Raw genomic sequence first — 243,148 nt, forward strand, 5'->3', positions numbered from 1 at the left:
GGGGGTCTTAGGGGAAAAAGACTGTGCGGGTGCGACTTGCAGGCTCAGTGGGGGTTTCGTGATGACTGGGTGCAGAGTTGGGAGGCTGCATCCCACCCTCCATACAAACACCCTCCCAGTCTCCAAGGGACAGAAGTGCAGCAAGAGGAGGTGCTTGGGGCTCCAGTTCCCCTCAGCAAATGTGTTCCCACTTCCCACACCCAAGGCTGTGGCTCCCCAGCAGTGCTGGTGATGCTGTGACCACAAAGCCCCCACACTCCCTCCCTGCCTGCTGACTCACGTCTTCCCTTCCCTGGAGCTCCAGCCAGAAACACTGCCCTGGTGGCCAGCCCCCACCCCCGCCACTGTCCCCTCTCGTGTACAGTTACCAGACACAGCTCAACCTGATGCATTGACTCCTCCCTCAGGCCCATCTAGAAATGGGCTCTGGGAGAGTGAGGTGGGGCTGGAGGAGGGAGGAGGGATGCAAAGGGGGACAGGTGAGGATGCAGGTGGGAGGGCGGAGCAGGATTGCAGGTTGATGGTGCTGGTGAAGCTACAGGGACAGATGCAGAAGGAGGGGCAGGTAACGAATTTTTGCTGAGGAAAATAATAACTGAAAAAATTATGACGGTGTAAGAAATCAGACCTAACTGACTCCATCTTGCTTCTAACCGTTTTTTTTTTTTTTTCCAAATTATTATTATTTTTTGAGACGAAGTCTTGCTCTGTCACCCAGGCTGGAGTGCAGTGGCTCGATCTTGGCACCCTCCAACATCCACCTCCTGAGTTAAAGCCATTCTCCTGCCTCAGCCTCCTGAGTAGCTGGGACTACAGGAGCCCACCAACATGCCCAGCTAATTTTTAAATTTTTTTAGTAGAGATGGGGCTTCACCATATTGGCCAAGCTGGTCTCAAACTCCTGACCTTGTGATCCTCCTGCCTCGGCCTCCCACAGTGCTGGGATTACAGGCGTGAGCCACTGCATCCGGCCCACCAAACTATCTTTAACAACTCTGATCCCCAAACGCTCGAGGAGACTGCTTTGAGTAATAATAAAACTCTGGCCTCCCGCACAGCTGGCTCTGCGTGAACTGCTCTTTCTCCACTGCAATCCCCGTTTGATAAATTGGCTCTGTCCAAGCAGTGGACAAAGCGAACCCATTGGGTGGTTACAGTAAGAAGACAGATAAATGTGCAGGTGAGAATGTAGGTGAGAACGCTGGCAAGAACACAAGAAAATATCTAGAAAAGCATGCAGGTAAAGATGCAGGTGAGGACCCAGATGAAGATGCAGAGAAAATACACTCACTGAAGAGGGTGCAGTTGCGAAAAAATAGGTGAGAATATAGGTAAGAATGTTGTTAAGGTAAAGATACAGGTAGGCTTACAGGTAGAGATGTAGGTGTAGGGCCCAGGTGAGGAGGCCAAAAACAGAAACAAAAACACCCTGGCCAGGCACGATGGCTCACGCCTGTAATCCTAGCAGTTTTGGAGGCCCAGATAGGAGGATCACCTGAGGTCAGGAGTTCAAGACCAGGCTGGTGGACATGGTGAAACACCGTCTCTAATAAAAATACAAAAATTAGCCAGCCACGGGAGGCTGGTACTCGGGAGGCTAAGGCAGGAAAATCACTTGAACCCAGGTGGCAGAGGTTGCAATGAGCCAAGATCGCGTCATTGCACTCCAGCCTGGGTGACAAGAACGAAACTTCATCTCAGAAAAACTTACAAAAACAAACCACCACCACCACCAACATAAATCAATATGTGGATAGAGCTGAGGATGCAGATGAGCGGGCTGGTAAAGATTCAGATGAAAATATCGATAAGATTGGGAGGGGGGAGAACATTAGGGAAAAAAAGAGTGAATGCATCCTGGGCTTATACCTAGGTGCTGGGGGGGCTGGGTGCGGTGGCTCACACCTGTAATCCAACCACTTTGGGAGGCCAAGGTGGGCAGATCACTTGAGGTCAGGAGTTCAAGACCAGCCTGGCCAACATGGTTAAATCCATTCTCTACTAAATATACAAAAATTAGCTGGGCAAGGTGGCAGGTACCTGTAATCCCAGTTACCTAGTAGGCTGAGGCAGGAGAATCACTTGAACCTGGGAGGCGGAGGTTGCAGTGAGCCAAGATCGTGCCACTGCACTCCAGCCTGGGTGACGGAGTGAGACTCCATTCCCACCCCACCAGAAAAAGAAGACAGTGTGGAATGGATTTTGCAAAAAAAAAAAAAAAAGAAACGAAACGAAAATTTTGGTAAAATTAACAGGTGAGGATACAGAGGAGCAAAGAGGTGAGAACTCAGGTGAAGCGGCTGTGAGCTGCCGGTGAGTGTACAGGTGAGTATGCAGGCGAAATGGAGGTGAGATGCAGGTTCACTCAGGCTACGTGCAGGAGAGGCAGGTCCATGCTTCTTGAATAAAGAAGTCAGCACACTCGCAGGTGAACGCCAGGAGAGAATGCAGTGGGAACAGGTGAGGTTTCAAGTAGGTTGGAGCTGAGCTGCAGGTGAGGCGGCTGGGGGATTGCAGCATCTTGCTCTCTGGCAAAAAACTCCAGACGTGTGAAATACAACAAGCTTTATTGGGAGTGGGGGAATGGGGGTGTGGTCAGTTGGGGCATCCATAGACAACCATGTTCTCCGTGAAGGTGCCCAGTTCCTGGCATTGTTTCTGGTTCTCTTCGTCTTGGCATTCATCTTCCTCCGGCCAGTGCTCCACCCAAGTGTCCTTCCCGATGATGTAGCTGATGCTGGAGGGGAGGAATAGCAGGTCAGGAAGGGGCGTGGTGTGGGCGGGGAAAGGGCGGGGAAAATTGTGTGGGCGTGGCATGGGCGTGGTGTTTGCTCCCGCGTGCGCAGGACAGCACTCACTTGGGTTTCTCTCCCCAGAAGTCGGAGGAGAGGCCCCACATGAGGTAGAGTTTCCCTTTCTCCAGCTTCAGGGCTTCTCTGCACTTGATGGGGCTGATGAATGTGCGCTGCTGCCCAACCTGCACCTCATCCGTGCCTGGAGTGGTGGGCAGAGGGAAGAAGCTGAGCCATGGGGAGGAAGTCAGGGAGCCCCCCACCCCCAGGCAGCGTGCTGAGGCTGACCTGACTTGATGATCTGCTCAATGGCCATGACGTACTCGTCAAAGTCATTGGACAGCTGGATCTTGACCAGTCGGGTCTTGTACACTGTGGGGGACAGGCGGACAGTGTGGGTCGTGGGCTAGGTTGACCATGAGGGGCACCCTGGTTTGCAAGTGCACCAGGGCATGTGGCTCTCTCCCCCAAGCAGAAAGTTGGAGAATCACAGCCAGTCACATTATGGCACACCCCTCATTACACACACAAGCATAGAGGGTCACATGCATGCACACAGGCCCAGCCACCTATAAAGTATAGTAATGTATGTATCCAAGGCAATGACAGCTACTCATATACACACAACACTACAGCCACATGGCCATGAGCATAACCAGCCACAATCACAGCACACAAAGCCATAATCACTGCAGTCATATATGTAACTTCAGGTGTCCACAACCACAGCCTCACATAACCATTGCCACACACAACTACAACCTCACAGCCACACTGCACACAACCACACTCACCTTTTCTCACGTACACATACCCAGGCCACTCCTAGTCACGGTTCCCCACACAGTCATGGCCCCTCACAACACGTGCACACACACACACCACAGTCACCCACAGCCACAGCCTGAAGTCACACCATGACAACCATACCTACCACCCACCATACAGGTGGACACACAGCCACACGAGTGACCCCCTCCACTCACCATAGTCCACTCCTGGCTCGCAGGCTTTGTCCAGCCGTTCCTCCTGGGTGATCTTGTCTCCTGACTTTTGCATGAAGCAATTCTCTGCAGGGTGGGGGTGGAGACAGGGTCTAAGTCCCACTCCTCATCTGGGCCTACTGCCCATGGGTGTGGCCAGCTCTGGGAGCCTACCCCTCTTGGTATGTCCCCTAGATATGGCCCCTGGGGGGGTCCCTGGCCATGAGATGGACGACCTGGGGAAGTGTGGCTTGCTCAGGCCCACCTGTTCCTGGCTTCAGGGAACTCACCCTCAGCACAGCGGCACAGTTCATCCCGGCAGAGCTTGTTCAGCTTTCCGTCCTCCTTTTCTGGGTGGTAGAACCGTGTACAGCTTTCCTCTGCAGGCGGACATGATGCGGAGGAGATCAGGGGATAAGGGCCTCCCTCCCAAGACCACGCCTGGGAGGTCCAGATCCCCAGTTCTCAGTCTACAGACCTGGAGATGCCAGGTCTTCAACCCCTCAGCTCCCTCAGACCCCCAGACCCCCTCTACTTTCTGATCTTTGGGATTCTCAGACCCAGCTCACAGATGCCTGGGACCCTCAGACCCCAAATTCATAGATTCCTGGGACACTCAGATCTCCAACCGTCATATCCCTGGAATCGTTAGACCCTTATTTTCAGACTGCCTCCCCCAACTCACATGTACCTAGGTCCCTGAGACTCCTGGATCCATCAGACCCCCAACTCTCAGATCCCTAGAACCAACTCATAGATCCTTGTGACCCTTAGACCTCTGGGACCTTCAGACAACTAATCCTGAAATCCCTGGACTCCTTAGAACTTCATTCTCAGATCCCCTCAGAACCTCAGAACCTCAAGTCATAGATGCTTGGGACCTTCAAACTCGTGGGACCTTCAGACTACTAATCCTCAAATTCCCGGACTCCTTAGAGCCTCATTCTCAGATCCTCACAACTCATATATACTTGGGACTCTCCAGCCCCTGGAACCATTAGACCCCAGGCCCTAGGTTGGCTGCTCACCCAGGTTGTAATAGGCGTAAACCTTGACTGCACCAGGCTGGATAAGCTCTATATTAAAGTACTGGTGAACTTTGAAAGACAGACAGTCTTCCTCGGAGTGTGAGACCTGAGGGGGAAGGAGGAGCTTGGTTAGGGAGGTGATGTGGGAAGGAGTCCAGCATTAGGTCCTGAGAGCTGGGGAAGTGATGGAGAAATTGAATGAGTCGAGGAGGAAGTGGCGAAGATAAATGAGCAACTCACCAAATCCATTTACTGTTCTTTCTAGGCTCACAGCTGGACTACATTTCTCAGCTCCTCTTCCAATTAGGTGTGGCCAGGTGGCTGAACTCTGGCCAATGGATTGCTATTTATGCCCATAAAAACAACCCATGCACAATCTTCTTTTCATCTATAATGAACGAATCCTACAGAGAACTACAAAAGATCCTAAGGATTTCAGAGCCCCAGGATGGAAGGTGCTTGGATCCCTGAGTGACTACATGGAACAGAGGGACCCTTCCTTTCCTCCCATGCCAACTGGACTTTACATGACTGAGAAATACAAGTCTGTTGTGTTAAGATCCCATATTCTTAGGGGTTTTGTTTTAGTAGCTAGTGTTACTTAAACTGACTAAAATGGGATTGAGGGGCCCTGTGGGTATCTGGTCAGGAGTTAGCAGGGAGGATATGGGGATAGGAGAATAGGAAGAAATAGAGAAGGGAGAGGAGAAAGCCCAAATCCTGGTAGAGACAAAAGAGTAAGAGAATACCAGATGGAGAGAAAATAACAGAAGATAGGGCATGTGTGGTGGCTCATGCCTGGAATCCCAGCCCCTTAGGAGGCTGAGGCAGGAAGATTGCTTAAGGCCAATAGTTTGAGACCAACTTGAGCAACATATCAAGATCCCCATCTCTACAAAAAATAAAGCAATTCTGGATACTTACACAGAACATTTATGAAGAAACGAGAACAAAAATTTAGCTGAGGCCAGGCACCAGGGGCTTATGCCTGTAATCCCAGTACTTCAGGAGGCTGAGGTGGGAGGATCACTTGAGCTTGGGAGTTTAAAACCAGCCTGGGCATTATAGTGGGTCCCCATATCTACAAACTTTTCTTTTTTTTAATTCGCTGGGCATGGTTGCATGCACCTGTAACTCCAGCTACTCAGGAGGCAGAGGTGAGAGGATTATGTAGCCTGGGAGGTCAAGGCTGTAGTGAAAAAAAAATAAAAAGGCTGGGTACGAAAGTATAATATTGATGGAAAAATAAACAACAAACAAAAAACTAGCTGGGTGCAGTGTTGCAGGCCTGTAGTCCCAGCTACTCAGGAGCTGAGGCAGGAGGATCCCTTGAGCCCAGAAATTTTGACTTTGCAGTGAGCTAGTATGAAGACACTGCTCTCCAGCCTGGGTGATACAGAGAGACCTTGTCTCTTGAAAGAAAGAAAACAACAGAAGAGAGAAATGGATGCAAAGAAAGAAACAAAGCTCAGGATTGGGCTAGGGAACAAGGCAAGAGCTTTCTCTCTACAAAGCACTTAAAAAAAAAAAAAAACAAACCTGCAGCAGAGTTTTAAAAATATAGCAAAAAAGGAAAAAAAAACCCAAAGGGGCTCTTTTTCAATGGTTTAAAACGCTGGTGAGAAGCTGGAGGAGCCAAGGGTCAGAAGATGAGATGCTTATAGCAGATACTGGGTTGACCCCCTTATTTTGCAAGCTCCTTCCTCTATCACCCAGCAGCACAGACCCTGTCTCCTCTAGCCTAGGGCTAGCCTGACCCAGAGACAAAAGCTGAAGAGAAAAGAAAAGACCAGCCAGACAGAGGTCAAGCTGCCCATGGAAGCCTCCCAGGGGAGGATGATGCAGCCTTACCTTTTCCAGGTAGATGATGAGGGTGTTCCTATCGGAGAAGGCTTTGTCCAGCTCAAACTTGGAGATGTATCTGTCAACGCCATTGCTCAGCTGGGGAAAGGTAAAGACTGTGAACAATCCTTCCTGGACCATTCTCTGCCTGCAGCCTCTCCCAGACCCCAGGCTCCTTTCCACTTATCCCAGCTTCTGAGCCCTTCATACCAACTTCAGGTCTTCTGTGTCTGGAGCGAAGCCAGTCATCATGGATATGTCCAGGATAGACATAGTGGCATCCTGGTCTCCCAGGTACCTGGATAGTACAGAAAGAAGGATATTGGGTCCTAAGGTGGGGTCAGCCCCAAGGGTCTGTTCCTGGGCAAGGAAGTCTGGTCAGGCACTGAGACTTCCAATTCCCACAGAGCAGCACGGAGGGGCGTTACATTTTTTAGGAAACATTTTTCCCAAAGGAAATAAAAGGCATGGTAGTGTAACGGTCAAGGTGATTGATTAAGAGCTCAGACTCTGGACCCAACTGCATGGATTCAAATTCCAGCTCTAAATAACATTGGTTGCATTATGTGACCCCCTCCATGCATCAGTTCTAGGAAACAAAGGCAAGAATACAGACAACCCTCACTCGGCATGAATCAGTTAAATAACACTAGTACCCCGTGACATGTTCACATTTCAGCACCTTGATCATGAGTAGCTGCACGAGGTATAGACTTTGTTGCTAACTCTTCAGTCTAGAAATCACTACATAAATAACAGAAGAGCATCATAATTGAGGGCCAATGACTGTCACTCCTTTCGAAGTCCATCAGTGATTGGTCACTGAGCTTCTGCTATTCAATTTATGCACAGACAGCAGAGTGTGTAGTTCCACTGCCTCCCTGTCTCCAGGCGGCAAACTCCCATTTGATTTTCCAACAATGTGTCACCAAAAGAGGGAACTGGTGACAAAGATAAAAATGCAGCAAAGAAATGAAAAGTGATAATGCCAGAAGTGAACTTCAAAGAGGGCATAAATGGAGCGACAGAAGACGAGCAGAGCCTGGGGTGCTGAGCAGTGGCTGGAGGTACTCAGTGAAGGCAAATGTATCAGCATAAATGAGGAAGGCACGGGGACGAAAAGGATGAAGATGTCCGAGAAGAAGGGACATTATAGAATAAAAAGTCACTTTAAAGGAACTCCTGGAGGAATTTCATGACACGGAAAGCTCAAAGGATAACATATTGGAAGCTGATCCGGACTTAGAAAGGAGCAAGACAACGTACCAAGGCATAGAAAAGGTATTCACTCCATGTTGTAAATTACACAAAGAGAAGAAGGCAAGCATTTGTTAATGTTTTTTTCCTGAGGAACTCTCCATAAGTGTCTTAAAAAGGAAAAAAACAAGAACAACACCTTGCATCTCAATGTTCTAGTGTTTTAAATTACAGTGTAGTCAAATAGTCATCTTACTATATCTTTCATTTCCCTACATCTTTGTAACTGGAAGTATGAGAATTTAAAATGTTGTAATAGAAACATTTAGGCTAGGCATGGTGGCTCATGCCTGTAATCCCAAAACTTTGTGAGGCCAAGGTAGAGGACTGCTCAAGGCCAGGAGTTCGAGACCAGCCTCGGCAACACAGTAGCCCCTACGTCTAGAAGGAATACAAAAACAAAAATTAGCCAGGTGTTATGGCACACTCCTGTAGTCCCAGCTACTTCAGTGGCTGAGGCAGGAGGATCGCTTGAGCCAGGGAGTTTGAGGTTACGGTGAGCTATGATTATGCCACTGCACTCCAGCCTGGCTAGCAGAGCAAGACCCTATCTCTCTTAAAAGAAAAAAAAAGAAACATTTAGAGGTCATGGAATGATTGTGTACTTTTCTCCATTGATTGCCAAGATCACTGGGACAGTCTCACCTTCCATGGTCATTGCCGTGGTCTCACACTGACATGCAAAGCAAGGACGGTCCTCATGTGTTCTCTACCTCATGGCAGATACTTAGAACAGTATCAGATACACAGTGTACTTGGAAAGTATTGAATATCATAGATATTCTTTGCAAGAAGTCTCGCTAGAGATAGAGGGATGGCCAAGATGAACCCCAGGCGTCTAGCTTCTTACCTGGTGCAGATCTCAAGGACCATAGTGTTCTTGGCATCCTGAGGCCTCTTTTCTAGAAACACAGAAAAGAGAAAGATGGGGGAGGGTATACCCATGTGTTGATTCAGGAGGGGTGAAGGCATTAGAAGAGGGGCAGGAGGAAGGTGGCAGATAAGGCCTCGATTCCTTTTACCTGTTTCCGGCGCTGGTGTTATGGTGACCCTGAGGTCGAATTTATTACAGGTGAGTTGACCTTTGGCCTTAGCATGGTACATTGTCACCACCTGGTAAGATGGGAGAGGAGACAGTGTCAGCCCACAGGACTAGGACTGTTGAAGACAGGAAGAGAGGGTCTCTCTGGGACAGAGGGGCATGAGCCAGGCCAGTGTGGGTTTCTGTTTTCCTGTTCCTTACCGACAAGGTGCCTTGGCCTTTTCCTTCAGCTGTGACAGTGAATCCCTCATTTTCCTTGGTCTGCAGAGTGAGGAGAGAGAAGACAGCATGTTGGGAATTAAGCCTTCTACTGCCTGTGATGGTCACCTGCCCTCCCTCTAGCTTCGCAGTAAACTCTGGCTGGTGGAGAGGGTGACAGCAAGAGTGAGGAGGGCTTGGCTGGGTGACTGTACCTCTTCTGATCGCAGGAGGCTGGCTGATTCCCAGTGGATACGGTGAACGATCTTGGAGCTGCGGCTTGGCAGTTGGAGGGACACATCCAGGTTCAGTTCCTTGTGGTCAGGGACGTCCTTTTGGTATTGGGCCAAGGCTTGGAACACCATGAAGGTGGCCTAGAACCCATGAGAGAGAAAGGTGGTGAGCTGGGAACCTTGGAAAGTGGGTAGAATTCAATGGGGGATAAAGAGGTTCACATCAGATCTGGGACATCAAATCATGGCCCAGAACACACTAGAGAGTTCAGGAGTAATACTGAAGGTCCTCAGACACTGAGAACATGTTCTAGAACTCTCCATGGGACAGAAATTTACATCAGGACTTGGAGATGCTGAGAACATGTCTAGAATCCACCAGAAAGTCTAGATGTAAGATTAAAGGTCTAGTGACCCTGAGGATGTGGTCTGGATCCATCCAGAGGACAGAGTCTTACACCAGGACTTGGAGACGCTGAGAATATGTCTAGAACCCACTCATGAAAAACAGAATAAAACTGTAGCCAGAGGACACTGAGCATATAATCTAGAACCCGAAAGTGATACTGTAACCCTGAGAACATAATTGACAGACCACTAGAAAGAAAGGTCAACTGGAGCCCAATGATGCTGAAGCCTCAAGTTTCTGAAACCATGGTCTAGAAGAGGGTTTGGATAACGCCCTAGGGTAACTGAGAACATAGTATGGAGCCCACCAGTGAGACAGTGTGACATTGGGAGTCTGGTAGAACTGGGAACCTGGTCTAGAACCCACCAGTGAGGCAGGGTAAGATTGTGACATAGGGGAACTGGGAACCTGGTCTAGAACCCACCAGCGAGGCAGGGTAAGATTGTGAGATAGGAGAACTGGGAACCTGGTCTAGAACCCACCAGCGAGGCAGGGTAAGATTGTGAGATAGGAGAACTGGGAACCTGGTCTAGAACCCACCAGCGAGGCAGGGTAAGATTGTGAGATAGGAGAACGGGGAACCTGGTCTAGAACCCACCAGCGAGGCAGGGTAAGATTGTGACATAGGGGAACTGGGAACCTGGTCTAGAACCCACCAGCGAGGCAGGGTAAGATTGTGAGATAGGAGAACTGGGAACCTGGTCTAGAACCCACCAGCGAGGCAGGGTAAGATTGTGACATAGGGGAACTGGGAACCTGGTCTAGAACCCACCAGCGAGGCAGGGTAAGATTATGAGGTAGGAGACCTGGGAACTTTGTCTAGAACCCACCAGCGAGGCAGGGTAAGATTGTGACACAGGAGAACTGGGACCCTGGTCTAGCGAGGCAGGGTAAGATTGTGACACAGGAGAACTGGGAACCTGGTCTAGAACCCACCCCTGAGGCAGGGTAAGATTGTGACACAGGAGAACTGGGACCCTGGTCTAGAACCCACCCCCGAGGCAGGGTAAGATTGTGACACAGGAGAACTGGGTACCTGGTCTAGAACCCACCCCCGAGGCAGGGTAAGATTGTGAGATAGGAGAACTGGGAACCTGGTCTAGAACCCACCAGGCAGGGTAAGATTGTGACACAGGAGAACTGGGAACCTGGTCTAGAACCCACCCCCGAGGCAGGGTAAGATTGTGAGATAGGAGAACTGGGAACCTGGTCTAGAACCCACCAGGCAGGGTAAGATTGTGACACAGGAGAACTGGGACCCTGGTCTAGAACCCACCCCCGAGGCAGGGTAAGATTGTGACACAGGAGAACTGGGACCCTGGTCTAGAACCCACCAGCGAGGCAGGGTAAGATTGTGACACAGGAGAACTGGGACCCTGGTCTAGAACCCACCCCCGAGGCAGGGTAAGATTGTGACACAGGAGAACTGGGACCCTGGTCTAGTGAGGCAGGGCAAGATTGTGACACAGGAGAACTGGGACCCTGGTCTAGAACCCACCCCCGAGGCAGGGTAAGATTGTGACACAGGAGAACTGGGACCCTGGTCTAGAACCCACCAGCGAGGCAGGGTAAGACTGCGACACAGGAGAACTGGGACCCTGGTCTAGAACCCACCCCTGAGGCAGGGTAAGATTGTGACACAGGAGAACTGGGAACCTGGTCTAGAACCCACCCCCGAGGCAGGGTAAGATTGTGACACAGGAGAACTGGGACCCTGGTCTAGTGAGGCAGGGTAAGATTGTGACACAGGAGAACTGGGACCCTGGTCTAGAACCCACCAGCGAGGCAGGGTAAGACTGCGACACAGGAGAACTGGGACCCTGGTCTAGAACCCACTAGCCAGGCAGGGTAAGATTGTGACAACAGGAGAACTGGGACCCTGGTCTAGTGAGGCAGGGTAAGATTGTGACACAGGAGAACTGGGACCCTGGTCTAGAACCCGCCAGCGAGGCAGGGTAAGACAGTGAGCCTATTGGAACTGGGAACATGGTCTAGAACCCACCAGGTGGAGAGAGGGGCTTACACCTGAACCTGGGCCCTAAGAACATGATCTAGACACCTGGGGCAAGAAGGCTCAACGCACAGCTTGGAGTATCCAGATTGTATTCTAGAACCTATAGATGGGTTTGCAACTAAGAAAAACCGATTCTCCACTCCACTCCCATCACACTGGCTGGTGGGAAAGAAGAACTGCCTCTGTGGGCCTCAGTGTCTTCTCTAGGAGGCCCGTGGAAGCCACAGGAGGCAGATACGCATGTTCCTGGGGCCGGGGGACCACTTGCCTGGGTAGAGCCATAGCCGCCACCGTAGTATCTCTGCTCATTGAGCCAACGCACAACGGGAGGCACAAAGTCAAAGTCTTTCATCTGCAGGAGGGCCAAGAGGGCATAGGATGTGGCCTCCACGTTGTAGAGCTGCTGACCAGGCTCCTCCCAGCGGTTCTTATCTGCAAAGAGGATACCCCAACCCCAATGCTTACTGCTCTGTCCAGCCTGGGGATGGCTCGGACAAAGCTCAGAAAAAGACGCATGCTACACATCTTGGTGTCCAGGTGTCCTGGCTGACATCTGAGGCTCTCAGTTCGTTGGCTCCTGCCTTGCCCTTGTTTCATCCACTCTCACTTCTCCCTTTGAAATGGATGCTTAACACGCATTTGTTGAATGAATCATGCGACAAACCTTGTATGGTTGACAGTGAGCACCTGGTAAACCGTACAGCCATGCATCTCAGCTCAGCTCAGGGTCATGTGTCTCAGCTTGATAGCCTAGGACTGTCCATCCATTGGCTTAGGGTCATCCATCCCAGCTCAGCTAAAAGCCGTGCATCCCAGCTCAGTATTTCCTGCCCTAAACTCCAGCCTTCGCTCCTCCAGGCCATCCCTCACCTTTGGCTGTGCTCAGAAATTTGTTGAGAAGAGGCCCGTTCAGTTTGTCCAGCTGGGCCAGGGCGTAGCCAGCGATGGCCACAGTGTAGGATCTCTGTAGGTTCATGTAGTTGGCTTCAAGGAAGTTTCCTGCATCAATGATGCTGCGTGGCAGGCTCTGTGGGAAAGAGGATCAGATTCTCTGGTCACGTGGGCACTGCTGTCTCATTAGTAAGGCTCATACAAAGAGCACTTCCTGAGCATCAGGGACTTCTGCCCTTGGGATATATCTGTCTTAGATTTGTCCATTTCTGAGGACTTCCCAGACGTTTTAGGCATGAGCTGCCTTGTCGCTGAATACCTATTATGTATCTGGAGAAGTCCATGTATCCCATGGTGTGCTGGTAAATGTTTAACAATCAGTCTCCAGTGGGAGGGTTGAGGGATCCTTGGTTTGTAACGATTGACAATTTCTGTGGTGTAAATGCTCCCACTGGAACCAATTTCATGCTGTTGATGTGAGTCGCTGAACAAGTGTGGGGAGAGATTCTCCAAACTGCTACTCATAAACTAGTATGGATCAGGTTCAGTGCGCCACTGCGGCTGTGCTCTGTGTCAGGTGACGTAGGGGAGGGTGGGAAGGTGGAGGGTACTTACGTTGACAAGCTCCTCGCAAATATCTTTAGCCTCCTGCAGCGAGATGAGAACAAAGGCCGTGAGGGCCATGTCTTTCTCCTGGGTGTTCCGGAAGCCACCCTGGAATGGGGAGCAGAAGAAAGCAAGGATGGGGTCACAGGTGTGTCCATACATACCAGTCATCCCCCCCTGCAGAATCAGGGGTACTGGGCAGGGCTGAGTCTCTTTTCGTGTCACCCTGCCCCAGGTAGGTCGAACTTCTTAGTATTAATTCATGCAATCATTTCTTCCTTCTGCAAATGTCAACGGAGGGCCTCTGTGCTGGCACCATGGGTACAATGGCTGACCTGTTGTAAAACCAGACATGGGTTCCAGCCCTCATGGAGCTTCTTGTCTAGTAGGGAAGATGGATATGGTCTACCCAGCTCCTCAAGAGATACATGTTTTTGTTTGTTTGTTCTTGAGACAGAGTTTCTCTCTTGTTGCCCAGGCTGGAGTGCAGTGGCACAATCTCGGCTCCCTGCAACCTCTGCCTCCTGGGTTCAAGCAATTCTCCTGCCTCAGCCTCCCGAGTAGCTGAGATTACGGGCATGTGCCACCATGCCTGGCTAACTTTTGTATTTAATAGAGATGGGGTTTCCCATGTTGGTTAGGCTGGTCTCGAACTCCTGACTTCAGGTGATCCACCCACCACGGCCTCTCACAGTGCTGGGATTAGAGACGTGAGCCACCACACCCAGCCAAGAGATATATACCTATAAGTGGACGAGTTCTGTGCAGGGGTAGAGTACACAGCAGTGACAATGAACTGTGGGAGTGTGACCCAGTTTGGGAGGTCAGGAAAAGTGTCCTTGAGGGAGTCAACTGTCACAGAGGGCAAGGATTAGCATACTAGGTGGGATAAAGAGCATGTGCAAAGGCCCTGTAGCACAATAGAGCAAGGCTCCTATCGATGGATGGAGCCTGGAAAGAGAAGAAAGGCTGGAAGTCTGGAAGCCTGAAAGTCAGACTGAAGCAGTGATTCTCCATCTCAAGCACACATTATCATCACCTAAGGGAATAGGGGTACTTTAAAACACTCAGATTCCTAGGCAGGGCGTGGTGGCTCACGCCTGTAATCCCAGCATTTTGGGAGGCTGAGACGGGCAGATCACCTGAGGTCAGAAGTTTGAGAGCAGCCTGGTCAACATGGTGAAACCCCGTCTCTACTAAAAATACAAAAATAGCTGGGTGTGGTGGTGGGCGCTTGTAATCCCAGCTACTTGGGAGGCTGAGGCAGGAGAATTGCTTGAACCCAGGAGGTGGAAGTTGCAGTGAGCTGAGATTGCACCATTGCACTCCAGCCTGGGTAACAAGCAAAACTCCATCTCAAAACACACACACACACACACACACACACACACACACCCCTCAGGCTGGGTGCAGTGGCTCACACCTGTAATCCCAGCACTTTCGAAGGCCCAGGTGGGTGGATCACCCGAGGTCAGGAGTTCGAGACCAGCCTGACCAACATGGAGAAACCCCATCTACAAAAACACAAAATTAGCCAGGAGTGGTGGTGCATGCCTGTAATCCCAGCTACCAGGGAGGCTGAGGCAGGAGAATCGCATGAACTGGGGAGGGGGAGGTTGCAGTGAGCTGAGATCATACCACTGCACTCCAGCCTGGGCCACAAGAGCAAAACTCCATCTCAAAAAAAAAACAAAAAACAAAAGCCCTGATTCCTGGGTCCTGCCCCCAAATTCAGTGAGTCTGGGGTCTGGTCTCAGTATATGTTTTATTTTTGAGATAGGGTCTTACTCTGTTGCCAGCCTGGAGTGCAGTGGCACGATTATGGCTCACTGCAGCCTTGACCTCCTGGGCTCAAACCATGCTCCTGCCTCGGCCTCCCAAAGCGCTGGAATGACAGGCATGGACCATGGAGCCTAGCCGCAGAATGTGCATTTCTAGTAAGTTCATGGGTGCCGCTGCTGCTTCTGCTGCTGGTCTGAGGGTCACACTTTGAGAACCACTGCTGGAAGGAATTTTGTGTTTAAGAGCCATGGGGGAGCCACGGGACTTTCTAAGGACTGATCCTTAGAAAGGATTGGATTTGAAAAAATCACCCCAGCTGCTATGTGGTGAGTGTCTGAGAACCAACAAGAGTGGGAGGCCACCAGGATGATGGCCAGGAGGTGGCTTCTACAGGGTCTCCTAATAAGGAGGGGAGGGGGAAGGATTGCTTGGACCAGGGGCTGGTCATGAGGAGGGAGAGAAGGGGATGATTCTTGCAACATCATGGGAGAATGTGGGTATTGATGGGTTGAATGTGAGAAGGGGATTCCCAGGCAGGACCCCTGCACTTGGTTTAGTGAAATTCACCCCCGTGTTTTTTTTGAGACAGAGTCTTGCTCTGTTGCCCAGGCTGGAGTGCAGTGGCATGATCTCGGCTCACTGCAACCTCTGCCTCCCAAGTTCAAGCGATTCTCCTGCCTCAGCCTCCCAAGCAGCTGGGACTACGGGTGTGTGCCACCATGCTCTGCTAATTTTGTACTTTTAGTAGAGACAGGGTTTCACCATGTTAGCCAGGCTGGTCTCAAATTCCCGACCTTGTGATCCGCTCACCTCAGCCTCCCAAAGTGCTGGGATTACAGGCCTCAGCCACCGCGCCCGACCATAATGAAATCCTTCATAATTTCTGAACAAGAGGCCGTGCATCTTCATTTTGCACTAGGCTCCACAGGTGTCTGGGTTTTGCAATGCTGGAGTGACACCTCTGGCTCATTTGTCTCTCTGCCCCCACCCCCACCCCAATCTCTGTAAAGGGAATTGGGTAGCGGGCACATGGAAGTGGGGGTCTCTCTCGTGTTCATCTTATGAGACTCATTTCCATTTTGCCCTAAATCCCAGTCTCTTACAATCATTTCTTGGTGTATCACGGGCCCATCCTCCTGGAAGACCCCATCAGGCTTCTGCTTCTCCAGGATCAGCCATTTAACAGCCCCACAGAGGACTTGGGAGTCAATGGCAATGAGGTTGACGGCCAGAGAGAAGACCTTGACCACGTAGGCGGTCAGCCTGGGGGTGGGCACAGAGCGTGAGCCAATCGGCTCTGAGATACAAAGACTGCCATGCCAACCAGCCAATGAGCAGGGGGGAGGGACCAGGGCCTGGCCCAGTTTGCCCGGTTTGCCTTCCCAGGCTCCAGGACGCAGCTGTTGCACGCGGTCCGTGCTTAAGGATATCTGCTTAATGATCACCGGCCACTCAGCCAGCGCATGCCTGGACTCTGCGGGCGGAAGCGTCTAGGGCTGTTTGGGCAAGGCTGGCCTAGGGGACTACCCATGGCCGGGGTCTGGGTCCTGCTGGGATGCGAGAGTAGCGGGTATGCATGGCCTAAGCTGGCTGAGCTGGCTGTTGGGACTCACCAGGTGCTGGGTGGCCGGTTCAGGAAGGCCGCATAGGCAGAGCTGGGTTGTTTGAAGGCCAGCTGCTGTGCGTACCCTGCATGGAAGAGAGAGTGACCCCTAAAATAGCGGGGCTGAGCAGAGGGGGCACACCAGGAAGGCAGGGGTGGGGTGCAGAGAGGAAACAGGGGCTCAGGGTCGGGGAGGGACTCTGGGAGGAGCGCAGCTTAAAGAGGGAAGGACTTGAAGAGGTTGGGGAATCAGGGCGAGGAGGGGGAGGACTTCTCAGAGGACTGGGATTCAGAGAAGGAGGGATCTTGAGGGTGGGGGGCTTTCAGGGAGGGAAGGGATCTCAGAGAGGGGGTTGAGTCTCAGAGAAGAGGCATGGCCTAGAGAGGAGGTGGGGCCTCAGATAAGAGTGGCTGGGAGAAGAGGTGGGGTCTCGCAGGAGGGGGTGGCCTTGAGAAGAGGAGGGGCCTCAGCAAATGGGCGTTGCCCTAAGAGGCGGGGTCTTATGAGTCTGGCCTGGGAGGAGGCAGGGATTTCAAGGGCGTGGCCCTGAGAAGAGGTGGGCCTCAGGGAATGGGCGTGGCCTTGAAAGAGGCGAGGTCTAAAGAAGCATAGCCTGGGAGGAGGCAGGGCCTCAGAGGGCGTGGCTTTGAAAAGAGGTGGGGCCTCAAATGGGGAATGGCTAGGAGGAGGCGGTGCCTCAGGGGAGGGCGTGGTCTTGAGACAAAGTGTGGCCTTAGGGGAGGGGGTGTTTGGAAAGGGGTCCCTGGGGTCTCCAAGAGGGTCAGGGCGCCCACCCTTCTTGATGAGCTCCACGGCTCCCTGCCGCTTCTCCAAGCCGAACTTCTCCCACTGCTCCGTTTGATCCAGGTAATGCACCGCGATGACCGTGGGTGTCATGCCAATCATGTTCTGTTCCCCACAGCCCGAGGGGGTCACGATGAGGTGCTTCAACCGGTCCGCGTCGATGGCATCCTCTGTCATCTGGGCCACCGGGGTCCCTGCAGCGGACGAGGAGGGGACGTCAAAGCCGGGTGACCCACCCTGGGGTGGGGTGAAAAGGGTTCCAGCCTCCTATCCAGCCAGGACCAAGGGGTCGGGGACAAGCGAGGGCTGGGAAAATGTGACAGCGGGGAGGGGAGGCTGCGCGGCTGAGTGGCTGTTGGGGGTCTGCACAATGTTACCTCCCAGACTGTTCTAAGAGAACACCATAGAGTATCTCATTTAATCATCACACCAGGCCAGGTGCGGTGGTTCACACCTGTAATCCCAGCACTTTCGGAGGCTGAGGTGGGTGGATCACCTGAGGTCAGGAGTTCAAGACCAGCCTGACCAACATGGTGGAACGCATCGCTACTAAAAATACAAAAGTTAGCCGGGCGTGGTGGCTGGTGCCTGTAGTCCCAGCTACTCAGGAGGCTGAGACATGAGAATCGCTTGAACCCGGGAGGCAGAAGTTGCAGTAAGCTGAGATCAAACCACTGTACTCTAGCCTGGGCAACAGAGCAAGACTCCGTCTCAAAAAAAAAAGTCACACCAACCCTTGGAGGTAGATACTATTATTCTTCCACTATCAAAGATGAAAAAAACAAGCCTTGTCCCAGAGCCTTATATCTTTCTCCAGTCTACCCTACTGGGGCAAGAAATGAGCTCCAGATTTTCTGGTCTTATACTGTACTGCTTTTTTTGAGAAGGAGCCTCGCTCTGTTGCCCAGGCTGGAGGCTGGAGTGCAGTTTCGTGATCTCAGCTCACTGTAACCTCCACCTCCCAGGTTCAAGTGATTCTCCTGCTTCAGCCTCCTGAGTAGCTGGGATTACAGGCATGTGCCATCATGCCCAGCTATTTTTTGTACTTTTAGTAGAGACAGGGTTTCACCGTGTTGGCCAGGCTGGCCTCAAACTCCTGACCTTAGGTGATCTGCCTTCCTTGGCCTCCCAAAGTGCTGGGATTACAGGCTGCTGCTTCTCATTTAAGCTTAATTCCCATCTAAGAAGCACAGAAGTTCTAGAAAAAATTAAATAAACTGATGTATCAGCAAAAGCTCTTTGCTGAATTAAATACTCTCTGGAGGCTTCTATAAAACCGATCATAGCAAAGAATGTATGGTTAAAAAAGATTTTAAAGCCAGGCATAGTGGCTCACACCTGTAATCCCAGCACTCTGGGAGGCCAAGGCAGGCAGATCACTTGAGGTCAGGAGTTAGAGACCAGCCTGGTCAACATGGTGAAACCCCATCTCTACTAAAAATACAAAAAATTAGCTGAGGGTGCTGGTGTGTGCCTGTAATCCCAGCTACTAGGGAGGCTGAGGCAGGGGACTCGCTCGAACCCAGGAGGCAGAGGTCACAGTGAGCCGAGATTGTGCCATTGCACTCCAGCTTGGGTGACAGGGCTCCGTATAAAATAATAAAAAAAAATTTAAAAGAGAGAAATCGGATCACAGAGGAGCTGTCCTAGTGAAGGGGAAGAGAAAGGTGCGGGTTAAGCACCTCCAGAATGAGACGGAATTCGGCTCCCTCCATGCCTTTCTGGACCCCATGGGGTTGGGACCAAGGGCATCTCACCTTGCAGGAGAATTCTGGTCTCAGACTCTGTGTCCGGGACTTGGTCACTGAGATCTGCGGGTGGGACGTCCTCTTTCTGTACGCCTTCTGCGGGGTGAGTGAGAGACACTGATGGCGCTGGCTCCCTCCCACCCTACCCTACCTCAACAAGCCCAGGTCGTTTCCCCGCCGCACCCGGCCAGCCCCGCAGCCCCTACCCCTGCAGCTGACTCACCATTGCCCAGGCGTTCTGGATCCAGCGTGCGAACAGCCACAGTTTTGTTCATCCTGATTCCTTCTGGCTACTCGGTGTTGGAGGTAGTGGGGAGTCGTTGGATGGATAAAAGGACAGACAGACACATAGATGGTCAGCAGGGCACTGTCCTTAGAATTACCCTAGCATAGGTGTCAAAGCTTCTGAACCCGGTCCCTCCCCCCAAGCTCTGTGATTAGGAGGCAGTTACTTAACCTCTCTGTGCCTCAGCTTCCCTCCTTATAAGAAGCTAATACAAACACCTGCCTGTTGTGTTGTGGTGGAATTTATCAGAAAACTATAAATTAATAATGAAATAATAGAACCTTTTGAATTCTTTGTATTTGAGACAGGGTCTCAATACAATAAAATACAAAAATTAGCTGGGCATGGTGGTGAATGTCAGTAATCCCAGCTACTCCGAAGGCCGAGGCATGAAAATCGATTGAACTCTGGAGGGAGAGGTTGCAGTGAGCTAAGATCATGCCACGGTACTCCAGCCTGGGTGACAGAGTGAGACTCTGTCTCAAAAATATAAATAACTAAAATAAAATTTTAAAATTGAGTATAAAAAATATTATTGGGGTCGGGCACAGTGGCTCATGCCTGTAACGCCAGCATTTTGGGAGGCTGAAGTGGATGGATCACCTGAGATCAGGAGTTCGAGACCAGCCTGACCACCATGGTGAAAGCCCATCTTTACTAAATACAAAAAAGTTTGGGCGTGGCGGTGGGCACCTACAATCCCAGCTACTCAGGAGGCTGAGGCAGGAGAATTGCTTGAATCCAGGAGGCAGAGGTTGCAGTGAGAGGACATCGTGCCATTGCACTCCAGCCTGGGAGACAGAGTGAGACTCCATCTCAAAAAAATAAAAAACATATTATTGATTGGTGATGGTTGATGAGCTTCTCGGCACCCCCTAAAATTCTGTGTCTGGGGTTATCTCACTCACTTTATCCCAATCCTGGCTCCGCTTCTGAAATTCTGGGACTTCCAAATTTCATAAGCCAGACACTATGATTCTCAGTGTCTCAGAGCCTGGATCTCCAACCTGAGTCCATAGTATGAAGACCAGGAGCCCTCTCTGAAGGACAAGGGTCTGTGGGTGCCCAGAGCACTCACCACGACCTTCAGGGACTTCTTGACACCGTCACTGATGAAAAAATGGTAGACAGCAGCCTTGACTTCCACTTCCTGCAGGCCAGTCTTTAGGGGCACGATGACATAAGGAATGGACAGCGAGGACTTGTGGGGGACGGTGACAGTCTGTTGGTGACGCCTCTTGGCAGTGGCCAGGCTGCAGAAGGCTGGGTTGTGGAGCAGCTCCACCCTTACCTGCCAGGGAGAGAAAGTATCAGGGCAAGTGTGTGTGCAACACGCTACCTACTGGCTTGCAGCCTCCATGAAGCGTCTGCCACCCTGGGACCCACCTTGAGATCTTCCTTCTCCCGGTAATTGTAGAGAACGGCTCGGATTTCCACCTGCTCGTTTCGAACGACAGAGTAGGGTAGCCTCAGGTCGATGAAGAAGTCCTGCATGACAGTCACCTCGAAGGGATCTGCCACACAGATCCCTGCCGGGCAGAGACAGAACATGGAGTGTTGGAAACAGATGGAAATAGAGGCTTGGTGCCACAAAGAAAAATCAGCTCTGAGACAAAGGATCTTTGAGCCACGCAATTTTTACTTCCTGGGCTGCAGGAAGGGTACTCTCTCTAGCCATTTTCCAATGAGAGTACAACAAATAAAGGAAAACACACAAATTTATCCCTTACGCATTTGGGGTCGTCCTTACTGCTGTGTCTGATCTCCATTGGCTGGAGCCAGACCTCACCATCTAAACTAAAGCCTGATTGGCTAACAACTTAAACCTCTTCTCAACAGGTAAAAGCAATGGAAAGTTAAAGTACAAGGACATAGAATGTACCACGTGCCTGTAAGCATGTCTCACAGCTGCATAGGATAGAACTTAACAAAGAGCTACTAGCACACTTATTTTTTAAGAAGAGAGGAAATTTTAAAAAGGGACTTTGCTCCTTCCCACACAGAGGGTCAAGGTCGGGGGGTAGACAGCGTGGACAAGCTCAGGCTCCTGAGTCTCAGCTCTTACTACTCACCGCGGGAGCTCTCCCTAACTCGGCCTATCATTGCGGAAGCCCATGAACTAAACGCCACTCAGATATCTTTGTGTAGGGAGAAAGGGACATCTCCAAAATATATCGGCATCTCTGAAATGGTAGCCCCAAGCTGTGAGTGAGTGCTGAGCACTCGCAATGGGGTTAACTCGAGTGAGAAGCTGGATCTGTATTTTTATTTGTTGTACTTGTATTTAAATGTATTTAATTTAATTCAGACTTAAACTTTTTTTTTTTTTGAGATGGAGTCTCACTCTGATGCCCAGGCTGGAGTGCAATGGCACAGTCTTGGCTCACTGCAACCTCTGCCTCCCGGGTTCAAGCGATTCTTCTGCCTTAGCCTCCTGAATAGCTGGGATTACAGGTGTCCACCACCACACCCGGCTAATTTTTGCATTTTTAGTAGAGATGGGGTTTCACCATGTTGGCCAGGCTGGTCTCAATCTCCTGACCTTGTGATCCTCCCGCCTCAGCCTCCCAAAGTGCTTTACAGGGATTACAGGTGTGAGCCACCTCGCCCGGCCATTCAGACTTAAACTTTAAACCTGATCGTCTAGCTAGGCCAAGTGGCTCACTCCGGTAATCACAGCACTTTGGGAAGCTGAGGCAGGAAGACTGCTTGAGCAATCGAGGCTGCAGCGAGCTATGACCGCACCACTGCACTCAGCCTGGGCAACCGAGTGAGATCCTGTCTCTAAAACCAAACCCAACAAAACAAAACAAACAACAGATGCTCATTGTAAATATATGAAACACCATTGAATTGTACGTTTTATTATTATTTCATTTATTTATTTTGGGATGGAGTCTTGCTCTGTCACTCAGGTTAGAGTGCAGTGGCATGATCTCAGCTCACTAGTAACCTCTGTATCCTGGGTTCAAGGCATTCTCCTGCCTCAGCCTCCTGAGTAGCTGGGATTACAGGCATGCACCACCATGCCCAGCTAATTTTTTGTATTTTTAGTAGACACGGGGTTTCACCATGTTGGCCAGGCTGGTCTCAAACTCCTGGCCTAAGGTGATCTGCCCACCTCTGCCTCCCAAAGTGCTGAGATTACAGGCATGAGCCACTGCACCCGGCCTGAACTATACATTTTAAAAGGGTGATATATGGTAAGTGAATTAAATCTTAGTTTTTTTAAAAATGATGCTTGATTGAGTGGAAAAGGTTTAAGTATGTTTGCAACAACTCAAGTATGAGATTCTACCCTTTTGTTCTTTCTCTTTCTTTTCTTCCTTCCTTCCTTCTTTTTTTTTTTTTTTTTTTTTTTTTTTTTTTTTTTTTGAGATAGGGCTTTGCCATTTTGCCTAGGCTGGTCTTGAACTCCTGACCTCAAATGATTTGCCCGCCTCAGCCTCTCAAAGTGCTGGGATTACAGGCATGAGCCACTGTACCCAGCCTGAGAATCTACCATTTCAGCTGTATATTTCATGAAATCTAAAATACAGATCAAACTATTTCCAGTGAAAACCTAGCATCCTGGGCTGGGCATGGTGGCTCACTCCTGTAATACCAGCACTTGGAGAGGCTGAGGAAGGCAGATCGCTTGAGGCCAGGAGTTTGAAACCAGCCTGGCCACCATGGCGAAACCCCATCTCTACTAAAAAAAGAAAACCTAGTATCCTGTTTATGCCACTGCACTCCAGCCTAGGTGACAGAGCGAGACCCTGTCTCAAGACAAAAAAGGAAAAAAATCTAGAATGAGATGTACTGACTTGTAAAATACAGAGATTTTGAAGACTTAGTGCAAATAAAATGTATCATCGTAATTTTGATGTACTCGTAGGTTATTGTCACATATGAAGAGTTTAGTCGCATTATTAAGGGGGTGACGTGGTTTTGCAATGTTTGACTAAATGTTGAAATAATACTATTTTGGGTACATTTGGATTAAATAGAATGCTTTGTAATAAGTTATAATGTGGTATAATTATAAATATGTAATCAATAATAAATGATGTCATTTATATTATATATCTAACAAAATACACATTATATATGTTAATAAAGGATAGTAGTAAAATATAATCATACATTATAACAAAATTACATTGTAATACATTATGATGTATTATAGTTTATTAAATTACATTGTAATCAAATTTATTATAATACATATTATGTTATATATAATATATATTATATATGTAATATATATTATATATAATATAATATATATTTATTATATATTATATATAATATACATTATATTTATTGTATATTATATATAATTATAATGTAGTAATTAACTATTATAAACATAATAAATATGTATAAATTATAATTAAATTTATTATAAATTATAATTTGGGCATAAATAGAATATTTACAGTTAATGTTGTGATTTTTTTTGGCAGAAAAGTGATTTATTTAGATAGGGAAAGAGAAAAAGGAGAAGAGAGAGAAAGCTTCCATGGAGTGTGGAAGGGGACCCGATAGGGGTCTGACCACCAATGTGTCAAACACGTGTTTCCTCCTCCTGCTTCCTCTTGTATCTTTTCTTTTTTTGTTGTTTCTGCTTGTTTCTTGAAACAGAGTCTTGCTCTGTCGCCCAGGCTGGACTGCAGTGGTGCAATCTCAGCTCAGTGCAACCTCCGCCTCCCAGGTTCAAGTGATCCTCCTCCCTCAGCCTGCCAAGCAGCTGGGATTACAGGCACCTGCCACCACGTCCAGCTAACTTTTGTATTTTTCCTAGAGATGGGGTTTCACCATGTTGGTCAGGCTGGTCTCAAAGTCCGACGTGGCAGGTGGATTCCTGTCCTTATCCATTGGTCCAAACCCACAGAATGTACAACACTCTCGTGTGAAACTTGGAACTTAGGGTGAAAGTGATGTGTCACTGGGGGTTTGCTGACTGCAACCACGGCACTGCTCAACAGGGGGTGCTGGCAGGGGGGGAGGCTGTCAATGTGTGGGGACTGAGGGTATGTGGGAACCCTCTGCACTCGCCCCTTAATTATTCTACGACCTGAAAAAACTCTAAAAAATAAAGCACATTTAAGGAAAAACACTGCTGTGGCTCACGCCTGTAATCCCAACATTTTAGGAGACCGAGGCAGGCAGATCACTTGAGGTCAGGAGTTCAAGAGCAGCCTGGCCAACATGGCGAAACCTCATCTCTACTAAAAATACAAAAATTAGCTGGGTGTGGTGGCGGGTGACTGTAATTCCAGCTACTGGGGAGGCTGAGGCAGGAGCATCACTTGAACCCAGGAGGCAGAGGTTGCAGTGAGCCGAGATTGTGCCACTGTACTCGAGCCTGGGTGACAGAACGAGACTGTCTTTAAAAAAAAAGGAAGGAAGAAAGAAAGAGAGAGAGAGAAAGGAAGGAAGCGAGGGAGGGAAAGAAAGAAAAGAAAGAAAGCAGGAAAGAAAGAAAAAGAAAAAAAGAAAGGAAGGGAAGGGAAAGAAAGAAAAAAGAAACAAGGAAAGAGAAAGAAAAGAAAGAAAGGGAGGGAGGGAAAGAGAAAAAGAAAAGAAAGAGAAAGTGAAAGAAAAAAAGAAGGAAAGAGAAAAGAAAGAAAGGGAAGGAGGGAAAGAGAAAAAGAAAAGAAAGAGAAAGTGAAAGAAAAAAGAAAGAAGGAAAGAAAGAGAGGGAGGGAAAGAAAGAGGAAGAAAAGCAAAAGAAAGAAGGAAAGAGAGAAAAAAGAAAAAAGAGAAGGAAAGAAAGAACGAAAGAAAGGAAGAAAAGCACAATTTTAGAGTGCTCCCCCACCCCAGGGGAGCTCCCTGGGAAAAGATGTCCCGGACATGCTGCCCACTGATAGCGCTGTCCACTGTCAGTCAGTGAAAAGGACGACAGCCACACTGGCTACACGTGGCCCTGTCGTTGGGGTCCTCCAGCCCTGAAGGGGACTCATCAGGCATTAAGCCAGGGATTTTAATCGATGACGAGCATGTGCACTGCTCCAAAAACTCACCCTAGAGTCGTCTTTTGCTTATTATAATAGTAAAACACACTCCTGGGTGGAGATTTTAGATGCTAACGAGACACGCCACGTGCATGCTAGCACGTACAGTCACAGAGCATGCGCGCCCAAAGAGGCCTCCCGAAACATGCTTGCAAGTGACACCCCCTTATGCCCCTTCATGAAAAATCACGTAAGAGTCTCATAAAAACAGTCCACCAGCAGTATCTGCTGCTGGCTCATTCTCTTGGGCAGCCAGGTCTATGTGTCATCTTTCAGAGCATACTTTTGCTATTTATTTATTTATTTAGAGACCAGGTTTCGCTCTTCTCGCCCAGGCTGGGGTGCAATGGCATGATCTCGGCTCACTGCAACCTCCACCTCCTGGATTCAAGCGATTCTCCTGCCTCAGCCTCCTGAATAGCTGGAATTACATGCACCTGCCACCACATCCAGCTAATTGTTTTGTATTTTTGGTAGAGATGGGGTTTCATCATGTTGGCCAGGCTGGTCTTGAACTCCTGAGCTGAAGTGATCCACCCTCCTTGGCCTCCCAAAGTGATAGGATTACAGGCATGAGCCACTGAACCCCGGCCCTGTCTCTTTAAATAAGCACTGCTACTACAGTTTTTCCAGGGGAACCAGCCGGAGCTGTTCCTTCCTTCCATCAACTCTGCTACTTAACCCTGCGCTGTGTCTGTTGGCTGAATTCTGTCTTCCAAGTTAGACAAGAGCTGAGGATTCCTGCAGTTCCTGGTAACAGCACGTCTGTGGGAACCAGGGCTGAGAACCAAGTGCCAAGAAACAGAGGGTTGGTTGAGTTTGAACAAAATGAGATGACACTCAGACACCGTGGGGTCCCTGCCTCCCTGGCAGTAGCCACCATCCTCTCACCTTTCTTGTCCGACAAGCTCACAGCCAGAATCTCCCAAGTGGTGATGGAGTCTTTCAAAAATATATTCATGAGCTTCGTTGAGATTCTGGATGGAGAAGAGGTTGGGGCATCAGGAGGTGACATCTAGCAGGGTGGTAGAGGGGGTGAGCTGGTGCAGAGGGACCCCGAGGGACAGGCTGGAAGGGTCTGGGGGTGCCTCCACGTGGGTCACCCAACTCCTGACTTTTCTAGTTTGGGCTGTGGGGTTGCACTGATTCCAGAGAAGACAAGAGATGGCAGGTGCATTCAAATTAAACGGGCTGGGCCTGGGGTGGGAGGTATCGTGGCTGCCCCGGCCTTACCCATTTTTTGGTGCCTCTTTCAAGTCTTCAATCTTCCACAGCCAGCTCTCTGGGAACTCGCTTCGGGAAACGATGTGCTCTTCCGGGATGATGTCCTCATCCAGGTCACCTGCAGGGGGTTTGGATCTGCATTTAGAATAGACCAGCCCAGCCAGACCGAGGCTCATGCCTGAAATCCCAGCACTTTGGGAGGCCAAGGCGGGCAGATCACCTGAGGCTGGGAGTTCGACGCCAGCCTGGCCAACACGGTGAAACCCCGTCTCTACTAAAAATACAAAAATTAGCCAGGTGTGGTGGCACATGCCTGTAATCCCAGCTACTCGGGAGGCTGAGGCAGGAGAATCGCTTGAACCTGGGAGGCTGAGGTTACAGTGAGCTGAGATTGTGCCACTGCACTCCAGCCTGGGTGACAGATCGACACTCCATCTCAAAAAAAAAAACAAAACAAAAATCCCAGCTACTCAGGAGGCTGAGGCAGAAGAATCACTTGAACTCCGGAGGCAGAGGTTGCAGCGAGCCGAGGTTGCACTCCAGCCTGGGTGACAGAGCAAGACACTGTCACCAAAAAAAAAAAAAGTTTTTTTGTCTCATTACGTTGCCCAGGTTGGTCTTGAATTCCCGATCTCAAGCAAACCTGCTGCCTCAGTCTCCCACAGTGCTGAGATCACAGGTGTGAGCCACTGTGCCCAGCCCAAAGTGGGTGGAATTCCTAAAGGGATACCTAAATATACTCATACTCTGAAATAATCAATCCAAGTGCCTTGGGATAGTAATATCTAGCCATTTTTTTTCTGATCCCCAATGCACTAAAGGAATTACCCAATGCTGGGGAAAAATAAAACTCACCCCATGTGGATGTAAATCATGTTTCAGTAGACCAGACTTTTGTCTAATTTTCCCAATGGCCTTCACACCTTTTCCTCTTTGTGAAGGAGATCATTCTGAATTTGCTTGAATTGTCTTTTCTTTTCTCTCTCTCTCTCTCTCTCTCTCTTTTTTTTGGCACATGTTCTTGCTCTGTCTCCCAGGCTGGAGTGCCGTGGTATCTTGGCTCACTGAAGCCTCCGTCTCCTGGTTCAAACGATCCTCCCACCTCAGCCTCCCAAGTAGCTGGGACTACAGGTGTGCACCACCACATCTGGATAATTATTTTATTTTTGTAGATATGGGGTTTTACCATGTTGCCCAGTCTGGTCTCGAACTCCTGGACTCAAGCAATCTGCCCTCCTCAGCCTCTCAAAGTGCAGGGATTAAGGGTATAAGCCACCTTGCCCATCCAGTTTTCTTTCTCTCTTCCGTTCTTTTCCTTCCTTCCTTCCTTCCTTCCTTCCTTCCTTCCTTCCTTCCTTCCTTCCTTCCCTCCCTCCTTCTTTTTTTGTTTTGTTTTTGAGACACAGTCTTGCTCTGTTGCCCAGGCTGGAGTGCAGTGGCACAATCTCAGCTCACTGCAACCTCCACCTACCGGGTTCGAGTGATTCTCCTACCTCAGCCTCCCAAGTAACTGGGATTACAGGCACCTGCCACCTCACCTGGCTAATTTTTGCATTTTTAGTAGAGATGGGGTTTCACCATGTTGGCCAGGCTGGTCTCAAACTCCTGACCTCAAGTGATCTGCCTGCCTTGGCCTTCCAAAGTGCTGGGATTACAAGTGTGAGCCACTATGCCCCGTCAATTTTCTCTTATTATAAGATAAATTTTTCTTTGCTTCACTTACGAAGTGAACACATGAGATCCTCCCTCAGACAGAGGTCTCCTCCCTCCTCAGACAGGGACCTCCTCCTCCCTCAGACAGAATCCTCCTCCCTCCTCAGACAGGGACCTCTTCCTCCCTCAGACAGAGGCCTCCTCCTCCCTGCTCAGACAGGGACCTACTCCTCCCACCTCCGACAGGGACTTCCTCCCCCATCAGACAGGGACCTTCTCCAGTCCCGCCCCCGCCCCCAGACAAGGCCTCCTCCCCCCTCAGGCCGCTCCCTCCCCTCGCCCTCCGCCCTTGGGACCTACTCCTGGCCAGGCCCAGGTGGCTGGCGCGCTGGTACTGCCGCCGCAGCTCCGCGATGTAGTTGCAACAGTCCAGGAAGGCCTTGACGCACGCCTCGCCCAGGGTGATGAAGCGGGTTCGGCGCTCGCACGAGAACTTCATGGGGTTCTCCCGCATGCCGTCCTCGCAGCACTTGCGCAGCTGATTGGAGTACTGGCCGGCTACGGGAGCACATCCCCCAGGCCAGACCCTCAGCGGGGCAGTGGGCAGGATGGACCCTCGCAGGATGGACCCCAGCGAGGACTTCCACTCCCCCCTCTCCCCATCCCCCACCCATGCCAGGCCCTCCCCTCCTCCCTCTCCGGCTTCTGCACGGCCAGGCTGGGGTCTCCTGGGGTGGGACTCAGGGGCAGGGTAGGGTGGGAAGGGCCCCCCACCTTTGTCCATCCTCTTCTCCATGAGCTGAACAGAACGGCGTCGGCGGGCGGCTGGCTGTGGGCACTGAAGTTCTGCGGGGCAAGTGGCCAAGAAGACAACGAATGAGGCACCTACTAAGGGTCCTCGCCCACCCCTCACCATCGTGTGAGGTGGGGGTGCTCCTGCTCCCATTTGATGGGTGAGCAAACTGAGGCTGAGAGAGAAGGGATTTGCTAGGTGGTAGCAGAGGTGGGGCTTGAACCCAGAACCCCGGATTCCAAAGCTCTGCTCCCAGCATCTGGGAGATGGAGGTGCTGGCTGTCCCTGCACTGGCTCGGGGGGCGTCCTCACCTGACCTCTGGGAGGTCTGCTGGCCACTGCTGCTCTTGAACGCCAGCCCTGCATCCAGGAAGACTCCGGCGTAGTCCTTCCCACTGCCCGGGGTGCAGCCGATGTCTGCCTTCTCCACCACATCCCAGATCTTCAGGAGGTGGGGGGCACAGGGGTGGGAGAACACAGGGTGGCCGGGCCAGCAGCTGGGATCACCCAAATGGGCCTGCGCATCCCTCCCGAATGGCCCCACCTCGTCTCACTCTCATCTCCCCCATTCCTGCCCCTGCACGACTTCTCTTTTTTTTGAGACGGAGTTTTGCTCTTGTTGTCCAGGCTGGAGTGCAATGGCACAACCTCAGCTCACTGTAACCTCCGCCTCCTAGGTTCAAGCAATTCTCCTGTCTCAGTTGCCCAAATAGCTGGGATTACAGGCACCCGCCACCACACCCCGCTAATTTTTGTGTTTTTAGCAGAGATGGGATTTCGCCACGTTGGCCAGGCTGGTCTCGAACTCCTGACCTCAAGTGATCCGCCGCCTTGGCCTCCCAAAGTGCTGGGATTACAGACGTGAGCCAGCATGCCTGGCCTTTTTCTTTTCTTTTCTTTTCTTTCTTTCTCTCTCTCTCTCTCTTTCTTTCTTTCTTTTCCTTCTTCCTCCCTCCTTCCCTCCTCCCTTCTTCCCTTCCTCCCTTCCTTCTTCTCTTCCTTCTCCCTCTCTCCCTCCCTCCTTTCCTCCCTGCCTTCCTTCCTCCCTCCTTTCCTTTTCTTTTTCTCTGTTTTATTTTTCTCTCTTTTTCTTTTTTTCCGACTTTCTTTCTGTTTTTTTTTTTTTTTTTTTTTTTTTTAAGATGGGATCTCCCACTGTCACTCAGGCTGCAGTGCAATCATAGCTCACCGCAACCTCAACCTCCTGGGCTCAAGCAATCCTCACACCTTAGCCTCCCGAATAGCTGGGACTACAGCCATGCACCATCATGCCCAGTTATTTTTAAATTTCTTCTGTAGAGATGGGGTCTTGTCATGTTGCCCAGGCTGGTCTGGAACTCCTGGCCTCAAGTGATCCTCCCACCTTGACCTCCCAAAGCGATGGGATTTCAGGCGTGAGCCACCACCCCCGCCTCCATTCCTAATCTTATCTCCATCCCCTTCTGATTGCCTCTGAATTCCCATCCTCACTCCGGATCCCAGGCCAACCCCATCCTCCTCCCACCCCCGAAACCGCCCCCACTGGATGACCCTCGGTGTGCTGCCCCCAGCCTCCAGAGCCGAAGTTGAAATTGTCCAATTCTCGACCAGGCGCAGTCACACACACCTGTAATCCCAGCACTTTGGGAGGCCGAGGCGGGCGGATTACGAGGTCAAGAGATCAAGACCATCGGGCTGAATGGTGAAACCCCGTCTCTACTAAACATACAAAAACAATTAGCTGGGCATGGTGGTGGGCACCTGTAGTCCCAGCTACTCGGGAGGCTGAGGCAGGGGAATCGCTTGAACCCAGGTGGTGGAGGTTGCAGTGAGTCAAGATCACGCCACTGCACTCCAGCCTAGGTGACAGAGGGAGACTCTGTCTCAAAATAAAATAAAATAAAATAAAATAAAAAATAAAGTGTCCAGTTCTCATGACCATCCGCAATTTGAACCCTTGTCCAACCTCATTCCCATCTTCAGCTTCAACTGTCCCTGTGTCTGGTCTGCTCTGGCCTCTGCTTTCAGCCCTTCCCCCACCCCCACTGCACTCCCCTCACCCCTGTGCCTCTGCCTCCTCTCAGCAGGCTTGGGACTCCGCTCCTTACCTTACTCTGCGTCAGCTTGTTCTTCTTATTCAGCACAAACACGCCCTTGTCCACGGCCACCAGTCCCACCCGGGCCCCGTGGTCACCCTCTATCTTCAGGGTCATCTGCTGCCCAGGTGAAAGCTGCCGGTCTTCAGACTCACCGCTTTTTACTACCAGCTGTGGGGAAGGTGGAGAGCGGGAAGAAATCAGCCCTGGGAGGGAGGAGTGCCAGGCATGGAGGGGGTGCTGGGCTGAGTGGAAAGAGAGAAAGGGTCGGGGGAGAGGTTGCAGGAGAGAAAGAGAGAGAGAGAAAGGGGGGAGGGGGAGAGAGAGGGAGAGTGAAGGGGAGAGAAAGGGAGAGAGAGAGGGAGAGAAAGAGAGAGGGGAGGGGGGAAGAGAGGGAGGAAAAGGGGAGAGAGAGAGGGAAAAAGAGAAGGGGAGAGAGAAAGAGAGAGAAAAAAGAGGAAGAGAAAAAGGGAAGGAGAGAGAGGGAGAGATGAGAGAGAGGGCAAGAGAAAGAGGAAAAAAGGAGGGAGAGAGGGAGTAAGAGAGAGGAAAAGAGAGGGGAAGAGATAAAAAGAGAGACAGATGAGAGACAGAGGGAGAAGAGAAAGGGAGAGGAAGATGAGAGAAAAGGAGAAAGGAGGAGAAAGAAAGTGAGAGAGAGAGAAAGAGGAGACAGGGAGAGAGAAAGGAGAAAGAGCGGGGAGAGGGAGGGAGCCAGCCCTGGGCGCTTACCGAGCCCACGCAGGAGTCCTTGATGTCTACCCACACAGAGTCAGCCACTACCTCCCTCTGGCCATTGGCGCCGATCAGCGTGTAGTAGGCCACCAGGCGGAAGGACGGGATGAAGTCGGTGGTGATGGAGAGCTGCAGCACCACCAGGTCCTGGCCGGGCTCTCTCGCCTGGCGCCCCATCTTCAACAGCTTGCCCTTGTTCATGATCTGGGGGGACAGGCTGGCCTCAGGCTCGGGAGGGCGTGCAGGGAGGGGTCTGGGATGGGGAAAGGGGTCCTGGGGCTTCGGAAGAAGTGAGGAGGAGGAGGAGGAGGAGGAGGAGGAGGAGGAGGAGAAGGAGGAGGAGGTCGAGGAGGTCATCGGGGGCAGAGGTTTCCAGGGGGCTTCGGAAGAAGTGAGGAGGAGGAGGAGGAGGAGGAGGAGGAGGAGGAGGTCGAGGAGGTCATCGGGGGCAGAGGTTTCCAGGTGGCCACGGACCAGGTAGGTGTAGTAGCGGATCTTGGCCTCCTGGGCACGGTCAATCCGCAGGAGGAAGTTGACGTTGAGCGTGTCCCCCGGCCTGAGCTCCGTGCGTGGCACTGACAGGTGCAGGTAGTTGTTGGAGTTGCCCATGGTGCTGTAGGGCTGAGCCTGCATGGTCCTGGTGGCCTGCTCTGCCTCCGAGAGCCCCTGCTTCTGGGTGCGCACCTGGGTGGGGAGACAGGGAGGCGTGCTGGTCCCTCCCAAGGGTGCCCACACCCGAATCCCCGAGACCTGGGAACTGGTGGCCTTTCTTGGTGAAAAGGACACTTTGCAGGTAAGAGGAAGTTAGGGACCTGGAGATGGAATCATTATGCTGGATCCTGTGGAGCTAATGTAATCATAAGGGTCTTTACTAAGCGGGGGACGGAGGAGAGAGGGAGGGAGAGAGAGACAAAGAGGGAGAGAGAGAAGAAGAGGAGGAGGGGATAGAGGAAGAGGAAGAAGAGGATGAGGAGGAGAAAGGAAGAAGAGGAGAGAAGAGAGAGGGAGAAAGGGAGAAAGAAGGAGACTGGGGAGAGAAAGGGAGAGGAAGGGGGAAAGAGAGAGAGAGAGAGACATTGGAAGACACTATGCTGACTTTAAAGATGGGAGAAGGGGCCATGAGCCAGGCCTCTAGGGTGGCCTCCAGACGCTGGAAAAAGCCAGGGAATGAGCTTCGTCCCAGAGCCAGGACTGCTGACCTCTGACTGTAGACCTATGAGTGTGTGTGGCTTTTTGATCACTAGGCTGTGGCCGTCCGTCATGGCAGCCACTGGAAATTCATATGCATGCAGAGCACAGCAAGGGGTAAGCGGGGTGCCCAGCCTGGGAGCTGCAGAGGGACACGGAGGCCATTGGTGACCTCTGCAGCTGCCCTGAGACTTGCCTCCCTCCCAGTGAGGGGCAACAGGGCCACGTCCACAGAAGCCAGGAGAAAGGAGACCACCTCACAACAAGGGGCCTGTCCCCAACACTGCACAGCCCTCCTGTGAGATTCAGGCTCCTTCCCCCGTGGGAGTGGAAAGACTGTGCATGGATGGGGCATCTCTCTGTGTCAGTGGAAGGCACAGGGTGTGTAAGTGGGAGAGCCGTTTCCTCCAACTCTGCGCCCCTCTATGCAGATGAGAATGTCTCTATGCAGATGAGAATGTCTCTATGCAAACGGCAGGACCCCAGTGTGCAAACGCCAGGACCCCCATGCTGTCTTCCCAGTGGTGGGGTTCTGAGGCTGAGCCCAAACGCACCGTGATGCTGAGGGGCTTCTGGCTGGGGTGTGTGTTGATGCTGAGTTTCGCCACACCATCTGCCTGGGTTAGAGACTGCACGTTGTCCTCTCCCTGGACTGTCACGGGGACTCGGTAGGCTGGAGAGCCATCGGGGTTTGTGACGAACACCTATGATGTGGGGTGCAGGTCGGGGAGGTTCAGGCAGTCTCAGGAGTGTGGTTGGTGTACCAGAAGGGAGGACTGGGACCCCTTCCTGCCCTGGGTCTCACCATGAGGTCAAAGGGCATTCCTGGTTTGAAGTACTTGGGTGTCTTGGTGAAGTGGATCTGGTAGGGGGAGGTCACGATGGGGATCCCACTTCGTTCTGCCTGCACCATGTCACTGCCTGAGAGGACCAGCTGTGAGTGTAGGCTCCTGGGCCACCCCTCAGAACTAGGCCTCCTCCCTCAGACTGGACCCCACCTTCAGACTAAGCCTCTTCCCTTAGAGTGGAGTCCACTTTCATACTGATCCTGTGCTCCCCATCAGACTGGACCCCACCTTTATGCTGGCCCTGTCTCCTCCATCAGACTGGACCCACCTTTATTCTGTTCCTGCCTTTCTCATCAGACTGGACACAGCCTTCATGCTTGGCCTCCCCTCTCAGACTGGGCTTACCCCATCAGACTGGACCCCACCTTCACTCTGAGCCTCCCTCCTTAAACTAGGCTTTCTCTTCTGACTGGGCCTCCCCTCTCAGACCAGTCCATTTGGTGGTCCTGAGTTTGGCCTTCAGACCAGGCCTCACCTGAGTGCAGGATGACAGTGACAGACACGTACAAAGACTTCCCCACCAGGTCCTCCGCTTGGGGGTTCTGCACCCCATCCAGCAGTACCTGCCGTTTCAGCACTGCGTCCCCTGAGCCGTCCTCAATCTGGGAGGGGACAGGAGGGTTTAGAGAGGGGAGGGGACTCAGAGGAGGCGGGGACTCAGGGAAGGGACCTAGCGGCCTCTGTAGATGGTACCGAAATGCGACTGAGGGAGTCAGGCAGGGAAATCCTCTGCTCGCCATCCTGGACCCCGAAGATGACAAAGGCAGTTCCCTCCACTTTCTTCCCATAGAGGAACCTACGGGGCAGACCGAATGGGCTTCAGCTCGGCCCCTCCTGGAGAAGGGATCTCCCCCAGCTTCTCCTGCCTGTGCTGAAGACTGGAGCCCTGGCCTACTGAGGGCCCCTCACCTGGCCCCACCCCCAGCACCCTACCTGGCCCTACCCCCATCCCCCCACCTGGTTCCAACCCCAGTCTCCCACCTGGCCCCACCCCAGCCCCTCACCTGGTTCCCCCCCTCAACCCCCCCATCCCACCCCCAGCCTCCCCCCTGGTCCCACCCCCAGCCTCCCACCTGGTCCCACCTCCAGCCCCCCACCTGGTTCCAACCCTAGTCTCCCACCTGGCCCCACCTCCAGCCCCTCACCTGGCCCCACCCCCAGCCCCCCACCTGGTTCCAACCCCAGTCTCCCACCTGGCCCTACCCCCAGCCCTCCACCTGGTCCCAATCTGAGCCCCTCACCTGGTTCCAAACACAGTCTCCCACCTGCCCCCCCCAGCCCCTCACCTGGCTCCACCCCCAGCCCCTCACCTGGCTCCAACCCCAGCCCCTCACCTGACCCCACCCTCAGCCCCCGACCTGTTACTTCCCACAGCCACCCACCTGGTACCTCCTCCAGCCCCCTACCTGGTACCTCCCCCAGACCCCCATCTGGTACCTCCCATAGCACCCACCTGGTACCTCCCCCAGACCCCCACCTGGTACCTACCCCAGACCCCCACCTGGTACCTCCCCCAGTCCCCCACTTGGTACCTCCCCCAGCCCCTCACCTGGGCCCATCCCCCAGCCCCCAACCTCATCTCACCCTCCAGACCCCAGCCCCCCCACCTGGTGTTTACCTGGTCCCTCACTTGGTTCTAACTTGGCCCCAACCCCTTACTTAGTCCCATACCCCAGACCCCCATCTGGGCTTCACCTGGTTCCTCATCTGGCCCTTACCTGGCGGCACCCCCAGCCCCTCACCTAGCGGTGATGGTGACCTCCAGGCCCTTCTCGTTATAGATGTAGTAGAATTTCTCTGCAGGCTCCACTATGACCTCGAAACTGGGCAGCACTGGGGGAGAGATGGCGGCGTTGGTGGGGTCGGCGCTAGGCCCGGTGTCCTGGGCGCTGCCACCCCCTGGCCCCTCCTCCTCTTACCGTACTCCTTCACCTCAAACTCAGCCGAGAAGACTTGCTGTGGTGAATTTTCATAGTAGGCTTTGATCTTCCACTGGCCCATGCTGTCAAGAGGGAGGATGAGCAGACTGCTCCAGCCTCGGAACCCCCCAGACCCACCCCAGCTCCCTCTCCTGAAATAGGGGAGCCCTGAGCTCCCTTCTCAAGAGCCCAACATACTTGACGAGTTCTGGAATGTCCCAAGACAAGGGCAAGATGCCAAACTGGTTTTGAGAAGACAGGGAGTCCTGCTTGACCGGGATGCCTTCCGGGTTCTGCAGGAGGCAGGAGGGAAGGATACGGGAGAAAGAGTCGTCAGAGGCCGGGCTTAGCCTCTCAGCTCTCCCTGACCTCTCTGCATCTAGACATTCTCTGTGCACAGTGTCTACTGTGGTTAAGAACAGGGACCTACACAGGCATGGTGGCTCACGCCTGTACCGCAGCACTTTGGGAAGGTGAGGGGGGTGGATCACCTGAGGTCAGGAGTTTGAGACCACCCTAGCCACCATGGTGAAACCCGGTCTCTACTAAAAATACAAAAAATTAGTTGGGCATGGTGGCAGGCACCTGTTAATCCCAGCTACTTGGGAGGCTGAGGCAAGAGAATCACTGGAACCTGGGAGGCGGAGATTGCAGTGAGCTGAGATTGTGCCACTGCATGCCAGCCTGGGCGACAGAGCGAGACTCTGTCAAAAATGTAAACAAACAAACAAATAAACAAACAAATAAATCGCCCTGTAGCCCAGGCTGGAGTGCAGTGGCAAAATCTTGGCTCACTACAACCTCCGTCTCTGTGGTTCAAGCGATTCTTCTGCCTCAGCCTTCCAACTAGCTAGGACTACAGGCACGCGCCACCGCGCCCGGCTAATTTTTATATTTTTAGTAGAGATGGGGTTTCACCATACTGACCATGCTGGTCTCGAACTCCTGACCTCCTGACCTGCCCACTTCAGCCTCCCAAAGTGCTGGGATTAGAGACGTGAGCCCAACTATATGCCAGCATTGGGCTGAGTTCAGGTGACAAAACCCTGAACAAACATAAAAATTCCTTCCCGGATGGAATTTAGTTTCAGTAGAGGGCAAGGTGAGGGGAAACACAATTATCATATGAATAAATCTCACTGGCAGGACACGGCAGGAAGGAGGAGTGAGTGAGTGAGTGAGTGTGTGTGTGTGTGTGTGTGTGAGATCAGGGTGGGTATTTGCAACCTTATAGGTTACTCAGAGAGACTTCATTGTAAAATGGAGACACTGATGGCATTTGAGCAAAGACTTAGAGGAGGAGAGAGGACGAGCTGTGTGGATATTTGGAAGAAGAGGGTTTTCTGAGAAGAGGGCACAGCCCATGCCAAGGCCCCAAAGCAGGACTGCATCTAGGGTGTTGGAGGAACATTGAGGAGGCCTGTGTGGCTGGAGCAGTGACTGAAGGGGAGAGAGGGAGGAAGGGACGGCAGGGAGGGGTTGGGGCAGTTCACACAGATCCTTGCGGACTACAGAGAGGACTTGGGTTTGACCCATAGGAAGGTGGATGCCATGGAGGGCTGTAGGCAGAGGAGGTGCTCACAGGCGTCGTCTGGCTGCGGGGTCAGTAGAATAGATGACATAGAATTATCTGTCCTGATCCCAATATTCAGATGAGGAATCTGAGGCTCAGGGAGGCAAAGTGACCAGGGGTTTATGTGAAAGCAGAATCCACGGACACCTGCACTGCTCCCTGGGGTCTCCCTGGATCTCCATCTTGTCTCCTGGCCTGTGTGTGTGTGTGTGTATGTGTCCTATAGTTTATTGTGTGATTGTGTGTTGTGCATGTTATGTGTTTGTGCATGTTATGTGATTGTGTGTGTTGTGTTGTGTGTGCCATGTGTGTTTTGTGTGTGTTGTGTGGTTATGTATATTGTATTGTGTGGTTATGTGTTGTGTATGTTGTGTGTATTGTGTGGTTGTGTATGTTATGTTTGTATGTTGTGTGTGTTCTGTTGTGTGTTTGTGTGTGTTGTATCCTGTGTGTTGTGTGTTTATGCACATTGCATTGTGTGTACTGTGTTGTGTGTGTATTGTGTGTTGTACTGTGTGTTATGTGTTGCATTGTGTGTGTTGTGTGCTGTGTGTGTTGTGTGTTGTGTGTCGGCATATCTTTGCCTCTGTGTCTGTGTGTTGTGTGCTGTGTGTGTGCATTGTGTGGGTGCACGTGTGTCTACATATGTTTGCCTCTGTGTGTGTTGTGCGTTGTGTGCTGTGTATGTATTGTGTGTGTCACACGTGTGTCTGCACATCTCTTTGCCTCTGTGTCTCTGCCACTGCACCTCTCTGGTGCGTCTTTCTCTGTCTCTCTCCATCTCTTTGCCTGTCCTGAGCCTATGCCCTTGCTACCCCTGGGGTCCCCTCCGGCTGGTACCTCAATGTTGACCACGACCGTCCGGCCCACGGGTAGCAGCTTGTGGTTGACAGTGTAGATCCGACAGAGAACTGGAAGGCAGTGGGACAGACAGGGAGGCCTGGTGAGACCCCAGCCCACCCCTGCCGGTGCCCTGCCGTCTCCCGCTGCCCCCGGCCTCACCTGTGGAGCCGGGGGTGTAGATGGTCTTGTCCGTCTGGATGAAGAGGTACCCACTCTGAAGGCTGACCAGCACCACATTCTCCACCACGTTGGCCCCAAAGGCCGCCTGGACGGTCACGAACTTGTTGTGCCCCTTGTCTGACTTGAGCTCCTTGTTGGCGGGAATCTAGGGGTGGGCAGGGCATCATCAGGGGTCTGTTCCAAGGCCCTGTGACCACGGTCCAGTTTCCGGATCTTGGACTGGGTCCCTCCTTGTCTGCCCCAGTTTTGTGGGGGGGGGGCATATGAAGGAGGTGCGAGGGGAGTGGGGGGAATCCGGGAGGGGACTCAGAAGGGAGGGCTCACAAGGAAGAGAGAGCTTATAGGAGGAGGGGTCAGAAGGGGCGGGGACTCAGAAAGGGGGAGGGGCTGAGGTGGAAAGGTCTCAGAAAGGGGGAAGGACTCGGTTGAGGGAACTTAGGGGTGGAGACTGAGAGGGGAGGGGTTCAGAGGAGGAGGAGACTTAGAGGGGGAAGAGCTTAGAAAAGGAAGAGATTCAGTGGGAGGGACTTAGAAGGGGAGGAGACTCCGAGGGGTGGGGTCTCAGAGAAGGGAGGGGCTTAGAAGGGGAGGAGACTCAGAAAGGGTGGTGTCTCAGAGAAGAGCAGGGCTTAGAAAGGAGTCTCATAAGGGGTGGAGACTGAGGGAAGGGCAGGGCTTAGAAGGGAAGAAGACAGAAGGGGAGGGGCTCAGAAGGAGGGAGAGTGGGCGTGGCTATGGGTGCCAGCTGGGTCTGCTCCAGTCTGCACCCACCCTGATGGTGACGCTGCCCATGTGGCTGGTGGCAGGGGTCAGCACGGTCTTCTCACTGGACAGCACTAGTTTTTTGCCTGGGAAGTCGTGGACAGTGACAGTGACCGGAACATCCCCGTTCACGTCGTGGGCCTCCAGCACCACGGTCTCCTCGCTCTCCAGCCGCAGAATGTTGGGGGTGATGATAGAGTACCTGTCAGAGTGGGGAATGGGAGTGGCGCTGTCATTCCAGGGAGACGCCAGTTCGAGTGGGGCACAGGAGTGGCGCTGTCATTCCGGGGAGACTCCAGTTCTCACCAGAGTCAGCGCCTGGCAAGCTGTGTGCCCCAGACCCTGGTCCTGAAGAGGATCCAGTGACTGCCGGCGCACTTGCCCATCCCAATATCCGGGTCCGAATTCTTCTCTGGGCACCACCACCGTCTCAACCACATGGGCAGGACAGCAACTACCGTGACTCCCGCTCTCAGCCAGCTGGGCCTGGCCTTTGAAAGCCTGGGCAATGAGATAGCATGCACCCCACCAACCCCTGAACCTCCAAGCCTCCAGACTTCCGGACCCACATTGCCTAAACCCACACAGGCCCCGAACCCTAAACCTCTACATCTCTAAACACTCCAAATATGTAAACACCCCCAGACACCCTAAACTCTACATGCCCAAACCCACATTCACCAGAACCTCTAAAGCTCAAATCCTAGAGCACCCCAAACCTAAGCCTAAACCTCCAGCACCCCAGTCCTATAAATACAACCAGTTCCAAACTCCCCAACCCTAGGGGAGCCCAGGGGAGCCAAGCTCTAACCCTAACCCAAGCTGCAGACTCCCAAACCTTATGAAGTCCAAGCCTCCGAGTCTCCAGACCACCCCAACCACACAACCACTGAACACCCATACACCCTAAACCAACACATGGCCTCAATTCTAGAAACATCTCAACCCCCAGTTCCACAAGACCTGGATTCCACAAACACCCAACCCATAAACACTTGAACTCACAGGCAGCCCAAATTTATATAAACCTGCTAACCCCTGAATCCACAAACACCCAAATGCACCCTGAATTCTGCAGGGACCTGGACCCCCCAGATGCCTGCTTCCACACTTGAAGCAATAACCACTCACATGGGACTCCCCAGAGCCAGGGGGAGGTGGGTTAGTAGCAGGAGCAGGAGGCTGGGACCTGAGACAGGTCCCATAGTGCTGGGACAGTGCAGGGACAGAGGGACAGAGGGACAGAGGGAGAGGAAGGGGAGGAGTGAGCAGCGCCTGCTGGAGCTGGCTCTTTATCCGGCCCCTGCCTTTCCCCCACTCAGCCCCTCCTTCTCCCTGTGGCCTCTCCCCTTTCTGGGGCTGCCCCAGATTTCTCAATACCATTTCCTAAGATTTTCAGTCCCTGGGGCCAACACGTCCGTGGGGTGAGGAACCTGAGGGCATGCTCCCCAGCAGCACGAACGTACTGACCCTGCCCTGGACTCTCCCAGGGTCAGGGCCAGCTGGTGAACACGCAGCTTTCTCTGTTGCACCCACTTTGTAGTGGAAGAACACTAAGGTCTGGAGACCCCCCACCGCAGATGTCCTGGGCCTCATCCCCAGTTCACTTTTGGCCATGCATTTATCAATCCAACCATTCCTAGGAATTTCTCTGTAGGCTGGGAGCCAGAGCGTTACTTCCAGAGGCTTCCATGCTGAGGGAGGGGAAGTAGGATGGGGAAAGACAGAGTACAGTGCAGAAGTTCCCAGTCCCATAAAATGTTTTCTAGCTCATGTGCAGTGCAGAAGAAAAAGAAAAAGAAAGAAAGAAAGAAAAAGAAAGAAAGAAAAAAAGAAAGAAAGAAAGAAAGAAAGAAAGAAAGAAAGAAAAAAATGTTTTCCGCAGTGAAATAGAATGCTGCTTCTTGAAGGGTCAGGGAAAACTTCCTGTAGGAGGGTCCCACTTCAGATGGGCTTTGAGGTCAATGTAGGAGTTCATTATCCAGGTGAGCTCATTTTCCAGGGAAGCTCCCCTCACTTACCTTTGTGGGATGCCTGATTGACTTTGGTGGTGAAAAAAGCCATCACTGAGAAACGTCCTCGTTTCTAGCTTTTGTACCTGTCGTATGTCAGCATCCTGTTAGGATACTATCAAATCGTATTGTGTGTGTCTGTGTGTGTGTATAATATATTCATAGGGATCAGCATCTACAACGTATAACTGTGTATAGAGGGAAAGACAGCTTTCCTCCCAGCCCTGCTGACGGCATATTCTTTTTGCTTTTTCCTTTTTAAAATCTTTTTCTCACCTGTCACTCAGGCTAAAGTGCTCACTGCAGCCTCAACCTCCTGGACTCAGGTGATCCTCCTGCCTCTACCTCCTGAGTAGCTGGGACTACAGGTGCCTGCCGCCACCATGCCCAGATAATTTTTTTATTTTTGTGGAGATGGAGTCGCACGATGTTGCCCAGTCCGGTCTTGAACTCCCAGGCTCGAGTGATCCTCCTGTAGCAGCCTCACAAAGTGCTGGTGAAACCACTGTGCTCTGAGGATGGCACATTCGACACACTATTCTTCCCGGTCTCTTCAGTTAAATCTTGTTTTTTTTTTTTGCTTTTTATTTTTTTTAATGAACAATATACTTCAGAGGTTGTTCCACCTCAGTGCACAAAGAACTTCCTCATTCTTACAGGTTACAGACCTCTTCTTATATATCGAGAAAGCAACCAGCCTCCTTTTTTTTTGAGCGCGGGGCGGTTACCTGGTTTCTTTTTTTCTTTTGACAGAGTCTTGCTCTGTCACCCAGGCTGGAGTCCAGCAGCACCATCTCAGCTCACTGCACTCTCCACCTGCTGGGTTCTAGCGATTCTCCTGCCTCAGCCTCTCAAAGAGCTGGGATCACAGGCGTGCACCACCACGCCCAGCTTTTTTTATTTTTTATTTTTATTTTTTGTATATTTAGTAGAGACAGGGTTTTGCCATGTTGGCCAGGCTGGTCTCAAACTCCTGACCTCAGGTGATCCACCCACCTCAGCCTCCCAGAGTGCTGGGATTATAGGTGGGAGCCACCGCACCCGACCACCCGGTGTCATTTTAACTGGCATCCTCTGATGGCCAGTAGCATTGCTGTCCGGGGAGAGGAGGTGGATGGTAAAGGGAGGAGAATGGAATGTGGGTGGGTCCCCTTATCATTGGAGAGGTGGCGTCTGAAACTCCATGGAAGGAGTTAATGGGGAGTTTTCTCTGATTTCCTGTAAACCACGTTCTTTTCTGTGCCGGGGGAGGGGGAGGAATGGAGTGTGAGAACAAACCTGGCGTCTGTCTGCACTGATTGCAACACACTCTTCGGAAGAGGAGGAGGGAGAATGCAAACACCTGCTTGCTCTCCAGAACTGGGGTTCGGCTTCTGAGACTGCCGCCCCCCAGGTGCAATCGCTCATGCTTGCAATCCCAGCACTTCGGGAGGCTGAGGCAGGCACGTCACCTGAGGTCAGGAGTTTAAGACCAGCCTGGCCAACATGGTGAAACCTCATATCTACTAAAAATACAAAAATTAACCAGGCGTGGTGGCGGGCACCTGTATTCCCAGCTACTCAGGAGGCTGAGGCAGGAGAATCGCTTGAACCTGGGAGGTAGAGGTTGCAGTGAGCCAAGATCGTGCCATTGCCCTCCAGCCTGGGTGACAAGAGTAAGACTCTGTCTCAAAAAATATTAGCTGGGCATGGTGGCATATGCCTGTAATCCCAGCTACTCGGGAGGCTGAGGCAGGAGAATTACTTGAACCTGGGAAGGGTCTGGCCCTACCGTGACCTCCAAGAAGTGACCAGAGGGGAGGGGCAAGATGAGATGTGAGAGGGTCAAAGGCTGGAGTGGATCATAGCCTGCTAGGAGGGAGGGAGGCGAGCCAGGGAATTCTTTAGAGCCTCGTGACTTTTTTCTGGGAGATGTGCATTTGTGTCCAGAGGTTTAGGAGGGGGAAGGTACACAAAGATGAGCCAGCAGGGGCGGGAGAGAAGGAGGTCTGGGTGTGTAGAGGGTACTTTCCATTTGCAGGTCCACCCAGTCCAGCATTCCAGAAAGCAAGGGAGGGAGAAAGGCAGAGCACGGCCACCTGGGCTGACCATTCATGGATTATCTGGGAGCTAGGTATACTGAAAAAATGTTTGTTATTTATCTGAAATTCAAATGTAACCGAGCGTCCTGAATTCTGTTTGGCAACCCTAGCTGGGGTGCAAGGGGAAAATGAGAAGAGGCCAGGGCACAGTGGCTCGTGCCTGAAATCCCAGCACTTCCAGGAGGCCAAGGCGAGAGTATCGTTTGAGCCCAGGAGTTCAAAACCAGCCTGAGAAATAAATAGCAACTTTGTCTCTACAATTAAAAAAAAATTAGCAAGGCCTGGTGGCAGGCCTGTAGTCTCAGTTTCTCAGGAGGCTGAGGCAGGAGGAGTTAGAGGCTGCAGTGAGCTCTAACCACACCATTGTCCCCAGCCTGGATGATGGAGCAAGACTCTCTCTTAAAAAAAAAAAAAAAGGGTGGGGGGCCGGGTGCGGTGGCTCACGCCTGTAATTCCAGCACTTTGGGAGGCCAAGGCGGGTGGATCACGAGGTCAAGAGATCGAGACCATCCTGGTCAACATGGTGAAACCCTGTCTCTACTAAGAAGACAAAAAATTAGCTGGGCATGGTGGCACGTGCCTGTAATCCCAGCTACTCAGGAGGCTGAGGCAGGAGAATTGCCTGAACCCAGGAGGCAGAGGTTGCGGTGAGCCGAGATGCCACCATTGCACTCCAGCCTGGGTAACAAGAGTGAAACTTGGTCTCAAAAAAAAAAAAAAAAAAAAAAAAAGGAAAGGGTGGGATGTAGTGGCTCACATCTCTAATCCCAGCACTTTGGGAGGCTGAGGCCAGTGGATCACGAGGTCAGGAGACCAAGACCATCCTGGCTAACATGGTGAAACCCCATCTCTACTAAAAATACAAAAAATTAGCCGGGCATGGTGGCACGAAACTGTAGTCACAGCTACTCGGGAGGCTGAAGCGGGAGAATGGCTTGAACCCAGGAGGCGTAGGTTGCAGTGAGCCGAGATCGCACCATTGCACTCCAGCCTGGGCGACAGAACGAGACTGTCTCTAAATAAATAAATAAGACAAAGAAAAAAGAAAGAAAATGAGAGGAAGGAGGCGGGAATGATTGCTGGGTGGGGGACCCAAGTGGCCCTGCTTCACACCTGCCTGGGTTTACTTACACCCCGCTACACCCCATCCCTACCCTTCCCTCCCTGACAGAGGGGCAGAGAGGCCTGCGAGCAGCTGGGAAGCCCCTTATCCCACAGTCTAATTTCAGGTTGAGGTGGCTGCTTTCCTAGAATGTTTCTCCAGGATCCAGAGCCAGGCCCTCTCTTCTCCCACCCCATTACTGATTAATTCAAGTTAACCTTGACCTGGCTGAATCAATCTATCTGCCTGGTGACAACCGCTCTTTCCCTCCTCTCCCTCTTGTACACTCTGCAGAAAGAAGCCGGGGCCCTGGGGACTCCCACCCTGGGAAAATGGAGAGCAGTGGGTTTTGATTCCAGTTCTTCGGGGCTCCTAGGCAGGTCCAACCCCTCCTCCTAGCCTCAGTTCCTAATATGTAAACTGGAGATCACAGCCTAGAGCCTCCTTTCTAGTCTTGGAGTGAAAGTCCTAAGTAACAACAAGGGGTGCTTAGCCTGGCGCCCTGCACATACTGAACGCTCCGTACACTTGAACAGTACTTTTTCTTTTTTGAGAAAGAGTCTCACTGTTGCTGCCCCTGGGCTGGAGTGCAATGGCGTGATCCCAGCTCACTGCGACCTCCGCCCCCGCCCCCCACCCCCCCGCTGGGTTCCAGCGATTCTCCTCCTTCAGCCTCCTGAGTAGCTGGGGTTACAGGCACCCACCACCACACCCGGCTAATTTTTGTATATTTAGTAGAGACGGGGTTTCACCATGTTGGCCAGGCTGGTCTCGAACTCCTGATGAACTGCATTTTTATTTTTGCTAACACCCGCGTCTTCTCTCCTAGGCTTGCTTGGGTGACGGCCCTACCAGGTCTCCAAGCTAGGCTCCTCCCTTCTTCTCATTCCCTGAATCACCTGCTGGCCAAGCACCTGCCCGGAATCTCCCAGCTCTTCCTCCCTCTCCACCGCTGTGATATCTGTCCTGACCTCTGCCCCAGCCTCCTCATCAGCCTGTTTACTCTGCAGCAGCTGGGGACTCTATTTTTACTTTATTCTTTTTTTTTTTGTATTTTTAGTAGAGACGGGGTTTCACCATGTTGACCAGGATGGTCTCCATCTCTCAACCTCGTGATCGACCCGCCTCGGCCTCCCAAAGTGCTGGGATTACAGGCTTGAGCCACCGCGCCCGGCCTACTTTATTCTTTTAAAAGCAGGGTCTGGCCCTGTCGCCCCGGCTGGAGTGCAGTGGCTGGAGTGCAGTGGTGCGATCACAGCCCACTGTGGCCTCAAACTCCTGTGCTCACGTGATCCTCCTGCCTCAGCCTCCCAAGTAGCTGGGATTACAGGTGCACATCACCATGCCTGGCTTGGGGGTTCCTTTTCTAAAACCCAACTTTGGGCTGGGTGCGGTGACTCATGGCTATAATCCTGGCACTTTGGGAGGCCGAGACAGGTGGCTCACTTGTGGCCAGGAGTTAGAGACTAGCCTGGCCAACATGGTGAAAGCCTGTCGCTACTAAAAATACAAAATTAGCCAGGCGTGGTGGTGGGCGCCTGTAACCCCAGCTACTCGGGAGGCTGAGGCAGGAGAATCACTTGAACCTGGGAGGTGGAGGTTGTAGTGAGTGAGCTGAGATCATGCTATTGCACTCCAGCCTGGGCGACAGAGCGAGACTGTCTAAACAACAACAAAAACCCTGCCTTTGTATTCCTTTGACAATCATGTATCACACAGGAATGTGCACTCATGTTCACAAACGCCTATGAGATGCCAGTGGTGGCATCTTATCTATTTCATGTACTTTAACTCTTGTTTACGCCACATGCCATAGGTAGTATCATTGCCCCATTTTACAGATGAAGAAACAGAGGCTTCGGCCGTTTGTCCAAGTTCCTGCAGCCGGTGAGGGCCGATGTCTGAACTCAGGCAGCTGGGCTCTACAGCGCGTGTGCTCTTAACCTGCGCATTTGGGCTAAAACAACATGTTCATTCTCTTACAGTTCTGGAGGTCAGAAGTGCAAAACCGAGGTGTCAGCAGGATGGCATTCCTTTCTGGAGGAAACAGGTGAACCCGTTTCCTTGCCTTGTTCATCGTCTAGGAGCCACCTGCATTCCATGGCTCGTGGCCCGTTCCTCGGAATCACTGCAGCCTCTGCCTTTGTCACTGCGCCTCCTTCTCTAACTCTGACCCTCCCACCTCCCTCTTATAAAAACCCCTGTGACAATATTGGGCATGCCCAGATAATTCAAGATGATCCCCCAATTTTAAGAATCTTAATCCCACTCACGAAGTCCCTTTTGCCACGTGACAGAATATATCCACAAGGCCTTGGGATTCGGATGTGCACATCTTTCTTTTTGTTTTTTGAGACAGGGTCTCGCTGTGTCACTCAGGTTGGAGTACAGTGGTGTGATCACAGTTTGCTATAACCTCCACCTCCCAGGTTCAAGCAATTCTCCTGCCTCAGCCTCCTGAATAGCTGGGATTACAGGTGCCCACCACCACGCCAAGCTAACTTTTGTATTTTTAGTAGAGATGGGGTTTCTCCATGTTGGCCAGGCTGGTCTCGAACTCCTGACAAGTGATCCACCTACCTCGGCTTCCCAAAGTGCTGGGATTACAGGCATGAGCCACAGCGCTTGGCTGGATGCGCACATCTTTCAGGGGACCATGACTCAGCTGACCGCAATGTGCATTTGGAATCAAACATCTCTCTCTGGCCATGCTCCTCCCCTGCTTTGCATTCCTCCATGGCTCCCGTGGACCCCTGCATGAAGCCCCATGTGCCTGCCTGTCTTTAGGACTCTGTCAGCTTCTCTCGTCTTCCTCCTGCCCCCCTCCAGCCTTGCAGGCCATCCCAGCCTTCCCCGCCTTGTTCATGTAACTTCCCCAGTCGGCAATGCCTCCCACTTCCTTCTTTGTCTGACCAGGCTATGTATGCATCTGGGACCCAGCTATATTTGTTTCTGCTTACAGGAAGACTTTGCCCCAGCCCCGTTGCTTGCTGCTGTACTGTGTTTGTGGCCTTCAGCAAGGAAGGCATGGCCGAGCTCCAAAAGGCATTGTGGGTGCTGGTTGAAGGGCGGGTGGGCAGGGGGTGGAGACCCACCTTGGGAACCTGCTCTTATGCATGTGCACAAGTCGATCTCGAATTCCGCAGTCGCCCCTCGAGACTCAGGGCTGGTCCCCTAGATGTCAGGCTGAGGCTGTAAAGCTGGGCACTGTGGCAAGCCACTGGCACCTGTTATTGTATGAGAGATACTCAACTAACTTAGGAGGCTCCATGTTACGTGCAAGGAAACAGTGGGTAAGCCAGTGATCAAGGGTCACACAGCAAATGCCAACCGGCTGAGAGGTTTGGTCCCAGACAGTCTAGCTACAGAGCAGCAAGAGCAGTCAGTGTCTGGCTTTGAGCCCTGAGTCTCCCACTCACTCATTAGCTGTGTGACCTCAAAAAGGTTTCTTGGGGCTGGGCATGGAGGCTCACGTCTGTAATCACAGCACTGTGGGAGGCCAAGGCAGGCGGACTGCCTGAGGTCGGGAGTTTGGAGAAACCCCGTCTCTACTAAAAATGCAAAATTAGCCAGGGTTGGTGACTTATGCCTGTAATTCCAGCTACATAGGAGGCTGAAGCAAGTGAATTGCTTGAACCCAGGAGGCAGAGGTTTCAGTGAGCAGAGATCGAACCATTGCACTCTAGCCTGGGCAACAGGAGTGAAACTCCAACTCAAAGAAAAAGAGAAAAAGAAAAAAAAAAGGGCTTTATACCCTGCTGCTCATAGGCTTTTTAACAAATTAAAATCCATGGAAGCCTTAATATACAGTGTGGCATAGCAATCACTCTGCATTATCTCATATTATTGTATTTTCTTTTCTTGAGATGGGGTCTCGCTATGTTGCCCAGGCTGGTCTTTAACGCCTGGGCTGGAGTGATACTCCTGCATCAGCCTCCCGAGTAGCTGCAGTTACTCCAGGCACTTGTCACCGTGCCCGATTAGCTTCTGTTATTACTGTGTTTGAGATGGAGTCTTGCTCTGTTGCACCAGGCGAGAGTGCAATGGTGCAATCTTTGCTCACTGCAACCTCTGCCTTTCTGGCTCAAGTGATTCTCCCATTTCAGCCTCGTGAGTAGCTGGGATTACAGTTGCCCGCCACCACACCAGAATAATTTTTTTTTTTTTGAGACAGAGTTTCGCTCTTGTTACCCAGGCTGGAGTACAATGGCGCGATCTTGGCTCACCGCAACCTCCACCTCCTGGGTTCAGGCAATTCTCCTGCCTCAGCTTCCTGAGTAACTGGGATTACAGGCACACGCCACCATGCCCAGCTAATTTTTTGTATTTTTAGTAGAGTTGGGGTTTCACCATGTTGGCCAGGCTGGTCTTGAACTCCCGACCTCAAGGGATCTGTCTGCCTCAGCCTCCCAAAGTGCCTGGATTACAGGCACCCACCACTGCACCCGGCCTATTCTTTCTTTTCCTCCATAGCCTGAGCCACCTGGGGGGTCTTCAGATCCCCATTCTCCCCTCGCCTGCCCCCAGCTTTCATGCACGAAGTTCCCTCATCTGGGCATCAACTCTTCCGCCATGTTTTTGCTGATTCTTCCTGACCCCCGAGGCTGGGTCAGGGCCCTGTGCTGACCCTGTCTGAGGGCCGATGGCTCAGTGATGGTACTGCCAGGTGACCTGTCCCTCTGCCTGACCCCCACCGTGGACACTGGGAGCCCCTCGAGGGCTGGAACCAGTGGGCTCGAGGTGGGTCTTGGTCACTGCTGTCCCCAGCGCCTGGCATTGGGCCCTGCCTGCATGCAGTGGTTGCTCAATGGATATTTACTGAATGTGCAAAGCCGTGAACCCTGTGCCCGCTCCCGCCCCACCACACACAGCAAAAACAGGTTCCTACATTTTACAATTTTCCATGATCTATGTGTAGACCTCAATCCCCAAAAAGGCAAGACACCGGCGTAGCAAAACAGATTGGTCATTATTGTATATACAGCTGGAAGGGAGGGTGGTCCCAGGGTGAGGACAGGGCTGCCCAATACTTGGGGGTAGGAAGGGGCTCTTCTTCCAACTGGGTTTGTTGGGGAACCGGAATCCCGGGGAGCTGGGCGCCTGGTCCACGTGGACCCCCTCCACCTCCCCACATACGCTGTGGAAGAGAGGCAGGAGTGAAAAGCGCTGGGGGAGGAGGGCCCTTTGGTCTGAGATGTGGAGGTGATCACAACAGTTCCCGCCCGCTGGCTGTTTTGTTGACTTTGGAGAGGCCTTCCCGGAACCCAGAGTCCGTCATTCTAGGGGCAGACAGCAAGGAGGCCGTCCAGCGCCAGCGCCAAAGAGCACCAGGCCCCACCCACTCTACCCGGAACCACTCAGGCCCCGCCCCCCAGCAGCTCTGGCCTCGCACACTCTACCCCAGACCCATTCCGCCCCCGCCCACCCTACTCCACAGCAGCCCAGGCCCCATTCATTCTACTCCAATTACCTAAGCCCCAGCCCCCATTCCCAGAGCAGCCCTGGCCCCACCCATTCCACACCAACCACTTAGGCCCCGCCCACCCCACCCCCAGGGCCAGCCTGGCAGTCTCCCTAGCGGCCCTAACCCCACCCCCAGCTTAGCCTGGCCTCAGGCACTCCACAGGGGTCCAGTCCCCACCCACAGAACTGCCCTGGCCGCCCTCATCTCCCCTCCAGTCCTCCTCAACACCAGCCTCTGCCCAAACACTGCCCCCAGGTCAGCTGCGGTCCCTGCCCCCTGCCCACCCTGCCCGTAGAGCTGCCCACCCCCCACTCCACCCCCAGAGCCGCCGCCCTGCCCACTGTGCCCGGGCTCACACTTGCTCCATCTGGACGTCCTCCTCATCTTCCTGGGGCAGCTGTAGGTACGGATTGTCTCCTGCGGGCTGGAACTTGTAGCCCGTGAGCACGAAGAAGGCCAGGGTGGAGCCCTCCACCAACAGCTGGGGACGGGGCAGGGCAGAGTGAGGGCATCAGGCGCACCCCACCTCCACTGTGGCTGCCCTCCTGTCCTACTTGGGCCTTGGGCTCACCTGGTACAGCCACTGCCACTGGAAGGGCACAGCCACCCGCAGCAGGATGGCAATGATACGCGTAAAGTAGACGTAGCAGATGACCTGCAGGGGCGACGCCAGCATGAGGCCAGGACTGCAGGACCGCAGGCTTGAGGATGGGGCTGGGGTGGGCGCAAAGCGGGCCGGTGGTCCCCCCATTCCCCTCCCCTCGCCACTGTGAGTGAGTCGGGCTCCTACCATGACATAGTAATGCCGGAACAGCTTCAGCTTGGCCAGGTTCACTGCCACTGAGGGTGGGCACAGAGATGGGGGTCAAGGGAGACTGAGGGTGGGAGAGAGGGGAGGGGCACTGGGGGAGGGGACAAACAGGACATCTGAGGGAGTGTCCAAGGAGCAGAATGTCTGGAGGGGACGTTAGACGTGCAAAAAGGCCAAAGGGGGAGATCACGGAGGAGGAAAGGGCCACCCAACGGGTCAGAGAAGTCAGATGGGGGCATTCAGGAGAAAGAGAATACAGACTGGGGTGTCCAGGGAGGCAGAGGCCTGGGGGCTGGGCAGAGAGTCCAGGAGGGGTGTCCAAGGGGCAGAATGAATGGCCCGGGCCAGGAAGGGGGCATGAACGGAGGGTCCGAAGGCTTGGGGCCTCACCCTTCCCGTCTGTGCCAGATGCGTCCTGGAGATGCCGGATGGACCTGGGACAGGTGGGGGACACAGGGTGCGGTCAGTGAGGACATCGCCCATGGGCATGGGGCAGGGCCTCAGTCTGGGGGCAGGGTCCTCACCAGACGACGGGGAACAGGATGGCGCCGCAGCAGATGAGGTCCACCAGGAACAGAATCTCCTTCCACAGCCCATAGTCACTGGTGCCCTCCTCTCGGGACTCGATGATGATATAGGCCACATTGGCCAGGACCTGCCCGAGGGGCGGGGTTGGGTGGGCACTGCCCGGCCTGCTTCCCTCCACGCCCACCGCCCCCTTCAGCCCTCCCCACTCCCTGCTCCAGCTGCACCTGCAGGGGGATCACGATCCCAAAGACCTTCTTCTCCTTATCCGACAGGACGTACTTAATGAAGGCCCAGCCTGAACCAATCAGGGCGATGGTGATGAAAAGGAGGGCGCCCTTCAGCCTGGGGGAGCAGGGGAGGGCGTGATGATGCGGCGGGGGCCCGCCCTTCCCTGACCGCCCCCCCAGCTACACGGAAGAGCGGGGCACTCACAGGTGCGTGATGTAGTGCATGATGGCGAGGCCCTCGATGGGGTGGCCCTGGCTGTTGATGAAGTAGTAGTTGATCTGGAGGTGGACGGACAGACGGACGGTGAGGCGGACAGAGGGGCGGGAGGATGGTGACGGTGTGGGGGATTAGGAACATGGACCATCACCATCAGATGGGTGGTCAGAAAGTTCAATACTGAGGATGGTGCATAGGACTCAAAAATGGTAATCAGGGCTGAAAAAATGGAGGGAATGGTCACAGTTGGAGGGGCGAATTGTTGGACAATCAATGAGGCAGGCAGTCACAGCTGAACCAAGGGACAGTAGTGGACAGAGCTGCCCAGAAGGACTGGCAGACAGAGAGAGGGGATGGGCAGCTGGCCACATTGGTAAGATGGGTGGGCACGTGGATAGCTGGCAGATGGCCCTCCCACAAGCCCAGGGTCTGCAGAGATGGGGGATGGCCCAGATGGTCTCTTCCAGCCCACCCCTGCCACTCCCTGGTCCAAGGCTCTCACGCTGTGGAAGAGCAGAGAGATACTCTTGGTGAAGGCCAAGGCTGCCATGAGCCAGTGGATCTTGAAGACGCTGTACCTGGTGGGAGGGTCAGGGAGAGATGGGAGGGGCCATTAGCCAGAGATAGGGATGGGGGTCTGGTGAAGGGAAATGGGGGACCCCCAGGGGCAGGGGCATTACGTGTTCCTGCAAAGGATGGACACCCAGAAGATGCCAGCAGCCAGAAAGCAGGCGGACATGACCATGTAGAGCTTGAAAAGTGGCATCTCCGCTGCTGACAGGAAGCCATTGGGGTTCTTCTCCCGGATCATCACCTGGGGAGGAGGCAGTGGTGGGTGGCGGTGGGGACACAGCCCTGCCCTGGCCTTGGAGAGCAGTGAGTGAGGGTTTCCAGCTCTCCCGCTTTTTTTTTTCAGATGGAGTCTCACTCTGTCGCCAGGCTGGAGTGCAATGGCACGATCTCGGCTCATTGTAACCTCTGCCACCCAGGTTCAAGTGATTCTCCTGTCCAGCCTCTGGAGTAGCTGGGATTACAGGCATGTGCCACCATGCCCAGCTAATTTTTGGATTTTTAGTAGATGGGGTTTCACCATGTTGACCAGGATGGTCTCGATTTCTTGACCTCGTGATCCGCCTGCGTTGGCCTCCCAAAGTGCTGGGATTACAGGTGTGAGCCACCGCGCCCAGCTAGCTCGCCCACTTTCTAATGGGCCTCAGTTGGCCCCATCTCCTGAATGAGTATAACAGCTCCCACTTCGCACCTGGGAGGGCTGCGAGAAGCTAAGCAGGGTGTGTCGCTCCTGGCCCACAGTGGGTGCTCCCTGGCACTGCTACCCTCCCCTCCGCTCACCGTGATGTCGAATGGACGCTCCTTTCCTGGCACCGAATTGTTGCAGTTGTGGAAGTTCAGGCTGTACTGGCCTTCCTCTGCCTGAGAGCCAATCACCACATGGAACTGGGAGGGGGGAGAGAAGAGGGCTCAGCTTGGGGATTGCATGCTCTGGGGTGATGGCAGGGCCGCCGGCGCCAAGGACACTCACACTGAAGTTGTAGGAGTTGTTGAGGTGGCTCAGGCCCAACACCAGCTCCTTGTCCTTCCCGCTAGGACTCTGAAGGGAGAAAGCCCCTCCATCAGCTGGCACTGGGTCACTGTGGTCCCTGGGGTGTGCCTTCTTCCCTCCTGCCCCGCCTCCCCCAAACCTGAGACACTGCGGGTGTTGACTTGGGCTTGCTGGCTGCAGAGGTCCCTGGAAGAGACCGGGTAGTGATTTTCAGAGACAGATGTATAGAGGGATGGAGGGAAAACAGAGTGGTGGGTGCAGAGGGCAGACCTGCCCATCCACCCCTGCCTGCATAGCCAGGCTGACTCACCACTATCCACCTTGTGGGGTACTGTGGGCTCTGGCTTCGGGAGCCCTGGTTCAGAGGGCACATCGGGAAGGAGCCCGGGAAAGATGAATAACTTCTTCTGCTCTCCATATTTCCGAACCTGGACCCTGGGGTGAGGGGTGGGGAGGGGAATGAGGCTGGGGGCTGAACCTGGGGTCAGCCATGCAAGCCGGGGCAAAGGACTGTGGCCTCTGGGACCCTCTGCGTGTCATCCCTGCAGGGCAGGGTCCAGCCGAGTCAGTTATGACTGCGTTTCAGCATTTGGTTCCCATCAGTCAAGGCGGCTGCTGCCTGCACCAGCAATGATTTGTCATGTCCCATGGCATAAATCTACTCTTTTACTCTTTTCTTTAGCGACAGGGTCTTGCCCTGTGGCCTAAGCTGGAGCACTGTGGTACAATCACAGCTCAGTGCAGCCTCAAATTCCTGGGATCAGGCAATTTCAACCTCTAGAGTAGATGGACCACAGGCACATGCCACCAGGCTTGGCTAATTTTTCATTTTTTGAGATGAAGTCTCACTCTGTTGACCAGTGGCATGATCTCAGCTCACTGCAACCTCCGCCTCCTGGGTTTAAGCAATTGTCCTTCTTCAGCCTCCTGAGTAGCTGGGACTACAGGTGCGTGCCACCGCGCCTGGCTAATTTTTTTGTATTTTTAGTAGAGACAGGGTTTCACCGTGCTAGCCAGGATGGTCTTGATCTCCTGGCCTTGTGATCTGCCCGTTTCAGCATCCAAAAGTGCGGGGATTATGGGTGTGAGCCACCGCACCTTACCTAATTTTTAACTTCTGTTTGGGGGGTTGGTCTCCCTATGTTGCCCAGGCTAGTGTCAAACTCTTGGCTTCAAGTGATCCTCCGGCTCAGCCAGCCTCCCAAAGCACTGGAATTAATGGCATGAGCTACTGTGGCCAGCCCTACTTTATTTTTATTACTATTATTATGTGAGACAGGCTCTCCAGGCTGGAGTGCTGCAGCGCAGTCTTGGCTCACTGCAACCTCCACCTCCACAGCTCAAGCAATCCTCCCACCGCAGCTTCCAGAGTAGCTGGGACTACAGGCATGTGCCACCAAGCCTGGTTAGTTTCTGTATTTTTTTTTTTTTTTTTGTGGAGACAAGGTAAAGTTGCACCAGGGTGGTCTACAATTGCTGGGCTCAAGGATCCATCTACCTCCGCCTCCCAAAGTGCTGGGATTAGAGGCATGAGCTACTGTGCCTGCCCTTTTATTCAAAAAGGAAACACTGTATCTACAGAGAGGCAACATGGTATCGGCAGACCCTGGTCCCAGGCTGCCTGGCTCCGCGTCCCAGTTCCTGGGACTCAGTTTTCTCCTCTGAAGAGTGGAGATGATCGCAGGGTAAGGAATGGATGAGTTAATGTGTTACAGCTCCAGGACACGGCCTGGCACACAGGAAGCACTCAATATGGACAAACAATCATTATTCATTCTCACAACAATGCTCTGTATCCGGGTCTTCTGCCCTGAGACACCAATACCCGCTGAGTCCCTCTCTCCTTCCTTCCAATAATCACAAGGCTTGAAGACAAAACTAAAAAGTAAGTGGCCTCCTCTCTCTTTGCCACTCACTCATCCCACTTGATCAGCCCAGGTGTCTGTGGGCATCACACTGGGGAAACGCAAGTGAAGAATCTGAGTGAGCCCCAGTCCCCAACTCACTGCAGATCCTTGGTGTTGATGAGGAACAGGACCAGGAAGCTGCTACTGTTTTTCTGGAGAGGGCAGTCCTGGAAATCCTGCGTCTGGCGGGTAGGCAGGAGGGAGTTTTGGTTACTCCTCCCCCGGCCCAGCTCCACCTTGTCTCCCTCCCTGTCCACCCAGGAGCTCTTTCTGCTCCTGCCTCTGAGAGAGAACAGGGGCCTTTGAGTTACAGGTACAGAAGATGGACACCAACCCCTCCCTCCAGCCCCTTCTCCCTCCTTCCCCATTCCCTCCACTCACTGAATACGAGTGCACTCTGCCAGATCGAACCCGGCTGAGACTGAACCCCACCTGGTGTGTGGAAAAAACAGGGGGAGAGTGTGAGGGGACAGTAGCGATCTCCCAGTTATCCCTCTCGATAGCAACAGAAACCTAACTTCACACTGACTGAACATCTACCGTGTGCTAGATTCCACACACTCTTGCTCTTTCTCAGAATCAGGATGGAAGGTGAACCTCATTCTGTTGCCCAAGCTGGAATACAGTGGCAGGATCACAGCTCACTGCAGCCTCAATCTCCCAGGCATCCTCTCACCTCAGCCTCCTGACTAGCTGGCCTACAGGCACACCTCACCAAGCCTGGCAGTTTTTTTTTCTTTTTTTTTTTGAGATGAAGTCTCGCTGTGGCCCAGGCTGGAGTGCAATGGCACAATCTTGGCTCACTGCAACCTCTGCCTCCTGGGTTCAAGTGATTCTCCTGCTTCAGCCTCCTGAGTAGCTGGAATTACAGGTGCTCACCACCATGCCCGGCTAATTTTTGTATTTTTAGTAGAGATGGGGTTTCACCATGCTGGCCAGGCTGGTCTCAGACTCCTGACCTGAAGCAATCCACCCGTCTCAGCCTCCCAAAGTGTTGGGATTACAGGCGTGAGCCACCATGCCCGGCTGCCTGGCTAACTTTTAAAACTTCTTGTAGAGACAGGGTCTAACTATGTTGCCCAGGTTTGTCTCGAACTCCTGGCCTCAAGCAATCCTCCCACCTTGGCCTCCAAAAGTGCTAGGACTACAAAGCATGAGCCACCGCGCCCCACCTGTCACCCAGCTGTTAAGAAAAGTGCCTAGCACATGCTATGTAAGACATTATTATTCCCAGTACAGATGAGGAAACTGAAGCTCTGAGACATCACGGGATTTGCACAGATCACATGGGTAGAAGCAGAGCTGGGAACCCAGAACTGGGGGTTGCACCCTGCTCTCCTCCAGCAAACTCCTCAAGGCCTCTCACCAGCAGGGACTTCTCTTCTGCCTCCCGGAGGCCCAGCCGCAGGAGGCTCAAGTCCACCTCCAGGGAGCCATTGGTGTAGAAACCAAAACTGTTCAGCTGGATGTTTGCTCGCTTCTCCCCCTGCCGGAGACCAAGGAGGCAGAGGCAGTTCAAACCTCTTCAGCCTGCCCAGCCCCAGGGACCTGGCACGAGCGCTCCCCCACCCCCCCGCCAAAGGACCTCCTGGTACCCCTCTATTTAGGACAGGCCCAGAGAATGACAAGAGAAAGTTGAGAAGGACTTCCTCCCTGCAGGGAAAGGGCGGTCTTGGAGTCTCCTTCTCCGACCGCTGTTCTGAGAGCCAGGAACAGAGATCCTGGGGCACCTGGAAGTCCCCCCACGGGGGTGAGCACCACACGCAGAGCAGCTGTTCACCTTGGTGAGCCTGGCCTTCACCTCCCCGAATTTCTAGCTTGCAGCTGAGCTTCCAGCAGCATTTCCACAGAATCCCCCAAATACCATTAAGTGGCCAGAGGACCCCACTCCATAGCCTCCCAGGACCCCGCTGTGCGGCCCCAGGTTCCCCAGCGCCCCAAAAGTGATTTCAAGAATGTAAAGGACTAAGACTCAGCGTGGGGGGGGGGGTGGCCCCCAGATATGGAGCCCCGCCCCCGAAGGGAGGGGCCCGACCCTAGCTAGGCGGCCTGGCAACTCCCTCCGGAGAACGGAAGGGGATCCCGGGACTAGACCACTCCGGGCCGGAAAACGGGGGCGCCGGACCACTCCATCCCGCGTCGGGTGCAGGGGAGGCCGGACGAGACCAATCCAAGCCAGGGGGCTTCTCCGAGACAAAGTTGCGCCCACCCCACCCCAGACCCCCGCGCGGCGGGCCTCACCGTCAGCGCCAGCCGGTGGATGCGCCCGGAGCAGCTGCCCAGCAGCAGCAGCAGCAACAGCAGAAGTAGCCGCTGCCCCCACTCCGCGAGGCTCCCGCGGCCGAGCCCCCTCCTCTCGCACACTGCCATCTCTGGAGCCACCGCCTCCCCGACTCCGCCTCTGGCTCCCAAGCCCGCCCACCGGCCAGCCAATCGCCGCACGGCGGGGCCGGGCGCTTCGGAGTTTCCAGCCAGCCAGCCAATCAGCAATTGTCTCTCCGCAAGCCCGCCTTCTTAAGACCATCCGATGGACAGCACCGGTTCCGAATGGGAGTGCCGATAGCGCTTAACCGCCTCCCCTCTCACCCTCACCAATCGCTATAAAGATTGGCCAGGATGTGATTTAATGAGCAGTTTATCTAACCAATTATGATGGATCTGATATCCGGCCTTGAGGCTGAATTTCTCCACCCACTCTTAACGGTCCAGGACTACACTACCCAGAATGCAGTGGAAGCAGACAAGCGCAACAAGGCATTAAATAAACTACATTTCCCACTACCTCAAAGACGGACTTCCTCTTCTTGCCCTAGGGAAGTGGCTCCCAGCCAGAGCTCAGGCTTTTGGTAAACACACACATCTGTTCAGGCCTGACCTGTTTTCCTAATCTTCCTGGACCACAGAGAGGCCTAAAGCTGGCCTCAGGTTAAAGTTTGACCCTAGGATGACCTGTGACCCCAGGCTGAGACCCCAGCCTTAGGCTAAGCCTCCTATTCCGGAGTGAGGCAATTGGAGCCCCACTGCCAGATTCCAGGCTAAACTGGACTTTGGGCTGAACCCAGGTGAACTCCCTCCCTGCAGTCGAGCCCCAGCTTCAGCCTGAAACTCTGACACCCATTCGCCCCCCGCCCCCCGCCACATACTGAAGTTTAATCTCTGGTTTAGGCGACCGATCTGGACTAGTCCTGACTCCAGATTGGACCTGAACCCTGGATTGCTAATCCGTCTGGTTAGGCCTCCGACCTCAGTTTGAGACCCAATTCCCACCGTGGTGCTGGCCTGGGCTGAACCCTAACTCCAGTGTGAGTCTCTGACCAGAGTTGAGCTCAGAACTTTGCTAGGCTGAGCCCCCATTTCAGACGAGCCACTGAACTCACTGCATTCAATTGCCCAACTGTGATCTGACGTTTTCTAGCTCAGAAGCCACCAGCAGGTGGGGCCAGGTCCCAGCAGAGCCATCAGTCCCAAAGCTCTCCTCCTGGGTTTCCCCGTTATCTCTCTGTCCTGGGATCTTGGGTGCTCTGTGTAAGGGGAACGTATCCTCAAGGGCCCCCCTGCAAGATCCCCCGCCTTCTCTGTAGCTACAGAGAAAGGGCCAAAGGCTGGAGAGAATGAGGGTGGGAATCCCCGGTGTCTCCTCTTCTCTTTCATCCCAGCGCCTCAAAGGGATTTATAAGGTGCGAACAGACTTCTACGGGAGAGGTGACAAACTTCCCATCCCCTGGGCCCCAGACGTCTGGGGGAGGGGCGGAGTCGGAATCCCAGGGGCAGTACTGAGAATTCAACCAGATTCAATCTCCATGGATGAGACTGGAAAATGGGCAGATGCAGGCGCGGACTGGACCGCAGCCGAGGAAGGGCCTGGGCCTCGCATCACAAGGACAGCCCGTCCTCAGTTTCCCAGCGCAGACTCTGGGGGAGGGAAGGCAGGATGCGGTGAGGGAACTAATGGACCCGGCCTTGGCGGAGGCGCGTCCCGGGCTGGATCGAAGTCCTCATCCGCCCTGTGGCCGGAGGGACCAGACCATTAGTGGGACGAACCTAGGCGCCTGGAGCCGGGCCGGCTCGCAAGAACGGGGTGACCTCAGGATCCCCCTGCAACGGGGTTGAGGAAGGACTTTTTGGGTTTGGAGTTTTAGTGTCTTGGCCCTTTAAGGAATAATTGCGGAGAAAGGGGAAAAGGAGTTGGGAAGACGAGAGGGGTCCCGGGGACTTGGAAAAATGGGTGGGGGGTTCTTTAAGGGGTCGGTCCAGCGGCGTCGAGCGGCACCTTTGCTTTAAAAGGGGGCGGGGGATTCCGTTGAGCCCCGCCTTCTCGGGGCCCCGCCCCTGAAGCGCAGGGCTTTGGCTCCGCGCGGGCGGGGGTGTGGCAGAGCGTGCAGGGGGGCGTGGAAGAGCCTGGGGTAGGCGGGGCCGGGCGGGGTGGGGCGGGGCCGGGCGGGGTGGGGCGGGGCCAGGCGCACCGACCTCGGCAGAGTCTCCCCGGGGAGGGCGGCGGGCGGCGGGCGGCGGGGACCGGGAGCGGTGGTGGCTGCGGCGGCAGCGGCGGCGGGAGCAGCATGGATTGGGGCACTGAGCTGTGGGTAAGTTCAATCGTCCCGCCTCTAAGTTCCCCCTTGCTGGGGTCCAGGCACCCCCGCTTTTGTCCCCAGCGTATCTTAGAGGGGGACTCCGCGCCTTTCCCTTCCACCGACCCTTGGGTCCCCGCCCTCCACCCTTCGCCCTCTCCCGGAGTTTATCTGGGAGTCTCAGCACGTTCAGGGGCGAAAGGCTACTTTCCCGGACCGGCGTGGGGAAACTGAGGCACAGGGTTGAGAGTGAGAAGGGCAGAAGGAATCCTGGGGCGAGGCCGGGGCGGCTGGGAGAGGTCACCTATTTTGGGCGCCCTGGCGAAGCAGGCGGCTTATCTTACGGCCCCTGGGTCCCTGCCCGTCGTCCTCCTGTCCGGCAGGGAGGGGGGAGGGGACCCTCTGGTCACCCTCATCCCCACCCACGTGGGACCTAGAAGTCCTCTCCGCCCTTTTCCTCGCCTTTAATTAACACCTAGGGGCTGGGGACGCTCCTGGAGGGGAAGGGTGATGTTAAGCTCGACTTGACCCCCCTCTCTGGCTTCCCCCTGCTCGCCCAGGCCCAGGGCAGGACTGCCCACTGGTCGCCTCTATCCTCAGCCCTGGAAGCCCCAGAAATTTCCCCCTATCCTAGCCGGACCTCTGACCCCTCCCATTCCTGGGGGCGGTGGAATCCCTGAGTTCTTAGTGCCGCGGGGGTAACCAGACCTCCATCCCCTCCTCCAACTCTGCGATTTCTTTTGGAGGTGTAGTGGGGTCTCTGGGGGAAATTGAGTCACCTACTGGGGGATCCCGGGAGGCAGGGAGATTCAGAGAACCTGGTGCTTGCCCCCTGGCCACTCAGGGGCCCTCAGTTTGCGAGGAACCCTTCCCCTCTGGCCTAGACTCTAGCTGGGCCGGCCGGATTTTCCGGAATCCGGGGGGATTAGGGAAGCCTGAGCTGGGGGAGTGGCCCTGCCCCCTTCCACGCCCCTCTTGGTGGTCTTAAGTCGGAGACCCCCATCTCCCGGCCGGGGTGGCTGGGGCCTGGGCGCTGTTCTCCGGCCCTTCCCGGGAAGGCGAGGGGGTTCCCGCCAGTTTCCTGCCTCCCCACCGCGCCACGCCTGGGCGGCGCCGGGAAGCCACTCCTCCTAGGAGCGCAGAGCCTTGGGGTTCCCTGCGAGTCTACGGTCGGCGGGCTGTGGGGTCCCAAGATCTTGACCCGGGCCCCTCCCCCCTCCTCCCCCACCATGCCTCCTGCCAGGATCAATTCGAGGTGCTCGAGCGCCACACGCAGTGGGGTCTGGACCTGTTGGAGAGATACGTAAAGTTCGTGAAAGAACGCACCGAGGTGGAACAAGCTTACGCCAAGCAACTGCGGTGAGACCCTGGAGTGGACGCTACGGTGGGCGTGCCTGGGGCGAGGGATAGGGTGGGAGGCTGTGGGCTCAGCCCTCCTCCCTCTGTCTCCCCTTAGGAACCTGGTGAAAAAATATCTGCCCAAGAGACCTGCCAAGGATGATCCTGAGTCCAGGTAAGGGTGGAGAGGGGCTGCAGGGCCAGATTTGGTGGGGGAGGACGGAGCGTGGGTCTCCCTTCCCCTCCCGCGGCTGGGACACCCCACCGCTCATCTCACTTCCTCTCTAGAGGTGAGAGCTTGGATGTAAGATACGGGATTATCTGTGTTGGAAGCCTGAGTCCGCTACTATGTAGATGAATTGCCTTGGGTTCTCTGCCTCTATTTTCCTTAACTATTAAATACTGAGGCCCCAGCAGTTACCAAACCATTCACTTGAGGCAGATGACGTTTTTGTTTTGTGCCTCTGTTTTCCTCATCTGTGAAATGGGATGATGATGATTGTTCCAGCTTTGTAGGGCTTGCATGAACATGAGCTGAGTGAATGTGTTAAAACAGTGTGCAGTCCATATTAAAATAAATGTTGTAAGGAGCATTTGACTTTGCTTTGAGTCCCCAGTTCCAAAATCCAAAAAGCCCTGGAAATCAAGTCGTGTTGGTTACTTATTTGGCGGCCATCTCTGACTTGGACTAATTTTTTTTGGAGGCGGGGGACGGAGTCTTGCTCTGTTGCCAGGCTGGAGTACAGTGGTGCCATCTCAGCTCCCTGCAACCTCCGCCTCCCCGGGTTCAAGCAATTTCCCTGCCTTAGCCTCTCTTGTAGCTGGGACTACAGGCGTGCACCACCATGCCGGGCTTTTTTCTTTTCTTTCTTTTTTGTATTTTGGTAGAGACGGAGTTTCACCATGTTGGCCAGGATGGTCTCCATCTCCTGACCTTGTGATCCACCTGCCTCGGCTTCCCAAGGTGCTGGGATTACAGGTGTCAGCCACTGCACCTGGCCGATTTTTTTTTTTTAAAGACAGAGTCTCACTCTGTTGCCCAGGCTAGAGTGCAGTGGTGCCATCTCAGCTCACGGCAACCTCTGCCTCCCAGGTTCAAGTGACTCTCCTACCTCAGCCTCCGTAGTAGCGGGGATTACAGGCACCTGCCACCATGCCCAGTTAATTTTTGTATTTTTAGTAGAGATGGGGTTTCACCATGTCAGCCAGGCTATTATTATAGTTTTGATTTTTATCCCACTTAATGTGAATGTTAATCCCTCTCGTTTTAAAAAAGAAAAACAGATAGGGTGTTTGATTACAAAAAGCTATCCCCAACCTCATGGAGATGATGCATAAAAGATGCTATAAACCTTGTACACCATCTTTAAAAACTGGAAAATTCTAAGTGCCAAAATCCATACAAGGTCCAGTGCAGTGGCTCACATCTGTAATCCCAGCACTCTGGGAGGCTGAGGCAGGAAGTGGTGGGAGTTCAGGGGTGACTGGAGTTTGAGACCAGCTCGGGCAATGTAATGAGACCTCATCTCAAAAAAAAAAAAATTAGCCAGGTGTGGTGGCTTGTGCCTGTGGTCCCAGCTGTTTGAGAGGCTGAGGCAGGTGGATCACGAGGTCAGGTGTTCAAGACCAGCCTGACCAACATGGTGAAACTCTGCCTCTACTAAAAATACAAAAATTATCTGAGTGTGGTGGTGCCCACCTGTAATCTCAGCTACTCAGAAGGCTGAGGCAGGAGAATAGCTTGAACCCACGAGGCAGAGGTTGCACTGAGCCAAGGCCACTGCACTCCAGCTAGGGCGACAGAGCAAGAAATTCTTGGGGCTTAACCCTTTTCCACCTGGAGGTGTGTCCTGGGGCATCAGCCTACGGGTGCAGGAAGGCCCTCACTCCCTGTTCCGTGATTCTCATCCTACCCCAGATTCAGCCAGCAGCAGTCCTTCGTACAGATTCTCCAGGAGGTGAATGACTTTGCCGGCCAGCGGGAGCTGGTGGCCGAGAACCTGAGTGTCCGTGTGTGTCTAGAGCTGACCAAGTACTCGCAAGAGATGAAACAGGAGAGGAAGATGGTGAGGAACCCCCTCTCCAGGTCTTGCAAAGGGCTCCTGCTGGAACCCTGTTGAGCCTTATCGCTCTTCTTTCTGTAGCACTTCCAAGAAGGACGCAGGGCCCAGCAGCAGCTGGAAAACGGCTTCAAACAGCTGGAGAATGTGAGTGTGCAGAGGCAGCAGCGACTGGCCTGGAGTGGGTGGGGGGGGCCTTGTGGATCGTGGAGTCAGGCAGCTGCCCTCTTTATCGGACCTAGCCCTTCCCTCCCCCATAGGCTTCCAGTATGCCCTTGTCCCCTACTTACAGGTGACATCCCAACAACCTGAAAGCTGGCTTTTCACCCCGCTGTCTTTGGGATGGTGGCTCCTTCACTCTGGTTCTGTCCCTTACACAGAGTAAGCGTAAATTTGAGCGGGACTGCCGGGAGGCAGAGAAGGCAGCCCAGACTGCTGAGCGGCTAGACCAGGATATCAACGCCACCAAGGCTGATGTGGAGAAGGTGTGTGTGTTGGGGGGAGGCAGGGTCTGGGACAGACTTGGGGGAATCTGAGTGGGATGTGACCAGAACCTGGCAGTCTCCTCCACCGCTGCATTCCCCAGGCCAAGCAGCAAGCCCACCTCCGGAGTCACATGGCAGAAGAAAGCAAAAACGAATACGCGGCTCAACTACAACGCTTCAACCGAGACCAAGCCCACTTCTACTTTTCACAGATGCCCCAGATATTCGATGTGAGTGCTCCCAGTTCTCAGACCTACCTTCCGGAAAGCCCTCAATGTTAACCAACTCTTACACATTCGTCAAAACCCCAGCTGCAATGTTCCAGTCCCTAGATTGAAAGTGAATCAGAAACCTATAATAATAGTCAGATGCTGTTCTTTTAGTCCAGCTGTTCTTCTTGCTGGGCATGCCTTTTACTTATTTGTTTGTTTATTTACTTCTATAGAGAGATGGGGCCCAGCTCTGTCACCCAGGCAGTGGCAAGATCACAGCTTACTGCAGCCTGGAACCCCTTGGCTCAAGCGACCTTTCTTTCTTTTTGAAATTCCTACTTATTCTTCTAAGCTCCACCTCTAACAACTCTTCTGAAAGGTCTCAAATTTTTCTTCTTCTTTTTTTTTTTATTTTTTGAGATGGAGTCTTGCTCTGTCACCCAGGCTGGAGTGCAATGGCGCGATCTCAGCTCACTGCAACCTCCGCCTCCTGGGTTCAAGCGATTCTTCTGTGCCAGCCTCCCGAGTAGCTGGGACTGTAGGCGCACAGCACCACACCTGGCTAAATTTTGTATTTTTAGTAGAGATGGGATTTCACCATATTGGCCAGCCTGGTCTCAAACTCCTGACCTCGTGATCCGCTCTCCTTGGCCTCCCAAAGTGCTGGGATTACAGGTGTGAGCCACCGTGCCCGGCCAAAGTTACCCTCTTGGTTTTAATCTAGTGCTCCACTCTCTGTCCGGTCCCTGGCCCTGGGAATATCAGGGCTGGTTCTGCTTTTTCTTTAAATCCCTGCCCTCTTGTCTCCTTGGAGAAGCCTTTGCCGACCTAGGCAGGCATACCCCTCTGCCATCCCCCTGGCACTGTGTCTCTTCAGCCACACTGGGCTGGAGTCTCTCTTCCCGATTCTGTCTTCCCCTCCAGACTGGCTTGGGGTTGAGGCCAGCGTGGAGCGCGATCATAGTTGCAGAGTGACTCACTGTGCTTCTAGAACCTCTGTTAGCACCCCTGAGCCCCGCTTGCCCCATCCCTACAGAAGCTCCAGGACATGGACGAACGCAGGGCTATCCGCCTGGGTGCTGGGTATGGGCTCCTCTCGGAGGCCGAGCTGGAGGTGGTGCCCATCATCGCCAAGTGTTTGGAGGGCATGAAGGTGGCGGCACATGCTGTGGATCCCAAGAACGTAGGTGCCTGTTCTGGGAACAGTGGGCCGGGGGGTGGGCAGAGGGAGGTCCCCATAAGCAAGGCGCTTGACTGCACATCCCCTGTGCCCCTCTCCCAGGACTCCCAAGTCCTTATAGAGCTGCACAAGTCAGGTTTTGCCCGCCCGGGCGACGTGGAATTCGAGGACTTCAGCCAGCCCATGAACCGGGCACCCTCGGACAGCAGCCTGGGCACCCCCTCGGAAGGACGGCCTGAGCTCCGGGGCCCGGGCCGCAGCCGTGCCAAGCGCTGGCCTTTTGGGAAGAAAAACAAGGTGGGGGCCGGGACCCTTGGGATGCTGGGGGAGAAGGACAGTGAGGTGGGGACAGTGGGGCCCCTACTGAGTCAGCCCCAGCCGCCTGAACGCTGAGTCCCGGGCAGGAATTTTCCTCTTGGCTGCCGGCCCGGGCTGGAGGGAAGGAAGGCGGGCGGGCCGATTGGCCTGGGAGTCCCCCGAGGCGAAGGGGGGGGTGGGGAGGGGAGGTCTGTGGCGTCTGTCTGTTTGCTGCTTCTCGGGATGCTGGGAGAAGACCTGCTGGTGGAATTGAGGGCTGGCCTGAGGGCTGGTGACATCATCCCTGGGGACTCCCCGAGTTCCTCTCTCCATCCTGCTGGTGGGACTCTGGGAACCACCCTGCACGTCCTCTTGTCTTGGCTGTTTGGATTTTCAGACCTTGGCACCCTTGGTTTATACTTTGATTTACACTTCGGGGCCCCCTGACTCAAACTTTCATACCTCTCCTCGACTTACACCTGTGATCTCCGGACTCAGCCCTCTGATGCCCCAACCCCACTCATCTTCCTGCTTCCCACTCCCCTCTCGGCTTGTGGCCTCTGTGGCCCCATATGTGTCTGAGACCGTGATTCCTGCATGCGTCTTCTAGACTGTCAGCCCCGAAAGCTAAGTGGACAGAGAGACATGTGTGCCCCTGCCTCCTGACCCATGCTTGCCCCCGGACATCACCTTCCAGAGACCTAGGAGATACCTGGGGGCCTGAGAGTTCTGGCTTTCGGGCTTACAGTTCGACCTCCTTCCCGCCACCTTCCAGATTTTTTATGTCGCTCTTGCATGCATTTTTCTCTGTGTGGTTGCACATCCTGAGTTGTGGTTTTCTTACCATTTTTTTTCTTTCTCCGTTTTGTTTTTCCTTTTTTTTCTTTGTTGCGTCCATCCGTCCATCCATGCGTCCATTCCTCCGTCCATTCGTCCGCATTCTCTGCATCTTCCTACCCCCACCCACTCCTTCAACCTATCCCTCTCCCCGCCCCCTGCCGGTAGCCTCGCCCCCCACCCCTCTCCCCCCTGGGGGGCCCCATACCCTTGGCATTGCCTAATGGACCCCCGTCCCCCCGCTCCGGCCGTGACCCCTTGACCATACTGAGCGAGATCAGTAAGTCGGTCAAACCGAGGCTAGCATCCTTCCGCAGCCTTCGAGGCAGCCGTGGGGTAAGTGAGGCCTCGGGGCAGGAGGAGGTGGTGGCCCTAGCCTGCCCAGCGGCGGGTGGCGGGACCCTGGGCTCGCTTCCTGCCGCTGGCTGGGCCCCTCTTCCCTGGTTGCCCAACCCAGACCCGCTTTGCTCTGTGCATGGCCTCGCTGCCAAGAATCGTGGCTGGGGAAGGAAGTGAAATAGCTCAGACGTGTGCAGAGTCTGGCAGCCTAGACTCCTTGATCCCCAGTTCAACCCCATACCCACCTTGCAGACAGTGGTGACCGAGGATTTTAGCCACTTGCCCCCAGAGCAGCAGCGAAAACGGCTTCAACAGCAGTTGGAAGAACGCAATCGTGAACTTCAGAAGGAGGTTGACCAGAGGTACGGTGGTGGGGTAGGGAGGGCAGGCAAGGAGCATGATAAAATAGTAAATGAATTCCATTTATTTATCACTTTATTTATTTCATTTTTATTATATTTTATTATTTTTTGAGATGGAGTCTTGCTCTGTTGCCCAGGCCAGAGTGTAGTGGCACGATCTCAGCTCACTGCGACCTCCACCTCCCAGGTTCAAGCAGTTGTCCTGCCTCAGCCTCCTGAGTAGCTGGGATCACAGTTGCATGCCACCATGTCTGGCTAAGTATTTGTATTTTTAGTAGAGACGGAGTTTCGTCATGTTGGCCAGGCTGGACTCAAAACTCCTGACCTCGTGATCCGCTCGCCTCAGCGTCTCCCATCCAAGTACTAACCAGGCCCGACCCTGCTTAGCTTCCGAGATCAGACGAGATCGGGCGCGTTCAGGGTGGTATGGCCGTAGACCGCCTCAGCCTCTCAGTGAGACCCCGTTTTGGCCATTTTTATTTTATTTTAAGACAGGGTCTTGCTCTGTCACCCAGGCTGGAGTGCAGTGGCGCAATCTTGGCTCACTGCAGCCTCATTAAAAGTTGGACTAAAAGTTCAACATCCCAGGTTCAAGCGATTCTGTGCCTCAGCCTCCCAAGTACGTAGGACCACAGGCGTGCACTACCACACCCAGCTACTTTTTATATTTTGGTAGAGGTGGGGTTTTCCCATGTTGTCCAGCCTGGTCTTGAACTCCTGACCTAAGGTGATCTGCCTGCCTTGGCCTTCCATAATGCTGGAATTATAGGCATGAGCCACTGCCCTGGTCTGTAAATGAATGACATCTAAATAGTATTCAGAGATCTCTCCAACAATCTGAAGACCCTGATGATGATCTCCCCAACAATCCCAAGGGACAGTTACTTCTTGACCAGGTGCAGTGGCTCATGCCTGCAATCCTGGTATTTTGGGAGGTCAGGGCAGGAGGATCACCTGAGCCTAGGAGTTTGAGTCCTGCCTGGGCAACAGAGTGAGACTCCATTTCTACAAAAAAAAAAAAAAAAAAAAAAAATAGCTGGGTGTGGTGTTTTGTGCCTGTCTCAGCTACTTGGGAGGCTGAGGTGGGAGGATGGCTTGTGCCTGGGAAGCTGAGACTGCAGATAGCTGTGATTGCACCATATGCACTTTAGCCTGGCTGCCAGAGTGAGACCCTGTCTCAAAAAGAACAAAAGAAACAGTTACTTCTTGTCTTACACAAGTCCTTCCAGCAAACAGAAAAAGAGTGAAACCTGTCAGCCTCTTTAGGCTGAAGAATCCTGATTCCCAAATCAGTGGCCAAGAATTCAAGAAGAGAAAATTGAGGGCTCATTTTACTTTATTTATGATCATAGATCCTAGCCAAGCAAATCCTTCACAAAAGCCTAGCCAAGCAGATCCAGTGTTTAAAAAATAATACATCACTTTGGGAGGCTGAGGCAGGCGGATCACCTGAGGTCAGGTGTTTGAGACAAGTCTGACCAACATAGTAAAACCCTGTCTCTGCTGAAAATACAAAAATTAGCAGGGCATTGTGGCATGCAGCCATAATCCCTACTTGGGAGGCTGAGGTGAACTGCTTGAACCCAGGAGGCAGTAGTTGCGGTGAGCCAAGGTCGAGCCATTGCATTCCAGCCCGGGCAACAAGAGTGAAACTCTGTCTCAAAAAAAAAGAAACAACAAATTTTTTAAAAACTAAAAAAAAAAAAAAAAAAAAAAATTCATCATCACTTGGGCATTATCCCAATAATGCAAAGATGGTTCAATACCAAAAAATCCATCCATCTAGATCACCACATCAATTGGCTGAAAGAAAGAAAAAGCAGCATATGGTTGTCTAACAGTTCAAACACACAAAATATTAACAACAAAAAAATCTGCCAGATTAAAAAAAAATCTTTACTCTTTCCAAGCAACAAAATCTTCTTCCCAGTCCTGTTACATAATAGGAATGACATTTGCCACTTGCTAACAGGCAGCCAAATGGTATTTTGCCATTTGCATGTAACCTCTTGGACAGAATAGCTTTTATTGGTGTAAAGTTCCATTCAGAACTCTCTAGTTCCTGGGTGTCTATGGTGGAGGGGTTAAGGGTGCATGTTCTAGAGTCAAAACAAACTGGACTTGATTTCCAGCTTCATCTCCGAGATCTTGGGCAGCTTGTTTCACCTTCTAATTCCTGTTTCTTCATCTGTAAAGTGGGTCAGGTGTTAGAACTGGAATGAAATTGGCCGGGCGCAGCGGCTTATGCCCGTAATGCAAGCACTCTGGGAGGCCGAGGCAGGTGGATGGCTTGAGGCCAGGAGTTCGAGACCAGCCTGGGCAACATACGGAAATCCTGACTCTATTAAAAATACAAAAATTAGCCAGGCGTGGTGACGTGCACCTGTAATCCCAGCTACTCGGGCAGCTGAGGCACAAGAATCGCTGGAACCCAGGAGGCGGAGGTTGCAGTGAGCTGAGACTGCGCCACTGCACTCCAGCCTGGGCCACAGAGTGAGACTGTGTCTCAAGAAAAAATAAATAAATAACTGAAAGTAAGTCGAGCTTAGGTCTGGTCTTTTCCAAAGATCTGTTATAGTCGTGACTACCTGTATATGTAGACACAGAGGAGACGGAGATGATAGACTAATGATAACGAAAACAGTATTTATTAATCACTTACTGTACTAAACAGTGTACATGGATTTATTTGAATTCTCAAGTTTTCCTTAGAGATTGTATGCAGAGTTAAGATCCTGACTGTCTTGTTTAGTGTTATATTTATCTTTCTGTTTTCTTTTCTTTTTGAGACAGAGTCTCACTCTGTGGGCCAGGCTGGAACGCAGTGGCACGATCTTGGCTCACTGCAATTTCTGCCTCCCGGGTTTAAGCAATTTTCCTGCTTCAGCCTCCCAAGTAGCTAGGACTATAGGCACATGCCACCATGCCCAGATAATTTTTATATACAGTAGAGATGGGGTTTCACCATATTGGCCAGGCTGGTTTCGAACTCCTAACCTCATGATCCACCCACCTTGGCCTCCCAAAGTGCTGGGATTACAGACGTGAGCTACCTCACCCGGCCATATTTATCTTTCTTTCTTTCTTTCTTTTTTCCCCATCCCCTCCTCCCCCTATTTTTAAAAAATTGTTAAAAAAAAATTTTTTTTTTTGAGAAGGAATTTCACTTTTGTAACCCAGGCTGGAGTGCAATGGTGTGATCTCAGCTCACTGCAACCTCCACCTCCTGGGTTCAAGCAGTTCTCCTGCCTCAGCCTCCTGAGTAGCTGGGACTACAGGCACATGCCACCATGCCTAGCTAATTTTTCCATTTTTAGCAGAGACAGGGTTTCCCCCCAAGATGGTCTCAATCTCTTGACCTTGTGATCCACCTGCCTCGGCCTCCCAAAGTGCTGGGATTATAGGCGTGAGCCACCGTGCCTGGCCTTGTTTTAATTTTTTACTAGAGACAAGGTTTCACTCTGTTGTCCAGGCTGGTCCTGAACTCCTGGCCTCAAGTGATCTTTCTGCCTCAGCCTACAAAATAATTCTGGGATTATAGACGTGAGCCACCATGGCCAGCCCAGTGTTTTATTTCTAATGCTAGGAATGGTACTGGTATGCAGTAGGTACTCAGTATGTATATGAGTAATAGTGAGGGTTTACCAAGCATCAGGCATCGTATTAATCCTCACAATGACCACATGAGATATTTGGATCATCATCTCCATTTCCAAGATAAGCAAACAGCAGCAGGTGTTTAGTTGATTTAAGCCAAGCTCACAGAACTAGGAAATACACTAAGATTCGAACCCAGGCAGTCGAGCACTAGCCTTAATCACTGTCCTGCCTTGCTATTTGCTCCTTGATGCAAAACCCCTGTTTTTTCGCTTGTTAAATCACATAGAGCCCCTCTCCTGGCTCATGCCTCTAATCCCAGCAGTTTGGGAGGCTGAGGCAGGAGGATCACTTGAGCTCAGAAGTTTGAGACCAGCCTGGGCAACATAGCCAGACCCCATCTCTATCAAACATTTTTGAAAAATCAGGCGAATTGGCCGGGCACAGTGGCTAACGCCTGTAATCCCAGCACTTTGGGAGGCCAAGGTGGGCGGATCACGAGATCAGGAGTTCGAAACCAGCCTGGCCAACACGGTGAAACCCCATCTCTACTAAAAATACAAAAATTAGCTGGGCCTGGTGGTGTGCGCCTGTAGTCCCAGCTACTGGGGAGGTTGAGGCAGGAGGATCTCTTGAATCCAGGAGGCGGAGGTTGCAGTGAGCCAAGATTATGCCACTGCACTCCAGCCTGGGTGACAGAGTGAGACCCCGTCTCAAAAAAAAAAGAGAAAAATCAGGCGAGTGTGATGATGTGGGCCTGTAGTCCCAGCTACTCAGGAGGCTGAGGCAGGAGGATCACTTGAGCCTGGGAGGTCAAGGTTGCAGTGAGCTATGGTTGCACCACTGCACACCAGCCTGGGGAAAGAGAGTGAGAACCTGACTTAAAACAACAGCAACAACAAAAAAGCTCACAGGGAATTGCGTTTTCCTGTCTGCCTGTCTCCATTGTTGTAGGGAAGCCCTGAAGAAAATGAAGGATGTCTATGAGAAGACACCCCAGATGGGGGACCCTGCCAGCCTGGAGCCCCAGATCACCGAAACCCTGGGCAACATTGAACGGCTGAAATTGGAAGTGCAGAAGTATGAGGTCAGAAAAGACCCTGGGGAGGGGTGGGGGCCGGCGGGCCTGGCTGAGTCACTGCAGGGTGGGGTGGGGGTTGGGGACAGGGGAGGTGCTTGGAGCGGGGAAGGGGGTTCTCCAGCTGTTTTCCATCACAGCCTTGGCGGTGCCTGAGTGATCTCAGGGATCCTCCGGGGCCAGAGTGGGCTGACCTGGGAGCTCTGTCCTGGAAACGATCTTGGCGGTCCTCTCCTCCCAGGCGTGGCTGGCAGAAGCTGAAAGTCGAGTCCTTAGCAACCGTGGAGACAGCCTGAGCCGGCATGCCCGGCCTCCTGACCCCCCCACTAGCGCCCCACCAGACAACAGCAGCAACAGTGGATCACAGGACACCAAGGAGAGGTGAGGGGTGACGCCAGAGTGGGTGTGTTCCCAGGGACCCAGGAGGGCACATCTTTATCAGCCTAATTCTCCCCAAACAGCTCTGAAGAGCCTCCCTCAGAAGAGAGCCAGGAAACCCCCATTTACACGGAGTTTGATGAAGATTTCGAGGAGGAAGCCACATCTCCCATAGGTCACTGTGTGGCCATCTACCATTTTGAAGGTGAGGACGGCCAGAGTGGGCTTGCGGGGTGTCTCTATCTAGGTTCAGTTTAAATCCGTCTAAAGCAGGGCTGGGTACTTTGGGAGGCTGAGACAGACAGATCACTTGAGGTCAAGAGTTCCAGACCAGCCTGGCGAACATGGTGAAACCCCATCTCTACTAAAAATACAGAAATTAGCCAGGCGTGGTGGCGCATGCCTCGGGAGGCTGAGGCAGGAGAATCTTAAACCTGGGAGGCGGTGGTTGCGGGGAGCCGAGATCGCGCCATTGCACTCCAGCCTGGGTGACAGAGTGAGACTTGATCTCAAAAATAAAAAATAAATAAATTTGCCTAAAGTAGATCTAAGCCTATCTCCACCCCCATGACAGGGTCCAGCGAAGGCACCATCTCCATGGCTGAGGGTGAAGACCTCAGTCTTATGGAAGAAGACAAAGGGGATGGCTGGACCCGGGTCAGACGGAAAGAGGGAGGCGAGGGCTACGTTCCTACCTCCTACCTCCGAGTCACGCTCAATTGAACCCTGCTGGAGGCGGGAAGAGGGGGGCTGTCGGCTGCTGCTTCTGGGCCACGGGGGTGCCCCAGGACCTATGCACTTTATTTCTGACCCCGTGGCTTCGGCTGAAACCTGTGTAACCTGCTGCCCCCTCCAACCCCCCCACCTGACTCCACCTGTTGCTCCAGATGGACCCGCCGTGCCTTCTTCCACCATTGTTCCACCATTGATGTACATACTCATGTTTGACATCTTTTCTTCCTGCTGCTCGGCTCCGGCTATTTTGTTTTATACAAAAATGGGAAAAAAATTAATTATATAAAGTTCCTGGAGTCGGTGCCTTATTAGAAGATTTAAATACTGGGAGTGGAAGTATCTTAACGCCACATTTCTTACAGGCCACACACACAGGGAACAAGAAAGGGCAGGTGCTCTTGGGCATGCCTTGGGTCAACCCTGCCCCTTTGGGGAAGTTGGCTTTATGTCATTGTCATTGGCTGCCTGCTTGTGACTCAGGTAGAGAGAAGGATACCAAGTTTCTTTTTCTTTTTGAGATAGTCTCACCCAGTTGCCCAGGCTGGAGTGCAGTGGCGTGATCTCGGCTCACTGCAGACTCTACCTCCCGGGTTCAAGCAGTTCTGCCTCAGCCTCCCAGGTAGCTGGGATTACAGGCACACACCATCACGCCTGGCTAATTGTTTTTGTATTTTCTCTAGAGGCAGGGTTTTCCCATTTTGGCCAGGCTGGTCTTGAACTCCTGACCTCAAGTGAGCCATCCACCTTGGCCTCCCAAAGTGCTGGGATTATGGGCGTGAGCCACTGCACCCAGCCAGGACACCAAGTTTCATCCCTTCTGAATGCACTGCAGCTTCTGAGAATGGGTGGCATTTATTGAGCACCTACTGTTTGCCAGGCATTCTCTTCCCATGGTCTCATTCCTGCCACAATTCTTAGAATGTACATGGTCTTGACCGGGCATGGTGGCTCTCGCCTGTAATCCTAGCACTTTGGGGGGCCAAGGTGGGCGGATCATGAGGTCAGGAGATCAAGACCATCCTAACATGGTGAAACCCCGTCTCTACCAAAAATATAAAAAATTAGCTGGGTGTGGTGGCAGGCATCTGTAGTCCCAGCTACTCAGGAGGCCAAGGCAGGAGATTCGCTTGAACCCGGGAGATGGAGGTTGTGGTGAGTCAAGATCGCACCACTGCACTCCAGCCTGGGTGCAACAAAGAGAGACGCCATCTCAAAAAAATAAATAAAGTACACAGTACCAACTTTTACATATATTTTTAAAGTTTTTTTATTTTTTATTTTTGAGTTTTTGTAGAGCTGAGGTCTCACCATGTTGCCCTGGCTGCTCTTGAACTGTTGGCCTCAAGCTATCCTTCCTCCTCGGCCTTCCAAAGTGTTGAGATTACAGGCCACAATTTTAAGTTAAAGGCAGACAGAGAGAGGTAAACTGATCTGCTAGAAATCACAGGTTTTAAGAGGTGGAGTCATAGTTGAACTCTGGCCTCGGATGCCAGATCTGCAGGTCACCTAGGTGACCTTGACTGTGCTCTCCACCTCTTCTGTGAGACACAGGGCAGGTTTCCACCTGAGGACGTGAGGAGCCTGGGACGACTCCCTTGGTCTCTTCTGGGGTTCGCAAAAACTGGGGGGCCCGGGTGTGAAGAAGGGGGTCTGCGTTCTCAACGGTCAGGCTCCAGGCGCAGCGACAGGACACCGAGGACGCGCTGGAACTTCTCAAAGCGTTCAGCGTGCGGAGCTCCCGCACCCCGGCTACCCCAGAGCAGTCTCCGCAGGAAGCCGGTAGTCAGAGCCTCGCTCAGCTCTGGGTTAGGCCGGAATCCTGGAAGCAAAATCAGGTGGGCTGGGGGCGATTGCAGACGCCCGCCACGCCCATCTCGCACCTGCCTTTCCCCTGAGGACTTTGACCCAACCGGGCCGGGGAGGATCTTGCCCCACCTGTGGGATGACTGGGCGGGGTCAGAGGGGAGTGGGCTCCCAGGTCTCTGCAGGAATGGGGGTGGGGGATGCCTGAGGGACTCTACCAGTGTGCAAGGGGATGGCCTGTTCCAGGTGCCAGATCCTGGGGGTCCCGCATTAGGGGTTGTGCCTGGGGGTGGCCTCCCCTGGCGTGGGATCCCAGGTTGCTGGGGGAGGTGGGGGATCTTGTCGGCTGGGCTATCCTAGGATAGGAGGGAGGAGCCTTTTTGGAGGGAGCAGAGCGTACTTGGGGATCGAGATCCCTGGGGGCGGGGCCGTCCTAGGTGGGAAGGGGGAGTGGGGTCTAGCGGAGGTGGCGCGGGGCAAGACAGCCCGTTTTGAGGTGGAGGGCCCAGTTCTATCAATACCGCTGGATGCGGCATTTGCTTGGGGGGAGAACCTTTCTGGGGTGGAGCCGCCCCAGTTTGGGTGGGGCTCCGGGAGGAGTGGCGAGAGGTTCCCCTCCTGGGACAAGTTGGGTTGGGGGGGGTCCAGTTAGAGCTTGCGGGGTGCTCTGAAGTCTACAGTCTAGTGCAGACAGGACGCTCACCTCGCAGGCGCTGAGCCGCCACCTTGCGGAATTTGGGTGCGAGCCGGGCCATCTGACGCGCCCCGTGCAGGGTGCGCAGCAGCCGCTCGCCGCTCTCCTCCAGTGGCCCCGCGACTTCCTCGCCGCCCTCCAGCAGGCGCACCACGGGTGCCACGTGCGGCAGCGCCACCTCGCCGGGGTCGCAGGGTCCTGCGGAAGGGGAGAGTCTGATCTGGGTTTAGGGCGGAGATGGAACCTAGGATGCATGCAGGCGCGGGGCTTAGGGCTGAGCGACAGCGGGGTCCGTGGAGAGAACTACCAAGGATAGGACTACCAAGGTCCACTACCACAGGCCTTGGATGGAGGGCGGGGCCTATGTCGAAGGGGCGGGGCCTAGGAACAAGTCTCGCGTGGAGGGCGGGGCCTAGGAGCAAGTCTCGCTTGGAGGGCGGGGCCTATGGTGAGCGGGAGGAGCCTAGGACCACGTCTCGTGTGAAGGGCGGGATCTAGAGAAAAGTGCACTGGGGAACCTAGATTAAGATTCCTGTTAAATTTGGTCTGGGAACCGGAGGATGCCGTGCCCCAGACCTTCACTCACCAGCGCCCTCATCCAGAGCCCGCATCAGCGGCTTCAGCTCCTGCTCAAAGGCCAGCGCGGCCTCCGTGTGACTCCTTCGAAGGTGGCGCCACGTGTGCTCCAGCCGGGACACCTGGGAGAAGAGACCTGCGCGTGTCTACTCCCGTCTTCCCAGTCACCCGCACTCCACCTTCCTCCAGTCCCTGCTCCCCACGCACCTGGGGCATGAGGAGGGCGCCCATGACCGCAGCCAGCCCAGGCAGGTCCCCCGCCGCCCCTGGCCGCAGCGCCAGCGCCAGCTCTACCAGGCCCCTCACTGCGGCTGCGCGCTCCTCCAGCGGCCCCGAGCAGCCCAGCACCGCCAGCGCCCCGGCCAGCGTCAGTGTTTCATGCCTACAGAGGTGGAGGGAAGGGTCTGGGGGCAGTGGGGCGGTTTGTAATGCAGGGGTGAGGAGGACAGGAGGTGGGATTGCACATCTCCCTTCTTCCCTGGGGAGCCATCAATGGGGAGCTGTTTGGAGACCTTGAAAAGTGGGGGGAATTGGCCTCCCCTAACCAAGTTTCCAAGCGTCTGGCTCACCTCTCCAGCAGTTCCGACCTCAAGCGATGTCCATGGGGAAGAGTGAGCAGCTCCAGGCCAGATGAGACCCCCATGTTGCCCCGCTGATCCCTGGTCACTCCCAGGAGGCCTGTGGCCTGCAGAAAGGAATGGGGAAGTCAGGTGAAGGGTGATCATGTAGGTGTGGTTGGGTCTTGCCCTGGGCCTGGGGAGGAGCATTCTGGCAGGTGACCTACCTGGCAGTCTACCAATAACAGGTGAAGGGCGGTGCTCCCAGGATGGTGCTCCAGGAACAGGTCCCGGAGAGTACGCAGGACTTGGGGTTCCAGGGGCCGATTCTGGGGGCCCAGCAGGCAGGAGGGGGCATCAGGGGGGCAGAAAGCAATCTCAGCCTGTGGTCTTGTAAAGCATCTGTTCTCTTCCTCCTCGTCCTCCTCGGCCTCCCACCATGGCACCTCTGTCTCTTGGCGGCTTTGGCTCGGGGATGTTCCCTGGACACTGGGCACTCGGGGCACCAGCTCGCAGTATGTTGGGGGGCGTTCAGGGACATCAGGCAGTTCGAGGGAGGGTGTCCGGGGGGGCTTCGTTGGTGCCTTGGCTTGAAGCTGCCCATCGGAACCCCTGAGACTGTTGTTAATAGTTCCCAGGGAAGCAGGGGCTTTCAGCAACACGGGCTCACTGCCCGATCGGAGCAAGGCAGATACGGGCATGGTGGAGGCTCCTGGAGGTCATACAAGAGGGGTCAATGGGAATATACAGAGAACACTGATGAATGGGCAGGGGTGGGGCTTCATGGGCCACCACCCATCTGATCCATCCACTCATTCCAATAATGGGGTATCCCAGCCTAGCAGCGTGCAGTTTTGAATTTTAACAATCTCCACAGCAGAAATGCCATGTGCTTACACATGGTTGGAAAACATTGACATCTCTATAGTTTTGTAAATTCTTTTCTAAAATTTCTATTTTATTTTATAGAGATGGGATCTCACTGTGTTGCCCAGGCTGGTCTGGAATTCCTAGTCTCAAGCAATCCTCCCTCCTTGGCCTCCCAAACTGCTGGGATCACAGGTGCAAGCCACCTTGCCTGACCGTATCAATTCTGAATAATACATTTTAAATTTGAATTCTTTGTTTTTGCCCCTCTGACTGAAAGATGGCAAGCAGTGACCCAATGCAATTAAATTAAAAAAAAAAAAAAAAAAAAGACTGGGCATGGTGGCTGATGCCTGTAATCTCAGCATTTTGAGAGACCAAGGTGAGAGAATCGCTTGAAGCCAGGGATTCCAGAGCAACCTGGGCAACATAACAAGATCTTATCTCTACAAAAAGTTAGAAAATTAGCTGGGCCTGGTGGTGTGCACCTGTGGTCTCAGCTACTTGGGAGGCTGAGAGGATCACTTGAGCCTGAGGCTGCAGCGGCTACACCACTGCACTCCAACCTGGATGACAGAGTGAGATCCTATCCCAAAAAAGCAATTTGTATCTATAACTATGTATAGATATCTATGTATTATATTTACACAGAGATATATATATTATATATTTAAGTATGTTATCATTAAATGTATAATGTTGCCATATATAATTACATTTAATATAAGATAATCATTTTACTTTTGTGATAATTTATCTATATATATCTCCACAGATATATCTCTATAAAATATATAATTAATATATATATATATATATAGAGAGAGAGAGAGACAGAGAAAGAGTATTCAAAATTGATGGAAGTCGCGGGGTGAGGTGGCTCACACCTGTAATCCCAGCACTTTGGGAGGCTGAGGTGGGCAGGTCACAGGGTCAGGAGTTCAAGACCACCGTGGCTAACATGTTGAAACCTCGTCTCATCTCTTCTAAAAATACAAAAATCAGCCAGGCATGGTGGCAGGTGCCTGTAATCCCAGCTACTTAGGAGGCTGAGGCAGGAGGATCACTTGAACCCGGGAGAGGGAGGTTGCAGTGAGCCAAGACCGCATCATTGCATTCCAGCCTGGGCGACAGAGTGAGACTTTGTCTCAAAAAAACAAATAAAATTCACAAAACTATGTATGGTATGACACTCATATAAGTGTTAGAGAAACTGAGCTTATTAAACATTCTGGAAAAAAATCCACGATATGTTTAGAACGCGCAGCTTTGTTACACAGGCATACGTGTGCCATGGTGGTTTACTGCACCTACTGACCTGTCCTCTGTGTTCCCTCCCCTCACCCTGAACTTTCAAATGATGTCTTTTGTAAGTTGGTGGCATGTTGACCTCCCGGACGGACTATGAACACTTAAAACTGCACCAAGGCTTTTGGGAGACTGTACTTACCACACTCTTGAATAGGCTCTTTTCTAGGAATTTCCAACCATCTCACAGTTCCCGGCTCCAAAGTGCTCACAGTAGCTGAAAAACCCTCACAGTCTGAGCCCCAAGGTCTCTCTGACTCTCCCCTCATTCCCACTGCTTCAGCTACGCTCATCTTTTTCTTCTTTCTTTTTTTTTTTTGGTTTTAAGTTTGAGACAGGGTCTCACTCTGTGGCCCAGGCTGGAGTGCAATGGTGTGATGATGCAGCCTTGACTTCCTGGGCTCAAGGAATCCTCCTGCTTCACCTCCCAAGTAGCGAGAACCACAGGCATGCGGTACCTCGCCCAGCTACTCACTCATTTTTCTGGTTGAATGAACAGTTTAAATTCCTGTTCTGACCCCAGAGCCTTTGCACTGACTCTTCTTCCACCTGCTTATCCCTCTAGTTATCCAGCTTCATCCCTCACTCATTTCCTTCAAATGTATTTTATCTTTTTCTGCAGTGGAACCTTTCCTAACTATTTAAAATTGCAGTATCCATCTTCATCCTTATACTCCCTATATCCCTTACTCTATTTTTTTGGTTTTTGGGTTTTTGAGACAGTCTCACTCTGTGGCCCAGGATGGAGTGCGGTGGTGTGATCTTGGCTCACTACAACCTCCACCTCCTGGGTTCAAGTGATTCTCCTTCAGCCTCCCAAGTAGCTGGGATTCCAGGCACATGTCACCATCCCTGACTTATTTTTTGTATTATTATTATTTTTTAGTAGAGATGGGGTTTTCACCATGTTGGCCAGGCTGTTCTTGAACTCCTGACCTCAAGTGATCCACCCACTGTGGCCTCCCAAAGTGCTGTGATTACAGACCTGAGCCACCTTGTCCTACCCTTACTCTGTGTGTATGTGTGTTTGTGTGTGTGTTGAGTTTTTGAGACAGAATCTCGCTCTATTGTCCAGGTTGGAGGGCGGTGGCATGATATCAGCTCATTGCAACCTCTGCCTCTCAGGTTCAATCGATTCTCCTTACTCAGCCTCCTGAGTACCTGGGATTACAGGTGCATGCCACCATGTCCAGCTAATTTTGTGTTTTTAGTGGAGATGGGGTTTCATCATGTTGGCCAGGCTGGTCTCGAACTCCTGACCTCAAGTGACTGCCGAGATTACAGGTATGGCCAACCACTGTAAGGCAAGTGATCCACTGGCCTCAGCCTCCCAAAGTGCTGAGATCACAGGCGTGAGCTACCACGCTCAGCCTCGTAAACACACATTTTAAGCACCCACAAAGTCCCTGTATGTTTTAAATCACTGTGATTGTCCTCATTTTCCAAAGCAAGAAATTGAGACTCCACCAGGTGCGGTGGCTCAAGCCTGTAATCCTAGCACTTTGGAAGCCCGAGGTGGGTGAATCATCTGAGGTCAGGAGTTCCAGACCAGCCTGACCAACATAGAGAAACCCCATCTCTACTAAAAATACAAAATTAGACAGGCGTGGTGGCGGATGTCTGTAATCCCAGCTACTTGGGAGGTTGAGTCTGGAGAATCACTTGAACTCGGGAGGTGGAGGTTGTGGTAAGCTGAGATCGTGCCATTACACTCCAGCCTGGGCAGCAAGAGTGAAACTCCATCTTAAAAAAAAAAAAAAAAAAACGAAAGAAGAAAAGTTGAGGCTCCAAGAGGTTTCTGCACCTGCCCAAGATCTCTTCGGCCGTGAATGTTAGAGCCATCCCTGAGCCACGGCCGTTCTGGTAGACACTCACCCATCCCAGGGGGGTCTTCTCTTGACCGCCCTATGTGTGCCAAATCTGCAGGCTGACTGCTGCTCCACTTCCTCACCCTGGGGGACAGAAGTGGGAGAGACCTGTAGTCCCCACCTAAGCAGAGAGTCCCTCACAAATACCTGGAAAATCCTGTGTCCAGTTACTCTGTACCAGTGAGTCTCAACCAACCAAGGTGATCTACGTCGAGGAGACTCAGCAACGTGTGGAGACATCTTTAGTTGTCGCGACTAGCAGCATCTAGTTGGATGGAGCTCAGGAATGCTGCTAAACATCGTACCATGCACAGGACATCTCCACCTCCTCCCCAGCTAAGAATGTTTGAGCCTCAAAAGTCAATCATGGCTGGGCTTGGTTGGCCACACCTGTAATCCCATCACTTTGGGAGGCTGAGGTGGGCAGTCACTTGAGGTCAGGAGTTCGAGATCAGCCAGGCCAACATGGGGAAACCCTGTCTCTCCTAAAAATGCAAAAAATTAGCTGGGCCTGGTGGCTCACGCCTGTACTCGGCACTTTGGGAGACAGAGGTGGGTGGATCACTTGAGGTCAGGAGTTTGAGACCAGCCTGGCCAACATGGTGAAACCCCATCTCTACTGCCGGGCATGGTGGCAGGTGCCTGTAATCTCAGCTACTCCAGAAGGTGAGACAGGAGAATCACTTGAACCTGGGAGGTGGAGGTGGCAGTGAACTGAGATCGTGCCATTGCACTCCAGCCTGGGTGAGAGTAAAACTCTGAGTCAAGAAAAAAAATAAAAATAAGGCTGGGCGCAGTGGCTCATGCCTGTAATCCCAAAACTTTGGGAGGCTGAGGTGAACAGATCATCTGAGGTCAGGAGTTCAAGACCAGCCTGACCAACATGGAGAAACCCTGTCTTTGCTAAAAATACAAAATTAGCCAGGGGTGGTGGTACATGCCTGTAATCCCAGCTACTCGGGAGGCTGAGGCAGGAGAATTGCTTGAACCAGGAGGCAGAGGTTGCAGTGAGCCGGGATCACGCCATTGCACTCCAGCCTGGGTGACAAAGGCAAAACTCCATCTCAAAACAAAAAAACAAAAACAAGAAAAAAATTTAAAAATTAGCTGCATGCGGTGGTGCATGCCTGTAATCCCAGCTACTTGGGAGGCTGAGGCAGGAGAATTGCTTGGACCTGAGAGGTGGAGGTTGCAGTGAGCTGAGACTGCCATTGCACTCCAGCTTGGGCAACAGAGTGAGACTCAGTCTCAAAAAAAAAAAAGAAAAAGTAAACCATTGAGTTGGAAAACCCTGGGAGTGTTGGGTATTCTCCAGGAGGTAGGGAGACTGTGAGTACCTGAGCGGCTCTGTCCGAGCTGGACCATCCATCAGGGTGTCCTCGCTAAAGCTGCGTCTCAGAGGCCCTGGCCGAGTCACAGGCCTGGAGACCACAGCCCCTGTGGCCTGGGACAGCGGGCGCTTGCCTGTCAGGTAACTGTGAACCAGAGCGGGCATGCTAGGGAATTGCTCATCCTCGAGTTGAAAGAGGGCTGTGGGTCGGCCTGGCCGGGGACGCAGAGCCACACGGAACACCTCGAAATGGAGGGCCGAGCCCCGCCAGCGGCAGGAAATCACGGGGTGGCCCCCACGGGACCCAGAGGCACGAACCAGGAAGTCGCCATCTTGCTGAAGAAGAGCTTCAGCTTTCTGCAGATGGAGGACAGGGGGCAGGAGAATTAGGAATGAGCCCAGAGCAGTGGTTAATGGTGGCTCCTTCCACCATCACCCCCACCATGCAAGAAAAGCTACCCCAGTGAAAATTCTGGGGCAGGCAGAGACTGGGAAGTTTCACATCAAGCCCTGTTGCCCTTTCTCCTGGCACCTACGTGGACTGCATTTCCCGGGCTCCCTTGCAGCTAGGTTGTCACGTGATGAGAACTGGCCAATGGGATGTGGGTTAGAAGGGCTATGGGAAATATTCGGACCTGGCCCATAAAACCCTGCTGCACAGTCTTACAGTTGTCAGCTGATATCCCCAAAGGCCTGAGGGGATGACAGAGCAACAAGATGGACTTGGCTCCTGACTGATTTATGGAGATTTGTATCTCCTCTCCTCAACCACCTTGGACTATCACAGTTAACATGTTGACTGTTTCGCTGCTGATATCTTGGGAATGCTTGCTACAGCAGACGCTGATAGATGCGACATCAAATTTGGTAAATGGACTGGGTTTACTATGCAAATTTGGCTTCAAAAGAAGCCATTAGCTGGATGCTTCCAGATGGGGCCCCTTCTCCCCCCCCCCCTTATTTTTTCACCTTACAAATCTGAAAAACATTTTTTTTTTTTTTAGATGGATTCTCACTCTGTCGACCGACTGGAGAGCAGTGGTGCGATCTTGGCTCATGCAACCTCAGCCTCCCGGTTCTAAGCCATTCTCCTGCCTCAGCCTCTGGAGTAGCTGGGACTACAGGCACGCACCGACACGCCTGGCTAATTTTTGTATTTTTAGTAGAGACGGGGTTTCATCATGTTGGCCAGGATGGTCTCGATCTCTTGACCTTGCGATCCACCCACCTTGGCCTCCCAAAGTGCTGGGATTACAGGCTTGAGCCACTGCACCCAGCCCAGGGCCTCTTCTTTTATAAACATTTGCAAGCAGTCTTATGCCAGCTATGGTGGCTGGTATCAAAATACGGTAGGAAGGACGGGACACAGCAGCTCATGCCTGTAATCCCAGCACTTTGGGAGGCTGAGGTGGGCAGATCACTTGAGGTTGGGAGTTTGAGACCAGCCTGAGCAACATGGCAAAACTCTGTCTACCAAAAAATATAAAAATTAGCTGGGCGTGGTGGTGTGCACCTGTAGTCCCAGCTACTCAGGAGGCTGAGGTGGGAGAATCACTTGAACCTGGGAGGCAGAGGTTGCAGGGAGCTGAGATTGTGCCATTGCACTCCAGCCTAGGTGACAGAGTGATGCCATGTCTCAAAAGAAATTTGGATGGGGGCAGGTAGGAGGGCCAGGACCCCAGAGAGAGGCAAAGTAGAGCTGAGGATGGGGTCTGGGGACTGAATAATAGATGTAGCAGACACACCTGTAGCCCTTACTATATGTCAACCACTGCTTTAAATGTAAAGGGTATTAACTCCTGTAATCCCTGTAACAAGGCTAAATGGCAGGTAGTATTATCCCCATTTATTTTTTCGACCTTTTTTTTTTTTGAGTCAAGGTCTCTCTCGGTTGCCCAGGCTGAGTGCAGTGGAGCAATCATACTGACCTCCTGGGCTCAAGCCATCTTCCCATCTCAGCCTCCTGAGTAGTCGGGACAACAGGTACATGCCACCCATACCTGGCTAATTTGTGTGTGTGTGTGTGTCTTTTTTTTTTTTTTAGAGACAGAGTTCTGCTATGTTGCCCAAACTGGTTTGGAACTCCTGGCCTCAAGTGATCCTCCTGCCTCAGCCTCCCAAAATGCTGGGATTACAGGCATGAGCCAACATGCCTGGCCTGCTATCCCCATTTTAAAGGTGGGGAGACTGAGGCCCAGAAAGGTCAAATACCCTGACCAAGGTCACTCACAATAAAGGTGTAGGGTTTGGATTTGAACCTAGGGTGTCTGGGCCAAGATTATGGGATTTTAAACCATGAAGCTATACTGCCTCTCATCATTTCATTAGATGCTCAGGGTCCCAAAATTTTGGGGGGTGACAACTGAGTTGCAGATGGGGGTGGGAGACTCAGATTTGTTTGTTTGTTTGGCTGGAGTGCAGTGGCACAATTTTGGCTCACTACAACCTCCGCCTCCTGGGTTCAGGTGATTCTCCTGCTTCAGCTTCTCAAGTAGCTGGGATTACAGGTGCATACTATCACACCCAGCTACTTTTTGTATTTTTAGAAGAGATTGGGTTTCACCATGTTGGCCAGGCTGGTCTTGAACTCTTGACTTCAAGTGATCTACTTGCCTTGGCCTCTCAAAGTGTTGGGATTACAGGCATTAGCCACTATGCCTGGCTCGGGAACCTCAGATTTAGAGGGAAATACCAGAAGGGAGATGGAGTCCAGAGAGAGAGACAGACAGAGCCAGGAGTAGTTTGGGGGGCACTAGGACTCTCCTCAATCTCTATCACCAATCTCAATATCATCCCAAAGAAAGTGATCACTTAAATATAGTGACAGTCCCCAACCAGCCAACCTTCTAGACAGTCCCCAGCTCTCCGCCACCTGTCCCAATAGACCTTGGCCCTAAGTCCTTCATCTAGGGACCCAGGAGTCCCTGGAAAGTCAAGGGTGTGAGAGGCTTCCCACCAGACGGTGCTGAGGCCCTGCTGTGAGCAGTACCTGGCGGGATAGGGGGCCGTGGTACCAGGGTTGGCCAGCAAGATCCTCTCCATCCTGTGGCACCTGCATGGAGCTCTTGGGGACAGCGGGTGCCAGGGCTGACGGGGCTGAGCTCTGCACTTTCAACAGGCCTCAGTCTTCCACATCTGTAAAATGGGAATAGTTAGCCCACCCGGCTTCTTGAATGTCTGGGTCAGTTCCTTCCATACTCTTCTTAATTTTGGAGCCATCTCCATCAATTCTTTTTTTTTTTCCTTTGAGACTAAGTCTCACTCTGTTGCCCAGGCTGGAGTGCAATGGCATGATCTCAGCTCACTGTAACGCCCACCTCCTAGGTTCAAGTGATTCTCCTGCCTCAGCCTCCCAAATAGCTGGGATTACAGATGCGTACCACCATACCCAGCTAATTGTTTTTGTATTTTTAGTAGAGACAGGGTTTCACCATGTTGGCCAGGCTGGTCTTGAACTCCTCACCTCATGATCCACCCACCTCAGCCTCCCAAAGTGCTAGGATTACAGGCATAAGCCACCACACCCAGCTTTTTATTTTATTTTTTTTAATTTTTTTGAGACAGAGTCTTGCTCTGTCACCCAGGCTGGAGTGGTGTGATCTCAGCTCACTGCAACCTCTGCCTCCTGGGTTCAAGCAATTCTCGTAACTCAGCCTCCTGAGTAGCTGGAACTACATGAGTGTGCCACCATGCCCGTGTATGGCTAACAATTTAAAAAATATTTTTAGTAAGGATGGGGTTTCACTATGTTGGCCAGGCTGGTCTTGAATTCCTTACCTCATGTGATCCGCCCGCCTCAGCCTCCCAAAGCACTAAGATTACAAGTATGAGACACTGTGCCTGGCCGTGGCTAATTTATATATGTGTGTGTGTGTGTGTGTGTGTGTGTATGTATGTGTGTGTGTGTGTATGTGTGTGTATCTCTGTGTGTGTGTGTGTGTGTGTGTGTGTGTGTTATCCAGACTGGGTGAACATTTTTGATCATGTGACCAGGGAAGGTCTCATTGAGTAAAGTCTGGAAAAGTTTCGGGGGAACGTGCCAGGTGACTCTGCGTGAAAAAACATTCCAGTCAGGGGAATCGAGTTTACAAACATCCACAACTTCTCAGCAACCTATGTGCACACTCAGAGGTTCTCAGGATAGGTGCAAATCTAAACCCTACTTTTTGCTTTAGAATGCAATGCCAGAAGCCAGGTATGGTGGTTCATGCCTGTAATCCCAGCACTTTGGGAGGCCAAGGCAGGCGGATCACCTGAGGCCAGGAGTTCGAGACCAGCCTGGCCAACATGGTGAAACCCCATCTCTACTAAAAATACAAAACTTAGCCGGGAGTGGTGGCGCCTGCTAGTAGTCCTAGTAGTCCCAGCTACGCAGGAGACTGAGGTGAGAGAATCGCTTGAACTGGGAGGCAGAGGCTGCAGTGAGCCAAGATCATGCCACTGCACTGCAGCCTGGGCGACCAAGCAAGACTCCGTCTCAAATAAAAAAAAGAATGTAACCCAGGGTGGGTTAATTTTTTTTTTTTTTTTTTGAGACGGAGTCTTGCTCTGTTGCCCAGGCTGGAGTGCAGTGGCATGATCTTGGCTCACTGCAACCTCTGTCTCCGGGGTTCAAGTGATTCTCCTGCCTCAGCCTCCCAAGTAGCTGAGATTACAGGCATGCGCCACCACGCCCAACTAATTTTTGTATTTTTAGTAGAGACGGGTTTCACCATGTTGGCCAGGCCGGTCTCGAACTCCTGACCTCAGGTGATCCACCTGCCTCCGCCTCCCAAAGTTCTGGGATTACAGGCATGAGCCACCGTGCCCAGCCTGGGATTAAGATTTTTAAAAGGTCACATTCTGTAGCAATGACAGCAAACAGCAATGTTGCCTTTGCAGATCCTTCTATTTTGGAGCCCATATATTTGGTTATTATGGTGATCAATCTTAGACCTCAGACCGTTTGGTAGTTTCCTGATAAGCTCACAGGCCTTGGGGCCAGTGTGTCTCAAGTGTCTAGTGGGGGAGGTTTCTCTGGATGGCCACGAAGATAATCTGTTTCTTAACTCTCCTGACGGCTCTCCCTGCAGCCACGCAACGTCTTCCGGGTCTGGTAGGGTCCGAGGAGAAATTCCTGCTTCCTGAGTCAGCAGGCTGCGGGCCGGAAAGGGGCAGGAAGTTCCCAGACCAGCCCTAGGCGGTTTTAGGGGAGGAGCGCTGGGCCGGGAGCCCGCTGCTGGCGGGTGCAGCATACCTGAAGCCAGGTGTGTCTTTTGGAATGCCTGTGCACTTCCTGTTTGTCACCTAAACCAGGCCTAGCAGTGGCCTTAGAGTCTCCCAACCCCAAGTTCCTGTCTGTGTCTCCGTTAGTGAGAGTGAAGTTGAGTCCACGGCAAGGCTCTAGTTAGTCTGGGGACACAGCGTGGCCATAGGTCAGCCAAAGGCCAACTAAGTCATCCTCCTGCCTCTGGGTCCTTTTGGGTAATCTTTTTTTTTTTTTTTTTTTTTGAGATGAAGTTTCTTGTTGTCCAGGCTGGAGTGCAATGGCACGATCTCAGCTCACCTCAACCTCCGCCTCCTGGGTTCAAGCAGTTCTCCTGCCTCAGGCTTGCTCATTTTGTATTTTAGTAGAGATAGGATTTCTCCATGTTGGTCATGCTGTTCTGGAACTCCCCATCTCAGGTGATCCACCTGCCTAGGCCTTCCACAGTGCTGGATTACAGGCGTGAGCCACCGTGCCCAGTGAAGGGATAATTTATTTGGGCACGGAAGAGAAGAAGGGGGTATAATCAGGAAAAGAGGTTGGACCAAGCATGGGAAAAGGAAAGAGGGAATTATTTATGTTCCAGTAGGATCATAAACGTGTACACGTGTGGGGAGGGCCGTGGAGGGTGGGAACCACCAGCACAGACAACATAGACACAGAGGCATGCAGGACTTGCTTCTGACATCGGACAAACATTGATGGAACGCTTGTTCTAGACCCTGGAGATGCAGGCAGTAAGGAGATTAAAGGTCTGTGCCGCCCTGCCCTCAAGCGCTTGCGGTTGGCTGGGCAAGACGGACAGCAAAGGAGCACCAGATGAATGCAGAAGACCATTTCTAAGAGTTGTCCACGAAAGTGATAAGCCAGGGAGATATGATAGAAGAGACTGGACACGACAGCCTCTCCTATAAAGTGACACTGAAGCTGAGACCTCAGTACAGAAGGAGGCAGTTAGGCAAAGATTCGGAGGAGTCGTCCGGGTGAGGGGTACAGTAAGTGCCAAGGTCTGGAGGTGAGATGAACTTGCTTTTTGTATTTTACATCATCAAGGCAGCTGATGTGGCCGGAATACAATGAATAAGGAGCAGACAGGAGGGCTTCGAGGTTAGAGAGACCAGGAGGAGATACCGGGCAGAAACTGGTGGATTCTGGATTTTAATCTCTATGGGATGGGACGCGAGCCGTGGAAGGGTTTTAAGTGAAGGAGGGGCCGGATCTGATTTGCGGTTTAAAAGGATCACTCAGGCAAAAATGGGAACAATGACTTTCTGTGCTGCACAGGAAATACACTTAGAGGGGCACGCCCAGGTGAGCCCGGTACGCCGAAACGCGTGACGCACAGCGACCCACTCACTCGCGAGGCGATCTCTTCTACCCCAAATCCTCCCTGCGAGCCGGTGGCCCCACCTGGAAAGAGAGGACTCCCCACCCGGATAATCCTGGTTCTGGATCTGCCTTGGGGTTCCACTCACCTGGGCAGGACCCGCGGGGCTCCCACGAGGCTGGGACCAGGCGTAAGCTGAGCCTCTGCGGCCCCAGGCTGCTGTCACCCCCCCGCCCTCCACCCTTGCCACCGCCCCAGCACCCCTAGACCGCACCTAGTGGGAACCCAGCCCAGTTACCTGACCACGCCTCCTGTAGACCCCGCCCCCTGCAGGCCCCGCCTCAAACTAACTTCCCAGGCCCTCGCCCCGCCCCCTCAGAGCAGTTCTTTGCGACTGGCCACGCCCCCTTTGCAACGCACCGCTTTCCCCATAGACCTTGCCCACTAGGGGAGCACCGCGCAACCTTTCTTGCCAGGGGCCCCGCCCCTTGCCCATAGCCCTGCCCACTACAGAATGACCATGCTCACCATAACCACCTCCTTCTCAGCCCCGCCCCTTAGGGAAATGGAACAAATTTCACCCCAACGTTCCCGCCCCTAAAAACCCGGCCCCTCCCTTCCACCCCGCGGTCCCCAAGCACCCCTGGCCTTTTTTGGTACCAGGGCGGGGTGGGGTGGGGTGGGGTGTCTCTCCCACCACCCGGCCAAGGCTCCGGGTCCGGGCGGGGCAACTCCCTCCAGCTCTCAGGCCAGGCTGGGGCAGGTGCGGCAGTCATTACGTAGGAGGGGTGAGCTTCCTCCAGACCGCCCTCCTGGATTTTCCGGAAAGAAGCCCCATTTGGGTGGCGGGTTTCTTGGAGAGACGTGCGGGAAAACGCGACAACTTCCTTCAGTGACAGCACGCTGGAGTGGGGCGGGACTTTGGGGGAGGTGGGAGGGAAATCATTCAGGCGGTCTCCTAGATGGGAGGAAGGGTGGAGGGACTTCCATCATGAAGCCTGAGCTTTAAAGAGTAAAGGTGACAGGTACCTAGTGCGAGAGGGAGGACGCTTTGGCCACGTTTACTGAGAGACGGCGTCTTGCGATGTTGCCCAGGCTGGAGTGCAGTGGTATCACAGCTCACTCCCACTGTAGCCTCAACCTCCTGAGCTCTAGCGAGCCTCCCACTTCAGCCTTCCAAGCAGCGGGGACTGCAGGTGCACACCACCACGCCCAGCCGATTTTATTTCATTTTTTACAGAGGTGGTGTCTTAACTGTGCTGCCCAGGCTCTGGAACTCCTGGGCTCATGCGATCTTCCTGCCTTGGCCTCCCAGAGAGCTGGGATTACAGGCATGAGCCACTGTGCTTGGCCCCACTAACCACAGTCTTTTTTTTTTTTTTTTAAAGATGGGGTTTCACCATGATGGCCAGGCTGGTCTTAAACTCCTGGCCTCGGGTGATCCACCCACCTCGGCCTTCCAAAGTGTTAGGATTACAGGCGTGAGCCACAGCGCCCGGCTTTTTTTTTTTTTAACCGCAGTCTTAAATGCAGTTGCAGCAGCCAACATTTATTGAACACTTACTGTATAGCTGTTCTGTCAACTTGCCTCTCTTTTTTTTTTTTGAGACGGAGTTTCACTCTTGTCGCCCAGGCTGGAATGCAGTGGCAACTATCTCAGCTGACTACAACCTACACCTCCTGGGTTCAAGCAATTCTCCTGCTTCAGCCTCCTGAGTAGCTGGGATTAAAGGCATGCGCCACCATGCCCAGCTAATTTTTTGTATTTTTGGTAGAGATGGGGTTTCATTATGTTGGCAGGGCTGGCCTCAAACTCCTGACCTCAGATGATCTGCCCGCCTCAGCCTCCCAAAGTGCTGGGATTACAGGCATGAGGCCTCTATTTTAATTTTCATATAGGCCACCCTGTAAGGGTAAGAGGTAGTATTTTCATCACTTCCATTTTCCAGATCGGGAAACTGAGACACAGGGCAGCTACACCATTTGCCCAATGGTGTAGCTGGCTTGTAAGTGGTAGAGGTAGATTCAAACCCGAGGCTCTGGAGCTTTATCCTGTCTGCCTCCCTTTCCATCTTTTCATGCCCACTTTCTCCACGGTAGTGCTTCGCAGTGAAAGTTACCCACCATTTTACAGATGAGGAAATTGAGGCATAGAGGGCCAAGGATGCTTGGAGAGGAAAGATTTTGATGCCTGTAGGGTTGCAAAGCAGGAAATTATCAGGCTCCTCCCACCGGCCCTGGCCAGTGTGGAAGAGACTCCCGGCTCAAGAAGGGAAGATTTCTTCCTTAACCCCCACCCTTCTAGTGTTGGTACAATCAGAGGGTAGTGCCTGTCCAGCGAATGGGTCTAGTGCTTCCTCCGGGTTGTAATAATTAAAAAAACAGGGCCAGACGCGGTGGCTCACACCTGTAATCCCAGTACTTTGGGAAGCCGAGGTAGGCAGATCACCTGAAGTCAGGAGTTCGAGACCAGCCTGACCAACATGGGAAAACCCTGTCTCTACTAAAAATACAAAATTAGCTGGGTGTGGCGGCATGCACCTGTAATCCCAGGTACTGGGGAGGCTGAGGCAGGAGAATCACTTAAACCCGGGAGGCAGAGGTTGCTATGAGCCGAGATCGCGCCATTGCACTCCAGCCTGGGTAACAAGCACAAAACTCTGTCTCAAAATAATAATTAAAAAAGGAACTCCAAGATGAGGGCTGTGTGTTGGATGGAGGGGGAGGGTCCTGCTTACACTGTAGTCGGGTGAAAGCTGGAGGTGGGGGTGGAGAGACCTATCCTTGTGAAGACGATTTCAGCTAATGATACGGTAATGGCTGGGAAGCCAGTAAATGTTTGTTGAATGAATTAATGAAAGACACGTTTGGGCTGGGAATGGTGGTTCACACCTGTAACAGCAGTTTGGGAGGCTGGGGCAGGTGGATCACTTGAGGCCAGGAGTTCAAGACCAGCCTGGGAAACATAGTAAGAGCCCCTCTCTGCAAAAAAAATTAAAATTAGGCCAGGTGCAGTGGCTCATGCTTGTAATTCCAGCACTTTGGGAGGCTGAGGCAGGCAGATCATGAGGTCAGGAGATTAAGACCATCCTAGCTAACACGGTGAAACCCCGTCTCTATATTTTTTGTAAAAATACAAAAAATCTTAGCCAGGCATGGTAGCATGCACCTCTAGTCCCAGCTACTCCAGAGGCTGAGGCAGGAGAATAGCTTAAACCTGGGAGGTGGAGATCAACCAGTGAGCCGAGATCACACCACTGCACTCCAGCCTGGGTGACAGAGGTGACAGAGCAAGACTCTGTCTCAAAAATAAATAAATAAATAAAATTAGCCAGGCACAGTGGTACAAGCCTGTAGTTCCAGCTACTTGAGAGACTGAGGCTGGAGGATCACCTGAGTCCAGGAGTTCAAGGCTGTGGTAAGCAGTGATTGTGCCACGAAGGTCCAGCCTGGGTTGGGATTATGCCTGTCATCCCAACACTTTGGGAGATCAAGGCGGGCAGATCACTTGAGGTCAGGAGTTTGAGACCAGCCTGGCCAATATGCTGAAACTTTGTTTCTGTGAAAGTACAAAAATTACCTGGATGTGGTGGCAGGTGCCTGTAATCCCAATGTTTGGGAGGCTGAGGTGGGGGAGAATCACTTGAACCTGGGAGGAGGAGCTTTTGGTAAGCCGAGATCTCGCCACTGCACTCCAGCCTGGGTGACAGAGTGAGGCCCTGTCAAAAAAGAAAAGAAGAGAGAAGGGAAGGGAAAGGAAAGGGAGGCAGGGGAGAAAGAGGGAGGAAGGAAGGAAGAGAGAGAGAGAGGAAGGAAGGAAAAAAGGATAAAGTAACTGATAAAAATAAGATTCGTTGGATAAAGATCAGGGCTTATCCTAGGGAAGTGGGTAGGGCTGATGGTATGCAGAACAGGCTGTGATTTGAAATCAGGGGGTTTGGGAAGACCTCATGGGAAGGTAGCATTTGAGCAAAGAGCTGTAGGGGTGAGGGAGCTAGCCATGAAGTTGCTTAAGGTGGATGACACAGCTGTGCAAAGGTCCTGGGGCAGGACCGTATGTTCCTGCACCATGGAGAATGAGTGAGGAGGCCGGTGTGGCTGGAGCAGAGTGAAGAGCAGGGAGAGGGAGGAGGGAAGGACAGACAGGGAGGGAACTGGGCAATTCAAGCAGAGTTTTGTGGGCCTTGGGGAGGACTTGGGCTTGTCCCTTGAGGAAAGTGGGAGCCAAAGAGGGTTGCAGGCAGAGGAGGGGTGGGCTCTGACTCAGATGCTCTCAGGCAACCTCTGTTGGTGGCTGCAGGGAGGACAGACTGTGGGGGTGGGGGCTGTAGTCAGGAGACCAGGCGAGTGATGATGGGGCTGGACCAGAGGATGGGGTGAGAAGTGGGTGAATTCTGGGTATATTTCAGAGTGTCACTGTCTGCATATGGAGGAAGCTCACCCATCTGGTAGTCTAGCTGGCCTGACTCCCCTAGCCCCCCAACTCCCGGTGCCCAGGCCTGTGTCGAGTGGGCGGAGGAAAGAGATGTCAGATTCTGTATGGGGTGGGGCTGGGCCACAGGTGCTCCCCCAACTCCCCCTGCCCCATGGCTCCTCCTCCTCCGCCCCCTCTCAGGGCGACAGTTACAGGCAAAGAAGAGGAAGTGGTAGCACTAGCTGTCGCTCCACAGGCGAGCAGGGCGGGTGTGCGGGCGGGCGGGTGGTGGAGGCCGAGAGGGTGCACGGCCAGCCCCGGGCAGGCAGCGGCCATGGAACTGTGGCGCCAGTGCACCCACTGGCTCATCCAGTGCCGTGTGCTGCCGCCCAGCCACCGTGTGACCTGGGATGGGGCTCAGGTGTGTGAACTGGCCCAGGCCCTCCGCGATGGTGTCCTTCTGTGTCAGCTGCTTAACAACCTGCTACCGCATGCCATCAACCTTCGTGAGGTCAACCTGCGCCCCCAGATGTCGCAGGTAAGCCTTCTGAGGGCAGGTGTGCTGAGGGCTGGAGGGGGGGGTCCTCCCCGGGGCTGACAGTGAGGGGTTGACGTGCTCCACCTCTGGGCCTGCAAAGTAGGGGGATATGCTTATAGGCCCAGGGCTGGCCCAGGGGGTGGTCACAATCTGAGATTCTGGCGTGGCCTCCCGAAGCTTAACAGTCCCCTCACCCCATGTGGGTTCACAGGCCCTGAGTTAGCCCAAAATCAGCTGGGAACTGGTGAACTAGGGGTTAACTCTCTCAAGCCCCAGGCTGACTCTACTGGGGCTCATGCCCCCAAATGGGACCAACCCGAGGTCCCTGGGGGCACCTCAGAACCCCCAGGGTAGCCGATGGGTTACCTGAAGTTTTGGACTCCTTTGACCCCCAGAGTCTGGCTATGGGGGAGGGGCCTCCGCCAACATCTTCCCCACATGTGTCTCCTCCTCCCAGGCCTTGGGCCCCTTCCTTCCCCTTACATCTTCCTTCCCCTTGGCTTCCTGCCTGGGCCTGGGGCAACGGGGCAGGTGGGGGGCTGCAGCCCCAGGGATCCGAGCTTCCTCCCAGGGGAGACACTGAGGCAGGGCCCAGTCCTGGGCTCAGAGAGTGGATCCTGAGGTCTTGGCGCCTGGAAGAGCTGCATTTTCTCTGCAGGGATTTCTGCAGGGGCCCAGGCTGGAGGGGTGGTGTCGGATTTGACTGTGGCCATCCCAGGCCGGCTCAGGAAATATATTCAAATCCCTATTTGAATGTGGTGGGCTGGGTGTGGGATGTACTGGCTTGCGCTCATGCAGCATCTCTTGTCTGCTTCCCCAGGGCTGCTGGGTGGAAATAGGGGATGAGGCAGGGCTGGTGGAGTCCCATCTGCTCTGGGGTATAAGGAGAGACAGCCCTATCCTGGGGTCTGGGGGATACAGCCCTGCCCTGAGGTCTGAGGGGACAGCTCCCATCTAGCCCTTAGGCTGGCCCTGCAGATGAGGAGCTGGGAGGATAAGTTCATGGAGATGGGCCCATGGGGGTTCCTGGGGGGTGGTTCTCAGGGGCAAGGCCATTGGTGGGAGAGATTGGTGGGCCTTTGTTCCTTTTGTTTTTTTATTTTGTGTTTTATTTTTGAAATGGAGTCTTGTTCTGTCACCCAGGCTGGAGTGCAGTGGTGCAATCTTGGCTCACTGGAACCTCCACCTCCCAGGTTCAAGTGATTCTCCTGCCCCAGCCTCCCAGATAGCTGGGACTACAGGCACGTATCACCATGCCTGGGTAGGTTTTTTTTTTTTTTTGTATTTTTAGTAGAGACGGGGTGCCATGTTTATTAGGCTGGTCTTGAACTCGTGACCTCAGGTGATCTGCCCTCCTCAGCCTCCCGAAGTTCTGGGATTACAGGCATGAGCCACCGTGCCTGGCCCTTCTGTTTCTTTAGTGCCAGGGGCTTACACTGTCCTCAGCTGGGACAAGTCTTCCCAAAAGGAGAAGACACTCCTCCCCGCACCCAAGCATCCATCCTCTCTGGCCACAGGCCATCCCAGCTTTGCCTACATTTGCGTAACCTCCTTCTGGTTCCCAGGGAATGAGGAAGTAGTCATGGGACCCGTTAGGCCCCAGACCCGGCAGGAAGTCAAGGTCTCTGTGATGCTTCAATAGCAGCTAATGGGAAAGTGGATAGACTTAAGGATGAACTTCCACTCTTGTGTGTGTCTCAGTTAAAGCCAGTTTTTGGATGAAGGGTGAGGATGCATGATGCTAATCTCTAGGGGAGCAGCTGCACTCCAAAGACCGTCCTAATCCACCCATCCACACACCCATCCATCCTTCCATTCATCCATCCACATATCTACCCATCCATCCACTCATCCATCCAATCATCTAATCATTCATCTACCCATTCACCCACCCACCCATTCATCTACTCATCTGTCCATCTATCCATCCACTCATTTACTCATTTCTCCCTCTATCAGTCTATCTACCCATCCATTTTCCATCCATCCATCCATCCATCCACCCATCTACCCACCCATCTATCCGTGGATCCATGCGTTCACTCATCTATCATCCACCTACCCACCCACCCACCCACCCATCCATCCATCCATCCATCCATCTACTCATCCGTCCATCCATCCACCTACCCACCCACCCACCCATCCATCCATCCATCTACTCATCTGTCCGTCCATCCACCTACCCACCCACCCACCCACCCATCCATCCATCCATCTACTCATCCGTCCATCCATCCACCTACCCACCCACCCACCCATCCATCCATCCATCTACTCATCTGTCCGTCCATCCACCTACCCACCCACCCACCCACCCATCCATCCATCCATCTACTCATCTGTCCATCCATCCACTCATTCATCACTCCTCTATTCATCCATCCATTCAACCACCCACCCATTCATCTACTCATCTGTCCATCTATCTGTCCATCCACTCATTTACTCATTTCTCCCTCTATCAGTCTATCCATCCATCCATTTTCCATCCATCCACCCACCCATCTACCCACCCATCTATCCATGGATCCATTGTTCACTCATCTATCATCCACCCATTCATCTAATCATCCATCCATCCATTCATCCATCCACCTACTCATCTCTCCATCCATTCACTCATCTATTCCTCCACCCATCCATTCAACCACCCACTCATTCATTCACTCATCCGTCCATCCATCCACTCATTTACTCATTTCTCCCTCTATCAGTCTATCCATCCATCCACTTTTCCATCCATCCACCCATCCACCCATCCATCTCTCTATGGATCCATCCATTCACTCATGTATCTGTCATTCATTCACCCACCCACCCATCCATCCACCCACTGCATACATCCACTCATCCACCCACCTACTCATCTGTCTGTCCATGTACCCACCCATCCATCCAACAATGACATCTGCCAGGCCCTGTTCTTGGTGCTAGGAACAGTGGGAATAACACACACACACACACACACACACACACACACACACACACACACCCTGCTGTTGAGGAGCCTGCATTCTGGTGGGGGAGGTTGACAGTGAGGAAGTAAGACAATGTATAAGTCTGGAGGTGGTACGTACTGCCCTGGAGAAAACAAGGTGGGACAGGGTATGCAGGGAGCACTGTGACTAGGAGGGCTAGTGGTAAGGTGACACTGGAGAAAATTAAGGAATGAGCCATGTGGATCTGGGGAAATGGAGTCCCAGGCAGTGGTTACTGCCAGTGCAAAGGCCCTGAGGTAGGAACTGGTCAGTGCCTGTATGTTCAGGGTAGGGACTGGCCCAGCTGGTGGGAATGGTGCAGGAGGTCAGATTTGAGTGAGTCTCCAAGCTGGCTGGTCCCCTTGAGATCCGAGGCCCAGAGAGAGAATGATACTATCATGAGAAGCCACAGCTATACCTACACACCAACTCTCCCTTTTTTGGGATGGAGTCTCACTCTGTCCCTGAGGCTGGAGTGCAATGGCGTGACCTTGGCTCACTGCAACCTCCGCCTCCCTGATTCAAGCAATTCTCTGCCTCAGGCTCCCAAGTAGCAGCTGGATTACAGGCGCACACCACCACACCTGGCTAATTTTTTGTAGTTTTAGTAGCAACAGGGTTTCATCATCTTGGCCATACTGGTCTTGATCCCCTGACCTTGTGATCTACCTACCTTGGCCTCCCAAAGTGCTGGAATTACAGGCATGAGCCACTGTGCCTGGCCATTTTTTTTTTTTTTTTAAATGAGACAGAGCTTCGCTGTCTACCAGGCTGGAGTGCAGTAGCGCCATCCAACTCACTGCAGCCTCTACCTCCCAGGTTCAAGCAATTCTCCTGCCTCAGCCTCCTGAGTAGCTGGGATTATAGGCACCTGTCACCATGCCTGGCTAATTTCTGTCACCTAGGCTGGAGTGCAGTGGCACGATCTTGGCTCAGTGCAACCTCCGCCTCCCGGGTTCAAGAGATTCTGTCTCAGCATCCCGAGTAGCTGGGACTACAGGTGTGCGCCAGCATACCTGGCTAATTTTTAAATTTTTGTAGAGATGGGGTTTTGTTAGGTTGCCCAGGCTGGTCTTGAACTCCTGGCCTCAAGCAGTCCTCCCACCTCAGCCTTCCAAAAAGCTGGAATTACAGGCATGAGCCACTGTACCCAGGCAGAATAGAGGTTCTTATCTCCACTCCTCCCATAACAGGAAAGATGACACATGCCACCCACTGCTCTGTGTGTGCTTTCCTCACTAATCACCTTGGCAGTCTTTCCACATCAGCCTGTAGAGATTATAACTATTCTTTATAACATGGCTGCATATTTCATTCATTTTAACAAACACAGTGCAGTGGCTCACGCCTGTTATCCCAGCACTTTGGGAGGCCGAGGTGGGCAGATCACAAAATCAGGAGGTCGACACCAGCCTCACCAACATGGTGAAACCCCATCTCTATTAAAAATACAAAAGTTAGCTGGGCATGGTGGTGCACGCTTACAATCCCAGCTATTCAGGAGGCTGAGGCAGGAGAATCGCTTGAACGTGAGAGGGGAGGTTGCATTGAGCCAAGATTGCACTGCTGCGCTCCAGCTGGGGACAGAGTAAGACTCTGTGTCAAAAATAAAATAAAAGAGGGAGAAAATAATTTCCCTATTCTACAATTATAGCTTTTTTTTTTTTTTTTGGAGATAAAGTTTTCCTTTGTACCCCAGGCTGTAGCACTGTGGTGCAATGCTGCCATCAAGGCTCACCGCAGCCTCCATCTCCCAGGCTGAAGTGATCCTCCTACTTCAGCCTCCCAAGTAACTGGGACTACAGGTGCCTGCTGCCATGCCTAATTAAGATTTAAAAAATTTTTAAATCATTTTTAATTTTTGTGGGTACATAGTAGACATATATTTATGGGGTACATGAGCTATTTTGATACAGGCATGCAATGTGAAATAAGCACATCATGAAGGAGGTTTTCTTTTAAGTATTTATTTATTTTTGAGATGGAATTTTGTTCTCGTTGTCCAGGCTGGAGTGCAGTGGCATAATCTCCGCTCACTGCAACCTCCACTTCCCAGGTTCAAGCAATTCTGCTGCCTCAGCCTCCCGAGTAGCAGGGATTACAGGCACCTGCCACCACACCCAGCTAATTTTGTAGTTTTAGCAGACATGGGATTTCACCAGGTTGGCCAGGCTGGTCTCAAACTCCTGACCTCAGGTAATCTGCTTGCCTTGGCCTCCCAGAGTGCTGGGATCGCAGGTGTGTACCACCGCGCCTGGGTCAGTTATAGCTTCTAAAAAATAATGATAACCTTGTCCATGGATCAATTTCCAGCTCCTCTGCTGTGTGACCTTGGGCACATTACTTATCTCTGTTCCCTGGTTTTTCATCTGTAAAATGAGGCTGCTGAATTTCTATTTAAGGTATTGTGGTGGGGGATAAGTGAATTACTGTAAAGAACCTAGAAAAGTATTTAGTTGCATATACAGTCACGTGTTGCTTGGTGAAAGGAATCTGTTCTGAGAAATGCCTTGTTAGGTGGCTCATGGTTGTGTGAACACTGTAGAATACACTTACACAAATGTAGATGCTTTGGCGTCTACATCCCTGGCTATGCAGTATAACCTATTGCTCCTAGGCTACAAACCTGCCCAGCATCGGACTGCACTGAATGGTTAACAGTGCGTTACAAGATTTATCTTTTCTTTTTCTTTTTGAGACAGAGTCTCACTCTATTCCCCAGGCTGGAATGCAATGACGCCATGTTGGCTCACTGCAACCTCTGCCTCCTGGGCTCAAGAGATTCTCCTGCCTTCAGCCTCCTGACTGGCTGGGATTACAGGTGTGTGCCATCACACCCAGCTCATTTTTTTGTATTTTTAGCAGAGATGGGGTTTTGCCATGTTGGCCAGGCTGGTCTTGAACTCCTGACCTCAGGTGATCTGCCCACCTCAGCCTCTCAAAGAGCTGGGATTTATTTCAGGTGTGAGCCACCACACCCAGCTGATTTCTTATCTTCTATACCATATTTTATGCAAATATTTCTTATCTTTCTTTTGAGACAGAGTCTTGCCCTGTTACCCAGTGCAGTGGCACGATCTCTGCTCACTGCAACCTCCCCTTCCCAGGTTCAAGTGATCCACCTGCCTCGGCCTCCTGAGCAGCTGAACTACAGGTGTACACCACCAAGCCCACTGTTTTCTAAGGCAGAGATGGGGGTCTCACTATGTTGCCTGGGCTGGTCTCAAACTCCCAGACTCAAGAATAATCCTCCCACCTCGGCTCCCAGAGTGTTGGGATGATAAGTGTGAATCATCATGCTCCACCAAGCCTTGTTTTTTTTGAGATGGAGTCTCGCTCTGTCGTCAGGCTGAAGTGCAATGGAGCAATCTTGGCTCACTGCAAACTCTGCCTCCCGAGTTCAAGTGATTCTTCTACCTCAGCCTCCCCAGTAGCTGGGACTATAGGCGCACACCACCACACCCTGCTAATTTTTGTCTATTTTTAGTAGAGACGGGGTTTCACTATGTTGACCAGGCTAGTCTCGAACTCTTGACCTCAAGTAATCCGCGTGCCTCAGCCTCCCAAAGTGCTGGGATTATAGGCATGATGTATTTTTATTTTTCAAATTTTAAGACGTTTTATTTTGTCAACGGAATGCTAGCCAATCTTTGTGTTTTTGATAGATATTGCCAAATGGTTATCTGTCTGGGACTGATTCCATATGAATTGTTTCAGTTATGCCACCACATGCCAGACAGAGGACTTGCTTCTCTGCCGCCTCCCCAGCAGACAGTTCTGTTGTCAAGATTTTGGAGTTTTGCCAGCTGGATGGGTAGTCAGTGGAGCTCATTAAGTCTCAATTTACATTTTCTCTTATTCTGAGTGAAGCTGAGACTCTTTTCTTATGTTTAAGAGCTATTTATGTTTTCTTCCGGTGAGATAATCTGTTCATATCACTTGCTTACTATTTTTTTTTTTTTTTGAGACGGAGTTTCACTCTTGTTACCCAGGCTGGAGTGCAATGGCGTGATCTCGGCTCACCGCAACCTCCGCCTCCTGGGTTCAGGCAATTCTCCTGCCTCAGCCTCCCCAGTAGCTGGGACTACAGGCATGTGCCACCATGTCCAGCTAATTTTTGTATTTTTAGTAGAGATGGGGTTTCACCTTGTGTGACCAGGACGGTCTCCATCTCTTGACCTCATGATCCACCTGCCTTGGCCTCCCAAAGTGCTGGGATTACAGGCGTGAGCCACCGCGCCCGACCATCACTTGCTTACTATTATCTATCATTGCTGTTTACTGCTGACCTTTTCTCTTATTGATTTCTTATTTTTTTTGAAGCTGCGTCTTTCTCTGTTGCCCAGGCTGGAGTGTATCGACCTGGTCTCACCTCACTGCAACCTCCGCTTCCCAGGTTCAAGTGATTCTCGTGCCTCAGTCTCCTGAGTAGCTGGGATTACAGGTGTGTGCCAAGACGCCCAGATAAATTTTGTATCTTTAGTAGAGATGGGGTTCTGCCATGTTGGCCTGGCTGGTCTCAAAATGGCCTGGCCATGAGTGACTGGCACACCTTGGCCTCTCTAAGTGCTGGGATTACAGGCATCTCTTACTGATTTTTAGAAGCTCTTTATATATTAGGTTGACTTAAATTGCAAGTCAGATATTTGCTAGCTTTGTGGTCTTGGAGAAAAAAATGATTAGTTAACCTATCAGATCTCTGATTGTTTTATCTGTAAAACAGGAAATCTCTAAAATGGGAATGTTGACTGTGCACATTGCTCACACTTGCAATCCCAGCACTTTGGGAGGCTGAGGTGGGTGGATCACCTGAGGTCCGGAGTTAAAGACCAGGAGTTTGTCAACATGGCAAAACCTGGACTCTACTAAAAATACAATTAGCTGGGTGTGGTGGCCAGCACCTGTAATCCCAGCTACTTGGGAGGCTGAGGCAGGAGAATTGCTTGAACCCAGGAGGCAGAGGTTGCAGTGAAACAAGATTGCACCACTGCACTCCGGCCTGGGAGATGGAGTGAGACTCCATCTCAAAAAATAAATAAATAAAAATAAATAAAATGGAAATGTTGATAGTACAAATGGTGTAAGGATTAAAGATAAGATAAATCAAATTCCCAGCATGGTAATTAACATACAGTGAGTGCTAAATGAATGGGAGTCATTCATTTTGTTAATTTAATTCCATTGAGTCCGAGCTGCCCGTAGGCAGTGGTATACAAGTCAGGGTATATATGTTAACCGCTGTGACCAACTGCATCATTTTGCCAGGCACGATGGCTCACACCTATAATCCCCAATACTTTGGGAAGCCAAGGCAGGCTAATTGCTTGAGGCCAGGAGTTGGAGACTAGCCTGGGCAACATACAAGATCCCCATATCTACAAAAAAAATACAAAAATATTAGCTAGGCATGGTAGCATGTGCCTGTAGTCCCAGCTCCTTAGGAGACTGAGGCAGGAGGATCTCTTGAGCCCAGGAGTTGGAGGCTGCAGTGGGTTATGATGGTGCCACTGCAGTCCAGCCTGGGTGACAAGGTGAGACCCTGTCTTGAAAAGAAAAAACAACAACAAAAAAACCCAAACCCAAATTACATCACTTAAATGATAGTGAGAGTTTACTTCTTATATCACAATTCAGTTTGGGTCATCTCGGGGTCGGAGGAGGAGGCTCTGTGTTATAAAGGCTCTCTAGGCCCCAGGCTCCAGCATCTCATGGTCTTAGCATCCTTAAGGACCTTGGAGTCTTTTCTGCTAGGGAAAGATCGCTATGAGAGGATTTCACAGGCCAGGCCTGGAAATGGCACCATCACTTCCATTCTCTCTTTTTTTTTTTTTTTTTTGAGATGGAGTTTCCCTCCTGTCATCCAGGCTTGAGTGCAATGGTGTGATTTCAGCTCACTGCAATCTCCACCCGCCAGGTTCAAGTGATTCTCCTGCCTCAGCCTCCCAAGTAGCTGGGATTATAGGCATGTGCCACCACACCTCACTAATTTTGTGTGTGTGTGTGTGTGTGTGTGTGTGTGTTTCAGTAGAGATGGGGTTTCACCATGTTGGCCAGGCTGGTCTCGAACTCCTGACCTCGGGTGATCCGCTCGCTTTGACCTCACAAAGTGCTGGGATTACAGGCATAAGCTACTGTGCCCAGCCTCCATTCCTGTTATTGGCCAAAACTTGGTCATATGGCTCCATTTAACTACCAGGGAGACGAGGCATGTGGTTTGACTGGGAGCTGGGAGAAGAAGGAGATAGGCTGGGTGGACGCTGAGAAGTCAGTGCCCTAGAACCTCAGGGTAATGACTAGCTGGCTGCAGAAATGCAGAACGGATGGGGCTACAGGAATGCAGGTCTAGGGCTGGGCATGGTGACTCATGCCTATAATTTCAGCACTTTGGGAGGCTGAGACAGGAGGGTTGCTTGAGGCCAGGAGTTCGAGACCAGCCTGGGCAACATATCACGGTCCCATCTCTACAAAAACATTAAAAAATTAGCCTGGCATAGTGGCGCATGCTTATAGTCCCAGCTACACAGGAAGCTGAGGCAGGAGAATGTCTTGAGCCCAGAAGTTCGATGCTGCAGTGGGCAATGATTTTATTACTGTACTCTAGCCTGGGCAAAAGAGGAAGACCCTGTCTCTAAATAGATATATGCAGGTCTGTGGAAATCTCAATGGGATATAGCACGAGGAGGCTCCGAGCCAAGGCCATGGGGAGGAATTTCAGTTGGGGATGAGGGGGCTGGGTGACAGCAAACCTCAGCAAAATGGGTTGGGCTGATTGGAAAACATCCTCACCTCACCTGCTAGGACCGACAGGAGGGGCGCCTAAGAGGGTCAGCACCAGGCACTTGGCATTTCCTTTCCATTCCATCCGTTCTTTTTTGTTTGTTGAAACAGAGTCCCGCTTTGTCGCCCAGACTGGAAGGCAGTGGCACAATCTTGGCTCACTGCAACCTCCACTTCCTGGGTTCAAGCGATTCTCCTGCCTCAGTCTCCTGAGTAGCTGGGACTACAGGCGCACGCTGCCATGCCCAGCTAAGTGTTTGTATTTTTAGTGGAGACGGGGTTTCACCATGTCACCGCCCACCTCCGCCTCCCAAAGTGTTGGGATTGCAGGCGTGAGCCACCACACCCGGCCTCCATTCTGTTCTAGTCACTCACCTCGTCTCTGGGTACAGTGCTGGGAAGTGTCACCTTTCAGGACTTTCACAGAAGATGCTGGAAATCTCTGTCCCTTCTCTACTCACAGCCCTCCCCTTGTTCTCCACTGCCCTCCGTGAAAAAGACAAAAACCTCACTGTGGCCCACGAAGGCTTATGCACTTGGCCTCTGTCCGCCTCTCAGCCTTCCCCTTCTCCCTCTCTGTCCATTGCCTTCTGCACTGCAGCCTCAGGGACCTTGCACTGGCTGTTCCTTTTCCAGATATTTCTTTTCCTTCAGATATACACTTTGAGTGTTCTCTTATCTCCTTCAGGTTTCTCTTTCTATTTTATTTTTGGAGAAGGGGTCTTGCTCTGTTGCCCAGGCCGGAGTGCAGTGATGCCATCATACCTTACTCACTGCAGCCTCCCACTTCTGGGCTCAAGTGATCCTCCTGCCTCTGCCTCCCAAAGTGCTTGGATATAGGCATGAGCCACTTCGCCTGGCCAGCTTTCTTCCTTTGTGTGTGTGTGGTTTTTTTCTTTTTTTGAGGCGGAGTCTGGCTCTATCACCCAGGCTGGAGTCCTTACAAGGACGCTTGTCACTGGATTTAGGGCCCACATGGATGATCCTGGATGATCTGAGTGGGTCTTAAATATCTCCTCATCTTGAGGTCCTATGTCTTCATCTTGAGGTGCCTGAGCTATGTCCTTATCTTGAGGGTCTTGAGATATCGCCTCATCTTGAGGGTCTTGAGATATCTCCTCATCTTGAGGGTCTTGAGATATCTCCTCATCTTGAGGGTCTTGAGATATCACCTCATCTTGAGGGTCTTGAGATATCTCCTCATCTTGAGGGTCTTGAGATATCTCCTCATCTTGAGGGTCTTGAGATATCTCCTCATCTTGAGGGTCTTGAGATATCTCCTCATCTTGAGGTCCTTGGGATAGCTCCTAATCTTGAGGTCCTTGAGCTGTGTCCTCATTTTGAGATCCCTGAGATACCTCCTCATCACAGCCAGGTGCGGTGGCTCACACCTGTAATCTCTGCACTTTGGGAGGCCAAGGCAGATGGATCACCTGAGGTCAGGAGTTCAAGACCAGCCTGGCCAACATGGTGAAACTCTGTCTCTACTAAAAATACAAAATTAGCCAGGCACAGTGGTGGGCGCCTGTAATCCCAGCTTCTTGGGAGGCTGAGGCAGGAGAATCGCTTGAACCCAGAAGGTGGAGGTTGCAGTGAGCTGAGATCATGCCATTGCATTCCAGCCTGGGCAATAGAGGGAGACTTTGTTTAAAAAAATTTATAATACTACTAATAAAAGAGATACCACCTCATCTGAAGGTCCTCGAGCTATATCCTCATCTTGAGGTCCTTGAGGTCCTTCTCATCTTGTGGTCTTTTAGCTACCTTTTTATCTGGAGGTCCTTGAGCTATCTATGTCCTCATCTCAAGGTCCCTGTGACCTCCCCGCATCTCAAGATCCTTACCTTACATCTTACAAAGTCCTTTTCTCCAAAAAACATTCACAGGTCACATTCACAGGTTCCAGAGATTTGACTTGGATATATCGTTTGAGGGTGCCAGACCCATTCCAGACAGTAAACAAATAGATAAAATGCTGGCACGTTATAATAAATGTCACAGATGAAACAAACCAGGGATCGAGATGAAGAAGAGGAGGGTAAGCTTTCTGGAGGGTGGTCAAGGAAAGCTGAGAGCTGAAGGAGGAGAAGCCAGCTCTCAGAAGCAGGAGGCGGAGAGGGCAAGGGCTGTGCAAATGCCCTAAGGTGAGAAGAATCTGGATGAAGGAGCTTCTGGAAGGAAGGGAATGAGTGGAGGGAGAGTGGTAAAGAATGAGGTTTGGGAGGAAGGCACTTCCCTAGAGTGGCTATGGGGGTGCGTGTGGAAGTTAAGGGGGAAGGGAAATCCTTGGTGCATTTAAACAGAACAGTGGTTTAAAGATGTCCCTGACCAGGTGTGGTGGCTCATGCCTGCAATCCCAGTGCTTGGGAGGTTGAGTCAGGAGGATCTCTTGAGGCCAAGGGTTTGAAGCCATCCTGAGCAACATAGTGAGATCCCGCCTCTACAAAAAACAAAAAAAGCAGAGGGATCTGGAAAAAGAAGGTTGATGGAGGCATCCCCATGAGAAGTGATGGTGGCCTGGACTGGGAGTCAGGGGTCATAGATCCAGCTCACATTTTGGTCGAGGAGGAAGGGTGGAGGTGGATGAAAAGAGGAGGCAGGTCTCATATTCCAGGAAGCCAAGAATAGAAAAGAAAAGAAAAGAGGAGGCAGGGTGGTATCTAGGTTTATAGCTTACGGACTTGCATGAATCAGGGTATCTTCTTCTGTAGGGGGAAGACTAGGGGAAGAACAGGTCTTGGGGAGTCTTGATCAAGCTAGGGATGGAAGGTAGTACAGCATAATGGTTAGCATGTGATTCTTTTTTTTTTTAATTTGGTAGAGATGGTGTCTTGCTATGTTGCCCAGGCTGTTCTTGAAATCCTGCACTCATGCAATCCTCTCATCCTGGCCTCAGTGCTGGGATTAAAGGGCATGAGCTACCATGCCCATCCAGTGCACGGTTCTTAACTAGGGCGTGGTGTGGGGTAGGAGTGGGGGCAAGGGGAGTGACTCTGTCTTCCCAGGGGACATTTGGCCATTCCTGGAGACGGTTTTATTTGTCACTACTGAAAGACCTGGTGTGCTATTGGTATCTGTTACTTAGAGGCCAGAGGTGCTTCTGAGAGTCTTCCAATGCCCAGGACAGGCCCCTCTCCCACCAAATGTCAACAGACCTGAGACTGAGGGACTCAGTGCTAGGGGCATGGACTCCAGTTGCCTGGGGCAGTCCAGGTTCCAATCACAGCTGTGGGGTCTTGGGCAAGTTATCAAATGCTTCAAGAAAGGACCATATATTAAAAGTGACCCCAAAAGCAGAAGGGGCCAAGACACCGAAGAATGCAGCAGACAAATCCTGTTTGTTGGTAAAGGGTGATTTGTTGGGGAGCTTATGGACAGAAACGTCGTCTTGGGCAGCGGCAAGACAGGTACCTGTCTGCACCATGACCTCACAGACTCAGGGGCTACATAGTGTAGGAAAATGTGCAGGACAATTAAAGGCAGCCCTCCAGAACAGGCAAGAACAGCATACCCGCTGCAGCCTGTAATTTGTGTGATGACATCAAGTTTGCTTTGATATGTTCTCACTCTAGGGATGGCAAATAACGTAGAACCCAGGAGACATTCCCGGGACTGGGGTTAATCGGAAGTCAGTATGGTGGATTAGCATCCAAGATGGGGTCAAGTTTGTCTTTACACAGAACTTCTCTGTGATTCAGTTTCCCCATCTTCAAAGGGGGATAAAAATAGTCCCTACCTTATAGAGTTGTTATAAGAATTAAAAATGAGATAATAGTTGTAAAGTTGTAAAGTGCTTCAAGCAGTATCTGTTAAGTAATTGGTAAATAAGTGATTTCCTAGCAGTATTGATATGTAATTTAGTTATCATTTATTTATTTATTTTTTATTTTTATAAGAGATGGGATCTCGCTATGTTGCCCAGGCTGGAGTGCAGTGGCTATTCACAGGCATGATCCCACTGCTAATCAGCACAGGAGTTTTGACCTGCTCTGTTTCTGACCTGGGCCGGTTCACCCTTCCTTAGGCAACCTGGTGGTCTCCCGCTCCTGGGAGGTCACTATATTGATGCTGAACTTACTGTGGACACCCAATCAGCATACTGCACTACAGCCCAGAACTCCTGGCTCAAGCCATTCTCCCACCTCAGACTCCCCAGTAGCTGGGACTACAGGCACCTGTCACTGTGCCTGACTATTTATCATTTATAAACCATTGATAAATGATTTACTTACCAATAAATCAATGGTAAATGATTTATTTACCAAGTGTAAATTTCACTCATTGATAAATGACTTATTTATTACTTTATTGGTTTATTGGTAATAAATCATTTATCAATGAGTGAAATCACTTGGGACAAAGAAGAGAGAGGGAAAAGAAATGGTCTGGGGTTGAGCCCAAGGTGGTAACACCATAGAAAAGTTGGGGAGAAGAGAATACATTGATTAAAGAGGAAAACCAGGCCTGGCCAGGCATGTCGGCTCATGCCTGTAATCCCAGCACTTGGGGAGGCCAAGGCAGGAGGATCACTTGAGCCCAGGAGTTTGAGGCTGCAGTGGGCTATGATTGCATCACTGCACTCAAGCCTGGGTGACAATGAGATTCTATCTCAAACCAAATAAAAACACAAAGAAGATAACCAGATGGGTGTAGTGTCAAGAGACTAACATAGTTGAGAGGAGTAGATTCAGAATAGCAAACAAAAACAATAGGTCACTTTAATAAGCAGCCACTATGTTCAGGTGTTGTTCTAGGTACTTTATATTTATTAACACTTTTGAATTTTCACAACAAACCTATGGTGGTGCCAACACCATATATTTAGGTTATTAGTTATTGCTGTGAAACAAACTGCCCCAAACTGAGTGATGTAAGAAAAACAGGATTTTATGATTCTCACAGATTCTATGACTCAGGAATTCAGACAGGGCATAGTGATGATGGTGTCTTGGCTCCATGGTGAGAAACCTTGACTTTCTGGGAACTAGAATCCTCTGGAGCATTCTTCATCATATGATGGGAGTCTGGGTTGGGATGACTTGAGGGGATGCTCAGTTGGCGCTATTGACTGGAGCACTTAACCTGTGGTCTCTCCGAATGGCTTGGGCTTCCCCACAACATGGCGACTAGGTACCAAGAAACCCGGAGAGAGAGCAAGTATTTCTCAAAAGATCAAGGCAGAAGCTGCTTCTAACCTACGTAGAAATCTCGCGGTGTCACTTCACTGCAGTTCTCATGACAAGAAGCCATATCCTGGCTTCTCTCTTCCTACTCTAGGTACCAGCAAGGACCTCCCATTGGCTGAACCTACTTGGGAGCCAAGGTGCAAAGGAGCCTGGGAAATGTAGTTCTCTTTCTGGCAGTGCAAAACCAATCAGATTAATGACCTGCATGAATCTTGAGCAAATGACTCTCCTTCTCTGAGCTCTGTGTATTACTTGCGGAATAGAAGCCCTACTTGATTGCAGGGTCGTTTTGAAGACCAGAGGAGACAGTTGTAATGCACACAAACTGCTTCACCCAGGGTGTAGTTCTCTTACTTATTTATTTATTTATTTTATTTATAACTCTAATGGGCAAGCAGCCCGGTTCTCAATTGATGGGAGCTGTCGTTCATGCTATTGGTCTGAGAACTGATGATATGTCATGGTTTACTATCTCCTCGGACAGGATGGCACGCCTTAGCTCTTCTGGCCCTGATGGTTTTGGGGTTTAGTCCACTCTTTTTCTTTTTTTCTTTTTTGAGATGGTGTCTTGCTCTGTCTCCCAGGCTGGAGTGCAGTGGAGTGCTCTCAGCTCACTACAACCTCTGCCTCCCAGGTTCAAGTGATTCTCCTGTCTCAGCCTCCCGAGTAGCTAGAGCTATAGACATGTGCTACCACGCCCAGCTAATTTTTCCCATCCTAGTCTCCTGCCTGAGTAGCTGGGATTGCAAGTGTGTGTCACTCAGCCTGGCCTGATTTGATAAAATTTGACATAGGTATGCAACCATGAACCCAGCCTCAAAATCAATGGATCATATCCATTGCCCCTCAGTTTCCTCCATCCCTGCCTCCCCCTCCTCCCACCGCTCATCCCCTGGTACCTACTGATTTGCTTTTAGTCGCAGTAGATGAGTTTGCATTTCCTAGAGTTTTATATAAATGGAATGGTATTGAGGGAATGTGTTAACTTCTCTTCCTGGGTCCACAAGGGGTGTGGCTTTAAAGGCAAGAACTTCCTAGTGACATGCCTGACCTGCCTTCTTTCACCTTTCCATCCGGGAGTCTAGAGTTCTTTGTTTAACTTTCCCATGTGGGAAGGTAGACTGCCCAGGTGAGCTTCTTTTGTTTGAAAAGCCCTCGAAAGGCCGGGGCACCGTGGCTCACACCTGTAATCCTAGCACGTTGGGAGGCTGAGGAGGGCAGATGATGAGGTCAAGAGATTGAGACCATCCTGGCCAACATAGTGAAACCCAGTCTCTACTAAAATACAAAAAATTAGCTGGGCCTGGTGGCTCATGCCTGTAGTCCCAGCTACTTGGGAGGCTGAGGCAGGAGAATTGCTTGAACCCGGGAGGCAGAAGTTGCAGTGAGCTGAGATCATGCCACTGCATTCCAGCATGGCGCCTGGTGACAGAGTGAGACTCTGTCAAAAAAAAAAAAAAGCCCCAAAAAGCTATGGGAGGACTGTAGGCAGGGCAGCCATCTGACATCAGAGTCAAAAATTAATTACCCCAGAGGCAGTCTGGAAGAACTCCTCTCGCTGGACAATGACTTGAATGGGGTGGGAGTAATTCCCAGATTTAAAGTCCCCCCCTGACCCTCACCTGTGCGGACTCCATCTTGGGATCCCCTCCCACAACAGCGTGGGAGCTTGCTTGCTCTGTTTCTCTTTCTCTCTCTCTGCCTGATAAATTGCTTTTCTACAAAACTCTTTGGGTCCAATATTTACTTGAATAAGCCCACTGCACCTCCAGGGCCTCTTCCCCCATTCCTGGGGTGGGGGAGGCAAGAACCTGGAACACCCGGTTACAGTATCATCCGTGGTCTTCTGTGACTGGCTGCTTTCACCGAGCCTGATGTTGTCATGGTTCATCCGTGTCGCTGCACATATCAGTGTAACACTCTGTTGTACAGACGCACCACACTTTATCCTTTCATCACCTGATGGAGGTTAGATCTGTGGATGATCCTTTTGGCTGTGATGAATCAAATGGCTAGCTGGGCACGGTGGTACGTGCCTGTCGTCCCAACTCTTTGGAAGGCTGAGGCAGGAGGGTCGCTTGAGCCCAGGAGTTTGATGCTGCAGCGAGCTGTGATTGTGCCACGGCGCTCCAGCCTGGGCAACGGAGTGACTACGTCTCAAAGAAAGAAAAAAGAAAAGAAAACAGAATCAAGCTGCTACGAACATTCTGTACGAGTCTTTGTGTGGAGATGCTCTTTCATTTCTCTTGAGTGAATGCCTGGGAATGGAATATGTCATATGAGAGGTGCATGCTTAAGGTTTTAAAAAATGTACCAGGCCAGTCAAGGTGGCTCATACCTCCCATTCCAGCACTTTGGGGAGCTGAGGTAGGAGGATCACTTGAGCCTAGGAGTTTGAGACCAACCTGGCCAACATAGGGAGACTCTGACTCTTAATTTCTTTTTTTTTTTTATAAGAAGAAAATGAATGAACTTTTCTTCCTTTGTGCTGGAATTGCAAGGTTAAAAAATAATAATAATAACAAGGAAAACGTACCAACTTTTCCAGAGTGGATCCACCATGTAATGTTCCTGCCAGCTCCTCGGCATGCTTCTCCTCTTTGCTTCACCATCTCTAATTTTTTTTTTTTTTTGAGACAGAGTCTTGCTCTGTTGCCCAGGCTGGAGTGCAGTGGCATGATCTCGGCTCACTGCAACCTCTGCCTCCCGGGTTTAAACAATTCTCCTGCCTCAGCTTCCCAAGTATCTGCAACCACAACTGTGCGGCACCATACCCAGCTAATTTTGTATTTTTAGTAGAGACAGATTTCACTGTATGTTGGCCAGGCTGGTCTCAAACTCCTGACCTCAAGTCATCCACCCACCTCAGTGTCCCAAAGTGCTGGAATTACAGGCATGAGCCATCATGCCTGACTTCTTCTTCTTTTTTTTTTTTTTTTTGAGACATTCTCGCTCTGTTGCTCAGATTGTGCAGTGACGTGATCTCAGCTCACTGCCACCTTTGCCTCCTGGGTTCAAGTGATTCTCCTGCCTCAGCCTCCTGAGTAGCTGGGACTACAGGTGCCTGTCACCACACCTGGCTAGTTTTTTTGTTTTTGTATTTTTTTGTAGAGATGGAGTTTCACCATGTTGACCAGGCTGGTCTTGAACCCCTGACCTCAAGTAATCCGCCCCCTTCACCCTCCCAAAGTGCTGGGATTTCAGGTGTGAGCCACCGCGCCAGCCGCTCACCATTTGTCGCCTGTGTTGCACCATTCCCTTCTGCACCACCCCAGAGCTTTACCAGGTGCCTCTTCTCTTTAACCAGATCCTGCAGTTCTCTGTGCTTCCTGGTACATCCTCTCACCACCTTCGTCATCAGTTATTTATTCATGTCGCTGTCTGCTTAGCGTCTGTCTCCTGGCTGGACTGTATAAACCGCGTAAGGACAGGGCTGTTTGCTTTGACTGCACCACATTCTGGCACTTGGCATAGACTAGGCATTCCATACCTGCTTGTTGAATTAATGCATGACCACGTGTGGAGTGCTGGGTCTCACACCAGGCTCTACTGCAAAAAACTTGGTCAAGTATTTTCAGTCCCAATGTACAGATGCGTCATTCGAATCAACGGAAAGTACAATGACCCATCCAAGCTCCTTCAGCTTGCTGGGCTGGCCTGGGAGTTGGACCCGATCTGCTTGACCCTCCCACTGGTGCTGAAAAGTGGAGTGTCTGCTGGGGTGGTAGGAGATGGGGCAGAAGAGAGACAGGCGGCCTCACAGAAGGGCTTGAGGGCTAGGATGAGGCGTGTGCACTCTGCACCTCTGCTTTGGAGCTCTGAAAGGGTGCACAGCACACCCTCCCTCTCTGGGCACCCGCGGGGAGCCTGAGGTTGCCTGATTAAGGGGCTAATGGGTTGAATGCAAAGGGCCCCTCCACCCACCCTTTTTTCGATCTCACCAACCAAGCCCCGGTAACAGGCATTTCCGGTTTCCGGCCGGCTCCCGGGGCTGGGGTGGGGGCGGGGAGTTGACTGCAGCCATCCCGCTTAGCTCTGGGTCCCCTTTTCCCAGACCCCAGAGGCTTCTGTCCCTGCACACTCCTTCCCCGAAGGAGTGTGGAGAGCCAGCCGAGCTTTCTGGCTCTTTCTTCCTTGGGCAGGGGTTGTATTGATGAGAGACAGTCTGGAAAATGGGGAAGAATGAGCCTCAGGGTTCACCACAGTGCGTGGCTGGGTGCTGATTTGCATATGGACAAGATGCCCACATGACAGGTGCCCGCCCCTTCCTGGAGGAAGGAAGAGGGGCACTGAGGGGGTTGCCCCCAGCAGGGAGGAACCATCCTCACATGCCCCTCCTACATTTGTTTAAAGGACCTCCTGTCCTTTGCCACTTTCTCACACTCTTCAGGTGACCAGAAGTCCTTCTGGTGGTCTAACTGTCAATGCTGCTGTCTGACGGAGCCCCTTTCTTTAGCTGGCCCCACCCAGCGGTCTGGAGAGGGGATGAATCATAGCCCCTTTCTCCTCTTTGAGGCATCACATGACTGGAAGGAAGCTGCCTCAGGGCTCAGCTGATCTCCCTGAGGTCAGGAAGGAGCTTCCTCCCGTGGCCCACAGACATAGCCATCTGTTCTGCTGTCTCTGGTGACCTGTCTGCCCATGACCGCCCTCATCGTGTCACTCTGCAGAAGGCATCAGGAGCAGCTTAATGTGGTTCAAGGAGGCAGGGTTGTGCAGTAGTTAGGGGCACAGAGTTTGGGGGCTCACAGTGCTGGTATCGGGTTCTCCATACCTACCTGTGTGACCCTGGATGGGTAGGATCCCCTCTCTGAGCGTCACTTGCTTCTTCTGTCAAAGGGAGATTTATTCAGTCAACAGATTTACTCAGCATCTACTATGTGCCAGACATGGTACTAGGTATTGAGGTCCCCTGTTTACCCAAAGGAGTTGAACACTTACGTCCACACAGAAACCTGCATGCAGGTCTTTGTAGTGGCTTTATATATATATATATATATATACACACATACATACACACATACATACATACATATGTATATTTTTGAGACAGAGTTTTGTTCTGTCTCCCAGGCTGGAGTGCAGTGGTAGGATCTCGGCTCACTGCAACCTCCACCTCCTGGGTTCAAGTGATTCTCCTGCCTCAGCCTCTGTAGCTGGGACTACAGGCACTTGCCACTACGCCTGGCTAATTTTTTGTATTTTTAGTAGCGACGGGATTTCACCATGTTGGCCAGGATGGCCTCGATCTCCTGACCTTGTGATCTGTCTGCCTCAGCCTGCCAAAATGCCGGGATTACAGGCCACCGTGAGCCACCGTGCCCAGCCTTGTAGTGGTTTTATTCACGATTGCTGAAACAGGAAAGCAACCAAGATGCCCTTAGGTAGGTGAATGTGACGTAGGGCAAGGCAAGCCCTACACTGGGGCTGAGCCCTGGGAGGGTTCTTGGCTTTGGCCAGGAAAGGATTGAAGGGTGAGCCGGATTAGAATTAGACAGCAGTTTGAATGACGTGGACGTGCACAGCAGCAGCAGCAGCAGAGGTCCTGCTCCTTGCAGAGCGGGGCTACCCCACAGGCAGTGAGCCAGAGCAGTCAGTGCTGCAGTCACAGTTACACTTTAGTTATATGCAAACTAAAGGGCAGATGACGCAGAGAGTTCTAGAAAAAGGGTGGTAACTTCTGGGTTGTCAAGTCATTGCCATGGGAAAGGGGTGGTAGCTGCTGGTGTTGCCATGACAACGATAAACTGCCATTGCACACTGGCGAGCGTGTCTTATGAAAAGGTGTTTCTGCTCCAGTCCGGTTTTAGCTAGTCCTCAATTTGGTCGGTTGTCTGAGCCCCACTTCTGGAGTCAGGTTACACCTCCTTCCTCATATGGGTAAATAAACTGTGGTGCATCCAGACAATGGAATATTATTATTATTATTGTTTGAGATACAGTTTCACCCTTGTTGCCCAGGCTGGAGTGCAATGGCATGGTCTCAGCTCACTGCAATCTCTGCTTCCCAGGTTCAAGTGATTCTCCTCCCTCAGCTGCACCCGGTTAGTTTTTGTGTTTTTTGTTTTTTGAGATGGAGTTTTGCTCTTGTTGCCAAGGCTGGAGTACAATGGCACTATCTTGGCTCACCACAGCCTCCGCCTCCTGGATTCAAGCAATTCTCCTGCCTTAATCTCTCAAGTAGCTGGGATTACAGGCATGTGCCACCACACCTGGCTAATTTTGTGTTTTTAGTAGAGACGGGGGTTTCTCCATGTTGGTCAGGCGGGTCTCAAACTTCTGACTTCAGGTGATCCACCTGCCTTGGCCTCCCAAAATGCTGGGATTACAGGCTTGAGCCACCGTGCTCGGCCTTATTTTTGTATTTTTAGTAGAAACGAGGTTTCACCATGTTGGCCAGGCTGGTCTGGAACTCCTAACCTCAGGTGATCCACCTAACTCGGCCTCCCAACGTACTGGGATTACAGGCATGAGCCACCACTCCCAGGCCAGACAATGAAATATTCAGCACTAAAGAGAAATGACCTCTCAAGCCATGAGAAGACATGTAGGAACCCCAAATGCATATCACTAAGTGAAAGAAGTCAGTCCCAAAAGGCTATACACCCTATGATCCCAGCTATGTGATGTTTCAGAAAAGGCAGAACTGTCGAAGCAGGAAAAACGTCAGTGGTTGTCAGAGGTTAGTGGGAAAGGGGGGATGAATAGGCAGAGCATGGAGGCTCTCCAGGGCAGTGAAGATACTCTCTATGACACTATAACAGTGGATACCTGTCATCATACACGTGTCCAAATTTAGAGAATGTACCGCATGGCAGGCAAGTCCCAAAGTGGGCTTAGCCTGCGAGGGTTCCTGGTTTCAGCCAAGAAACCTCAGGCTGCCAGGTGCGCTGGCCCACTCCTGTAATCCCAGCACTTTGGGAGGCCTCCCGGGTTCAAGCAATTCTCCTGCCTCAGCCTCCTGAGTAGCTGGGATTATAGGCGCCAACCACCACACTCGGCTAATTTTGTGTTATTTTAGTAGAGACGGGGTTTTGCCATGTTGGCCAGGCTTCAACTCCTGACATCAGGTGATCCGCCTGCCTTGGCATCCCAAAGTGTTGGAATTGCAGGCATGAGCCCTCACGCCTGGCCTATACCTACTTTTAATTACATGTAGCATAAGGGGCAGTATATATAGAAATTTCTAGGGAAGAGGCAGTAACTTTTGGGTGGTCAGGTCATTGCCATGGAAAGGGTGGTAAGGCCGGGTGCAGTGGCTCACGTCTGTATTCCCAGCCCTTTGGGATGCCAAGGTGGGCAGATCATTTGGGGTCAGGAGTTCCAGACCAGCCTGGCTAACACGGTGAAACTCCGTTTCTACTAAAAATAGAAAAATTAGCTGGGCGTTGTGGAGGGTGCCTGTAATCCCAGCTACTAGGGAGGCTGAGGCAGGACAATTGCTGGAACCTGGGAGGTGGAGGCTGCACCACTGCACCCCAGCTGGGGCGACAGAGGGAGACTGTCTCTAGAAAAAAAGAAAGGGGTGGTAACTACTGGGTTATGCCATGGCAATGGGAAACTGACAAGGCGCTCTGGTGGGTATGTCTCATGGATAGCTGCTTCTACCCTGTCCCTGTTTTAGCTAGTCCTCAATTTGGTCCAGTGTCTGAGCCCTGCCTCCAGAGTTGAGTCCTGCCTCCTCTCAAATGTACAACCTCCATAGTGACCTCTAATGTGAACTGCAGACTCTGGGTGATGACGATGCGTCCGTGTGGGTTCATCACTAACAAATGCATCACTGTGAATGGTGTGGATGATGGAGGAGGCATTGTGGGGGGCAGGGGGTATATGGGAACTCTCTGTATCTTCTGCTTAATTTTTAAAACTGCTCTTTAAAAGAAAAGTCTATTATTAAAAAAAAGAAAATAGGGTCAGGTTGGTGGCTCACGCCTATAAACCCAGCACTTTGGGAGGCCAAGGTGGGCTGATCGCCTGAGGTCAGGAGTTCGAGACCAGCCTGGCCAACATGGTGAAACACTGTGTCCACTAAAAATACAAAAATTAGCCAGATGTGGTGACACACACCTGTAATCCCAGCTACTCAGGAGGCTGTGGCAGGAGCATCACTTGAACATGGGAGGCAGAGGTTGTGGTGAGCCGAGATCACACCACTGTACTCCAGCCTGGGCCACAGAGCAAGACTCCATCTCAAACAAAAACAAAAAAGAAAGAAAGAAAGAAAGAAAATAGGCCAGGTATGGTGGCTCACACCTGTAATCCTGGCACTTTGGGAGGCTGAGGCAGGAGGATCCCTTGAGCCCAGGAGTTTGAGACTAGGCTGGGCAACATAGTGAGACCCCATCTCTAGAAAAAGATACATATACATACATATATATATATGTATATATATATGAGTATATATGAGTTAGGGGGGATGGATTCAGGATGACTCAAGAGAATTACATTTATTGTTCACTTTATTTCTATTATAACATTGTAATATATAATGAAATAATTATACAGCTCACACATATATATGTGTGCACATACAAACATATATGAATATATATTCATTCATATTCAGATACATTTATTAATACACACAATATATATGAATAAATATAGTTGTAATATATAAGTTTATAATATTTACTTCTATGTGAATAAAAAAATAAAAGAGAGGAGGGAAGGAAGGAAGGAAGGAAGGAAGGAAGGAAGGAAGGAAGGAAGGAAGGAAGGAAGGATCAGTTTGGATCCTCTGGACTGCACTGATGGAAGTGTCATGGATAGTAAAGGCATTTGTGGGCTGATTTTCTCACCTTCCTCATGCCTAACAGGGTCTGGTGTTTCATCAAGGCAGTGGGTATGCCCCCAAGAAGTCTGCAAATGATAGAAAACCTAATTACAGGTCAACAAACCATGACCCATGGGCCAAATGCGGCCTGCCACCTGTTTTTGTAAATGAAGTTCTTTTTTTTCTTTTTTGAGATGGAGTCTTGCTCTGTCACCCAGGCTAGAGTGCAGTGGCACGATCTCGGCTCACTGCAACCTCCGCCTCCCAGGTTCAAGTGATTCTCCTGCCTCAGCCTCCTGAGTAGCTGGGATTACAGGTGCGTTCCACCGTGCCCTGCTAATTTTTGTATTTTTAGTAGAGATGGGGTTTCACTATGTTGGTCAGGCTGGTCTCGAACTCCTGACCTCATGATTCCCCTGCCTTTGTGTCCCAAAGTGCTGGGATTACAGGCGTGAGTCACCGCACCTGGCCGTAAATGAAGTTTTATTGGAGCGTAGCCTGTGGCTGTTCATGTGTCTGTGGCTGCTTTTGTGGTACAATGGCAGAGCTGAGTAGCTGCACCCGAGAAGTACATTGCACACAACTAACCTGGCAATTTTTGTCATCTGGCCCTTGACAGAACAACTTTAATAAGGTTCTAAATCAAAGGGGCTTACACCATACAAGGAGTTTTTTGACTCATGGGACAAGTTTTTAATGAAAAAAATTTTTTTCAATGCTATTTTGGAAGAGAAGCAAAAATCTTATGTGGGTTTTAGGTATGGCTTAAATACGTAGCTCCAACAATATCATCAAAGACTGCACGTCTCTCTGTGATGGATTCCTTTCCTGGCTTTGTAAATCTAAGATCTCCCCTCAGGACAGCAAAGTAGCTGCAGTTGCTCCAGACAGCATAACCTCACCCTTGACCACCACCGGGGAGGGTAAATCACTGTCCTGGAAGCTGGAGCTTAAGGTCTGGGATTTGCACTCTCATTGGTCAGAAGTAGGTCATGTGGTAATCTCTGAACCCACATGTAGGGCTGTGGGCCCCACAGTGTCCCTTATGCTGTGCTGAGGTGCAGGATCCCAGAAGTAAAGAGACAGGACACTGAAGAGCTGGTGAAGAGCAGCCGGACTCGGGGGGCCACGCCACCTGTAAGCAGAGATCAGCGAGGCCCCCGAGCACCCAGAAGTGTCTGTATTTATTAGGCACAAGCAGGGGGAAGGGTCGTAAGTGAGGACATCATCTATAGGCTTAGTGATAGAGCATACATAATCACGTGAGTCACAAGCGAGGGGGCCACCCCATTATGTCACCTGGGCAGAGAGGTGGGCCATGCACAGTAGGGGGCTGTGCCCTGTGCAGTAGTAGAGGGTCATGTACAGAAAAGGGGTCCATCCCATTAGGTCACCGAGGCAAGGAGATGGGCTGTGTGCAACAGGTGTCGTGCACAACACTTATCTGGGGGCTGGAGACTTCAAAGGGTTTCTAATAGAAGGATACTGCAAGCCAGTGCAGTGGGAGCTGACAGACTTGTGCTCCTCTTAAGATATTAATGGGAGGATGATTTGAGCTAGCACAGAGTGAGAAAAGACCAACAGGGTGGACAGCCGCCGTGACTGGTCACAACAGAGGGGTTCTTCTCCCTCGGTTACTTGCGGGATCTCAGGCCTGAGGCCGACTTTCCACAGGAACTGGATGCAGGTGCTACAACCCCTTTATCAGGAGGAGAGGCTCCTGCTCCAAGCCTGCCACGCAGCGTATGCCCTTTCAGGCAGGGACGCCACTGCCTGGGTCTTTGGTTCTTGTCCTGGTCCGACTGTTTCCCATGTACTGCTTCTGTTCTGTGACTGCTCTAGGCATTCCTCCTGCTACAAACCCCTATATGGTTATATGGAAGGATTCTGTAAATCAGCACTAAATGTGTCAGTACAGCGCCGACTACAATACCTAGGTGATTATATAGAAATATTATATGGGACTAAATATGATTATATATCTATAAGCTAGATATGAGCAAGCCATGAGTTATACTTCAGGCACTAATTGTGCCTGGGGTCTTCACAGTTCTTCTTCCTCGGTGCCCTTGAGGGTGTTACCCGCACCAATAGCCATAGGCAGGGGGATGGGCCATGCCCCCTCTCAGCCCATTTTGCTAGAACAGAAAGGGGAAGAGGTACTGATATGTGCCTAAGTAGTTAATGAATATGTTCATTCTTTCCACCGTCCCCCGTTGATGTGTCTGCTGTGTTGATAAGAACTTGCTTCTGCCCCGATGGCGATGTCTGCAGGGATTCCATGATGTGATAGACAGTTGCAGCCTGCTGTAATCAGTGCTTCGCATTCATTAGGATAGAGGTTTGGCTACTGTAACAGTTAGGTAGAGATTAATTTATCATCCAAACCTACAGAGTAGCAGTCTCCAATCTTTTTGGTAGCGGGGACTGGTTTTGCAGAAGACAATTTTTCCATAGACCAGAGCTAGGGGTGATGGTTTCAGGATGATTCAAGTGCATTACATCTATTGTTCACTTTATTTCTATTATTATTATTGAGATGGAGTCTTGCTCTGTTGCCCAGGCTGGAGTGCAGTGGCGCGATCTCAGCTCATTGCAACCTCCGCCTCCTGGGTTCAAGTGATTCTTCTGCCTTAGTCTCCTGAGTAGCTGGGATTATAGGCACACACCACCACACCCGACTAATTTTTGTATTTTTAGTAGAGATGAGGTTTCACCATGTTGGTCAGGCTGGTCTCAAACTCCTGACCTTGTGATCTGCTCGCCTCGGCCTCCCAAAGTGCTGGGATGACAGGCCTGAGCCACCGCACCCGGCTACTTCTATTACTATTACATTGTAACTTACAATGAAATAAGTATACAACTTACCATAATGTAGAATCAGTGGGAGCCCTGAGCTTGTTTTCCTGACTAGATGGTCCCATCTTGGGGTGATGGGAGACAGTTCATCAGGCATTAAATTCCTGATAAGGAGCTTGCAATCTACATCCCTCACATGTACAGTTCACAAAAGGATTTGCACTCCTATGAGGATCTAACGCTGTTCTGATCTGACAGAAGGTGGAGCTCAGGCTGTCATGTGAGCAATGGGGACTGGCTGTAAATAAGATGGAGCTATGCTAGCTCACCTGCCCACCACTCACCTCCTGCTGTGTGGCAGGTTCCTAACCACCATGGGCCAGTACCAGGAGGCTGGAACTGGGAGCTACTCTGGAGGCTGAGGTGGGAGGATCACTTGAGCCCAGGAGGTGGAGGCTGCCATGTGCTGCAGTCATGCCACTGCACTCAGCTGGGCAACAGAATGAGACTCTGTCTTTTTTTTTTTTTTTTTTGAGACGGAGTTTCGCTCTTGTTACCCAGGCTGGAGTGCAATGGTGCGATCTCGGCTCACCGTAACCTCTGCCTCCTGGGTTCAGGCAATTCTCCTGCCTCAACCTCCTGAGTAGCTGGGATTACAGGCATGTGCCACCATGCCCAGCTAATTTTTTGTATTTTCAGTAGAGATGGGGTTTCACCATGTTGACCAGGATGGTCTTGATCTCTTGACCTCATGATCCACCCACCTCGGCCTCCCAAAGTGCTGGGATTATAGGCGTGAGCAACCGCGTCCGGTGACTCTGTCTTTTTTTTTTTCAAAGTTAGCTCCTTATAGTGGCTCATGCCTGTAATTGCAGGAATTTGGTCAGGAGTTTGAGACCAGCCTGACCAATATGGTAAAACCCCATCCCTACTAAAATTACAAAAATTAGCCAGGCGTGGCGGCTTGCACCTGTAGTCCCAGCCACTTGGGAGGCTGAGGCAGGAGAATCGCTTGAACCTGGGAGGCAGAGGTTCCAGTGAGCCGAGACTGTGCCACTGCACTCCAGCCTGGGCAACAAGAGTGAAATGCCATCTCAAAAAAAAAAAAAAAAAATTACTCTGACTTGATTCTGAGGATTGGGGAGTGTTGAAAATCATCTTGGGTTCCTAAGCCAAATTGCTGGGTGATGATGGAACCATTGTGAGATGAAGAGGCTGGAGGGAGAGCAAGTTTGAACTGACAGTGACATCAGTCTGGACGTGCTGCGTTTGAGGTGCCCATTGTTGAAAGAATAAACCTGTATCCCCAGCTGTAAGCAAAGAGATGGATGGCAATGAAAAGGCTTGCTTTCAACTGTTGTTCTAAAACCTCGGTCCTGGTCTGGAATGAAGGTCCAGATTGTCTTCTGCTTACTCTGTTGTTCATCCATTTATTTATTTATTTATATTTGTTGAGATGGAGTCTCACTCTGTTGCCCAGGCTGGAGTGCAGTGGCATGATCTCGGCTCACTGCAACCTCCACCTCCCAGGTTCAAGCGATCCTCCCGCCTCAGCCTCTTGAGTAGCTGGGATTACAGGCATGCACCACCATGCCTGGCTAATTTTTGTATTTTTAGTAGAGGCGATGTTTCACCATGTTGGCCAGGCTGGTCTCAAACTCCTGAATTCGAGTGATCCACCCTCTTCTGCCTCCCATAGTGAGGAGATTATAGGCATCAACCTCCACACCCGGCCTCATTTGTTTATTCAGTAAATTATATTGGGCACTGTTGCATGCCACCAGGTGATGTTCAGGATTCAGAGGTGACTCAACGCTGGGTCCTGCCTTTATCTGGAGAGAGCCCAGCACAGGAGGCCTCGTGGTCAGGCCCAGGTTGGGGAGGTACATTATATTAAGGGAGGCGGCAGTGAGGGGAGAGTGGGACTCTGCTTGGCTGAAGACATTAGGGAAAGCTTCCTGGAAGAAGAGATATTGGAGATGGGCCTTGAAGGATGAATAGGAGTTCACCAGGCAAATAGGAGAGGAGTTTGTAGCCCAGACATCAATCCTTTATTCATCTTCCTGTATATAATTACTGTAAGAATTGGCAAGAGAAGCTGGAATGGAGAGTCCCGGGGTCTCTGAAGATCAGACAGTCACATCACAGCTGACTCTGGCGCAAAAGGTACTTCATTAAGATAACATCAGCAACAAAGAAGACATTTTAGTGACTTAATATGGTAAAAATTTATTTCTTGTCCACAAAACAGTGCAATGCATATGCTTCCAGGTGGGAGGCTTTTCCTCCACAGAGTAATTCAGGGATCCAGGCTACTCTCATTTGCAGTTTTGCCATCCCTTAGAGTCTCAGCCTGCAGAAAATAGGGAGAGAGAAGATATGGAGGAGTAATTTCTCCTTAAATACAGTGCCCTGAAAGTGATGCCTATGACAAATGTTCCTATTCTATTGGCTAGAAGCAGTCACATGACTACATCCACCTGCAAGGGGAGATGGGAAATGCAGTGCTTGCCTGGGAAGCCATTTTCCAGCAGTAATTGTATATTATGGAAGAGAAAGCATGAATTTTGGTGGATCGTTAGTGGTCTCTGCCTGAGGTAGGCAGCAGGAATAGAACTAGGGCCTTGGAAGCAGTATAACACTCAGTTTGATTTGTGTTCTTGAGTAAACCCTTCTTCTCCCTTGTTGGGTTTCTCTCTCTGAGTGATGAAGATTGGAAACTGGTTGATATTTGAGGTCTTTCCAAGTTTCAAAAATTGACCAAGTGCAGTGACTTACACTTGTAATGCCAGCACTTTGGGAGGCCAAGGCAGGCATATTACTTGAGGTCAGGAGTTCAAGACCAGCCTGGCCAATATGGTGAAGCCCTGTCTAAAAAGAAAATACAAAAATTAGCCACGCATGGTGGTGGGCACCTGTAATCCCAGCTACTCAGGAGGCCGAGGTGCAAGAATCACTTGAACCCGGGAGGCAGAGGTTACAGTGAGCCGAGATCATGCCACTGCACTCCAGCTTGGGTGACAGAGGGACACTCTGTCTCAAAACAAAAACAAAAACAACCAAAACCACAAAAATGGATGGGTCAGCTAATGCCCTTGGGTTTCTGAGCTGGAGCTAAGATGACGATACTATGACGGTGCTGAAGATGATTGTGGCGATGGTCAGGTCGTGACTATGATTGTGGCGATGGTCAGGTCGTGACTATGATTGTGGCGATGGTCAGGTCGTGACTATGGTGACGGTGGTGGTGATGGTAAGAATGGTGATGACGAGCATGGTGATCCTGATGGCAGTGATGACATCACTATCATGCCGATAATGATAATTTCCAGAACTTGAAATGTCCAGCCTTTTTATACATTATATAATTGAATGACAACAACATGACACAGTAGAAATAAACCCCTCATGCTGGTTCATTTGTCTTTATCCTTGTGTTTCCCATTTATTGCTGAGTAACAAATTACCCTCCAATTTAACTGTGCACAACCACCATTTATTATGCTTACGGATTATTTAGGTCCGGAATTCTTTTTTTTTCTATTAAATTTAACAAACATTTAATTTTGTAAGAAGTACATTTTCATTTTTTCTTTATTATACAGCATTTAAGAATAATAAAGCTGTCTTGAGATTTCAAATTTCATATCTATGGCAAGTTTACAAAAGTACATTGATCGGGGTACAGTTTTTAACATGAATATACACATTCTATAATCTAAATCTATTTAACATGGACACTGACTTTGTCATTGTTTCTCTCTACAATATCGCCTGACTCTGTAGGACAGTGGTTCTCAGTTGGGCATTGACTCTGGCCCTCAGGAACATCTGGCAACCTCTGGTATAATCCCGGGCGTCATGAGAGAGGGATGCTAACAGCATCTGCTGTGCTGTTCAGGGATGCTACTGACCGTCCTATAATGCACAGGACGGACCCCTACCACAAGGATTTTATCCAGCCCAAATGTCAACAGGTCAAGGTTAAACAATTTTTGTTGAGTGCGACTCAATTCCCATTTTATGAACACCTCTGTGCCCACTGTAATTCTGAGAACACAGACTTTGCTAACTGGCAAATATTATTTAAAAGAAGATTTAACGTAATCAATATCACTTATCAAAAGCCATGGCTGACTTTAAGTATCAACATTTTCCGGAATGAATAAACCACACAATCAACTCAGAATGATACAAATGAGGGTCCACGCCATTTAATTTCCCTTGAACCTGCCCTGCTAGTTCGGTCGGTTAATATGAAAGTTAATTAGCACTGTTTGTTTTTTTAATTAGCACTTTTTTTTTTTAATTAGGACTGTTTTGAAGCAGCTAAGCAATAGTTTCCTTTGCACACTTTTCTGAACTATGATAAAAATTTAGCGACACAAAGTATCTGGCAAATAGCAAGTGCTCCAGAAATGTTTATCACAGCTTACTAAAAACACAGGGCTTCACTCATTTGTTCAAATTTGCCATAAGCATGTGTCTGCACGGATTAAATTTCTATTTGATCTCTCTCATTTTACAATAATCTCTCACAAATGTCATTTAGAAACAGAACACATATCCAGGGTGTGTGAAACAAAAGTGTTAGTTTTTTCTATAGAAGTTATAAAGTGTCAGTGTATATATCACACTGATGATAGTGAACTAAATTTAAGCTGAAAAAGTCATTCTAAGTTTGTTAAATAGAGAAATTTTTCAGTAATCCCTCACCTACGTATTCACATTCTGTGTATTTTCTCATGGTCCACAAACTGATTCAAATGATTTAAGTTATCCCACCATTTAAAGAGAAAAGTCTGCAATAATTTGAAACCATGGCGTTACCTTCATTTCACCACTGGCTGCTTTTTTCAGTTCTTTTAGTTCTTCCTTTGACAAATAACAACAGCTTTTAATCTCATTGGGATCAGGATGCAAAGTTACATTCTTTCTCACAAACAAAATGTAATCAATTTCATGTTCACCCCCGATACCATCCGACTGAGCTTTGTAGTAAATTTGTGTTAAATAATTAATTTCTTCTGGAGGAACCTGTTCCAAGGGAATTCCTAGCTCAGCTTTCAGCCGCCTCTGCGCTGCTCGCTTCACTCCAAGGGCGTCATTTTCCTCAAGCTTGCCTGGATTACTTAATGGATGACTACAAGTATTAGTAAAACAACATGGAAAGGTAATCTTAGCATCTGATCTTTGCTGTAGCAGAAGCTTATTTTCAGTGTTGAATAAGAAGACACTAAAAGCTCGATGCAATAATCCTTTGTCAATGTTCTCAGGTGACAGTTCTTCTTGGTCTCAGCCCCAATTTTATTGTCCTTTTCATCAATAAGGATACACATCTCTGCCAGAAGTTGAACCTGTTGCTCGTCGAGGTGGTCAGTGTTTATTTCAGGCATCATTACAAAATGTCTGATCTGTCCTAGAACACTGAGTATCCTCCGGACACGGACCTAGGTCCAGAATTCTTAAATGACTCACCTAGGTGGTCCCCGTTTGGGGTCTCCTTTTTTTTTTTTTTTGAGACGGAATCTTGCTCTGTCGCCCAGGCTTCTCAGCTCACTGTAACCTCTGCCTCCTGGGTTCAAATGATTCTCCTGCCTCAGCCTCCCGAGTAGCTGGGAATAAAGATGTGTGCCACCATGCCCAGCTAATGATTGTGTTTTCAGTAGAGATGAGGTTTCATCACGTTGGTGAGGCTGGTCTCGAACTCCTGACCTCGTGGTCCACCTGCCTCAGCCTCCCAAAGTGCTGGGATTACAGGCATGAGCCATTTGGGGTTTCGAATGAGGTTGCACACAGATGTTGGCTGGGGCTGCAGTCATCTGAAGGCTTGAGCTGGAGGGTCCACTTCCTGAGTGGCTCAGTCACATAGAACTTCAGCTCCTCTCCACATGGGGTTCCTCGCAGGGCTGACTGAGTGGCCTCACAAAAGGGTCGCTAGTGAGTGGTCCAAGAGACCAAAGTAGAGCTTCAGTAGGTTTCATTATTTAGTCTTGAGAACTCACATCTTGTTACTTCCACCATATTCTTTTAGTTACACATGGCCTGTCTTGGTTCCATGTGGGAGGGGGTTACAAAAGGGCATCTTAATGGCCAGGCGTGGTGGCTGATGCCTGTGATCCCAGCACTTTGGGAGGCTGAGGCAGGAGGATCACCTGAGGTCAGGAGTTCGAGACCAGCCTGGCCAACATGGTGAAACCCCATCTCTACTAAAATTGCAGAAATTAGCCGGGAATGCTGACAGGCACCTGTAATCTCAGCTACTTGGGAAGCTGAGGCAGGAGAAATTGCTTGAACCCAGGAGTTGGAGGTTGCAATGAGCTGAGATCACACCACTGCACTCCAGCCTGGGCAACAGAGCAAGACTCAGCTTAAAAAAAAAATGGCATCTTAACTTATGTATAAATACTAGGAGCTGTGGACCATTGGGGGCCATCTTGGAGGCTAGCTACTACAAACACATTGTCTTAATTACTGTAGGTTTATGGTGTCTTCATATCTGGTAGGACTCGTAGCCTTTATTTTCTCTCTGTAGGAGTGTATTGGCTATTCATGATGCTGAGGTTTTCTATTTTCTTTTTTTTTGAGACAGAGCCTCACTCCATTGCCAGGCACCAGAGTGGAGTGCAGTGGCTCAATCTGGGCTCACTGCAACCTCCTGCAACCTCCACCTCCTGGGTTCAAGCAATTCTCCTGCCTCAGCCTCCTGAGTAGCTGGGATTACAGGTGCGTGCTACCATGCGCAGCTAATTTTTGTATTTTTAGTAGAGATGGGGTTTCACTATGTTGGTCAGGATGGTCTTGATCTCTTGACCTTGTGATCCGCCTGCCTTGGCCTCCCAAAGTGCTGGGATTCCAGGTGTGAGCCACTGCTCTATTTTCTATACAAATCTTAGGATTCGTATGTCAAGTTCAGTGAAAAACCATTCTGGGGGTTTAAATTGAAATTGCATTAAATCTATAGCTCAATTTTGGAGAGAATTGAAGATTTTAAAACTTTGAGTCTTGGGGCTAGGTGCAGTGGCTCATAACTGTAATCTCAGTGCTTTGAGAGCCTGTGGTGGGAGAGTCGCTTGAGGCCAGGAGTTGAAGACCAGCCTGGGTGACGTAGTGACACTCTGTCTCTATAAAAAAATTAGGCCGGGTGTGGTGGTTCATGCCTGTAATCCCAGCACTTTGGGAGGCTGAGGCGGGTGGATCATGAGGTCAAGAGATCGAGATCATGCTGGCCAACATGGTGAAACCTTGTCTTTACCAAAAATATAAAAATTAGCTGGGCATGGTGGCACACACCTGTAGTCCCAGCTACTAAGGAGGCTGAGGCAGGAGAGTCACTTGAACCTGGGAGACTGAGGTCGCAGTGAGCCGAGAGTGAGATTCCATCTAAAAAAACCAATTAGCCAGGTGTGATGGCATATGCCTGTAGTCCCGGCTGCTTGGGAGACTGACACAGGAGGATCCTTTGAGCCCAGGAGGTCAAGGTTACAGTGAACTATGATCGTACCACTGCAGTCTGGCCTGGGTGACAGAGTGATATCCTGTCTCTAAAAATAAATCAATGAATGAATAAAAAGTAAAACAAAACCCTGAGTCTTGCTAGAAAGGAACTGGTATACATTCTACTCCATTTAGGTCACTAGCTTTATGTTGGTATTTTCATATCTTTTAGACTATGGTCAATAGTGACCCTTTAAAATCAAAGTCTGATTTCCCTATGGCGAAAATTGAAATGGTAAAATGAAAATTCTTCATTTTACCATTCAGTCGGTTCTAGCAACTGCGTACACTTGTGCAATCCACACCCTTTTCAAAGCAGAACGTTCCTATCACTTGTGGTCTCTCTGAGTCAATCTCTACCTTCTCTCTTGTCCCGGAAGCAACCATTGATTTGATTTCTATCATCATAGGTTAGTTTTGATTGCTCTAGGATTTCACAAATGTTATGTTTTTTTGTTTTGTTTTTTTTTAAAGATAACATGGCTGGGCGCAGTGCCTTACGCCTGTAATCCCAGCACTTTGGGAGGCTGAGGCAGGCAGATCACGAGGTAGAGAGATCAACGCCATCCTCACCAACATAGTGAAACCTGTCTCTACTAAAAATACAAAAATTAGCTGGGCGTGGTGGTACACGCCTGTAGTCCCAGCTACTCAGGAGGCTGAGGCAGCAGAATCACTTGAACCTGGGAGGTGGAGGTTGCAGTGAGCTGAGATTACACCACTGCACTCCAGCCTGGCTGATAGAGTGAGACTCTGTCTCAAAAAAAAGGAAAAAGAAAAAAACCCCATGATTTTTGCTGATGTACTTACACTTAGTACACTCTGTATACTGGATTTATATTCAGCAACACAGCCAAATAATTTTATTAATTTCTGCAATTTATCTGTATATTCTTTGGGAATGTCTTTGTAGATGATTGCTGCTTCTGCAAAAATGACCACTGTATTTCTCCCCACCCCGCCCCCCACTTTTCCTTTTGTCTTGTTTTGCCGAAGAGGCTGAGAGCTTCGATACATTGTTGAATAGAAATGGTGATAGCAAGTTCCCTTGTGTAGTTCTGATTTCAAAGGGAAGCTTTTCAACATGTCCTCATTAATCTCATGTTCCACTCTAGGTCTGTGGGAGACCTGCGTTATCAGGTTACAGAAGTTCCCTCCTATTTTTACTTTGCCAAGAGATTTCCCCTCTTCTTTTCCTCGGGAATGAATGTTGAGTTGCTACTGTGTCTTTCGTGTATCTCTGTTGCAAATTTCTCCTTTTGACAGAGAGAACAGATCTCGGGTCAGAGCCTTGGGCAAACAACAATCTACCCGTATTTATTCTACAGTTGCTTTTTTTTTTTTGAGGCGGAGTTTCGCTCGTTACCCAGGCTGGAGTGCAATGGCGTGATCTCGGCTCACCGCAACCTACCCCTCCCAGGTTCAAGCCATTCTCCTGCCTCAGCCTCCCAGGTAGCTGGGATTATAGGCATGAGCCAACCACGCTCAGTTAATTTTGTATTTTATGTAGAGATGGGGTTTCTCCGTGTTGGTCAGGCTGGTCTCAAGCTCCCGACCTCAAATGATCCACCCGCCTCGGCCTCCCAAAGTGCTGGGATTACAGGTGTGAGCCACTGCACCCAGCTGCTTCTTTCATTTATTTATTTTGAGACAGGGTCTCATTGTGTTGCCCAAGCTGGAGTGCAGTGGTGCGATCATACTCACTGCAGCCTCTACCTCTGGGGCTCAAGTTATCCTCCTGCCTCAGCCTCCCCAGTGGCTGGGACTACTGGCCATCACACCAGGCTAGTTTTTGTACTTTTTGTAGAGACAGGGTCTCTCCATGTTGCTCAGGCTAGTCTCAAACCCCTGACCTCAAAGTGATCCTCTGGCTTCAGCTTCCCAAAATGCTGGGATTGCAGGTATGAGCCATCACACTCATCATGCAGTTGCTTCTGTTTTAGCGCATGAGCTTAGGTTTGTAGGAGGATGAAAAGTTCTTTTTTTTTTTCTTTTTCTTTTTGAGATGGAGTCTTGCTCTGTCACCCAGGCTGCAGTGCAGTGGTGTGATCTTGCAACCTCTGCCTCCCGGGTTCAAGCAATTCTCCTGCCTCAGTCTCCTGAGTAGCTGGGATTACAGGTGTGCACCACCACGCCTGGCTAATTTTTGTATTTTTAGTAGAAATGGGGTTTCACCATGTTGGTCAGGCTGGTCCTGAACTCCTCACCTGGTGATCTGCCCATCTCAGCCTCCCAAAGTGTTGGGATTACAGGTGTGAGCCACCATGCCTGGCAAGTTGTCTTCTCCATATGCAATGGGTTACGTCGACCCTGGCAGCAATTGAGAAGACGATACAGTCTGCAAACGGAGTTGTGGGAAACGGTTACAACAGACGCTATGTGCCAGATCGGTTCACACACACATCGACAGCATAATGGTTACTCGCAGGCTCTAAAGTCAGGCTGCCTGAGTTTGCTTCCCAGCCATGTGTCTCCCTTAGTTTCCTTCTCTGTAAAATGAGGATAATAGGGCGGGTGCGGTGTCTCACATCTGCAACCCCAGCACTTTGGGAGGCTGAGGTGGGTGGATCACAAGGTCAGGAAGTTGAGATCAGCCTGGTCAACATGGTGAAACCCTGTTTCTACTAAAAATACAAAAATTAGCCGGGTGTGGTGGTGCATGCCTGATATCCCAGCTACTAGGGAGGCAGAGGCAGGCGAATCGCTTTAACCTGGGAGGCGGAGGTTGCAGCGAGCCGAGATTGCGCCACTGCACTCCAGCCTGGGTGACAGATCAAGACTCTGTCTCAAAAAAAAAAAAGAGGATAATAGTATTACTTACCTTGCATCGTTGCTGGGAGGAGTCCACGTTATCTCGGTAGCGTGCTGAAAATGGAGACCACAGTGGGCAGAAGCTCGTGCTAGCTTCCACTACACACGAGGCAAGGAGACAAAACTGTGGTCAAGGAAGTGGGCTCAGCTGGCAGTGGTGGCTCCCGCCCATAGTACCAACATTTAGGGAGGCCGAGGCAGGACGATTGCTTGAGGACCAGCCTGAGCAACATAACGAAACTGTTGCTACAGAAACATTTAAAAAAGTAGCTGGGTGCGGAGGCACACGTCTGTTGTCCTGGCGACTTGGGAGGCTGAGCTGGGAGGATTGCTTGAGTCCAGGAGGCGAAGGCTGCAGTGAGCTATGATTGCATCACTGCACTCCAGCCTGGACAGCACAGTGAGAGCATGTCTGTCTCTCTCCCTCCCTCCCTCCCCCCCCACACAGACAGAACATGGGTTCTAGATTCACATCACCTCAGAATTTGATTGCAGCTTCTCCCCTAACTTACTCTGGCTGTTAATCATCTCGGGCAGCACCCCCACTCCAATCTAAGCCTGCTTTCTTGTAGGTAAAATGGACATAGCCGGGCACGGTGGCTCATGCCTGTAATGCCAGCACTTTGGGAGGCTGAGGCAGGTGTAATACTTGAGGACAGGAGTTCGAGACCAGCCTGGACAACATGGTGAAACCCCTATCTCTATTTTAAAAAATACAAAAATTAGCCAGGCGTGGTGGCACACACCTGTAGTTCCAGGTTCTCGGGATGCTGAGGTGGGAGAACTGCTTGAACCTGGAAGGCAGAAGTTGCAGTGAGCCACGGTGGCACCACTGCACTCCAGCCTGGGTGACAGAGCAAGACTCCATCTCAAAAGGGCATTAACACTCACAGTGTGGGCATCAGAATGGAGTTAATCTGAATGCTGGCCAGGCGTGGTGGCTTACGTCTGTAATCCTAGCACTTTGGGAGGCCAAGGCAGGCAGATCATGAGGTCAGGAGTTCAAGACCAGCCTGGCCAACATAATGAAACCCTGTCTCTACTAAAAAAATTAAAAAATTAGCTGGGTGTGATGGCAGGCACCTGTAGCCCCAGCTACTCAGGAGGCTGAGGTGGGAGAATCTCTTGAACCCTGAGGCAGAGGTTGCAGTGAGCCAAGACCACACCATTGCACTCCAGCCTGGGTGACAGAGTGAGACCGTCTCTAAAACAAACAACAAAACAAACAAAAAACAACAACAAACCTGAATGCCTAACCGTGTGTAGTAGACATTCAAGAAATCCAAATATTGTTATTTATTTATTTTGAGACCGAGTTTCACTCTTGTTGCCCAGGCTAGAGTGCAGTGGTGCTATCTCAGCTCACTGCAACCTCTGCCTTCTGGGTTCAAGCGATTCTCCTGCCTCACCCTCTCAAGTAGCTGGGATTCCAGGTGCCCACCACCATGCCTGGCTAATTTTTTAAAATGTATTTTTAGTAGAGATGTGATTTCACCATGTTGTCCAGGCTGGTTTTGAACTCTTGACCTCAAGTAATCTGCCCGCTTCAGCCTCCCAAAGTGCTGGGATTACATGCATGAGCCACTGTGCCCAGCCAAGAAAAACAAATACTGTTATGGTAGAGGCACAGAGTAGGGCTTGGCAAGTATGTCAGAATCAGCTGGGGAGAGTGTTAAGATGCAGATTCCCAGGCCCCACCTCCCTCCATCCAGTTAACAAATATATATCGGGGGCCTTCTGCACACCAGGCACTATCATAGTTGCTGGACATTCAAGAAGCAGAACGACGGCCCTCCCCTCTTCAAACTGACATTTTATTTGGGTGAAATCAACAATAAACACAACAAATGAAGCACAGCAAAGGTGATAGAAAAGGTCAGAGTAGGCTGGGCATGGTGGTTAATGCCAATAATCCCAGCACTTTGGGAGGCCGAGGTGGGTGTATCTCCTGAAGTCAGGAGTTCAAGACTAGCCTGGCCAACATGGTGAAACCCCATCTCTATTTCTTAAAAAAGAAAGAAAGAAAGAAAGAAAGAAAGAAAGAAAGAAAGAAAGAAAGAAAAGGCCAGAGTAGGGGAGTGGGATTTTATTAAATTAATTCATTTATGTATGTATTTATATTTTGAGGTGGGTTCTCGCTGTGTTGCCCAGGCTGGAGTGCACTGGCGCCATCACGGCTCACTGCAGCCTCCACCTCCTGGGTTCCAGTCATCCTCCTCTCTCAGCCTCCAGGGTAGCTGGGAGTACAGGTATGCACCACCCTGCCTGGCTGATGTTTAAATTATTTTGTAGAGATGGGATCTCATTATGTGGCCTCAGGCTAATTTTGAACACCTGCGCTCAAGTGAGTCTCTCACTTCAGCCTCCCAACGTGCTGGGATTACAGGTATGCACCACCACACCCAGCTGATTTTTAGAAAATTTTTATAGAGACGGGGTCTCCCTGTGTTGACCAGCCTGGTCTTTAACTTCTGGGCTCAAGCCAACCTGGGAGTGTGATCTTATTTTCTTATATTATTTTATGTTTTTGAGATGAAGTATCGCTCTGTCACCCAGGCTGGAGTGCAGTGGTGCTATCTCAGCTCACTGCAACCTCTGCTTTCTGGGATCAAATGATTCCCCTGCCTCAGCCTCCTGAGCAGCTGGAAGTACAGGTGCACCCACCACAGCTGGCTACTTTTTTGTATTTTAGTAGAGATGGGGTTTCACCATGTTGGCCAGGCTGGTCTTGATCTCTTAACCTCTTGATCCACCCACCTTGGCCTCTCAAAGTGCTGGGATTACAGGTGCAAGCCACCGCGCAGGGCAGGAGTGTGACTTTAAAGAGGGTGGTTAGAGGAGGTCTCACGGAGAAGGTGACCTTTGAGGGACAACAAAGAAGTTAGCAAGGAACTTTCTTCTGGACATCAGGGTGCATTTGTGTGGGTGCCGTAACAAAATACTACAGACTTGGAGGCTTAAGCAGCAGAAATTTATTTTCTCACAATAAACACCTTGGTCGGTCGCCTTCCTGTCCTCCCCTCTTCTTCCTCCTCGCCCACCCTATCTCCAGCCACATGGGCCTCCTCGATGCTCCTCCCACATGTTAGGTGAGGTCCTGCCTCGGGACCTTTGCATGGGCTGCCCTCTCTTGGAATATACTTTCTTGTGTGTTATGGGTCGGAGTGTGTACCCAGAACCAGCTTGTCCGGGAGACCCCCAACCAGGCAGGCTGAAGATATTGAAAGAGGCAGCCAACAGAGTGGATCTATCCTGGGGACCAACGGCCTGAGAGCCTGCAGGGCCGACAGCTCTCCAGGATGGAAGGCCCCGAGCAAAGATGCATCCATGCGTTTATTTGCTTTTTGAAAGGTGATTCTTATTAACACACCAGTGTTCTACGTATGCATATAACTCAGGTATATACCATGTAGGCAGCTGTTACCCGCCTATGGCTAATTACAAGGTAAAAGTACCCTCCATGAGAGAGCCATGGGGGCAGGGTAAACTTAATGTTTCTCAACAGTGTGTCCCTCCAAAATTTATACATTGAAGCCTTAACCCCTAGTACCTCAGAATGAGGCTGTATGTGGACATAGGGCATTTACAGAGGTAGTTAAGCTAGAATGAGTCATCTGTGTGGGCCCTAATGCACCATGACCGATGGCCTTATAGAAGAGTAAACTAGGGCTGGGTGCCATGGCTCATGCCTGTGATCCCAGCACTTTGGGAGGCAGAGACGGGCAGATCAGGAGTTCGACACCAGCCTGGTCAACATGGTGAAACCCCGTCTCTACTAAAAATTAAAAATTAGCTGGGTATGGTGGTAGGCACCTGTAGTCCCAGCTACTCAGGAGGCTGAGGCAGGAGAATCACTTGAACCTGGTAGGCAGAAGTTGCAGTGAGCTGAGATTGTGCCACTGTACTTCAACCTGGGCCACAAAGTGAGACTTTGTCTCAAAAAAAAAAAAAAAAAAGGAAGTAGAGTAAACTAGGACACGTAGGCAGGGCAAGAGCACATTACAGTGCAGTGAGAAGGTGGCCGTCTACTGACATGAGCCCCTAGAGGAGCATACAACATTCAGTCCGAAAAGTAGAAACAAGGTGGCCGGGTGTGGTGGCTCTCACCTGTAATCCCAGCACTCTGGGAGGCTGAGGTGGGTTGATCACCTGAGGTCGAGAGTTCAAGACCAGCCTGACCTGGTGAAACCCCGTCTCTACCAAAAATACAAAATAACCTGGATATGATGGTGGGCACCTGCAGTCCCAGCTACTCGGGAGACTGAGGCAGGAGAATTGCTTGAACCTGGGAGGGGGAGGTTGCAGTGAGCTGAGATCGCGCCATTGCACTCCAGCCTGGGTGACAAAGTGAGATTCCGTCTTAAAAAAAGTAAACAGAAAAGGAAACAAGGTATCCATGAACACCCTTTGTGATGTGCTGTTTTATATCACAAATGGAACCTGTGTTTTGATTCAACAAGTTTGAAACACTCTTTTTATAGAATCCAAGAAGTTGCGCTTCTGAACCTATTGAGACTTTATAGGCGCATGACCATCCAGTCCTAAACACTAGAAGCAAGCTATCTGTGCAAGCATTTCGTGATTTGGTGTTTTACGTCACAGAATGGAACCTGTGTTTTGGAGGAACCAACCCTACTGACCCCTTGATCTTGGACTTGTAGTCTCAGAGCTATCCCGGACATTTCCTATGAATAGAATTGTACAATACATGGCATTTTGTGATTTGCTTATTTCACTGAGCATGTTTTCAAGGTTCATCCATATTGTAGTATGGAGCATAGTTTGCTCCTTTTTTTTTTTTTTTTTTTTTGAGACGGAGTTTCGCTCTTGTTACCCAGGCTGGAGTGCAATGGCACGATCTCAGCTCACCGCAACCTCCGCCTCCTGGGTTCAGGCAATTCTCCTGCCTCAGCCTCCTGAGTAGCTGGGATTACAGGCACACGCCACCATGCCCAGCTAATTTTTTGTATTTTTAGTAGAGACGGGGTTTTACCATGTTGACCAGGTTGGTCTCAATCTCTCGACCTCGTGATCCACCTGCCTCAGCCTCCCAAAGCGCTGGGATTACAGGCTTGAGCCACCGTGCCCGGCCAGTTTGCTCCTTTTTTATAGCTGAGTGGATTTCCCTATACTGGACATTTCATATAAATGGATGCATACCATATGTGGCTTTGGAAGATCGATTTTAACCAGCTCTCCTGAGGAGTCTGTTTTAGGACTCTTGGTCCACACTGACTTCATGGAGAGTGTTGGGGACCGTGGGAGGGGCCAAGCCTTCGAGCTACAGGAGGCTGGTGGATGGAAGGCTGGTTAGAATTCTTAGGATGTGGGAAATTCAGAGGGAGCCGAACCTGTTGGTGCATTGGATGAGCCAATACTTGGCAAATGCAAGAATACAAAGGATTCTTTTTTCTTTTTCCAGATACTCAAAAGCTGGGACCATGTCGTACGTGCCCGAATGTTTGATTAGTTAATATCTTTTGGTTGCAGGCTATGACAACCCGACCTAAACTGACTTAAACAAGAAAAGGAATGTTTTGGCTCATGAAATAAAAAGGTTCAGGGATGGCCAGGCATGGTGGCTCCCAACTGTAATCTCAACACTTTAGGAGGCCGAGGTGGGTGGATTACTCAAGTCCAGGAGTTCAAAACCAGCCTGGGCAGCACGGTGAGACCTCGTCTCTACAAAAAATACAGAAATTGGCTGCGTGTTGCAGCACATGCCTGTAGTCCCAGCTACCTGGGAGGCGGGGGTGGGAGGATTGTTTTTTGTTTTTGTTTTGTTTTGTTTTTTGGACACAGGGTCTTGCTTGAGGCTGGAGTGCAGTGGTACCATCATAGCTCACTGCAGGCTCGAACTCCTGGCTCAGTGATCCACTCGTCTCAGCCTCCTGAGTAGTCGGAATGTTTCTGAGGTCATCTGCATTGTAGTATGTATCAGCTCTCCCGATGAATCTGCTGTAGGACTCTTGGTCCACAGTGACTTCATGGAGAGTGTTGGAGGAACCTGTGTTTTGATTCAACAAGTTTGAAACACTCTTTTTGTAAAATCTAAGAAGTTATGTTTCTGAATCTATTAAGCCTTTATAAGAACATAGGAATATCCAGTCCTAAAAACTAGAAACAAGCTATCCGTGCAAACATTTTGTGATTTGGTGTTTTATGTCACAAAATGGAACCCGTGTTTTGAAGGAACCAACCCTACTGACCCCTTGACCTTTGACTTCTAGTCTCAGAACTGTTCTGCTTCATTCCTTTTTATGGCTGAATAATATTCCATTGTATGGATATACCACATTTGTTTAACCATTAGTGATTAATTCCGTTTTGTGAATTTTACCTCAATAAAAAAGTTCAGAGGGTAGATCTGGATCAGGCACAGCTTAATCTTTATCGGGAGAGAATGCAATTTCAGGAAAGGGGTGTGTACTTTCATTTTCCCCTCCACCTCAGTCCCTAAGCCAAGTGGCCTGGAGGTCAGTTTCTTCCCTGCCCTTTCATCCTCCCCCACCCTCATTTCTTTGTCTCCTCACAGTTCCTGTGCCTTAAGAACATTCGAACGTTCCTGTCCACCTGCTGTGAGAAGTTTGGCCTCAAGCGGAGTGAGCTCTTCGAAGCCTTTGACCTCTTTGATGTGCAGGATTTCGGCAAGGTGAGCTGGGCACTTGAAGCCCAAAGACTGAGTTTCAGTTCATTTCTATTGAAGTCTACGCTGGACAAGCTATGGGCTGTCAGGGGATGGGCAGACAAGCCAGACCAGGCCATACGTGAGGTGCAAATAGCACTGGCTTGGGATATGTGGAACTGGGTTTGAGTCCGTGCTCTGACACTTGCCGTGTGACCTTAGATATGTGGCTGTGCCTCTCTTGAGCCTCCTGTTTCTCGTCTGAAATATGGGAATATTATCATCCTGCCCTCTCTGAGTGGCTATGAGGATTAAATAGAAAGATAGGAGCAAAGGGTGGGATTTTCAAAGCCTGGTGTTTTCAAGGTTCATCTACATTGTAGCCTGTGTTAAAGCTTCATTCCTTTTCATGGCTGAATAATATTCCACTGTATGGATGGACCACATTTTAAGCATTCATTCACCCACTGATATGCATTTTGGTTGTTTCCACTTTTGGGTTATTATGAATAACTTGGCTCTGAACATTCTTGTACAAGGGGACACTTAAGGGAACAATGGTATGGGGAATGGGGAGGTAGAGAAAATCCTGAATTAGGCTCCCTAGAGGCATGGGGTCTAGCTTTGGAGTCTAGCCTCAGATAAAGCCTTGCAGTTGGGAGCTGTGTTCTACCATGGGGGTGTATAAGGGTCTCACCCAGTGGCCACTGCCCCATCACAGGTCATCTACACCTTGTCTGCTCTGTCCTGGACCCAGATCGCCCAGAACAGGGGGATCGTGTGAGTAACCCCCTGGGCCTTGGGCCACTGAATCCCAGTCCTCTCCCTCCCTGAAGCCCCCCACGCCTATCCAGCCCCCTGCCGCTGGCTCACATCCTCCTGGCCCCCTAGGCCCTTCCCCACTGAGGAGGAGAGTGTGGGTGATGAAGACATCTACAGTGGCCTATCTGACCAGATCGAGTGAGTGCTTAGGCTTGCTGGTGCACAGCTCACTGGAGCACTGTCCTGGGGGTAGGGGGTCTGAGGGGACATGGCCCTGCCCTGGGGGGAATAAGGCCATACCCTGCTGTCTGGGGCACACGGCCTTGCCCTGGGAGTCTGAGGAGATACAGCCCTGTCCTGGGAGTCTTGGGGGACCCTGCTGTGATCTGGGACAGGCCCCAGGGATCCCTGATTTCACAACCCACAGCGACACGGTGGAGGAGGATGAGGACCTGTATGACTGCGTGGAGAACGAGGAGGCGGAAGGCGATGAGATCTACGAGGACCTCATGCGCTCGGAGCCCGTGTGCATGCCGGTGCGTGAGGCGGAGGGTCGGGCCTGGGGAGGGCGAGGGTTGGGGGGAGCTCCAGACCCCCCGCAACACTGGCATCTCCCCTCGCTCTCAGCCCAAGATGACAGAGTATGACAAGCGCTGCTGCTGCCTGCGGGAGATCCAGCAGACGGAGGAGAAGTACACGGACACGCTGGGCTCCATCCAGCAGGTGGGCGCCTCCCACCCAGCGCCTGCCGGGCGCATGCGTGGGAGCTGGGCTGGCAGGTGCGGGTCCACCTGTCCGGCCGCCCGTGGGCAGCTGAGGCTTTTTCCGCCCCCATCGCTTTTCCTTTCTGTGGCTGTCTGTCTCTGGGTTTCTCTGACTTACATATGTATATATAAACATGAGTCCAACAGACATATATATATATATATATATATATATATATATATGCTATTCTCTGCCTGCAGGAGTGGTCAAAAAACCAAAAAGAAACAAAATACATGCAAAATTAAAAATATATCAATACATTAAACATATACATAAATAGGAAAAATATAAATATATGCAAAGTATACAAATATATATAAAAATAGAAACGATATGTGTAAAATATAAATATATATGTATGAGATGTAAAATATATAGTTTTTATATAGAGCTATATAAATATACATATATAAGTAATATATACAATACATAAATATATAAAAATACATAGACATATTAATATAGGTATATATCTTTTACATAGATATATATTTTAATATACAAGATATATAATCCATACAGAGGTCGTCATTATACATTTCATACATATATGATATATATGTATATAACGTATCTTATATACATATGAGGGATGTATCTTTATATATCTATCTTTTTCTTTTTTTGAGACAGGGTTTTTCTCTCGTTGCCCAGGCTAGAGGGCAGTGGCACGCTCTCACTTCACTACAACCTCTGCCTACCAGGCTCAAGTGATCCTTCTCCTTTAGCCTCCCAAGTAGCTGGAATAACAGGCGTGCACCACCACGCCTGGCTACTTTTTGTTTTTTTAGTAGAGATGAGGTTTTGCCATTTTGGCCAGGCTGGTCTTGAACTCCTGATCTCAAGTGATCTGCCCACCTCAGCCTCCAGAAGTGCTGGAATTACAGGCATGAGCCACCATGCCAGCCTATATATCTATCTTTTAAAGATATATATCTTTATTTAAAGATATATATAATGTGTATATATATGATATATAATACTACATACATCATATATATGCATATTATATATATTATATCATATATATGCATATTATATATATTATATCATATATATGCATATTATATATTATATGCATATATATAGCCTCCTGGATTCAAGTGATTCTCCTGCCTCAGCCTCCCAAGTAGCTGGGATTACAGGCACAAGCCACCACACCTGGCTATATATATATTTTGCTATGTTACCCAGGCTGATCTTAAACTCCTGGGCTCTAACAATCCTCCTTCCTTGGTGTCCCAAAGGGCTGTGATCCCAGCCCTTTGTGAGGCGGCAGTGGGCCTCTTCCTCTTGTCTCTCTGTCTCTCTTTGTCTCTCACTCTGTCTCTTTTTTTCTCTGGTCTCTTGCTACTTTTTCCTTAGTGTGAGTGATCCCCCTGCCTTAACCTCCTGAGGAGCTGGGGCTGCAGATGCATGCCATCATGCCCTGCTTAATTCTTTAAATTTTTCATTGTAGATATGGTATCTTGCTATGTTGCCCAGGCTGTTCTCATACTCCTGGCCTCAAGTGATCCTCCTGCCTTGGCCTCCCAAAGTGGTGGGATTACAGGTGTGAGCCACCATTCCTGGTCTTAATTTTAGAACATTTTCATCATCCCCCCAAATAAACTCCAAACTCTTTAGCTGTCCCCCATCAATCTCTTATCTTCCCCAAGCCCATGGCAACCACGAACTTCCTCCCAGTCTCTGTGGATTGGTCTGTTCTGGACATTTCATATAAAGGGCATTGCATACTGTGTGGTTTATATGTATCTGGCTTCTTTCGCTGAGCCTGGTGTTTTCAAGGTTTATCCACATTGTAGCCTGTATCAGCACTTCATTCCTTTTCATGGCTGAATAATATTCCACTGTACAGATGGACCACATTTTAAACATCCATTCACCCTGATGGGTATTTTGGTTGTTTCCACTTTTGGGTTATTATGAATAACTTTGCTATGAACATTCTTGTACAGATTTTTGTGTGGACACTCTCTCTGTCTCTTTCTCTCTCTCACTGTCTCCTTCTCCCTGTCTCTCTAACACCTGTCTGGAGGAAGGGTTTTTTTTTTTTTGAGACAGTCTCACTCTGTCACCCAGGCTGGAGTGCAGTGGTGTGATCTCAGCTCACTGCAACTTCTGCCTCCTGGGTTCAAGCGATTCTCCTGCATCAGCCTCCTGCACAGCTGGAATTACAGGCATGTGCCACCACACCTGGCTAATTTGTTTGTGTTTTTTTAGTCGAGATGGGATTTTACCATGTTGGCCAGGCTTGTCTCGAACGCCTGACCTTGTGATCCGTCCATCTCAGCTTCCCAAAGTGCTGGGATGACAGGTATGAGCCACCACGCCCAGCCTGGAGGAAGGGATCTTATCTTCCCTCGTCTTTCTCTCCCTTCCCTGCAGCACTTTATGAAGCCCCTGCAACGGTTCCTGAAGGCTCAAGACATTGAGATCATCTTCATCAACATCGAGGTGAGCTAGCTGATCCCCAGCCCTCTTGGGCCTCTGTCTCATGCAGATAGCCCACCGCCCCTACCTGTCCCTGGATCACGGGGGTTGGGAGTTGAACAGCATGGGGCGGGTGGATGACCCTTTCCTGCCTGGCCCCCTGAGCCCTGGCCCCAGCCCTCACCCTTCCCTCCAAGTAGGACCTGCTTCGTGTTCATACTCACTTCCTAAAGGAGATGAAGGAAGCTCTGGCCACCCCTGGCGCAGCCAACCTCTACCAGGTCTTCATCAAATACAAGGAGAGGTGAGACACAGCTGGCCAGACTGAAGCTCTGGGGTCACTGCCTTGCCGAGGCTGGGCATTCGAGAGACCTTACCCTCAGACACCACGGGATGGGGAGGACTTGTGCTGTGTGCTCTGGACGAGGGGCTGCCCATCTCTGGGTTAATTCCCAGCTCTGCTATGTGGCACTGGGCAGTCACTTAGTCTCTCTGTGCTTCTGCTTCCTTGTCTGTACATCAGTGGACCACAGGAACGCGTCTCCCAGGCTGGTGGTGAGGGTTGAATAAATGGATGCACATAGGACCTGGCACATAGTAGGTGCTCCATAAATATTTGTTAAATGAATGAACATTGGCCGGGCGCAGTGGCTCACGCCTGTAATCCCAGCACTTTGGGAGGCTGAGACGAATGGATCACTTGAGGTCAGGAGTTCAAGACCAGCCTAGCCAACATGGTGAAACCCTGTCTCCATCACCTAAAACTAAATACAACTAAAATACAACTAAAAATACACCTCAAAAATTAACCAGGTGTGTTGGTGCATGCCTGTAATCCCAGTTACTTGGGGGGATGAGGCAGGAGAATTGCTTGAACCCGGGAGTTGGAGCTTGCAGTGAGCCAAGATCATGCCACTGCACTCCAGCTTGGGTGATAGAGCAAGACTCTGTCTCAAAAACAAAAATAGTCAGGTGTGGTGGCTCCTGCCTGGAATCCCAGCACTTTGGGAGGCCGAGGTGGGCAGATCACCTGAGGTCAGGAGTTCAAGACCAGCCTGGCCAACATGGTGAAACCCCGTCTCTACCAAAAATACAAAAATTAGCCAGGCGAGGTAGCAGGTGCCTGTAATCCCAGCTACTTAGGAGGCTGAGGCAGGAGAATCGCTTGAATCCGGGAGGCGGAGGTTGCAGTGAGCCAAGATTGCACCACTGCACTCTAGCCTGGGTGATAAGAGTGAAACTCTCTGTCTTAAAAAATAAAAAATGAACAAGTAAACAAATAAACATTGGGCAGAGACAACACCAGGTACTGTGGTGAGGTTACTACAACATCAAATGAGATAATGCTACAATAGCCTCACCTGGGAAATGCTATTGTTATGCCCATTTCACAGATGGGAAAACTGAGACTCAGGTTTCTTCTCCAGCTGGGAAGAGTGAGGCCACGGCTGACACCGGCCTCTGCCCAACCCTAATGCCAGCCACCCTTACCTGGTGGCCTGTCTTCTCCTGTAGGTTCCTTGTCTACGGTCGCTACTGCAGCCAGGTGGAGTCAGCCAGCAAACACCTGGACCATGTGGCCGCAGCCCGGGAGGACGTGCAGATGAAGCTGGAGGTGGGGGCCGGGCCACTTCTGGGGGCCCTCTCCTGCTCTTCCCCAGGCTCTGGGGGCAGCAGGGAGAACACTGAGTTGCAGAGGGTCCGCTTTCTGCTGCAGCCCAGCCAGGGACCTGCCAAAGAACTGGGGAGAGAGGTAGCGGCCGGCCAAGCGGAGGAAATGGAGAAGAACAGAAATGGGCCGGCCCCGGGTGTGGGCTGACCCCTGACATCCGGGCGACGTCCTGACCCTGAACAGAGCTCTGATCCCACACTGAACCCCAACCCCGGGCTGTGCCCTAGCACTGATTGTTCCAACTTCTCACTGATCCCAACTCCAGCCAACCCCTGATCCCAGGCTGAACCTGATCTTGAACTTCAATCTGGATCTGTTTGTTTAATGGAAATATAGACAGGGCAGGGGTTATGAGGACAGGGGCTCTCCAGACCTGTCCCTCTCCCCTTCTCCAGCCCCACTCAGCAGGCAGAATCCTGGACCTCTATCCCAGGTAGCCCAGTGTCCCAAGCAGCATTTGTCACCTTCCAGTGTTTATTTTTTCCTCTTCTTTTTCTTTTCTTTTTCGAGACAGGGTGTCATTTTGTTGCCCAAGCTGGAGTGCAGTGGCATGATCATGGCTCATTGCAGCCTTGACCTCAACCTCCTGGACCCAAGCAATCCTCCCAACTCCTACCTCAGCCTCCTGAGATGCTGGGACTACAGATGCATGCCACCAGTCCTGGATACTTTTTACATTTTTTTGTAGAGATGGCATTTCACCATGTTGTCCAGGCTGGCCTCAAACTCCTGGGCTCAAGTGATTCACCCACCTCAGCCTCAAAGAGCTAGGATGACAGACGTAAACAGTTGTGCCCAGCCCCTTCCAGTTATTTTTTTCTTGTTCTAGTTGTTTGATTTTTGCTTGTTTTTTGAGATGGAGTCTCCCTCTGTCACCCAGGCTGGAGTGCAGTGGTGTGATCTCAGCTCACTGAAATCTCTGCCTCTCTGGTTCAAGCAATTTTCTTGCCTCAGTCTCCTGAGTAGCTGGAATTACAGGAGTCTGCCACCATGCTGGCTATTATTTTATTATTTTTATTATTATTATTTTTAGTAGAGATGGGGTTTCCCCATGTTGGCCTGGCTGGTGTTGAACTCGTGATCTCAAGTGATCTGCCCTCCTCAGTGTCCCAAAGTTCCTTTCAGTGGTACTTATACTGCCCCCACCTCATGGAGTCCTTTTCCTGTTTTCTTGGGGGCAGATAGGATGCTTTGGGCTCTAGAAAAGTCCCCACAGCTCTAGGGTAGAGAGCTGCCCACACATTTATTCAAATCTGTCTGCACCCACCCTGCAACTGACTTTTTTCTGGGACCTGCCTCAATTTCCCCATTGTTCTCTGATTCCCCAGGAATGTTCTCAGCGAGCCAACAATGGGAGGTTCACCTTGCGGGATCTGCTGATGGTACCCATGCAGCGAGTTCTCAAATATCACCTCCTTCTCCAGGTGCTGGGCATATCCACCAGGCGTGGGCTCTGCATTTCTCCTCTCCTGTGTCTGTAAAAGTGGGGATGGGGCTGGCTTTTGGGGGTTGAGTCTCTAGGACCATCAGGGATGGATCACTGGGGTCGTGTCGCAGCCTCCAGGGTCAGCAGTATGAGGGAGGAGCTGGTGAACTAGCATTGATTGGAAGGCCCTCCCCTCAGGGAGAAGGGCACCGGCCCAGGTGATGTCTGATGTCTTGTTTCTTGCAGGAGCTGGTGAAGCACACGCAGGAGGCGATGGAGAAGGACAACCTGCGGCTGGCCCTGGATGCCATGAGGGTGAGGGGGTGTGGGGTGCTGGTGGCTCACCTGCTGCAGACACACCCCTGGTGGGGGCTGAACCTCTATCCCGGGTTAGGTGGGAGACTAGGCCGACTGTTGGGGGACCAGGCTCACCCCTGTCCCCTCCCTAGGACCTGGCTCAGTGCGTGAACGAGGTCAAGCGAGACAACGAGACACTGAGGCAGATCACCAATTTCCAGCTGTCCATTGAGAACCTGGTGAGGCGGTGGAGCCGGGTGGGCCGGGGTGTGGCCATGTGGGGAGCGGGGAGGGTGTCTGGCTCCCTTCTTGGGAGACCCTTGCCAGACCCACTGCCTGCTGCATAGGACCAGTCTCTGGCTCACTATGGCCGGCCCAAGATCGACGGGGAGCTCAAGATCACCTCGGTAGAAAGGCGCTCCAAGATGGACAGGTGGGTAGAGTCAACATGGATCTGGGATGGAGCCTGGGCAAAGGGGTGCGGCCAGGCTGCTAGATGGGCAGGTGGGTGGAGTCAAGACAGATGGGGTAGAGACTGGGCAGGGGCAGGGCTGGGCTCCTAGATGGGCAGGGTGGGTGGAGTCAACACAGATCTGGGGTGGAGACTGGGCAGGGATGGGGCAGGTTCCTAGACAGGCAGGTGGGTGGAGAGTTCATACAGATCTGGGTGGAGCCTAGAAAGAGGTGGGGCCAGGATTCTAGATGGGCAGGTGGGTGTAGTCAATGCAGATCTGGGTGGAGCCCGGGCAGGGGCGGGGCCAGGCTTTTAGATAGGCAGGTGGGTATAGTCAACACAGATCTGAGTGGATCCTGGGCAGGAGTGTGGCCAGGCTCCTAGATGGGCAGGTGAGTGGAGTAAACCACATCTATGGTGGAGCCGGGGTAGGGATGGGGCCAGGTTTCTAGGTGGGCAGTTGGGTGGAGTCAACGCAGGTCTAGGGAAGAGCCGGCATGGGGGCGTGGCCAGGCTCCTAGATGGATAGGTGGGTGGAGCCAACACAGATCTGGGGTGGAGCCTGGGTAGGGGTGGGGCCAGGTTCCTATATAGACTTGTAGGTGGAATTAAGGTGGATTTGGGGAGGGACCTGAGTTGGGGTGAGGCCAGATTTCTAGATAGACAGGTGGTAGACCCATCCAGACAAGGCGGTGGAGCCTTGATGGACAGGCAGGACAGGGTCAGCGAGGGGCATGGTTGGAACCAAGATTGACAGGCAGCAGGGCCAAGGTGGATCATGTGGGTGAGGTCAGGATGGACAGATGGGCATGGCCAAGTTTGCCAAGGAGGAGGAGAAGGGCAGCGTGAGACCAGGATGGAGGAGAAACTGGTCAGAGAGCTGACAGGGACGGTTGGGAAGAGCCAGGCCAGAACGCCTTACCCATCCTTCCAGGTACGCCTTCCTGCTCGACAAAGCTCTGCTCATCTGTAAACGCCGGGGAGACTCTTATGACCTCAAGGACTTTGTGAACCTGCACAGCTTCCAGGTTCGGGATGACTCTTCAGGAGACCGAGACAACAAGAAGGTGGGGCTTTGACGCCAGATCTAGGCGGTCCTCCATGCAGTCGACAGCGTGGGGTTCTCCACCTGCACACGCGCCTGTGTTTGCCAGAGCACACAGTGTGTGTTAATCAACAGTTTTTAAACTGAGCACCTGCTATATCCAGGACACTCTTCTAGGCACCAGGACTAAAATGGCAAGCAAAATGGAATTTTTCTTTTCTTTTCTTTTCTTTTTTTTTGAGACAGAGTCTTACTCTGTCACCCAGGCTGGAGTGCAATGGCACAATCTTGGCTGACTGTAACCTCCACCTTCCGGGTTCAAGCGATTCTACCGCCTCGGCCTCCCAAGTAGGCTGGGATGACAGGCGCCTGCCACCACACCCATTGCCCATCTAGGAGCCTATTTATTTATTTATTTGTTTGTTTATAGTAGAGATGAGATTCACCATGCTGGCCAGGATGGTCTCAAACTCCTGACCTCAAGTGATCTGCCCACTTTGGCCTCCCAAAGTGCTGGGATTACAGGTGTGAGCCCCTGCACCCGGCCTATTTTATTTCTTGTATGGTACTTGCACCCTTATGGGGTGCTTTCTACAGAGAAAATAAAGTAGGTGGCCAGGTGCAGTGGCTCAGGCCTGTAATTCCAGCACTTTGGGAGGCCGAGGTGGGAGAATCACTTGAGCCCAGGAGTTGAAGACCAGCCTGGGCAACATAGGGAGAACCCTGTCTCTATAAAACATAAAAAAAAAAAAAATTAGCTGGGCTTCGCACATGCCTGTAGCCCTAGCTACATGGGAGGCTGAGGTATGGGGATCACTTGTGGCCAGGAGCTGAAGGCTGCAGGGAGCTATGATTGCACTCCAGCCGGAGCAACAGAGTGAGACCCTGTCTCTATTAAAAAAATAAATAAATAAAACGGGATATGACTGCGGTAGGTGAGAGTGGGAGGGGGAGCTGTCTTTATTTGTTCATTTGTTTATTTATTTATTTATTTTTGAGATGGAGCCTCCCTCTGTCAACCAGGCTAGAGTGCAATGGCACCATCTCAGCTCATTGCAACCTCTGCCTCCCAGGATCAAGCGATTCTCCTGCCTCAGCCTCTGAAGTAGCTGGTATAACAGGCACCCACCACCATGCCTGGCTAATTTTTTGGTATTTTCAGTAGAGACTGAGTTTCACTATATTGGCCAGGCTGGTCTCGGACTCCTGACCTCGTGATCCGCCTGCCTTGGCCTCCTAAAGTGCTGGGACTACAGGTGTGAGCCACTGCGCCTGGCCAGGGGGAGCCATCTTACCTCCATTGTTCAGGGACGTCGTCTGTGGAGGTGACATTTGAGCGGAGACCCTCTCCCTCTCTGCTCCTCCTTGCCCCCTTTCGCTTTTTCTCCTGTGAACTCGTCCCTTCTGCTTAGTCTTGTTCCTTGAGGTCCTCCCTGTGCTCGGGTCTGTGGCTTCTCCATTTCTCAGCCTGTGCCTCCCTCATTAAGGAGCTAGTTGCTGTCTTGTAAATTCTTGCTATGGCATCCATCTGTCCCTCCAGGCAGGAGCCCTGGGGACAACATCCTGTTCACTGCTCTGTCCCCAGCTCCTAGCAGTGTCTGCTTCTCAGCAGGTGCTGCACCAATGCTTTGTTGCAAAGACGAATCAGGCTGGGCATAGTGGCTCATGCCTGTAATCCCAGCACGATGGGAGGCCGAGGCAGGCGGATCACGAGGTCAGGAGATCGAAACCAGCCTGGCCAACATAGTGAAACCCAAATACACAACATAGTGAAATTGTGTATTTGGATATCCTAGAAAGCACTTTTACGAGGATATCCATGCATGGTGCTAGGGGCATAGAGACTCATGGGCTTGAGTCTTTGTTCACTACGGAGGAAGGGGTCGGTGGGTGTGTGCTCCCACCCTCTGCAGGGGAAGTGCCTTCAGTCTGAGCTCTGCTTCCCTGCAGTGGAGCCACATGTTCCTTCTCATTGAGGACCAAGGTGCCCAGGGCTATGAGCTGTTCTTCAAGACAAGAGAACTGAAGAAGAAGTGGATGGAGCAGTTTGAGATGTCCATGTGAGTCCCTGCTTTCCTCCTCCTTTCTGTCCGCAGAGGGGCAGGGGCTGGGAAGGAGGAGGAATGTGCTCTAGTCCCTACTCTGTCCTGATATGCCATGGTACCACTCTGAACCTCAGTCTCTTCATTTGGGAAATGAGAGGGACAGGCCCAAGGCCGTCTTCATCCTTGGAATGCTGGGGTTGTGTGCAACTTCAGCTACCAGCCCCGACTCTTCTCCTCTCCTCCTCCTCTTTCCCGTTCCCCCTCCTCTTCAGGCTCCTCATCATCATTTCCTTCCTACTCCTTCCTCTTTCCTTCCTCCCTTTCCATTTCTTCCTCCTCTTCTTTCTTCTCCTCTCCCTCCTCCTCCTCTGCTTCCTCCTCTTCCTCTCCTTTCTCCTCCTCCTTTTCCTCCTCCTCCAATCCCTCCTTCTCCTCCTCTTCCTTCTCCCGTTCCTCCTTTTTCTCCTCTTCCTTCCCCTCTTCCTTCTCCTCCTCCCCTTCCACTTTTGTCTTCTTCTCTTTTTTATCTAAGGTGAAATTCATGCAAAAATCAAACGGTTTCTAAGTGTACGATCACATGGGATTTCGTATACTCACAGTGCTGTGTGACCATCGCCTCTCTCCAGTTCCAAAACCTTTTCATCACCCCAAGGAGACCGAATACCCATTAAGCCTTCACTCCCAATTCCCAGCCCTCCTAGCCCCTGGAAACGCTCAGTCTGCTTTCTGTTTCTACTGATGTGCATAGCAGCACTCTTCAGTGTGGCCAAAAGGTGGAAACCACCCCAACATCAACCAATGGATGGGTGGACAAACAAAATGTGGTCTGTTCACACTGTGGAATAGTACTCAGTCTAAAAAGGAATAAAATATTGACCTCCCCCCTTTTTTTTGAGATGGATTCTCCCTCTGTCACCAGGCTGGAGTGCAGTGGTGCGGTCTTGGCACACTGCAACCTCAACCTCCCAGATTCAAGCGATTCTCCTGCCTCAGCCTCCTGAGTAGCTGGGATTACAGGCACCCGCCACCACATCTGGCTAATTTTTGTATTTTTAGTAGAGATGGGGTTTCACCATGTTGGTCAGGCTGCTCTCAAACTCTGGACCTCGTGATCTGCCCTCCTAGCCTCCCAAAGTGCTGGGATTACAGGCGTGAGCCACCGTGCCCAGCTGACCCTCTTTTTTTTTTTCTCCCCTACCAGCTCCAACATCTACCCCGAGAATGCCACTGCCAATGGGCATGACTTCCAGATGTTCTCCTTTGAAGAGACCACGTCCTGCAAGGCCTGTCAGATGCTGCTTAGGTGGGAATCTGGGAGGAGGGTCCCAGTCCTGGGCTTGGTCATCAGTTCCTTGCTAAAGAAGTTCCCCCAGTAATTGGTCCCCTAAATTGGGAGATGGGGGAGGGGGTCCCTATTTTGATCTTCTGCTTCTCCATTACTCTCCTGATCTAAAGACAACCCAAGGGGACCCTTTATGTTCTTGGCAGAATATTTGGCCATGTCTGTAAAGATCACTCACTCTTCCTTCTGTGTCCCCTGCACCTCAGAGGCACCTTCTATCAGGGCTACCGCTGCCATCGGTGTCGGGCACCTGCACACAAGGAGTGTCTGGGGAGGGTCCCTCCCTGTGGCCGGCACGGGCAAGGTACGAGTGGGAGGGAGGCTGGGAGGTGAGCTTGCTTCTTTGTGGAGGATTTCCCCCTCTCACTGTTTCCTTTACCTTCCCATAGATTTCCCAGGAACGATGAAGAAGGTAGGACTCTCCCACGCTCCTTCCTGTACATTGCGAATAATGGGCGACAGTGTGGGAGGACCCAGGAGATCCTGGAACTGGGCATGATCCTTGGTGGGGTGAGGACAGTGTTGGGGGCCTACAAGCTCCCAGGCCGGGCATAGGTAGACAGGCTTTCTTTGTCTCTCCTTCCAGGACAAACTACATCGCAGGGCTCAGGACAAAAAGAGGAATGAGCTGGGTGAGTCTGCAGTGGGCAGGGGGAGAATTCATCTCCATTGATGTGGACCCAGGGACAGAGCCCCATAATCATATCAACAGCCACATTGGGCCAGGTGCAATGGCTCACACCTGTAATCCCAGCAATTTGGGATGCCAAGTTGGGAGGATTGCTTGAAGTCACGTGCACACCACCACACCTGGCTAATTAAAAAATTTTTTATTATAAAGATGGGGTCTTGCTATGTTGCCCTGCCATACTGTATAAATTAAATTATACAGTATGTGCTTATTTTAATTAATTAATTAATTTATTTTTGGAGACAGAGTCTTACTCCATTGCCCAAGCTGGAGTGCAGTGGTGCAGTCTTGGCTCACTGCAACTTCCACCTCCTGAGTTCAAGCAATTCTCCTACCTCAGCCTCCTGAGTAGCTGGGACTACAGGCACATGCCACCATGCCTGGCTAATTTTTGTATTTTTAGTAGAGATGTGGTTTCACCACGTTGGCCAGGCTGGTCTTGAACTCCTGACTGCAAGTGATCCACCTGCCCAGCCTCCCAAAGTGCTGGATTACAGGCATGAGCCACCATGCCCAGCCTTAATTTTAAAAAAATTATATATATATCTATATGTATCTCCTTCTGTTGTTCTGTTGTATTGAGGACATTTGAGTTATTTCTAGTTTTTTATTATTGCAAATAAAGCTGATACATATACGTCATATTGTGTGTGTGTGTGTGTGTGTGTGTGTAATTTTTTAATTTTTAGAGGCAGAGCCTTACTCTGTGTCCCAGGCTGGAGTGCAGTGGCAGGACTGTCCCACTTATAAGCCATTTATCTGACATATACATATATAACATAAGCCAGGTGTTGTGGCTCCTGCCTGTGATCCCAGAGCTTTGAGAGACCAAGGCCAGGAGTTTGAGACCAGCTTAGGCAACATAATGAGACCCTGTGTCTACAAAAAACTGTTTTAAAAATTAGCAGGGCTCCTGCTTGAGCCCAGAAGTTAGATGTTACAGTGAGTCATGGTCCTGCCATGCACTCCAGCCTGGGCAACAGTAAGATCCTGTTTCAAGAAAATAAAAAGATAAATATGTGACATATATGCGTGGGTGTGTTTCCTTATTATTACTCATTACCTAATTAGCAATAGCTAGCTTTCTTAGCAATAGTCAAAATTAGAGGCAAGCCGTGTGTCCTTTATACAACAGAATATATATATATGCACATATGTACACATACATATTATGTATTTTACTAAGAGAGAAAATAGTGTAAGATGTGTAAAAACAACAAATCTTAAGTATGAGTCAATAAATTTTTATCCATGTAACCAACAATCAAATAAAGATATAGAACATTTCCATCCCGGGCTGGGCGCGGTGGCTCACGCCTGTAATCCCAGCACTTTGGGAGGCCAAGGCGGGTGGATCACGAGGTCAAGAGATCGAGACCATCCTGGTCAACATGGTGAAACCCCGTGTCTACTACAAATACAAAAAATTAGCTGGGAATAGTGGCACGTGCCTGTAATCCCAGCTACTCAGGAGGCTGAGGCAGGAGAATTGCTTGAACCCAGGAGGTGGAGGTTGCGGTGAGCCGAGATCGCGCCATTGCACTCCAGCCTGGGTAACAAGAGCGTAACTCCGTCTCAAAAAAAAAAAAAAAAGAACATTTCCATCCCTCCAGAACTGCATTGTCCAATATAAATTAATTAAAATGAAATCACCTTAAAATTCTTTTACTCACATTAGCTTTGAAGTCCTCAACAACCGCCTGTGGCTAGTGGTTACTACACTGGACAGATCCATCACCAGAGAGCGTTTTATCAGACAGCACTGCTACTCACCTATCTTCCACAGGGAACCACGGCCTGGCCTCTATCAACATAGATTAATTTTGTCTGCTCTTGAGTTTTCTATAAATAATATAGCACATGCTTATTTCACCTGGCTTCTTTTATTCAACATAACAATGGTGAGATACATTGATGTGGTTGCCTGTAGCAATAGCCGGTTCTTTTTCATTGTTGTATAGTATTCCATTATGTGATGGTATCACAATTTGTTTGATTGATCAACCTACTGAAGATATTTGGTTGGTTGCCGGTTTTTGGGTATTGTGAATAAAGCTGTAACTTTTGAAAGATATGGTTTTCTTTTTCTTTTTTTTTTGAGACAGAGTCTCACTCCATCACTCAGCCTGGAGTGCAGTGGCGTGATCTTGGCTCACTGCAACCTCTGCCTGCTGAGTTCAAGTGATTCTCCTGCCTCAGCCTCCCTAGTACCTGGGATTACAGGTGACCACTATCAGGCCTGGCTAATTTCTGTAGTTTTGGTAGAGATGATGTTTCACCATGTCGGTCGAGCTGGTCTCAAACTCCTGACCTCAGGTGATCCGCCTGCCTTGGCCTCCCAAAGTGATGGGATTACAGGCGTGAGCCACTTCGTCTGGCCAGGACACATATTTTAATTTATCTTGGGTTGCTGTGTTACAGGGTAGATGTTTCACTTCAGTAGATATTGCTGAATAGTTTTCCAAAGGGTAGCCCTGCCAGCAGTGAGTGAGAGTTCCAGTTGCTCCACGTCCTTGTCAACACTTGGTATTGCCAGTCTAAAAAGAAACATTTTAGCCATTCTGGTGGGTGGCAAGATTCAGGGTTGAAAATTGACTGCCAACCACCCTGAACCCCTGTACCTTGTCTTCTAGGTCTGCCCAAGATGGAGGTGTTTCAGGAATACTACGGGCTTCCTCCACCCCCCGGAGCCATTGGACCCTTTCTACGGCTCAACCCTGGAGACATTGTGGAGCTCACGAAGGCTGAGGCCGAACAGAACTGGTGGGAGGTACAGGCTGGGGCCACAGGAGTGATAGGATGAGACCCAAGTATAGGGTGATGGGTTCATGTGGTCTCAGGGAGCTGGGTCATAGCCCCACTGTACTCTGGAGGTGATGCCTGGGGAGTGGGGTAGACTGAGATTTCTGGGTATAGCTCTCTGGAAATTAACTGATTATCATCACCTCTCTGTGTTCTCCAGGCCATCCTGAGATAGATGGACAAGTAGAGTGAACATTGAGCAGAGATGGACACACACCGCACACACACACACACACACACATGCACACACACGCACTCAGGCACACACACATGCACTCATGCACACATACACAGGCACTCACTGACGCACATGCAGGCACTCACGCGCTCATGCACGCACGCACATATGCACCTGCACGCACTCATGCACACATGCGCACACACACGCACATGCGCGAGTGATGGGACAGGCTCCATGTGTAGGGTTATGGGTTTAGGTGGTGGGAGGGGTCGTGGATCCTATAACCTCTCCGTTCCTATTTTTGTCTCCTGGCTGTTTAGGGCAGGAATACGTCTACTAATGAAATTGGCTGGTTTCCTTGTAACAGGGTGAAGCCCTATGTCCATGTGAGTGCCTCAAGTCTGAATGGAACCAGGGCAAGGGGTCCAGGGATGGTCCTGGGAGGACGGGCAGACTTGGAAAGACACTCTGGAGCTGGGGAGGTGGCTGCCCATTATGGCGGGACTTTCTCCAACTCAAGGCTTTGCCCACCCCGCCAACTGAGCGCGGAGAGGGGCCACCCTGGAAACAATGATTAATCTTTTTCTCCTTGATCATTTTTGTATAAAAGTCCTTTCCTTCCTACCCCGGTATGCTAGGGAGGAAGGAGCAGAGACCTAGAAGGTGGGGCCGCCCCCTCCCTTCTCCTCCCTTCCTTTCCCCTCTCTTCCCCTCTCCTCTCTTTCTTTTTTGGACAGAGTTTTGCTCTTGTTACCCAGGCTGGAGCACAATGGCATGATCTCAGCTCACTGCAACCTCCGCCTCCTGGGTTCAAGGGATTCTTCTTCCTCAGCCTCTCAAGTAGTTGGGATTATAGGCACCCATCATCGTGCCAGGCTAAGTTTTATATTTTCGTAGAGATGTGGTTTCACCATGTTGGTCAGGCCGGTGTTGAACTCCTGACCTCAGGTGATCCACCCACCTTGGCTTCCCAAAGTGCCTGGATTAAGGTGCGAGCCACTGCACCCGGCCCCAGCAGTGCACCATTTTACGTTCCCATCAGCGGGGTGCAGGGCCCCGATTCCTCCACACCCTTGCCAGCATTTGCCGCTTCCTGTCTTGTTTGCTGTTGGTTTGTTTTTGCCTTGTAGTAGCTGCCCTGCTGTTGGTTTTGACGTAGTGGAAGTGAGCACTTTTGCCCATATTTAGATGAGGGTTGGCAAACTTCTTCTGTAAAGAGCCGAACAGTAATGTAACTATGTCACCCTCGAGGGTCCCAGGCAGTTTTGCACCCCTTCAGCTCTGCCCCTGCACTGAGGAAATAACCTCAGATAATCTGTAAATGATGTGTGGGCATATCTATGTTCCCATAAATCATAATTCATGGGCACTGAAAGGTGAATTTCACATAGTCTTCACAATCCAAAAAGTATTCATTTGGCTAGGTGTGGTGGCTCATGCTTATAATCCCAGCCCTTTGGGATGCCAAGGTGGGAGGATGGCTTGAGGCCAGGAGTTCGAGACCAGTCTGGGAAACAAAGGGAGACCCTCAGCCTCATCTTGACACGATTTTTAAAAAATTAAAAATTGGCGAGTGTGGTGGCACTCATGCCTATAGTCCAGCTCCTCCGGAGGCTGAGGTGGGAGGATGGCTTGAACTCAGGCGGTCGAGGCTGCAGTGAGCTATGATCATACCACTGCACTAAGCCTGGGCAACATAGTGAGACTGTCTCTAAAATTAAAAAACAAATTCTTTTGATTTTTGCCAACCGTCTAAAAATGTAAGAACCATTCTTGGCTTAAGGGCTATGAGAAACTGCTGAGAAGCAACCCCTGCTTTCTATGAAACCGACAGTCTCTCCCCCGTGATTCTGGGACTGTATCACAAGGAGTAGCACATAATATGCCTGGCACATAATAGGCACTCAATAAATGCAAGTGGAATGAATGAATGAATGAATGAATGAATGAATGAAGGGCCCTGCCCTCTGCTGTCAGGCTGGGTCTTTACCCTAAATCAAGGTTTCTGTCTATGTTCTTAGGGCCCTCCTCAGGACCTGTCTGCTTATCTCTGGTAAGTAGAAACATGCTTTTATTTTTTTCAACGAGGGGTTTCTGGATTGGGGTTCCAGGCTGGGTATGGGAGGGGCCTCCAGGTTAATTAGTTACGTACTCTGTGAACCCTGAGCACTGATTTCTGAATCTAGCTCTGGGCTGGGGGCTGCTGGGGAGGGGGCGGACAAAAGAGGGTCCCTGACCTTGGGAGATGATGGTCTTGTTGGAAGGAAACTGGTTATGACGACGATGATGAGGATGAGGATAGTGAAGATGGTGGTGATGGTAATGACAGTCCAGGTGTTTTTGTGGGACTTTTCGTTGTTTGTTTTGTACCTATAGCACATCAAGCACACGGGTGGAGTTTCCAGTGTGGGTTTTGGAGTCTTGGAGCCTGCTGACCTGGATTCAAATTCTGACTCCAACATTACCTAGCTGTGTGACGTTGGGACAGTAACTTAACCTCTCTGTTTCAGCATTCCTCTCTGGAAAATAGCTTCATGACAGTATCTACTTCATAGCATTGTTAGGAGGTATAAGTGAGTCTGTTAAGTGCCTTCGTCCTGGTCCTGACACATAACGAGCCCTTTATATAGCATTAGCTGCTGCTGTTACTACATTTAATCTGTTCTAAGATGAATGTCTTGTTTTCCCTTCACATTTGAACATCTCTGCCATTGAAATGGCTCTTGCAATCAACCGTGTCCGTCTTCTGCTGAAATGTATAGACAGGAAACATTCTTTCGTAATGGCACATAAAAGAATGGTGCACTGAGGAATTGCTGGCGCCCCCGCTCTTTAAGGAGCTCTTCTAAGTTTCACAGAAGTCCTTCGGTAGACAATTGCAATGCAATTCTTATTCCCTGCCCCTACTTTTTTTTTTTTTTGCCGAGGTGGAATCCTTTTTTGCAAAGGAGTGTGAGAGAGGGGAAGTGACTTACTTCATGTCACATGGTGAGGAAGTGATGGAGATGGGATTTGAACCCAAAGCCTCCATTTACCATCTCTTGCTAGTAATAAAACACAACATGATGATGCTACCATCTTCTTGTTGCCCAAGCTGGAGTGCAGTGGTGTGATCTCAGTTCACTGCAACCTCTTCAAGTGATTCTCCTGCCTCAGCCTCCCAAGTAGTGGGGATGACAGGTGCTCACCACCACGCCTGGCTAACTTTTTATATTTTTAGTAAAGACAGGGGTTTCACCATGTTGGCCAGGCTGGTCTTGAACCCCTAACCTCAGATGATCCTTTAGCCTCGGCCTCCCAAAGTGCTGGGATTAAGGTGAGAGCCACCTTGCCTGGCTGACACTCCCATCTATCTTTTTTTTTTTTGAGACGGAGTCTCCATCCTCAGCCTCTTGAGTAGCTGGGACTATAGGCACGTACCACCACACTCGGCTAATTTTTGTATTTTTAGTAGAGATGGGGTTTCCTATGTTGGCTAGGATTGTCTCAAACTCCTGACCTTGTGATCCACCTGCCTTAGCCTCCCAAAGTGCTAGGATTACAGGCGTAAGCCACCGCACCCGGCTGACACTCTCATCTTCTAAGTGCCTACCACATAGTAGTAGGTACATTATTGCCATTTATTAAAAAATGTGCCTCTGTGGCGTCTCCCTCTTTTCAGAAGAGGAAATTGAGGACCAGAGGGCAAAATCAGTTGCTGAGGTCTTAGAATGCATAAGTGGCAGAGTCGGGATTCAAACCGTGATCTCCAGTGGCAGGGTCAGAATTAGAACGGTGGTCTCCTGGATTAGCACTCATTCCGATCTTCTGCGCCAAGATGTGGTCAGTGGGGTGGGGACAAAGGTGAGACCAGGGAGGCTCTCTCATGGCTGCAAGATTTAAGGGGATGCTGAAAATCTCAGTGATTAAAGTCCATCATGTTCTATGCAACATTAAAAAAAAAATCAAACACAAGGCGAAAAAAAATTTGAGATGAATAAATATCAAAATTGTAAATAAAGACAGGATCTAATAAGGCCAGGAGTAGGAGGTGGGTCTGGCGGTCAGATTCTGTCTTTATTCAAAAATTCGACATTTTGTTCATCATGATTTATTTGCATTCATTAAAAAAATATATTAAACATCAACTCGAACCAGATTTGCATACAATTTTTAAAACTGAGGTGAAATTCGGCCAGGCGCGGTGGCTCACACCTGTAATCCCAGCACTTTGGGAGACTGATGCGGGCAGATCACTTGAGGTCAGGAATTTGAGAACAACCTGGGCAACATGGTGAAACCCTGTCTCTCCTGAAAATACAAAAATTAGCCTGGCATGGTGGTGGGCGCCTATAATCCCAGCTGCTGGGAAGGCTGAGGCAGGAAAATCGCTTGAAGCCAGGAGACGGAGGTTGCAGGTACGCCAGGATCTCACCATTGCACTCCAGCCTGGGCGACGGGAGCAAAACTCTGCCTCAAAAACAATTATGTATTATGTATGATTATGTATTACACATAACTATTAATATGCATTATTTATGTTACACATTTACATTTATATATGTTGTACCATATATTTATTTTACATAGACTATGTATGATGTATTCTATGTAATATACATATTACATGCATATGTATATTACATTTATATTATGTTACAGTTATATATAATTATACATAGCTATCTGGATATGTATATTACATTTATATTATGTTACAGAGTTATATATAATTATTATACATAGCTATCTACAATATAGTTATATATTATGTAATATATATTATCATGTGATAATGTATTGTATATTATGTAACAATATGTAATAATAACTTATATTATTGTGTAACGGTATATATTATGTGATAATATATATATAATATATATATATTATATAATATATAATATATTATCACATAATATATACCATATTATATCACATGATAATATATATTATTACATAATGATATATCACTATTATGTAATATATTACACAATAATATATTATTATTACATAATATATTACATAATAATATATTATTACATAATGTATATTATCACGTGATAATATACATCATTATATATAACTATTATTATTATTTTTGAGACTGAGTCTCGCTCTGTCACCCAGGCTGGAATGCAGTGGCATGATCTCGACTCACTGCAACCTCTGCCTCCCAGGTTCAAGCAATTCTCCTGCCTCAGTCTCCCGAGTAGCTGGGATTACAGGTGCCTGCCACAATGTATTTTTAGTAAAGACAGGGGTTTCATCATGTTGGCCAGGCTGGTCTGGAACTCCTAACCTCAGGTGATCTGCCCGTTTGGCTGATTTTTCATTCATTTTGATTTCTAAGAGTATCGTATTAAAATACACTTTGTTTTACTTATGGTCATTTACCTTGATGACTGGGTTTTTGGCTCTCACTCATATTTTGCATCTGAGGCTCATGACTTATTCTCCTTCCCCTACGTCTGTTCTGGTGACCACGGAGATGGGCACCCAGTGAGCCTTCAGGGAATGCCCGGCGAAGCCATCGCCAAATTCCAAAGACCCAGCCAGACCCAAAGGGCTGAACCATCTGCCCGAATCCGAGTGTCAAACCGTGGTTGTGACCTACAGCAGTGGAATCCCGCTGCCCTTGCCTATGCTCCTACCGAGTACCAGCTGGGTCAGGAGACCTCCACCCAGGTGGCGCTGAAGGTATTGAGAGGCAGACACCCAGACAGGACAACAGAGTCGATGTATCCGGGGGACCAACGGCCTGAGAGTGGAGAGGCTGACAGCATTTCCAGGCTGCAGGCCCCCGAGCAGGGTCTCATCCACATATGTATTTACTCTTAGATAGGTAATTCTTCTTTGTTTTTTTTAATGTACTTAACAATGGAGACAGGAAGGAATAAGGGAGGAAAATAACAAGCAGCCAACCAATATTTCATTTAAACCTGGGAAATGCTATGCGATTGCTGAGGAGTGATTTACTTCCAATTTTGTGGTCACTTTTAGAATAGGTGTGATGTGATACTGAGAAAAATGTATGTTTTGTGGATTTGGGGTGGAGAGTTCTGTAAATGTTTATTAAGTTTACTTGTTCCAGGTCTGAGTTCAAGTCCTGGACATCCTTGTTAATTTTCTGTCTCGTTGATCTGTCTAATATTGATGTTGAAGTTTCCCACTATTACTGTGTGGGAGTCTAAGTCTCTTTGTAAGTCATTAAGAACTTGCCTTATGTATCTGGATGCTCCTGTATTGGGTGCGTATATATTTAGGATCGTTAGCTCTTCTTGTCTTATTGATCCTTTTACCATTATGTAATGTCCTTCTTTGTCTCTTTAGGTCTTGGTTGCTTTAAAGTCTATTTTATCAGAGACGAGAATTGCAAGTCCTGCTTTGTTTTTTTTGTCTCAATTTGGTTGGTAAATCTTCCTCCATCCCTTTGTTTTGAGTCTTTGTGTATCCTTGCATGTGAGATGGGTCTGGATGCAGCACACCGATGGGTTTTGGCTTTTTATCCAATTTGCCAGTCTGTCTTTTGACTGGGACATTTAGTCCATTTAAATTTGGGATTGATATTGACATATACGAGTTTAATGCTGCCATTTAATGCTGGCTGCCTGTTGACAGGTGATTCTTATTAATACACAGGTGCTCTACATTCACTCATAACTCAGAAACATATCAAGTAGGCAGCTGTTATCAGCCTACCACTAATTACAAACTAAAAGGGTCCCTCCACAGAGGAGCCATAGGGGCAGGGTAAACTTAATGTTTCTCCACAGGTTCCGGCCCCTGCCTCCCCGGGGCCTACCGCGCTGCTGAAGGGCTGTGAGATCCAGGCTGTCACCAACTTAAAAAATCAAGGCGGTTCACAGGGGAAAGGCAGCCTCTGCACGGCGACGTGGGGCCCAGGCACGGGAACGCACAACTCTGTCGTTGGTGTATCTCTGCAGGTACGCAGGCCCCATGGAGCGCGCAGGGGCAGAGAGCATCCTCACCAACCGCTCGGACGGGACGTTCTTGGTGCGGCAGAGGGTGAAGGACGCAGCAGAATTTGCCATCAGCATTAAGTAACTCCTCTCTCCCTGACCCCACACCCTTTTGGGGCCTTGGTCCTGTAGGCTTGGGGAAAAGGGGTATCCAGGTTTTACTTTTTCAAAGCGTACAGTGATAACATTCACCTTTTACTGAGCCCTGCAGGGTCCCAAGTGCTTTTCACCTTCCTTATTTCTTTCAACTGACAACCACAAGCACGAGATCTGATTCTTATAGGGGCTCAAAAAGACTTTTAAAAATTAATTAAATAATTAAAGACAGAGCCTCCCTCTGTCATCCTGGCCTTTCTTTTTTCTCTTTTCTTCCTTTCCTTTACTCCTCCCCTTCCCCTCCCCCCTCTCTCCCCTCCCCTCCCCCTCCCTCCCTCCCCTCCCCCTCCCTCCCTCCCCTCCCCTTCCCTTTCCCTCCCTCCCTCCCCTCCCCTTCCGTTTCCCCCCCCTCCCCTCCCCTTCCCTTCCCCCTTCCCCTTCCCCTCCCTTCTCCCTTCCCCTCCCTCTTTCCTTTCCTCTTCCCTTTCCTCTTTCCTCCCTCCTCCCCTCCCCTCCCCTCCATCCTCCCTGCCCCCTCCCTTCCCCTCCCCCCTTCCCCTTCCCTTCCCTTCCCATTCTCCCTCTGTCACCCAGGCTGGAGTGCAGTGGCATGATCTTGGCTCACTGCAACCTCCACCTCCCGGATTCACGCAGTTCTGCCTCGGCCTTCCGAGTAGCTGGGATTACAGGCACGCACCACCACACTCGGCTAATTTTTTGTATTTTTAGTAGAGACAGGATTTCACTATGTTGGCCAGCCTGGTCTTGAACTCCTGACCTCAAGTGATCCATCCACCTCAGCCTCCCAAAATGTTGAGATTATAGGCATGAGCCATCATGCCCAGGCTGAAGGCTTTTATTTTTAATCAATTTTCATATATATTTTTTCTTTTTTTTAACTTCCAGGAATTTCTAATTTTTAAAATTAATTTCATTAATTTTTTTTGTGTGTGTATGTGACAGAGTCTCACTCTGTTGCCCAGGCTGGAGTGCAGTGGTGAGATCTCAGCTCACTGCAACCTCTGCCTCCCAGGTTCAGGGGACCCTCCCAGCTCAGCCTCCTGAGTAGCTGGGACTACAGGTATGCACCACCACACCCAGCTAATGTTGGTATATTTTGTAGAAACTAGGGTCTCCCCATGTTGTCCAGGCTGGTCTCATACTCCTGACCTCAAGCCATCCTCCCAACTCAGCCTCCCAAAGTGTAGGGATTACAGGTGTGAGCCACTGCATCCCCTCTACATATATTTTTTCAACTTATTTTAGAATCAGAGGGTATATGTGCAGCTTTGTTAGGAAGGCATATTACAACAATGCTGAGGTTTGGAGCTGTGAGTGATCCCATCACCCAGGGAGTGGGGAGTGAGCATGTACTCCGCAGGGAGTTTTCAGCTCTTTCATCTCACCCTCCTCCCTCTAGTGCTCCCCCGCATCTATTGTTCCATCTGTGTGTTTTTTTTTTTTTAGGATGGAGTCTCACTCTGTGGCCCAGGCCAGAGTGCAATGGTACAGTCTCAGCTCACTGCAACCTCTGCCTCCCGGGTTCAAGCGATTCTCCTGCCTTTGCCTCTTAAGTAGCTGGGATTGCAGGTGTGCACCACCACACCTGGCTAATATTTTGTATTTTTAGTAGCGATGGGGTTTCACCATGTTGGCCAGGCTGGTCTTGAACTCCTGACCTCAGGTGATCCACCCGCCTTGGATTCCTAAAGTGCTGGGATTAGGGGCATGAGCCACCATGCCTGGCCAATACTATTCCCATCTTTATGTCCATATGAACCCAATGTTTAACCCTTTCTTATAAGTGAGAACGTGTGGTGTTTGGTTTTCTGTTCCTGTGTTAATTCACTTAGGATCATAACACCCAGTGCATCAAGGTTGCCGCATGCACATGATCTCATTCTTTTTCAGGGCTGTATAGTAGTCCATCATGTATATGTACCACATTTTCTCATCCAGTCCACTGTTGATGAGCACCTGGGTTGATTCCATGTCTTTGTGATTGTGAATGATGAACGTCCGAGCAGATGTGTCTTTCTGGAAGCACAATGACTTTGTCCTTTGGGCAGATGGTACCCAGTAATGGGGCTGCTGCATCAAATGGTGGTTGTAGTTTTAGTTCTTTGAGAAGTCTCCAAAGTGCTTTCCACAGTGGCCGAACCAACTTACATTCCAACCCACAGTGTAGAAGAATTCCCTCTTCTCACATGCTGCTGAGTTGGTAATTTCGTGTTTATTTTTGGCTCCTGTGAATTTCCCTTGTTTTTCTTTTGAGAACTCAGCATTTTCTTCCCTCAGTATTTCTGGGGTAATAGGAAGGTTTTTTTTGGTGGTTTTGTTTTTTATCTAGTTTGCCAGATGCGCAGGAGTGGAAGTCTTTTCCAAGGCCCCTTTTAATCTATGTCCACCATATTGTCAGAAATGGTCTCTCCTCCCTCTTCCTTTCTATCCTTTGGTCATCTATATTGGTGGAAGGGGAGCTCTCTTCCTATCTATTCTAGAACATTACAACATCTTTCTTTCCTTCTCTTTCTTCTTCTTTTTCTTTTTCTTTTCTTTTCTTTTCTTTTTTTTTGAGATGGAGTTTGTTCTTGTTGCCCAGGCTGGAGTGCAGTGTTGTGATCTCAGCTCACTTCAACCTCGACCTCCCGGGTTCAAGCGATTCTCCTGCCTCAGCCTCCCAAGCAGCTGGGATTACAGGTGCACGCCACCACACCTGGCTAATTTTTTGTATTTCCGGTAGAGACAGGGTTTCTCCATGTTGGTCAGGCTAGTCTCGAACTCCAGACGTCAGGTGATCCGCCTGCCTCAGTCTCCAAAGCTCTGGGACTACAGGTGTGAGCCACCATGCCTGGTGAACATTGCTTTCTTTACAGGGTCTTACTGACTTCTCAACAAACCTGTGAGTCAGGGAAGATGATTCCTTGATTCCTCTTCTACGAGAGGAAGACGTTAGGGCTTAGAGTAGCGAAGGCCCTAGGGAAGGGGTTCCGTTGGGACAGCTTCAGCCTTTGGGTTCCAGTGGTTGCTTCTCCCTGAAGGGGTCAAGTTTCCTTCTTCCATGATTGGGGCTTGGTGGGGAATGGGCTTGGTTCCCAGACTCAGGGCCCAGTGACCATCTGGTTCCAGATATAACGTCGAGGTCAAGCACATTAAAATCATGACAGCAGAAGGGCTGTACCGGATCACGGAGAAAAAGGCTTTCCGGGGGCTTACGGTAAGTGCCAACGTCCCTCCACCCCAGCTTCCCAGAACCTGGGAGGACCTTCCCTGCACCTCCATCTTTTCCCACATTCAGGGTGACCCCCTCTAGTGGCGCTACAGTGCGAGTGACCTTAAACTTATGCTCTTAACCATGAACAATGGGAGTAATAATGAATAAAGCAGTTGAGTACTGACAGAGCATTTCAGTGTAAGATATGTTCATTTTTGTTTTTTTGAGACAGTCTCTATCGCCAGGCTGGAGCACAATGGCGCAATCTTAGCTCACTGCAACCTCCACCTCCAGGATTCAAGCCATTCTCCTGCCTCAGCCTCTCAAGTAGCTGGGACTACAGGCATGCGCCACCACACCTGGCTAATTTTTGTATTTTTAGTAGAGACAGGGTTTCAACATGTTGGGCTGGATGGTCCTGATCTCTTGACCTTGTGATCTGCCTGCCTCTGCCTCCCAAAGTGCTGGGATTACACTTGGGAGCCACTGGCCCAGCTGATATGTTAATTTTTAAATTTGATTCATACATATATACATATATATGTATATATGTGTGTGTATATATACATATGTACATGTGTATTTATATTTTACTTATGCATATATACATACATATGTATATATGTGTATATACGTGTGTGTGTGTGTGTGTGTGTGTGTGTGTGTGTAGAGAGAGAGATTGAGAGAGAGAGAGAGCCTGTTGTCCAGGCTGGAGTGCAGTGGTATAATCACAGCTCACTGCAGCCTCAAATTCCTGGGTTAAACAATCCTCTTACCTCAGCCTCCTGAGTAGATGGGACTATAGACATGCGCCACCATGCCTGGCTAATTCAAACAACACTTTTTGTTGTAGATATGGGGACTTGCTTTGTTGCTGAGGCTGGCCTTGAACCCTGGGCTCAAATGATCTATCTTAGCCTCCCAAAGTGTGTGAGCCACTGGATTCAGCCCTCAGACATGTAATAGATAGGAACCTAATTCATCCCTCAACCTCTGTTCTAGTTCCCATTTCACAGACGGGTAAAACTGAGGCTTACTCCTTATCTAGCTTCACTGGATGGCAGAGCCCTTAGCTTGTCTCCACCTAATCTGCATAATCATGTGAGCAATAATTCAGATGCCTTTTGAGTGTTCTTGCTTCTGTTTGGTGCCTTGTAATTTTCCTTTTTCTTTCTTGCTTTTTTTTTTTTGAGACGAAGTTTCACTCTTGTTGCCCAGACTGGATCTCAGCTCACTGCAGCCTCCACCTCCCAGGTTCAAGCGATTCTCCTGTCTCAGCCTCCTGAGTATCTGGGATGACAGGCGCATGCCACCATGCCTGGCTAATTTTTGTGGTATTTTTAGTAGAGATGGGGTTTCACCATATTGGTCAGGCTGATCTCAAACTCCCGACCTCAGGTGATCTGCCTGCCTCGGCCTCGCAAAGTGCTGGGATTACAGGTGTGAGCCACCACGCCCAGCCAGCACCTTATACTTTTCAACCATATTTTAGACATTTTTAAGCCTAGTGGTCTAAGGCATATGGTTTTTACCCATGTTGTGTGGGCCCTTGAGAAGCTGCGTCCTCTGAAGGAAAATCCAGAATTTTGCATGCATCTATTTTTTTGAAGGGGGGTTGACTTAGATTTCACTTGATTCTCAAATGGATCCTTGACTCCCCCAAAGGTTAATTTATTCAACAGATCTTTTTTTCCCCTCCATATTTTTTATTCTGAAACATATTCCCCCAATTTTTAACTTTGGGAAAATTTCAGACAAGTTGTAGGAAAAGTGTAATTAATATCTATGAACCTTTCATATAGATTTATTTTTAAAAATATACAAGAGACAGGGTCTTGCTCCGTGGCCCAGGCTGGATGTAGTGTTGTGATCATAGTTCACTGTAGTTTCCAACCCCTGGGCTCAGGCGATCCTCCTTCCTCAGCTTCCTGAATAGCTGGGACTACAGGCATGCACCGTCATGCCTGGCTCATATTTTAATCTTTTGTAGAGATAGGATCTTGCTATGTTGCCCAGGCTGGTCTTGAACTCTTGGCTTTAAGTGATCATCCCAGCTCGGCTTCCCAAGGTGCTGAGATGACAGGCATCAGCCCTGCATGTGGTCCAATGATGGTTACTAATTGTAAATTAAGGCACCCCTGGAAGCTTTGAATTTGGTGAGCAATTATCTGGTAAATGTATCAGGAAGCGAATCAGTCAACTATGAGGAGAACTTGTTTCAGGCAATGTGGTCCCTTCCTCATAAATGATCCTGGCTGCTCAGAAAGGTGATGAGCTCCCCATCATGGGGAGCATTCAAGGGGTCACTTTCAAAGAGGCCAGAGGCAGGGCCTGCTTTGTGTGAGGGGTTGCATCTGGCTCTTCCTAGCTCTGCCCCCTCATGGGCTGACCCGCTGGGACAGCATCTGCCGTGTTGTCGCCTTCTAGGAGCTGGTGGAGTTTTACCAGCAGAACTCCCTAAAGGATTGCTTCAAGTCTCTGGACACCACCTTGCAGTTTCCTTTCAAGGAGCCGGAGAAGAGGACCGTCAGCAAGCCGGCAGGTAGGAGGTCTCAGGCAGGAGGGAAAGTTTGGGGACGACATTGACACCCCTTCCGATGGGCTTGCAGAGGTCGTATCTGTGAGTAGCGGAAACCCCTTTTCACATCTGTCTATCCATTTGTATCTATGTGTATCTGTATATCTATCATCTATCTATAGATATAGACACCTATATCTGCAGATGTATAGATATCCCAGGGTGAGCCCCTGACTCACCTGGGAGCAGGTCAGGATAGATAGATATAGATATCGATACCTACATCTACAGTTTTTTTTTTTTTTTTTTGAGACAGACTCACTCTGTCGCCTAGGCTGGAATGCAGTGGTGCCATCTTAGCTCACTGCAACCTTTGCCTCCCACCTCCCAGGTTCAAGGGATTCTCATGCCTCAGCCTCAAAATAAAAAAAATAAAGATTCAAAACCAGTCTTATTTTTGGAATGGACATGGTGGCGCATGCCTGTAATATCAGCAGTTTGGGAGGCTAAGGCGTCCGGGTCACTTAAGGTCAGGAGTTCAAGACCAGTCTGGCCAACATGATGAAACCCTATCTATACTAAAAATATAAAAATCAGCCAGGCATGGTGGCGCACACCTGTAATCTCAGCTACTTGGGAGGCCGAGGCAGGAGAATTGCTTGAACCCAGGAGGCAGAGGTTGCAGTGAGCTGAGATTGCACCATTGCACTTCAGCCTGGGTGACAGAATGAGACTCCATCTCAAAAAAAAAAAAAAAAGGTATTCTTTTCTAAATTCAGATAGAAGGATGAGGCTGGGAGTACAGTTGTCCCCTTAAAGTAGAGGGCATCTAACACGCTGCAGAAAAGAGCACCGAGGAGCCCTTCAGTGAGTGGGTGTCTGCTGCAGACCTTTTTCTCACTTGTGTTCTCTCTCCACAGTGGGAAGCACAAAGTATTTTGGCACAGCCAAAGCCCGCTATGACTTCTGCGCCAGGGACCGATCAGAGCTGTCGCTCAAGGAGGGGGACATCATCAAGATCCTTAACAAGAAGGGACAGCAAGGCTGGTGGCGAGGGGAGATCTATGGCCGGGTGAGGCAGGCAGGGCTGGGTGACGGGGGGAGGGCATGGGGGTTTGCTGACAGCAGCTCGGTCATAGAGACCCCAGTCCAGGCAGCACTGAAGGAATTAAGAAACGGAAACAGCCTGGGCATGGTGGCTCATGGCTGTAATCCCAGCACTTTGGGAGGCTGAAGTGGGTGGATCACAAGGTCAAGAGTTCGAGACCAGCCTGGCCGACATGATGAAACCCCATCTCTACTAAATATACAAAAATTAGCTGGGCGCGGTGGCGTGCACCTATAATCCCAGCTACTCAGGAGGCAGAGGAAGAAGAATCCCTTGAACCCGGGAGGCGGAGGTTGCAGTGAGCCGGGATCATGCCATTGCACTCCAGCCTGGGTGACAGCGAGACTCTGTCTCAAAAAAAAAAAAAAAAAAAAAAAAAAAAGAAACAGAAACAAAGATAGATTGCAAAAGTGGAATCAGAGTGGGACGGTCAGGGGTCTGCCAGCATTTCCCAGCTGACGGCCCAGAGCAGACTCTGACCCACGTATTGATTCTTTGTGAACAAGGGATTGTTTCTAATAAGCAGGTTCGCAGTGTGTCTTCATAGAATAAAGACAGACTAAACAGGCAGACAGTGCCTGCTCACTACTAAAACAGAAATAAGCTAGAAAGTATCCTTTTCGAGTCAGCGATGGGGACAAGCGCCTGTATCCTGTGTTTTGGGAACTGGTTTAACTAGTGCACGACAGGGACATATTGCCTACTATTCTAGCCGTTTTCTGCCTGGGGATGGCTCGGTGTTCCTTGCCATCACCTCTCAGCAAACAACTTACACTCCATCACACACATGTTAAGACCTCCTCCCAGCAGGGGTTGACCTGGTGGTGGAGGGGCTGCGCTGGAACTGGGGACTGGAGCAGGTGAGGTGTGGCTCCCATGGAGGTCTTTCCTGGTCGAAGGGAAGGAAGGAAGGAAGACAGGGATGTCATTTATACATTCATGCACCCTACGTGCATGTGTTGAGCACCTGCTGTGCGCAGACATTGGGCCGGGTGCCGAGGAAACAGAAACAAGCATGGTACAAGGACTTGGCCTCTTGAAACTGATAATCTAAGGTGGAGGACAGATCTACCCCCAAGCAGTTATGACACTGAGCGGTCAGCATTAACAAGGGTGCTGGGCACCGTGGCTCATGCCTTCAATCCCAGTGCTTTGGGAGGCTGAGGTGGGAGATCTCTTGAGGCCACAAATTTGAGGCCAGCCTGGCTAAAATACTGAGATCTCACCTCTACATAAATAAAAATAAAAACACTAGTTGGGTGTGGTAGTGTGTGCTTGTAGTCCCAGGTACTCAGGAGGCTGAGGCGGGAGGATTTCTGGAGCCCAGGAGTTGGAGGCTGCCAGAGCTATGATTATGCCTCTGTACCTCCAGCCTGGGAGACAGAACAAGACCCTGTCTCTAAAAAAAAAAAAAGAAGAAGAAAGAATAAAAGAGATTGTGGTGGAGAATTACGGGCAGCTTAGGAGCACCGAGGGAGCCCCTGACTCACCGTGCGAGGTCAGGATGATTTCTCAAAGACTAAACTGATTAATAAAAGATAAAGAAAGTTATCCAGGTGAAAAGGTTGTAGACGGGTTGGGGGAAAGTGTTTCAGACAGAAGGACCAGTGTGTGCAAAGGTCCTGGGGTGAGAGTGACTGGCATGTTTTGAAAACACCGAGGCAGGCATTTGTGTCTGTCTTGGCTCACTGCAACATCACCAGTGCTTGGGACAGTGCCTGGCACACAGTAGGTGCCTAATCAATACTGAATATACAAAGAGGCAGAGCTGGTACTAAATCACTGTGCTCACTTGCCTGCTTGAATTCAGACTCTAAGGAGTGGAAGAGACCTCAAGACTCTTCAAGCCCACTTGTTTCTGCCAAGTTCTTTTTTTTTTTTTTTTTGAGACAGAGTCTTGCTCTGTTGCCAGGTGCCAGGCTGGAGTGCAGTGGCATGATCTCGGCTCACTGCAACCTCCGCCTCCCGGGTTCAAGCAATTCTCCTGCCTCAGCCTCCCGAGTAGCTGGGACTACAGATGCGTGCCACCATGCCCAGCTAATTTTTATATTTTAGTAGAGATGGGGTTTCACTATGTTGGCCAGGATGGTCTTGATCTCTTGACCTTGTGATCTGCCTGCCTCCGCTTCCCAGAGTGCTGGGATTACAGGCATGAGCCACCATGCCTGGCCCTCTGCCAAGTTCTTATTTTTGTTCCATGGAAGCAGAGCACCTTTATTTCACCCACTGATGACTTCTAAGCCTCTAGAATTCTGCCTTGATTATGCTGTCTCAAAAATATTTGTTTAATGAAGATAACGACAGTGGTTAGAGCTTACATTCTACTGGGGAAAACATACATGAAAAAATGATCTGGATAATTGCGTAGATTAGTTGTTTTGTTAAAACATTGGATGATCAGTTTAATGAGCAGTGGAGGACAATTAGTGTTTGAGAGAGCCTTTTGCAGCACTGAAGGACGATTGGGATGTAAAGGATTCATCCATCCATCCATCCATCTAACCATCTATCCATCCATCCACAAATCATCCATTCATCTGTGCATCCGTCCATCTCAACCTATGCATCTATCCGTTCATCCACCAACCCTTCCATTCACTCATCTGTCTATCCATTCATCCACCTGCCCACCCATTAAAACATTTATTCACTAATCCTCTCATCTGTCCAACATCTGTTCATTCATTTCTACCTGTGTATCCATCCATCTATCCATGCATGTACCCATTTGTTAATCTGTCTCTATATTTATCCATCTATCCACCTACCCATCAGTCTACTAATTCATCCCTCCATCCAAGCACAATCCTCCAACCCATGTATCCATCCACCCATTCATCTATCTACCTATTATCTATCTATTGTCTATTTCTACCTATTATCTATTTATTATCTGTATAATCTATTGTCTATCTTCTATTATCTGTCTGTCCATCTATCTATCTAGCTAGCTATCTTTCTATCTACCCACCTATCTATCCACTTACCCAGCAATCCAAGAATCCATCCATTCATCTATCCATCCATTCATCAAATATTCATTAAATATCTACTGTGTGCCAGCAACTGTTCTAGGCCCTTGGGATTCAGTGGCAATAATACAGACAAAAATTCCTGCTGGCCAGGCATGGTGGTCATGCCTATAATCCCAGCACTTTGGGAGGCCGAGGTGGGTGGATCACCTGAGGAGGAGTTTGAGACCAGGCTGGCCAACATGAAGGAATGCTGTCTTAACTAAAAATACAAAAAAAAAAATTAGCTGGGCCCGGAGGCTCGTGCCTGTAATCCTAGCTACTCAGGAAGCTGAGGCAGGAGAATCACTTGAACCTAGGAGGTGAAGGTTGTGGTGAGCCGAGATTGTGCCACTGCACTCCAGCCTGGGTGACAGAGTGAGACTCTGTCTCAAAAAAAAAAAAAAAAAAAAAAATCCCCACTTTGTAGAGCTCACATTGTAGTTTCAGGGAGGGGAACAGACAACAAGCGTGTAAATATGCAAATGATACCCAATGAATCTGATGGTGATAGGTGCTACAGAGAAAGATAAAGCAAAAAAGGAGCTGGGCTCAAGCCTGTAATCCCAGCACTTCGGGAGGCCAAGGTGGGCGGATCACCTGAGGTCAGGAGTTTGAAACCAGTCCAGCTAACATGGTGAAACGCGGTCTCTACTAAAAATAGAAAAAAATTGGCCAGGCGTGGTGGCAGGCACCTGTAATTCCAGCAACTCGGGAGGCTGAGGCAGGAGAATCACTTGAACCTGGGACGCAGAGGTTGCAGTGAGCTGACATCGTGCCACTACACTCCAGCCTGGGCGACAGAGCAAGACTCTGTCGAAAGAGAGAAAGAGAAAGAAAGAAGGAAAGATAAGAAAAGGAAAAAAGAAAAAGAAAGAGGAAGGGAGGGAGGGGAAAGAGAGAGAGAGAAAGAAAAGGGGCTAAGAAGTTTTGGTTGGGGTGGGTGGGGCTTGCAATTTTGAAAAGGGTGTTTAGGAAAGCCTGTTGCTAGAGTGACATTTGGGCAGGGACTTGGAGGAGGTAATGGGTGTGTGTGTGCTCAAGTGCACACACACGTGCTTGTCAGCCTTGTGTATGTTGGGTGATGTCTTTTCTGGGGTAGAAGGAATAGCAGGTGCAAAGGCCCTGAAGTGGGAGGGGGCCAGCCTGGTGTCGGGGGGCAGTAGGAGAATGTGCAGAGACTGCTCTGATGAGCTCCTCATGTGTTTTCAGGTTGGGTGGTTCCCTGCCAACTACGTGGAGGAAGATTATTCTGAATACTGCTGAGCCCTGGTGCATTGGCAGACAGATGAGAAACTCCAGGCTCTGAACCCAGCATGGGCAGGCAGCGGGGCCAGGGGCTGTGACAGCTCCCGGAAGGGGGAGACTTTGGGATGGACTGCGAGAGGCCAGCGTCCAGCTGGCAGTGCCCCCAGAATGTGCCCTACCATGGTTAATTTATAACACCCCGATTTCCTCTTGGGTCTCCTCAAGGAGGCAGGGCTCGAGGTGATTACATTTAATAAAAGGATGAAGATGAATGGAAGGACTGGTCTTGTTCAGAAGAAGCTGCCAGCAGAAAGATGGGAAGAGAGCATGCCATACAGACAAAGCCATCTCACCAAACTCACAGACAAAGCCCCCTCACCAAACTCACAGACTAAGCCCCCTCACCAATCCACAGACAAAGCCTCCTCACCAATCCACAGAGGAAGCCCCCTCACCAATCCACAAAGCCCCTCACCAATCCACAGACAAAGCTTCCTCACCAATCCACAGACAAAACCCCTTCATCAATCCACAAAGCCCCTCACCAATTCACAAAGTCCCTCACCAATTCACAGACAAAGCCCCCTCACCAATCCACAGACAAAGCCCGCTCACCAATTCACAAAGCCCCTCACCAATCCACAGACAAAGTCCCCTCACCAATTCACAAAGCCCCTCACCAATCCACAGAAAAAGCCCCCTCACCAATTCACAGACAAGAGCCATCGCCAATCCACAGACAAGAGCCCTCTTGCCAATTCCTGTCTCCCAACTTGATTGCTGTTCTCTGTCATGTATTGATACAATACAACTTGAATCCAGGATATGAAATTCCCCTTTTTGGGCCGGGCGCAGTGGCTCACGCCTGTAATCCCAGCTCTTTGGGAGGCCCAGATGTGCAGATCACCTCAGATCAGGAGTTCAAGACCAACCTGGTCAACATGGTGAAACACCATCTCTACTAAAAATACAAAAAATTAGCTGGGCATGGTGGTGCATGCCTATAATCCCAGCTACTCAGGAGGCTGGGATTACAGGCATGAGCTGCTGCACCTGGCCTTGTTTGTTTTCTTTTTGAGATGGAGTCTTGCTCTATCACCAGGCTGAAGTGCAGTGGCACAATTTTGGCTCACTGTAACCTCCACCTCCTGCCCAAGTCTCCCAAGCAGCCAGGATTACAGGTGCCCACCACACCTGGCTATTTTTGTATTTTTTGTAGAGACAGGGTTTTGCCATGTTGGCCAGGCTGGTCTTAAACTCCTGACCTCAGGTATCCACCCGCCTTGGCCTCCCAAAATTCTGGGATGACAAGTGTGAGCCACTGTGCCCAGCCATTTTTTATTTAATAATCTTTATTTAAATTATGGTAAAATATACGTCACGTGAAATTTATCATCCCAGCCATCTTTAAGTGTTCACTAGCATTAGTACATCCACATTAGCATGTAACCATCACCCCCATCCATCTCCAAAACTTTTTCATCTCGTAAAACTGAAATTCTGTATCCATTAACCAACTCTCCATTCCTCTCTGCCCCTGTCCCCTAGCAGCTACTATGACCAGATTTTTATCTGGAGTCCACCGAGAGCCAGCTCAGCCATAGAGACCCACACCAGGTGGCACTGAAGGAACTGAGAGGCAGACACCCAGATAGAAGAGCAAGGTGGGACTATCTGGGGGGCCAGCAGCCTTCCAAGCTGAGAGCCTCAGGGGCTGATAGCATTCCAGGCTGAAGGCTTTGAGCAGACAGACTCTGACCCAGTCAGTCTCTCTGAACAGGTGATCACTATTAACAAACAGGTGGACGGTATTTTCTCATAACACAAAACACGTCAAGTAGGCAGCTGGTGCCGCTTACCACTGATCACAGACAAACTAAAAGGTGTTCTACAGGAGGGAGCCACAGGGGCAGGGGCAGATATCGCAAAGAATTGTCGTAACCAGTGTGTGATATTTAGATGTTGTCCTGCCACTTTGGAATGCCCCAAATGGTTTTCTACTTTTGTGGCGGGGGGGAGCAGCTGGGTTTTCCTTGCCATCATTCTTCACAGCAAACAATATATTCTGTCATATGCTCAGCATTCGTCACTATTCATACACTTAGCATTTCTCAATAATGACACGTTTATCAACAGAGTCCTTTAGAGCTTAGACTCACCCCCCGCCCCCCACCCCAGAGTCTCCGTTGCCCAGCATGGAGTGCGGTGGCGTGATCTTGGCTCACTGCAACCTCCGTCTCCCAAATTCAAGCAATTCTCCTGTCTTGGCTTCCCAAGTAGGTGGGACTACAGGCTCGTGGGACCATGCCCAGCTAATGTGTATTTTTACTAGAGACGAGGTTTCACCATGTCAGCCAGGATGGTGTCCATCTCCTGACCTCGTGATCCTCCTACTTCGGCCTCCCAAGGTGCTGGGATTACAGGCGTCAGCCACCACGCCTGGCTGACTTTTTTTTAATGCTCATAAACTAAGATTCAGGATCTTCAAGTAAGATTTTGAAGTTCAAAAGCCAGGGAGGCTGGAGGGTTACTTGAGGCCGGGAGCTCAAGACCAGCCTCCACAGCATAGTGAGACCTTCCTTTCTACCAAAAAAAAAAAAAAATCAGCTGTGCATGGTGGCACACAACTGTAGTCCTAGCTACTCAGACGGCTGAGGCGGGGGATTGCTTGAGCCCAGGAGGTTGAGGCTGTGCTGAGCTATTTTTGCATCACTGCACTCTGGCCTAGGCAACAGAGTGAGACCTCAGCTCTAAAAACCAAGCAGGCTGGGTGCAGTGGCTCACGCCCGTAATCCCAGCACTTTGGGAGGACGAGGCAGGCAGATCACCTAAGGTCAGGAGTTTGAGATCAGCCTGGCCAACATGGTGAAACCTCGTCTTTACTAAAAATACAAAAATTAGCCAGGCTTAGTGGCAGGTGCCTGTAATCCCAGCTACTTGGGAGGCTGAGGCAGGAGAGTTGCTTGAACCTGGGAGGCGGAGGTTGTAGTGAGCCGAGACTGTGCCACTGCACTCCAGGCAGGGCGACAGAACAAGACTCCATCTCAATAACAACAACAAAAAACAAACAAAACCCAACTAACTGACAGCAAAAGCCAGGGAGTTGCTTTGTGGGTAAATCTTCAGGCTGCTACAATAAACTTTGGTAGGCAAAAAGATGGGCTGGCCTGAGTAGACAGGGCTGGGGAAGGATCCTGGGCTATATAAATGAATTTGGGAAAAAGTAGTTCACACTTCCAAATATCACCCTACCATACTAATAAAGAGGCCGCTCCCATATCGAGTATTCAGTGTTGTCTGTTACCATGAAAATAAGCACTTCACACACGTGCTCTAAGTTGATCTCACAACCAGTTTTGTGGGTTTTTATTTCTATATGAAGTAGTGCATAGTGGCCAGGGGTCCAGGAGACGTTAAGGTCCTCTCTGCTCCTATGAAATTAGCTGTAAAGTTCTGAGAAAGATGTTACTTCTCTGAACCAGAGAAAGATGACCTCAGCTAGCCATGGGCACAGCGTACGCATCTAAGCACAGAGCCACGCTCCTTTTTTTGAGACAGAGTCTTGCTCTGTTGCCCAGGCTGGAGTGCAATGGCACGATCTTGGCTCACTGCAACCTCTGCCTCCTGGGTTCAAACGACTCTCCTGCCTCAGCCTTCCAAGTAGCTGGGATTACAGGCACCCCCGCCCCTTCACCCCGGGAGAGATTCACAAAGATTCCCTCCCCATGACCCTACATTCTTGGCAAGCAGATGCACAAATGGACATGGACCCAGACAGTCAAAAATACCTGCCCATTGCAATAGGCAAATGCAGCAGAGACAGCTACAGAGATACACGTGACTCATTACAACAGGACCCCAGACCCCAGACCCAAATACTTTCCTCCATTCCCCCCACAAAGCCACCAAACAAGACTGAAAAAGTGAATAGAAACACATGCACACAGATGCAAAAACACAGGTGGGGCGCAGTGGCTCACGCCTGTAATCCCAGCACTTTGAGAGGCCGAGGCAGACGGATCACCTAAGGTAAGGAGTTCAAGACCAGCTTGGTCAACATGGTGAAACCCCATCTCTACTAAATGTATAAAAACTAGCCTGTGTGGTGGTGGGTGCCTGTAATCTCAGCTACTGGGGAGGCTGAGGCAGGAGAATCACTTGGACCACCCCCCAACCCCCAACCCTGAGAAACACCTTTTAATCCAAAGGAATGACTCCCTAAAGGTGGAATTCCAGGCAATGAAGTTAGGCGTGGGGCAGATTTTCACAGAGGGAGCCATCATATTTCATGGGTACCATTCACTCAAGGTGGGACTTGTTCTTGGGCATCCAACCCTTCCATGTTTCCCTGGCATTTGAGTCCTGGAACCAAGTCCCCCGTATTTCTAGCTGTTACTGCCCTCTGGTGGCCATCAGTGATTTGACTTCACTGTCTAAAACTTTCTGATTAGACCGTTTCCAAAGACAAGGCTGTTAGAAGTCAGGCTCGGCTGTTTGAGCTCTAATCTAATCTGCAAGAGGATGATTGATTGATTGGATGGAGTCTGGCTCTGTCACTGAAGCTGGAGTGCGATGGTGTGATCTTGGCTCACTGCAACCTCTGCCTCCCGGATTCAAGCGATTCTCCTCCCTCAGCCTCCCAAGTAGCTGGAACTACAGGCATTTGCCACCAAGCCTAGCTAATTTTTGTATTTTCTTTTGAGTAGAGACGGGGTTTCACCATGTTGGCCAGGCTGGTCTCGAACTCCTGACCTCAGGTGATCCACCTGCCTTGGCTTCCCAAAGTGCTAGGATTACAGGTGTGAGCCACCGTGGCTGGCTGGAGTGGGGATGGTGCAATTAGTGGATATTTGCATAGCATTTGCCCATTCCTATGGTGTAAATATTCCCGCCACAGCTGATTGATTCCCCTCCCTCCCTCCCTCCCTCCCTCCCTCCCTCCCTCCCTCCCTCCCTTCCTTCCTTCCTTCCTTCCTTCCTTCCTTCCTTCCTTCTTTCCTTCCTTCCTTCCTTCCTTCTTTCCTTCCTTCCTTTTTTCCTTCCTTCCTTCCTTCCGTCTCTCTCTCTCCCTCTTTCTCACTCTGTCACCCAGCCTGAAGTTCAGTGGTGTGATCTCAGCTCACTGCAACCTTGGCCTCCCAGGTTCCGGCAATTCTTCTGCCTCAGACTCCCAAGTAGCTGGGATTACAGGTGCCAACCACCATGCCCAGCTAATTTTCATATTTTTAGTAGAGATGGAGGCAGAGGTTGCAGTGAGCCGAGATCGTGATGCTGCAATCCATGTTGGCCAGGCCGGTCTTGAACTCCTGACCTCAGATGATCTGCCCACCTCAGTCTCCCAAAGTGCTAGGATTAACAGGCCTGAGCCACCGTGCCCAGCCCACTGCTGATTTCAAGTCATTGTAGGTATCCTCACCTCTCTTGCCTCCAGTCCACCCAGCAGAAGCACAAGCAACGCAAGTGAGCTCAGCCACAGGGGTAAGCACAAGGCCCTATGTAATCTGCATCTCTCTTCCGGGCCTGGCCACGCCGGCCGCAGGAGGCAGGAAGGGGCAGAGGAAACAGCCGGGCAAGGATGTGACCTCAGCTGGAGTTTACTTAGAGATTCGCTCCATGGAGAAAAATAAAGCGGAGTAACATGCTAGTGAATTTTTCTTTAAAACTTTAAAAAGTTTTTTTCTTTTTTGAAATTGACAAATAGAAACTGTGTATATTCATGGTGTTCATCATGATGTTTTGAAATATGTATATATACTGGCCGGGTGTGGTGGCTCACGTCTGTAATCCCAGCCTTTTAGGAGGCCGAGGCGGGTAGATCACTTGAGGTCAGGAGTTTGATACCAACCAGGGCAACATAGCGAGACCCATCTGTACTAAAAATACAAAAAATTAGCTGGGTGTGATGGCACATGACTGTAGTCCCAGCTGCTCAGGAGGCTGAAGCATGAGAACTGCTTGAACCCAGGAGGTGGAGGTTGCAGTGAGCTAAGACCACATCATTGCACGCCAGTCTGAGTGAGAGTGAGACTCTTCTATCAATCCCGGGTCTTTAGGCAAACTCAACCAATTGTCAACTAGAAAATATTTAAATTCACCTGTAGCCTGGAAGCTCCCCTCCCCCACCTTGAGTGGCCACACCTTTCTGGACCAAACCAATGTATTTTTTAAATGCATTTGATTGATGTGTCATGTCTCCTTAAAATGGATAAAACCAAGTTGCACCCCGATCACCTTGGACAATGTTTTCATGGCCTCCTAAGGGCTGTGTCCTGCTCCCTCGTCTTTGGCTCAGATTATATCTCTTCAAATCTTTTACAGAGTTTTACTCTTCACTGACAGTAGATTTACACCAACTGACGTCTCGTAAGTATGTAACCATTCCTCTCACTTTCCCTTTTTAAGGAAAATGTATAAATACTAAACCTCCCGGGAACCTCTTTGGAAAAAACAGCTTCAGGCCAGGCACATTGGCTCAGGCCGGTAATCCCAGAACTTTGGAAGGCCAAGACGAGCAGATCACCTGAGGCCAGGAGTTCGAGACCAGCCTGGGCAACATATAGTGAAATCCCATCTCTACTAAAAAAATGCAAAAAGCCAGGTGCAGTAGCTCACGACTGTAATCTCAGCACTTTGGGAGGCCGAGGCAGGTGGATTGCTTGAGGTCAGGAGTTTGAGACCAGCCTGACCAACATAGTGAAACATTGTTTCTACTAAAAATACAAAAAATTAGCTGGGCGTGTTGGTGGGTGCCTGTAATCCAAGTTACTTAGGAGCCTGAGGCTGGAGAATCGCTTGAACCCTGGAGGCGGAGGTTGCAGTGAGCCGAGATCGTGCCATTGCACTCCAGCCTGGGCAACAAGAGCAAGACTCCATCTTAAAAAAAAACAAAAACCAAAAAACAAAAATCAGCTGGGCATGGTGGTGCACACCTGAAGTCCCAGCTACTTGGAAAGCTGAGGCAGGAGGATCACTTGAACCTGGGAGGCGGAGGTTGAAGTGAGCCAGGATCACACCACTGCGTTCCAGCCTGGGTGACAGAGCAAGACTGTCTCTTGAAACAAACAAGCAAACACAGCCCCAGGTGAGTCTGCTTTTCCTGCGTGCACCCTGAAGCTGGCTCAACAAATCTCAATGGATTGGAATGCCTGTCTTCAGCCACTCATTTTGGTTGTCAGTATCTGTTTTTGAGTACATGAACCCCGAATTATCTGAGACAGGTCAATTTAGAAAGTTTACTCTGCCAAGGTTAAGGATCTGCTTGTGACACAGCCTCAGGAGATCCTGAAGACATGTACCCAAGGTGGCTGGGGTACAGCTTGCTTTTCTACCTTTTAGGGAGACATTAACCAATACCTGTAAGACGTACATTAGTTTCATCTGGAAAGACAGTACAACTCCAAGTGGGGAGTTTCCAGGTTGCAGGTAGTTCTAAAGATTTTCTGATTGGTGGCCGGGCGTGGTGGCTCAAGCCTGTAATCCCAGCACTTTGGGAGGCCAAGGCGGGTGGATCATGAGGTCAGGAGTTCGAGACCACCCTGGCAACATAGTGAAACCTCATCTGTACTAAAAATACAAAAAAAAAAAAAGTAGCTGGACCTGGTAGCGGGTGCCTGTAATCCCAGCTACTCAGGAGGCTGAGGCAGGAGAATCGCTTGAACCCAGGAGGTGGAGGTTGCAATGAGCCAAGATCATGCCACTGCACTCCAGCCAGGGTGACAGTGTGAGACTCCATCTCAAAAAAGAAAAGAAAATTTCTGATTGGCAATTGGTTGAGAGACTTAAGCTATTTATTTTTTTTCAAGATGTAATCTTGCTCTGCTGCCCAGGCTGGATTGCAGTGGCATGACATGGGCTCACTGCAGTCTCCCCCTCCCAGGTTCAAGCAATTCTCCTGACCCAGCCTCCTGAGTAGCTGGGATTACAGGTTTGCACCACCATGCCCAGCTACTTTTTGTATTTTTAGTAGAGACAGGGTTTCACCATGTTGGCCAGGCTGGCCTCAAACTCCTGACCTCATGATCTGCCCACCTTGGCCTCCCAAAATGCTGGGATTACAGGCGTGAGCCCCCTCACCCAGGCAAAAGACTTAAGTTATTATCCGAAGACCCGGAATGAATAGAAAGGAGTGTGTAGGTTGTGATGATAAGGTGTTGTGGAGACCAGAGCTTTATTATGTAGATGAAGCCTCCAGGTAGCAGGCTTTAGAGAGAATGGGCTGTACATGTTTCTTATCAGATGTACGCTCTGTGTTGAAGTTGGTGCTGGTCATCTTTTCCTGAATTCCAAGAGGGAGGAGGGAATAACGAGGCATTTCTGGCCCTCCCTTCCCATCATGGCCTGATGTTTTTCAGGTTAACTTAGGAACGCCCTTGGCTGAGAGGAGGGATCCAGTCTGATGGTTGGAGGGGGATTTAGAATTTTATTTTTGGTTTACAAGTGGATGAGAAAAATGGGGATCAGAGAGGCTAAGGAGGTCACATGTTAAGGGCACCCAGTAAGCAGTTGGAGCTGGTATGTGAATTTAGGGACAGGATTGTGTTTTGTGTCTCCTGCAAAATTCCTGTGTTGAAGTCCTAACCTTCAGTACTCCAGAATGCGACTAAGTCTGAAGACTTGACACTTAAATTTAGAGCCTTCAAAAAGGCAATGAAGTTAAAATGAGGTCATATGAGTGAGCCTTTATCCAGTATGACTGAGGTCCTTCTAAGAAGAGGAGATTAGGTCTGGGCATGGTGGCTCACACCTGTAATCCCAGCACTTGGGGAGGCCGAGGTGGGTGGATTTCTTGAGGTCAGGAGTTCGAGACCAGCCTGGCCAACATAGTGAAACCCCCATCTCTACTGAAAATACAAAAATTAGCCAGGCATGGTGGTGCCCAACTGTAGTCCCAGCTACTTGGGAGGCTGAGGCAGGGGAATGGCTTGAACCCAGGAGGCAGAGGTTGCAGTGAGCTGAGATCATGCCAATGCACTCCAGCTGGGGCAACAGAGGGAGACTCCATCTAAAAAAAAAGGAGATTAGGACACAGGCACTCACAGAGGGATGACCATGTGAGGACACAGGGAGAAGGCGGCTGGCTACAAGCCAGGAGAGGGGCCTCAGGATAACTAACCCTGCCAACACCTGATCTAGGACTTCCAGCCTCCAAAACATTGAGAAAAATTTCTGTTATTTAAAGCACCCAATCTGGGCCACATGCAGTGTCTCACGCCTGTAATCCCAGCCCTTTGGGAAGCCAAGTTGGGAGGACTGTTTGAGCTCAGGAGTTCAAGACAAGTCTGAGGGAGAACTGTGGGGATCGCTCCCGTGTGAGGCCCCTGGGAAATGGGCCTTGCCATATGGTGAGCTTGAGCCTGGACACAGATCCCCGGTTGGGGGAGTCGAGCTGAGGGAAAGCAGGAACCGAGAGAGGGACTACGCTATTAAAAATAATTAAGTCATTACTTTATGGATATGAGGACTTGGGAGGCATTGTGTCCACTTTCGGTTCCTTATGGTTTATTCCTTCATTGTGTTCATTTTTGGATCCTTGCTACATTAGTTGTAAAATATTCACTTCAGTATTTACAATTGTTAAGTATTTACTGGGTGTAACTTACTTACTGGGTGTAACTTACTTACCTTGTACTGTTCCTTTTTCTAGTTCCCCAGAATTGTTTTCTGTTTCTTCTGTTATTTGAGAAATGCTTTGATCTGACATAAACAACATTAAGTAGAAAAGGATATAATGGAACCTACTGCACAAATAAAATTGCTGCTTGGACATAGCCCATCCAGTCCTCCAGACCCCGCTCTTTTCTTTCTCCTTTTTTTCCACGCACGCTCTCTTCCAGGTTTGGGACCCTCTCGCTGGACAAGATATCCGGGCTTGTGTTCAGTTCACAACACTAGTCTGTTCAACATAGGGAGATCCCATCTCTTCAAAACATTTAAAAATTAGCTGTGCGTGGTGGCTTGTGCCTGTATTCTTAGCTTCTCTGGAGGCTAAGGTAAGAGGATTGCTGGAGCCCTGGAGGCTGAGCCTGCAGTGAACTATGATGGTGCCATTGTACTCCAGCTTGGGCAACAGAGAAAGACTCCCATCTCAAAACAAAAACAAAAGCAATGAAAAACGAAAAATAAGCCTCACCCAGTCTGTCGTACTCTGTTATGGTATTCCTATAAGACCAATGCAGTGAAACTCGGTCTGTCTGCCAGAAGAGCCCAGTCCACGACTAAACAGATTATATTGCCCTGTATTTTTATTTATTTATTTATTTGAGATGGAGCCGTACTCTGTCACCCAGGCTGGAGTGCAGTGGCACGATCTTGGCTCACTGCAACCTCTGCCTTCCGGGTTCAAGCAATTCTCTTGCCTCAGCCGCCTTCCGGGTTCAAGCAATTCTCTTGCCTCAGCCTCTGGAGTAGCTGGGACTACACACGCCCGCCACCATGCCCAGCTAATTTTTGTAAATTTAGTTAAGATAAGGTGTCACCTTATTGGTCAGGCCGATCTCAAACTCCTGACCTCGTGATCCGCCTGCCTCAGCTTCTCAAAGTGCTGGGATTGCAGACGTGAGCCACCGCGCCCAGCCTATTGCCCCTTATTTAGGCTGCATCTTTGTACAATTCTTCCACTTCCCAGAACCCTCTACCTTCTCAGAGGCTTAGGCCTGGAGGTCCGTTTTCTTTCTCTAGATTCTGTGAGACCCACTTCTTTCCAATTCGGCTCCCCGTCTGCCTGGTCTCAGGGCCCCTATCATTGGGGATGAACATGATGGTTTATTATTTTTCTCTTCAGTCATTTTGCACTTCTGCGTGTTCTTCTGGGTCTTTTCTGGTAATGCTCAGAGTGCAGAGAATCAGTTCCTCTAGCTGGTTCTTCTGCCTCCTGCGAGGTGCAATGATACGTGAAACAATTTGGGGAACTGGCTTGAAGCTCGGCCAGAAACCCTTGCAGAAATTTGCAGAGAGTCTGTGCATAGCAATTGTATTTTGCATAGCAAAAATACAAAAATTAGCCGGTTCCGTACCCCTTGCAAGGGGAGTGGATAAACACACAGCTGCACACGGTTTAAATTCATGAGCCTGTCCCCTGAGCTCTAAACAGCACCGGGAAAGATTTCTCAAAGACAGTATTTCTTATCAGCAGGATACAGTTAGGAAACAAAACTTGCACCAGTTTTTGTTACTTTGGTGTTTAAGGAAGTATACAGTTAGATTGTTGCTAAGGTTAATGCGGTCATATGTCTTTATCACCGTGCAAGAGATCAACTCTATATCAAAACAAATTTAAGAGATCACATTTCACTGGAGACGCTCAAAACAAATGTCATGGCCGGGTGTGGTGGCTCACGCCTGTAATCCCAGCACTTTGGGAGGCCGAGGCGTGCGGATCACGAAGTCAAGAGATTGAGACCATCCTGGCCAACATGGTGAAAACCAGTCTCTACTAAAAATACAAAAATTAGCCAGATGTGGTGGTACATGCTTGTAATCCCAGCTACTTGGGAGGCTGAGGCAGGAGAATAGCTTGAACCCAAGGAGGTGGAGGCTACAGTGAGCTGAGACTGGGCCACTGCACTCCAGCCTGGGTGACAGAGCAAGACTCCATCTCAAAAACAATATCACACACACATATGTATATATATAAATGATTTCTATCATCCCCTTAAATCCCTTCAGACCCTCTTGTAATTCATCCCTCCCTCCACCCCTGGCCCTAGGTAACCACCGATTTGCTTTCTCTATCCCTAACCATATGCGGTTTGTGTTTTCTAGAATTTCAAACACATAGGCGTAGAGTGGTTCATTTTATGTGTCAACTTGTCTTGACTGTGGGAAGATATTTTCTAGCTATGATTGATGTTTATACGCAGTCGACTTTCAGCAAATTAGATGACTCTCTGTAATGTGAGTGGGCCACATCTAATCAGTTGAGTTTCTTAGGAGCAAAGTCAGGATTCCCGAAGAAGAAGGAATTCTGCCTCCAGACTTTAACACAGAGATAGAGAAATTTTGCCCGTGAATTGCAACAAAAGCAAAAATTGACAAATGAGATATAACTAAGGAGCTTCTACACAGCAAAAGAAACTGTCATCAGAGTGAACAGGCAACAGCTGGGCCTGGTGACTGACACCTGTAATCCCAGCACTTTGGGAGGCTGGGGCGAGTAGATCACAAGGTCAGTAGTTCGGACCAGCCTGGCCAACATGGTGAAATGCTGTCTCTGCTAAAAATACAAAAATTAGCTGTCAAGAATTGTGGTCTTTCTGGGGCAGCGAGGGAGGGATGAAAATGTCAGTAGATTCATCCGTTTCTCTTCCTCTCTTTTTCTTCATTTGTTTCTTTATTTTCTAGGATACAACAGCCAATAAAATTCTTTCCCTGCCCTGAGAAAATGCCCAATCTTTTGAGGGAAACAGACATTCAGGCAAGCATAGATAATACTGACTATGGTGATGGTGGGGAGGATGGAGGAGGAGCCTCACAGGAAGTCAAAGGAAGCCTTCCTGGAGAAGGTGATATCTACACACACATGTTGCAAAGGATTTGAGGTGAATGTGCATTTCAGACTTGGCATCAAGAGAGAACTGAGTGTGGTGGCCTGCAATCCCAGCACTTTGGGAGACAGAGGCAGGAGGACTGCTTGAGACCAGGCTGGGCAATAAAGCAAGAGCTCATCTCTACCAAAAAAAACAAAAGTTATCAGGGCATGATGATGTACGCCTGTGGTCTCAGCTACTTAGGAGGCTGAGGTGAGAGAATCACTTGAGCTCAGGCAGTTGAGCCTGCAGTGAGCTGTGATTGCACTATTGCACTCCAACCTGGGCAACAGAGCAAGACCCTGTCTCAAAAAATTTTTTAAAAAGGAGAGTTTGAAGTGTGAGGGTTCCTGTGCACAGGTGTTTGTGAGGGAGAAGATCAGGCAGAGAGCAGGGGAAAGAACTAAGCAAGAAGGAGGTCTCAGCCTCATCCCACGGGGAGCCTGGAGTGTGACTGGCATCGCCAGGTCGATCTCATCCCAAGGGCACGGGCTGGCCTTCTGCACCTCTGTGACCATCCGCGCTGTCTGTGGGCTGTGTCTGAGGGTTTGCACAGTTGCTCAGGTAAGCAGGAGGGGGAAGCTGTGAGCTGTGAGCACTTGTAGGCAGCACTCACAGCAGCGGTGGCGGGGGGGGGGGCGGGGGGGCGGTGGGGATAGGGGTGCACCAGTCTGTGAAGGGTCAGTGGGCAGGGAGTTGATGGCATCCACAACAGGGGCTTCAGGTATTTTATAATCCCTCGGGGACTTTTTATTTTTATTTTTTTGAGACAGAGTTTTGCTCTTGTCACCCAGGCTGGAGTGCAGTGGCATGATCTGAGGTCACTGCAACCTCCGCCTCCCAGGTTCAAGCAATTCTCCTGCCTCAGCCTTCTGAGTAGCTGGGATTACAGACACCTGCCACCACCATGCCCCGCTAATTTTTTGTATTTTTAGTAGAGACGGGGTTTTGCCATGTGGGACAGGCTGGTCTTGAACGCCTGACGTCAGGTGATTCATCTGCCTCAGCCTCCCTAAGTGCTGGGATTACAGGCATAAGCCACCGTGCCCAGCCTGTTTTTGTTTTTTGTTGTTGTTGTTTTTTGTTTTTTGTTTTGAGACAGGGTCTCACTCTGTTGCCCAGGATGGAGTGTAGTGGTGCCGTCATGGTTCACTGTGACCTTGACTTCCTGGGCTCAAACAATCCTCCCCAGTAGCTAGGATGACAGGCACGCACCACCACACCTGGCTAATTAAAATTTTTCTTTTGTAGAGATAAGGTTTTGCCATGTTGCTCAAGCTGGCCTTAAAGTCCTGGGCTCAAGGGATCCTCCCACCTCAGCCTCCTGAGTACCTGGGACCACGGGCGTGCACCAACCACTATGCCCAGCTAATTAAAATGTATTTTTCTGTAGAGACAGGGTCTCACTATGTTGCCCAGGGTGACCTTGAACTCCTGGGCTCAAGCAATCCTCCTGCCTTGATCTCCCAAAGTGCTGGGATTATAGGCATGAGCCTCTGTGCCTAGCTGATCACTAGGGTTTTAGGGGGAGTGGAGATCCATAAAACAAGCCAGGGAGATGGGAGTAAGACTAGGTAGGGCCTTGAGTGCCGTATTAATAAGGCTGAACTTCAGTCCGAGGGCAACAGGGAGCTATGGAAGCACATAGAGTCTAAGCAGGGCAGGGTCAAGTTAGGTAGGGATTCCCCAGCTTCCCTACCCCTTCCTGGAACTCTGTGACAGCAAGTGATTTTCCTGCAGCCACCCCTCCGCTGACTTCTTTAATCTGGAGAGTCCCTTGCATTGCCCTCTGCTGAGGAAGTCGTAGGGGTTAGACTTTTGCAAGTTGCTCAGCCAGAATTATTGATTTCCTCTTCTATATCCCCTTCCTATCCTCACACCCCTGCCTTCAGGGCCACTGCAGGGCAGACCTCATATCCTCCGTCACCTCTGTGGGTTTGAAGGGTGCCTGGAGTCTTGGGTCCTCAATTTCCCCCAGGAACCAAGATCCTAATCTCTAAAACCCATGGATGGATGCGTTCCTTTCCATGACAAAAGGGACTTTTGCAGATGGAATTCAGCTAAGGAACCACCCCCCCCACCTCCCCACAACCTTTTTTTTTTTTTTTTGGAGACAGTCTCACTGTTGCCCAGGCTGGAGTGCAGTGGCATGATCTCGGCTCATTGCGACTTTCACTCAATGTCATTACAAAAGTTCTTATGAAAAGAAGGCAGGAGGGTCAGAGAGAGATGGAGAGGTAGAGATATCAGGTGTGGTGGCTCACGCCTGTAATCCCAGCACTTTGGGAGGCCGAGGCAGGTGGCTCACTTGAGGTCAGGAGATCGAGACCAGCCTGGCCAATATGATGAAACCCTGTCTCTACTAAAAATACAAAGGTTAGCCAGGCGTAGTGGTGCATACCTGTGATCCCAGCCACTTGGGAGGCTGAGGCAGGAGAATCGCTTGAACCCAAGAGGCGGAGGTTGCAGTGAGCTGAGATTGCACCATGCACTCCAGCCTGGGTGACAGACTGTGTCTTAAATAAATAAATATAAGAAAAAAGAGAGAATGACAGAGCCAGAGGGAGAGAAAATGAGAGAATGGGCAAGAGAGAGGACTAGAAGAGAGACAGAGAAAAAGAGAGAGAGAGAGAATGGAAGAACAAGAAGGACGGAAAGGAGAGACAGAGCAAGACCGAGGGATTTAGAGTGTGCAAGTGACATGTGAATCTGCTAGCTGCTGGCTCTGTGTAGGAAGGAAGGGACCATGAGCCAGGGCGTGCGGGCTGCCTCCAGAAGCCAGAAAGGACAAGCAGTGGATTCTGCCCTGGAGCTCCGGAAGGAATGCAGCCCTGCTGGCATCTTGGTTTTAGTCCCATAAGACTGGGGAGGACTCTGACCTCCAGACCCATCATATATTAAATCTGTGTTTTCCGTAAGCTTCATCCCGTCTCCATCTGCAGGAGGCATCTGGGCTTGATTGCAAAACCTTCCAACTCTTTAGCCCAGCCTCCAAATTTCAACTCCTTCTTCTGTCTCAAACTCCTGCTACATCCGGACACTCCCCAGATTCGGTTGTTCCTGCCTCATAAAATTTTCTCCGTCATTGCAGCCCCTGCCCCGGACCAGACCACTGCCCTCTTCTCTCTCCTGGCTATATCCCCAGCCTCCTCCCTGTCTGCCCACCTGTGAGCCCCCCTGTCCAATACCCACCTGTGTAAAATTCCGGCCTGAGCCTGTGGCTCCCTTGCCCTGAGGATAAAGCCTAAACTCTTTCACCCACGTTGCAAGGTTCTGCCTGACAGGAACGTTGCTGGCTTCTGCAGTTCAATTTTGGTGGTATCAGGATTTTTTCTGTGAGTAACTGTGACCATTTAGCATGATGGAATGATAAGAATGCCAATCATAACTAATCGAACTTAAGCATTTAATCTGTGCCAGGCAGGGTTTTATTATTGTATCAACTTAACCCTCAAACCTATGAGGTTAGACACATTATTACTCTCTTTTTATTAATGGTGAAAACTGCTTCTTAGGTGTATTGGTTATCTCTTGCTGTATATCAAATTACTCCAAAACGTAGCAGCTTATAATAGAGAACTTTTAGTTTCTTAAAGTTTCTGAGGGTCAGAAGTCTGGGGGTGGCTTAGCTGCATTGTTCTGGCTCAAGCTCTTGCATGAGGTTGTAGTCAAGCCATTGACCAGGGCTGGATCATCTGAAAGTTCCACTGGGGTGGGAAGAGTTGCTTCCAAGGTAGCTCACTCACATGGCTGTTGGGAGGCTCAGCTCCTTCACAGCACTGCTTGAGTGTCCTTACAATATGGCGACTGGCTTCTCCCCAGGGCATGATCCTGGAAAGAGAGAGCAAGGAGGAAGCCACAATAACACGTACGACCTAGTCACAAACTGTCACATGCTCCATTTTCTGATCAGCTGAAGCAAGTCACACTGGGCATAGTGTCTCATGCCTGTAATCCCAGCACTTTGGGAGGCTGAGACAGGAGGACAACTTGGGCCCAGGAGTTCAAGACCAGCCTGGGCAACATAGCAAGATGCCAGCTCTGCAAACAAACAAACAAACAAACAAACAATTAGCTGGATGTGGTGGCGCATGCCTATAGTCCCAGCTACTCGGGAGGCTGATGTAGGAGGATCGCTTGAGCCCAGGACGTGGAGGCTACAGTGAGCTATGATCATGCCACCCGCCACTGTACTCCAGCCTGGGCAAAAGAGCAAGATCCTGCCTTAAAAAAAAGAGAAGCAAGTCACTAAGTCCATGTTCAAGGAGAGAGGGATTAGTCTCTACCACTTGGAGAGTATTAAAAATTTTATGGACATATGTTAAAATCACCATGTTAGTCTACCTGCCTCTAGAGCCTATACTCCTGGATACATTGAACAAGGATTATAGGAGAAAGTGCAAATCTCTGACAGTCGTTTCTAGTAGCTAACATGACCTGAAAGGGAATTATTGGGAGAGGAGGAGAGCAAGGACCAATATTTCCAGGCGATGGGAAAGGAGATCTCCATCTGTGGTCTCTGCAGAGCAAACACTTCTCCAGGAAACCCTTTTCTTTCCTTCTCTCTTTCTTTCCTTCATTCTCTCTCTCTTTCTTCTTTCTTCTTTCTTTCTTTCTTTCTTTCTTTCTTTCTTTCTTTCTTTCTTTCTTTCTTTCTTCTCTTTCTCTCTCTCTCTTTTCTTTTTTTTTTTGGAGATGGAGTCTGCCTCTGTGGCCCAGACTGGAGTGCACTGGCACAATCTCCGCTTATTGCAACTTCTGCATTCTGGGTTCAAGTGATCTTCCTGCCTCATCCTTCAGAGTAGCTGGGATTACAGGCGCCCACCACCATGCTTTGCTAATTTTTGTTTTTTTAATAGAGACAGGGTTTCACAATGTTGGTCAGGCTGGTCTTGAACTCCCGACCTCAGGTAATCTCCCCGCCTTGGCCTCCCAAAGTGCTGGGATTATAGGCGTGAGCCACTGCACCAGGGGAAACCATTTTCTTAACAATCTTTGTGAGTCTCCAGGTGGATATTTGAATGTCTGAGACCTATGAGATACTCGTCTTATGAGACCTCATAGGATGTTGAGTGTAGGGTCTCAGCATCCTATGATCAGAAGCATATGGGGAAGATGTGGGTGGGGAGACTTGGTCAGAGGATACAAAATTTCAGTTGAACAGGAGAAAAATATTTAAGAGATGTATTGTACAACATGGTTACTGTAGTTAGTAACAATGAATGATGTAGCATATCCTTGAAAACTGCTAAGAGGGTTGATGTAACTATTCTTACCACAAAAAATAATAATTGCATGCAAAGGAATAGATAGGTTTATTGCCTCAGTTTAGCCATTCCACTGTCTATACATATCTCAAAACATCATGTTGTACCCCATAAATATCTGCAATTTAATTTGTCAATTCAAAAAAGAATTTTTTTTTTTTGAGATGGAGTCTTGCTCTGTCACCCAAGCTGAGCGCAATGGGTCAGCCTAGGCTCACTGCAACATCCACCTCCTGGGTTCGAGTGATTCTCCTGCGTGAGTCTCCTGAGTAGCTGGGATTACAGGAACCCACCCCAATACCCGGCTACGTTTTGTATTTTTAGTAGAGACGGGGTTTCACCATGTTGGGTCAGGATGATCTCAATCTCCTGACCTTGTGATCTGCCCGCCTTGGCCTCCCAAAGTGCTGGGATTACAGACATGAGCCACCGTGCCTGGCCCACAATCCTCTATTTTGGGAAATTGAATTTATCAAATAAATCTTCAGCCAACAGCTGTTGAGCACGATGTTAACATCACACGTAGGAAAGTTACGTTTTCTAGGATCTGACATTTTCAGCAATCAAGAATTACTATATTTTTTCAAATATACTGTAGTATATATTAAAAACAGCATATTTGTAAAATATAGTAATCTGGAAAGATCCGTACTGAAAACAGAACACTGTAAGTAGAATGATGTCTTCTTTTGTTTTCGAAGTCGATATACTAGAGCAATGTAAAAAATAATAATAAAGGCGAGATATTTATTTCATGGCAACATTATCTCAGGGTAAATGCTGCAGCCACAAGCATCACCAGCTGGTATTCTTGGGGCCAGCGGGGAAAGAATGGAGGCACAAAGAGAAAGCCATTGATGAATCTGGCTGGACATGGTGGCTCATGCCCGTAATCCCAATGCTTTGGGAGGCCAAGGCAGGAGGATCACCTGAGGCTGGGCATTCCGGACCAGCCTGGCCAACATGGCGAAACCCTGTCGCTACTAAAAGTACAAAAATTAGCTAGAGCATGGTATGCACACCTGTAATCCCAGCTACTATTTGGGAGGCAGAAGTTGCAGTGAGCCGAGATTGTGCCACTGCACTCCAGCCTGGGCAACAGAGTGAGACTCCATCTCAAAAAAAAGAAAAAGAAAAAGAAAAAAGAAAGCCATTTGTGAATCTTTTTTTTTTTTTTTGAGACAGAGTTTCACTCTTGTTGCCCAGGGTGGAGTTCAGTAGCACAATCTTGGCTCACTGCAAACTCTGCCTCCTGGGTTCAAGCAATTCTTTTGCTTCAGCCTCCCTAGTAGCTGGGATTACGGGCACATGCCACCATGCCTGGCTAATTTTGTATTTTTAGTAGAGATGGGGTTTCTTCATGTTGGTCAGGCTGGTCTTGAACTCCCGACCTCAGGTGATCTGCCTGCCTCAGCCTCCCAATGTGCTGGGATTACAGGAGTGAGCCACCTGAATCTTTTTTTCAGTGACAATAACTCCAAAGTTGGTAGTTTGCTTTGCAAAGAAGAAAAGGGGAAGGCACGGTGGCTCAACGCCTATAATCCCAGCACTTTGGGAGGCCGAGGCGGGTGGATCACGAGGTAAAGAGGTCGAGACCAACCTGGTCAACATGGTGAAACCCCGTCTCTACTAAAAATACAAAAAACTTAGCTGGGCATGGTGGCGCGTGCCTGTAATCCCAGCTACTCGGGAGGCTGAGGCAGGAGAATTGCCTGAACCCAGGAGGCGGAGGTTGCGGTGAGCTGAGACGCGCCATTGCACTCCAGCCTGGGTAACAAGAGCGAAACTCCGTCGCAAAAAAAAAAAAAAAAGAAAGAAAAGGGGAAGGCAGAAACACGTAGAACTTTTCTAAGAACTGGGGGATGTTCTTTGAACCTCCTTTGCAGCTTGTAGCAGATGCTATCAGTGGCTGCCCACACCCATGACCTAACTTAACACATTTATATGCCCTAGCTTGACACTGATACAGAAACCAGGAAGAAATTATTTAGGCAGAGAGTGAGGGCAAGAGGGTCCTCGGTAAGGTTGCTCTTTTAATAAGAAGCAGCCCCCAAATCATTTCTTTTCTAGCAAAGAGCAGCCTGAAAAGTCAGGCTGCAGATGTAAAAAAACAAGCTGGAAGCTTGCACGGGTGAATGCCAGCAGCTATGCCAATAGGAAAAGGCTACCGGGAGCCAGCCATGTTCAACATGGGGGCTCCATCTGCCCTTTTCTTTGTCAACCACGTGTGCAGTAAAGGAACAGGCAACATGGCCCTGGCCAGGTAGAGACCCCATCTGCATAATAAAATATTAGAGTGGGCAGCCAGCCTCTTTGCAATGTATGTAAATGGCACGCTTGGTTGAACCAATCGTTGGGCCTTATGTAAATCAGATACCACCACCTAAAGCTCATCTATAAAACCCCATGCATTTCACCATAGAACTGGAAGATCCATTTGGCAGCCCTCTCTCTCTGCAAGGGAGAGCGCTCTTGCCAATCTGCTTCTTTTTTTTTTTTTTTTTTCTTTCCTGAAATGGAGTCTCACTCTGTTGCTCAGGCTGGAGTGCAGTGGCACAATCTCAGCTCAGTGCAACCTCTGCTTCCCAGGTTCAAGCAATTCTTCTGCCTCAGCCTCCCAAGTAGCTGGAATTACAGGCACCTGCCACCATGCCCAGCTAATTTTTGTTTTTTTTTTTTTAGTAGAGATGGGCTTTCCCCATGTTGGCCAGGCTAGTCTCAAACTCCTGATCTCAGGCGATCCACCCATCTCGGCCTCCCAAAGTACTGGGATTACAGGCACAGCCACTGCACCCATCCTAAACCTCTGCTCGAAAACTTATTCCTTGTATGTCTGCATTTTTTATTTCCTTGCCACGAGGCAATGAACCTTGGGTATTACCCCAGCTGAATGACAACACTTCAACATCTGCCAGGCACTACGTTTTGTTATCAGAGGGATTATACCAACTGGAGCCCATTCTATCTGCTTGGAGGCCAGGCCTGAAGTTTCAAGTGGTTGATGCCCCCTGGGAGCAAGCCTCCAGTCAACTAATGACTGACAGTAGGTGGGGTATAAATACCTCAGCTCCCCTACCCCTCAGGTGGAATAACTGAAGAGTATGTTCCATGCTGCTCCCCAGATGTCCCCGGGGAGGTTAAGCTCCACTTTCTCACCATGGAACTTGTTTGAAGACACACCCAGAATTGGCTCTTTGCTTTTCCTGTTTCATGTTCTCCCTCGCCAGCTGGTGTATTCTGGGGTCACCTTCTTAATAAACGACTTTTGCTAGAATCCTTGTCTGAGGGTCTGCACTTGTGAGACCCTGAGATGTTACCAGTTATCAGAGAGAGTTAGGAAGCTGGGAATAGGGTGGAAGTGTTGCTGTCGAGTGGTCAGATAGAGGGCGATCTGAAGGGAAATAAGATGATTAAAGCTCTCAACTTTGGAGTCAGAGGGTCCTGGGTTCAAATCTCAGGTCTGAGAGATCTTGGACAAGTGACAAGTCCTCTGCAAGCCTAAGTTTCCATTTTGTTGGTGAACGGAGGGAGGGAGGGGAATTCCTACTTTACAAGGTTGACATGATACTGAAATTGCATTATGTTGGCGGTGTGACTAGCACAGTGCCTGGTACCTGTGATTGTGATGGCGGTTTTTATAAGGGGAGACTGAAAAGAGACCCTAAAGGCTGAGATTTGCTTCACTGGAGGCGGGAGATGGAAGCTTGTTTATTGGGTGCAATGAAAGAAGGTGTTGAGAACTGGGAGATAGACTGGTGGGAAAGAGAGAAAGAATGGGAAGGAGAGGGAGAAAATAGTACAAATCAGGCAGATTAAGCTCTCTTTATTGTGGAGAAACGGGGAAATGAAGATTTTCTAGGCTGTCTTTTAGTGGCAGCAACTCAGCCAAAGGTGCTCTGATGTCCCGGCAGAATTGAGCAACTCTGGCCCCGCCTTCCCCTCTTCCTACACCTTCTGTTACTGAAAACCCGTGGTCAGTAGAAAAGCTGCTTCTCTTTGAATGACAGAACCACAGCATAATGCATGGCTTCAACCTGCTCCTCTTCTGGGGTGAGTGTGAGGCTGAAGGGGGGCTGGGGAGGCCTGGGTTGGAAACAGGCTTCAGAGAAAAGGGACAGCCATGAATGATCCAGACAAGAAAGAGGTCATAATTCTAGGCTGGCTGCTGCAAACACCTTTATTCCAGGAACCTTCGACAAAACTCCATAGCTCAGGGGAGTCCATCTTTCAGGACAGATTTTCTTTATAGTCATTCATTTGACCTGTGTTTCCTGAGCACATCCTGCTATCAAGTGCTGTTCTAGGCACCAGAAGTTATAGCAGTGAGGAAGAAAAAGACTGTTCCTGCAGAGGTTGATATTCTCATGGGTAGGAGAAGACAGGAAAGAAGGGACGGACGGTCATAGCCCACTAAACACTGTTGTAACTTCTTTAAACATAGAACATATCCAATTGTCAAATGTTCTAAACATAGAGCATTTCTATGACATTGGGTCATTATTAATTCTATTTTGCAAAGACGAAAACTGAGGCAAACGAGATAAAATAATTTTCCCAAGACCACTTAGTCAATAAGACGTAGAGCCAGGATTTCAACCCAGGCAGTCTGATTTCAGAGTTTGTAAGCTTTTTTACTGCACTATGTTTCCCCAAATAATAAGTAAATGGTGGAATTCTAGGTAGTGATAAGTGTTATGAAAGAAGTTGTCTAGAATGTGGTTGGGGGTTATGTGGAAGGGAGAAGTCTGGGGTTGAGGAGGGGCAATTTGCGCTGAGTCCTGAACAATGAGATAGACCTGTCCTGTCTGCTCTTATTTCTCTTTCTTCAGGTGTCATTTTGTCTCAGCTTTGTTTACCTTCCATGTTACTGTTTTTTCTTCTATGTCTTGTGTGTTTTGGTCACTGGATCAAATTTAAGAATGGAGGATATAGGGGGACATCTTCTTCTTTTTCTTTTTTTTTTTTCAGATGTTATCTCACTCTGTTGCCAGGCTGGAGTGCAGTGGCACGATCTCAGCTCACTGCAACCTCTGCCTCCTGGGTTCAAGCGATTCTCCTGCCTCAGCCTCCCGAGTAGCTGGGATTACAGGTGCATACCAGCACATCTGGCTAATTTTTGTATTTGTAGTTGAGTTGGGGTTTCACCATGTTGATGAGGCTGGATGGTCTTGAACTCCTGACCTCATGTGATCCACTTGCCTCGGCCTCCCAAAGTGCTGGGATTACAGGCGCGAGCCACTGCGCCTAGCCAGGGGACATCTTCTAAGTAGCAAGTGTGGGTTTTTTCTGCTGTTGTACAGTACTTCTGATTCCCCTATTTTACCAAGGAGGAAACTGAGGCACAAAGAGATTATATAACTTTCTCAAGGCCACACAGTCATTAAGTGGCGAAGCCAGATTTTTAAAACCAAGCATTTTGACTCCAGACTTTGAATACCTGAACTGTATGTTTGATTGCCTCTAAAATAATTAATGAATGAGCAAAATAATTTTTGTTAGTAATAATAAGTGGAATTCGGGAGTTTGAGTGTGTAGGAGTTGTTGACTGGCAGGCTACATTAGAAGAAATCGGTGGCCTGTGGACGTCAAACGTAGGAATGCAGAGTGGCTATTTTGGGGTGTTGGCAATGGTATTAACCATTAACATTCCTTATTCTGCCCTGAAGTTAATTAGCAAAGAGTTGTGATGATAGTAATGATAATAATGGTGATGATGATAATGATGATGGTGGTGACAATAGTGATGATGAAGACAGTGATGGTAATGATGGGAATAGTGATGATGATGGTGGTGGTGATGAAGAAGATGGTGATGGTGATGATGATGATGATGGTGGTGACAATAGTGATGATGAAGACAGTGATGGTAATGATGGGAATAGTGATAATGATGATGGTGGTGACAATAGTGATGATGAAGACAGTGATGGTAATGATGGGAATAGTGATAATGATGATGGTGGTGACAATAGTGATGATGAAGACAGTGATGGTAGTGATGGGAATAGTGATAATGATGGTGGTGGTGACAATAGTGATGATGAAGACAGTGATGGTAATGATGGGAATAGTGATAATGATGATGGTGGTGACAATAGTGATGATGAAGACAGTGATGGTAATGATGGGAATAGTGATAATGATGATGGTGATGACAATAGTGATGATGAAGACAGTGATGGTAATGATGGGAATAGTGATAATGATGATGGTGGTGACAATAGTGATGATGAAGACAGTGATGGTAATGATGGGAATAGTGATAATGATGATGGTGGTGACAATAGTGATGATGAAGACAGTGATGGTAATGATGGGAATAGTGATAATGATGATGGTGGTGACAATAGTGATGATGAAGACAGTGATGGTAATGATGGGAATAGTGATAATGATGATGGTGGTGACAATAGTGATGATGAAGACAGTGATGGTAATGATGGGAATAGTGATAATGATGATGATGGTGGTGATGATGAAGAAGATGGTGATGGTGATGATGATGATGATGGTGATGGAGACGATGATGGTGACAGTGATAATGATGGCAATGATGATGATGATGGTGCAGGAGACCTAAATGCTGCAGGGCTGCATTGCCTTTAAACATTAAAAAATAAATTGCCGGCTGGGCGCGGTGGCTCACGCCTGTAATCCCAGCACTTTGGGAGGCCGAGGTGGGTGGATCATGAGGTCAAGAGATCGAGACTATCCTGGTCAACATGGTGAAACCCCGTCTCTACTAAAAATACAAAAAATTAGCTGGGCGTGGTGGCACGTGCCTGTAATCCCAGCTACTCAGGAGGCTGAGGCAGGAGAATTGCCTGAACCCAGGAGGCGGAGGTTGCGGTGAGCCGAGATTGCGCCATTGCACTCCAGCTTGGTTAACAAGAGCGAAACTCCGTCTCAAAAAAAAAAGAAAATGAATTGCCCTAACCTCTCATGAAATTTTAATACCGTATATCTATATATGTATTTTCTGCATATTCATATGTATCTTATACATAAAAGAGTAAGTTTTAAAAAATCTCTTCCTGGCTAGGCATGATGGCTCACGCCTGTAATCCCAGCACTGTGAGAGGCCGAGGCAGGTGGATCACAAGGTTAGGAGTTCGAAATCATCCTGAACATGATGAAACCCTGTCTCTAATACAAATACAAAGATTAGCTGGGTGTGGTGGTGCGTGCCTGTAGTCCCAGCTACTCAGGAGGCTGAGGCAGGAGAATTGCTTGAACCTAGGAGGCGGAGGTTTCAGTGAGCCAAGATCCCACCATTGCACTCCAGCCTGGGTGACAGAGCGAGACTGTCTAAAAAAAATAATAATAATCTCTTCCTTGAGAACCAAGAACAAAGTTTGGGTCTTTTTGGGGAGGTATCACCCCTTTTGAGAATGCATGCTTCAATGTATGTTTTTGAAAATCAACCAGAATTTTCTTTTTTTTGAGATGGAGTCTCACTCTGTAGCCCAGGCTAGAGTGCAGTGGTGCAACCTCGGCTCACTGCAACCTCTGACTCCTGGGTCCTGATTCAAGCAATTCTCTTGCCTCAGCCTCCTGAGTAGCTGGGATTACAGGCACGTGCCACCACACCCAGCTAATTTTTGTATTTTTATTTATTTTTTTTTTTGAGGCTAAGAAACATTATTATTATTATTATTATTATTTTGGAGACAGAGTCTCGCTTTGTCACCGGGCTGCAGTGCAGTGGCGCAATGTTGGCTCACTGCAACCTCCACCTCCCAGGTTCAAGTGATTCTCCTGCCTCAGCCTCCCGAGTAGCTGGGACTATAGGAGTGTGCCACCACGCCCAGCTAATTTTTGTATCTCTTTAGCAGAGACAGGGTTTTACCATGTTGGCCAGGATGATCTCGATCTCCTGACCTAGTGATCTACCTGCCTTGGCCTCCCAAAGTGCTGGGATTACAGGTGTGAGCCACTGCACCCAATGTATTTTTAATAGAGACAGGGTTTCACCATGCTGGCCAGGCCGGTCTTGAAATCCTGACCTCGTGATCTGCCCGCCTTGGCCTCCCAAAGTGCTGGGATTACAACTGTGAGCCACCACGCCTAGGCAGAACTTTTTTTTTTAGAGACAGGGTCACCTAGGTTGGAGTGCATTGGCACGATCTCAACGTCGGCTCACTGCAGTCTCAAACTCCTGGGCTCAAGCAATCCTCCCACCTCAGCCTCCTGAGTAGCTGGGGTTACAAGGTGTCACTACCACCTGGCTAATTAAAAAAAAAATTTTTTTTTGACAAAGTCTTACTGTGTTGCCCAGGCTTGTCTAAAACTGCTGATCTCAAGTGATCTTCCCAACTCAGCCTCCTGAGTAGCTGGGGCTACAGGCATGTGCCACCATGCCCAACTCATTTTTGCATATTTTGTAGAGATGGGGTTTCGCCATATTGCCCATGCTGGTGTTGAACTCCTGGGCTCAAGTGATCTACCCACCAATGACCTCTCGAAGTGCTGGGATTACAGGTGTGCACTACAGTGCTTAGCCTGGAACTATTTAATCAAAAAGAAGAAGAAGAAGAAGAAGAGGAAGAAGAAAGATAAGAGGAGGAGGAGGAGGAGGGGGAGGAGGGGGAGGAGGAGGAGGAGGAACAAGAGGAAGAGGAAGAAGAAGAAGAAGAACAGGAAGAAGAAGAAGAAAGGAGAAGAGAAGGAGGAGGAGGAGGAGGAGGAGGAGAAGGAAGAAGGAAGAAGGAAGAAGGAAGAAGGAAGAAGGAAGAAGGAAGAAGGAAGAAGAAAGAAGAAAGAAGACAGACAAAATGAAAAAAAACCCAAAGTGCCAAGAATCAGGAATGGTCACTGATATGCTTATGCAAAATAGTGTATGTTTGTTCCTTCACTGAGTTTGTCATCTAGCCACTTCAAACCTGTTTCTGTGAGGCCAAGCCAAAAGCAATTTTGCGGGTTGAGCCCAAAAGGGTTTTATTTTTTTGGTGGTTCATGGCGTTTTTCTTTTTTCTCTTCACAGGGTGTTGTGTTATGCACATCTGGGAAATGCACACAGGACCCACACTGAAACCAACAACAAAAAGTAAGTTGGCCAGAGAGAATGCTGATGCCTGATACGGTGGAGAATGCTTTCTCCCCAGGAAAAATCCTGGGAAATTAAGCCTCATCCAGATGCTTGCTGGAAGCTAGTAAGTGGCAGAGCAAGGGTTAACATGCAGGTCTCCTGATTCTAGCTCCAGGCTCCTTCCTTTGTGCTTAGAATTGCTGCTCGGGCAAATCGCACAACCTCTCTGAACTTCAGTCTCCCAAGCTGTGAAGTACAGATAACAGTAGGGATGTTCTGTAACTTAAGTTTAAAAAGGTAGCTTTGGAACCCACCTGGTATGTAGCGTGAGCTTCATCAATGGCAGTGTGTTAAGAGTAGGGATGGAATTTACTGAAACTACAACTCAGTGTGAAGAAACGTAAGTGACAGCCAGGTGCAGGGGCTCGCGCCTGTAATCCCAGCACTTTGGGAGGCTGAGGCAGAGGGATCACCTGAGGTCAGGAGTTTGAGACCAGCCTGGCCAACATGGTGAAACCCTGTCTCTACTAATAACACACAAATGAGCCAGGTGTGGGGGTGCACGCCTGTAATCCCAGCTACTTGGGAGGCTGAGGCAGGAGAACCACTTGAACCCTGAAGGCGGAGTGGCATTGAACTGAGATCACACCGTTGCACTCCAGCAAGAGAGAAAACTCCGTCTCAGAGAAAAAAAAGAAAAAGCGTGAGTGACTTTGTGTTTTGTTAAATACTCTCATGTCTACATAAGCTCTTGCTGGATAAGGAAGAAAGACATTGTCAGTTCTTAGTTGTTGATACAGTTTAGCTGTGTCCCCACCCAAATCTCACCTTGAATTGTAAAAATCCCTGTGTCAAGGGCGGGGCCAATGTGGAGATAACTGGATCATGGGGGATGGTTTCCCTCTACTGTTCTCATGGTAGTGAGTAAGTCTCCTGAGATCTGATGGTTTTATCAATGGGAGTTCCCCTGCTGCCATGCCTCCATCATCACAGGCTTCCCCGTTGGATTCGGCAATTAAAGCCACTTTACAGATGAGAAAACCAAGGCCCAGAGAGCATTTGGTGATCAAAGCTGTGAAGAGACCACATTTTGGGGGCTATGACCGTGAACCTGGGCCCCAACTCTCCTGTTTTCTGTCCAAATGACCCAACAGCTTCTCTGAGCCTCGGTTTCCTCATGTGTACCATGGGCGGAGGGTGGTACCCACTTCCTGGGCTCTTTTGGTTTTTGTTTTGAGATGGAGTCTTGCTCTGTCCTCGTCCCACAAGGCTGGGCTGTTAACTGGGCTTGGGTGGGTTTGAGTTGTGAGGGAGTGGGCTAGAGGAAGAGGATGATGGGGAGCTCACAGCACTAAGGGACCACAGGTGATCAAATGCTGGAAATGTGCAGACAAATGTTGCCTCTGCAGGTGAAAGAGAAAGCTGGAAATGAGACGAGAGATACCACCAGAGGCCTCGTGCAGGGAAGGGAAATAAATAGGGTGCATTATAGGAGCAAAGAACTTGGATCTCAAAACTGAACATGTGACAAACACAGGGTGAATAATGTCACAATCACGATAATCTATTCCTTATTTATTTATTTATTTATTTTGAGATGAAATCTCACTCTGTCACCCACGCTAGACTTGATCTCTGCTCATTGCAACCTCCACCTCCCAGATTTCAGCAATTCTTCTGCCTCAGCCTTTCCAGTAGCTGAGATTACAGGTGCACACCACCATGCCCAGCTAATTTTTGTATATATATGTCTTTTGAGATTGAGTCTCACTCTGTCACCCAGGCTGGAGTGCAGTGGCATGATGTCAGCTCACTGCAACTTCCGCCTCCTGGGTTTCAGCCATTCTCCTGGCGTAGCCTCCCAAGTAGCTGGGATTACAGGTGTGCACCATCACACCCGGCTAATTTGTGTATTTTTTAGTAGATATGGGGTTTCACCTTGTTGGCCAGACTGGTCTCGAACTCCTGACCTCAGGTGATCCACCCAGCTTGGCCTCCCAAAGTGCTGGGATTACAGGTATGAGCCACCGCACCCAGCCATTCCTTCTGTTTTTATGACACATTTTCATTTTTTCATACTACCAATTGGTGTTGGCATTATGGTTGGTTCCTCTCTTTTCACTCCTCACATCCAATCCATTGGCAAATTTTGTTAGCATTGCTTTAAAAAAAATCCCAATTTGCATTCCCTCTATTGCTCCCCTCTGGGTTGTATCTACTGACGTCGTTTACCTGGACAAGTGCAGTCACCCCCTCCTTGATCAATTTGCTTCTGATCTTCTATAGTTCATCTTCCAACCAGTGGCCAGGAGGCTTATGTTAAAACTTATGCTGTGTCCCTACTCTGCTCTAGATCCTCCCATGACTCCCATCTTTCTTTGATACAAAGCCCAAGTTCACTCTTCACAACAGTCAAGATGTGGAATCAGGCCAGGTGCAGTAGCGCACGCCTGTAATCCCAGCACTTTGAGAGGTCGAGGCAGGCAGATCACCTAAGGTCAGGAGTTTGAGACCAGCCTGGCCAACATGGCAAAACCCCGTCTCTACTAAAAATACAAAAATTAGCCTGGTGTGGTGGTGTGCACCTGTAATCCCAACTACTTGGGAGGCTGAGGCAGGAGAATCGCTTGAACCCAGGAGGCAGAGGTTGCAGTGAGCCAAGATTGCGCCACTGTACTCCAGCCTGGGTGACAGAACAAGACTCCGTCTCAAAATAATAATAATAATAAAGACAGGAGATCAAATTAAGTGTCCATTGACATACGAAAGGATGAACACAGTGTGGTCTGCATACACAGTGGGATGCTATTTGGCCATAAAAAGAATGAAATTCTGTAATTTGTAGCAACATGGATGAAACTGGAGGTCATCATGTTAAGTAAAATAAGCCAGGCACAGAAAGACAAATATGTCCTGACTCATACGTGGTTGTCCTATTGTGCTACTGAGCACTAGATGTTATTCCTTCCATCTAACTGTATTTTTGTTTCTGTTTTTTCTTGAGACGGAGTTTCGCTCTTGTTGCCCATGCTGGACTGCCATTGGCATGATCTTGGCTCACCGCAACCTGCTCCTCCCAGGTTCAAGCGATTCTCCTGCCTCACACTCCCAAGTAGCTGGGATTACAGGCATGTGCCACCATGCCTGATTAATTTTGTATTTTCAGCAGAGATAGGGGTTTCTCCATGTTGGTCAGGCTGGTCTTGAACTCCTGACCTCAAGTGATCCACCTGCCTTGACCTCCCAAAGTTCTGGGATTACAGACATGAACCACCGTGCCTGGCCCTAACTGTGTTTTTGTACTAACTAACCAACCCCTCTTTATTTCCCTTCCCCACTACCCTTCCTGGCCTCTGGTAATTATCATTCTGCTCTCTACCTCCATTAGACCATCATTATTACTATTTTAGCTCCCACATAGGAATGAGAACACGCAATATCTGTTTTTCTGTGCCTGGCTTATTTCACGAATGTAGTGTCCTCCAGTTCCATCCATGTTTCTGCAAATGATAGGATTTCTTATGGTTGAATGATCTTCCATTGAGTACATATCCCACATCTTCCTTAACCATTCATCCACTGATGGACACTTAGACTGATTCCATCTCTTGAATGTACTTTGGATTTTGAAAGGTCTGGCTCTGCTGCTCTCTAGCTGTGTGTCTTTGGATAAGTTGCTCAATCACTTTGAGGCATGTTCTTTTCACATATGGGTATAGGGAATTGTGTTCATTTTCTATGGCTGCTGTAACAAATTGCCACAAACTTGGCGGCATAAAACAACAAAAACTTCTCTATCATTCTGGAGGTCAGATGTCTGAAATGGGTCCCACTGGGCTAAAATAGAGGCTTTGGCAGGGCTGTGTTCCTTCTGGATGCTGTATAAGAAAACCTATTTTCTCTTTCTTTGTTTCTTTCTTTCTCTTTCTTTCTTTCCTTCTTTCTTTCTTTTCTTTCTTTCTTTTTTTGAGAGGAGTCTTACTCTGTCACCCAGGCTGGAGTGCAGTGGTGTGATCTCAGTTCACTGCAACTTCCACCTCCCAGTTCAAGCGATTATCTTGCCTCAGCCTCCCGAACAGCTGGGACTACAGGTGCCCACCACCACGCCTGGCTATTTTTTTTGTATTTTTAGTAGAGACGGGTTTTCATCATTTTAGTCAGGCTGGTCTCGAACTCCTGACCTCGCGATCTGCCCACCTCAGCCTCCCAGAGTACTGGGATTGCAGGCATAAGCCACCACTCCCAGCCGAGAGAACCTATTTTCTTACCTTTTCCGGTATCTAAGGCCAACCACATTCCTTGGCTCATGTCCCTTTTCCCCATCTTCAAAGCCAGCAATGGCTGGTCAGATCTTTCTCACATCACATCACTCTTACAATGCCTTTCTTGGCTTCAGCTTTCACTTAAAAAGACTCTTGTGGTTACATTGCTTGCCCCTGGATGATCCAGGATAATCTCCCCATTTTGAAATCAGCTGATCAGCAAACTTAATTCCACCTGCAACCTTCATTCCCTTTTTGCCATGGAGCATAACATAGTCACAGGTTTCAGGATTAGAACGTGGTCATCTTGGAAGGGTCTGTTATTCTGCCTGCCACAAGAATGATAGCATCAATGAGCCTCTTCCCTAGCACCTGGGAGCCTGCCTCCACCTGTGGTCTTGTCCTTCTGAAGCTCACAGTGTGCTGGTGAAGGTGGCCACGAAGGAGAGAATCACTGAAACAATCAAGCAGTCACCATTTTGATAAATTCCATAGAAGAGGAGCTCAGGGGCTGTAGAGGAGTCAGAGAAGGCTTCTTGGATGAAGTGATGTTAAAGCAAGACCTGAAGAATGAAATGAATGAAAGCTGGCCAGGCAAAGTAGAGGCAGAGGGAACAGCATGTGCAAAAGTCCTGTGGTAGGAAGGCTAGAAATGGAGAACAGGCCAGGCGCGGTGGCTCACGCCTATAATCCCAGCACTTTGGGAGGCCGAGGGGGGTGGATCACGAGGTCAAGAGATCGAGACCATCCTGGTCAACAAAGTGAAACTCTGTCTCTACTAAAAATACAAAAATTAGCTGGGCATGGTGGTGTGCACCTGTAGTCCCAGCTACTCAGGAAGCTGAGCAGGAGAATTGCTTGAACCCAGAAGGCGGAGGTTGCGGTGAGCCAAGATCATGCCATTGCACTCTAGCCTGGGTAACAAGAGTGAAACTCCGTCTAAAAAAGAAAGAAAGAAAAGAAAAGAAAAGACAGAAAGAAAGAAAGAAAGAAAGAAAGAAAGAAAGAAAGAAAGAAAGAAAGAAAGAAAGAAAGAAATGGAGAACAGAGAAACTGGCATGATGAGGCTGAATGATGTGGTTGGGTTTGGTCACTGGGGATTTTGCAGCTCATGCTGAGTAATTTGAGTTTTATTTCTAGGGAGAACAGGGAGCATTATAGGTGCATTCAGAGATGACCATGGTGTAGAGTAGATGATTGTGAAGGGCAATGGAGTATGTAGAAATGTTGAATTCAGAGGAAGATCTGGCTCAGGCATAGCCAAAGTGGTGGAGTGAAATGGGCAATTGTCAAATGATATTTGGGGCAGGGGATCAACAGGGCTTGGAGGCTTACTGGATGTGGTGGTAAACTGACGTACAGAGAGGCCCCAGGACTGGATTGGCTAGGATAGAGTCATGATTGTTCCCAAACAGATAAAATAACTATGAATGAAACAATTTAGATGTTTACTTTTCTCTGACTAATAAATCACCACCTTGAAGATGGACCAGGGTGGTGGGACAACCCTGCCTAGGAGGTCATCCCATCTCCCAAGTTCCTTTTGTCTTGTTGCCTCTCCAACCTTAGGTGTGAACCTCATCCCCAGTGGTTGGGAATAGATCACCCTCCTCTGTGCATCTTCCAGCCCAGGTGAAAAGAGAGAGGAAGTATAGAGTATGCTCTTTCTTTTCAAGGACATGACCAGATGGTACACACATCACTTCTATTCATTCTCGTTGGCTAGATTTTCGTCCTGTGGCCACACCTAGCTGCAGGAGAAGCTGGGAATGCAGTCCTCAACTGGATGGTTATATTATTACAAGGAGGAGGGTGGAATGGGTCTGGAGGAGCAGCTACCATTCTTGGCTTTGAGGTTTGCTGCTGGAACTTGAACTCAAGTCTGCCTTGTCCCAAAACTTGCACTTTTGACTCTCTTACTTTTCTGTCTAGTGCTTGGATGTTCATGGTATGATCCATGGACCAACAGAATGGGCATCCTCCAGGGACTTGTTAGAAATACAAAATCTCAGGCTCCCTTCCCCAGACCTGCTGAATCAGCATCTGATTTTGCAAGATGTTCTTGGAATCCAAAGGGAGGAAGATGATACTGGTCTGTATCATGACCACACTTTGGGTAGCAAGGATCCAGAACAGTGCTTCTCAAACTTCCCCGTGCACACACATCACCTGGGATCTTGTTCAAATGCAGATTCGGATTCAGTGGATTTTGCATTTCCATCTAACTCCCAAGCAATGCTCACGTGGCTGACCCGTAGACCCTACTCTGAGTAGCAAGGGTCTAGGGTCTTCGAGGTACATGATTAAATATGATTGGCTGCTGTATCAGTTTCCTAGGGCTGCTTAAAACAACAGAAGTGAGCCGGGTGCAGTGGCTCACGCCTGTAATCCTAGCACTTTGGGAGGCTGAGGTGGGTGGATCACCTGAGGTCAGGAGTTCAAGACCAGCCTGGCCATCATGGTGAAACTCCATCTTTAAAAATAAATAAATAAATAAAAAGAAAAGAAAAAGAAGAGCCAGATGCGGTGGCTCAAGCCTGTAATCCCAGCACTTTGGGAGGCCGAGGTGGGTGGATCACGAGGTCGAGAGATCGAGACCATCCTAGTCAACATGGTGAAACCCCGTCTCTACTAAAAATACAAAAAATTAGCTGGACATGGTGGCGCGTGCCTGTAATCTCAGCTACTCAGGAGGCTGAGGCAGGAGAATTACCTGAACCCAGGAGGCAGAGGTTGCGGTGAGCCGAGATCGCGCCATTGCACTCCAGCCTGGGTAACAAGAGCAAAACTCCATCTCAAAAACAAACAAACAAACAAAAGTTTATTCTCTTGAAGTTCTGGCATCCAGAAGTGTGAAATCAAAGTATTGGCAGGGCCAGTTTTCCTCCAAAGGCTTTTGGGCAGAATCTGTTCCATGCCTGTTTTAAAAAAAGGGTTTTGTTACTGCTGGCAATCCTTGGTGTTCCTCGGCTTCTAGACACACCACTCAGATCCCGGTTTTCATTGTTGGATGGCATCGTCCCTGTGCATGCCTGTGTCTCTTCTGTTCTTATAAGGACACCTGTGGCCCACCCTACTTCAGCACCGGTTCATCTTAACTTATGTCTTAATTACATCTACAAAGACACAGCTTCCAAATAAATTAAATTCACAAGTACCAGAATTTAGGACTTCAACATATCTTTCGGGGGGAACACAATCCAGCCCATTGTATGCCAACTTCCACCCTTGTATGCGGGTTCCCTTGCAGCCTCACTCTACTGCTCTAATCTTGTCTAAACTTTTTGTTACACACTGCATAGATGCAAATAAATGTAGAGAGACTACCGCGTGCCCAGCTTATGCCACCTGCACCAGCAGCATGGACAGTTACTACTGTACTTGCAAACAAGGCTTCCTGTCTAGCAACGGACAAAGACACTTCAAGGGTCCAGGAGTGGAATGCAAAGGTGAGTTCATGCCCCCTCAAACCCTCCAGCATTTGGTGGGAAAATCAAGTAAAAGCTGGCTGGGTATTGAATGTAGGTAATTCCCCTCAGCCCAACATGGTTGGTTGGCTTCCTTCCTTCCTTCCTTCCTTCCTTCCTTCCTTCCTTCCTTCCTTCCTTCCTTCCTTCCTTCCTCCCTCCCTCCCTCCCTCCCTCCCTTCCTTCCTCTCTCCCTCCCTCCCTCCCTTCCTCCCTCCATCCCTTTCTCCCTCCCTCTCCCCTTTCTGTTCCCTTCCCTTCTCTCTCTCCTTTCCCTTCTCTTCCCTTTCCTTTCTCTCTTCCCTTCCCTTTGCTTCCATTCCATTCCCTTCCCTTCCCTCTCTCCCTTCCCCTCCCCCTTACCCCCTCCCCTCTCCCCCCTTCCCCCTCCCCGCTTCCCTTCTTCTTTTCTTTTCTTCTCTCCCCACCCTCCCTCTCTCTGACCATGTAAATAATTCCTGGTCACTGTAAAATTTCATGAATGGTTGAGTTTCCTCACAATATGGTGGCTGGATTCCAAGGATAAGCATCCCAAGAGAATGAGGTAGAAATATATAATATTTTTATGACCTAGTGTCACTTCCACCATAGTCACAAGCATGCTCAGATTCAAGAAAGTGACATATATTGCATTGCTTAATGGAAGAAGGGCCAAAGTCACGTTGAATGAAGAGCATATGGGATGGGAGATACTGTTTTAACATTTTTTTTTTTGCAAAATACAGTTTTCTATCTAGAATAAGCAAATCTGTAACTCCAACTCTCTGTCCAGATATTGATGAATGTTCTCAAAGCTCCCAGCCCTGTGGTCCTAACTCAGTCTGCAAAAACCTGTTGGGGAGATACAAGTGCAGCTGTTTTCATGGTTTCTCTTCTCCCACTGGAAATGGCTGGATCTCAGGAAAGCCAGGCAATTTCTCCTGTACTGGTAATGCTCTCAGTCTCCCAAAGATGGGTCTTGGGTGGGAATCTATCAGGAAGGTGAGTTCATGTATTTCTTTTTTTTCCGTTTCTTTTCTTTTTTTTTTTTTGAGATGGAGTCTCACTCTGTTGCCCAGGCTGGAGTGCAGTGGTGTGCTCTCAGCTTTCTGCAACCTCTGCCTCCCAGGTCAAGCAATTCTCCTGCCTCAGCCTCCCAAGTAGCTGGGATTACAGGTGCATGCCACCACACCCCGCTAATTTTTGTATTTTTAAGTAGAGACAGGGTTTCATTGTGTTGGTCAGGCTGGTCTCGAACCCCTGACCTCATAATCCACCCTCCTCAGCCTCCCAAAGTGCTGAGATTACAGGTGTGAGCCACCACACCTGGCTTGAGTTCATATATTTCTGAACTTAGGCACCCAATTTCTTATCTACTCACACTCTTCCACTGCTTCTCAGACATCAATGAGTGCCTCACCAACGGGATCTGCCCTGAGCATTCTGACTGCGTCAACTTTATGGGAGGCTACCTTTGCAACTGTCAAGTCGGATTCATCTCTAGAAACTCCAGCTGTGAAGGTATAAATGACCATCTCTTTACTATTTGCCTACTTAATTAATTAAGGGTCATCTCGCTGGAAGACCATATGAGGAAGGGATTTTCTCATGTTAGTGATCAGAAATTGGGGCTCACAGATGTAAAAATATATAGTTGCCTATATCTTTTTCTATCCCTTTACTTTGAGCCTGGGTGTCTTTACATGTTAAGTAGGTCTCTTGCAGGCAGCACACGGTTGGGTCCCTTTTTTGTTTTAATCCAGTTTAACAATCTATATCTTTTAAGTGGAGCATGTAGGCCACTTCTGTTCAAGGTTAATATTGACATGTGAAGGCTTAGTTCCTGTCACAGTGTTGCTAGCTAGTTGCTTTGTAATCTCAATTGTGTAATTGCTTTATAGGATCTGTGGTCTATATGCAAATATTAAATGGAAGAGCTGGGATTTGAACTCCTGTTGAGATCCTACTATAAGTCAAACAGCGGTATCAGAATATAATGGGGTGCACTTGTCTTCAGACTGATATTTCCCCCAGGGAGCATAGGCAACATCTGCAGATATTTTTGATTGTCACAACTGGTGATGGTGGGGAGAGGTGCTGTGTGTGCTACAGGCATCTAATGGGAAGTCATCAGAGATGCTGCTAACATCCTATAATGTATGGAACATCCCCCACATCCAAGAATAATCTGGCCCTAAATGACAATAGTGCTGAGGTGGAAAAACCCTATTCTGGGGAGATCTAAAGTCCAGACCTTAGAACTTTCCCCTAAAGTAATTTGAATTAAGGCTTGAAAGTTATCTTTAAGCTTTTCTGTCTCTCCATATTAAAGCAGTCATCACACCTTGGGGAATCTATTTACTAAACATGTTTTGAGAGTAGGTGTGGCAGCTGACGCCTGTAATCCCAGCACTTTGGGAGGCTGGGACAGAAGTGCTTAAGACCAAGAGTTTGAGATCAGCTTGGGCAACCTACTGAGACCCTGTCTTTACAAAAAAAAAAAAAAAAAAAAAAAAAAGAGAGAAAATTATTTGGGTGTCGTGGCATGTGCCTGTGGTCCCAGCTACTGAAGAAGCTGAAGTGGGAGGATTGCTTGACACCAGGAGGTTGAGGCTGGAGTACACTGTGCTTGCATCACTGCACTCCGGCCTGGATGACAGAGCAAGACCTGGTCTCAAAAATAAATACATAAATAAATATGTGTTGAATTCCTCTGCTCTTTTCCATCCTTGGATCAGGCTTTATCATCACTGCAAAAGCCTCCTCTCTAGCCTCACCTTTTCCAGTCTTATTTCCTCCAATCAATCCTCTACACTCCAGCCAGAATGTTCTCACCAAAAAACAAGGGCTCCGTCTTCCTGTGTCGAGTGCATTGTTATTCTCCACATTCATTTACAGGGATGGTGTCTCCACTGAGAAAGGCAAAGTGTGATCAAGCCCTCATCATATCCCCCTGGCTTACTTGAAGAGATGTTTGAAGTCATCTCTGCCTTTGCTACTCTATTTGTAGTGGTTGGCTATCACTGGGTAAAAAATCACCCTAAAAGTTAGTGTCTAGAAACAACCACCATTTATTTAGCTCTTGATTCCATGAGTTGACAATTTAAGTGGTCTATTCTAGCCAGATCTTTTGGTCTCAACTGGTCTTGTTCTTGTGTCTGCAGTCAGCTGATCTTGGGTGGGCTTTGTCTTGTTGCCTCTCCAATCCCCATAGTTGGGAATGGATCACCCCACTCTGTCCATCTTCCAGCCTAGGTGAAAAGAGAGAGGAAGTATAGAGTCTGTTCTTTCTTTTCAAGAGCATGACCAAATAGTGCACACATCACTTCTATTTATTATCCTTGGCCAGATTTTCACCATGGGGCGACATGTCGCTGCAAGAGAAGCTGGGAATGCAGTTCTCAACTGGATCGTTATATTATTATATTGTTATATTATTACAAGGAGGAGGGAATGGGTCTCACGTGTCTGGGGCTCATCTGGGATGATTCATTTCCCTTCCACTTGGTCTTTTATTCTTCATTAGGCTAGTCAGGGGCTTGTTCATAGGACAGAGATCAGAGGCCCAAGAGACTGAACAGAAGCCAACGGGTCTCTGGAGGCCCAGGTTTGGAATTAGTGCCTCATTACTTCACTGTCTTCTATTGGTCAATGCAAGTCATAGGGCCAGATATATTTAAGGGGTAGAGAGACAGACTCCACCTCTTAGTGCACGGTGTGGTAAAGTCACATGGCATGCAGTCTGCATCTTGGGGTGTAAATACAGAGAGGAGTAAAGGACTGTGGCTACTTTTGCGATCTCTGATAATTATGTTTTGAAACTATTTGCCACCCTTCTGCTTACATGCCATTGGCTAGAATTTATTCTCATGGCCATGCCTACTACAAGAAGGGGCTGGAAAATATGTCCCACTCTGAGCCTGGGAAGAGGGGGGGAACATGGATATTGGGGAGCATCAGCCCTGTCTGATGTGAATCTTTTCCATCCTTGGATCAGGCTTTATCATCACTGCCAAAGCTTCCTCTCTACCCCATCACACTGAGTGAACCTGCTGCTTGCAGTCTCCAGTCCTTGTTTTCTCACTTACCTTAACCTGGGTTTTCTCTTCCTCTCGTCAGATGTGGATGAATGTGTCAATCCAGGAGCTTGCCCGGAGCATGCAACTTGTCACAACACTGTTGGAGCCTACACTTGTCTCTGCAACCCAGGATTTGAATCCAGCAGTGGCCACTTGAGTTTTCAGGGTCTCAGAGAATTGTGTGAAGGTAGCTGGGAGAGTCTTCTGGGAAGTTAGGCCCCAGTCTATTTGCAAAGACAGTAGTGAGGGGATTGGGGTTGGTCTTGGTTGAGTTTAAGACTTTCATCTGCAAATCTGAAGCCAACAATTATTCATTCATTCATTCACTCGTTAAAGAAATACCTCTTGAGTGCCTAAAATATATGAGTCACTGTTCTAGGCACTGGGGATACAGCAATAAATGACATCTTGATATAACATCCCACTGGGGCTTAGGGCTTCCACACAGGAATTTGCAGGAGGGGCACCATTCAGTCCATAGCACCCAGGAACAAACAGCCTGTAAATGTTTGTTCACTCTCAAAACAGCAGAGCCAAGCTATGAACCCAGAATGTCCATGTTCTCAACCCTTGTAGTCTGTGCCTCTGTTTTGTTTGTTTGTTTGTTTGAGATGGGGTCTTGCTCTGTTGCCCAGGTTGGAGTGCAGTGTTGCCATCTTGTTTCACTGCAACCTCCTCCTCCTGGGTTCAAGCAATTCTCCTGCCTCACCTTCCCAAGTAGCTGGGACTACAGGCATGTGCTACCACACCCAGCTAATTTTTGCATTTTTAGTACAGATAAAGGTTCACCATGTTGGTCAGGCTGGTGTCAAACTCCTGACCTCAAATGATCCACCTGCCTCGGCCTCCCAAAATGTTGGGATTACAGGCGTGAGCCACTACACTCGGCCTGATTTTTGACTTTGAGACAGAGTCTTGTTCTGTCACCCAGGCTGGAGTGCAGTGGCCCAATCTCAGCTCACTCCAACCTCTGCCTCCTGGGTTCAAGTGATTCTCCTGCCTCACCCTCCCGAGTAGCTGGGATTACAGGCATGTGCTACCATGCCCGGCTAATTTGTGTATTTTTGGTAGAGATGAGGTTTCACCATATTGGCCAGGCTGGTCTCAAACTCCTGACCTCTGGTGATCCACCTGCCTCAGCCTCCCAAAGTGCTGGGATTCCAGGTATGAGCCATCATGCCTGGCCATGTGCTTCTGTTTTTATTACTAATAATATGTGATGCCTTGGAGAGGAATTGAGACTTACCATGGAAAGAAGGGTGTATGCAGGTTCAAGGCTGAGGGAACAGAGATGAGAGACAATGAGCCTTTGTGGAATAAAGGGTATCTATGTGTTTACACTCTAGGAAGCTGAAGCAGAAAAATGGATTGAGGCAAGGAGTTTGAGACCAACCTGGGCAGCATAGTGAGACCCTGTCTGTACAAAAACAAACTAGCTAGGCTTGGGGCATGTGTCTTTAGCTCCCACTGCTTGGAAGGCTGAGGCGGGAGGATCACTTGAGGCTGGGTGTTCGAGACCATCCTGGGCAACATAGTGACACCCTGTCTCTATATAACATGGTAGCACATGCCTGTAGTCCCAGCTACTCGGTGAGAGGATCACTTGAGCTCAGGAGTTTGATGAGCTATGATGTGCCATTGAACTGCAATCTGGGCAACAGAGTGAGATGCTGTCTGTTAAAAAAGAAAAAGGTAAACTATGCATCTGGATCCTAAATCACAAAGGAATTCAAAGCGAGAGATGGGGTAGAGGTCGGTCAGCTTCGTTGGAACTAGGTTGTCGGGGCCTTGCATATCTAATGAGGATTTTGGATTTTATCCTGAGCAGTGGGAAGGCTTATTAGAAAATTTTCATGCACCATGGATATGCCTCTAAGTGGTTGTTCTTTGAGTGATGAAAATGTGTTTATGAAGGTAAGAGCATAGTCAGGGAGATACATTGCTTTCAGTCAGTGGTGAGGCTGTGAGCTCTTGCAGCCTCAGTCTCCTTCATTCTTCTGACTTAGACTGGTTTTCTGCTTAGATGTGGATGAATGTTCCAGGAACTCAAATCTTTGTGGTCCCAATTCTGTCTGCACCAACATCCCAGGAGAATACAATTGCTCCTGCCTGCCTGGATATTTTTTGCCTGATTCTCAGACCCTTAAGGATCCAGAGGCTTTTGGATGTACAGGTAATTCTCCCAGCCATGCTGAGGATTTCTCAACAGATATCAAACTGCTCTGAAGCGTCCTAACTTACAACAATGACCATTTGTTTTTTTCATGATACTATATGTTGAACACATGATTCTTTGTTTCATGTAGGTCAGATGGGGCACTAGGAAGACTGGTATATCGTATATCCAAAATGGTCTTGCTTACACATGGCTGGTAGTTGGTGCTGGTCTTTGGTTGGGACCTCAGCTGGGACCCTAAGATTTCCTCATGGGCCTTTCCTCATGGCTGCTTGGGCTTCCTTATAGCATGGCAGTTGGTTTCCAAGAAACACAGTTTCAAGAGGAAAAAAACAGAAATGGCCATTCCTTTTATGGTCTGGGCTTGGGAAGTTCCATGACTTCTACCACATGGTATTGGTTATAGTCACAGGGCCAGCAGAGATCCCAAGGAAGGAGAATAAACTCCCCATCTCACCAAAGAAGCACTATGTGCACAGCGAAATCAGAAGAATTGATGGAGGTCATTGTTGAAGTACCTACCATACTACAGAGTGCATTTTATATTCTTCAACCCCTCCAGGGAAAATGCATGCCTCTTTTTATTAAAATGTCATATTTCTTATTATTTGCTGACATTTGCTAGCTTCTGATATTGTCAGAAGCAGAATAATAGAGAAGTAAAGTTGAAAGGTATCTTACAAATAAATTAACATAGCTCCAGGGGCCTAGGAACCCATTCAAGATCCCCATCAAGGCCAAGAGAAAAGCTAGGCAGGCAAGGCCATGGATGCCCATCTTTTCTGGCAAATTATACCCTCTTTTAATTGTCTTACCTATTCAGGTTTCACTTCACCTGAAGGAAGGCTTCTTGGGCCAAAACGTTTTGAAAACCATGCACCTAACCCAACTCCATATGCAAAGTATAAGTCCCAACCATGTAATCTGTGAAAAGTGCTCACCTAGTTCATGCTGAAATATTTCTGGAAGTGGGGTGCTCACTGCCACTAAAAGAAGCTCACTGCTTGGCTAGTGACATTTTCCATGATTCCAGCAGAAAAACTCTTTCCCCTTACCTTCCAATCATGGATCATTCTTGTGTCCTTCGAGGCCTTCAAATTAACCAACATTCATAGCACAAAGACTTTTCATCCCAGTCCTCCGTCGTACTGCCCAATTCCCTGTACCTTGGACTGATGTGAGTCACTGCAGAAGGTTGTTTATTCCTCATGTTTTATGAGTTGACCTAGGAATAGAAGAGCTTTTGTCTACACGTCTTTCCTAATTATTTTTTTCTCATAACATTCTACTCCATATATCCTTTGTGGTCGGAAGCCCTCAGAGGAAGAGCTAGCCCCATATGGGCATAGTAGCCTGGCATCATCCTGTATTAGTTGAGTGTAGATTTCTCACCCTCAGCACCATTGACATATTGGGCTGTATAATTTTTTGTTGTGAGGAGTTGTTCTGTGCCATGCAGAATGTCTGGTAGCATCTTTGGCTTTCACCCACTAGATCCCAGTAACACTCTTTCCACCCCATGCTACGTCAACCAAAAATGTCTTTAGATACTGTACCCTGTTCCCTGGAAGGACAAATCACCCCCAGTTGAGGATTACTGATTCAGGACAGGCAAGCCCCAAAGTGGGGTTTAGCCTGCAAGGGTTCTTGGCTTTGCCCAGGAAAGATTTCAAGGGTAAGCCGGAGGTAAAAGAAAACAGCTTTATTGAATTGAAGAGGCAGTGTTACAGCTCTGGCAGTGTTACAGCTCTGTGACTGCTCCCATAGAGCAGGACTACCTCAGAGGCAGAGAGCAGAGCTCAGGTAGTTTTGCAATCATACTTATACCTGCTTTTAATAATATGCAGATTAACGGGTGGTTTATGTAGACATTTCTAGGGAAGGGGTAGTAACTTTTGGGTCATCAGGTCATTACCATAGAAAGGGGCAGTCAATCCCCAATGTTGCCAGGGCAATGGTAGACTGACATGGCACACTGGTGGGGCATGTCTTACGGAAAGCTGCTTCCACCCTGACCTTGTTTTAGGTAGTCCTCAATTTGGTCCAGTGTCCGAGTCCCTCCTCTGTAGTTGAGTCCTGCTTCCTACCTTATTGCTAGCTTAACATAATAGAAATTTATCACTTTCATAACAATTCAATATAGATATACCTGGCCCGTGGGCAGCTTTTCTTGACATGGTGATAAAGGAATTCAGTCTCTCTCCATCTTTTTGTTCTTGCATTCTTTAGAACCTTGGAGTTCCTGGTTTTAGCCAGTTGAGGTGAAAGGAGGAGGAGAGGGCCAGGCACAGTGGCTCACACTTGTTATCCCAGTACTTTGGGAAGCTGAGGTGGGCAGATCACAAGGTCAGGAGTTTGAGACCAACCAGCATGGTGAAATCCCATCTCTACCAAAAATACAAAAATTAGCCAGGTGCGGTGGGTGCACACCTGTAATCCCACCTATTCAGGAGGCTGAGACAGTAGAATCGCTTGAAACCAGGAGGTGGAGGTTGCAGTGAGCCGAGACTGTGCCACTGCACTGCAGCCTGGGCAACAGAGCAAGACTCTGTCAAAGAAAGAAAGAGAGAAAGGGGGAAAGAGGAAAGAAAGAAAGAAACAAAGAAAGAAAGAGGAAAGAAGGAAAGGAAGGAAAAAAGAAAGAGGGAGAAAGAAAGAAAAAAGGAAGAAAGGAAGGAAGGAAGAAAAAAAAGGAAGGAAGGAAGAAAAAAGAAAGAAAGAGACAGAGAGAGAAGTTACACCCACTTCTTGACAACCTTGGCCCTGAAGTGACATATATCATGGCTCTCATAGTCCATGAATGAAAAGTAGTCACATGACCTCACCTAGATGGAGAGGGTTCTGGGAAATGTAGTCCCTGGCTGGGACACCATTTTCTAGTGAAACATGACTCCTTATTTTGGAAGGGGAAGAAGCATGATTTTGTTGGATCATTTGGCCAACCTGGCTCCACACCCGTTCTGTACCCAACAGATATTGATGAATGCATTGAAATGTGCCCCATCAATTCAACATGCACCAACACTCCTGGGAGCTACTTTTGCACCTGCCACCCTGGCTTTGCACCAAGCAATGGACAGCTGAATTTCACAGACCAAGAAGTGGAATGTAGAGGTGAGCAGGCGGTTTGCTGGACAGTCCAGAAAAGACATTTCTCTTTGCTCTTCTGGGTTTCTTGATATTCTCCAGTTCTTTGCAGATATTGATGAGTGCCTCCAAGATCCATCAACGTGTGGTCTAAATTCTGTCTGCACCAATGCCCTGGGCTCCTACAACTGTAGCTGCATTGCAGGCTTTCATCCCAATCCAGAAGGCTCCCAGAAAGATGGCAACTTCAGCTGCCAAAGTAATCATCTCTTTGTATATCTTGGCAATGGAATCTGTGTCTGGCTTTGGTTGGGAAATTCTCATTCTACTCAACCTCTGGATCTTCCTCTTACTGTTACCGCATCCACATACTCTGCTCCTTTTTTTTCTCCATTCATTTACTCTTTTGTTAATTTACTCTTTCAAATGATTTCTGGAGCACCTATTAATTAATTAGTTAGTTAACAGACCCCTGCAGTAGGGGCTGAAGATTTGGTCCTGGGTATAATGAGCATGATTCTTGTCCTTGTGTAGCTTATAGTCTAGGCAAGGAGCCAGAAAGCACACACACAATTATTTAATCATAACTGTGAATGAAACAAACAAAAAAAATCACAGTGTGCTTTGGAGTGGCTAATAGGATATTGATTATGCTCTGAGCAAACAACATTTAAGCAGAAACTTGAAGGAGGAGTAGGACTTCTCTGGAGGAAGAATGGAGATCATGCTGTTCTGGGTTATAGCAGATGCAAAGGTCCTGAGGCTCACACCAAATGAGGACCAAGGGGAAGTGGCATTCGATATATCTGATGAAGTAGACAGGGGTCAGATTCTGCTGGGTCTTGGTGCCTTGTGAGGAATTCTGGAAGGGCTGGATGCAGTGACATAGCTATAAACAGCACTTTGGGAGGCTAAGGTGAGAGGATCACTTGAGGCCAGGAATTCAAGACCAGCCTAGGCAACATTGCAAGATCCTGTCTCTACAAAAAATCATGATAAAAAATTAGCCAGGTATAGTAGCATATACTTGTAGTCCTAGCTACTCAGGAGGCTGAGGTGGGAGGATTGCTTTAGCCTAGGGGATCAAGGCTGCAGTGAGCTATGATCATGCCACTGCGCTTCAGCCTGGTGACAGAGTGAGACCCTGTCTTTAAAAACAGAATTTCAGATTCTCCCCCCACCCAGGAACAATGGGGAACCATGAAAGGTTTAAAACCATTAAATTATGGATTATTTAATACATGAAAAATATGTGTAACTTATTGGAGGCAATGAAGTATAACAAGCAAATGAATAGATCTGATGTACTTCCCGATATAATCAAGATAATATCATCAATGCCGTTGGTTCTCCTCTACATTCCTTCTCCACCCTATCTCCTTGTATCCTCCTCAGAGAAACACTTGTAATTTGGAATTTATTATTTCCGTAGTTAAAAGAATATTTTCCCTGGAATGTGTCCCTAAACAATATCTGCCTAGTAGTGCTTGTTTTGAAGCTTTGTAAAAACGTTATCATACTACCTATGACTATAGATGTACGTCTTTTATATGTGTGACTTCTCTAATTTGTTTCACTCAATATCATGCCTCTTTGAATGTGAGCTGTGCAGGGGCATACTATTGAGTGAGACGCCATACATATAAAAAACATACATCTATGCTCACATTCATGATTGCCTCTAAGAGGTCTGATATTGAATGAAATAGAGCAAATTAGAAAATTGCTTGTTATAGTTAACATGTAATTACAAATTAGAAAATTATGTTGTAGTCAACATGTCCTTTGTGTTATAGTGTGTCGTTGTGGTTTGTTTGTTTTTCCCCTTGTGCATTATGGCAATAGATGGATTTTAAGTGGGGGAGGGGAGGAGATGGAACCAGACTTGAATTTTCATCATATTTTGCTGGGGTTGAAGTTTGATTTGGTTGCTGTTGTTTTCTTCCTAGGGGTGCCCTTCAAATGTAAGGAAGATATGATACCCAATAATGTGCTGGCCCAGCAATGCCAAGAGGGAACCACAATGAAACCTGAATATGCAAGTATTTTTTAAGGTTCCCAGTTTTTGAGGTTTTCCTAGAAGCCATTTAGGTAGAATGTTGTTTTTGCAGTTCTAACAAAGGCAAAAGTAATAGTGGCCAAAACCAGACAGCCAGTTTATTTTTCTCCTCTGTAACTGTCTGGGTGTAAGCTGTGCAGAGCACATACGATGGCTTCATTACGTTCTGCCAGCATCAACACAAGACTCCCACTTTGTGGTTCAAGATGGCTGCTCCAGCTCCTGCCCTCACATCTGCATTCCACCTTGTGAGAAGGAGAGAGGAGGAAGTGAAAAGCACAATCCTTCTCTTTAAGTGTATGACCCAGTACCACTTCTGCTTGCACCTGATTGGGTAGAAATTAGTCACATGGTCACAGTTAACTGCAAGGGAAGCTGGGAAGAGAGGATGTATGCCTGTCTAAAACTTGAGGATTGTCTTAATAAAAGAACAAGAGAATATATTGACTTTACCACCAGTGAACGTGTTGGTGCTGCAGCTGAGTGATGGTGGCGCGGGGGGTTACACAGCCAGCCACGCATTTGGACATGCGACTGTCTAAGGAGGTCACTGCGATGAGTGAAGACTCCATGGCCTCTTTGGAAATCGATGTCACTATTCTAAGTATGAGCTTCTAAATTATAGCTTTGGGATTCCCACATGCCTTGGACCACTGTTTTTCTTTTTAAATTGTGGTGAGGTACACATAACATAAAACTCACCACTTAGGCCGGGCGCGGTGGCTCACGCCTGTAATCCCAGCACTTTGGGAGGCCGAGGCGGGTGGATCACGAGGTCAAGAGATCGAGACCATCCTGGTCAACATGGTGAAACCCCGTCTCTACTAAAAATACAAAAAATTAGCTGGGCGTGGTGGCACGTGCCTGTAATCCCAGCTACTCAGGAGGCTGAGGCAGGAGAATTGCCTGAACCCAGGAGGCGGAGGTTGCGGTGAGCCGAGATCGCGCCATTGCACTCCAGCCTGGGTAACAAGAGTGAAACTCCGTCTCAAAAAACAAACAAACAAATAAAAAAACAACTCACCACTTTATTTTAAAGTGTACAGTTCAGTGTCATTTGGTCCATTCACAATGCTATGCAATCGTCACCTCAATCTAGTTCTAGAATTTTTTTTTTTTTTTTTTGAGATGGAGTCTTGCTCTGTCACCCAGGCTGGAGTGCAATGGTATAATCTTGGCTTACCTTAACCTCTGCCTCCTGGGTTCAAGAAATTCTTCCTACCTCAGTCTCCCGAGTATCTGGGACTACAGGCACCCACCACCAGGCCTAGCTAATTTTTGTGTTTTTGGTAGAGATGGGGTTTCGCCATGTTGGCCAGGCTGGTCTTAAACTCCTGACCTCAGGTGATCCACCTGCCTTGGCCTCCCAAAGTGCTGGGATTACAGGCGTGAGTAATAAAAATTCTAGTTCTAGAATATTTTTATCATTAAGCAGTCACTCCCCATTCTCTTCCACCACTAGCCCATGGTAAACGCTGATCAGCTTTCTGTCTCCAAGGATTTGTCCATTCTTGGCATTTCCTAGAGATGGAATCATGCAATATTTGCTCCTTTATGTCTGGCTTCTTTCACTTAGCATGATATTTTTAAGATTCATTCATGCTGTAGTACATATCAGAGAACTTCATTCCTTTGCATGGCTGAATAATATTCCATATGGACCGCTGTTAGTTCACACATTTCCTCTTCTTTTATATCACTAAGTAGTTTTGCTATTTGTTTATGTTTGCTTTTTTTAATTCATGGAAGGAAAAGGTGATGTGATTCTAATTCTGATCAAACAATGAATTTTTATTTCCATGGGAATTCTAGAGACTCAGGAATTCAGGACCACCTCATAGGATGGGGCTTTATGGACTAATCTGTAGATTACATGCTTGGGGGAATAGATCGATCGATGCTCACAAATGCCCCCCCTCTTTTTTTTTCTGGGGCACAGGTTTCGTTTTGTGCACTAATAAATGCCATGTACAACATTCTGGACGATGTGTGTGAAAATCAAACGACTGTCGTTTCCATGAAGGTAATGATGAGTCTCTTAAATTGCGTTTTGTGTTTCAAATATCCTGGGCACACTCTGGGTGCAGAAAGACATCTTTATGGCCAGGTGTGGTGGCTCACACAGGTAATCCCAGCACTTTGGAAGGTTGAGGTGGGTAGATCACTTGAGGTCAGGAGTTCGAGACCAGCCTAACCAACATGATAAAACCCTGTCTCTACTAAGAATATGAAAATTAGCCAGGCATGGTGGCAGGCTGCCATAGTACCAGCTACTCGGGAGGCTGAGGCAGGAGAATTGCTTGAATCTGGGAGGTGGAGGTTGTGGTGAGCTAAGATAGCACCACTGTACTCCAGCCTGGGTGACAGAGTGAACTCTGTCTCAAAAAAAAAAAAAAAAAGATCTCTTTATAATTAATGGGGATTGTGAATTAATATTTAATTTTTTATAGCTGTAAGATTTTAAAAATTAGCATACAGTAAAATTACCCTTTTCCTTGTATAGTTTGATGAGTTTTTCTCACCTGAATAGATTTGTGGAACTACCACTATAATTAGGATGCAAAACAGTTTAATGATCTCCAAAAATTCCCTTTGGTTTCTCCCTTATAGTCAGACACTCCCTCCACCACTAACTTCTTCTGCACATCCCTGACCTAGTCTCTGTCACTGCAGTTTTGTCTTTTGAAGAATGTTACATAAATGAAATCACATAGTATGTGCTCTCTTGAGACTGGCTTCTTTGGCTCAGCATAATGCATTTGTGATGCCTGGACAGTGTGTATATGCAGAGTGCCATTTCTTCTCTTCCTCCTCCTTCTTTCTTTTTATTGTTAATGAGATTCAGGACATTCTCATTGGTATATAACCATCACCACCATCCATCTTGAGAACTTTCTCATCTTTCCCAAAAAAAACTCTGTTGCCCCGAAACACTCATTTCCCATCCCCCCTCCCCAGGCCCTGGCTCCCACCATCCTACTTTCTGTCTCTGAGAATCTGATAACTCTAGGAACCTTCTAGAAGTGAGGTCATACAGGATTTCTCCTTTTGTGTCTGAGTTCTGCCACTGAGCATGATGTCCTCCGGGTTCATTCACGTTGTAGCATGGGTCAGTGCTTCATTCCTTTTTCATTACCCAGTAATATTCCATTTTATGAATGTATCACCATTTGTTTATCCATTCATCTTTGAAAGACATTTGGGTTGTTTCCAGTATTTTAAAGATTTTCAATAGAGCTGATATTTATTTATTTATTTGTTTATTTATCTTTTGAGCAGAGTTTCTCTCTTGTTGCCCAGGTTGGAGTGCAATGGCCGCGATTTCGGGTCACCGCAACCTCTGCCTGTCAGGTTCAAGCGATACTCCTGCCTCAGCTTCCTGGGTAGCTGGGATTACAGGCATGTACCACCATGCCTGGCTAAGTTTTGTGTTTTTAGTAGAGACAAGGTTTCTCCCTATTGGTCAGGCTGGTCTCGAACTTTCGACCTCAGGTGATCTGCCCGCCTCGGCCTCCCAAAGTGCTGGGATTACAGGCGTGGGCCACCACGCCCGTCCAATAGAGCTGTTATAAACAAACATCCATATAGAATTCTTTGTGTGTATGAGCATAAATTTTACTTCCTCCAGCATAAATATCTAGGAGTTGCTAGGTTATTAGAGTTGTAGTTTTGTTTTTTTTTTTGTCAGAGTCTTGCTCTGTCACCCAGGCTGGAGTGCAATGGCGTGATCTCAGCTCACTGCAACCTCTGACTCCCAGGTTCAAGTGATTCTCCTGCTTCAGTCTTCTGAGTAGCTGGGATTACAGGCGTGTGCCACCATGCCTGGCTAATTTTTTATTTTTAGTAGAGATGGGGTTTCTCCATGTTGGTCAGGCTGGTCTTGAACTCCCAACCTCAGATGATCTGCCCGCCTCTGCCTTCCAAAGTGCTGGGATTACAGCCACGAGCCATGGTGCCTGGCCAAAACCTAGACTTTTTTAAGCTTTAAGTTGAACTCATTCATACTGTCATTTTCTCATTAAATCTGGTTATTTTGGTATGAAAATAAGAATTACACTTTTGCTTGTAATTTTATTAATTTAAATGAATATATTTATTCATAAAGTATATATTCATTCCTAGGGTTTTTGGATTAAATTTTGATAAATGGTTAACCCTATTTTAAAATTTAGTTCAATTTCCTCAAATGTTTTACACTGTTTATAAAGATTCCAATTCCCCCTCCCCACTCCGCCCACGTTTGAAGGACCTAGTGAAGAGGATTTACAAATCTAACAGGCAAAGTCACTTGGGTCGTGAGTGACTCATAAATCTGATTAATCAAAATGATTCCGATTTCTTTTTAGACGTTCAGTACAGTTTGTGAACAGCCACGTGCTCTTAAATGGTCCACTTTAAAGTAACAAGTGAAACTGCTTTCCGCAGTAAAGCCATGTGGTCAACTGGTTAGCTTCTCTAATGTGTCAAATCGTTCCTTCGAACACCTCTTCTTTTTGTGACTGTCTTGCTCTGTTTCCCAGAGTGGAGTGCAATGGCATGATCTCAGCTCACTGCAACCCTCCTGGGTTCAAGCATTTCTCCTGCCTCAGCTTCCCAAGTAGCTGTGATTACAGGTGCCCGCCACCACAACTGGCTAATATTTTGTATTTTTAGTAGAGATGGGCTTTCACCATGTCGGCCAGGCTGGTCTTGAACTCCTGACCTCAGATGATTCACCCTCCTTGGCTTCCCAAAGTGCTGAGATTACAGGCATGAGCCACCATGCCCGGTCCCAACTCTTCACATAACAGATGTTTCTAGATTATGCTAAATGTGTCAAAACCTTCTAAATTTAACACGAATCCTGCTAAGGATTTTTAGTTTGCCTAAAACTTTCCAACTTTCCTGAGCATATAAAATAACTTTCCCAGCTAAGAAGAATAGATTTAACATATCAGAGGGGCAGCATTTGAAGAGATTTCATCTGCCGTAGAATTGAGTACTGTGTTTCCTGGAGTTGGTTCTCGTTGAGATATTTCTGCTATGTCAGTGGGGAGGGGATCCCACACCCATGCCTTTCAGGGATTACAGAGCTCAGAGCATCCTGTTATCTCTCAAATGTCCTGCTTACCCCATGTTTATCTATCTATCTATTTATTTATTTGAGACAGAGCCTTGCTCTGTTGCCCAGGCTGGAGTGCAGTGGCATGTTCTTGGCTCACTGCATCCTCCTCCTCCCGGGTTCAAGTGATTCTCCTGCCTCAGCCTCCCGAGTAGCTGGGATTGCAGGCAACTGCCATCATGCCTGGCTAATATTTTTTGTATTTTTAGTAGAGATGGGGTTGCACTCTTTTGGCCAGGCTGGTGTCGAACTCCTGACCTTGTGATTCACCCACCTGGGCCTCCCAAAGTGCTGGGATTACAGGCGTGAACCACCGCACCTGCCTCAAGTTTTATTTCTATTGGAGCTTCTTGAATCAGGAAAAGGAGCCCGAGTGGATGCCCCTTTTAAGTCTCCTTTGGGTTGACTCCCAGCCTAATGACAAAAAGGACAGTTGTTATTTCATTAATGAGAGAGAGAGAGACAGAGAGAGAGAGAGAGAGAGAGAGAGAGAGAGAGAGAGAGACAGAGAGAGAGAGAGGGAGAATGAGCAAACATGTCTTTCCTTGCAGAGTATGGCTGAGAGCTTTGTTCCTGTGCTTGAACAAATGTCCACATGGACCAACTTCACCAAGAAAGAGACATCCTCCCTGGCCACAGTCTTCCTGGAGAGTGTGGAAAGCACAACGCTGGCAGCTTTTTTGAGACCCTCAGAGAATGCCACTCGGACTGTCCAGACGGAATACTTAGGTAGAAGATACCCTTTGTTGCAAGGTTACACCTCGATGATGATTTTGAGAGATGACTTTGGCAATGGGATTTTCCATGGGCTTTCCCACCTATTCTTTCCTCAACTGTTTAAAAATCTTGAACTCGGGACAGTGGTGGGTGGGGAGGTTGGGGAAGGATAACATGGTGAGAAATGCCAGATATAGGTGACGGGATAGAGGCAGCAAACCACCTTGCCACGTATGTACTTATGTGACAATCCTGCATGATCTGCATATGTACCTCAGAATCTAAAGCACAAAAAAAAAAAAAGGAGAAATTTCAAAAAAAATCCTTGAATTCACAGCAAAGCAAGTCTAACCATATTAACAACATTTTCCAATTCACTGAGCACTTAGCAAAGGCCAGGCACTGTGCTAAGACCAAATCATTAATTTGTTCTACAAATACTTGCTGATTGCTTGTTATGTGAGGAGCTAACGTATGACAGTCATCGTCTGTGTTCAAGTACTTCCTGTTTGCCATGCTGAGCCCATGGTAGAATTGTACTTCCTGGCTACTGTACAGTTAGGTGGGATTTGGGGACTAGTTCAGGCCAATAAATTGAGAAATAGAGTAGTTGCCAGTATGAGACTTTCCAGAACTTTCTTTCCCTCTGCCCATATGATTAGCAGTGCTTCAGATTACAGCTGCTCCAACTGCCTGGGTCCCAGAATAAAGATAACATAGAACATGGCCTCAAGTCAATTTACAACAGACACAAAGCATTAATGAGATAAAAAAACACTTGTTATTTTTTAATCCACTAAGACTTAAGGTTGTTTGTTACTGATGCAAGACTGATCCTTTCCTGACGCATGTGTACTTGATAGATGAGTACTTGGGAACAGTGGGTGCTGTAGATCTTTTACATTAGCACCCCACTCCTGGTAGTTGTTTCAGTATCAGTCACATAAAGCTAGGAAGTTCCAACCTAATGAATGCCCAGAAGCCCAAGAGGTGGAAATAGAGTGTCTGGTGGACTCCCAACAGTAGTGAACAAAATTAGCCTCATGAATCTCATACTTTAGCAAGTTGAGTCAGATAATAAACAGACATCTGGTATACCCAATAGAGGTAGTGCTATTGAGAAAAATACAACAGGCTAGGGAGGTTAGCGAGGGTCGGGTTTAGAGAGAGAGTTGCTATTTTATATAGTGTGATTAGGGTAAGTCTCACTGGGGCAGGGATGTCAGGGAGGAGAGCCATGTAAATATCTGGAGAAAGAGCAAGTGCAGGAATACCTGGAGAATTCAAGGAACAATGAGGTGGCCAGTGTGGCTGAAGTGGCATTGAGGATGATGAGAGCAATAGGAGAAAGGAAGGGAGATGGAAATGTAGATAAATATAGGGACTTGAGGTTTCTTTTTTCCTTTCTTTTTCTTCTGTTAGAGACAGGGTTTCATTCTGTCACCCAGGCTGGAGTGCAATGGCGTGATCACTACTCACTGCAGCTTTGCACACTCAGGCTCGAGCAATCCTCCTGCCTCAGCCTCCTGAGTAGCTGATACGACAGATGTGCACCACCATGCTTGGCTAGTTTTTAAAATTTTTGGTAGAAATGAGGTCTTGCTATGTTGCTCATGGTGCTCTTGAACTCCTGAGCTCAAGCAATCCCCCTGCTTGGCTTCCCAAAGTATTAGGATTACAGGCCTGAACCACTGTACCCAGCCAAGATTTTATTTAAAGTAAGACAAAAAGGGCATTGGAAAATTTGGGAACAGGTGTGGTATTCTCTGGCTTACATTTCACAAGGATACTTCTGGTTCTATTATCCATCTTATTTTCATGAAGAGCCAATAGGATAGGTTATGCAATGCTTGCCATGACCCAGAAGAAAAATCAAAGGCCCAGAGATGTTAAGTCAATGGTCAAATTTAGGCAGCTAGTGTGTGGCAGAGCTGGACCTCCTAGTTACCACCATCTGACGGCAAAACCTGAGCTCTTGTTTATTATGCTCGGCTTGCCCCAATCCTCTACTATTTCTTTTGGTTTTAGAAAACATGTAAGTTTGGAGTAGAGAGAAGATCATAACTGTGGCCTGCTATCGCTGTTGATTTCGACTCCATCTTTCCCTGATGCACCCTCTAGGACGTGAGAGCTCACTTCTAACGCTCCAGCTGGGTTTCTCATTTGTTTGGTGCTGTGGTCATTCATCATGGGACTCAAGATCTTTCCTATGATGAATTGAACTTTCTCTTCTTTCCTTTGCTTGCCACGAAGTGTACCTTTTTTTGCACAGAAGCCAAATTCAGGACCGACTTTCTGAGTGACCTCATACGAACTCCCCCTTTCTCTTTTCAGACATCGAGAGCAAAGTTATTGACAAAGAATGCAGTGAAGAGAATGTGATTTTGAGTTTGGCAGCTAAAAGGGATAGGATGAAGATCGGGTGTTCCACAATTGAGGAATCTGAATCCAGAGGTACAGTTCCTCTCCTGAGAATACAGGTTATGGTGTATTTCATCAATTAACATTTGTTGCTCACCTTCAAGGTACCAAGACCAGTACCAGATGGTTGAGAACCAATGAGGGCAGAAATGGCCCATGCTCTCAGAGAGTTTTCCATCTGCTAGGGAAGTCAAATATTAAATAACCTTATGATCCTGGAGCACTGAGACCTTCACTGGCCTATATGATATGTACTGGTCACATTCAGCTGTTGAGCACTTGAAATGTGATTAATCCAGGTTGAGAGGTTCTGTAAACCTAAAATAAACACTGTATTTCAAAGGCTTAGTACAAGAAAAGAAGGATTAAAACGTCTCACTAGTCATTTTTTATATTTAAAAGATTTTTTATATTTAAAATAATTTTAAAATAAAATTTAAATTTAAAAACATTTTTATTTTAAAATCATTTTTTCTATTTAAAATAATTTAACATAATTTTTTATATTAAAAATAATTTAAAAATAAAAAATTTTTTAATTTAAAATTTTTTATTTTTAAATTGTTTTTAAAATAATTTAAATTTATTTTTAAATTTAAAAATATTTTTTCTCTCTGTGTATGTGTGTGTTTGTGTCTGTGTATGGTTGTGTGTGTGTGTGTTAAGTCTTCCATAATAACAAGCAAACGATTTCCCCCCGTTTTTCATTTGGGGAAACTTGCAGGGACCACTGGCGTGGCTTTTGTCTCCTTTGTGGGCGTGGAGTCCGTTTTAGATGAGCGCTTCTTCCACAACCCCCAGACTCCCTTGGCCAACTCTGAGGTGAAGCTGAAGATGAATTCTCGAGTTGTTGGGGGCATCATGACTGGGGAGAAGAAAGATGATTTCTCAGATCCAGTCATCTACACTCTGGAGAACATTCAGGTTTGTGAAGAGGTCGCTACTGAGATTCCCGTCTAACTGTTGGGAACTCCTCATCTCTCAGTTGCCTTAACTCTCGTTTTTTTATGGGAAGCTATTGAGGCAGTAAGCTTCCACAGTTTCTAGCAATTAAAGCCAATTAACAGAAGTCACCTCTAGAGGAATGACCTCTCCCACTGTTACCAAACAGAACTAGGTCCATTTGGTCCACTGAAGGACCGGGTTTTTGTAGAGAGAAAAGTTTATTGCAAGGCTGCCAAGCAAGGAGACAGGAGTCTGGCTTAAATCTGTCTCCCCAAGCTGGGGAACTGGGGCAGGTTTTATAGTCAGCGGGTAATGAGCTGTGATCTGATTGCATCTTGCAATGAAGTGATGGTGGGAGGTGTGATCTGATTGGATCCTGCCATGGAGTGATGCCAGGGCTTGATCTGATTGGATCCTGGATTCTGCTATGTAATATTCGCTCCTCCTCTTCCTCCTCCTCCTCTTCTTTCCTCCTTCTCCTTCTTCTTCAGAGATGGAGTTTCACTCTTATTGCCCAGGCTGGAGTGCCATGGTGTAATCTCGATTCACTGCAATTTCTGCCTCTCTGGTTCAAGTGATTCTCCTGCCTCAGCCTCCTAGTAGCTGGGACTACAGGCGCCCACCACCATGCCAGACTAATGTTTGTATTTTTAGTAAAGATGGGGTTTTACCCTGTTGGCCAGGCTAGTCTCGAACTCCTGACCGCAGGTGATCTGGCTGCCTCAGCCTCCCAAAGTTCTGGGATGGCAGGCATGAATCACCACACCCAGCCTCTAGTATACAGTCTTAAAGCATATTGTTGTTCTTAAACTGTTACTAAAAATATTTCTGCCTTTGGGAGGCCGAGGTGGGTGGATCACAAGGTCAAGATCGAGACCATCCAGGTCAACATGGTGAAAGCCCGTCTCTACTAAATATATAAGAAAAATTAGCTGGGCCTGGTGGCGTGTGCCTGTTATCCCAGCTACTCAGGAGGTTGAGGCAGGAGAATTGCCTGAACCCAGGAGGTGGAGGTTGCGGTGAGCCAAGATCGCGCCATTGTACTCCAGCCTGGGTAACAAGAGCGAAACTCCATCTCAAAAAAAAAAAATTTATCTGCTTACTTGGTTTTTATATGTTTTTCTTCCCACTGCACTATGATCTCTTTGGGGGAAGAATTTTATGTCTATTTTATTTACTAATGTCTCCCATAATCAGTACAGATCAAGGCATGCAATAGATATTCAATAAAAACGCATTGAACAAGGCTGGGATGGTGGTTCATGCCTGTAATCCCAACACTTTGGGAGGCCTAGATGGGCGGATCACTTGAAGCCAGGAGTTCGAGACCAGCCTGGCTAACATGGAGAAACCCTGTCTCTACTAAAAACGACAAAAATTAGCTGGGTGTGGTGATGCACGCCTGTAATCCTGGAACTTTGGAAGGCTGAGGCAGGTGAATCACTTGATGTCAGGCATTCAAGACTGGTCTGGCCAACATGGGGAAACCCCATCTCTACTAAATATACAAAAATTAGCCAAGCATGGTGGTAGGCACTTGTAACCCTGGCTACTCAGGAGGCTGAGGCAGAAGAATTGCTTGAACCTTTGAGGCAGAAGTTGTAGTAAGTGGAGACTGCACCATGGCACTCCAGCCTGGGGGACAGAGCGAAACTGTCACACACACACACGCAAACCCCACACACTGAATGAATAAGTGAATAAATGAATGACTTTGCAGAAGGCCTTATTATGGATTTGGTGAAAGGAGGAGTTTCTTCTAACAACAGGAACGTAAGCCGCCTCATCATACTGTCCCTCATTCCATAATGAAATATTTTTTGTCCCATTCCCTCAGAACATACCCTGTGTATTCTTGTCCCTAGTGATTCTTGAGGATGGTCACATTTAATCCATTTGAGGGGGATTCACAGGTGACCTGGGCCTTTTTTTTTTCTTCAGCCAAAGCAGAAGTTTGAGAGGCCCATCTGCGTTTCCTGGAGGACAGATGTGGAGGGTGGGAGATGGACACCCTCTGGCTGTGTGGTCCTGGAAGCTTCTGAGGTGCATACCATCTGCAGCTGCAATCACTTGGCAAATCTTGCCATTATCATGGCGTCTGGGGAGCTCACGGTCAGTAATGAGGATTTGTTTCCTGAGGCAGAATATCTGCCTCCAAATCCAATGTGAAAATACTGATTAAACAACTGTTGTGTGTCTCCCATGGGGTTGGGTGTTGATGGAGTCATGGGGACAGAAGGAGTAGGTGATATGCCTTTGCCTCTGTGAAATTTACAGTCTGATTGGGAAGCCATGAAACTCAAATATAAAATGAGAAATAATGACCCTAAATAGGGCCAGGCACTATAGCAATCACAGGTCTTACTTTTTTTTTTTTTTTTTTGAGACAGAGTCTCACTCTGTTGCCCAGGCTGGAATGCAATGGCATGATCTTGGCTCACTGCAACCTCCACTTCACAGGTTCAAGTGATTCTCCTGCCTCAGCCTCCTGAGTAGCTGGGATTACAGGCCCCTGCCACCACGCCCAACTAATTTTTGTATTTTTAGTAGAGACAGAGTTTCACCAGGTTGACCAGGCTGGTCTCAAACTCCTGACCTCCAGTGATTCACCCACCTTGGCCTCCCAAAGTGCTGGGATTACAGGCATGAGCCACCACAACTGGCCCTCACAGATCTTACTTAATGAGCACCTACAGTGTGCTGGACTCTTTCAGTTAAGTGGTTTTAGACCATTTCACAGGATGGGAGACCAACGGGTCAGTGGCCTGTCTCGTCATGAAGCTAGAAATTGGTGGAGGTGGAACTGATCTGGGGAAGTCTGGTTCCAAAGCTGTACTTCAAATGTTTTCATTTAATCCTCCTAAAACAACTCTCTAAGGCAGTTGCCATTAATATTCTCTTTTTAACAGATGAGGAAACTGAGGCACAGAGCAGTTAAATGTCTTGTCCAAATTCACACAACTAGAAATTGGTCAATTTTCTTTTTCTTCCTTTCTTTCTTTTTTTTTTTTTTTTTTTTGAGACTGAGTTTCACTCTTATCCTCCAGGCTGGAGTGCAATGGCATGATCTTGATCTTAGCTCACTGCAACCTCTGCCTCTCAATCAAGTTCAAGTGGTGCTCCTGCCTCAGCCTCCCAAGTAGCTGGGATTACAGGGGACCATCACCATGCCCAGCTTTTTTTTTTCATTTTTAGTAGAGATGAAGTTTTACCATGTTGTTCAGGCTGCTCTTGAACTCCTGACCTCAGGTGTTCCACGCACTTCGGTCTCCCAAAGTGCTGGGATTACCGGCATGAGCCATCGTGCCCAGCCAGTGGTCAGTTTTCTTAACCACTTTGTGACAGTATCATAGAGAGGTACTCAGAAGATGGTGCCTAGCATATGTTTCACCCACAGAAAGCCCTCAGATACATTTAAAATTCATTTTAAAATTAATTATGAATAAATGGCATAGAAGAAGGACTTAGTGTGTCATGCTCCACTCCCAAAGTTGGAGCATTCTTGAATGTCTCCATTATCAGCTGGGATTCAATACAGGAAGCAAAACCACTCCAGGTATTTCAAGCAGAAATGGATTTAACACAGGGAATTGGGTGCTCACAAAAATCTCTGGGAGAGGATGGAGGAGTTGAAGTCAGGGGGCTGCCGCTTGGATTTTGGCTTCAAGGTCATCCCCCAATGCAGCTGTAACTCAGAAATTGCTGCTGTCATTTTGCCATCCCACTCCACCATGAAACTGGGGACTGGACAGTTGAAATGTGGAATCAAGCCACAGCTCACTCCTGTCTGCAGAAAGCTGATATTTGCCTCCCTTCTGCATTCCAAAACTTTCACAGATCTATCTCACTGGAGAACCTAGATTATATCCAGGACCTTAGTTCCAAAGGATTCTGGGAGATGTAGTTTGTGGACATCCAGCCCCAGTAAAACATGGAGTAGTGCATAGGACACAGCTGGGAACAGGAGCTGGTGGATGCCAGTGGATTGCAAAGGATAATGAAAGACAAGATCTAGTTCACTCTGAGTGTTAGAGGGAGAAGAGGCCCCCAAGCTAATTTTGTCTGAGCGAGGGTTTTGGATAACTCTTTTTCCCCGCCTGGGGGGATTTTGATCCTGTTCTCAGATTCCAACTATGGAATTCCTTCCTGACAGATGGAGTTCTCCTTGTACGTCATTAGCCACGTGGGCATCATCATCTCCTTGGTGTGCCTCATCTTGGCCATCACCACCTTTCTGCTGTGTCGCTCCATCCGAAATCACAACACCTACCTCCACCTGCACCTCTGCGTGTGCCTCCTCTTGGCCAAGACTCTCTTCCTCGCCGGTATAGACAAGACTGACAACCAGGTCTACATTGCCCAGGCTGTGTCCTCACCGAGCCCCATCTTCTCCCCATCTGCCTCAGCTCATTCCTACCCAACTCCCTCCATGCCTGTTTCTACCTCAGGTCCTTTGCATATGCTGTGCCCTCTGCCTGTAACACTTACTTCCAGCTTCTCACCTGCTTGACTCCTTGTGACAGCTCTCAGTTTAAATTATGCCCTGATCTTGTAATGAATTGTAGTGCTTCCTCCATTACTTGTTTTTTGTTTGTTTTGTTTTTGTTTTTGTTTCTATTTTTGAGACAGAGTTTCACTCTTATTGCCCAGGCTGGAGTGCAATGGCACAATCTCATCTCACTGCAGCCTCCGCCTCCTGGGTTCAAGCAATTCTCCTGCCTGTCTCCCAAGTAGCTGGGACTACAGGCATGAGCCATCACGCCCCACTAATTTTTTTATTTTTATTTTTAGTAGAGATGGGGTTTCGCCACGTTGGCCGGGCTGGTCTGAAACTCCTGACCTCGGGTGATCCACTCGCCTTGGCCTCCCAAAGTGCTGGGATTACTGGCATGAGCCACCATGCCTGGCCCCTCCTATTGCATTCTAAACCAGAGGTTCTCTCCTGGGTGCTATTCCCCGCAGGGGAGACTTGACAATGTCTAGAGACATTTTGGTTGTCACAACTGGAGGAGCGTGCTATGGGCATCTAGTAGGTAAAGGTTAGAGATGGTGCTAAATATCTTGTAGAGCACAAGACAGCCCACCCCCATGACAGAGAATGATCCCAAGAAAATGTCACAAATATCAATAATGCTACAGCTCAGAATCTCTACTTCCCTTCCCTTCCCCTCCCTTCTCCTCTCTTCCCCTCCCTTTCCCTTTCCTTCCCCTCCCTTCCTCTTCCCTTCTCTTCCTTTTTTGACTTTTTGACAGGGTCTTGCTCTGTCACCCAGGCTGGAGTGCAGTGGCTGAATCACAGCTCATTACAGCCTCCTGGGCTCAAACAATCCTCCTGCCTCTGCCTCCCAAGTAGCTGGGACCACAGGCATATGCCACCATGACTGGCTAATTTTTGCATTTTTATATGGTTGGCGGGGGGAGGTTCGCCATGTTGCCCAGGCTGGTCTCAAACACCTGGGCCCAAGTGATCTGCCTGCCTCGGCCTTCCAAAGGGCTGGGATTACAAGCGTGAGCCACCACGCCCAGCCAATAAAACTTTATTTACAAGGAAGGCTCAGTTTGCTGAGCCCCCTCCCCATTTTCAACCATTCCCTAAAGTAGGGTGATCCACAATCAGTTTTCCTAAAACTCTTCCTGTTTTAAAACTGAAAGTCATGCATCTTGAGAAATCTCAGTTGCAGACAAACCAGGACGATGAGTCCCCCTTACGAAGAGACGGTGCTGGCTCTGGTCAAGAACCACTGAGAGTCTCTATACATGTTTGTGAGATGAATGAATGAACTAGGTTTTGGGAACTTCCATCCAAGGAGTCTCTCTCTTCCTTTCTCCGGCTCAATTTCTCTCTGGAGTGAAGGATCCTGATGTGCGTGCTTCTCCCCTCCAGATGGGCTGCGCCATCATCGCGGGGTTCCTGCACTACCTTTTCCTTGCTTGCTTCTTCTGGATGCTGGTGGAAGCTGTGTTGCTCTTCCTGATGGTCAGAAACCTGAAGGTGGTGAATTACTTCAGCTCTCGCAACATCAAGATGCCGTACCTCTGTGTCTTTGGTTATGGGCTGCCGGGGTTGGTGGTGGTGATCTCTGCCAGTGTGCAGCCACAAGGCTATGGAATGTATAATCGGTGAGTGGCATCCTCTCTCTTCCTGAATACCCTGCTGCCAGGGCTCATGGTGATCATGACATGAGCAATAAGAATAGTAACAATGGTAACAGTGGTTGTGGCTACCGTTTATCAAGCTCTTACTTTATGTACTGTTGGTTTCAGGACCACCATGTACAGCAACACAGGTTGTGCACTGCACAAATCCAGGGTCACTACTATTTGAGATTTACATCCTGGGGAGAGGACATCTGGTTGACCTAACTTGATTATTTTCCTTTCCTTGTGTATATGACATGGGGGGTGGGAGTGAAGGTGGGAGAGGAATACTTCTGCTAAGGGAATATTGGAGTGCTGTTATTGAACATGACAGAATGGTTGTTGTGTAAAAGCAGCTAATGTACACTAGAGACATAATAGAAAGAGGCAATCCCTTTGTTCTCCCTCCTGCCCTCCCTCTCTTCCTCTCTCCTCTGTTCCTTCCTCCTCCCTTCCCCTCCTCTCTCCCTCCCTCCTTCCTTCTCTCTCTCCTCCATTCATTCCTCCCTTCCTCCCTTCCTCACTTCCCTCCTTCCTCCCTCCCTCCCTCCCTCTCTCCCTCTCTCCCTCCCTCCCTCTCTCCCTCCCTTCCTCCCTCTCTCCCTCCCTCCCTCCCTCCCTTCCTCCCTCTCTCCCTCTCCCTCCCTCTCTCCCTCCCTCCCTCCCTCCCTCCCTTCCTTTAAATAAACAATTATGAAACGTCTGGTCTATGCTAGGCTTTACACTGGGTGCTGAGTGTTCAGAGATCACAAACCCCTGAGGCCCAAATTCTCATGCAACTCTAGTCTAGCACGCAACTAAGCAAGGTGACTTATGATAGTGATCGCTGCTATTTTGAAAATGCAGTGAACTCTGCTAGATGGATACCAGGAGTAGAGATAGGATGCCTTATCTAAGGACAGTCAGGGGTGGCTTCTCAGAGGAGGTGACATTTGAACTGAGATTTATTTATTTATTTATTTATTTCTGAGGCAGAGTTTTGCTCTTGTCACCCAGGCTGGAGTGCAATGGCGTGATCTCAGCTCACGGCAACCTCCACCTCCCGGCTTCAAGCAATTTTCCTGCCTCCGCCTCCCAAGAAGCTGGGGTTACAGGCATCTGCCACCACGCCTGGCTATTTGTTGTATTTTTAGTAGATACGGGGTTTTGCCGTGTTGGCCAGGCAGGTCTCGAACACCTGACCTCAGGTGATCCACCAGCTTTGGCCTCCCAAAGTGCTGGGATTACAGGTGTGAGTCCTCATGCCAGGCCTGAGCTGAGGTTTAAATGACAAGGTGTTCCAGTGGAGAGTTTGGATAGATGCTTTGTAGAGGAAAAAAGAGAAGGCTACAGGTGTGACCTGATTGGAGGCTGTCTCATGGATGGGCAAGCTGTAGCGGCCGACTAGGAGGGGGGTGTCCTGTGTGATTGGTTAGGGGTGCATATTGGCTTCTACCGGTTGGTCCTAACGGGGATTACAAAGTAGTGAACTGGGAAATGAGCTCAACCTTGGGCACTGGGTAAGCATTTCCCAGGTACATTTCTGTGCCAAAGGTACATTTGCACAGGAAGAAGGTCTAAAAGAGGAAGCGCTGAGGCCTAAGGAAACTGAACTGCAACCGGAACCATCCTGAACATCTTCCGAGTCTCACCTCCCAACGTTCTCCTCCACGAGGGCACTCGTTGGGACAGGGCTAACTGTCAGGTCAGGACTCTGAGAAGAGCGCTGACTCCTCCTATTTCTCTCCATAGCTGCTGGCTGAATACAGAGGCAGGGTTCATCTGGAGTTTCTTGGGGCCAGTTTGCACAGTCATAATGGTAAGCAAATACTGCAATAGCCTGGTGAAGCGTGTTCTGGAGGAGGGGCACGGAGACTGTGGGATCAGGAATTTCCAGGGACATGTGCAACTGAGAGACTCACTTATACCACTCAAGTGTTCTCCTTTCTAGGCCAGGCATGGTGGCTCATGCCTGTAATCCCAGCAATTTGGGAGGCTGAGGTGGGTAGATCACCTGAGGTCAGGAGTTCAAGACCAGCCCAGCCACCTTGGCAAAACCCCATCTCTACTAAAAATATAAAAAATTAGCCAGGCATGGTGGCGACCATCTGTAATTCCAGCTACTCAGGAGGCTGAGGCAGGAGAATAGCTTGCACCCAGGAGGCATGGAGGTTGCAGTGAGCCAAATTTTCACCATTGCACTCCAGCCTGGGCAACAGAGTGAGACTCCGGCTCAAAAAAAAAAAAAAAAAAAACAAAGGTGGCATGTTCACTCACGCCTGTTATCCCAGCACTTTGGGAGGCCGAGGCAGGCAGATCACCTGAGGTCGGGAGTTTGAGACTAGACTGATCAACATGGAGTAACCCCGTCTCTACTTAAAATACAAGATTAGCCGGGTGTGGTGGCACATGCCTATAATCCCAGCTACTCGGGAGGCTGACGCAGGAGAATCACTTGAACCTGGGAGGCAGAGGTTGCGGTGAGCCAGGGTCGCACCATTACACTCCAGCCTGGGAGACAAGAGCAAGACTCTGTCTCAGTAATAATAATAATAATAATAATCATCATCATCATCATCAATGTTTATCTCACCCATTCCCAAATCTTCAAGGACATTGGACTTTCTTGGAAGTTTTACTGATCTGGAAAAAAACAACTCCCCTGGGGCAGTGGTTCTCCACTCGTACTGTTCTCCCTCTCCGGGGAAGTTGGCAATGTTTGAAGACATTTTTGGTTGTTACAAATAGAAAAGGCGGATTCTACTGGCATTTAGTGTGCAGAAGCCAGGGATGCTCCTTCTACCGTGCACATGGCAGCCGCCTTCCCCCCGCTGCCCCCACACACCAAGAATGGTCTGTCCCACACGTCAGTGTTGCCCAGGTGAAGAGACCCTGCCCTGGGAGTATGTATGTCTCAGTCAGGGATGCTTTTGAGGGAGGGTTTTAGAAGATAATAAACTCTCCACTCAAGCTCACAGTCTATGTCCTAATGCATTGGATGCACCTTGGGAAAATAAACAGAGACCCACCCATTGAGAACAAGCAAAGGTTGTTTATTGAGAGACTGCTGTAGTCTAGTGATGCGGGAGTCAGCTACCATCACTTGCATTGGCTCAGACTCAAAGGCAGGTAGAGAAGTGGGCAAGGTTTGTAGAGGAAAAAAGAGAAGGCTACAGGTATGACCTGATGGGAGGCTCATGCATGGATGGGCAAGCAGTACGTGGCTAACTAGGAGCGGGGTATCCTGTGTCATTGATTAGGGATGTATATTGGCTTTTACATGTTGGTTGTAAGTTAGAAGTAGGGACAAAAATTAGGGAAGATCCTAAGTTGGAAGCAGGAACAAAAAGTAGGGAGTTATTAACCAGGTCCTGGTTGTCTTGTTCAATTGCTACAGGGGTCATTGTTTAGCTTTCTAGATTGGTTGCTATAGATTGTGGGTCAGAGTTGGTTTTTTTTGTTTTTTTTTTGAGACAAAGTCTCGCTGTGTCGCCCAGGCTGGAGTGCAGTGGCATGATTTTGGCTCACTGCAACCTCTGCCTCCCAGGTTCAAGCAATTCTCCTGCCTCAGCCTCCTGAGTAGTTGGGATTGTAGGCACCTGCCACCGTGCTCAGATAATTTTTGTGTTTTTAGTAGAGACAGGATTTCACCATGTTGGCCAGGTTGGTGTCGAACTCCTGACCTCAAGTGATCCACCCGCCTCAGCCTCCCAAAGTGCTGGGATGACAGGCAGGAGCCACCACACCCAGCCCCGAGTTCTCCTTTCATAGTCGTTGCCCATTTGTATTTCCAGTCTCTCCATCTTGCTGCTTGACTTTGCAGATTAATTCCATCCTCTTGACCTGGACCTTGTGGATCCTGAGGCAGAGGCTTTCCAGCGTCAATGCCGAAGTCTCAACCCTAAAAGAAACCAGGTGCAGCCCATTTTCCTCTCCCCTCATCTTTCAATTTTCTTTTCCTTCTTCCCAGAAAAGTTCTTTGAGCACTTTTTGTGTGTTGGGTCCCATGCCTGAGACAGAGATGATGAAGTCTGTTTAGAAGATCACACTATTGGCTCACGCCTGTAATCTCACCACTTTGCCCAAGGCGGGCAGATCACAAAGTCAAGAGATCGAGACCATCCTGGCCAACATGGTGAAACCTGATCTCTACTAAAAATACAAAAATTAGCTGGGCATGGTGGCAGGTGCCTCTGGTCCCAGCTACTTAGGAGCCTGAGGCAGGAGAATCTCTTGAACCCAGGAGGCGGAGGTTGCAGTGAGTCAAGATTGCGCCACTGTACTCGCGACAGAGTAAGACTGTCTTTAAAAAAAAAATCACCAAATTCGTGTGTGCACAGTATCCATGTATATTGGAAGCTGATTGCATTTTTTTTCCTTTGAGACCGAGTTTCACTCTTGTCACCCAGGCTGGAGTACAATGGCACAATCTCAGCTTACTGCAACCTTAACATCCCAGGTTCAAGTGATTATCCTGCTTCAGCCTCCCAAGTAGCTGGGATTACAGGTGCCCACTACCATGCCCAGCTAACTTTTGTATTTTCAGTAGAGACAGGGTTTCACCATATTGGCCAGGATGGTCTCGAACTCCTATCCTCAGGTGATGCACCAACCTCAGCCTCCCAAAGTGCTGGGATTACAGGCGTGAGCCTCTGCACCCAGCCTGATTGCATTTTAAACACCTATAGGATTTGATTTTCCCATACACCTAGGCTTGGAGATCCCACCCTATATCTGTCCCCACTCAGGTAGCAAATTGCACAATGGCAGCCTCAGACCATTCCTGGAAATGTGGCCCATGTTAGATATAAAAAGAGTTTCTCTTCAAAAAGTTAACTTGCTCAGCATCCTTGCTCTTTGTTCCCTGCTTTCAAAGCTAGACTTTCTTACTCTCTGTATCCCCTGGCCTGGTAGACAAACTTCCTGCCAGTCCTTATCTATAGAGACCACATTCCACATCTGCTACCCACTGTATAGATTACCTCTCCTGTCACAACAGCTCCTTCCCCCAAAACTGCACTCTCCACAGGTATAACCACATTCCTGCACTTTTCAAATTAGTCAACTAGGCTCAGCTTAGATTGTGCAGTCTAACTCCAGCCAATGGAGACAGGACACAGTAGCAAAGACAAGCTGCATTAGAAATAAAAACTCCTTCCCTCCTTTGTTCAGGGTGCTCTTGACATTGCTCCATCATGAGAAGTACGCTTTCTGCAGAAAGTAAATTGCCTTGCTGAGAGATCCTTTGTCTCAGTGCTGATTCTTTTTTTTTTTGACCAGGCTGTAGTGCAGTGGCACAATCTCAGATCACTGCAACCCCCACCTCCTGGGTTCAAGCAATTCCCTGCCCCAGCCTCCCCCAGTAGCTGGGATTATAGGCACCTGCCACCACACCTGGCTAGTATTTTTAATAGAGATGAGATTTCACTGTCTTGGCCCGGCTGGTCTTGAACTCATGACCTTGTGATCCACCTGCCTCAGCCTCCCAAAGTGCTGGGATTACAGGTGTGAGCTACCACACCTGGCCATCTCAGTGCTGATTCTTCTTTGCAGCACCTAGCATTTCTTCCTAACAGCCTACGAAGACACTAGCCACCTCCCAGAGCCTTACACCCTGTACATCATCTCCCTAGATTGCTGACCTTCAAGGCCTTTGCCCAGCTCTTCATCCTGGGCTGCTCCTGGGTGCTGGGCATTTTTCAGTTTGGACCTGTGGCAGGTGTCATGGCCTACCTGTTCACCATCATCAACAGCCTGCAGGGGGCCTTCATCTTCCTCATTCACTGTCTGCTCAACCACCAGGTGTGTAGCTGCTGCCTTCCCCATCGCCCCCATCCCTCCACCCAACATCCCTGTCCCTGAACCATTTCCCTTCATCTGGGGGTGTGTCTCCTTCTCTAGGTACGAGAAGAATACAAGAAGTGGATCACTGGGAAGACCAAGCCCAGCTCCGAGTCCCAGACCTCAAGGATCTTGCTCTTGTCCATGCTGCCCACTTCCAAGACGGTGAGAGACTGCATGCTCCCTGTGGGCACTGGTCAGGGGAGGTGCCAGCCACCAACTGACACTCAACTCTGCCATGCGTTGGGTACTACATGGGAGCTGAGGGTGCCTGCCCTAGGTAGCTCATGGATAAAGTATGCAGTTAAAGACTGGGGAGTTATATGTGTATATTAGCAGACACACACATCTATCTAAATATCTATCTATCATCTATCTACCTAAATAAAATTGCAAGAATAAATAAGACATAAGAGCAGCTTTATGACAGGAAATGTGATATAAAAGAAATCAAATGAATCACTTGTGATGAATGTTTGGCATGCTAATTGCCTATACTTTGCTAATACACACTCATAAAACTGAAAAAAAAAGAGCAAAACTCCATCTCAAATAAATAAATAAACAAAATATAAATATCTTCACATATATATTTATATACAGAAAAAATTTATATATTATGGATACTTATATATGTAGATTTTCAGGAATATTGAAATATTAAAATAAATATGCAAATGGAGGGGAAGTTGTTTTCCCACTAGAATGTCTTATTTTTTTTCAACAATTTTTTCATGCCCCTAACAATTCTATCTAGCATACAGTAAGTTCTTGGTTAATATTTCCTGAGTAAATAGTAATTCAATAGCTTAGTTTCCTCACTGATAAAATGGGGATAACGGTAATCCTTACCTTGGAAGGTTATACTAATTTTCTTTTATGAGACAGAGTTTTGCTCTTGTTGAAACAGAGTTTTGCTCAAGGCTGGAGTGCAATGGTGTAATCTCAGTTCACTGCAACCTCCTCCTTCTGGGTTCAAGTATATGCCACCATAGGCAGCTAATTTTGTATTTTTAGTAGAGACGGGGTTTCTCCATGTTGGTCAGGCTGGTCTCGAACTCCTGACCTTGGGTGATCCTCCCACCTCAGCCTCCCAAAGTGCTGGGATTACAGGTGTGAGCCATCCCACCTGGCAGTTATACTAAATATTAGATGAACTAGTATGCAACGAGGTTGGAAAAGTGCCTAGAACGTAGCAAGATCTCAGTGTTAAGTCTTGCAAAAGTCCAGCAGGGGAGATATCATTGGACTATTTCCATTATGAGTTAACTGAATGTGACAAGTTCGGTGGTTTCAGAATGAGACACAAGAATAACCTACTGGAAAAATTGTCCAAATCATGGATGAAATATTCTCTTGGCAATAAGTTTTTTAACATAATACAGTTTATTTTTAATAAAGAAGACAGTATAGGTATAGAACATTTTAGAAAATAGTTTTAAGCATTGAAAACAAATAAAACTAAACTTTCCCATTATCCCACCCCATAAAGATCCCACTTAGTAACATTTCTGGATGCAAGTACCTTAGATCCAGTGGTTTAATTAAATAGGGAATGATTTTCCTTGCAAGACGAGAAGTCCAGAGTTAGGTGTTGCTGATATAGCTGGTTTTGCTGGTTCTATGCTTCCTGGTGTTGTAAAAGGTCTGAATTAAGAATCTAGGTTTTCCTTAGTTTTTCATTCCACCATCAGCATGTTGACTTTTTTCTTTCTTTTGGTGAGATGGAGTTTCACTCTTGTCACCCAGGCTGGAGTGCAGTGGTGCGATCTCAGCTCACCACAACCTCCACCTCCCAGGTTCAAGTGATTCTCCTGCCTCAGCCTCCTGGGTAGCTGGGATTACAGGCATGTGTCACCATGCTTTGCTAATTTTGTATTTTTAGTAGAGATGGGGTTTCTCCATGTTGGCCAGGCTGATCTTGAACTCCCAGTCTCAGGAGATCCCCCCACCTTGGCCTCCCAAAGTGCTGGGATTCCAGGCATGAGCCACCACGTCTGGTGCATGCTGACATTTTATTGTATTATTTTCATGGTTGCAATAACCAACAGCTGTCTTGGCTTTCTAAAGTCCAGAGTGGGCACTATCTATGCTGAGGAGGTTGAGAATGGTTTTTGGGTTTTCCAACTGTCCTTGTGTTTGAAATGGATGTTAAAAGATCCTTTGTCTCAGTGCTAATTTTTCTTTTTTCTTTCTTTTCTTTTCTTTTTTTTTTTTTTTTTTTTTAAGACAGAGTCTTGCTCTGTCGCCCAGGCTGGAGTGCAGTGGCTTGATATCGGTTCACCACAACCTCCGTCTTCCAGGTTCAAGTGATTCTCCGGCCTCAGTCTCCTGAGTAGCTGGTATTACAGACACATACTACCATGCCCAGCTAATTTTTGTATTTTTGTCCAGACGGGGGGGTTTCACCATGTTGGTTAGGCTGGTCTGGAACTCCTGACCTCAGGTGATCCACCTACCTTGGCCTGCCAAAATGCTGGGATTACAGGTGTGAGCCACTGTACCCAGCCCCCTTCTAGTCTTTGTTACTGTATTATTTTAATATTCCTGCCCCTGTAGATACGATCCTTGGAATCACATTTGTATTAATTCTGCTGTAGACTCTGAGGAAATTCTTTTCTCTCTCACAGGGGTAAAGTCCTTTCTTGTTTTCAAATGTGCTATGGGGCAACAGTTGAGGATACTAGTTTCCTACAGGAGCCTACCCCGAAATCTTCTCTTCACAGCTTAACACGGAAATGAGGATCCCACCTGCCCCAGAACTCTCTGGGGAAGAATGTTTGCAGCCGTCCTCCCACGGTTGTGTGCCCTGATGAGAATCAGGGATTTCTGCTCTAAATCACCGTTTTATCTTCTGTGCTCTGCAACTTGTTGAATTCAAGAGTTTTTGAGAGCTGACCGCAATTCAATGGCATGACAAAGAACACTTGGCCGGCATTTTCCTTTATCCTACCCTTCTTGGTGCGTGTTTCTAAGCGGGCCCTCCAGCACCTGACACAGAGGGCCTCTCCATAAATGATTTGTCGTCTGTCTTACTGATTTACCCTAGGACAAAGACTCTTTGTGATTTTAAAGAAATGGTCAGTAAAACTGTAATGAGAGTCCCAATGAACCAATACGGCACATAGAGAAGCTACTTTGGCACAAACACTTAGAAGAGCGGTGTTGGTAAGTAGGGAGGCGTTTGATGCAGCAGCAGAATTCTAGCACTTCCTGGAGGATTGAAGCACTTGATGACAATACTCTTTGAAAATTGCTTTGGTTTCCTGGGATCTTTTAGGTAACCTAGACCTCCCTTCTTTCTTTCTTTCTTTTTTTTTTTGAAGACGGTGTTGTCTAGTTCTGTCCAAGATCTTGGCTCTCTGCAACCTCCACCTCCTGGGTCAAGTGATTCTCCTGCCTCAGCCTCCTGAATAGTTGAAATTACAGGTGCCCACCACCACGCCCAGCTAATTTTTGTATTTTTAGTAGAGACAGGGTATCTACTGTGTTGGCCAGGCTGGTCTTGAACTTCTGACCTCGTAATCCACCTGCCTCAGCCTCCCAAAGTGCTGGGATTACAAATGTGCACCCGGCCGACCTCCCTGCTTTCTAGAAACTTTTCAACGACTTTGCTAGGATTGCTCTGCTCACAATTATCGCTACCCATCCTTAAATATCTTTTTTTTTTTTTTTTTGAGACAGAGTCTCATTCTGTTACCCAGGCCAGAGTGCAGTGGCATGATCTCAGCTCACTGCCACCTCTGTCTCCCTCCTGGGTACAAGTGATTCTTCTGCCTTAGCCTCCCACGTAGCTGGGACTGCTGGCACCCGTCACCACACCTGGATAATTTTTGTATTTTTAGTAAAGATGGAGTTTCACCATGTTGGCCAGGCTGGTCTTAAACTACTGACCTCAGATGATCCACCCCCCTCAGCCTCCCAAAGTGCTGGGATTATAAGTGTAAGCCACCATGCCCAGCCAACTCCCTTCTTTCAAGAAACTTTCCAATGACTTGGCTGGAATTTGCTGTGCTCACAGTTATCACTATCCATCCTTAAATTTTTTTTTTTTTTTTTCGAGACAAAGTCTCATTCTGTTGCCCAGGTCAGAGTGCAGTGGCATGGTCTTGGCTCACTGCAACCTTGGCCTCCTGGGTGCAAGCAATTCTCCTGCCCCAGCCTCCCAAGTAGCTCGGACTGCAGGTGTGCACCACCATGCCTGGCTAATTTTTGTATTTCTAGTAGAGATGGAGTTTTACCACATTGGCCAGGCTGGTCTTGATCTCCTGACCTCAGATGTTCCACCTGCCTCAGCCCCACAAAGTGCTGGGATTACAGGTGTGAGCCACCACGCCTGGCCACCAACCTTAAATTCTTGAGCTTGGAAGAAAAGATGATAGTTTAAATGTAGATATCTTCACTTCTATGGACACTCTAAAACCTCCCAATCCAAAGTGTGGTCCCTGGACCAATCAGCATCACCTGAGAGCTTGTTAGAAAAGCAAAGAAGAATCTTAGACCCCACTCCAGACCTCCAGGATCAAACTTGCATGTGAACCAAATCCCCAGAGGATGAGTATAACCATGGGTGTTTGAAAAGCAGTATTGTAGAACATTCTTTTGTTTTCCATCCCGACAGCAAAACTTTTCTTTTAAAACCAGAGAGAAAAATGTCTTCCTCTTGACTTTGGCTCTTTGCCCCTTATCTTAGAATAAATTCCCTCAAAACTCAACTGATGTCTGCTGTCTCTTTAAGCTGCAGTGTAGATATCCCCTCTGCTGGGAAGCATTCTTCAAATCTCCTACAGTAGAATTTGGTGTCATGTCTGTATGTGCCAAAGAGCTTCATACTTTCTCACCCGGTATTATAATTTCCCTTTTTCTTGGGTGTCTCCAACGTAGATTGTGAGCTACATAAGGACAGGGATTTCCATTAAGTAGATCCTCAATAAAAATGTTGAATGAATGAATGAATGAATGGATGAATGATTACTCTTCATTTTGCAGGCAAGAGAACTGAAGCTCAGAGAGGTTAAGTGACTACCCCAGGATCACACAGCCACATAAGTCATTCAGCTGGGTTTTGAGCTCTTGATAATAAAGCTCCTTCTCGAGATGCCTTGTTTCCCCTTTTCTCTTCCTGTCATGCCGGGAATACTTGGTTTAGGGGCACAGAGACTAGACTACATATTTACTGAGTCACCTAAGCACTTAGGGTTCAATTAGCTCAGAAATATTGTGCACTGGACACTTTGTTGACAACATTAAACTCAGCTGATGGAGGCTCTGTCTTTGCTGTCCTTGCCAGCCTAACTTGGGAGGTGGGACACATATTTATGAACAAGAGTTCACCCA

General features: G+C 49.2%; 6 protein-coding genes and 1 pseudogene across 15 annotated transcripts; 3 read left to right on the forward strand and 4 right to left on the reverse strand.

The window, feature by feature from the left end:
- Positions 1 to 2,550: 2,550 nt before the first annotated feature.
- C3 (complement C3) lies at positions 2,551 to 40,580 on the reverse strand. Its single transcript, XM_035283877.3, has 41 exons — positions 40,446 to 40,580; positions 39,324 to 39,516; positions 38,532 to 38,697; positions 38,370 to 38,440; positions 36,155 to 36,249; positions 35,957 to 36,039; positions 35,780 to 35,870; positions 34,731 to 34,833; positions 34,513 to 34,639; positions 33,995 to 34,110; positions 33,744 to 33,893; positions 32,476 to 32,685; positions 31,999 to 32,205; positions 31,279 to 31,437; positions 29,504 to 29,633; positions 29,173 to 29,244; positions 28,759 to 28,956; positions 26,755 to 26,863; positions 26,413 to 26,498; positions 20,906 to 21,048; positions 20,598 to 20,810; positions 19,457 to 19,523; positions 19,243 to 19,329; positions 17,476 to 17,679; positions 16,691 to 16,766; positions 16,181 to 16,340; positions 13,305 to 13,403; positions 12,669 to 12,825; positions 12,067 to 12,230; positions 9,358 to 9,516; positions 9,146 to 9,205; positions 8,925 to 9,015; positions 8,753 to 8,804; positions 6,856 to 6,943; positions 6,655 to 6,744; positions 4,804 to 4,909; positions 4,066 to 4,155; positions 3,779 to 3,862; positions 3,081 to 3,164; positions 2,859 to 2,994; positions 2,551 to 2,737 (listed from the first exon to the last, which is right to left on the reverse strand). Exons 1-41 carry the CDS (start codon positions 40,517 to 40,519, stop codon positions 2,596 to 2,598), a joined length of 4,992 nt encoding a protein of 1,663 aa, XP_035139768.3. The 5' UTR covers positions 40,520 to 40,580; the 3' UTR covers positions 2,551 to 2,595.
- Positions 40,581 to 49,394: 8,814 nt separating this feature from the next.
- On the reverse strand, positions 49,395 to 57,598 carry GPR108 (G protein-coupled receptor 108). 3 transcript variants are annotated; one of them, XM_017967596.4, is made up of 18 exons: positions 57,466 to 57,598; positions 56,591 to 56,710; positions 55,606 to 55,656; positions 55,324 to 55,406; positions 53,628 to 53,752; positions 53,457 to 53,503; positions 53,297 to 53,365; positions 53,107 to 53,211; positions 52,437 to 52,570; positions 52,259 to 52,334; positions 51,745 to 51,818; positions 51,537 to 51,654; positions 51,309 to 51,439; positions 51,175 to 51,218; positions 50,764 to 50,813; positions 50,545 to 50,628; positions 50,330 to 50,454; positions 49,395 to 49,646 (listed from the first exon to the last, which is right to left on the reverse strand). In XM_017967596.4, the coding sequence occupies exons 1-18, from the start codon at positions 57,592 to 57,594 to the stop codon at positions 49,418 to 49,420; spliced, it is 1,794 nt and encodes a 597-aa protein (XP_017823085.3). In that variant the 5' UTR covers positions 57,595 to 57,598; the 3' UTR covers positions 49,395 to 49,417. The 3 variants fall into 3 exon arrangements, with proteins under 3 accessions (XP_017823085.3, XP_002761685.1, XP_078216477.1); XM_002761639.6 differs by having other exon boundaries at positions 49,460 to 49,788; XM_078360351.1 differs by lacking the exon at positions 57,466 to 57,598 and adding an exon at positions 57,005 to 57,308 and having other exon boundaries at positions 49,460 to 49,788.
- Positions 57,599 to 58,684: 1,086 nt separating this feature from the next.
- Positions 58,685 to 72,977, forward strand: TRIP10 (thyroid hormone receptor interactor 10). 4 transcript variants are annotated; one of them, XM_035283944.3, is made up of 15 exons: positions 58,685 to 58,901; positions 61,036 to 61,151; positions 61,249 to 61,305; positions 63,049 to 63,196; positions 63,275 to 63,337; positions 63,571 to 63,675; positions 63,777 to 63,905; positions 64,924 to 65,070; positions 65,170 to 65,364; positions 66,370 to 66,537; positions 66,793 to 66,902; positions 71,454 to 71,586; positions 71,819 to 71,958; positions 72,039 to 72,160; positions 72,530 to 72,977. In XM_035283944.3, exons 1-15 carry the CDS (start codon positions 58,836 to 58,838, stop codon positions 72,676 to 72,678), a joined length of 1,848 nt encoding a protein of 615 aa, XP_035139835.1. In that variant the 5' UTR covers positions 58,685 to 58,835; the 3' UTR covers positions 72,679 to 72,977. The 4 variants fall into 4 exon arrangements, with proteins under 4 accessions (XP_035139835.1, XP_035139836.1, XP_002761686.2 ...); XM_002761640.7 differs by lacking the exon at positions 58,685 to 58,901 and adding an exon at positions 59,698 to 59,807; XM_035283945.3 differs by lacking the exon at positions 66,370 to 66,537.
- A 955-nt stretch (positions 72,978 to 73,932) lies between these two features.
- SH2D3A (SH2 domain containing 3A) lies at positions 73,933 to 88,541 on the reverse strand. 4 transcript variants are annotated; one of them, XM_003735458.6, is made up of 10 exons: positions 88,414 to 88,541; positions 84,683 to 84,828; positions 81,701 to 82,050; positions 80,371 to 80,447; positions 76,548 to 77,032; positions 76,333 to 76,448; positions 75,971 to 76,145; positions 75,774 to 75,885; positions 75,197 to 75,385; positions 73,933 to 74,509 (listed from the first exon to the last, which is right to left on the reverse strand). In XM_003735458.6, exons 2-10 carry the CDS (start codon positions 84,749 to 84,751, stop codon positions 74,349 to 74,351), a joined length of 1,734 nt encoding a protein of 577 aa, XP_003735506.2. In that variant the 5' UTR covers positions 84,752 to 84,828; positions 88,414 to 88,541; the 3' UTR covers positions 73,933 to 74,348. The 4 variants fall into 4 exon arrangements, with proteins under 4 accessions (XP_003735506.2, XP_035139838.1, XP_078216478.1 ...); XM_035283947.3 differs by having other exon boundaries at positions 75,197 to 75,402; XM_078360352.1 differs by lacking the exon at positions 84,683 to 84,828.
- Positions 88,542 to 92,913: 4,372 nt separating this feature from the next.
- VAV1 (vav guanine nucleotide exchange factor 1) lies at positions 92,914 to 171,013 on the forward strand. Of its 2 annotated transcripts, XM_002761642.7 has the most exons (27): positions 92,914 to 93,217; positions 136,580 to 136,696; positions 137,391 to 137,449; positions 137,561 to 137,629; positions 137,859 to 137,967; positions 138,059 to 138,154; positions 140,585 to 140,653; positions 140,830 to 140,933; positions 142,145 to 142,244; positions 143,630 to 143,725; positions 143,974 to 144,042; positions 144,177 to 144,263; positions 144,372 to 144,457; positions 145,413 to 145,545; positions 147,474 to 147,583; positions 148,770 to 148,871; positions 149,117 to 149,214; positions 149,300 to 149,322; positions 149,497 to 149,542; positions 152,235 to 152,371; positions 152,905 to 152,970; positions 154,606 to 154,637; positions 159,511 to 159,627; positions 162,772 to 162,859; positions 165,284 to 165,398; positions 166,295 to 166,446; positions 170,706 to 171,013. In XM_002761642.7, the coding sequence occupies exons 1-27, from the start codon at positions 93,014 to 93,016 to the stop codon at positions 170,757 to 170,759; spliced, it is 2,538 nt and encodes an 845-aa protein (XP_002761688.4). In that variant the 5' UTR covers positions 92,914 to 93,013; the 3' UTR covers positions 170,760 to 171,013. The 2 variants fall into 2 exon arrangements, with proteins under 2 accessions (XP_002761688.4, XP_078216479.1); XM_078360353.1 differs by lacking the exons at positions 165,284 to 165,398; positions 166,295 to 166,446; positions 170,706 to 171,013 and adding an exon at positions 160,606 to 160,723.
- On the reverse strand, positions 124,446 to 125,191 carry LOC103789735 (isopentenyl-diphosphate Delta-isomerase 1 pseudogene; annotated as a pseudogene).
- A 26,379-nt stretch (positions 171,014 to 197,392) lies between the features above and the next one.
- Positions 197,393 to 238,169, forward strand: ADGRE1 (adhesion G protein-coupled receptor E1). Its single transcript, XM_054250208.2, has 19 exons — positions 197,393 to 197,578; positions 205,125 to 205,271; positions 206,062 to 206,217; positions 206,670 to 206,789; positions 209,388 to 209,534; positions 214,497 to 214,637; positions 214,723 to 214,869; positions 216,560 to 216,648; positions 218,609 to 218,692; positions 222,322 to 222,499; positions 224,822 to 224,941; positions 225,633 to 225,832; positions 227,795 to 227,965; positions 230,007 to 230,201; positions 231,738 to 231,973; positions 233,723 to 233,789; positions 235,794 to 235,885; positions 237,604 to 237,772; positions 237,872 to 238,169. Exons 1-19 carry the CDS (start codon positions 197,488 to 197,490, stop codon positions 238,145 to 238,147), a joined length of 2,826 nt encoding a protein of 941 aa, XP_054106183.2. The 5' UTR covers positions 197,393 to 197,487; the 3' UTR covers positions 238,148 to 238,169.
- Positions 238,170 to 243,148: the final 4,979 nt, after the last annotated feature.

The sequence above is a fragment of the Callithrix jacchus genome, chromosome 22 (genome assembly GCF_049354715.1).
Source record: "Callithrix jacchus isolate 240 chromosome 22, calJac240_pri, whole genome shotgun sequence".
NCBI classification, from domain to species: domain Eukaryota; kingdom Metazoa; phylum Chordata; class Mammalia; order Primates; family Cebidae; genus Callithrix; species Callithrix jacchus.

Excerpts from the sequence above, each read along its gene's own strand:
- C3 (XM_035283877.3), bottom strand. The coding sequence starts at position 40,519 with ATGGGACCTGTCTCAGGTCCCAGCCTCCTGCTCCTGCTACTAACCCAC. Across the intron at positions 32,686-33,743 it reads AGAAGCCCCTCAGCATCACG|GTGCGCACCCAGAAGCAGGG; the intron begins GTGCGTTTGGGC and ends CTCCCCACCCAG. Across the intron at positions 29,634-31,278 it reads ACAAGCTGACGCAGAGTAAG|ATCTGGGATGTGGTGGAGAA; the intron begins GTAAGGAGCGGA and ends CACCTCCTGAAG.
- GPR108 (XM_017967596.4), bottom strand. The coding sequence starts at position 57,594 with ATGGCAGTGTGCGAGAGGAGGGGGCTCGGCCGCGGGAGCCTCGCGGAG. Across the intron at positions 53,504-53,627 it reads ACCCCACAAGGTGGATAGTG|GGACCTCTGCAGCCAGCAAG; the intron begins GTGAGTCAGCCT and ends GGTCTCTTCCAG. Across the intron at positions 53,212-53,296 it reads ACAACTCCTACAACTTCAGT|TTCCATGTGGTGATTGGCTC; the intron begins GTGAGTGTCCTT and ends CCCCCCTCCCAG.
- TRIP10 (XM_035283944.3), top strand. The coding sequence starts at position 58,836 with ATGAGGGTGGGAATCCCCGGTGTCTCCTCTTCTCTTTCATCCCAGCGC. Across the intron at positions 61,152-61,248 it reads GCTTACGCCAAGCAACTGCG|GAACCTGGTGAAAAAATATC; the intron begins GTGAGACCCTGG and ends GTCTCCCCTTAG. Across the intron at positions 63,338-63,570 it reads GCTTCAAACAGCTGGAGAAT|AGTAAGCGTAAATTTGAGCG; the intron begins GTGAGTGTGCAG and ends TCCCTTACACAG.
- SH2D3A (XM_003735458.6), bottom strand. The coding sequence starts at position 84,751 with ATGCAGGTGCCACAGGATGGAGAGGATCTTGCTGGCCAACCCTGGTAC. Across the intron at positions 80,448-81,700 it reads GCTCGGACAGAGCCGCTCAG|GGTGAGGAAGTGGAGCAGCA; the intron begins GTACTCACAGTC and ends TCTGTCCCCCAG. Across the intron at positions 75,386-75,773 it reads GGCTCTGGATGAGGGCGCTG|GACCCTGCGACCCCGGCGAG; the intron begins GTGAGTGAAGGT and ends CCCCTTCCGCAG.
- VAV1 (XM_002761642.7), top strand. The coding sequence starts at position 93,014 with ATGGAACTGTGGCGCCAGTGCACCCACTGGCTCATCCAGTGCCGTGTG. Across the intron at positions 136,697-137,390 it reads ATGTGCAGGATTTCGGCAAG|GTCATCTACACCTTGTCTGC; the intron begins GTGAGCTGGGCA and ends GCCCCATCACAG. Across the intron at positions 142,245-143,629 it reads ACGTGCAGATGAAGCTGGAG|GAATGTTCTCAGCGAGCCAA; the intron begins GTGGGGGCCGGG and ends CTGATTCCCCAG.
- ADGRE1 (XM_054250208.2), top strand. The coding sequence starts at position 197,488 with ATGGCGTTTTTCTTTTTTCTCTTCACAGGGTGTTGTGTTATGCACATC. Across the intron at positions 205,272-206,061 it reads TCCAGGAGTGGAATGCAAAG|ATATTGATGAATGTTCTCAA; the intron begins GTGAGTTCATGC and ends CTCTCTGTCCAG. Across the intron at positions 225,833-227,794 it reads ACACTCTGGAGAACATTCAG|CCAAAGCAGAAGTTTGAGAG; the intron begins GTTTGTGAAGAG and ends TTTTTTCTTCAG.